Source organism: Asterias amurensis, chromosome 19 (genome assembly GCF_032118995.1).
Source record: "Asterias amurensis chromosome 19, ASM3211899v1".
In the NCBI taxonomy this organism is placed as follows: Eukaryota; Metazoa; Echinodermata; class Asteroidea; order Forcipulatida; family Asteriidae; genus Asterias; species Asterias amurensis.
Window position 1 is genome coordinate 9,342,008 of NC_092666.1, and position 259,189 is coordinate 9,601,196.

A 259,189-nucleotide genomic window follows, 5' to 3' on the forward strand; every position below is an offset into this window, starting at 1 on the left:
GGATAGTATAAAACAATGTGAGAAACGGCTCCATCTGAGGTAACCGTAGCTTTAGATTAGAGAAAGAAATTCTCGCTCAAATATTAAAAGACTTCAGGCATTATATTGACACATTTCACAAGGGTCGTGGGTTCGAATCCCACCCGAGTAACATGTCTGTGATATTTTTTCACAGGACTCGGGAAAGTACTGAGTATACAGTGCTGACACACATCGGTGTATGGGTAAAAGAAAAAAAAAAAAAAAAAAATGGATATTCTTTATCCCCGGTGCAAATTTAACATCTATTATATTTCACAATGTGCAGCGCTCATTACAAGCGCCTATCCTGTGTTCGCCATTTTGGGAGTAAAATAAACTAAAGCGAAATGACCAACGTATAGAGGTGTGGCCCGCGTCGTGCAAGTATCCTGTTTCTGACTGGTCCAATGCGCTTGTGCTTTGCGGCAACCATAAATATTATTCATAATTACCTTATACAGTTTCGCTATTCTTATTGTGGAGAGCGCGTCACGTGGGGATGTTTAAACCTTTGATAATGACCGGCGTTTATAACCGGTTGTGAGCGGATACTCCACGCTAGTCTGGGTGCAAGATGTTTCTTGTTACGGGAGATGCGGGCGCTGTCGGTGAGTTGGCCGCGCTGTGTGTGAAAGGAAATACGAGACCGTATTGCACAAAGACTATACGCGCACGAACGGAACCGGAAACTGTCGGAAATAAGCGTTTCGGTCATAACAATGCAACAAGCACGTCGGAAACGGATAAGTTTGACATAGTTTCTTGCTTTATTACGCATTTTAACCAAAAAGGCACTTATGAATGGGAATAAAAGAGTAGTGACTCGTTCTTTAACGGCCGTTTAAAACTTTGCAGGGTCGTTGCCGTGTTTAAGTCCCTCGCCTTCGGCTCGGGTCTTTATCACACGGCAACGACCCTGCCTGTTTTAAACAGCCGTGAAAGAACTCGTCGCTACACTACACTTTTATTCCCTTAATAAGCACCATGCTACCATTTAAATTTAAAAAAATTCAATACACACTTTCATTCACGAAGTACCTATTCTCACTTATAATCAGCCCTCAATAACAGAGTATTAGGTTTGTCAGAAAGGAGTTACCCGCTAAAGCGTCACGTAATATTATGTAACTCCCACCAGCCGTTAGCTTGGCAACACTCTGGCTAGTCTTCTTCAACTAATACCAAATTAAAACAACTGTGGTCCGACAACTTTGCTACAATGAAATACAACTATGCATGCATACTTACGATTGCGTCCGCCGAACTTGCACGTATGAATGCCGCTAGACAGACTGTAACACACATAACTGTTAGAACACACTGGACTTTTACTTCCATCGTTGTATTGTTACTGATATCTTCCTTTAAAGTTCCAGTTCAAATAATGTTTTTGCCGCGTAAAATAACCTTTCGGCGAAGTCGTCTGCTAATAATTGTCTTGGTTGGTTTGGTCGGTATCTCTTGACGTTTTGTCTGACGACGCTGGTGAAAAGAGCTGAATGTGAAGCTGGTGAAAATGATGAGTTGCTAAAATAACCTTTCGGTGAATGTCGGCTGCTATTTGTCTTGGTGGTTTGGTCGGTATCTCTTGACGTTTTGTCTGATGAGGTTGGCTAAAAAAATGAGTGTGAACAAAGATCAGTCGTTGAATTGAATCAGATTCATTTTGAGTCCAAGATAGCACGCAGGAAGTTTTTTTTCTAGAAGCGAGACGATGTGTTGAGTGTCACCCTCGTACCCGCACGTCCATTCACACGGACTATTAACTAACCCGCCAGCAGAGGAACATAAAACGAAATGATCTCTCAACCACATCTATGAGGTCCCTTTATATACCCGTCGTCACTGGTCATTGATGACGTCACAGGGTTCCCTCCTCCCCCATCATCCCCAAGTGATTAATGTTACAGTCACGTGACGGCACGTGGATAGGATTTTCGCAACCTTGTGTCCATCCATCACTTTCATTGGTTCAAGTACGTGGTGTGTACTTTTGAGCAGGATTTATTAATGCCTAGGTGCTTCGACCATGAAGGCACACGCGTGGCTAGGCTGTAAAAGGAGTGTTGGCAGACTGTAAGTAGTATAGATTTGCTGCAAGCAACATTTCATTTCATTTGGGGAAATGCTTACACGCGTAATGTCCTGTCGTTCACTCATTACTGATTGCATGACTCCTTGCAGTCAACTCGAACATATTATTACTGCTCTAAATTAAAACCTTTATGGATCAGTCATACCTGATATTCATAGTGACAGATACTCCCAGTTACTGAAAAAGAGCCTGCCTTTTTCTGTCATTTGAGCCTTGGTTCTGTATAGAGTTTTCCTTTTGTTAAAAAGATTGTGGCCAAAATTAATTTTCTGTACGATGAGCTGAAGTATCTCTTATGATCATTGTTGGTTTGTTTCTCAAAATGACAACTCATGTTTGAATATTTGTGTAAAGGCTGTCTGTTTTTGCTTTGCACTGTGGGTTTTCCATAGTTTTATTGGCAAAAACTCGGGTTGGACGTTTCAATCATGAGTTGGTTTTTAGGGTGAAATGAGCCACATAGCTTTGATAGTATTCGAACCCACAACCTTGTAAGTCCTGCGGTCTAATTACGGGACCACGGTGGCTCCGGCCATGGTCAGGTGGTCATTTGACCATAATCAGGTGGCCGTAGTTTGACCATCAGGTGGCCGAGGACCGACCACAGACTAATGACCCGATCTTCCAAGGCTTTGGTCACAGCCATGAGACTTGCTGAGACGTCACCATGGCCTTTCCTCGAAATACTTCAAGATTAATATCCGGACTTTCAGTCCAATCATTTCACCAAGGTTCTGCATGGTTTTCAAAATGTCATACACAACAATAAACATGAGATCAACAATATGGTGGCTATATTCCGTGAAAACACCATGGTTAAAAGTTCAGGGATTTTACATAGGGCCATTTGCTTGGCAGGATTTGAAACCAAAATATTTCACAGTATATTGGTAGAGGACAACATTTTGAAAAGGAAGTTTTGTAATCAGAAATCACCGTTATTAAGTTGCTTTAAATAGTTTACATTTTTTGTTGGCCTATTGTGTTGCCGTGCCTTGAAGGTATATTGCGCACGCGCAGCTGTCAGTTGAATGTAACATAACTATAAGTATATTTAATACACCTTCATTATTTAATAAATTTATGTGTTTTTAAAACCAATATACACCGTCTACTATTTCAGTATCAAATTCCTCTCTTCAGTTAACATTCCCACATGAAAAAGGTTCTGCCCCACGCCACAAACATAGAACAGTCTCTTTTACTTTCACTTTTGACGCTGAAGACAAGAACATTCTTTGTGCCCACTGGAACAGTTTTCTTATTAACCCTTCAACCCCAATTTTATTAAACTCCTACATAATTTGGGGAAACCCACTCGTACCCTGAAGGCTCATGAACATACCCAGTGTATAGAAGGGGGATGATTGTGTCAAAGGGCATTTCGCCTTAAAGGCGCTGGACACTATTGGTAAATTGTCAGAGACTCTTCTCACTCGGTGTATCTCAAGATATGCATAAAATAACACACCTGTGAAAGTTTGGTCTTCGAAGTTGCCAGATAATAATGAAAGAAAAAACTTCCTTGTCACACGCAGTTGTGTGCTTTCAGATGCTTGATTTCGAGACCTCACAATTCTAAATCTGAGGTCACGAAATCAAACTCGTTGAAAATTACTTCTGTCTCAAAAACTACGTCACTTCAGAGGGAGCCGTTTTTAAACAATGTTTTATACTATCAACCTCTCCCCGTTACTCGTTACCTAGTAAGGTTTTATGCTAATAAATATTTTGAGTAATTACCAATAGTACCTTTAAGGGGCTTGCGTGTGGGTATTATAGGTAGCTTAATCCATTAGTGATTGACGTGGGTCTCAGGGTTGGCGCGTGGGCCTTGAGCGGTCCTGGGCGGTGACTGTATATCAGACAAACTACTGGGTTGGTAATTATGGGGGCAATATTATATTTATTGGTTAATCTCTAAAAGCATACTGATTGTGAAGTACACGTTAAAGGAACGTTACAGAACTAGTAAGAAACAAAAATTTACACAGATTTACATAAAACTTACACGGTCTAATGATGACAATTAGATAACATCCCTTGAAATATTTCTGTCTGAACTTTCATATTTTGATGAGAAGTAAATGATCTAATTTCGCGTTTGGAGTTTATCGCTCAGTGAGCGTTTTATTCATTTTTGTTTTGGCGTCGATGCAATGCAAAATTTGTAATCGGTTTTTCACTATTCTCTCGTGACCCAGATGGCCGATCGGATCTCAACCTTCTACAGGTTTGTCAGTTTATTCGTATATGGTTGATTACATAAAGAGCTTACACTGCCAGCAACTTTTTTGCTGCAAAACCAATTCTGTAATGAATCCCACTCTAGTCAATTGTTCTTTGTAAAGCCATTATACCCTTTCGGTACAGGAAAAAAAAATCACAGATTTACAAATAATTTACAGGGTTTACAGAAGGTAATGGTGAAAGACTTCTCTTGAAATATTGTTTCATGAAATCCTTTACTTTTTGAGAAAACATTAAAACAATATAAATTCTCGTTAGCGAGAAATACGGATTTATTTTAAACACATGTCATGACACGGCAAAACGCGCGGAAACAAGAATGGGTTTTCCCGTTATTTTCTCCCGACTCCGATGACCGATTGAACCTAAATTCTCACAGGTTTGTTATTTTATATATTAGTTGTGATACACGAAGTGTGGGACAATACTGTTTACCGAAAGTGTATAATGGCTTTAAAAACCCCAAAATCATTTATAAATTTACCCAGTCAGTTTCCCTTGTGGTTTATATTGATTGTAAAGTACGTAGTTCCAGTCTTCATAACCAGAACCCTTTACTTTTGTTTGACCTCCTTTACTTGTTTTTCATCCATAAACAAAAACAAGGTTCCGCCCGAATATATTATTCTGCTCTATAAAGACCGTCTGATATACGGCATTTTCTGTCAGCCTGGACCCGGAATATTTGACAAAATTCATCGAAAAAATGACAAACTGACTTTCCGGGTAAACCTGACCGTAAATTTTGCTCCGGGTTTGTAAAAAAAGAAACAACAAAAATCGAAATTGTGGGTAGGTGGGTCAAAAGAAACATCTGAAAATCGAAATTCATAAAAAATAAAAAATACAAAAATACAAAGTAAGTTGTTTGTTCAAGCCATGCAGGAGAATAATAACAGTGGTGAAGGTGTAACCAAAATTGCCCAATTGTGACCTGGGGTTGTTGACTTCCAACTTGAGTTATTTTGAATGACAATATGGCCTGAAAAATTGTCCTGTTTGCCGAGAGGTATGGTACAAGTTTCCGAGATCGATGCTTGGGCGTATGGAATACTACACTGCTGTAGTAGGGGTGTTTTATCTGGAGGGAGAATAACTAATCGGGCCTTGTGACTCTCCATATCAAATTGATCAGAGGATACAATTTCAGGTGCTCTCTAAATGTAAAAGAGTGAAAACATCACTCTTTACATTTCGAGTGGTTCCTCAAATAGCTCTTTAAAAAGAGTGGTGGTTATTCACTCTTTTAGATGGATTTTACCCCATGACAGAGTTAAAAATCATTCAAAAAGATGCAAACTTCAATCTAAAAGAGTGGAAGACCACTCGAAAAAGAGTTGTCCCTCAAATGGCTCTTCAAAGAGTGTCTTTTCACTCTTTTGCATTTAGAGAGTGTCAATGAATAATTTTCTTTGAAAAGCTGTAAAACTTCAAAATATTTTGTGTGTGTTTAATCTTGAATGTGTAGCATTTTACACTGTATATATGTGATGGGAGTTTGTTCAGTGGGAATTTATTTAGTGGGGTGTAGGGTTCCGTAAGAATAAAAACTGTCCCACAAAATTGCCATACAAAAAGCTAAAGTTACTGGGACTGGTGCACGAAAGGCCTATGGGGCCCAATTTATGGAGCTGCTTAAGCAGAAAATATTGCTTAACAATTTACAGCTAAGCAGCAATGAGAAGCATACATGTCACAACTTGTACATATACTTTGGGTTGCAACCTTATTCTGGTAAGCAACATTTTATTGCGCTTAGCTTCTTTTTGTGCTTATAAGCAGCTCTATGAAATTGTGATCTTGAGTTGCATGTCAGGTTGCCTGACTTGTTAAGTTGTGTGTATCATGTTTGTGTTCGATCAAACTCAAGAGTTATGTCCACAATGTGACACGGATTTGGGACTTATTTGCTGGAAAGGCAGACAACAACGATGTCATTATGTTCCAGAAAGTCCTTAATCCGGAACACAAGTGCCGGATAGTCCTTAATCCGGAACATAAGGATGACTCAGTAACAACGATCACAGAGAGTTACATTCCGTCTTTTTATAGTTGCAGAATTTGTAAATTGGGTTCCGTTCCCACAGAAATACCAGATGATGTGGGTTTCGTGAATTCGAAGAATCGTCGAGCCCAAAACCGACTCAGAATTGCTTAGTAATCCCTCGACCCCCTGACCCTGATGTTCCACGTGTTTCTATTCAGGTCGGGGGTCAGTTTATTAATCTGAACTTGAACTCTACACCCCCTGGATTCAAAGCCACCTCCGGTGTGAAGGTTGATGCCTTGTTACTCACACGTGATTAATATAAAGGCCACGTGGGGACTTAAAGTAAAAATGTGTTTCCCTTTCTAAACATGATTGAAGTGGATTTGAGACTTCGCAAGGTGTGAGTACATGTAGGTGAGATGTGCGGTAGCGTTGGTTTGAGCCAAGCCAAACTACCCGTTAATCTCAAGGCAGTACTTAAAGCCATTGGACACTTTCGGTAAACAGTATTGTCCAAAGGCCCACACTTCGTGTATCACAACTTATATATAACTTGTGAGTTCATTGAAACAAAGGCCACGTGACATGGGGACATTGAGTACAAGTTTGTACAAAAATAGTTGTTCGTAATACTTATAGATTTTGAAACTTTCAATGCAAGGTGCGAGGGAGTGCAATTAGGTGAGAGGTTTGTAATAGCACCATGTGTAAATGTTTTTTTGAGAGTGTTGGTTTAAGACTCAACAACCACTTAATCTCCAGGCAGCTTAGCAGCATAGTCCAGCATTCTCCTGAAGACGATCAGAGCATACTGATTGAAACGTTGGGTGTTGTTGTCAACCACCGGTTCTTTGACATTTTGATGTTTTCGTTCCGTATTACCCTGTCAAATCAGCGAGTCTTAATTTGCACAAATCATCTGACATGTGAACTTCTTAGGTTGGTTGCCTACATCCATTGCAAAGCATCCCTCCATAATATAAGTCAGCACATGTGCTCCTTTGTGGTTTATCAGAAAGTCCACGAAGCCTGATTTGGCATGATGAGTCTAATCCATGCAAAAACCTAACGTGAGAGCTCTCGATCAACAAAGACAACTATTTAAGGACACTGGACACTATTGGTAATTACCAAAGACTAGTCTTTACAGTTGGTGTATCTCAACATAAGCATAAAATAACAAACCTGTGACAATTTTAGCTCAATCGGTCGTCGAAGTTGCGAGATAATAATGAAAGAAAAAAACACCCTTGTCACACGAAGTTGTGTGCTTTCTGGTGCTTGATTTCGAGACCTCAAATTCTAAACTTGAGGTCTCGAAATCAAATTCGTGGAAAATTACTTCTTTCTCGAAATCTACGTCACTTTAGATGGAGCTGTTTCTCACAATGTTAAATACTACCAACCTCTTTCCATTACTCGTTACCAAGAAAGGTTTTATGATGATAATTATTTTGAGTAATTACCAATAGTGTTCACTGCCTTTAAAATTAAGGGGAAAAAACTTACAAAATGTTGACAAGTTCAATTATTTGTATTTGTCTTATCATTGAAAAGTTCGATAATCATAATCATTAAAAAACAAACAAGAATGACTGTTTTGAACTGCTGTGTTTTGATTATTTTATCAGAATACCTTTTTCTTTCTCCTGAAAAAAACACTGTTCACCCCATAGTTTCCTTGTTTGTTTGATAGAAAAACACACAAAAAACATTCTCGGAAATAAATCTTATAATAATGGTAAACACTCACCTATTTTTGACCTCAGCCGTTTAATGTCAGATATCTTTGCGGGAGCTGAGAGCAAAGATCAAGGGTAGAATGGTAAATAATGGGGAATTATAAGTGGACGGAAACAGCGCGGGGAATGTGGTGCGTAAAGGCTATTATATCTAGGTTATTCGTATCAATTACATAACTCTATTAAAGACCCTTAGCACGTTTAGTAATCGTCAAAAACCAGTTTTCTCACTTGGCGTATCCCCAACATAAGCACAAAATAACAAGTCTTTGAAAATTTGAGCTCAATTGGTCATCGAATTTGCGAAAAAATGATAAAAGAAAAAAACACCCTTGTTGGAAGTGTGCTTTCAGATAGGAATAAAAGACTTCTGAGAAATTACCTCTTCCTCAAAATCTATGCTACTTCAGAGGGAGTCGTTTCCCACCATTTGTTGTATACTATCAACAGCTCTCCAATGCTCGTTACCAAGTCAGTTTTTAAGTTAATATTTATTTTGAGTAATTACCAAACGTGTACCTTCCCTTTAAAGGTAAAGTATACCACTGCTTTGAGAGCACTTCAATTGTTTGTATCCTAACCATAGATGTATACAATACAAAGAACATCTGCAAATTATATTTCAAAAGGTGTTCGCATTTTTGAGATATCGACAAAAATCCGGAGCGATATGTACACGCAAAGAGAATTATACACAATCTAGTAAAGCTTCTCACATTACCTTTCTATGTTTTCGTCCTTGTAGTACCTAGAGTGGCTTTAAGCCTTGTTTTTGGCGACTTGCATAAAAAAAAAAAAAAAAAAAAAAAAAATTGTCTATAGGAAGAGGAACTTGCAGTGACACTATTTGTAATTACTCAAAATAATTACAGCATTAAACCTTACTTGGTAACCAGTAATGGAGAGCTGTTGGTAAGTATAAAACATTGTGCGAAATTGCTCCCTCTGAAGTGACGTATTTTTTTAGAGAGAAGTAATTGTCCACGAATTTGATTTCGAGACCTCAGATTTAGAATTTGAGGTCTCAAAATCAAGCATCTGAAAGCACACAACTTCGTGTGACTATGGTGCGACAAGGGTGTTTTTTCTTTCATTAATATCTCGCAACTTCGACGACAGATTGATGTCAAATTTGCCAGGTTTGTTATTTTATTCATATATGTTGAGATACACCAACTGTGAACACTAGTCTTTGACAATTACCAATAGTGTCCAGTGTCTTTAAATATGAATATTTCTGACCCTAGTTTTTCTTTAATGTTTTTAGTATTTTTTGATCACGATTAGACACACGTGTGGGGTATGTTTTTTTGTTTTGTTTTTGACTGGACTCCAAAATAAAACTTCAAGTGGGGGTAAATTCCATTGTATGTGGTCATAACAAGAATGTTATTTCAAATCAAAATGAAAACAATATTTAAAGTATAAAATATGGGTTCTTAATCAGTTTTGGCCTCGGCATGCATTCCGATCGTCTTTGGGGTCTTTCAAAACCATCGCCTTTTGTGAAATATTTTGTGGTCATAGGGTGTTTTTAAAGTGTACATTAATTCGTTATGCTGTTTTCAACATCAACAACAACAATGACAACGACAACGACAGCGGCAGCGGCAGCGGCAGCGGCAGCGGCAGCGGCAGCGGCAGCGGTAGCGGCAGCGACAGCGACAGCGACAGCGACAGCGACAGCGACAGCGACAGCGACAGCGACAGCAACAATAACAACATGCTGAATGAAGTTCAGAAATGTTGGTAAATGTTCAAATTGTGAAGAAAACAAAATTCATCAGTCAGATGCTGATCTATTTAAATACACCTAAAATTCGAACTTTTTTCTCGATACATTTCCCAGAGGTTAGAATATTAGTAAAAACAACAGATATTGGAGGGAATGTTCGTTTGGTAATCACTCATAAAATTAATGGCAACACAAATATTGGGTTATAAGCCTACAGCAGCCTTTGATAGCATGAAGCATTTTTGAGAAACACACTTCGAAGTCATGTGGCTATAACAGTTTTCCCCTGAATTTCTACTTCTCAGTTTTCCCCTGAATTTCTACTTCTCAGATTGGTATTCCAGGAAGTTCCCTGCGTGAACTTCGCTCCGGATTTTCGGCGATATCTAAAAAATGAAACTTTCAGAATGTTATTATTTTTTATTTTTTACATCTACAATTATGATTAAAATAATCGAACGGTACCATAAACCAAAGATATACTTAGCATAAAAACTTACTTGGTAAACAAGCAATGGAGAGCTGTTGATGGTATAAAATATTGTGGGAAACGGCTCCCTCTGAAGTAACGTAGTTTCCGAGAAAGAAGTAATTTTCCACTAAAATATTTTAATTTTATTTCGAGGCTTAGAATTAGATGTTGAGGCCCCGAAATCAAGCATCTGAAAACACACAACTTCGTGTGACAATGGTGTTTTTTCTTCCATCATTATCTTGCAACTTCGACGACAGATTGATGTCAAATTTGCCAGGTTTGTTATTTTATGCATATATGTTGAGATACACCAAGTGAGAAGACTAGTCTTTGACAATTACCAATAGTGTCCACTGTCTTTAAGCAAAGCCATCCTCACACAAAATACTATTGTACTTTCATCATGTTTTCCTTCATCATTATAATTTAATGTAAATTATATCACTTTTCTTTGTGAGTGGTAAAAATAAAAGAAATGACTGAATGAATGAAAGTATGACTTGATCCCCCTCCCGTCATACAAACAAAAAATACATTACTGACGTATTCGTACTCGAGAAGTCACCTTACTGGATTACTGGGTTGAAGTTGCCGCACAGCAGCAAGCCTTTATCTAATCTCGACTTAAAAAATATCCTTAAAGATTACAATCTTCAAATTGAATTACTCAATCAATCATGATGTCATCGGCACTGCGGATTGTGACGTCATACAGTCGGTATGACGTCACTGGTGCAAGGTTGTGGGCTTCTCTGCTAGCGAGCGGCGTAATTAAATATTTAGGGATTTTGTTTTCACTGCGACTTTTATGAAAATTGATTTTAAAAAGGTCAAACACAATTGGGCAGACAGAGGATTTATTTTGGTAGCCTGGTTCTTTGATCTTAAATAAAGAACTGTACCTCGAAGTAGCAACATAACAGAAAAGCATCCGGAAGCAGTTTCATAAACATTTTAAGCAGAAACAAATCTTCGGAAATTTCTTTGATAAGCAAAAATGAGTAGGGCACCAGTTGCAACACTGTCAGCTTTAAGGAATTTTGACTGGTAACCAGTTTCTGTTCAGCAATACTATTCTGTGCTTCCCAAATTTGTAATGCTTACATGCTTTATGAAATTGGGCCCAATTAATTTTGTTTGTTATGGAGTGCGTCAGAAAAAAAACAGACGCCAAGGTTGACTTGTATGTGAATACATGCTTATAAACAGACTATAATTTCAAATAAAATGTCATTTTAACGCCATAAATATTGCATCAGCTCAATTTAGATCTACATTACTTTAGTATATCCGAATGTCAAACAGCATCTATTCACGCCCCCACATCCCCAATATTTATCACTCCATCTCGCTCGCTTTGCCGGAGCAGACAATATGTTAATCGATAAACGCTCATCTTAAAGGCAATGCCGTCGATTTCACAAAACTCTTCCTAACTTAGGATAAGTAATCTTATGACTTAGGACGAGTCCCGACCCTGCACTGTGGCATGCAGACCTTAAGATTATTCCTAAGATAGGACGAGTTACTCGTCCTAACAACTCGAGATAAGACGAGTCCTAACTCTTTGTGAAATCGACGGCTGTACACGTTTGGTAACCGTCAAAGACCAGTGTTCTCACTTGGTGTATCCCATCATAAGCATAAAATAACAGGCCTGTGAAAATTTGGGCTTAACTGGTCATCGAAGTTGCGAGAAAATGATGAATGAAAAACACCCTTGATGGACAAATTTGTGTGCGTTCGGATAGGAATAAAAGACTTCTAGCTAGAAGTCTTTTATTATTTTAGTGAGAAATTACAAAAATGTACCTCTTTCTCAAAAAATACGTTACTTCAGAGGGAGCCGTTCCTCACCATGTTTTATACTATCAACAGCTCTCCAATGCTCCAATGTTACCAAGTCAGATTTTAAGTTAGTATTTGTTTTGGGTAATTACCAAACGTGTACCTTCCCTTTAAAGACAGAGGCAATGTATACATTCTGTTTTTTGAACCATTCTATTGTTTTAATTCTATACAAACGTACACTAAAATTAACCTGAGAAAATGTCGTTCCAAAAGGTGATATCGCCGAATAACTCCGTCGCGAATATGACCACGCAGGAAGACTATTTAGGAAAACAAAAAGCACTACCGCGCGAGGTAATCTTCTTTTATTTAACATTGGGGGGGGGGGATTAAAGGTGATATATTTGTCTAAAACCGCAGCGCTTTGAAGTGAAATGTTTCTCAAAATGCAAGCTGCTGTACTTCTTACCACGTGACGTAAGTTTGTACTGTCATTAAAGACACGTGCCACTTATTGGTAATTGTCAAAGATAAGTCTTCTCATAAAATAACAAACCTGTGAAAATTTGAGCTCAATCGGTCGTCTAAGATAAAAAATAGAAGAAAAAACACCTTGTCACTCGAAGTTGTGTGTTCTTTTACATGCTTGATTTCGAGACCTCAAATTCTAAACCTGGGGTCTCAAAATCAAATTCGTTGGAAATTACTTCTTTCGCGAAAACTACGTTACTTCAGAGGGAGCCGTTTCTCACAATGTTGTTTTTACTATCAACAGCCCCCCAATTATACTCGTTACCAAGTGAGGTTTAATGCTAAATATTATTTTGAGTAATTACCAATAGTGTCCACTGCCTTTAACTTTCAGTCATTACCAAACGTGTACAGACCCTTTAATGAATCTTTTGACCTTTTATCGATGGGAATATGAAACTGGGAACTATAATTAATTGCAACCTTTAGAGTTTTAAATGTTAGCGGTTAAGGTTAGATAGATCATGTAATATCGTTTATGGCCATCACTCTTCGGAACGTGTACCGGCTTGAGAGCAGAGTACACCCACAAATATTGACGCTAGTCACTGGAACTTTGATCGTTTGTAGTCTTTGTTTCAAGTCGTATTTGCTTGTCTGGTAATGAAACAAAGAAGTCATTGGCGAACATGCAGCTTGCAAGCATGAGGAAACCTGTAAAGAAATGTTTGTATGAACCAGAAACACGAGGGGGTAAACCCCGTCTCTGATTTTGTTTCAAAGGATTTTGGTACTTTTTGTAACACAAAACACAATGTTTACAGATTTACATTAAACTTACACCGTTTTAAGATATTGATAGTAGAAAGCGTACCTTAAAATATTAGCTAATGAGGTGCTGTAGTTTTTGAGAAATGCGTGAAACAATGTAATAAAAATACGTTTTTACTGCTAAAATAATTTTCGTCTCATGATCACTGAGACAAAAATTATTTTAATGGCATTGTTTTACTCATTTCTCTAAAACTACAGCATCTCAGCAAGAAATATTTTCAGGGAATCTTTCTACTATTATTATCTTCAAACTGTGCATGTTTAATGTAAATCTGTGGACATTGTGTTTTTTGTCCTACAAAAAATACAAAGACCCTTTAACGTAAGGTGGGGAATAGAAATTTGAAACATGGGGTGGGGAAGAAGGCATTTTATTAATTGAGAAACTTCTTCGTTTTTCTGAATGCTTTAGGTGCCCCTCTTTCGTTTTCTTACATTGTGTTATAATGTTTTGCTCATAAGTAACCAAATATGTTTTACATTAAAAATCAAAATTTACCTGACTTCTAAGAGAATACGCCTGAAACATAATTTATATTTTTGATTGTTAGGTCGTCCGCTGGACCTTTTACAACATAGACTGGTCCGCTGTTTCAAAGGAATCCCCATTATGTTTATGTCATTGGTCCTGTCCACATAGAAGAATTTCAACATTCGCCATTCAGACCCTCTCCTCAAATTGTATCTTTCATCAATTCTGGACCACCTATATTTACTGAACTCATTAGTGTAGTAATCAGGGACAATCTTACTTAGCACAAGCAGGTATAATACATCTTAATACGTCTCTTTTGAAAATGGGATATTTATGCCATTTTATCGATACTGTTGTTGTTGTTGTTGTTGTTGCTGTTTTTTAAATAAATTGTTACGCACTTAATTCTTCTGATTAGCTCTATACAAGGCATGGGAGGGCACGTCTTTTTTGATGACAGTTTCTTCTTTTTCTTTTGCCCTTCCCTGGACGGCCTGTGCTTGTTTAATTATTTTGTCCGAAGAATTAAAATAAAATTAATAAATAAAATAAATACATTTCTTTCTTATACTCCTTCGACACTACTCACATTCTACTACTTCAAAATCACCAGGGAGCAAAATTGATACAAACTAACATTAGATTAAACACTTCGCTCCAGTACATTTTTACTCAGCCAGCCCATTCTTAATTCAATTACAATACCCACCGGGGTGATGCCATTTACCCTCAGCAGTCTCGGCGGTGTCACAGCGTCGTTTCTCCCCCCTGAAGGTCCTCGCGGATACGCGCTCTTTCTGCTCCCCCCGTAAGGGCAACTAAATCGATTTAATGCTACGTCCGATTAGGCTTTGGCTTCTGCGTGATTTGCGCGTGAAATCGGCACCAATTTGGTTTAACCTAAGAGTAGCTGAAACGCACATCTTTTTACCTATGACGGATAAGGGAAAATAATCGTAAAGGTAAACATAGAATATCAAATAGGAAACCACAAGGGAAACTGACTGGTATATTTTGTTAATGATTAAAGGCTGTATTGCTTCTGATTGGCACCCGAATAAAGATGTTGGCGAAATACGGACGCCGCCGACATATAGGGCCGGCTTCATAGCGCCGGCACGTTAATTCTTGAGATGGTTGGTTTACTATCCTGCCTTAGTTTTGTCTTTGTCCGACCCCAAATCGGGAACAAAATTACTCCGAGTAATTTTGTTATATATTCTGTATATAGATCATAAAGTAGGGCACCCATTTCCATACTATATTTAATGCGCAGAAGAGAATCTGCGAATCGATCACGACTCAAAATGGCTGCCGCTGACGGGACGGTAAACTATTTGGCATTTTGGTTTGTAATCAATACCAGCGTGAATAATCAACTTCAGATGTTCTCAATGATCTGACTCCTATTTCTTTGACTTAAATGACTTGTGTCCTTAAGCAAGACACATAACCATTGCTTCGTCCTTCGGATGGGACGTAAAGCCGTTGGTTCCATGTGTTGTGTAAACGCATGTAAAAGAACCCAGTGCACTTTATCGAAAAGAGAAGGGGTTCGCCCCGGTGTTCCTGGCTGGATTGGCAGCATATTGCGCCACAGCACCTTGTAAACATTACATGGTGCTTAAGGATTAGGTCTTATATCTCAAAATTCGCCCCACTCATTGCAGTAATAATACCTGGCGCTTTGTATCCTTTGGCAAAAGGCGCATTTTAAATACGGTTATTATTATTATTGTTATTATTATTATCATTTTACTCTTCAAATTTTCAGCCGAAAGGTATAGTAAAAGATCCATCCTGTATAAACAACAGGTTGGCAAGTCTAATGGTATATCCCTGGCGGCCTTTCATGTACAGCACAGATGAATGGTCCTTTTATACATTGGGCTAGTCTAGGTACTGACTTTATAATTCAATTAGTAAACAGGTGTGGTATATTAAAACGCAAGATTGCTATAGGTGCTAAGCAAAGTGAACCATTTGATTAGCCCATCAGAGTTCTTCTTTTAAGATCCTTCATTCTGATTCAAATTTCATTCTGTTCATTGACCATGTCAATGTCTGTTGGGCTATTGTTCACATTTGCTCCTTATATATAAAAAAACAAAAAAAAACAAGACAACTTAGTCAATAAAATGATTTTTCCGTCGACAGTCACTCGATGCCCTTGAGTCAAAAAGATGTAATTTTGTTTTAAAGCGCTGATTTGAAATGCTTTTAAGTTTATTATGTTTTCCTTTGACCCATCAGTGGTTTATTAGATATCAATAAATTACCAATCACGTTAGTGATGTGTCACACACGTCTCCACCAAGGTGTTTGGTGCTCTAAAAAGTTACTGACACGTTAAAGGGAAGGAATACCTTTTGTTTGTGGAACCGTTCAATTGATTTCATCCTATATAAATATAGATATATATAATATTAAAATTAACCTGCGTGTCAGCTACACCAATCCTGAACAGTACCTTTAACTGTTTAAAGGCAATGGACACTATTGGTAATTGTCAAATACTAGCCTTCACAGTTGATGTATCTCAACATATGCATAAAATAACAAACCTGTGAAAATTTGAGCTCAATCGGTCATCAAAGTTGCGAGATAATAATGAAAGAAGAAAACACCCTTGTCACACGAAGTTGTGTGCGTTTAGATGGTTGATTTCGAGACCTCAAGTTCTAAATCTGAGGTCTCGAAATCAAATTCGTAGAAATTACTTCTCTCTCCAAAACTATGGCACTTCAAAGGGAGCTGTTTCTCACAATGTTTTATACCACCAACCTCTCCCCATTAGCTTTCGATCCAGACCGGACTTTCTACAGAGGCATAAAACAAGTACAAACAAATACATATCCATTTATAGAAAACGAGAGGAAAGGTATTTAGGGAAGGATCCAGGAAAAAGCGGGAAAATTATGATAATAATATAAATGGTCGTTTTGAGATAAAATATTGCCGAAAATCTGGAGCGACTATGTCCACGAAGGGAGAATAATAACTTGTTTTTGGAATACACAATCTGAGAAACGTATCAGACAGTAACGTTTCTCACATTCAAATTTTGGGGATATATCTTCTCCATAACTGCAAAGTGAAGTGGTTCTCAAAGTATAAGAAGAAACTATAAATAATAATAAACTTGCGGGTACAACCATGTGTAAATCCTTTAGGGTGAGTGTTGGCTCTGAAAAGAGGCGGTTGGGTCTCGACGTTTCGAACAGTATACACTGCTCGTCTTCAGGAGAAACTCAAGGTTCTCACAGTGTTGTGTGACAATCGAAAGTTGCTGTACTTCTAAAGTAAGTTTTATTGCAATAATTTTCGGAGTGGATACCAAACGTTATATATTCCCTTTAAGCCTTTCATCGTCAATACTCTTGATTTCATTAAACATCACATGGGAAATCCGTTTTAGACTACTGTCATATCTGATAATAATTATGAGCTCAACTAAAGTGATTATTCTGAAGTAATTTTCAGCATAGTTACATAACAATATCCTTCAGTTATCAATAATGCCCCCGTCACACTAATAGCCCTGTCAACAATCAGTCATTAGTGGTCATTATAGACCAATTAGTCATACCTCGTTATGTATTGAAATGAAAATGAATTCAATTGATGGGAAATTTGGGACATTGCGGCAGAGCCACGAGAATTCGTTCTTTGTTTACGTGGTAGTGAATAGTGAAAATATAATAACACCTCCTACTTTATTTTCCCAAAGAGGCTTAGGCAATTATTGTATAGACTACATTAATTTGAGAAAACTAGGTACAAAGTCAGTGTTTTGGTTTGTTGAATTGAATACCAGTCATCTCGCCCCCTCCCCCCCCCCCCCCCCCAGCAAAGTCGCCCACGACAACATTAACAGCAGATGAGTGTCCCAGAAAAACGCCGCGGTATTTCATTTATCAAGTAGACACTGGGCGACGTTGTTAGGGGGCGACTTTGTTGGGGGCGACTTTGTAAGTGAGGGGCGACTTTGTCATGGGCGACTTTGCTGGGGGCGACTTTGTAGTGTGCTACTTTGCTGGGAGCGAGTTGACTGGTCCATTGGGAGTATGAATGTGGATGAATGGCGACATCATCTTGACCCATTGCATATGACGTCACACTCTCAAACAGCGCCCTCACTGAGATAAAAGGAGGCAGCTCATTGGACGATAGCTGTTCTTGGTGCGTTAAAAAACGTGCACGTGACTTGATGGTAAACAAAGAGTGAATGGAGGGGGCGGAGTTTGTGTGATACACCCCCCTTCTCTTTCTCGCTTGGTAACCACTCCCATGAATGGCAATAAATAAAAAAACGTACTTGGTAGAAGGTAAAACAACTTTCAATAGTAAAAACATTTTAAGAATCTTTTCACTACGAAGTAATATGGCTATGGCAAAATATATCAGTTGTTATGCCCCAAATTTTGGAGTCTGAGAAGCGTTAGGCTACCGATTGCAAATGATAGATTCTAACTTTGAAATTGACTGCCTATGGTTTTCTTCCCACATATTTTGCTTCTTGTTACTGGTTGACACTTTCTTTGCTGAATCAGCCCACCTAACACATTTTTCCTTTTGTCTTGCCTAAAAATGAGTTACCAATCAGTACACAATCAACAACTCGATTATTGCAACTCAGCCTTGGCTACTGCGGGGTGTATCGAGGTTTTTAACCGTATAAACGCTGCCAGCAACTCGGCGGTGGTCGCACTCTCGGAGACGAGTTATAGCAACATGTGGGCCTGTGAGTGGCTTTCGCTTCAGTGTTTGACTGTGTAATTGTATTAAAGGCACTGGACATGTTTGGTATTATTGTCAAAGACCAGTATTATCACTTGGTGTCTATCCAAACATGTATAAACTAACAAAGCTGTGAACATTTTAACTCAATTGGTCATCGAAGTTTCAAGGAAAGAAAGAAAACATCAATGTTGTACAAATTTGTGTTCTTTCAGATGTCTAATAAAAAGCTTCAGGACTGCTGATCCCTTCAAAGGCACTGGACACCTTTGGTATTGTCAAAGACCAGTATTCTCACTTGGTGTATATCCTAACATGTATAAATTAAAAAAGCTGTGACAATTTTGACTCAATTGGTCATCGAAGTTTCAAGAGAATAATGAAAGAAAAACATCCTCGTTGCACGAATATGTGTGCTTTCAGATAATAATAATAAAAGACTTCAGGTCTTTCAACATTTTAGTGAAAAAGTACCTTTTTTTCTCAAAAGCTGCGCTACTTCAGAGGGAGCCGTTTCTCACAATAGTTTATACTACCAACAGCCCCCCATTGCTCCTTAGTAAGTTTTTATGCTAAGAATTATTTTGAGTAATTACCAATAGTGTCCGGTGCCTTTAAAGCCATGTGTGGGCTGACAGACTTTCGTGTCATCGTTTGCTTTGCGTGATTGTATTAAATCTGACAAACATTAAGAGCTAATCGTCTTTAGAGTCATTAACGCATAAACGTCTACACTTGACGACTGAGTCATTAGAACTGCGAAGGTTTTTTGACAGTAATTGCTACTAGATTTCCTGTTTTGTGGAGGACGAAGGACGAGGGATAAATGCTCGTTACATCGTTGTTGTAGAAACCACGATGTTTCATGTATTCATGATTTTTTATACATATTTATTTGTTTATTAGTTTGTTTGTTTGTTTGTTTGTTTGTTTGTTTCTTGGAGTGTTTGTTTGTTTGTTTGTTTGTTGGGTTGTTTGTTTGTTTGTTTGTTTGTTTGTTTGTTTGTTTGTTTGTTTGTTTGTTTGTTTGTTTGTTGGGGTGTTTGTTTGTTTTTTCTGTGTGTTTGTTTGTTTGTTTGTTTGTTTGTTTGTTTGTTTTTTTCTGTTTCGTCATCATGACTTCAACTCTCTCCATGATGGACTATGAACCGGAGGCATACGGGAAGCAATTTTTGTTGCGATTCTCAACAATTTTCCTGATGTTTTCCCTGGATTCCCTGTTTTGTATCGATTTAGAAAGAATAAAAACACTACGACGAATTTTGATGTACAGAAAAAAATGCATTCACGGGAAGCACAAAAAACATGAGACGGAACGTAGTTGAAGTTTGTCCGTTCAAAGCCTGAACGCCTGACGTCACTATGAGACTCGTGATTTACGTCTGCCCGAGAGCCTCGTCCGGCCTTTGACCTTTGACCTCGTCCCCTGATAGTAAATCCAGCCCATTCCATCACCCGGACCTTACGTAGGGCCTACATGTACAATACTGTCCAAGTTGTACCAGGATATTTTGTCTCCCTAGAGGACATTATCTCATATGTAATAGAATGCAGTCTAGGATATCCTGATTGGCACGACTCTTTATCCTAGGAATGGCCTCCCGGACAAATTTTTCTTTTTCACAGCTGAAAAATGCAGGTCCCACCAGGGCGATAAAACTGCCCCACTGAGACGAAACCAAATCTAAAATGACCAGAAAGGTAATATTTTGTTGTTGTTTATATATATTTTGAGTTATTGCTCATGTCAAGTAGAACACTCCCCATGGAAATAAGTTATTGGTGGTATTCAAAACTCTGACAATATTATTTGACAATTTCAAAATAAATACAGCAAATCTGGGAATACGGTGTGCTGAAATGAGCAATGTATACAACCGATACTCGAACGATAAAATTGTTGTGCTTTGTACAACTTTCCTTGAGTGATAGGCATAACCATTACAGTTCTATAGCTTGGCACCCATAACTGGTGCAAAAACATTGACATTATGTAATGGGAAGGTAAACATGTACTGTCTGTGGCTGGTATCCTGATTAATTTTGCTTACCAGAAATTATTTAAGCAGTATTTTCTGCTTAAGCAGGTCTATGGACACTGATTGAAGCTGGCAATCGCAGGATGGTTTACTGCATGCACGGCGTACTGTTCAAGTACGGTTCAAGTGCTTTTTGTAAACATTGTCAAATATTTAGCTCGCTGGATGAACAGCCTGTCCATTATTGGTGTCCATTACGAATTATGAAAAATCGATAATTGAGTGAGGTTTAGAAAAGACATCACTCAGCAAAGATTGCCATTAGGTGGGGAAATGTTTGACGAGTGTGATTTTATTCAGAATATTTTAAAAGTGATTTTCATTATTTACTCGGCGTACTATGTCCTGAAAATTAACATGTTCTATGTATTTAAGTATAATCAACGATACGTTTCTTAACTGACACCAGTGATTTAGTTATTATTCAATCAGCCAATCAACTGTAATCCAATATTCATTTGATAAGAAAAACATTATCAATTTGTCATTTGCTTTGATCCAATTAGCAGAAAGACCCAATTCGTCATTTTTCAAACAGGTTGCTTCAAAAGTGTTCGGCCGGAAATCCAGTTGTCATGTATTGTGCGCAAAAAAAAGCAGTTATAGCAATAGCAAAAGAGGGACACGCTTGAGTGTGTGGGCGTCGGAACCAGCGCAGTTTACATATCAACCCCTCATAAACTCAATGAGTGAATCACAACTCTGTCTACTGTGCTGAAGTGTCTCCAAGCGCACCGCGCACTTACAAAACCCAACGCGCCAAAAGGTGACCCGTACACCACAAGGGACTTAATCATCTCTAATTCCATCAACCTGTTGACCTCACGCGGGTATCAATTTCTTCACTACTCATCTCCAATCTCCAATGGGTCTACATCTTGACATAAGAACGTCTTAGCTCCGGGAGTACTCATTTTTAAAGGCACTGTTATGGACACTATTGGTAATTACTCAAAAAAATAATTGTTACCATAAAAACATACTTAGTAACGGGCAATGGAGAGCTGGTGATGTGGTGATATTGTTAGCATAAAAACATACTTAGTAACGGGCAATGGAGAGCTGGTGACGTGTAAAATATTGTGAGAAATGACTCCCTCTGATGTAATGTAGTTTTTTTTTGAGAAAGGGATAATTTCTTTCTCAAATAATAAAAGACATCTGGCCTGAAGCCTTTTATCATGGATCTGAAAGCACACAAAGTAATGCAACAAGGGTATTTTTCCTGCCATTATTCTCTTGCAGATTTGATGACCCATTGAGCCCAAATTTCCACAGGTTTGTTATTGTATGCATATGTTGGGATACACCAAGTGAGAAAACTGGTCTTTGACAATATAACTATTATTACCAAACGTGTCCAGTGCCTTTAACCATTTCCGTTTTCCCAGTGTGCCTTTAGAATGATCGAACCCCTCGGCCCCGATATGGCCGTTGATATTAAATTTCAAACTTAGATGCTCTTGACGTGTTTACAAGCATCGTTCCGGTTTGCACTGCAATGCATCGTAGGGAATTGATACCCATATCTATGTGGACTTTATTTGTGGTAGAGGTAAACTGGAGTATTTTGAGCTCGGGTTTCAAGGGTGAGGGGTTTTTATAAGCAAACTTGGGTTTGACCATGGAGGAAGTCTATTTTCCTTCCTACATGGTTTGACCTAGTTATTGTTGAAGTGGCATGAAAACACAAAACACTGCGTAACATGTGTCCGATTTCATCATTAATAATTGATGGGTAGTAAGAAAAGCTTGAATGCGTTGATCTAGAAAGTTATTTTTCTATAATTACCATGAAACATGAGCCTAATCGACCGAGGCTTCAACACTTGGTCTGTATTCAGTCAATAATGAGTTTACTAAAGCTCAAAAAAAGTGTCAAACATGAAGGGCAATAGGCCGTGGAACTCCTTGAATACCTCTTTGAGAAAAACTCGTTGTTTATTCTTTATTCAAGCGGAAACTAAATACTCAATTAATCGGCAAATATTTCTAACTTTTATTCCACCCTCGAGTTTTGTCGAACCTGTATTTTAGTTGTGATAGTGTCGCTCAATTAATTGTCAGACTAGCAAACCCGGTGAGGCACAGTAAACATTTGTTTTATATAATTTTAAAACGCCTCACACAATGCTGCACTGAGTGGGGCGGTGGTCTCGATTCATTGTCGAGGCGAAGTCTCTTTTCATTCTGTAGTTCAGTTAGATTTTGAGGTGACACGAGTCCAGCTGCACTCTATTAATTCTCACGTAAGTGCAATCTCTAATAGCCCCTCTGCTCTTTGCAATAAGAGTTGTTTATGGTTAAATCTGATCATTGGAGGTGCCCGTTTGTAGAGATGAGTTTTGAGCTGTCGTTTGAAGATTGAAAGATTGTACTGTGTTCTAAGGTCAAGCGGCAGTGAATTCCATAGACGAGGTACATTGCTTCGGGGGGGGGGAGGGGAGGGGCTCCCTATTTTCCTCTTTTGTTATAGATCCCCGGTTTGAATGTGCATACCACTCCCACCCTTTTACCCATCCCACCACCTCCAGCCACCCACCCCACCCTTCCACCCCTCCCCCTGCCATCCATTCAATGTCACCCTATCCCCACCCTGTCACACTCACCGCCCATCCCCACCCTGCCACCCAACAGTGAAGGGATTGATTTTATAAGTAATCGTTTCCCTTTCACGGAAATAAGGAAAACATTTATTAGTATTTGCCATGAGAATAAGAATACATTCGTTTTCAGTGCAGGTGTTTGGCTATTTTAGTAACTCATTATTGTACACAATTTCAATACCGTTAAAAGAGATTTTCAAATTCAAACCCAAAGCAATATTGGACAATCCGTGAAGAAAACCCCCTGGGGGTTGAGACCGGACAAAAACAATTAAAGTCAGGCACTCCAAAAACTGAACAAGTATTCACTCAGTCTAAAATAATCAAGAAATCCATACAGCAAGATGATCTTCTTGGAAACCAACGCCCTCTATGCTCTTGTCTCAGTTACAAACGTTGCATTATTCATAGACTTGCATCAGTCCAGGCAAGTCATGGACTGGGGCAGGGTATTTCAATTGAATGAGTTTCCTGGAAACTTACTTGACCAGTTATTTTAGGTGTTCTTAACCTGCTCTGATCTGGGATTTCGATTGAATTTTGGATTTACAGGGGCAGCCTTGGGTGATTTCTGTCATTTGGAGGATTCTGCTGGGTTTATTGATGGTGTTTGAGCTTTGGGGAAGGGGGGCAATGCTCCCAAAATATCGAGCAGGAAGAAGCCGCCAGTCTGTTGTGTGGTTCGGGTCAAATTGTCGGCATGGTATTGTTACTGGAACTCAGGAAGAAGGCTACAATCTTTTGTAAACTTGACTTGGGAAATGTTTCCGTATGGCGCCACCAGTTTTTCATTCGATATGAAATAATAATATAGTATCTAATTTAACCTCAATGAGATATCCCTTTTTGTAAAAATTAGTGAAAAAGTGGTTGCGCCATACGGGAAGTTATCCTTTAAGATCATGGTTTTCAGGAGTTGTGCCCGTCTTGAGGCAAAGTGTACCTTGGTTTTTGGAACCGTTCGATTGTTTTAATCCTATAAAAACGCATTTTTATAAGGGAATATATGTGCTTGGCCGGTTTTAAACACTCAGTTTAGTACCGGTTGCAGTCTGGATGTGATAATAACCCGAGCCGGAGGCGAGGGTAATTATCAAAATCCAGACTGCAACCGGTTTTAAACAGAGTGTTTAATACCGGCCAAGCACATTTTTATTCCCATTCATAAATACCTTTTCAAAACTTTTTGGTCCAAAAGTAAAAGAAAAAATTGTAATTGTTCAAAACACCCCTCCAGCTATGAAATGGTAAGGCCCTCTGGTAAAAACTCATTATAAGGAGATTGGCGTGTGCGTCGCACGTATCGCATGATGTGACACAATCATGTGTTCCAGCCGTTGCTCTCGACCAATGGAAATTAATAAACTGCCTTATTTATAAGCACAGGTGCTAGCACGCGTGTCACGTCCGTGTTTAAACACTTCTGGCTGTGGTTATATCTACCGTTTAAACACCCCCACGTGATGTCCTTTCAACCAATCAAAGGGAGAAACTGTCTGGGGTATTAATTATGAATACACAATAAAACTAAACTTTGCAAATTTCATTTCAAAAGGTGGCTGCATTTTTTTTTATGGCCAAAAAACCGGATCGAATAAGACCACGCAGTCTTCTCACTTGGTGTATCACAACATATGCACAAAATAACAAACCTGTGAAAATTTTAACTCAATTGGTCGTCGAAGTTGCGAGATAAAAGTGGGGGAAAAACACCCTTGTCATACGAAGTTGTGTGCTTTCAGATGCTTGAATTCGGGACCTCAAAATCTAATTCTGAGGTCTCAAAATCAAATTCAAATATTTAAGTGGAAAATTACTTCTTTCTCGAAAACTACGTTACTTTTCTTCAGAGAGGGAGCCGTTTCTTACAATGTTTTATACTACCAACAGCTCTCGAATGCTTGTTTACCAAGTAAGGTTTGTATGCTAACAAATATTTTGAGTAATTACCAATAGTGTCCAGTGCCTTTAAACTCGATATATTTTCTAAAATAATGTGTGATTAAGGGAAGGTACAGTCCATACTGGAAATTAAGAATTGAAAAAAAAAAAATAATAATAATAATAAAATTTCAGAAATAAGCAGGATGGATCATACCCAGTACTTTCCTGAGTCCTGTGAAACAATATCACAGGCATTTTACTCGGTTGGAATTCGAACCCACGACCCTTGCAACTTTTGTTGTGCTTAAGCAGCTCTATGACGGAACTGGGCCATTTAATACCTGTTCAAGTTCACGCGCTGGCTTCGATGGTCTAAAAACTCAAACGCTCGTGCTGTGCGATTCCTGGATAATTATTCATACTTGCTTATTAACATGTATTTATTCACGCCACGCCTACTTATAATTCCAAGATGGCGACGCCCGTGCGACTGCCGAAAAGTGCGGACAAAATCAGGCAAACTTTTAGCTACTGTGATCTTTGTCGACACAGCCATGAACAAGGAAAACGACACGCGTTCTCTAGAAGACACAAGGATAAAGTGAAGGCAGTTCTGAGTAAATTTAGTGTCAAGGTAAATTGAAATAAAAATGATTCTCAAATTTCGGGGTTTCGTTAACCGTTGCGCCCAATCTAAAACGCGTCTTTTTCCGACACTCATTGTATATTAACGTTGAGATTTAGAATGAGTTCTCATTCCGCCATCCCCAAAGCATGCCAACAGAGGCATCCCCCATGTCTAGCTCAAGGCTAGTCACGAAGTATCAAAAACCTCAACGTTTACACAAATCGTCCCCTCCTGAGTCCTGGCTGGACCCCAGTCCCTCAGTTATAATTATTTTTTGTATAAAATAATTAAAAATTATTTATATAGTTATTAATATTTTATAAAATAATTGTGTTTTTATTTATTTAAAGCCATTATACACTTTCGGTAAACAGTATTGTCCAAGTCCCACACTTCGTGTATCACAACTTATATATAAAATAACAATCCTGTGGAAATTTAGGCTCAATCGGACATCAGAGTCGGGAGAAAATAACGGGAAAACCCACTCCTGTTTTCGCGCGTGTCTCCGTGTCATGACATGTGTTTATAACAAATCCGTAATTCTCGTTAACGAGAATTTATATTGTTTTACCGTTTTCTCAAAAAGTAAAGCATTTCATGGACTAATATTTCAAGAGAAGTCTTTCACCATTACCTTCTGTAAACCCTGTAAATTAATTGTAAATCTGTGAACTTTTTTTTCTGTACCGAAAGGGTCCAATGGCTTTAATTGTATGTGATTTACTTAACCTTGTAATGTATTATGTAGGCTAGATAAGAATTGTTGTTGAAATTTATATATTGAAAGTCACCTGCACCTGGGAAGTGGTATTTTGTCAAAATAAAGCTTTTGTCACTAAAATATGTGTTTTGATGAGTTGAATATGAATAAACAGTTAACTAAGGTTCTACAGAATTAGTTTCCATTTTAGTCACAAATTTAAAAGTAGGCCTGACCTGAGAGGGCGCTGTTCGTGACGTCAATCCAGGCGCAATATTTGAAGAGAAAATGTGTTGTCTGGCCCCGTACACTATGTCTGGGTACCTGATCGGTATTATGCCTACGTACAGAACTATGGTCACGGAGCAGACTGCACGCACTGTATGGCTGCTGTGCGGATGATCCACTCGGATTACCCAGCACGGTGAATCGCATGCAGTGCCAACACAAGAAAGTGACGCTTGGCGCAAGCTAAAAACATGCCCTCAAAGTTGAAACAATACCCACATTTTTTCATGTTAGGCAAATGCTTCTTGAGTTCGTCACGTCTTTCAGGTACCTTCTTTGACTTCCCACTAGGTGGATAAATTGTTGGGATGGCGTAATGTTTTAGAAAGAACTTTTCTCTTCATGTCAAAATGTGTGGTGTATTCCGGATTGTCGAAGCACGACGGCTTGAAGTGTTTGCTGCACAGCGCTTGAAAAGACGTCGTACCGGACCACTGTGCAAACTGACCCCATCTTTAGTTGTTTTGCTTCATCCAGCAGCAATATACCTGAATCGTACATACTCACGACTAGGACTTGCATTTACTTGCACATACTTGTGTTCAATGTTCGATCGAGGCAAAGTCTGCCTCGATTGACGTCACAAAAGGGGGAGGCGGAGTCACCCCCCAAACAACTTTATCTATTTTTTAAACATATCAATCGTTACAAACAATTACTCAAAGAAATATTTTATTGTTCACAAACATATATACTCTAATGTTTGAAGAATTTTTTTAATATTTCCAGGTGACTTTAAATATTTACCTGGGCATTTCAATAAAGTGAATCCTTGGAAATTTTTGTCATGTTTGTTGGGTCTAACACACCATACCCACCAAGTCTATCTGTGGCAGACCTGATACTTAGCCAATTTCCTCAACTCTGGCCAGTCATTTATTACGGTTTCCCTTTATTAAATGTTCCAATGGAAATTTACAATTTTATCATTATTGTATGCGTCCTAATTAATATTAAAATAATACCCTCTACGATAAAGAAATCACCTTGGTGCCCTTGCCCTTTCTCAAATAAAGCATCAGACCTGTTACTGATTGCAAAATGTATACGCTTTTGACTGATAATGTTGGTCCACGATCCGATTCCAAGTACTATCCATCACCGGCAATTTAACCGACTCAAACTATCCATTCAGTTTTTGCCTTTTCTCGTTGGCCCCAATCGGTCCATTAAATTTGAAAAAAAAATCTTAGAGGAGTCTTCAGGGGAAATTCTTGATTTGGTATGGAATGACCAGACCAAACAATGGAAATCAAAATAATTTGTGGTACTTTAAAGACACTAAACACTATTGGTTATTGTCAAAGACTAGTCTTCTTACTCAGTGTATCTCAACATATGCATAAAATAACAAACCTGTGAAAATTTGAGCTCAATTGGTCATCGAAGTTGTTCTTACTGTTTTAGGTGAAGGCTGCCAAGCAGGATATGAAGACACCTTGTATCCTCCAAGGCAACTATGAGCCTCAGACCAACTACTGGTGCTATATGTGTGCCTCGGAGGTACCTAAACACATCACTGATAGAGAGGTGACTGTGAGGCACGCTGGCTTTATTGAACATCTCATGAGGTGAGGTTTGTTTATAAATCAAATATCTCTCTATTATGTTACTTTAAGTTTGCGTTTGAGACATTGTAGAATTCCTCAATTGATATTCTATGAGCCTCAGACCAACTACTGGTGCTATATGTGTGCCTCGGAGGTACCCAAACACATCACTGATAGAGAGGTGACTGTGAGGCATGCTGGCTTTATTGAACATCTCATGAGGTGAGGTTTGTTTGAACGGATATTTGAAGAATATCTCTCTATTATGGTACTTTAAGTTTGGGTTTGAGACATTGTAGAATTCCTCAATTGATATTCTATGAGCCTCGTACTAACTACTTGTGCTACAACTGTATATGTGTGCCTCGGAGGTACCTAAACACACCACTGACAGAGAGGTGACTGTGAGGCATGCTGGCTTTATTGAACATCTCACGAGGCGAGGTTTTATTTCAAAAGATATTTAAAGATTATCCCTCTATATATATATATTTCGTTTGCGGCTCTAGTCATCTTCAGGAGACTGCTGATGACTAGAGCAAGCTAGTCGAAATGTTGAGACCAATTTAAAAACTCGCTCCGCGGTAGTGCAGTTAATAACGATCCTATAAGTTAAAGTAGTAGTCCCAGCGGTTTTATACCTTCCGCCCAGGTAGTAGTTAAAAAGCAGGACGACTCTTTTCAGAACTGTGAAGTCTCCCCCCAAAAAACTCTGATAAACCTAAAATCTGTCATACTTGTATCTCCAATTTACGCCCAGTAATTGTGAAATAAAATTCAGCATGTTTTCAGTTCTCTCCTTGAGGTCTATTTATCCAACTGTAACTTTTAGTTTCTGCAAAGATTATTGAATGTATTATCCTATACAGACTTTTTGACCATTTTTGTATTTGCAGTTTTTGAAGGTGGATCGTTTCTGGCGGTATTTAGCATGCTTGAATTTTTCTACTTAGGGTCCATTTTGATCGAGGATTTTTATCTGTGTTTTAAGATTAATGAATGTTTCTATCTCTCCTTTTTTTAACGTTTTGTCTATTTGCAGTTGTGAGCATGCTCAAAAGGTGGATCGTTTCTGGCGGATGAATCGTATCGAGACTGCCCTCCAGCCTAAGTTCATCTTCAGTCAAGACACCAAGGAGTTGTTTAAGAAGGCAGTGGAGGAAGCGTTAGCGAAGCATGAGGAACAGCAGGATCGTCTTTTATCCCAGGTATTAATTTCATCCAGACAGTAGACATCCAGGGTTCGAAATTAGCGGTCGCCAAATGCGAGTGAAAATAGCAGCGGGCGAGTGAAAACTCTTTCTCACTAGCCCGCCGAGCGAGTCAAATAATTGTTCTTTTTCACATTTAAATGAGGGTACAGTGGCAAAATCCTATAGAAAGCTTTTAAAATTGTAAGTTTGACAAAGGGAAACCCCTGAATCCAAAAAAAAGAAACTGTTGAAATCAGGGTAACTCTTCTCAGTTTCAAAATTTGGGGCATAAAAACTAATACCTTTAAAGCCATTGGACACTTTTGGTACAGAAAAAAAAAAAAAAATCACAGATTTACAACTAACTTACAGGGTTTACAGAAGGTAATGGTGAAAGTCTTCTCTTGAAATATTATTCTATGAAATACTTTTTGAGAAAACATTAAAACAATCTAAATTCTCGGTATTGAGAATTGAGGATTTATTTTAAAGGCAGTGGACACTATTGGTAATTGTCAAAGACTAGTCTTCACAGTTGGTGTATCTCAACATATGCATAAAATAACAAACCTGTGAAAATTTGAGCTCAATCGGTCGTCGAAGTTGCGAGATATTAGAGAAAGAAAAAACACCTTTGTCACACGAAGTTGTGTGCTTTCAGATGCTTGATTTCAAGACGTCAAGTTCTAAATCTGAGGTCTCGAAATCAAATTAGTGGAAAATTACTTCTTTCTAGAAAACTATGGCACTTCAGAGGGAGCCGTTTCTCACAATGTTTTATACCATCGACCTCTCCCCATTACTCATTACCAAGTGAGGTTTTATGCTAATAATTATTTTGAGTAATTAGCAATAGTGTCCACTGCCTTTAAACACATGTCATGAGACGGCGAAACGTGCAGGAACAAGGGTGGGTTTTCCCGTGATTTTCTCCCGGCTCCGATGATCGGTTGAGCCTAAATTTTCACAGGTTTGTTATTTTTTGTAGAAGTTGTGATACACGAAGTGTGTTTAAGTGTCCAATGGCTTTAAATGTTAGTCAAAATGCTTTAGGCCTACATGGTATACTATCAAATGCAGCTGTATGAGGCTTCTAACCTTGTTAATGTATTGCCATTAATTTGAAGAGTGATTACCAAACGTACACCTTCCCTTTAAGTTTTGTTTGGATGTTGTTTTATTTTTCAGACTGCTTCCAAGATACGCAAAGTGGAGTCAACTCGCTTACAGATTGTAGAGTCATCGGGCAGTTCTACCTCCATGTTTGGCTCTGAATCCAGTGAGGTCTGTTACCCTCGACAGAGTCAAATAACGTATCCAAATAAGACTGTGTACTCTAGATTTCTTGTGCCGTCTTACCTAGAATGGCATGTCATAATAGATGTTAAATTGGAACGGGATAAAGAATATTAATTTTGGTTTTTTACCCATACACCGATGTGTGTTAGCACTGTATACTCAGTACTTTCCAGAGTCCTGTGAAAAAATATCACAGGCATGTTACTTGGGTGGGATTCGAACCCACGACCCTTGCAATTCTAGAGCAGTGTCTTACCAACTAGACTACCCAGGTTGCCCGGTAGCTAGAGGCAGTTTGAATCCTAATGGCATGTCATTGGCCGAGTAGATGACAATACTTGTATTTCTCCACAAAGACTGGTTTTACAAAACCAGTGATTTCATTTGATAGTTAATGTGCAATGATGTAAGCTTTCCATATCTGTGTTTTTATTGGTCCGAGGTGATTTTTGGCAGCTGCACTTTTGGTCATCTGCGTACTGCATTGGTATTTGTTTATGTTTACATACATGTATGTATGATTTGACTGCAAATTTTCATGTAAAATTAATGCGAGGTTAAAGGTGATTATGGAAGACGATTGATGTACGCTCAAGGCAGATCCCTGGCGTACATCATGAGCTTCAAAGTGTGACGTCAGATTTTCAGGCTAGCGGTCTCTCTTGTTTTTTCAACATTTAGCCAAATTTTCTTTGTTCAACCCAAAATTATAACAAATTTACCCAGTCAGTTTCCCTTGTGGTTTATTACTTGATCCAAACAGAATTAAACTTAACAGCTGTGGCTATCATATTTTATTGTCATTTAAAGGCAGTGGACACTATTGGTAATTACTCAAAATAGTTATTAGCATAAACCTTTCTTGGTGACAAGTAATGGGGAGAAGTTGGTGGTATAAAACATTGTGAGAAACAGCTCCCTCTAAAGTGCCATAGTTTTGGAGAAAGAAGTAATTTTCCACGAATTTGATTTCGAGACCTCAAGTTTAGAACTTGAGGTCGCCAAAATCAACCATCTAAACGCACACAACTTCGTGTGACAAGGGTGTTTTCTTCTTTCATTATTATCTCGCAACTTTGATGACCGATTGAGCTCAAATTTTCACAGGTTTGTTATTTTATGCATATGTTGAGATACACCAACTGTGAAGGCTAGTCTTTGACAATTACCAATAGTGTCCACTGCCTTTAACACTTTTGTCCATGCCGGTTTTTCCCTATCCCTATATTGTATCCATTGCAATGGAAATAATTTGCACAGATCTTGTTGTGCATTTTATTTCCATTCTTTGTTGTTCTATCCCATTACATTATTTCCTGAATAAAACACAGACCTTTCCTGCAACAACAAGAGTCTCAGGGAATGACCCTGTGTTTCCCCCTGGAATTAGAAGAGCTGGTGAGACGAGTGGGCCTGGTGAACTTCCAGAAGGAGATTTGAAGCCAGGATGTTCTTCTTGGTATGTTCAATTCTGTTTTTCTGAAGAAATATATTCTTTTTACAATGTTTTTAGATTTGTATTAAAATATTTTTTTGCAGTTGAACTTTCTTTGACTTTTATGTTGCAGTAGAATCACTTTGAGGAAATCAGGCTCGATATTCTTCCTACATTAATTTGATTTTGGATTTGTTTGGCCTTGAAGAAATCAGACCACCAATATATTGCTAGATAGCTGAGTTGGTAGCGTGCCGGCTTGTTACTCTGGAGGTCACAGGTTCAAGTCCCACTCTAGTAATTTTATCAAGGGAATCAATGTGTGGTGAAGAGGTTTTCAACTAGTGGTTTAATCCCAACGAGGCCTGGTTCTTGATAATTTTACCGAGATGAAGTCGAGGTTAATTATCAAGAACCAGGCCTCGGCGGGTTTAAACCACTAGTTGAAAACCTCTTCACCACACATTTTACCTTTTCGGTAAAAAACATCATCACTTTTTGGTCAAAGAGTAAAATAAATGCAAAAATTATAATTGTTAAATGATTTCTTTCAATACAACACCCCTCCAGCTATGAAATGGTAAAACCCTCCGCCGCTTTCGGGTAAACAACTCCTTATAAGGGAATGCTGTCAAGTATCGCGTGATGTGGCACAACTGATTCAGCCGTTGCTCTCGACCAATAGGAATTAAGAAACTGTCTTATAAGAACAGGTGCAAGGTCGCGCGTCACGCCCATGAATTAACATTTTTTACCGGTCATAAACAAAGGTTTATACACACGCACGTGACGCGCTCTCCACCAATAGGAATAGCGAAACTGTCTGAGGTATTTATAAATAATATTTCATTGAATCAACCGATGACATTTATTATCATAATTTTACCTGAACTCCAATCTTACTCACTTTAACAATCTGTCTGTATAGGCCCAGCCATCAAGCAAACCATGTGCATGAAGTTAATTCCAGTCATAACCAGAAGGAACCAGTCGGTTCCAGTTCAAACCAGTTCCGAGATAAATATCAAGCACAATCTGCTGCACCACCTGCTAAGCCTGGAATCCTGAGTAAAGTGAAGACAATCGGTGTCATATCATCAGGAGGTTTAACTACAGTCAATATAAAGGTACTGACTATTATCTGGAACCCAGGCTATCTTTTGAGTTGATCAAATCTAACCATGAAACTTTGACTCTATATAACTTGAAATTTTGTCTGAGTGACACACCCCTTTTATGAAATTTGTGTCTCCTATAATTGCACTTACATTTATGAGCGCAAGTTTAAAATTGTCAAAACGTTGTATCTTGCTTAAAATAGCCGGATGTACCCACAAAACAATTTCATACCGAGATATAAAAAGACAGAGAATGCGAGATACAACGTTTTTGCTAAATTGAGATGTGTAATTTTGCACTGATGCAATAGATTGTTATAACTGTTGCCTCCTGATTGTATGGTTGTTCAATTTCTGTTTCCTTGATTTCTCCTTAGGTTTTTGCGGCCCTTTTTGTGCATTTTCCCCATTGCCTTGTGAATTTTCTTTCTGTAATTTTGTTTTTTTATAAATTGTTTCCCTTTATTTGTATAGATTTCTTGCTGTTTTTTATGGATTTCTTGCATTGCTTTATTCTGTGGCTTACTCATTTTGCTGTTATTGTTTACTTTGCGTCTGACCTCACTTTATTCCATATTTTTAATGCAGCACCTCTTATTTTATATTGCTTGTGCAATTAGCTATTTTTTTCCTCTTTTTTTTAATCTGGTATTTAGTTCCTTGTTAAGCTCTTCCGAGTCAATGTTTTAGATGGAAGGTGCTTTATATATAGAACATATAATATATGTTCTATATTATTATTGTTATTATATTTGAAGGGGGTATTTTTACCTTTTTTACAAAATGCTTATAGTTTGTTATTTTTAATGTATTGTAATATGCTTGCATAACGTGCCATTGATAAGTTTAAGATTGAAGACGCACCTACATGTATTTAATATTTAATTCATGCATTTTTGTTTGATACCTAGTACATCTTGTATTTGTATTTTGTTGTCTTTTTTTTTCTCTACAGCACATAGGGACATGTGTAATCACTATGTGATTTCGAGAAAAAAAAACATTTTAAAAACTATTATTAATATCTTTGTTGATATTCCTTTCTTGCTTCTGGTAAATGTTTTAAGGATTCAGGATTTACTGGGAATATTCATTCTGGAACTACGCCGCCATGGTTACGAGACCAAGACGAAGATGATGATGGGAGACGGGGGATGGGTCCGTCTGAAGAGGAATTTAAGCAACATTGTAAGTAGCTTAGATATTTATTAAAAAAGCCCTTAAAGGCAGTGGACACTATTGGTAATTACTCAAAATAATTATTTGCACAAAACCTTACTTGGTAACGAGTAATGGGTAGAGGTTGGTAGTATAAAACATTGTGAGAAACGGCTCCCTCTGAAGTGGAGTAGTTTTCGAGAAAGAAGTAATTTTCCATGAATTTGATTTCAAGACCTCAAAATTAGAATTTGAGGTCTCGAAATCAAGCATCTAAACGCACACAACTCCGTGTGACAAGGTTGTTTTTTCTTTCATTATTATCTCGCAACTTTGATGACCGATTGAGCTCAAAATTTTCACAGGTTTGTTATCTTGTGCATGTTGAGATACAGCAAGTGGGAAGACTGGTCTTTGACAATAACCAATAGTGTCCAGGGTCTTTAAACCCTTTCCAACCGTCCATGGCGGCAGTTGATTTGAGTCGATAGCCTAAGTCAGTTAAGTGTAGCCCTCAACTTGAAGTGGTCGTCCATGGCCTTGTGATGTTTGACGATCTCTCATAAAAATATAAACAAAAAGTAAACAAATAATATGCTCTATTCAGTTGTCCAGACAATGGTTCATCAACTATATTATTAAAAAAAAACAAGTTATTTCAATCTGTTATTTTCTCATCTTTTTTAACCAGTGGAAAGACAGCGAAGATCCAAACTGAATCCCAACCGTGTGGGAGCCAACTTTGACCACAGCTCTCCCGCTAGTGAGGCATGGCTGCCATCATTTGGTCGAGTCTGGAACTCAGGAAGAAGGCTACAATCAAAGTAAGATAAAGATCAGGGTAATTTCAGGAATTGTGTTTGTTTAAAGGGAAGGTTGCGAGATAATAATGAAAGAAAAAAACTCCCTTGTCACATGAAGTTGTGTGCTTTCAGATGCTTGATTTCGAGACCTCAAAATCTAAATCTGAGGTCTCTAAATCAAAATAGTGGAAAATTACTTCTTTCTCAAAAATTACGTTACTGCAGAGGGAGCCGTTTCTCACAATGTTTTATGCTAGCAACCTCTCCCCATTACTCATTACCAAGTGCGGTTTTATGCTAATAATTATTATGAGTAATACCAAGTGTCCACTGCCTTTAAAAGGCAAAGTATACATTTGCTTTTGGGAATCTTTCAGTTGTTGGTGTAAGATCTACTAAATAATTGTCAAATTCATTGATTAACTTTTTCTCTCTCGTATTTTTTTCTCCCTTTTTTCAGATATCAATACAACAAAGAGAGGAATAAATCCCAAAAGAGAAAAAATGGCGCTCCATCAACTGCAACTGAGCCGGACTAAAACTTACGTCTCTCTTCCGTTTTTAAAGAATAAAATTACAACTGTTTGTAAAAATTTGAATGATTTTTGCAAGTGAAAATGTCTCATGGTCAGGGACCTGTCGGTCAAAATATATTTTTTCAATGTTTAAGTAAAGTGTACATGTGAAGTGAAGTCCAGATACCAGACAATATGAGAATTCTTCAGAAGGTATTATCGACATGAACTGGTTGAAACATAGTCTTGGTTAAAGGACGATTGATTAGACTGGTCCCCTGTCTTTATCCGCAAGGTATAGACCGTACTGAATAACCCCTTTTTTGCTATGAAAGTCACCATCTTGTAGGGCAAACCGTATGCGTGTCGTAACGCGTACATCAAAGAAACACGCAGCACACAGCATTTCCGGTTTGATTTTTACGGCACAAGCAAGCACGCACACGCTCGCAGACGCCATCTTGTAGGGCAGATATTTGAACGGTGACGTCGTATTCAATTCGGTCTATTGGTTTTACAGAACCAGTTTTTCATTGGATACAATGATAACATTGGATAAACATGCACTGACGTAAGCTTTCCATATGTGTTACGATTGGTCAGAGGTGATGTAGTGTCAGCTTGCACTTTCGACCGTCTGCATGCGGCGGCGTAGGTGTGCATAATGTTTTGTACATCGTGTAGTGTTGTTTTTATGCACTATGTACATGTACATGTACATGTGAATTGACTGCAAATCTCCATGTAATGAATGCAAGGTCAAAGGTACATTTACATCCAGTCAGATGTTAATGCGAGTTGTACAAATGAGTTCGCATTGAGGGCGGGCGTTTTAATTATTCTTTGCAGAAGGCCTTGGAACCAAAACTAGTTAAAACTTTGAGAAACAAACCAGCTCTTCTCAGAGCCATCACTACTCAAAATAAACCTGATACAACATGGTGGTGTTACTGCAAGTTATCTTTATTCATAGCAAAATTTTCACGTTTTATTTACATGTAATGTTGAGGTACTATTCATTGGAATAATTTCATTTCTGCAACAATTTATAAAATATTAATACCGTTACACACAAAAACTGTGTTCACTATTTGTTCACACTTTTTATTTACAAAATGATACAAATCTTGGAATAAATATACTGTTGCCTGTTAAGATTCCAGTGCGGAATGTTTCTTTATTTCATCAAATTTTACTCACACTTTTGTGGAATTTTTGAAAACACAAAATACTTTTCAAAATCTTAAATACATTCAGTGAATACCTTGGAAATTTCAAAATCATTACTAACTTTACACTTAACAGTACAAAATGTTTTTACGGATACTTTGTGGCCAACAGATTTGGTTAAGTTTGCGCAGAGGATTAATGGTCAACTTGTGGCTGTTCAGTGACACACGCATGCGCACAGAAGTTGAAGTGCGAACGGCTCATGTCATGTCAACACGACCGGCGACTCGCAAACGTTGCCTAGTTGGCTGGTTCCAAATAGTCGACTAGTGTAGTCCAACTATCGTTGACTAGACAGAAATAGGTCTAACTTGGTCTAAACTATAGTCTGGATTCTCCTGGGGCAACAGGTCGTTTTCTTCAGCTATGCCACGCATCTGGAACTCCCAACCACTTAATCTTAGATCTTGTCTTTCTACCACAAAATTCAAATCTCTTCTTAAAACTTATCTTATGTCACAGGTTTTCAGGACTAATTTTGCTGTGTCTGTTTTTCTTGGATTTTTTTTTGTTTTTACTGCGCCTTGAACACCCAGCATAGTGGATATGTGCGCATATGATGGTCTGTACGAGCTTCACCTTTGTTTTAGAAGAAATCAATTTACCCAACACCGCTCCAAACAATTTTGTATAAATCACACACGCGGCAGGTTTGTAGTAAAAATATATATCTTGTATCAAAAAACTGGCACTTAAATATTACATGCATGTGTTGGATTTCTGAGAAAAGGGTTACACCTCTCTTATTCTAATTTTGTTGTCGTCACCGAGCTCAAGTCTGGTAGAAGGCGCTCTTCGTCCACTTTGCGGATTACTGGCTGTGGATCCTGATCGGCCTGAGAGTGGGGTACCACCATGGGGACTGATATACGGGGTCAGGTTAAGGTCAAATACTAACAGGGTTTGAACTTTAACTTTTTCAGTGGGTATCCAGAAAGAGCAGTTAGCTTGTCATTTCTCCGGTACCCCAACTTCTTCACAAATCCATATTACATATTAAAGCCATTATACACTTTCGGTAAACAGTATTGTCCAAGTCCCACACTTCGTGTATCACAACTAATATATAAAACAACAAACCTGTGAAAATTTAGGCTCAATCGGTCATCGGAGTCGGGAGAAAATAACAGGAAAACCCACTCTCGTTTCCACGCGTTTTGCCGTGTCATGACATGTGTTTAAAATAAATCCGTAATTCTCGCTAACGAGAATTTATATTGTTTTACCGATTTCTCAAAAAGTAAAGCATTTCATGGACTAATATTTCAAGAGCATTCTTTCAACATTACCTTCTGTAAACCCTGTAAATTATTTGTAAATCTGTGAACTTTTTTTTTTTTTTTCTGTACCGAAAGGGTCCAATGGCTTTAAATGCAGATAATAGTGGCTTGTTATATTGACCCCTTGCACGCCCGTCACACGCAGCGACTGATGCCACGCTCACCATGTTGGTGGGCAGTTAGGTTTACGTGTATTAACGCCGCGTCGCCTAAAATGCACACTTCACTGCATAACGCACAGCATAGAGTTATATATATATACGCACAGTGAAATTGCCCACCAGTATGGCGCATTCAAGATTTTTCTGATGATGACGTCAGTTGAAATGGGTCAATAGCGCATCATATCCGTCACTCAGTGATGCTCAAGGCGTTGTGGAGCTATATTTAGAGTATAAGACCTTTACATACATGAAGCACCATGTAATGGTCAAGGTGTTGTGGCGCAACATGCTGCCAATCAGACCGGAAAAACACCTGCGCAAACACCTGCGCAAACACCTGCGCAAACACCTGCGCGAACCCCTGCTCTGTTCACTGGGTTCTTTTACGGGACATGGCTTTACATCCCATCCGAAAGGACGCAGCAATAATAAATAAGTGTCTTGCTTTTAGGGACACAAGTGTCGCGATCAGGACTCGAACCAACACTCGGCTGAACAGAAACACCAAGAGCTGGAGTTCAGTGCTATTATACATGTTGTTTTATATGTATTACAGGTACTTTGAATTTGACTACGAATCTCCATGTGAAATGAATGCGAGGTCAAAGGTGCATTTGGCAGTAGGATCCTGACATGGGCTCAGGCGTAATTTGAGAGCCTCGAAGTGTGCGATGTCAGATATTCAGGCTAGCGGTCTCGCTATTTTGTCAATATCTTTATCAAACAGGGGTTTGATATCTTTATTAAACGGGTATGATATTCCTACTAAGGATACAGATTGCCGATGTCTTCTCTGCGGAAGTCTTTCATCCAGTCGTTCATCTGTTGTAGTTTGGACTCCGTCGAAGAAGCGAAGGAAGTCTCTTCAGGAGCTGTTGGATGGCGAGGCGAAGCAGAAGATTGAGACGACTGGCGGTAGGATCGAAGCTGGTCTCTTGCCGATACGTAACCACCGAAGGTTGACTTGCCGATAGATGCGCTAGGAACGCCTGGATGTGGAGCTGAGGATGCAGACGGGCCGCGACCTGTTGAGGTCAATGTGTCAAAAACTTGTTTTAAAGCGAAACCCTTGTTATGTAGTGTGAGGCCTTAGTCTGGTTCTATGTGTTCACAATGGTAATGGACACTAATGGCAATTCCTTGAAGACACTGGGCACTATTGGTAATTGTCCAAGACCAGTCTTCTCAATTGGTGTTTCTCAACATATGCATAAAATAACAAACCTGTGAACATTTGAGCTCAATTGATCGACAAGGTTGTGAAATAATAATGAAAGAAAAAACACCCTTGTCAAACGAAGTTGTGTGCTTTCAGATGCTTGATTTCAAGACCTCAAATTCTAATTCTGAGGTCTCAAAATCAAATTCGTGGAAAACTACTTCTTTCTCTATAACTATGTTACTTCAGAGGGAGCTGTTTCTAACAGTGTTTTAAATACTATTAACCTCTCCCCATTACTCGTTACCATTAGCAAGATTTTATGCTAATAATTATTTTGAGTAATTACCAATAGTGCCTATAAAAAGGTGCAAGAATACTTTGCACCTCCAGCCTCAATGGACCTTTGTAATGTTAATAAAAGAACCACGCAGGTTGGCATGGATGGTCAAATGTTTGCAAATCATGTTAAGAGTTGTGTCCAAGCCCAACATTTCTGCAAACGTTCAAATAAAAGAAAATAATCACACAAAGGACCACAGCTTTCTGTTCTATCCAAAGGATGCAGCAATAATAGTCACGACCGGGACTCGAAACCACACTCAGGTGGACAGAACGACCAGAACTCGAGTCTGGTGCTCTCATCCGCTCAGCCACAACAAACTATTTTGCTTTGAGAAAAATATAGCTTTTTTGTTTATCAGGCGACTTAAAAAAGTCTGAATTCAGATAAAAGGGTCATCCCTGGTCTATGTGACTTACCTCCAAAATACGTATTCCATTTTCGTTCCAGAGCTTGCTCTGCCGTTTCTCGTGGTGCCGTAGTCCTCAATGAAGAAACGTCAAATCTCACATTTGGCAAAACTCTATTTCCACCTCCACTAGATTGCCAAGATGGCGGGTAGCTTACAGCAGATGGTGTTCGGTCGAAGCCTCCTCTAACAGGCCCAGTGTAGCTGGTGTAGACTGGTGCTGGATTACTGTCATGTGTAAAGGCATGGTTCGAAGGTCTGGGATTAGACCATCCATCACTGTGCGGCAAGGAGGAGACATTGTGGGTTGGCTGAGCAGGAACCATTGACCTAGATGCATTATGGGATGGTACCCCGTTAGGGTCATGCAGTCGGTACTCCGGTGATATATGGGTTGTGTGATGGGTACCGGTGTGAGTCTGAGCACCAGTGGCCATACCAGGATTAGTCTGGCCCTCAGTACTGGTTGGTACCCCGGGTCGATTCAGTAATCCCATGACGTGAGAGAGCTGTTGGTTTATAACACTCAGTGATGACATCACGGTCTCATCGGCTGCAGGTATCCTGCTACTTGTAGGAACTGTGTCAGTGCTCGGAGCGAGGTTGAGGTTAGAAGCCGAGGTGGTCACTCGTGGTTGCTGTTGCTGGTGAAGCAACTGCTGCAGTTGACTGAGAACAGCAGTTGCTGAATCATCAGGAGCTGCAGCTGTTCAATAAACAAAAGTAAATTAAAAACATACATTTAAAGGCAGTGGACACTACTGGTAATTACTCAAAATAATCATTAGTATAAAACGTCAGTTGGTAACGAGTAATGGGGAGAGGTTGGTTTTATAAAACATTGTGAGAGAGAAGTAGTTTTCTTCGAATTTGATTTCGAGACCTCACATTTAGAATTTGAGGTCTTGAAATCAAGCATCTGAAAGCACACAACTTTGTCTGACAAGGGTGTTTTTTTTCCTTTCAATATTAGCTCGCAACTTCGGTGACCGACTGAGCTCAAATTTTCACAGGTTCGTTATTTTATGCATATGTTGAGATACAGCAAGTGAGATGACTGGTCTTTGACAATTACCAATAGTGTCCAGTGTCTTTAATAGATACTAAATTTGTATCGGATATAAATAATACTGTAGGGTTTTACCTACACACCGGTGTGTGTATGCACTGTAGTATACCAAAAACGTACATCTTATCTAAAAAATATAGGATTGTAGAGAAACTTAAATACAATATTATTTTGTGGAATTAAACATTACTTCATTGAAAATAATGTTCATGGGAGTGCTATTAAAACCTGTTTATAATGGGTTTGTTTATCCTTTTACAATTGAAACTGAAAAATATGTCCCTGGCCGGGTATCGAACCAGGGTCACCTTGAGCACAAGCCAACCAACCCCCCCCCCCTATAATAATCAGAAAAATAAACTACCTGGAGTAGAAATGGAATCCTCTACGTCACTCAGACTGGGATCGCTGGAGCTAGACGCGTCACTCAGAGTCAAAGCTGACATTTTCAGGTCAGGAAATTCATTCTCACTCGCTGATGTCTGATGTAAAAAAGAAAAATACAATCGTCAAGTATATCATCAATGGTGGCATACATTACGTGAAATTTCCAGTAACCAAAATCTCTGATTTCTACTCATTGGTTTCACTGTGACTCTCATCAACTTTTACCAGTACAGAAGTTGTAAAATACACTTCCCCAAGGCCAGTGATCCTGACCCACAAGCCTACCTGTTGGTTTCAAATAACAAAATGCTGAAGAGCACACAGAGAAAGGCCTACTGTTGCATATTTGGGGTTTTTTTCTCCAATTATTTTCAATTGGTTGATTTTTATGATTCAAAGTTTCTTTCATGAAACGTATTTCATATTATATACAAGAACCTGTTAAATGTTGTTGATATTTGTGTCAGTAAACTCACAGGCAGTGGCACCCTAATCTACATGATTACGCCTCTTGGAAGATCATGTTGAAAGCTGCTCATTCCAAAACCGGTGAGTTTGGACCCGAGTTTGTCATAGGCAAACTGGGGTTGGCTTTTTAACTTAATGGGTGATTCACTTTAGACATCGACTTTGATTTTAGACTTTGTGATTTACCCCGTCCATAATGGAGGTCTCCATCTTCTTCATCTTACTGGCTTTCTCTCGGATGAGTCTACGACCCGTTGACATGTTGACCATAGCTTTGTCCAACTCTAATGCCTCCTGTTATTAAATGAAGAGTGTCAATAAACAAATAAACAAACAATCAAATAAATAGCCCCCCTTTAAACTTCCATAAATCATCTTTTAGCAATTTTCATTTCATTGCATCTTCTGTGTGAATCACACCCTTTCTAAATCTAATCTCTGTTCTTCAATAAACCATATCAGCTATCTGATTTGTTTACCAGGTAGGTAGTTGTATATTTGGTTTGCAGTAACACCATGTGTATATCTACTTCTGGGTAGAATATGTTATTTTGAGAAATTGTCTTGCTATATATTCTACTGCCGCGGAGTAGATATTAGTAAATTTGGGAGACTTCTCTACTACCGCAAAGTAGATTTTCGGAGTTCGAGAGACCTCTCAGTTCTGTCCTGCTTATCTGCTACCAGAGGGTAGAAAAACGGCCAAGACTACTTTGGCTTAGTGGATTAAGGGGACTTCACGTTACTAACTTCACTGCCACTGAGTGAGTATTTACTCGTCTCAACGTTTCGACTAGCTTGCTCTAATCATCATCAGGAGACTCTCCGTATTTCTTACCCTTTCCAATCCCAGTCTAGCATCTTCCAAGACGGAAGCACTAGCAGGAGACAATCCTTGCATCTGTTGGTTTCTTAGATCTCTCCTCCATTCCAGCCTAGCGTCATTCAGGACACGTTGTCTTTGCTTCAGGTTGTGTCGTTGACGGTGAAGGAACTCACTGGCTCTCCGGATTGCTCCGTTCTCTTCAAACAGTCTGGCTTGCATGTCACTATGGAGAAAGAAGTTTGAGTTAAGAGGCGATGTAAAAATTCTTCAGAATGTAGGAGTTGCTGGTGATTTTGAACGTTTAGCAGAGCAGCAATTGTTTTCTTAAGGGAAAAGTAAAAACCTATATCTTTGGGAATTCGTCTTTGTTCCCTGTAACAATCTTTGCACATAATGGATTTGAGGCATTGCCGTTGAGGCCATACTTATATTATAGTTTACTCGCTGGGTAGAATATGTTCTTTGGAGAACTTGTCTAGCTATATATTTTACTACAGCAGTAGATTATTGGGGAGACTTCTCTTCCAGACCTGTCCTGCTCATTAACCTGGCGCTTTGTAAATCGAAGGGTCTTCTCGTCATTAACTTCACTGCCACGGAGTGAGTTCTTAAATTGGTCTCAACGTTTCGACTAGCTTGCTCTGCTCTGGTCATCAAGAGACTGAAGAGTTCAGGAGATAATGTTTTTTTTTGAGGGGTTCAGAGATCGGGAACTCTTACATGTGGTGCATTCGCTGTCGTATCTCCACCTCTGTGAAGTCATCAGTCTCGTCCGAGTCAGTAGCATATTGATGCCAAGCCTGGCGTCTAGGCTTACGACTCCTTTCATGCTACGAAAAAGGAATCAAATAAAAGAAATTACCAAATTATGACATAAAATGTACATTTCCCATAATAGTCAGTGTAGAATCTTGCCTGCCAGAGAGGCCATGGAATGTACAGGGTCACTCTTTTCAGGAAACAAGTGTAATGTAGTCTGTAGCATGACAAGCATGAACACGGGATATAATAATGGTGGCTTTTTATATAGCGCCTAACACCGGTACTCACTGGCGCTCAAGGCGCTCGTACATTAACATCCCTGGGCCCAATTTCATAGAGTTGCTAAGCACAACAATTTGCTTAGCGTGAAATTTCTTCGTTGATAAAAACAGGATTACCAACCAAATTTCCTTATGTTGCATATTACGTGTTACTTGTATTCAGCTGGTGTTCGCTCATCCCGAAAATCATGTGGAAATTTGGTTGGTAATCCTGTTTTTATCGAGGCAGAAATTTCATGCTAAGCAAAACTTGTGCTTAGCAGCTCTATGAAATTGGGCCCTGGTCACTGGGTCATTTATATTTTATCTCCCTGGGGAGTATACAACCTGTGCTGCCAAGTGTGTAGTGCACTACACTATCAATAAAAAGAACCATCTCTACCCTCAAAGGTACCCATTTATACCACTGGGTGAAGAGAAGCAATTATAGTAAAAGCATCTTGCTCAAGGACACTAGTGTCACGACCGGGATTTAAAAAATTTGCTTAGCCTGAAATTTCTTCCTTGATAAAAATAGGATTAACAACCAAATTTCCGTTTTTTGCATCTTGCATGGTACTGGTATTCAGCTGTCGTTTGATTATCCTGAAAATCACGTTGAAATTTGGTTGGTAATCCTGTTTTTATCAAGGAAGAAATTTCATGCTAAGCAAATTTTTGTGCTCAGCAGCTCTATGAAATTGGGCCCAGAACTTTAATTCAATGATCTCCACTTGTATCTCTTTGGAACTTATCGACTAAACTTGAAAGCACAAACATACCATTCCATTGGAGTCTCTGTCACTACCGAGACGACTGGGACGAGAACTCTTGTCACTCTCTCTTCTTCCTCTAGAGGGCCTATCAGATGTCTGTCTCCGCCTTGGAGCTAGATAGTCATCATCTGATCCTGCATATAAAAAAAAACATAGAAATGGAATAAAGAACACAAGAACACAGGTTTACAAGAACCTAGAACACCATGGGGTGCATTTGTTTAGCTTGGGTGAGCCCCTGACAAGAGCTAAACGAACGACCACTCACCGCTCTCGTAGTGACGTCGTAGTGACGTCGTTTACCTGGGGCCAGCCCCCAGGTGACCCACTCCACAAGCAGGGCACTGGGGGCTGACCTGGGTGAGCCCCTGGATTGACGTCAAAAGCTATTCGAACGCACCGGGGCAGACCGGGGATGACCCAGGGAAGCTAAACGAACACACTCATGGATAAGTAGGGGTTAGCACTGGTGTTTCTGGTACACAGCTAGATTGGTCCTCTGTTTTTATCCGAAGCTTTCCATATATGTGTCATATCTATTTTTAACCTACAATGATTACTTAGTTCATTTCCAAGGCATTCTTTGTTAAACTATGACATGAGAAATATCGAATGATAATAATATTGTCCGTACCATTAAAGGAGTAGTCTTCTCTTTCAGCCGGAGTTCGATTCAGATCTCTCGGGTGAATCATCTGACGTAACTATAACAAATTATAGAAGAGTTTGCGATAACACCATGTAATGAATCACTAAATGAGTCGGGGTGGTTCTGAAAAGAACCGTTGGATTAACTCAACGTTTCTATCAGTATGCTCTGGTCGTCTTCTGGAATTTGTTGTTATTAAATCAATACAAATTTAGTTTGAAGAATTCTAAGCATTTGCCGGGCATTTTTTTTCAGTAAAACAAATCAACAGTTTCTTTTAAGTAGGATTTGAAACTTTGCATGGTGGAAATACGATATAGAAAGGTTTGCAGTAACACCATGTAATGACCATCTCTAATGAGTTGGGGTGGTTCTGAAAAGAACCGTTGGTTTCAACTCGACGTTTCAATCAGTATGCTCTGATCGTCTTCTGGAGAAAGTTTCTTTTAGAAGCAAGACTTAGAAAAGTAATCTTCTGCACACGGTTAATCTTTTCAGTAAAAGGTATATGGGTCTTATAATACACGTGTAGCACCGCACATACCTTGCAAGAAAATACTGACTGTTAAAGCGCCTTGAGTGTCACTGAGGAACAGATTTGAGCGCAATAAAGAAGCCACTATGATAATTATGAACCAATTTATGTACATTTGCTGACAAATTTGCCTAAGGCTTTGTCCAATACTGCTGGTTGCTTTGGCAAGGAAGAATCTTGTCTCTTACGCTACCAACCTCTTTAGAAGGAGACGGTGTGGGTTGTGATAACTCATCTAGATTCATCAGCTCAGCACTGGGTGTCTTGGGATCCTTCAGTGTCTTAGATGATCTAGCATCTCTAGGATGACCATTAAGGAACGGTTCATCATCCTCATCCTCATTGATACGATGAGGAACTCTGTCAATCCAATCAAATTATGATAAAAATAAGGCTTTTTCTTGAAACCGTAGAAAGTGTTTAGCTGTAGGGGGCCTATGGCTGCCACACATGGACCGTAACAACAAAAACTCAGGTTTCAAATCTCCCTCCGAAAGAATATAAAATAAAATGACATGACGAACAGGTAACATACAAAAACAGATATCTTTAAAAACATCATGTTCTATCGCAATTTGGACCACCAAAATGTAAAAGTTTATGAGCACTACAGCATGTATGCAATATGACGATGGTCATACGACTCCCTCTATCAGCAGGCCCGATACTTCACCGAGGCAACAATCGCCTCCATGCCCCCTGGTCGATGCCTTGGTGCACTTGAAATGCTTCAATATAAATTTACAATTTCCTCATAGGGTGTCCTTTACCAAGGAGAAAATGCCTTGGTGCCCTTGCCCTTTCAACAATGAAGCATACAAATGAAGTTATACAAATATCTTTGAGAGCGGTAAAAAAAAAAACGGCACATTACATGTACATGTAATTCTTAACAGTTGGCTTGTCTTTACCTTGATGTCTTATTCTCCTGCTTCAATCTCTGCACCGTTGTCAGTAGATCATTCTTCTCTTTCTCAAGTTTCTTGACCCTTGACCTCTCCTCCTGGATGGACTCCACTAACTCTTGTCTTTCGTCTTGAATCCTCTTGATGGCGTCCGAGTCCATCCTCCCGGCCTGGGTAGCCAACATATCCTAGAAACATCAAAGGAAGAACTTTTGTTCACCAATATACTTGACGATAATCGCCACAAAGCACCTAATGGCAAGACTCCCACCTTATTTTAGAGCTAATAAAAGTTTTCACTCCATCGCTGAATCTTCGATCCACATATTATTCTGCAACTTGGCCACGCATCTGGAATTCTCTACCTCTTAGTCTTTGTACCAAATCTTTTCTAAAAACTTATCTTATTTCACAGGTTTCAAGGACTAGTTTTGTTGTGTCTATTCTTCTTTCGTCTTTTTCTTTAGGTTCTACTGTGCCTTGAACAGCAGGGTGGATATGTGCACAGTCTATATTACTTTCATTATTATTAATGAGTAGGGTAGATGGCCTTAGATTTTGATCCAAACTGGACCTTCTTCAGAGGCAAGGGCACTTTTATTATAACTGATGTACTGAACTTTATGATCTAATAACAGGCCTCAAACTACGCGATCAAAAGGGCACAGCAATAATTGCTGTACTTTTGAAATGTAAGTGCATAGCGAGTAAGCCCACAGGGTGAAAGCTTGCAAATACGAACAAGGCCCCAATCTGTAATCTGGTTTAATCTTCAGGTTTAATGATAAAAGAAAAAACGAATAAATAAATAAATAAATATGATTTTGGGTTGTTGTATTTTTTTATATTTTTTTTTTGGGGGGGGAGGGTTTGAAAAAAATAGATTTCCAGTTAAAAACAGAGAAATCACATCCCTGTAATGCCAAATTAACATCTATTATACTGTTACAAAACATGGAAAGGGAGGAATAAAACTTTACATGTTGTTCACGGCCAATCTTCTCCTTTTCCGCCTCCAGTTTCTCCCGTCTCTTCATCATCTTTCCTTCTTCCTTCTCCAAGTCTTTCTTCATCTTCTCTAACTCCTTCTTCCTCTGCTCCAATCCCTCGCTCGTCTCCCTGAGGGCGCTCTCCTGGTCTTCGTGCGCTCCGTGAAGGTCCTCTTTGCGATCGTTGAATTCCCGGCGGACGTCTTTTATCTCCTGTTCAAGATCTCTGGCGAGTTGTTTTTTCTCCGCTTCGTGTTTGGATTGAATGGAAGACCTTTCTGACTTCACCTACGAGACCAGATAATTGATTGATTTAGAAACAATAGTTGTACACTGTAATAAAAATACACCACTCTTATATAGTGCATATTACATGTACCAAAGAGAAGGGGTTCGCCCATAGAGCTATATATATTGACTAGAGCGCTAACACCCCGTTGTACACGCACTAAGGTTTTGAAGCTGTATGGGCGCATCCATGTTTATGTACAAACCAATACAAAAGCTTGAAATTTTGTACGGCAATTGTACGGCTATTTGCATGATAGTGCGTTTGTTCTTTTTTATGTGTCATCGCACCAAAAAATGCAGCATGTGCGTCATGTTTAAAAGGCGCGTATACTTTTTTAAGTACGTCAATCAAGTCGAACTTACGGTTTTCGTAGTGCGGACGGGACGTACGCAAATGGGCAGTCGCGTACGTAAGCGCACACGCCGAATGTAAAAAAATCACGGCAATGTGTGTTCTTTAAAATTAAATTCATTCCGTAGTCACGCAACACATCAAACATGTCTGCGCCCAGGGTGGCTTCAAAACGCAGAGCAAGTTAGCGCTCTAGTCAATATATATAGCTCTATGGGTAGCCCCAGTATTCCTTGTCTGAACAGTAGCATATTGCGCCTCAGCAACATGGAAAACATAACATGGTGCTATGTAAAGGATTAGGTCTCATACTTCAAAAACTTAGCTCTACATACTTTGGAGTACAAAATACTGAGCGTTTTGCTACACCCACAGGGGTGTGATAAAGCACTATATAAGAACTCAGTAGCTGTTTTCCCAATTCCTGTTTGTCTGTTTAACTCTAGTAATATTTTTAATGTTATGGTTTTATCATGTAAACTTGTACGTATATATTTTTGATGTAATTTAATTGTTAACCAAATGCCATTAGTCTATGACTTTTTATTTGGTCTTGTATTTTTTTATGAAAATAAACCAATATTGAATTGAATTGAATTGAATTGAATATTTTAATTAATATTTCAGTTTCGCCTCCTCTGTTTCATATTTCCAGTCTTTACCTGATTTTCCATCTCCTGCTTCATTTTCTTCATGTTGCTCTCGTGTTCCTTCTTCATCTTTTCCATCTCCTTCTTCTGCTCTTCCTTGAGCTCTTTCTTCCTCTCATTCAGAACCTTCTCCATCTGGGATTCAATTGAAAGGTACAACGTTGACAAGAGCATTGTTTCTTCTTCGAATTTGCAAGAAGAAATTGGGCCTATCTTCACAAAGCTGCCAAGCAGAAGAAAATTGCAGCAAAAATGAAGATGGCCACTTTTTACCAAGTTTAGTTGGTAACCAATTTCCTACTAAGCAAAATTATTCTCTGCTTAGCAGTGTGCTTACAAGCTTGATGACATTGGGAGTCTTTAAGAAACTTAGACAGGTAAATGATTTCATTAGATAAACGTGCTATGATGAAAGCTTTCCATAATATGTGTTCACGAACCTCAAAGTGTAACATCAGATGATCAGGTTATAAGAAACTTACCTCTCCTTCCATGTCTTGAACGACGGAATGTTTCTCTCGTGCTAATCTCATCTTATCTTCATCTCTGCGTTTCTCCTCGGCCTGAGCTTCTTGTAGTCTGGCTTTCAAATCATCCATCTCCTGAAAAGATCAAGCGATTGGTTGTTTCCGGTTTATAATGTGACTTCATATACTAGGTGTACAAGTAATTCACAAAAAATGTCTCTATCGGTTGCCTTTGTGTAATGAAAAAAAAAGAGGACAATTTTCAAAGGCACAACGCAAGTGCGAAGCGAGGCAGCCGAAACGCAACGGGACATGATACCCACAATGGTACCCCAGAAAATGTTGAGGTTTATTATGCTCTTAGGTGCATTGTTAGCATGTACTAGGCTTATTTTACATGATTGTAGTTGTACATTGTTAATGCCAGGCATACATTAGGCTAAAAAAAAAAAAAAAAACGCGGAATTCCGCGGAAACGCGGAAGAGTTGCATGCCTGTGTAATGGACCAGATGTAGCGTTAGAACACGCACACACTCACACACACCTCAAGGCCTAATCTTACCCGCTCATGTTTCTGTTTCATGTCTCTGGTTCTCTTCTCTTTCTCAGCGTCGTGCGTTTTCTGAATCTCAGCCAGGGAGATTTTCTCCTCTGCATCTAGTTTCTGCTTAAGCTCCTCAAGGGCCTGTAATAAAACAACATTCAAAGAAAATCTGCTTAGGGGCACAGGAAACTCAACTTTAATTTGGTGTTGCCGTTCTTTGGTCACTCCTATGAAAGTTTATGCAAACAAACTTGAGCATCAATGACAATACAGTGAGCTCTCAATGATACGAGCTCAGAAGATTCAAAACCCCACTTTTATAAAAGGCTTTTCACTGGTGCAGAACTGTTTCATTAAAATACAGGAATGGTCGTAACACAAACACAGATAGTATCAGGTAATTTTCAGCCCTGTGACAACAAAATGAATTGTTCTTTTTTGTACACTTTTGTTTTGAGATCTGGAATTATTGACTGTACATGTAATAACTTTGTTATGAATGAGAATCAAAGATGCATACAGCATTTATGAAAGGTACCAATTTATTCAAACTAATTACCTTTTTTTTGACCCCTTCTTTTTTCAATAAGTGCATTGGGTTCTTGAACATACATTATACAAACACATGGGACCAACAGCTTTACGTCCCATCCGAAGGATGCAGCAATAATGATCAAGTGTCTTGCTTAAAGGCAGTGGACACTATTGGTAATTGTCAAAGACTAGCCTTCACAGTTGGTGTATCTCAACATATGCATAAGATAACAAACATGTGGAAATTTGAGCTCAATGGGTCATCGAGCTTGCGAGAAAATAAAGAAAGAAAAAAACACCCTTGCCACGCGGAGTTGTGTGCATTTAGATGGTTGACTTCGAGACCTCAAGTTATAAATCTGAGGTCTTGAAATCAAATTCATGGAAAATTACTTCTTTCTCAAAAACTATAGCACTTCAGAGGGAGCCGTTTCTCACAATGTTTTATACCATCAACCTCTCCCCAATACTCGTCACCAAGAAAGGTTTTATGCTAATAATTATTTCGAGTAATTACCAATAGTGTCCACTGCCTTTAAGGACACAAGTGTCCTGACGGGAACTCGAACCCACACTCTGATGATCAGACACACCAGAGCTTGAGTCCGGCGCTCTTATCCTCTAAGCTACGACACGAAAAAGAAAAAAAAATGAACATTTATACCTTCTTCTGTTTGTCTTGTAATTCCTGCCGCTCTTTCTCTTCCATCTTGGCAACTTCCTCATGGATTGATTCCATCATCTTCTTCTTCTCTTCCTCGAGTTTCTTCTTTTCATTCCCCTGAAGATCCTTGACTTCGTCTCTCAACGTCTTTAGTGATTCGTCCATGTCGGCTCTGTAAGACAGAAAAGAAAACTCTTCTGATTAAACTATTATTTAATAGATGTTAAATTTGCATCGGGGATAACAAATATTAATTTTTGGTTTTTACCCATATACACCGATGTGTGTAGCACTGTATACTCAGTACTTTCCCCCGAGTCCTGTGAAAAAATCACAGGCATTTTACTCGGGTGGGATTCGAACCCACTTGCAATTCTAGAGCAGTGTCATATCAACTAGACCACCGAGTTTGCCCGGTAGCTAGAGGCAGTTTCGAATCCTATGTTTTAGCAGCGGGTACTGCTAAAGTAAAATGAGTAAAATGACTGTGATTTTTTTACAGTACTCAGGAAAGGACTGAGTATACAGTGCTAACACACATCGGTGTATATGGGTAAAAACCAATAATTAATAAACTACTATTGTAGGAGATTTCAAGTGCCCCCTCGTCAGTCAACTGTCTAATCCAACTTTGTGATTACCATATTGTTTTGATAAGTAAGACCTAAAGTCTAACTGCCCTATATATACCTCACGGTATACTAAACCTCAAAGACACAAACCGTTGAGAAAAAGAGTATCACTGTTCTTAGTGTGCATAGAATGAGTGTGACGACTAGTTATATAAGATCTAGACATTGTACATACTCGGCACAATAAGCTTTTTTTACTTGTTTACAATAAGCTTTTTGAGATGTGGCGGACACAATGCTACAACACTATAAGGTTTGGGTAAATTTGTCAGTACACACCCAAACCAAACAGTACACTCCTAGCACGTCCGCCATACCTCATTGCGGACACAATGCTACAAAACAATAAGGTTTGGGTAAATTTGTGTGTATAAACCCAAACCAAACAGTACACTCCTATCACGTCCACCAAACCTCATTGCGGACACAATGCTACAAAACAATAAGGTTTGGGTAAATTTGTGTGTATAAACCCAAACCAAACAGTACACTCCCATCACGTCAGTCATACCTCAAAAAGGCTTCTAGAAAGTTAAGTTTGGGGGTTGAAAACTTTGAGCAAGAGAGAGGACATTGATTTTCTGTGGCCAATTCTTTATATGGGCACGTCCCTCTATTTTGTAGGGAGGATGGCTCTGACCATGCTCCAAAAACTATCCTGGCTCTCTGTGAGAGATGTTTTGATTTTAACTCTTTGCTTTTACAAGAGAAATATCGTCAGTTGAATGAGCCATTGTAAACTTGTAAAGTTAAGATGTATATGTTTTATGCAGCAAGCCTTGTATTGACCTTTCATTGGCTGTGCATTGTATATTGTGTGCTATGGTATTGGAGGATTAAAACCGGTACATATGGTACAGGAGATTATTTGAAACTTAAGTCGTCATCATCTGGATTTTGCTTTATGGGTTTTTTGGTGAATGCTCGTCCTCTTTAAATAGAGGACCCATTATACCCCTGGGTGAAGAGAAGCAATTATAGTAAAGCATCTACAATGTAGCTCAAGACACAAGTGCCACGACCAGGATCCAAACCACACTCCGATATGACTAAACACCATAACTTGAATTTGATGCTCAAAAACGCTCGGACATGACACCCTTTGATATTGACCCCTGACCTGAGTTTGTCTTCTTGCTCCTGCTGTTCGTTTCTGATAGTTTCTTTGATTTTTCTCATGGCGTCTGATTTTCCTTCCATCATCATGGCTTCTTCATCTTCGGTTTCTTCCTTCACTCTCTTTCTCAAGGCACTGTAAAGAAAAACAAAATATCTTCCAATTTCAAGTTGCTTCTTAAAGACATTTGACACCTTTGGTAATTGTCAAAAACCAGTATTCTCACTTGGTGTATCTCAACATATGCATAAAATAACAAGCCTGTGAAAATGTGGACTCAATTGGTCATTAAAGTTGCAAGAGAATAATGAAAGAAAAATCACCTTTGTTACACAGATTTGTGTGCTTTCAGATACTTGAAAAGGCTATATGCCTAAAATCTTTCTCAAATTCAAATATTTGAGAGAGAAACAACCCCTTTCTCAAAAACTGTTGTTTTCCACAACATTTTAAACTTTCAACAGCTCTCCGTTTTTATGCTAATATATATTTTGAATAATTATCAAACGTGTTAAGGACACTATTGGTAAATGTCAAAGACCAGTCTTCTCACTTGCTGTATCTCAACATATGTATAAAGTTACTAACCTGTGAAAATTTAAGCTCAATCGGTCATCGAAGTTGCGAGGTAATTATGAAAGAAAAAACACCCTTGTCACACGAAGTTGTGTGCTTTCAGATGCTTGATTTCGAGACGTCAAATTCTAAATCAGAGGTCTCAAAATCAAATTTTGGGAAAATTACTTCTTTCGCGAAAGCTACGTCACTTCAGAGGGAGCCGTTTCTCACAATGTTTTATACTATCAACCTCTCCCCATTACCTGTTACCAAGTAAGGTTTTATGCTAATAATTATTTTGAGTAATTACTAATAGTGTCTACTGCCGTTAAGTGCCTTAAACCCCTCAGCCACAACACGCCATAAACAATTGATAGTCCAATCCCAACTCACTTGATATTCTTTTCCTTCTCCTTGGTGAGTTTCTCTTCCTCCGCCTCCTCGTCTCCTTCTACCTCCTCTCGGATCTTCCTCATCTTATCTTCTTTATCTTCAAGCATCTCAAGCTTCGCATCCTCAAGTTCCTTCTCGAGTTTCTTTCTCATGTGGTTCAGGGACGTCTCGTGATCTTTACGCAGTTTGGCCTCCAGCTCCTCTTGCTCTTTAAGATGATCCTCTCGTCTGCTCAGAAAAAAATACAAAAATTTAGATTGAACAAAGAAAAATTGACTAGAGCTCAATGTTAACCTGCATCTTCCGGAAATGTGCCAGTGCTCTACCAACTGATTTCACTAGTACTGATGTAGGCAGTCTTCCAACATAATATCTCCCTACTAAATATCATAAATATCTGTGTTCGAAGCCCTTCAACCCGTAACTATTGTATAATCTGGTAAGGGGCAGTAGAGGGATCACCTTATAAAGGGAAGGCAATTTTTAAAATATAAAGTAATAAACCACAAGGGCAACTACCTGCATACTTTTTTTTTTTTTTTTGAAAAATAATCCAAATAGCCCATTTGTTCACGTTTTTCTCTTCACTTGTTCTGAGCTTTTGTGTCGCTCCTGCCCCTTGAACGGTTGCCGGAGATGTGCCTATTATAAGTCCATATTATTATTCCTATTATTATTATTAATATTCAAGGAAATGGTCACCAAGAGATTGTCACAAAAGAGTTCTTACTTCTTAGCAAGATTCTTTTCCGTTTCTTGCTTCATCTTGTCCTCTTCCTCCTGCTCCATCCTCTCTCGTTTCTCGGCCAGAGCTTTCATGTCGATCTGAGGCTCCTCATCAGCCTTGGTCGTAATGATCATAGGCGTTGGTTTGACGACTGGCTCCGTTGTCGGAGTAGCGGCCATAACTGGCTTCTTCAGGGCGTTAGGGTTGGATTTGACAGTTGAGGTTGTCGCTGTAGAAGGTTCATCTGGCTGCTTGGCGTCCTCTTTTTTGATACTCTGGTCTTTTTTGTTGCTCTTCAAAAACTTTGAGGCAAAACACAAATTTGTTGGGAGAGTAATTAAATTTTTTTTTTTAAAGACAGAATTGACGAGTCTGATCAGTGAGTAATATGCGAATGTTTACCAAGGTTCTCCCAATGCGCCAGCTAGGGTATTGGGCTGATACACAAGAATTGTGGCCGATTCAGACACAAATAACTTTTTACTAGAGCGGTATTTTTGACTAGAGCAGGATTTGAACCAACTGTCTGTGGTTTAACGTACTAGCATTCTGAGGGCTGGATAGCTCAATTGGCAGAGCACCAGTAAGTTAAACCGGAGGTCATTGGTTCAAATCCCGCGCTAGTAAATTTGTCTTTGTTAAACCCCAAGTTATTATTAATTCAACATACTTTGTCCAAACTGTCAAAAAAAATGGGTCCAGAACGCCCCCCAGTTTTGAAAACTCCTCGGGAGAACAAATTGTTTACAAATATTTTTTTTTTTTAGGATTCCTTACTCTTGATTTGATTGGCTCGTCAGCTGAGACGGCAGGTGTCAGACTGTCAATATCCATCAGCCCAAGTCTCTTGGATAAATTTGCATCGATCCCAAAATCCTGAAACGGAAAAATATATAGATAGATGCTTTGGAAAGTACAATATCACTAGATATGGATTAGTTTGTGAGACTTCATTTGTTGTAATGGTGCATATTAAAATGTGGGGGCACAGTGTTAGCCAGAGGGGTGTCTGGGTGTCTTTTTGACACCCTGCTTTATCTGTAATTTTTCATCTCTTTTTAAATTTCCAGCAAATTTTGATACACTTTTGGTGTGGAGGTGCATCCCATGTCGTAATACATATGTAAAAATAAGTTAAGTTTCTCAAGAGTTGTGGTATGACTAAGAATCTTAAATAAATGCCCAGATTAATCGATCGCTGGGTTCAAGTTAGCCTTGCTCAAGGCAGTCGAATTATTCACTCCGAAAAAAAGAACGCGTAACATCGCAAGACACGATGCCCCCGTACACTATCCGCCCCCGTACACTATCCGCATGCGTCGACCGTCAGGCTTAAGCCTTGTCGGGTCTGTAACTTCCGGGTTTAATGTGTTGTATTGAAAAAATTCCACTAGTGGAAAAAAATGGGGGGGCTCTCGGATATGCTAGTATGCAGCTCATGAATATTTATATCTTTCGTCAGACCTATCAGACAACACAGGATGTGAGGCAAATGAATTATTCATTTTGACGTCCAATCACGCACTTCCCTTATCACGACCTTTGGACCCTATCATGCGTCTGTGGTGGTGGTGTGTGATGTATGTCTCGTCTTTCGCGGGCATTATGGTAATGAGCTGACCGTGGGAACTCTTCGCTTATTATAGTAATGAGGTCATTGGCTTCAACACAGACAGACAGACCCTACAAGGCTGTCGGCCTGACGGCCGACGCATGCGGATAGTGTACAGGGGCATCGTGTCGTGCGATGTTACGCACAGTGAATACGGGTGGGTTTTTATACAGCGCCGTTCTTTTTTCGGAGTGAATAATTCGACTGCCTTGAGCAAGGCTAGGTTCAAGTATGGATTACTTTAAACAATGAGAAAGGTAAATCAAAATTTTCAGGAAAATCAGATAAATGAAAATGATGAACTTACCACATCTAGATCATCGTCATCATCGCTGTCTGACACCTCAACTCCTTTTATATCAACTTCACTTGAATCAGAATCCTGTTAATCAAAGAAGAAAATTATACCCCAAAAAGGGTTAAAATCACTGCATCAGTGCAACAGGGTCATAACTGGGGCCAATTTCATAGAGCTGCTTAAGCGAAAAAGTTGTTTAAGCACGAAAATAGCTCGCTTATTTTACACATGTTACTTGCCAAAAAAATTTCATGCCATACACATTGCTTGTGACTGGTATTTAGCTGTTGTTTACTTAGCATAACAATTGAGTGGAGTCTTGGCCGGTAATCTGATTTTACTACGCAAGGATTTATTTTGCTTTAGCAAAATTTTCTGCTTAAGTAGCTCTTTCAAATTGGGCCCTGCACTTGTGGTTGTTTTGCGCAAATTTCTTCAAGGATTTCAAGTGGTGTCCTCAGTCAATGTCACGACAGAGTTGTCACCAAGGGCCCAATTTCATAGAGCTGCTTTCATATTAACCATCAACACTCAAGAACAACTACAACGTGATTCAATTAACTTAAACATCAGATATGAACACATGAATCCAAACCCACAAGTAGACAAGCACTGACAGACAAAAAGTCCTTACGTCGTAACCTAGGCCTCCGATGTCTTGAAGATCCAAATCCAAATTCAATCTTGGAGTGCCGGAGTCCTACAATCAAACACAAATACTAATGTAAAACTATTTCATTTTCTGCCGTCAGATTGAGATCCTGGGGCTCCTTGGGATTAACCAGTAAAAATTAACAATGTCTTTAAACCTTTTTCTTTACCGAATTGTTTGAACTTAAACAACCACTGGGGACTGCATTGTTTGACCACCCAAAAGTGAAACACACATTCTTACATTTTCTTACAAGTACATTTTGACAAGCTCCATCATCTTCTTCAAGATTTTGTTGTACAGCAAAATAAGTAATGAAAAAGTTCCCTGGGGATTATGCAGGCTTGGGCTGCCGTGGCGCTCTGAAGGCTTTTTCAAACTTATTATCAACCTCTACCCTCGCAGGTACCCTTTTATGCCCCTGGGTGAAGAGAAGCGAATTATGAGCATCTTGCCCAAGAACACAAGTGTCATGACAAGGATTTGAACCCATACCCAAATGACTTAACGACCAGAACTTGAGTTCGATGCTCTAAACCACTCCACCATCACACCCTACGTTCTTTGTTAAATTTTACCAACCTGAAGAATACAGAAAGAAACAAATATTATATTGTTGAAAATAATACCTCATCAGAGAAATCTGGCATCATCTGGATGTTCTCCTCTCTGGTTCCTTTGAGCGAAGACAGACCTAAGCTCTTCTTCTGATTGGCGGAACTTCCCTTCAAGAATCGAGACGAGTCAGAAGTTCCTCCCAAACCGCCAGATTTCTAAATCCAGAAAATATAGACAAGAAAAATTACAATCATGGACCCCTAATATTCTTCACCTGTCATTTATAACCCCAGCCATCGATTTTACCAAACTCTTCCTAACTTAAGATTAGTCTTAGGAGTTAGGTCGAGTCCCAACCCTGCAGTGTAGCATGAAGACCTTTAGATTAATCCTAACTCCTAGCGTTTCGTGAAATTGGCTGCCGCCTCTCTTAGCCTCAACCTCATTCTTAAGAAGTTTATTTCTTACCCCTAATGTTGAGCCCAGCGTTGATCCCGCACCCTTCAATGAGCCTAAGGGGTTGAGTTGGCCTGTTCCCTTAGTACTGCCTAGAGTACCTAGGGTTGACCCTAAAGTAGACTCTCCCTTCAAAGGTCCAAGTGACTGCAAATATAAACATCAACATTATTTATTTTAAAAAAAGTTATAACAAACAGTAAATATTATCCAGAGATGAAAGTAGATGTCTGTGAAAATGGCTTGCTGCCCCGGGTTTCCCCCCTTTATTTTATACCTTCAACATTTCAGATGTTAATTTTTTTAACTATGAGAGATTGCCTAACATCACAAGGATGGACGGCCACTCCAATTTGAAGGCTACACTTAACTGATTTGGGTCGGTCCCACCAGGGGCAGGTTGACAGCTACTCCTTGTGCTGAAATAGGGTTACCCCCCCCCCCATCACAGTCCATAAGGATGAAGGCATAGGTATAACGCTCAAAGGTAAATTTTGAAATAATCCTGGGGAAAGAAAACGCTACCCCTAGTTATCAATACAATTGAATTTCAACCTACCCCTCCAAGTTTCTTTCCAAGTTCCTTCTTTTCTTTCTCCTTTCCTTTCTTTTCAACTTTCTCTTTCTTCTTCTTCCCATCCTTCTTGCCTCCACCACCACTTCCTCCTCCTCCTCCTCCCCCAGATAATTTCATCTTCTCTCTTTCCTCGTTGACCATCCTCCTGTAGAACTCATCACATGGATGGTCCCATGTGCTCTCCCCGGAGGTAAAGTTGAAGTAGTAGATGTCTCCACCCGCCCTATCTTGACTGAATTTTTAACAACACAAAAAATAATCAATTTCAACTCAGCTAAAATGTTAAGCCATGTAGCATTACCAAATAAAAATAAAAATGTGAGAGAAAAATCAATGTGTCAAATCCAAACCCTCCCCCTCCCCCTTCAAGGTGAGCCACTTGAAGATGAGTCTTGGAGACTTGAGTGAATTTCCATGGAATCCATTTGTTCTGCTGTTTTCTCAACAAGCAGACACTGTATCCAGCTGAAACTTTTACAGGTGATTTTAACCCTTAAGGGGCCGTAGCGGCCAGACACGGCTTAAACCAAAATGCCCAAAGAGGCTGTAAATTGCCTGCAAGATCGGAGCTACTTCCACTCAAACAAAAAGGCCACATCCTGAATTGTTCAAATGTTTCCCATGTTAACATACATGAAGTACTACAAAAACCAAGAGTATGCTTTAATACAGTTTCAGATTTTTTTTTGGGTATGGTTGGTTGTATGGTGATGATTTTACAGAAATGAAAGGTTTCTGAACAATTAATTGTATTCTTGATAATTTGGCATATAAATTAGCAATACCTTGACAAAACCCAAACTATAACCCTTACCCTACCTTGGGAATACAACATACTAACCATGGTTTCCAGTCGTTGGGTAGAGGGGCACTTATCCCTTCTCTTGCAATCCACATCAAGTCTTCTCTCTCATTCTCAACGTCGATGCCAATGACTTGGGCATACTCAATTATCTCTACATGGAAGAATTTAACCAAATAATAATAATAATAATACCCCCTTTTTATATAGCGCTTTTCACACCCGGAGGACGTCCCAATGCGCTTCACATTATTACCCCTGGTCACTGGGCCTGAACTCACTCCTTAATTATAAACCATCTCAGAAGTGCTTTAGTGTGTTTTGTATCGCACGTAAATGAACCAAGTGCACTTATCATAAGAGAAGGGATTCACCCCGGTGTTCCTGATTTGATTGGCTGCATATTGCGCCACAGCACCTTGTAAAACATTACATGTATGGTGCTATGTAAAAGGAGTAGGTCTCATAATTCATACGTAGTCCCACATATCTGCAGGAAAATACTGAATGTTGAAGTGCCTTAGCGTCACTGAGTGGGCGCTATATAAGCAATTACTATAATTATTATTTGTGACCTCACTGCCAGTCTATGTGTATATTGTATGCTGATCATTATTTTTTTAGAGATTTGAACACTACTCAAGAAGAAGAGAAAGAAGAAAAAGTTGAGGGTCAACTCGATGACGAACCTTCTTCCGTTGCTAAATAATTCTCATCGTAATCCTCTTCAAGTATTATTTGATCTCCCATCATCTTCTTAGCATCAGAATCAACTTGGAGAGATCACTGAAAACAAAACAAAAATCAAGTTTAAAATTGCGGACCAATTGCAGAAAACCTTGCAACTAATTGGGCAAGCTACTCTCAGAAAATTCTGAGAACTATGAGGTTCGTTCGGCTATCATTGAGAGTGGATGAACTTCTACAGGAGTGCAAGACTCCTGTAGTTCTACAGGAGTGCAAGACTCAGGAAAACTCTCAAAACATTTACTTAGTAAAACTAAGTGATCAAGTTTGATATTTTAAAGCCATTTTCATTTTCACACTGTATCTCCTATCCCCGTGCAATAAGGTTTATCGCGATTCAGAAACGCACTGCATTGTGGGAAGGAATATGGGGCGGTTACTATGCAGTTTTTACGACTTGCGCACGCAACACCTATACCTTTTTTGTGCGTTCAACAGCGCCCTCTCTTGATATTTTGCTATTCGCGATAAACCTTATGAACATTATTTTGGTTTACCTTTTGAATTACTTCCCCCGGCGCACTTTCACACTGTGTCCCATATTAGGGTTGCACGTTTCTACCAGAGTTTTTATTTAAAGCCATTGGACCCTTTCGGTACAGGAAAAAAAAAAAAAGTTCACAGATTTACAAATAATTTACAGGGTTTACAGAAGGTAATGGTGAAAGACTTCTCTTGAAATATTAGTCCATGAAATGCTTTACTTTTTGAGAAAACGGTAAAACAATATAAATTCTCGTTAACGAGAATTACGGATTTGTTATAAACACATGTCATGACACTGCGAAACACGCGAAAACAGGAGTGGGTTTTCCCGTTATTTTCTCCCGACTCCGATGTCCGATTGAGCCTAAATTTCCACAGGATTGTTATTTTATATATAAGTTGTGATACACGAAGTGTGGGACTTGGACAATACTGTTTACCGAAAGTGTATAATGGCTTTAACATGTTTACATGTATATAATCCACTTCTTGTGTGAGTTTGCCGAGTTCCCTTGCCCTTGTTGATTGGAAGGAAGACCATCTATAAATTTAAAAATTAAACAAACAACATACAAACTACCCCAACCGCCAACCCCAGGGCCAGGCCCAGCCAGACGATCGTGGGTCTCTGACTGACTGAATCCCTGATTAGTGATTGATGATGGACGACTGCAAAAAAAGGCCGAATAATTATGCACTTTTTCTTGCATTGTTTGTTGTGTTGATCTGTGTGTGTATTGAGTCAGTGTAATAAAAAATAATGCTGGTCCATTGGGGGGGGGGGGGTGCATGCACTGCTATCTGGTCGTGTGCATGCTGCATGCCTGTTTATTATAAACAGTGTATGCAGCATAAACTTTATGCAGCAGCAGCAGTGTTGAATTTGATTGAATTGACACTGACAGTTCTTGTTGAAAAATGTTGTTTTTCTTATCAAAACATCAACTTATCAAACACAGTCACCCAATTCAAACCAACCATAGCATTGGTTTTTCAAATACCTTTCTTGCCACCACGCTAGATTCTCCAGATCGTTTTCTCACTCAAATAACTTCTTCCAGACTAGTCTTCCGCTGATGTTTGTAAACACCTCCATTTTGAATTTAAAAATCCAAACTCTCGCGTTATCTCTTCGATCGTGTGAAGTGACGCCGAGGCTATGAATAAAATCATGAATAATTCATAAGCCAACGCACAGAGCACGGAAACAAAATCACCAAGTTCATTTTTGAAATAGCGCCCTCTTGTGAAGTGAGTCATATCAGTCAACAAATCTTCGCGACGAAAGAAACCGACCGGAAGTGCGAGCACATAAACTTTTATAATCATCTGTGAAAATCTATTTTTGTGCAAGTCGGAGTGACGGTTAAATATCACCAATATACTTCCCTTATTGTCAATGTTGCCAATGTTTATACTGGACAACTCAGCAGAGCTATCTAGTCGATTTGGAAAAACTTATAGGTAAGCTATGAATATAATATTCGGTTGCTTTTTGTGTTGATTTTTTAAACAAATTTTGTAAAACAAGACGCAGTGTAGAAGTTGAGACCCAACGACACACGGACGTGCAGCGTGTGGTTGGTGGGACAAAACGACCGGCCGCCACCACTGGCATACTGGCGGCATGTGGCTGGGTCGCGACCAAACCATTGCATTATTGTAGATGCATATATTACGAAGGAATGTGCGTTTAGATGGGTAATTTAGGCTTATTAAATCAAATTGTAAGCACAAAATTCGTGACACTTCATTGTATGTATTTACCAACCAACCAATGAAATAGTTGTGAACTGCTGTCATTCAATTTCAATCCATCGCGATAAAAAAGTAAATGGGGTTGTAACTTTAAAAAATGTCTTGGTCATATTCTTCTTCAAGTTTTTACAACTTTTGTCTAGTTTTTAAAAATAATGATTTAATCTTAGTTTGATCATTCAGGTACTCCCACCTCAACTTCCATGGTTTTACGTCAAAATAATGGCAACAAAAGTTGTCTAATGTTTACTAAACATTCTATTAATATTAAGTAAAATAGCATTTTATCCCTACTAGAGTCTCTAATTTAAATGTCAATTACCTTTTTGTTTGGAAAGGGGGAAGTTAATTTCTTTGCGTAAAATCTTTTTATAAAATTAATGTTTGAATTTGTCGTGGTAAAAAATTTCAAAGTCAGGTTCCTAATGATTTGTTCGAGGTATGGGGTCATGTGAAGGTCAGGCCACCAAAAACAGGTCAAAAAAATGTGAAAACTTACAAAATATTATCATTGTTTATGAATGAATTGACACAACCCGGCCCATGATGCCAGTTTTTTCCCCTTAACAGCGGTCCGCTGGTCAATTGCTAATTAAAACACCCGACCGAGGACCAGGCAAAATTCACTCCAGAGTCCAAGTGGTCCGACTGGCTTTAAAAAAAACATCACTTTCACTATAAACATGGTGATGGACTAGTGAAATGACAAGCGACTGGTCTGCCTGGCTAGTCACTGAAACCGAATAAGGATTTGGGGACTTTTGTAACACAAAACACAAGATCCACAGATTTACATTTAAACTCACAGTTTGAAGGTAATGATAGCTTTCTGAATCTGAGGTGCTGTAGTTCTTGAGAAATTAGTAAAAGTACAATGTCACGAAAATACATTTTACATGCAAAAATAATTTTCGTGTCCTGAGGCGAAAATCATTTTCATGACATTGTTTTACTCATTTCTCAAAAACAACAGCACTTCAGCAAGTAATATTTTAGGGGAAGCTTTCTACCATCATTATCTTCAAACTGTGTGAGTTTAATGTAAAAATCTGTGGACATTGGATTTTGTGTCCTACAAAAAAGTACCCAGACCCTTTAAAAGGGCAAAACCCGAAAGCCCATCAAAACCCATCAAATTTAATACAATTTTTCAGCTAGATAACGTATCCCAAACTCCACTTCAAGTCTCCCACCACATCAAAAACAAGTTTTGTATGGCAGTGTAGTTTAAAAAAAAAGAGAAACATATTATTTTTTGTTAATGGCCTCATCAATCATAGTATTGTGAGTGCACCAAAGTCATTATAAAGCAATGCATAGTTATAATCTGAGTTAAAGTTGTGAACCAGCTTAGTGTATGGTGGGGAGATTTATTTGTTAGAAAGCCATGAATACCAGTTGAAGGTATTTGGGTCATTGTTTGACCCTGGACAAAAGGTCATATTATTGAAAGCAAGACCACTGTAGGGGGTTGGGCTCTAATTGGTCAGTTGTAATGAAGGGTTTGGTTCTAGTTATTTATGATCAATGGCAGCTGGCCCTCATAAAAACATCATGGAATTATTTAAAAAGGACATTCATGTCAATATTATTTCAAATTGTCTATAGAACTGCCCCAAACTTTTCAAAAACACATATTTACCCACCCTAACCCCCCTTACCTATTAAAAAAAAAACTAGAAAGACAAAAAAAATAACAACAACAAAACAAGGGGGTGGAGAAAGAATATTTTTAAAATTTAGTTTTCATCTCTCATTTTTCATGCAAAAGAAATTTAATGGTCTGAAGTCTTGATTCAGCAAAAGACTCTCCTTGTGTCGAATTGTTTTATAGAATTATACCATCCATGTACCAGGGGGCCTTTACTTTTTATGTCCTTTTGGTTAGTAAAGTAGTTTGCAACAGCTAATATTTTCTCCCATTTTTAAAACGCATTATAATTTTAGTGTTGTCATTATGACTCCTCTGTGCTTAGATCTTTTCCTGGTTCCATGCTTCAATAAAAATAAAGAAATATTTATCTCTCTGTAAAAACAAACAAAGTTTCTTGCTTCAACCCCTCAGGGAATGGTTTATTGTATCTAAAGGTCAGATTGGCCGAGTGTTTTGGAGACAGACTGGACATTTCCTTCCTGAATGCTTAGGGCATGGAGAGCAAGGACTTGGGACATAAATTTATAGTTGTCCTGGTGGAAGTGGTCTGGAAAATATGAACCCTTCACACTGACCGTAAGTTGGCACACTGTGATTAACAACGGTAGTAGTTAAATGGTGTTTGAAGCTTTGCATAGTGGTTTGGTCTTGACATTTACTCTGCTCGTCTCCTGAAGACAAGCAGAGTAGGCCAAATGTTTGAAACATCGAGACCAAACTGGCTCTTTTCAGAGCCAACCCACCCTCAAAAGAGATTTTACACATGGTTGTACTCGCAAGTCTACTACCCTTAACAGTTATAGTTGTTTCTACTTTTTACTCAAACTTCACACATTGAGAGAGAGGGATTTACAGCGTATGTTTTTTTTTTCAATTATAAATCACAGAATGTCAATTGACAGTACTTCAAGTGTATATTTGTATAGTTTAAAAAAGTTGATATATAAGTGAACTTAAAATAAATGGCAACATTTACATGTACGTAGGTTAAGCTAAGGACTTTTTTTTCAAAGCAAAATCATTTTATGTTTCCTGGGTCATTCTTCCAATGAGAGAGAATCATGCCAATTCTGTAGGGTTTAACTGCAAAAAATAATTAATGGCCTGACGGTTCGACCCTATAACTTTAGCAGAGTCCTTCTCAAAATATTATTTTTAATAAGAGATGGCTTTGATTCAACTTTATCTGAGGAAAGCTAAAAATACATAGTCTCTAAAAAACATGTAATGTACCCCTGCTACAGTGTACTTTCCTTAAAACCTATGAAACATAGCCAAAAGTACGGAGAAAGAATTAATTAGATCTTGCGCAAACCAATGAGTGTGTCTTTGTAACCTCAACCAAAACGAACCATGAATGTACACAGCTAAGCAGCTGGTTTCCCCATATGGGGTCTCCTATGATTATAACATGCCTCAATGACTCACTCATCAAACTGTGGTCACAATAGGTCTACTATTATTATACTGTGAAATAATCCCATAATGAATGGTTTCAACTGTGTAACTGTATCAGATCAGGAGTTCAGATAGTAAGCAACAGCTATTGTGTTGTGTTCTCGTTTAAAAGGTTGGTCCGTTAGCAAAATTACAAATAGTTTTATATTGACTGCTCCAAGCGAAGGCGTGTACGGTTAAAAACTACATTTGGGGCCAAGCACCGGCCGCCAAATAACCCACAGCACCCACAGCAATTGTCATGGAGGCCCTTTGCTTTTTCCGTGGTGCCCTTTGCAAAGTTCCAAATCAAGTTTACATTTTCCTCATAAAACTGTGCCCCTTTCCAGAGGAAAGTTGTTGTGCCTCATCCAAATTAAAATTACAAGGCATTGCAAGCGCTGATAGCATTGTCGTACTGGGTTGTTTGGAAGCCTGCTTGACATTATTCTCAGTGATCCACTCTCTGAGTCTTCAACGAGGGAGTCGTAGTTTATGTAACCAGTAGGATCCTACCACTCGTAAAAGTCAATATTTGTTTTATAACGCCCCATACACTGTCAAATTTGTGCTGAGATGTCTACATTCACTGTTACTGTGGATGTACATGTAGGGCATTGGTTGTTTTAACAGGTAGGCCTAAATAATTGGTTGCTATGGGTATAGCGCATTAGTTCACTGTTACTATGGGTGTGCATGTAGGGCATTGGTTGTTTTAACAGGTAGGCCTAAATGAATAATTGGTTGCTATGGGTGTAGCATATTTAGTTGCTGTAATAATGAATATTTGGTCAGGTTGCTATGGGGATAGTACATTAGTTGCTGTATTGAATAATCTTGTTCAGGTTGCTATGGATGGGTATAGTACATTAGTTGCTGTAATAATGAATAATTGGTTGCTACTGCTTTATCACATTTGGTTGCTGTGTGTACGGATGCCATCATTTTCATGTGGCTTTTTAGTCAAAACAAGACTCATAATTTGACACGCTTTAAACCAATCACAAAGCAGAATCTTTGTATAAAGGGGATAAAATGAACCTTTCTGCATGCATGACTGGAACTCATATTTGCGAGGGTAATGCCAATTTTATTTTGTTGCAAAGGGGAATTTTTCCAGTATTAGAAATCCTTAAGTCTAGGACCCTATTTAGGGGTCTGGTCATCAGATAGTTTATGAACTTCAGAATCAATGAAGCTTTCGGACTACAATTTAAAACAATACAATGATTTTATCCTAGGGACCAATTCTGTGTTGTAGACCTGGATTTTCATCTTCTGAGAGGGTAATATCAACTTCATTTTGTTGCAAAGAACACTGTTTGCAGTCATTAAAATTCATAATGTCCTGAATCCTATTTTGGGGTTCTAGTTTTAACTTCATAGTAAGCCAAGCTCTTAGACTAAAATAAACTAATGATGCTAAGTATCCTAGATGTAACCAATCCTGCAGTGCTGTATTCAAACGCCACATATAAACCAAAGCACACCTCACTGCTTTCCATTGTACACAGGGGTGGCCTCTCATCTGGAACCAGCGATTTCTTTGAAACCATCCAAAACCTCTGCCATGCATGCAGCTCTAGTCTGGTTATTCTCTTAAAGGGGGAGTGCTCAACTATTGTTTGCTGTTTATTATGAAACTCAAAGGGGTTAGAATGGTTCACTGGTCTGCCAGTTCACACTAGCAGGAGGACACACTCTGGTGTTGTTCATTTAAAAAAAAAATACAAACTTGTTATTTTTTTGTTGACAGGTTTTGAGACAGCCCCTGTCAGACCATGAAGGAAGAAAACAGACTGTGATTTTTGTCATACATGGTACATTTATAATGCAAAAACTTATTTTATGGCTAACGTTTCGACCCTAGCAGAGTCGAAGGCTAAAAGAGATCTATAGAGATTTAGAGAAAGACTCTAAAATTCACTGTTCATGGCTAGAATTTTTGGGACAATCCACAAGACTGCCAACATTTTTACTTGGCCAAAATTTATGTTCAAAAAGATCAGATTCAAAATGAGTTGAACGAGCATTACATAAAGATGTACTAAGAGTACTTAACTAAGAGAAGATCTATCTCATTTATCATGCTACATTAGATACTCAAACAAAACAGCCGTCGATTTCACCAAACTCTTCCTACCTTAGGATTAATCTTAGGACTTACATGTAGGACGAGTTAAAGGCAAGGTACATGTTTGGGAACTGTCAAAGACCAGTGTTCTCACTTGGTGTATCCCATCATGAGCATAAAATAATGAGCCTGTGAAAAATTGGGCTCAATTGGTCATCAAAGTTCGAGAAAATGATGGGAAAAAAAACACACTTGTTGGACGAATTTGTGTGCTTCTACTAGCTAGAAGTCTTTTATTATTTGAGTGAGAAATTACCTCTTTCTCAAAAACTACGTTACTTCAGAGGGAGTCTTTTCCCAAAATGTTTTATACTATCAACAGCTCTCCAATGCTCGTTACCAAGTCAGTATTTACGTTAATATTTGTTTTGAGTAATTACCAAACGTGTGCCTTCCCTTTAAATTCCGTATAGATGTTAGGACGATTGAACCCATCCTAAGTTAGGATGAGTTACTTGTCCTAACTCGAGATAGGATTAATTCGGCTGCTGCTGCTGGTCCAGTAATTATATTGAGCCACAAGCCCCGTCTTGTGTGCATGGTTTCTCCCCAAATTCAAGCCCTGATGCATTTCAATTTTTATATTGTTTGTGAAAATAGATCTGTACTTAAATGATCTTTGTTTGTTTGAACATAATGCACATGGTCCTTCTGTCAAGGGAACTTGGCAAACTCTCATAAGTGGATATAAACATCAAGCTGGCAAGAGCCAATCTATCGCATAACAAATATTGGTTTACATCTATAGATTGATTATGAATTGCACAAACCAAGAAATTGTGATTCAGTAACTAAATATGACAATACTCTTAGTCAATGTGAAATCACCAGTTAGCTTGAAGGATTCAAAACTACAACTACAACCTTGTGATTCTTTATTGACTGATTGGCTCATGATTGTGTTTAAATTCATCATGACTCAAATTTGAGTCTGGACTTTGTTGACTCGACTTGATTGAGAGTGAGTCATATGAGATCCCTGATTCAGTGAGTAGTTAAACCTGAAAGTACATGACCCTTCTGTAAGCCATAACATAAAGTAACAAATATATAATGTACTTTGTACCGAGGTAAAACGTTTGACATTATTGTGACATCACAACGGATGTTTACTCACCGACTTTAGTTTGTAAACAAGTTTGCGATAGGAAACCTTGAAAATGACCTTTTTGACTTCAGTTTGGTGATTCAAAGGATAGTGCACACATTCTGTTTACAATAAACCACAGGAATTTACGTTATGAATGCTTGGTTTTTATGTTAAGCTTTGCTTTGGCAGGAAACACATTCAAAAAGTTGCAATTTTATGTTTAGTCACCGGGAAAAACTCTGCTAGGGTTGAAATGTTTGGCAACTAACTTTTATTTGCATTTAATACAGTACATCTAGGTAATTTAAGTTGGTAAGCAGTTTGCAATAAGCTATTTCTACTTTCTCAAATGTTTGTTGTATGCTAAGTACAATAGGCATTTAAGGTTGTGGGTTCAAATCTCACCCGGTAATACTGTATGCTTGTGATTTTTTTCACAGAACTCAGGAAAGTACAGAGTATTCAGTGCTTTAAAAAGCTTACACACATCGGTGTAAGGGTAAAGCCAAATAATTTACCAAATATGTCCATTATTCCCAGGAAAAACGCATTGAGTGTGAACTCCCCTGGAATTCCCTGGAGTTATGTTTTCTGCTATTGGGTTCTGTAATGTGAACAGGGTTTCAATTTCATAAGGTTCCAAATACCAACCATATTTTATAGAATTTCTGAAAATAATATTGTCACCACTAGGCGTACTGATTCTTTGCTTTGTCTCTACACCATGTGGCTTTATGTCATTACGTTGACATCAAATCTTAAATAATAATGACAGTTGGAATCATGCTGCTTGTAAAATCAACTCCAAGGCATGTTGGGCATTCCTTAAAAAGAAAGTCTTGTTTATGGGTTCATTTATGATTACAAAAAGTTCAATTGAGGAAATAAATTTTGGGAAAAGTTGCATGTAGGCCATAGCTTATGTTGTTCCTGGTGTTGCCCCAAGGCTACAAATGTTTTCCATACACTTTAAGATTTTCTAATGGAAAAAAAATTCAATAGAAGAAATTAATTTGTCAAAGGCTTGGAATTACACAAAGGTCATGGCCTCTGTTGCCCTGGTCTTGCCCAGTGCCTGTACAAAAGTTTCCCCTGTCACTTTATGATATCCAATGTAGGTGCTCTTTGCAAAAGGAAATAGACCTTGCCCTCTCAAACATTAAAGGAACACGTTGCCTTAGATCAGTCGAGTTTGGTCTTTGAAAAGCGTTTGTAACCGTTTGTTATAAAATGCATATGGTTAGAAAGATGTTTAAAAAGTAGAATACAATGATCCACACACAATTGCCTCGAAATTGCGTGGTTTTCCTTTTACTTTGCGAACCAACATGGTTGGCCATTTATGGGAGTCAAAAATTTGACTCCCATAAATGGCCGACCGTGTTTGTTGACGAGGTAAAAGGAAAACCATGCAATTTCGAGTGATACTTGTGTGGATCATTATATTCTACTTTTAAAATATCTTTTGAATCATATGCATTCTATAACAAACGGTTACAAGCGCTTTTTAAAGACCAACTCGACCGATCCAAGGCAACGTGTTCCTTTAAACTTCAGGTTTGCCGATGGCATAGTAGTTTCCATTTTATGCCCCAAAATCTGCGAAGTGTTGGTTGTGTATTCGCTCCTGGATTGTTGGCGTTATTTACAAAAGGCGACCACCTTTGAAATAAAATTTTGAGATGTTAGTTTAACACAATAAAATTATTGTTACATCTGTACATAAGATTTAATCGATTGAATGGTTAAAAAAATAAAGGTATACTTGCCTTTTTAGTATTGTTTAAAAAAAAATGTTATTTTGATGTCAAATAGCCTACTGATTCTATTTTACTTTTTTAGACTTGAAATTTTTGTGGAAGAATAACAAATAACACAGTTTAGATTTACCCACTCAAGGATACCAGAAACATTATTTTACCCCCTCGGGCTCCCCATGTCACCCCTTTAGGTCATGACCCTTGAAAATCATGACCTCTATATGAGGTCACCCATGCTGTGTATTCCACAATGTCTGAATATAGTCATATAAAATGCGTCATGTTTGAAAGATAGTCGTCACTCTGGCTTATTGTGATGAAATTTTCAAAAGGTAACTTTTTTTCAATTTGTTCTAAAGAGTATCCTTGGAGTTGTTAGTAATTTTTGACTTGCTGTGTGCCCTTTTATAATTGAGTTCACATGTTGCATGCATTGCAGTCACATTCAGTAATTCATCAATTCTTTGCAAACCTTGTAGTACAATATGTAGGCAAGGTTTGGTGGCTATAATGATAAGAAAAAAAGTTTGAAAGCACAAGGCATTGTGTAATTTTAAATAACAAAAATGTGACGCATAAACAGAATTCAATTTTTTTTTTTTTAGTTTGTGTCTGCTGTTTTGTTAGCAAACTAAACATCCTGGATCAAACAGGTTTACAAAATGATTTTTATCGAAAGTTTCAGATTACAGGATGTGTTTTATATCCCTTCTAAAATGTTTAAAAAAATAATCTCATGTTTCGACCCTAGCAGAGTCATTCTCAAACACACACACTAAATCAACAATTTTTAACAATAAATCTTTGGCCATAAATCACAATTTGACTGAACTGCTCTGGCCTTGGACAATGCTTTGTAAGATGGAAATTTGATTGATGATTTACCAAAAGTCTTTGAGCAAGGAATATTGTTTACTGAATTCAGTTCAAGTTTACTACATAAATAATGTTTCATTATTCAATGTTAAAGGCAGTGGACACTATTGGTAATTACTCAAAATAATTATTAGCACAAAACCTAACTTGGTACAAGTAATGGAGAGCTGTTGATAGTATAATCATTGTGAGAAGTAAGGTAGTTTTCGAGGAAGAGGTAATTTTTCATGAATTTGATTTCGAGACCTCCGAATGGGATTTTGAGGTCTCGCAATCAAGCATCTGAAAAAGCACATAACTTTGTGTGACAGGGGTGTTTTTTTTCTTGCATTATTTATATCTTGCAACTTCGACAACCAATTGAGCTCAAATTTTCACATTTATGCATATGTTGAGATACACCAAGTGAGAAGACTGGTCTTTGACAATTACAAATAATAGTGTCCAGTGTCTTTAAAGCTATCTGTCATATTGAGCTGTGTGGGTTGTACATGAAGGGCGAACAGGTCCTTGATCTAAGCTGTTCTGCCCCCCTTGGGAATACTTCGTACGTCTACGATAAAAATTTTATTTATGATTTATAGCAGCTCCCTCTCTGTAAAGAACAACAGTCATTATGAACGCGTCTCTGCGTTAGTTTTTAAACGCCTCCTTGTCTATGACGTGTTTAAAGCCATTGGACCCTTTCGGTAAACAGTGTTGTCCAAGGCCCACACTTTGTGTACCACAACTTCTATATCAAATAACAAACCTGTGAAAATTTAGGCTCAATCGCTCATCGGAGTCGAGAGCAAACAACGGAAAAACCCACCCTTGTTTCCGCGCGTTTCGCCGTGTCATGACATGTGTTTAAAATAAATCCGTAATTCTCGTTAACAAGAATTTATCTTGTTTTGCTGTTTTCTCAAAAAGTAAAGCATTTCATGGAATAATATTTCAAGAGATGTCTTTCACCATTGCCTTCTGTAAACCCTGTAAGTTATTTGTAAATCTGTTAACTTTTTTTTTTTTTTTTGAACCGAAAGGGTCTAATGGCTTTAAACGTCAAAGTGTCTACGTTTAAAGGATTTGGGTACTTTTTCAAAATGTCCATAGATTTACATTAAACTTACAGGGTTTAAAGATAATGATAGTGGAAAGCTTCCCTTCAAATATTTCTTACTGAGGTGCTGTGGACATTGTGTTTTTTGTCCTACAAAAAGTACATACACCCTTTAAACGTGTTTTGGTGTTCATAAAGTGTTACCAGCCTACAAACATGTCTTTGTGTCTTGTTATTAACACAACAACGTGTCTGTGGTCCAATTTTATAACCGCATAAACATGTCTATGTATAAAATAAAAAACAACGCAATGTGTTTTTGATATAAGGATTAATGCCAAACCGCGTTCATGTAATCCGAAATGCGTTTAAAAGTTATTAAAACACTTGTTTTTACAGTGCTGATTCTAGTTATAATCAAAATTATGATTCTGCAGAAAGTTCCCTGAAAATTAAGAAATCTTCAAGGTTCTAATGAACAAATTTGAAAATCTCCCTGATTATGGTAACTTTTTCCCTACATGTGTTGATGTTTTTAAAATGTAGTGTTTTTTATCTCCCTGATTGTAAGTATAAAATCTCTCTGATCTCTCAAGATGCAAATGTTGGCAATTTTGTGTACATAAAGTCTTTGATCAACAAATAATGGTTACTGAATGCATTGTATATCGTGCAGATATTCTTACCACACTATGTAATTGTAGGTTTATTTTCTGATTTGTTGTGCCCTGAGAAAAATCAGCAAAACTTTAATAAATTTGCCTTAAAGGCAGTGGATTCTATTGGTAATTACTCAAAATAATTATTAGCATAAAACCTTAATTGGTAACGAGTAATGGGGAGAGGTTGATAGTATAAAACAGTGTGAGAAACGGCTCCCTCTGAAGTATCGTAGTTTTCGAGAAAGAAGTATTTTTCCACAAATTTGATTTCGAGACCTCAGAATTAGAATTTGAGGTCCCCAATTCAAGCATCTAAAAGCACACAACTTCATGTGACAAGGGTGTTTTTTTTTCCTCATTATTATCTCGCAACTTCGACGACCAATTTAGCTCAAGTTTTCACAGGTTTGTTATTTACACATGTTTAGATACATTAAGTGAGAAGACTGGTCTTTGACAATCACCAATAGTGTCTTAACATGTGGGTCAGCCCCTGTACTACAACACATTCTTACTTATATCCAAGGACCGTGGAGGAAGAAATTTCCTTTCTCAATTGCAAGGACCAAACATCACGCCTTGCATATTGGCTGCTACATTCTCGGTATAGTTACATGTACCTGTCATACATAATGTTCAATAGTAAGGAGTCATTATGACATACATACTGTGGCTTGGCCTTGCCTTAGGCTTTCCTGATTAGTCCCAACCTTCCTTCATACATGTAGGCCCTACCCCCATCAAGTTAAAGGCACTAGACGCTATTTGTAATTTACTCAAAATGAGCAATGGAGAGCTGTTGATAGTATAAAACATTGTGAGATACAACTCCCCTCTTAAGATGTAGTTTTTGAAAAAGAGATAATTTCCCACTCTAGATTTTAAGCCTGGAGCCTTTTATAAAATTAGGCATCTGAAAGCTCTTACTGAAAGCACACAAATTGAGTCCAAATTTGCACAGATTTGTTATTTAAATGCATGTTGGGATACACCAAGTGAGAACACTGGTCTTTGACAATTGCCAAAGGTGTCCAGGGCTCGATTTCACAAAGCCAGTCCTAACTTATGATTGGTCCTAGGACTCTTCAGAATGTATTAAAAACCTAAAGCAAGCCCTAAGTTAACAGGACGAGTGGCCTACATGTAGGCCTAACTGGTCCTAACTGGAGATAAGACTAGTTTTTAAGCTTGGGCGATATCGATTTATTTTATTCACGATATATCGCCCACACTATATCGCGATATTCGATATAATCGCGATTAATTAAATTTGACATCATCAGTCTTCAAACTCCAAGTGAAAGTTGTAGAAGAGACAGTCATAGCATAAGAGAGGTGTTCTAATCACCTAGTCTTTTGGTTTTACTCCAAACCTATGAGGTGCAAGATGTCTCACCTAGCAAATACATCGCGATATTTAATCGATATTGCGATTATCGCGATATATCGATATTTTGATTAAAACCAAATCCAGCCGATATCGAAATCCTTTCCAAATTAATATCGCGATATTCGATAATATCGTGATATCGCCCAAGCTTACAAGTTTTTAAAACTCTTTGTGGAATCCACCCCTGTGCCTTTAACAAAAACTCTGTCTTTGTGCAACAAAGTCCATGAAACTGATTAATTTCAAAAGAATCTGTGGGTATAGCAAATAATAGAGAGTCTGTAATCGCACGATAAAGATGACAGGTTGGAATTAGAATTATTTTTTTTTAAAGCAGATAAGCTGCACTACAGTGTGCATACCTGCATAAAAAACGCTCATTGTTTTCTGTCCAGGGTTTGGGTTTTGAATACAATATTTTTTTTAAAGGGTAGCTGCAGTGGTTTTTTTTTTAATTTAAACGATTAAACATGAATTTTTAAACCTGAATAATTGTTTTATATTTTTTATTAAATGCGCAAGTATTTTAAAAAGAGAGTTTTCAAGAGATTAGGGGAACCCACCCCGCCCCTAAAAGGGGCATAAACGTGACGTCATGTCGGGAACCCGAGCCATCGGGCCCCCTGGCTGCGTGCATATAAAGATGTGTGGACTGTGTGGCCTGGTAGGTACCTAGGCGCGTGTAGTTAGGGACCAGACTCTTTTTGCCGACGATATGTTTGAATTCCCGACATGACGTCGATAGTAGGGGGCGGTAACAATCCACAAAAGGGGGGGCATGACTTATTCGCTAATTACGCAAGTGAGATATGTCGGGGAAAAAACAAAACACATTTTATTGAGGTTCAATACATCAGAAATAAATGACAGCAAAATTAACTGTTTTATTTTAATTCACTGCAGCATCCCTTTAAAGGGCCTGTGCAAGACGGGAAGATTTCGTCCAGCAATTTTGCGTAGCAAAAATTTAGACAACTTCTTTTGTGCTCACTGAATATTGAGTAGCAATTGAAACAATTTGTGTAGCATTTTGCTCATCCCTCGTACTGCATCTCTTTGGAACTCCCTGCCTGGTGCATGTTTCCCTTCATCCTATGATCTGCCATCTTTTAAGAGGAATATCAACTCCTACCTTTAGCTCCACTGAGTTACTGCATTTCTATGTTTTCTTCCTTGTAGCCCTTTACCTAGAGTAGCCTTGTTTTGGGCGAAATTGCACAAAATAAAATAAATCTATAAAAGGGAAGTCGTTCATTGCAAGAAGAAAAGGGGACTTGTCAATGCTGGGGAAAACAAGTATTAGATACTTTTTAAATAATTGAGTAGGACAGAGGAAGGTTTGACGACAGGTTGAGTCACTTGAACTTTAAAGGACAAATGTACATCAATATATATGATTTTAAAATTTTATTAAAACTTTTTCTTTTTAATTGTACATTATGTGTGCAGATTGTAAACAGACATTCAATTGTTTTGAATGGTTTGTGTCGTGTTGATTTGATTTCATTGTGATTTATGCAACCTTGAATATAAATGTACATTGTATATCTTGAACTTTCAGAAAGTATAGTTTGGTAAAGAAATTATTCAGCAGTTAATTTTATAATGTATACTCGACCAAGTGATATGACAGGAAGGTATATGTATGCATTTTTTTACTGATTTTTTTATTTTTTTATTAAAATGCAAGTCGCCTGACACACAAGGCCTGAAGGCCACTTCAAGGTGTGGGCTACAATTATTTTTTTCCAGAGGCCGTTGCCACCTACTCCAAGGGCTGAAACAGGGTTACCCCTTTTACAGTCCATACGAATGTAGGGTTGGTTATCATCAATCCGAAGCCTGGTCGGTAGAGCAGAAACACTACCTCCCCAAATTTTACGTAGCAAGTGCCACGACCGGGATTCGAACGCACACTCAAACTGTTTGATCAGCAGAGTGTGGGTTCGTAACACCAGAGCTTGAATCCGGTGCTCTTAAAGGCAGTGTACACTTTTGGTAATTGTCAAAGACTAGCCTTCACAGTTGGTGTTTCTCAACATATAATGCATAAAATAACAAGCCTGTGAAAATTTGAGCTCAATCGGTCTTCGAACTTGCGAGATAAGAATGAAAGAAAAACACCCTTGTCACACGAAGTTGTGTGCGTTGAGATGGTTGATTTCGAGACCTCAAGTTCTAAACTTGAGGCCTCGAAATCAAATTCGTGGAAAATTACTTCTTTCTCGAAAACTATGGCACTTCAGTGGGAGCTGTTTCTCACAATGTTTTATACCATCAACCTCTCCCCATTACTCGTAATCAAGAAAAGTTTAATGCTAATAATTATTTTAAGTAAATACCAGTAGTGTCCACCGCTCGGCCATGACACGCCACAAATTGGTAACCACTCCTACTACTTCTAGGAGAATCTAGGAGAGTTGAAGCACAGTGACTTTGGATAGTGTTAAGCAATTTGGGGACCACCTCACCATGGAAAAAGATATCAGTTGTTATCACCCCCAGAAAAAAATAAATTGAGAATTGGTACAGTTGTCAGCAATGTTTTTCAGATTGTGTGTTCCATTACGAAGTATTCTTCCTGTTTGGACTACAAAATGTAAATCACTCTGGACTTTCGGCGATATCTAAAAAATGCTCCCATTTTTAAAGCCATTGGACACTTTCGGAACAGAAAAAAAAAAAAATTCACAGATTTACAAATACCTTACAGGGTTTACAGAAGGTAATGGTGAAAGACTTCTCTTGAAATATTATTCCATGAAATGCTTTACTTTTTGAGAAAACATTAAAACAATTATCAATTCTCGATATCGAGAATTACGGATTTATTTTAAACACATGTCATGACGCGGCGAAACGTGCGGAAACAGGGGTTGGTTTTCCCGTTATTTTCTCCTGACTTCGATGACCGATTGACCCTAAATTTTCACAGGTTTGCTATTTTATATTTAAGTTATGATACACGAAGTGTGGGCCTTGGATAATACTGTTTATTGAAAGTGTCTAATGGCTTTAAATGAAACATTCACAGTAGGTAAGTTTTGTTGTATAGGACTAAAATACTCAAATGGTTCCAAAAACCAAAGGTGTTATTGCTTTAAAAAAAAAAACGGCATAATATTCCCAAGCACCAACCATGAAAGGTGTTAAAGGTCAAAAGCACTGGCCAAACACTTCAGTAAACAAAACATTTACACAACATATTCAAACAAAAGAGATCTCAATTTTGTCCTTGAATTTGTTTTTTTGACAGGTTGTGTAACACCAGGCCAAGGATGTAAAAACAAAATGATTTATTCCTAGACAAGGACCACTTGACGTCAATTGAAACCAAAGAGGCTGTGATTGTAAGAAAGGGTGTAGAGAAGTTCAACCTCCTTCTCAAGACAGGAGGAGCGATCAAAAGAGAGGTAAGTCGACTTTCAAATACTAGACAAATACTGAATAATAGTACTTAGGGGCCATTCACAATAGTCAATGTTAAAAAATTAAGTCTTATTTCAGAATTGTTTGGACCCACTCACCCCAAATTTTGAGTTGTTTTATTTTGAATGGCTTCAAGAACAAAATGCGTAATGCCTCAAATGAATCGACTATTTTAGATCAAAGGTCAATAGTTTTCAACAGCTTTTCCTGGCTCAAACAAACATATATGTCTTCATTGTTTTATAATTTATAGGCTATGATTTTTCAGTTATTTTTTTTTACCCACCCACAATTTCGGGGGGGAATTTTTTTATTTTATTATTGCCAATTCTGAAGTGCCCCTAAACGTTGTTTATTGCGAGAATCGACTGTACTGTAACAGCACTCTTGCTTATTTTTTGGGAGTAGTCCTTGCCCAGGAAGACCTTCCCATTTCAGCAGCGAATAAGGCACTTTGCTTGTGTGGACTCTTTCCTTAAGAATGCCTACCCCCTTTTTATACTCCAATTGTTCCTATTGTATTCTTGACTTGTGAAGTGATTTAGCAAATGCCTGTTGAGACATTAGGCCAAGTAAAACAAAATACCAGTTGATCGTCCAAGTTTTTCCCAAAAGAGGAGGATGAGGGCCTTTTTTTTCAAAGGTGGCTGCAACCGTTTAAATTCAAACTGGCCACCAATTCTCTACTTTAAAGTCACCACTTACTTTTAACCTAGTTACAAGATCTTAGAAGATTAGTAAGTTAAATGAGAAATACACAGAAAATTTGTCTTTTTGAAGAAAAAAAGAGGGAGGGGACGATCAACTGGTATTTGTTTTATTTGGCCTTACTGTATCCAGGGTCTAAGAATTCCCTGCACCTTTAAGATGTATCCTTGGGAAGTCTTCAGAGGTAGGATTAGGGATGGAAAGGATTAGGGATGGAGAAAGATTACGATTTAGATTTATGTGTAAACGTTGTGTTCGTTATGCAGTGTATGTACTCCTACTCTGCTATTTGTTTACAATGCATGGTCTATTTTTAAATTTTGGTTATAAATTTGCTGTCGGACCAAGGTATAGTACAATCTGCTGCTGATAAGTCATTTTCATTTGCGCCTCCCAAATTAATGAACAGTCTCCCGACACATCTGCACTCGGCAACATCACTTCAGATGTTCAAGAAAGGCCTCAAATTTCACCTTTTCACCCAATGATCTTGTTTCGTGTTAGTCGTTTCTCTTTCCTTAATTTCTATTTTAAATTTTTTGTTCTTGAGTCATGTGCTTCATCAACCGCTGTGATCTAAATGAAACAGCAGTATATAAATCCCCATTGTATGTAAGTAGGCCTGAGGTTTTTGATATTAATTTGTACCACACATCAAAGATGGTACAAGTTTACTTTGGTAATGACCCAACGTCCCCCCAAACCCCCCCCCCCCCCCCCCCCCGAAAAAAATTATAATAATTGTTTTAAACAAAACATCAAAAACCACCATACGACAATCTGAACAAAATAAATCAAAATGTAAATAAATAATGTGTTTAACATTTTATCTGAAAGCCTTTTTGTTGAAAAGATGGTAAATTGAATTGAATTGATTGGTTTATTCGCCAAGTATTTAAAAATACATGAAATTTCAAATCCAATTATACAGCAACAATACAAAATTAAAATGCAAAATTGCACAAGTAAAAATAGTAAGCATCCTGTAAAAATCATTTCATCTGAAGTGTCCCATAAATATGCATAGATCACCTTGATTGGACTGTTGGAGATTTGTGGTGATCGTTTTTTGAATGCTGTGGCCAGAGGATGCATTTAAAAAAGGAAAATTTTCCACAGTTTTCTCAACAAGTTGACACAGTATGTATAGACCATGTGAACTTTGTTTACAAAGTGTGACCTTGTGCATTCTTTGAGTCTGGCAGGCAAGATACTACACTGGTCATATGGGAAAGTTGACATTTTGTGTCATAATTTCCACATAAATCCAAGAGTTATGAAAGTAAAAGCTGAACCAATTTTTGAGATGTGCCCCCTTTCATCATATCAACAGTTGATAAGAATTAGACAGTGCAATCTCCATAGAATTAAGATTTTAGGTTGTGTACCAAATCGTGCCTGCAGGAAGTCCATGCTCTGTGGCTCTTTTGTAAACGTGTGATGTCACAGGTCACATCGTCTATTCATCTGAAACTTTCTCAGGTGAATTTTGTTGTATCTTTCTTGAAAATTATGCTTGTAAATCAGCTGACAAAAATAAACAATGACTAGTACATTGTACATGTAGTTTTAGAAAGCCCAAGTTAGATATTACTGTATACTAGCCGTGGTGATAAACTCAGCATTTCCTATGGTTGGCCTTGTCCTTTTGGGATTAGGGATTATAAACTGGATCAATAATGATCAGATAGTGATGTGTGATTTGCACACTGCCCACCTGCTGATATTAATCAATATGATTGATTGATTGATTGATTGATTGGTTGATTGGGGAGGGGGGTTTAATGGCTCTGATCAGTCACCACTCTTAGGGTTTAAATATCGTTATTATACCTTGGGAATTCTGAAGTCACCTGTCTGGAATGCTGTCAAAGGATTTGGTGAGGGCAGGGAACGAATAATCCGGAACTATTGCGTAGCAAAATCCTTTGAGTGATATAGAGTTTTGTGCTCATTGAATGCTAATATTCAGTAGCAAATGATTACTTTTGAGTAGCAACTGGTCTTTTGCAAATTTAAACTGGGAAACTTATTTTGTGCACACTGAATGCCAATACTGAGTAGCAAATCGTGATTATTGCTGTGCCAAAAACGAGAAATCGTTTGTTGGTATTATTCAGAAATTTTACATTGTATCCTCTTATAATATCAGACCATGTCAAAGAACCAGCCCATGGTATTCAGACCATTGGAATACAACTCTGACAACTGGAGAAATTCATAACGTAGATGAAAAGGTCAACTATTGGATTGATTACTCTCATTCCAATGTGTGTGAAATTCAACCCAGTCCTGTCAGTAAGGCATACCTTAGGCCTGGACTGACGCCATGGGAGGACACGGCCGTCAATGCCCCTGATCTTGGACTTGGTGCCCCTTAAGGCCTTGGCACACGAGGCAACCTTTTTATGGGACTTGGAGGCAAACATTTGCAGTGCATGCTACAGGACCACTTTGGTAGGGCACAAGTCTTTTTTTGTAAACATTGTCTTACGATCAACAAGAAAAATATGTGAACATTGAAATGTGAATGCCTTTCCCTCTTGGAGATTGCCTATTGCCTGGAACTGGTTGCCTGTCAATTGCAGGCCTGATACTTCATGGAGGCAACGAAGACGATTGCCTCCGTGTCCCCGGGTCGTTTCCTTGGTGCCCTTGAAATGCTCCAGTACAAATTTGCAATTTCATCATTCATAGGGTGCCCTTTACCAAGAAGAAAATGCCTTGGTGCCCTTGCCCTTTCAAAAACGAAGCATACAGCCCTGAAATTGCCTCGTGTGACATGGCCCTTAAAAATTCCCATGGACTTGAAGATTTTTCAGGGAAAGTTCCCTTTGCAATAATCAGCGAAAATTGCCCTGTCCTCTTAAAAGTTTGGGTTTATCTTATTTTGACTGGATACATTCAATCTTATTGCCCAAATAGGACAATGATAACACCCAGGCCTGATACTTCACCGAGGCGATTGCCTCCAGGCCCCCTCGTCATTGCCTTTGTGCCCCTGAAATGCTAGAAATTTACAATTTCCTCATTTATAAGGTGCCCTTTACAAGGAAGAAAATGCCTAAGTGGTGCCCTTGCCCTTTCAAAAATAAAGCATACAGGTCTGAACACCAATGGAAAACAGTGCTAAATAGTTCATTGGTGCAAGGGCAAAATGTAGAAATCAAATAGTTCTTTTCCCCCAATTCAAAATTAACAAATTAACAGGGACTTTCAAAATCTAGCGTTCTAGGCCTCACTTTAGGCACACAAGCTGAGTAGTATCCTGTAGCTGATACAAGGTGGTGGCAGGTATAATTTAATTGCCTACCCATAATAATTTAGGTAAGTAATTACCTATTTGTATACATCCTAGCTTCAAGTTCAACCAGCACACCCTTTCCTATGGATCCTGAAGACATGAGGGGGGGGGGGGGGGGTATCGGTCTGGGGTTGTTTGAACACCTTGACCTTTATTGCATCCTTCAGTTCCAATTACACCAGTGTACATAATGTTTATCATTCACCAATATTATTAGTAAGACATCATTGGCTTGCAGAGGGCAGTGAGGTCATGGAAAATGTACTATACACGTACATTTGCGTTTAATTAATCCAGTTCATTGTGTTTTACTGAATGTGTTTGTGGGCCCTTTGGAGTTTTGGGTGATTTTTATTTATTTATTTATTTATTTATTAATTTACTTATTTTTTATTTATTTATTTGTTTTTCTGAAATTACACTAAACACTAAACAACCCGCACTAAGGATAAATTGTACAAGAAAAGTTCACACATTTGGTTGTGTGGAGGACCTGTATGTGTTGGTTTCTTTAGTGGTAATGTGTTAACCACAATTGAAACTGCAGGCCTGATACTTCACGGAGGCAACGAAGGCGATTGCCTCCGTTGCCCCTTGCTATTGCCTTGGTGCCCTTGAAATGCTCTAGTAGAAATTTACAATTTCCTCATAGGGTACCCTTTGCCAAAAAGAAAATGCCTTGGTGCCCTTGCCTTTTCAAAAACGAAGCATACAGGCCTGAAACTGGCTCTAAAAATACAAGACATGGGTTTTGTAATCTCTGAAAACCAAGAAGATAACTTTTAAAGCCATTATACACTTTCGGTAAACAGTATTGTCCAAGTCCCACACTTCGTGTATCACACCTTATATAAAAAATAACAAACCTGTGAAAATTTAGGCTCAATCGGTCACCGTAGTCGGGAGAAAATAATGGGAAAACGCCGTGTCATGACATGTGTTTAAAATAAATCCGTAATTCTCGCTATTGAGAAATGATATTGTTTTTAAGTTTTCTCAAAAAGTAAAGCATTTCATGGAACAATTTCAAGAGAAGTCTTTCACCATTACCTTCTGTAAATCCTGTAAATTATTTGTAAATCTGTGAACTTTTTTTTTTCTGTACCGAAATTGTATAATGGCTTTAATGAAGATAGTGTAAATATTCTTTACATTTGTGTGAAAATATAATGTGAATCTTTCATTGTTTTAGTGTAGTGCATTGTCAATAGGACCATAAACTAGTTTATTGCTCCATAATATAGGACTAAAATCAATTGATTCAACTGTCAACAGAGCCTATTGAATGAATATATGGCTAAATGAATGTCGCCCTCTGTTGACAGTGTATACCTTTTCTATTAAAATTACTTTGTGTATTTTGAAAAGCTTTCAAAGAGATTTTCGATTTTTACGAATAATTTTGCAAGTCAGTCAATGAATTGCGCCAAAATTAAAGAGGGCCCTCCATCTGCGCTGTGCAGAGGGCACTTGAGGAGACGGTAACCAAGGGCAATGGGAAGTAGATAATTGTTTAGTCCAGACAGGGCTGATTGTGACATTCTCTTGAGGCTAAACCTTGGGACTTGAGTAAATTGTTTGTTCAATCAAGATTGGATGTTTGCAGGCACTGTCTGTGTACACAGTTCATGTGTGTTCAGTAACAGTTTACAACCCTATGAAGGGTTATTGAATGCAATGTTTACTGTATCTTCCATGAACTGTTGTCATTTGTGTTCATGAAGAACATCAGACACCTCCATGATCAGACAGGGCTCAAACTTTGACTAGGGCTTGTTGTACATTAGCTCAACATTTAAACTGCCTTGTAAAATCCAGACATTTCTTTAACAAGAGCAGATGCAAATCAAGTTGAACCATTCTACCTCCATAGGCCCAATTTCATAGAGCTGCTTAAGCAAAATTTTTGCTTAAGCAAAAAATTCATTGCTTAGTAAAATCAGATTACCGGCCAAGACTCCACTCAATTGTTCTGCTAAGTAAACAACAGCTAAATACTAGTCGTAAGCAATGTATATGGCATGACATTTTAGCCAGTAACATGTGCAAAATAAGCGTGCTATTTTCGTGCTAATTTTTTGCTTAAGCAGCTCTATGAAATTGGCCCCTGGTTGAACAATCACTATAAGCCCTTCTCCCACTACTCTATTCCCTGAGGCTGCCTCCCAGCAATCATTGACCAGCCTTTTCACACTAAGCTTGCTTTTACCCCATACTCCCCCTCTCCCTGTCTGCCCTTGCAAATGGGCATACATTTGTACCTCAGGTAATAGTCACCGGCATAGGGGTACAGGGGCACAGTGTGAAAGTTGTAATGGTAGGGTAAAAAATAGATTGTGGCAGGCCTGTATGCTTCGTTTTTGAAAGGGTAAGGGCACCAAGGCATTTTCTCTTTGGCAAAGGGCACCCTATGAGGAAATTGTAAATTTCTACTAGAGCATTTCAAGGGCACCAAGGCAATGACAAGGGGCAACGGAGGCAATCGCCTCTGTTGCCTCCGTGAAGTATCAGGCCTGTTGTGGGGCCTCCCCAGGACTGTTTTCAGCAGGGATAACAGATACAGTGTGAAAAGGGCTTCATATTTTGTTAATTTTTCCGGTGAAATGACAAGCTAACAGGGCTTGCTGGCTAGTCACTAAAAAGGTGAAGGGCAAACCCTGAATGCGTCTAGGCTAGAGTGCCCCTTTTAAGGCAAAACCGCCTTGATGCCCTTGCCCTTTCACGAACGTATCAGGCCTGCAGTTTAATTTGGACTCCTTTGTCGACTTGTCGAATGGAACCATATGAAGAAAAATTGCAAAAACCACACATGTCGTCATAAAGACTTGTTGAATTGAACTATTGGGAAAATGACCAAAACCACAAAAGTCATAACATCAAGACATTCAAACTTCCACTAGACTTTTTTATTGTCATGAGTCATCAGACTAAACTGATCCCACTTCATGTTTACTTAAAATACCAGGGTGATTCATCCAATGGGAACTTATTGTAGTTACTGTTCGGTCTCCCCTGTGGTTTGGTGTAGACTATCATCATAAGTAAATAGCAAGGGTCCCAGGTTATTTCTTTTTAAAAGATAGCGTTCACACTACTGCATTTTTTAACATCAATGTGATTTGAGTCAATGTCTCTCGTTAGAAACTGTCTCTGTGTGAACACAATTAACCACAGATCTAGGCCCAATGTCATCGAGCTGCTAAGCACTAAAATTTGCTTAGCATGAAATTTCTTCCCTGATAAAAACAGGATTACCAACCAAATTTCCACGTGATTTTCAGGATAAACAAACAACAGCTTGTTACCAGTAACACGCAATATGCAACAAATAGAAATTTTGTTGGTAACCCTATTTTTATCAACAAAAAAAAATTTCATGCTAAGCAAATTTTCGTGCTTAGCAGCTCTATGAAATTGGGCCCTGCATGTACTTGAAATACCAGGGTGATTCATGCAACAGGAACTTATTGTAGACTTTACTGTTGGATGTCCCTTGTGGTTTGTTGTAGACTTATCATCAGCACAGGTGGTTTCAGACCATAAAGGGATTAATTATCCTGCTGGGAGTTTGTGTGTGGAAGTGGCTTCTTCCTGTTGATTTGGCGATTCGGATAGAATGAGTCTTCATATGTCATCTGAAATAATTGTATGACTGTAAACTCGGCTGCTGAGAGATTCTATATTGCCTGTGTGGTTGTGTTCACACAGCCAGTTTTTAACAAGAGACCGTGACTAAAATCACATCGATGTTAAAAAATGAAGCTGTTTGAACCCTATCTTTAAACAATTCTGTTGATTTGGCGATTCGGATCAAATGAGTCTTGATATAATTGTCATCTGAAACAGTTGTATGACTGTAATGTAAACTCAGCTGCTGAGAGATTCTAAAATGCATGTGGCTGTGTTCACACAGACAGTTTTTATTGAGACCTTGACTAAAGTCCCACTCTAGTAATTTGCCTGTGAATATTTTCACAGAACTCGGGAAAGTACCGAGTATTCAGTGCTAACACACATGAGTGTATATTTGTATGGATAAAACCAAAATGAATATTTTTTATCCCTGATGCAAATTTAACATATTAAAATCACATCAATGTTAAAAAAGGCAGATGTGTGAAAGCTATCTTTAAGAAAACAAATAACCAGGGACCCTTGTTATTTTGTGCATACTCCATGTTACTTGACACTCTACGCTTTCACAGCTTGTCCTGCAAGCGGAGAATGGTTATCATAAGTGCCAAATTCGGCGGTAAGCAGAGTCATGAAATGGGCCGCATGCTGTACACATTGTAGGCTCTGTTAGGAAAATATGAAATCGTGACGAAGAATAGTTTCACCAGATGTGGCTTTGTCACATTCGGAGCTCCCCTTTGTACACAAACACTGAACCTAGTGCCATGGAGCTATAATGCTAGTACTTAGTAGACAATCTTTTCAACAAATGCACCTCGCAGCTGGGGTGTGTTGAGGATTTTCAGCTGACCCTATCCACCACCTTTCCCCTCTTCCATGATCCGTCATCCACCGCAAAGCTTTCTTCCTCGTGGAGCCTTCCTGCTATTATCACGTAGGAAGAAAAATCCTCCATGCTGTTACTAGATAAGGATCCTGTACACTCTGATATAGCAGTCTTGAAGATGTTGTTGCATTCATGAAGATGTTGTAGCAAGCTGAGCAGTGTAGTGTTGCTTTAAGACGTTGTTGTTCATTACCATTCAACTTTTGTGATCCCCCGCTCAACGCACACATTAGCATCGAACAATACGTGGGCGCTTTTGAGAAAACTTCCAGATCACCAGCACATCATTCTTGCTGACGAGGTTTGCTGCTTCCTGAAAGACCCTCTCAGGCCTGTATGCTTTGATTAAGAAAGGGCAAGGGCACCAAGCCATTTTGTCCTTGGTTAAGGGCACCCTGTATGAGGAAATTGTAAATTTTTACTGTGAGCATTTCAAGGGCACCAAGTGAATGAACTACAGTGGAGGGGCATGGAGGCAATTGCCTGTGTTGCCTCTGTGGGGCATGGAGGCAATCGCCTGTGCTGAAATATCAGGCCTGCCCCTATTGGTGTAATAGTTGCGACGTGTGTAGTCTTCAGGCCCTCTGGTTTCCCCAACTCAACAAGATGTGTTGCACCAAGACCAGCTGAGCAATGTCTAACTAGCTCTATGGTCTAACCATACATGTAGGTAAGTCTGGTCCTTCCTCTATGGTCTAACCATGGTCTAACTAACAGACTCATTGACCTAAGGCTGAGGTCACAGGCTGGTGATAAAAACTGTAGACATCAGAACCTGGGAGTTAGGTTTATTACACCCTAGGGATTTTTACTGGGGAAAAAACATCAACTGTGTTTAAACACAAGAGGGACAATAGGAGGTCCATGGTTGCAGTGGTAGACAAGCTTCGGTAAATTTGTAAATGGTTTTATGGTTTTATCATAGTTTTTAATCAACTCAACAAGATTGTATTGCTTCAAGAGTATAGCTGAGCAGTGGCTAGCAGACTCATTGACCCAAGGCTGAGGTCACAGGCTGGTGATAAAAACTGTAGACATCAGAACCTAGGGGTTAGGTTTATAATTGCACCCTAGGGATTTGTAGCCATCAACTGTGTACAGAAATGTAGACTGAAAACCACTTCAGGGTCAACTGACCATCAAGCAGGTGAGATTAACACTAATCCTTGAAACTACCCCCTGGAATCCCCCTCATCAAACCATGCTTGGTATGTTGCCAGACAGGCTAATGCCTTCTGTGGATTTGGATGGTTAAAGTATGGTTTTACTAAGGGAATCAATGTGTGGTGAAGAGGTTTTCAACTAGTGGTTTAATCCCAACGAGGCCTGGTTCTTGATAATTTTACCGAGACGAGGTATTTATGAATATGGGATTGTGGTGGATTGATTTGGGCTGACTCATTGCAAGTTGTTAATAATATATAAAAAAAAAAAAATTCTTGATTTTACATTAACTTTTGATTGCTCTTAAAATCTTTCTTGAAAACAGTGATGGTGTCACCAAGAGGCGACCTACAGTATTTTAACACTTAAAAGGTTTTGATACCTTTTGTAGATCAAGTTCTTTGGCCATGACATGAATCCTTAACTCACTATGAATGAAGATGTATGTAATAATATAGCCTTTAGAAGTTTCAGCTTCATTAGTCATCAAGTTTTTTGATAAAAAAATGTGAAAATCACAGAGAAATGTTTTCAGAGTCGCTTAAATCCAGTTTATCCCGGTACATGCTAAAATAATTTTCGTCTCACTTTGAAGAAAGAAAAAAAGTTGTGAAATTATTTCACTCATTACTAAAAAACTGAAGCACCCCAGCAGAGACGCTTACTACCAATCATTATCTTTAAATTGTGTACTGTAAGTTTAATGCAGTGTGGACGTTTGTTTGGTACCCAAATACCCAAAGCCTTTAACTCCTCTAGGTATTTTCTCAGATTTAAGAAGTGTATGAAGTCTTTATTATTTCTTGGAAGTGCTTTTCGTGAGTGCTAAGAACCTCTTAGCCATTAGTACAGATTAAGGACCGATCAACTTGAACAAGGCACCCAGGGGTGATGGAACCTGTAGCTAGGATGGCTTATCAACCCATCAAGGGGTCAGACTGGCTTCCCATGGGAGTAAGACCCAGTCTTGTTGCCACCATGGAGGGATAAACCGTGGGTTAGGAAGGAAGAAACCATGGGTTAGGACGGGGATAAGGGTCTGTGAACGAAAGTCGCTGTCTAGGGTTTGTCGACCGAGCCAGAGTTCAAAATTTGCTAGAAAAAAATGGGGTTCAAATTGTTCTCTTACACGCTCGTCAAGTTTTAGATTGAAATGCTCTCTAATCGTTTGAGACTAGAAACAAACCATCTGCAGGTTGTCCCTAGATTTGTTTTGATAAATTCTAGTAAATGTCAGTCTCACTTCAAGGGAGGGTACAGTTACCTTTGGTAATTACCCAGCAATTAATAATCATAAAAACTAACTTGATGATGTAAAGAGCACTGGAGAGCTGTTGATGTTGTAAAACGTTTTTAGAAATGACCCCCCTAACAATAACATACATTGGTGTAAAGGTAAAACCAAAATTAATATTCTTTATCCCTGATGCAAGAATTTATCAAATCGTTGCAGTACACACTGCAAAATATGTTATTTTACCTGCCTCTAGCGACCGGGCAATCTCGGTGGTCTAGTTGGTCTGCCCTAGAATTACAAAGGTGGTGGGTTTTAATCATACCCGAGTAAAATGCCTGTAATTTTTTGTTCACAGAACTCGGGGGGAAAGTACTGAGAATACAGTCATGTTATACATGTACATCGGTGAAGGGTAAAACAGGCTTTATGAAATAAGGCCCTGATCTAAACCATCTGAAGAAACCAGCTTACCCTGTATACACAAGGGTCCATACCTTTACAACAAACAGCTTAAACTTGTCAATGTTTACACTCTCTACAAAGGACCGAAACCTTAAACCCTTCCATCATCCCGGGTTTCAGTTCTTTGTTTATTTTGATTCTTCATCGTGAGGTATCCAGTTGCATAATTCATAAGTGTTTTTATCCAGTTTTTTATTTGTAATAGTTGAAGCATGAGTCATGCAGTGGGTGGGCTACACTAAATGGCACCCCTGACCCTGCAAATTTATACCCCCATGTTGGCTGACTTGTTGACTCGTTTTATCGTTGGTTAGGGAGCTATTCAGATACAGTAAATGTTTTTGAACAATTTTTTCTTTTTTTTCCCTGAAATGTTGGGTGGGTGGTTTGATCAAAAGAAATAACTGAAAATTAAAATTCAGCTTTGAGATGTGCAGACTTATATCCCATGTTGACTGATGTATTGACTCTTTTATTGCTGTGTAAAGGAGCAATGATTTCAGAATAGTCAATGTTTTAATAATTAAAATTAATTAATGGGGGGAAAACAAGTTGAAATTTGTTAACATTTACTATTTTGAATGGCCCCTTAGCCATTCATGTTGACTAGTGGTGAACAGACCATTGATCAAGAGTTGTGTGAACTTTCTACTGCAATGAACATTGACAAGTACACCTGGCAGGAACAGTTCATTTGATCAAATCCCCAAACAGACCTTATCTTTACACTTCTCTTTGAAAATAAAACAAAACAAAAACATCCTTTGATAATAGTGTGAGTCATTAATTGTTCATCCCAATACCATATCAGAATGTATAAAACAATATTCTTTTTAAAGCTTAAAAACTGAAGGCCTATGTGTCACAAACTGTGATCCCCTGATTTGTGACAGATCTACTTGTGATTACTCAAGACAGGTACATGCCACACCTCTTTATCTCAATGCCAACATTTCAACTCAGTGTTGAGCCACACCCTTCCCCCCAATCGCTACCTACTGTCATCCAAAGCAGCCCCGCCTCTTAATTTATGTGACAGATCTACCTGTATTACCAAAGACAGGTAAGTTGTCCCACCCTGGTTTGCTGTACTTTTAAACACCTCGTCTTGTCTTTGAGTGTGTACATCCATCCACCAAAAAACTTCTCTCCTCAATTTTACAAACAGTGGGTGCGTTCGTTTAGCTTCCCTGGGTCGACGCCGGTCTGCCCCCGATACGTTCATTTTACAACAAAATTCTCTCAGTCACAGATGGGTTTCAATGTTCACAAAAACAACAATCATTTGGAATGAATCTTCAAGATGTAAACTTGAACCCTTAAGACTGCAAGAAAACATTTGCCAAGAACCCTGAAACCATTGGGGCATGGGAAAGGAAGTCCCAGGAACAAGTCTTCCCTTGTTATCCGTGACATAGAGAGGCCTCTAGAGAGAAACTCAATTACCCATCACTCAGTAAGGATCGCTGTTCATAGGATCAGCTGTAACCAGCTGCAACCAGCGAGAACCAGCTGTAACCGGTTCTTTAATGCGACTTTCCACTGATCCTCATATAAATAATATCAAAGTCTTGGTTAATGTTCCGCTAAATAGTTTTTAAAGATTTGAGATGTCATTAAACTCAGTTACCCTTCACATGGGATGAACAAGTTGTTAATAGGATCAGCTGCAGCCAGCTGCAACCAGCTGCAACCAGCTACAACCAGCTGTAACCGGTTCTTTAATGCTACCTTCCCATGATCTTAATATCAATAATGGTTAATGTTCTGCTATAAATAGTTTTTAAAGACACTGGACACTATTGGTAATTGTCAAAGACCAGTCTTCTCACTCGGTGTATCTCAACATATGCATAAAATAACAAACTGTGAAAATTTGAGCTCAAACTGTCGTTGAAGTTGCGAGATAATAATGAAAGAAAAAACACCCTTGTCACGGGAAGTTGTGTGCTTTCAGATGATTGATTTGAGACCTCAAATTCCAAATCTGAGGTCTCGAAATCAAATTCATGGAAGATTACTTCTTTTTTGAAAACTACGTTACTTCAGAGGGAGCTGTTTCTTACAATGTTTTATACTATCAACCTCTCCCCATTACTCGTTACCAAGTAAGGTTTTATGCTAATAATAATTTTGAGTAATTACCAACAGTGTCCACTGCCTTTTAAAAGGTTTAAAATGATGTCTATAAACTCAATTACCCATCGCTCAGGATTAATACTGTTCATATATGATCATCTGTAACCAGTCACGACCAGCTATAACCAGCTGCAACCGGTTCTGTAATGTGACCTTCCCATAATCCTCATCATTAATGGTTTTAATGTTCCACTAATTAGTTTCAAAAGATTTGAAATGATGTCATTAAGACAAGATCTGTGTTTCCCTGGGTGAAGGGGTTGGTACGATTAGGGCGGATTTACGGGTAATTGTGGAAACAGGAAGTTGTGGGTGGAAGGGCAACCATAGAAGATGTGAGAAGGGGTATGATAGCATGGAGGTAGAATGGGTGTCACAGAAAATCATGTGGTGGGTGTTTGGGCAGCAATAGGGAGTAGAAATAATTTATGGTAATTACAGGTAGTAGTCATAAGCCCTTTTCACACTCTCATCTGTATGGAATACAGCCCAGGGAAGGCCCCAGGAGTTTTGTTTACACCACGGTTACCTCAGCACACCCAAGTGTGTATGACCTCCTATTGTCCCTCTTTTGTTAATACTTTTGTTTTTAACTTTTTTGCAACAGCTCCCATTGGTTTTGTACACGTTTTCCAACTGTGGACCTGTCCCGAACCGTGGACCCTATTTGTCCTCTTTTTGTTAAAGGTCCCCGGTTTGAATGATACCTACATGTACTGACTACTCACTCTGACACTGTGTGCCTATTCCTCTGGGTTTCAGTTGCACTATCAAGAATACCATATACCAGAGAAACATTGACAGGGTGTGGGGATATTCCAAGGCCTGAAATGCAGTTAGGGCCATTGGAGGTGACTGCCTTTGTCATCTTCATGTGAAGTATCCGTCCTATTGACTAGCAAAAAAACCTCCTTTAAAGACACTGAACACCTTTAGTAATTGTCAAACAAGAGTATTTTCATTTGGTTTATTCCAACATACATGTATGCATAAAATAACAAGCCTGTGAAAATTTGGACTCAGTTGGTCATTGAAGTAGCAAGAAAATGATGAAAGAAAAAACACCCTTGTTGTACAACAGATAAGAATAAAAGGCTTCTGGCCAGAAGTCTTTTATTATTTTAGTGAGAAATTACCTACTTCTCAAAAACTATGTTACTTCAGAGGGAGTCGTTTCTCACAATGTTTTATACTATCAACAGCTCTCCATTGCTTGTTACCAAGTAAGTTTTTATGCTATTAATTATTTTGAGTGATTACCAATAGTGTCCAGTGCCTTTAAATTTAAGAGTAATTACCAAGGGTATACACCTTCCCTTTAAAACAAAATAGACTAGTTTGCATGAATGTGTAGCTGTCTGTGTCCATCACAAACCCCATGATGCTGACGATGATTCATTAATATTTTACATATTTTACCCCCCCCCCCCATACCACTTGTTCCCTTGACGATGAAAGAAATTACTTATTTGATGATCTCATCGGAACCCTCAGTCAATCCCTATCAATCCAAGATAAGATTTAAGCCTGAGACTCCCCGAACAACATTGAGCGTTTATCATCAGTCATCCACGTGGCGACAAATACTGGGTTATATTTGAACAATCTACTTTAGAGCTACCCCCATGTTCCCCTGTTCATTTCCCCTGCACACCCTACATGTATATGTCCCCTTTCTTGGTCCCCCTGTCCCCTAAAGTATATCCCCCCTCCCCTCCCCCTCCTGTTATAATTGAACAATCTAGTTTAGAGCTACCCCTGTGTTCCCCCTGTTCATTTCCCCTGCACCCTACATGTCCTCTTTCTTGTTTCCCCTGTCCCCTGAAGTATAGCCCCCCCCCCCCCCCCTGGCAAGGGGCACTTATATGAGGAAAATTTGTACAGGAACCACACAGCAAAAGCACAGAGCACCACAACAATTGCTGTGGGTGCAATGCTGTGGCTTGTTTTAAGGCCTGCCAATTCCCACCAGATTTAATATTATTTTGATGACCACCAATAACCTGTAGTCTTCAGTTTGTCTCCAACTGATGACAACTTCCATATTAACCTGCCAGCACTCTACTTTCAACTGAGCAATCTACTATGTTAAGTCTCCCTTTAAAGGCAGTAGACACTTGGCAATTGCTCAAAATAATTATTAGCATAAAATCTTTCTTGATTATGAGTAATGGGGCGAGGTTGATAGTATAAAACATTGTGAGAAATGGCTCCATCTGAAGTGACGTAGTTTTCGAGAAAGAAGGAATTTTCCACGAATTTGATATCAAGACCTCAGAATTAGATTTTGAGGTCCTGAAGTCAAGCATCTGAAAGCACACAACTTCGTGTGACAAGGGTGTTTTCTCTTTCTTAGTTATTTCGCAACTTTGACGACCAATTGAGCTCAAATTTTCACAGGTTTGTTTTTTTATGCATATGTTGAGATACACCAAGTAAAAAGACTGATCTTGGACAATTACCAATAGTGTCAAGGGTCTTTAACTAAATGAAACTAATTTACACTTTATTATCATTCTAAACTCTTACCCAATTCCTACCAGATTCAATGTCCTTTTGACAGTCACCAAAGTTATTGTCCTCTTTGGTTTCTATCCCACTGATGACATCTGCTTTTAAGAGCCCCCCCCCCCCCCCCCCCCCCCCCCGATCAGTTTCGATATGGATTCCCTAGCTAATGTCAGCAGTCACACACATCCCTTGTCAATCACTCATCAAACTCTGATTTGATGACAACTCCCTTGGGGAATTCCTGACAGTTGGAGATGTAGACCACAGGGTCCCAAGGATCGGGGAAAATACCAGAGGCTCTGGTTTGTTGTTAGTGATCTTATGAACTTGAAGAGTCTCTGGAAATGCGGAATTCTCTGAAAATTGTATGTTCAGAATGTAGGAGTATTAGTAAATGCTTTGTATATAAATGGTCAAGTTTGTTTTTCTTCTTCAGTGTTTAAACAAAATAAGAATACACCTTAATGGGTCCCTTGGATCAGAAAATACAATAGGCTGGTTTGTTGGTGATCTTATAACTTGACAATTGCTCATGAACAGTGACTTTGCAAATGTGGAGTGTTTCATAAAAATCACACATTGTGTATTGAGAATGGTATACTATCGAGGGGGGGGGGTCATTATCGAAGAACATGTATGACCCTAGCTTAAAGGAACATTACAAAATTGTTAAGAAATAAAATCATGAATATTACAGATTTACATACAACTTACACGGTCTAATGATGTCATGATAGTGGAAAACATTCCTAAATATATTTCTGTCTGCAATGTCATATTGGACGAGAAATAAATAAAACTAAATTTCCCGCTTGGAGTTTATCACTCATTAATCGCTTTATTAATTGTTTGTTTTGCATTGATGTCATGCAAAAGGTGTAATTGTTTTCTTTCCCCATTATTTTGTCGAGACCAAGATGGCCGATCAATCTCAAACGTCTAGAGGTAATTGTCAGTTTATATAAGGTGAATAACATAAAGTGCTTATAAACTGCCAGCAACTGTTTTGATAGCAAAAAAAACAATTCTGTAATATTCCTTAAAGGTACAGGTGTCAAAAACCAAATCTGGTAAACAAATAAAAGCTTTGTTTATTTTAAAACCAAGCTGTGAAAAGATACGAGTGCTAATTCCTAGGATCATTGCAGGCTTATAGGATTAAGTTATTGTTGGTGATTAAAGCCTGACTTAATTCTTGGCCCCAAGATAATCTTCCACATGGTGTAAGCCCATGGAGCAATAAACTATACCAGGCTGAATTTCATATAAAGCCTGTAGTACAAGTAAGCATAACAATTTGCTAAGCACAGAAAATCTTGCTCAACAGAAACTGGTTACCAGCCACAATTCCATAAAGTTTATATTGTTGCAACTGGTGTCCCACTCATTTTTTTCCTTTCTTAGCTCCTTATGGCAGCTCTTATGAATTATTCCTTTTCACACTACCTGACACTTAAAGAATTCGGGTACTTTTTCAAAATGTCCACAGATTTACATTTAACTTACAGGGTTTGAAGTTAATGATAGTGGAAAGCTTCCCTTCAAATATTACTAACATAGGTTGTGTAGTTTTTGAGAAATGAGTAAAACAAGTCACAAAATAGTTTTGGTCTCATGAGACCAAAATTATTTTAGCATGTAAAATCCCCTTAACCAGTTATGATATTATACCTAAACCCTAGCATAACTGGTGAACACGTTTTTACATACTAAAACTGAGACGAAAATTATTATTATTTTTACTCATTTCTCAAAAACTACAGCACCTCAGTAAGTAAAATTTCAAGGGAAGCTTTCTTCTATCATAATCTTCAAACTGTGTAAGTTTAATGTATATCTGTGGACATTGTGTTTTTTGTTAGGAAAAAGTACGTATACCCTTTAAGCAAGATACCCTTTACACTTGTGTAACGCATGTAAAAGAACCCAGTGCACTTATCAAAAAAAGAGAAGGGGTCCGCCCTGGTGTTCCTGGTCCGATCGGCAGCAAGTTGCGCCACAGCACCTTGTAAAACATTACATGGTGCTTTCAGAATTAGGTCTCATAATTCAAACGTAGTTCCACATCTTGCAGGAAATAACGTACGTTAGAGCGCCAGGAGCGTCACTGAGTGACGGACATGTGTGCTATATAAAAAGCCACAATTATTATTTACCTACATGTACCTTTGATGTGTGTAAATTGCGACTGGTGTGAAAGTCTTCTACACGAATTAAAACTGACCCAGAGATTCCTTTCACACTAGAATATTTTACCAGAGAAAAGTTAACCCATCTCCATCCATTAAACACTGAGATTATTGGGGTAACCCTAGTCCTTGCGTTTCATTTTACCCAGATTAAGCCAGTTTGGTGTCGTTAATCCAGAGAATTTGTAGCTCTGAAATTGTATCATGAATGCTCCACTTAATCTTGGCGAATCTCCATTTTAAATTTTAACACCTGAGATTCCCCGGATTAAAGTGCAGTGTAAAAAGGGCTTTAGTCAATGTTCTATCTCAAAAGTACAATATGTTTTGGGAGTTGTACCCCTGAATATTAAAATATTCCATAATCAATTGAAAAATATGGATACTTGAAGCTGAGAGAACCTGGGCCTAGTTGCATAAATTGCTTAACGGAAACTGGTTACCAACCAAAATTACATTCATTTTATATTGTTGGTTACTGGGGCCCAACTCAATTCTTGCTTATCAAAGATATTTTGCAAGCAGTACATGTATTTCCGTAAAGCCTGTAAGCACAAAAACTTGCTCAGCACAGAAAAGTATTGCTTTAACAGAAACAGGTTACCAGCCAAGATAACATTAATTTTATATTGTTGTTACTGTTGCCCCACTCATTTCTTGCTTAGCAAAGAAATTTCTCAAGCAGTATTTTCGATAAGCCTGTGTAAGCACAAAAACTTTCTCAGCACAGAAATGTATTTTGCTTTAACAGATATCAATATAAACCACAAGGGCTTTAACAGAAACAGGTTACCAGCAGAAAATAACATTAAGTTTACATTGGTGTCACTGGTACCCCTCTAATTTTTTTGCTTAGCAAAGAAATTTCTTAAGGAGTGTTTTCTGCTAAACAGCTTTATGAAATTTAGCCCTGATAATGAGGTACAAGTATGCATACCTATGATGTGAAGTCTAACAGATGCACTGGGACTACACAAACAGGCCAGCGTGCAAGTTTGCAACAGTGCATGACCAACTCACCAGGCATCGACAGTGATAAGAACTATCAGATTATGGGCGCTAGTCTCGCGCGTATCATAATTAATGATGTGAACTCGGGTAGCCGTGAGCTAAGTAGTTTGCCTAATGGTTTGAAATCTCGGGTGCTATGGACTGTATAATCAACTAGTTTTCTGATGATATCTCGGTCAATGAAATTCATTGTTTTTTATCTCTGCATTTTGTTATCTGTATGATGTATGGCTTTATAATACGTGACTGCAAACTTCTAGATTGTGTGATGAACATCACAGTGAACTTGTGAGACTGGCACATGTGTATGGGATTTGAGGCCGTTGCATGGTGAGGCATCAATGTGAATTTAGTTTGTGGTAACTCCATCACTTGCTGGATAGAGAATGTTCTTTTAAGAACTTGTGTTGCTGTATAGAATACTAATGCGGAGTAGATTTCTCGTAACTAAACTAGGGAGACTGCTCTACATGAAGTACTGCGGAGTAGTTTTTTTGGAACTCGGAAGACTTCTCTATATTGCCGATGAGTAGATTTTTTGGAATTCTGGAGATTTCTCTACTTTTGGATGCTCTTTCTGCTGGAGACTTTTCTACTTCCACTAAAGAGACTTTTTACCATGGAGTAGATTTTTGGAGTTCGGGAGACTTCTCTACTACGTACCACAAAGTAAATTTTCAGAATTTGGGAGACCTCTCTGTTGCTGCGGAGTAGATTTTTAAGAATTTTGGAAAACCTCTCTTCTACTGCAGAGTAGATTTTTTGAAATTAGTTTCTGAAAAGAACAGATACGCATGTATCCTTCACATTATTCACACCATCTTGAACAATTACTTCCGGAATTATCTCCATGTAAAGACTATTACATTGTGACAGCACAGTGAGCCTGAACAACAGTTCAACAGCTGATTCGTCAACTTGTTTCATTTTAAGAACTCTGTTTTGGGAGCTATTGACGTGGATTTTCTAAAACTTGACTTGACGGCGAGGAGTGATTGTTAAATGAGTTCACAGTTGCAGCCAATTTCCTGCCAAGAACTTTTTGGGTAGGTATTGAGAGATTGGTGTCTTGATTAGAACTCTTTATATTCTGAAACAACTTGGAGCTGTTACCCTTTGGATTTAATTACTTGTTGTGTCTCTATTAGTAGAGAAAGGTAAAGATGACTCTTGGTGCGTGGCTCCATCATTCAAACGAGTTTTATAATTAGAGAAAGCTTCGTTCCAGAGCAGGATGTGAAATTGAAGGAGGACACGAAGCAGTGGATAAAAGTAATTTAATTGTAACTGTAGGATGTTTACTACTATAGCGGAAGAACACAGTATACAGATACATGTGATATCTTTGAATTCTTCTGTGGAAGCATTATTTGCTGAAACAAACTTTTCTATCCTGTCAAAGGAAAAGAGAGAAACTGGTGGATACGACCACATATAAAACTCTTTAGGAGGAACTGTTGGCTTTAAGAAGATATCACTTTTTATCCCCACAGACTTGAATCTGAGAAACATTACTGAGGTTGTGTCATCTTTGAGAAGGTTGGATTCTTTACTCATTATTTGTGTCAAGGAACAAGGTGACATCTGAAGACATTTTCAATCATCTTGTGTTTGGACCTTCCTCTCTGATTGTTAAAACATGAGCTGTGTTTAATCACTGCTTGATTAAAAGAAGAAAACAATTACGCATTTATCAATCACATAGAAAACATCTGAAGATATAGTGTAGTCAGCTTGTTTCTTCAGCATACAAGGTCCAGACCTCTCAAGGCTGTACGAGCTCCTTAATTACGTCTCCATGTAATGTGACATTTGTGATTGGGAGTTCATAATTGGATCTGCGTGTCTACACCTGCCACTTCATCATAGAAACATGAATGTAGATTTCACTTCAAGAATACCGTTAAGGGCTGTCGTTTACCTCCAGGGATAATCAATCTCGCTTGGAGCCTGGACAATGTCTTATAATCATTAACTTTTGGAGTCATGGGTTTGCCTTCGTTATTGGATTTTTTTTTCCAGTGAGGAATTTCAATTTCTGTCTTCAGAAGTCAATCTGTGATTGTATTTTTTGTTCCTACATCTTCGGGTAGTTTCAAAGCCTTTTATGGGTTTGAATTTGTGTAGGAATGTCATCTTCATAGTTGTGTTCGAAGAAGGGAAAATTATGCCAATTATCATTTTTTGCTGGTGACTTTGTTTACCTCTTTGGTCACAATTTTGCAAATGGAAAAGCAAACTGAGCTGGAAACTAAATAGTTTTGTTTAAATTTTTGGAGTCATTCAAATTTTCCCTGCAGTGGATTTCACAAAATTATTCCATTGTCATGGTCTGTGAGTGATTTTTTTCCAGTGAGGAATTTCAATTTCTTTCTTCAGCACATTTCAGAAATCAATCTGTGATTGTATTTGGCCCACTTACCTTAGTTAGTCACAATTTTCAACAAGGAAAAACAAAACCTTAAGAGAGTTGGAACCTAAATAGTTTTGTTTCAATTTTGGAGTCATTCAAATTTTCCCTGCTGTGGACTTCACAAAATTATGCCATTATATCATGGTTTGTAGATGACTTTTTAACCTTTCTTCCTTCCCAATTTTGAAACAAGAAAAAACAAAAACCTTTAGAGCTGGAAACTAAATAGTTTTGTTTTGTTTTTGGAGTCATTCTAATTTTCCCTGGAGATTCCAAGAGGTGAGTGTGATTTTTTTTGGAGTGGTAGCGGAAGGTCAGCTATTTTAAGACCGGTTGGTCGGTCGCAGGAGGGTTGTTGTGAATCAATGATTGAAAGGGGGTGACGTCAGTGAAAAGTCACACATTGTTTTGTTTCTTCCACCCCCTCTGCCTCAGTGACTCCGTAAATGTGTCTTTGTCACTGATTGCTTGAGAACACAAACTGTTATCACTCAGTGCGTTAGGGGTAGGCCTGTGACTCCCAGCAGCAAGTGGCGCAGGGAACTACTGTCGGACTCAGCTCCAGGGTTTAGACGAAGAGACGAAGGGAAGCTCAAGTCTGACATACCAGAGGTTTTCTCCTGTTTGTAATTTTGTCCTTCCTGTGTGGACAAGCCGCGGAGATCATTTTTATAGCAGAGTCATCCTCGGGCCCGCTGGATTCATCTCTTATTGTCATTCATCGCTCTAGTTTGATGATACTTGAGAGAAAGTGGAGGCATCATTGGTAGTCTGAACATCCCACGCTGGTTTTTTTTTTATGACATTCCTAGTCTTTACAGAGCTGGTGTGAACAGTTCTTTTCAGCTGACCCGAGAGCTTACGGAGAAATATTTACTTTCAAATTTGTGCGCGGGGGAAAACGAACTTGATGATTTGAGATGAGTAATGTTTGAACTGAAAAAAAGAAAGAAACTGTTTTGTGAGAATTGACAGTGGCACGTGCTTTGGTGATTAAAGGCACCTGCTTCTTGTGAACAGGAAGTCTTGTACTTTTTGCCTCGGAATCTTGGGGGTGAATCCTCGCATGTGGTCGTCCCGTCTTTCTTGGGTCGGGGGCGACATTACGGGTGGGACGCTCACCACCATAGTCACTGATAAATGTCTGGTGGGAGCGAATTGGCTCGGAAACACTGGTGGTTTAGCTTAATCGAGCCATGAATGGAGACTTGTGTCGTTTAAAGTTGTAACATCACGCACGTGCCATGATTTTTCACACAGCGTGACGTCTACTCTCCCTGCCAGAAACCTTATACTTGGATTGCATAATATCAAACTGAAAACCATTTTCCCTTTTGTGAAAAAACTTCTTACATGTATGTATGACGTTTGAAAAGTGAGGCGTTTCTGCAAAGTTATAAGGAAGTCATTTTTAAGAACTACATGTGTCACTTGAAAGGAAAGGACCTGTTGTTGACTTGCTTGGAAACACTGGAAATTTTTGTGACGAACTGTTCGTGGAAATGTTTGGACCAAATGGAAATCGCGTCCCAGATGGCTGGTGTATCTATCAGCTCTCACATTATGGTCATCAGGTAAGTGCAATATTATACAACAGGCCTGGAATTTCATCTGTGAGAAGGCAAGGCCATTTTATTTTTGCAAAGGGCACTTCCGTTTGAATATCTTAAGTCTATGGGAATGTTTTGAGGGGGCATCAAGGCCAAGACTTGTGGCAACAGAACCCATGGCCTCCTTGGCCTCCATGTAATTCCAGGCCTGGGCCCAATTTCATAGAGCTGCTAAGCACACAAATTTGCTTAGCATGAAAAATCCTTTTTTTTTTTATAACAACAGGTTTACCAACTAAATTTTAATTTGTTGCAAACTGCTTGTTACTGGTATTCAGCTGCTGTTTGCTTATCCAGAAAATCATGTGTAAATATGGTTGGTAATCCTGTTTTCATCAAGACAGAAATTTCATGCTAAGCAAATTTTTGTGCTTAGCAGCTCTATGAAATTGGGCCCTGGTATTGTGTACTTGTGGTGTCTGTACCTTTGGGAAGGTTTGTTGAGGTAAAGGTGAGATTATAGATTGGTCAATACTGTACTCCAAAAAATAATGACATAAAAACTTACTTGGTGAGAACATGGAAATTGTTGATTCCCTTCAAAGTAATATGGTTTGGACAATTTCCCCCCCCCCCCTTCCGAAACATTTTAATCTTAGGAACCATTTCATGTATGAATCATTTGTTAGCCTTTGAGAAGACTCTATCACGAATTATACGGTATACCACGTAGGTCATTCTGCTTGGTAACGCAGTTTGCAACAGCTAATTCTATTTCCAGATTCATTAATATTTCAATATGGTATAAAAACCTTGGAAAGGCCCGAGCCCCTCATGTTTGTAGAATTTGTGCACGTGTGTTCTTCGAAACATTTTTACCTTGTGCTGACTCTGGCATATCATTTACAGGGTCCTGCGGTGTATTCGCCACATCCTAATTTCTATCACACAGGGAGAACTGCGTAGGTTGAAGACAGAATACTCAAGACGACCAAAAATAAATCTAAAAATATGATATGATCCACTAGACCCATAGTGACAACTTTGAAATTCTTGTATGTGTCCTGTCTTCACATAACACAGAATATTTTTAAAACCTGTACGCAAGATGCTAGTAACTCCACCAACGCTGGTTGACCCGTTGGCAAGTTTTGAATAAGTGAAATATTTGAAACCGAACAGCATCTATTATTAATGTTAGGAACTTATTATTTGGAACAGATTACTTTTATTGTTGCCTGAGAGGCATCACAAGTTGTGGAATGTTTTGATTCCAATTTAAGTTTGAAATGAAAATGGCCTGAAGTTAGATTCAAGAGCAGGGCCCAAATGCATAAAACATGTAAGCACAAAAAAACTTGCTAAGCACAGATAAGTATTGCTCAACAGAAAAAGGTTACCAGCCCATTATATGAAGCTTTAAAACATTGTTGTGACTTAGTCGCTTAGCAAAGAAATTTATCGAGCAGTATTTCTGGTTTAAAACAGCTTTATGAAATTGGGCCCAGAAGGGTTCAGATCTTGGCTTGATTTGAGGGCTCTGCTTAACTCTGAATTATTGGATGATGCTCCGTTTTTAAAGCACATGAATTTGTGTTAAAGTCAGTGGACACTATTGGTAATTACTCAAAATAATTGTTAGCAAAAAAACTTACTTGGTAACGAGTAATGGGTAGCTGTTGATAGTATAAAACATTGTGAGAAACGGCTTCCTCTGAAGTGCATGTAAAGAAGTTTTCGAGAAAGAATGAATTTTCCACAAATTTGATTTTGAGACCTCGGATATTTTGAGGTCCCGAAATCAAGCATCTGAAAGCACACAACTTCATGTGACAAGGGTGTTTTTTCATCCATTATTATCTCGCAACTTCGACGACCAATTGAGTTCAAATTTTTTCACAGGTTTGTTATTTTGTACATATGTTGAGATACACCAAGTGAGAAATTTCACTGGTCTTTGACAATTACCAATAGTGTCCAGTGTCTTTAAGCAGTGACATGAAACAATTTCATAGTGCTGCTTAACGGTAATTGACAAATACACAACATCACTCTCTTCCAGCAGAAACTCAAAACACACTTGTTCTTGCTTGCTTTCCAACATCTTGACAAAACTTGACCGGCGCATTTGAATGTTCCTCTTTTTCAGTAAAGTGCGCCTTATAAATGCTGTAGTTTATTATTGTTATTGTCCCAGGGCAATTTGTTTTATATGATTTTTGTTTTTATATTTTGCATTGAGCATGTCACATCTTTGATATTGTAGGGAAATAACTTACCGCTGATTGTCAAGTGCATTGCACTATGGGATTTACATCATGCGACATTCTTTAAGTCTAATAACATTATCCAGCAGCATGTCAGTGAATTACATTACCGATGATCAGGAAGTCACATTCAAGTCACATCGGTATCTTGAGTATAGGAAACATTTGTCAGAAATTTTATTGGTGTCCATTAATCTCGGCTGCGCATGGCACAGTTTGATAAGAAAACACAATGAGTTTGTTTCATGCACTACTTTGTGACGTACGTGTACTTTATGGAGTCATGTATTTTTTTCCTAATGTGCGTTGGTAAATAACTAATGTCACAGTGTGATTTTAAAGACAGTCACAAGGAGTTTACTTTGTGCTGTAGTGGTGTTCTTCATGAAGTCTTGAAAGTATTTTTCCAATGTAACTGCGTTTGTAATGTCACAGTTTGATTTAAGAAAACCAGTTTGCTTTGGTGCAGTTGTGGCATATTTTATGGAGTCATGCGTTGTTCAAATGTACAAAATGTAATGTGTTCGTAATGGGGCACCAGTAGCAATAGTGTAGACTGTATGGAGTTCTGGCTGGGAACCAAGTTCTACTAGCCAAGTACAGTACATGCTTTATGAAATAATTTTGGTAAGAAGGCCTGAAGATACCTATTCCGAATTCGAGTCAGGGTCACAGAGTTTAAAGGCAGGTCAGAAACTAGGTCTGCTCCAAGACGTCCTATGTCAGACTCGTAACGTTTGTGAAGTATGAGACCAATTTCTTCAAGGTGCTGTGGCACAAGCCAGTAACACTGGGGTGACTGGGTTTCTTTATGGCTTTATGTCCCATCCGAAGGACGGAGCAATAATGGTTAAGTGTCTTGCTCAGCAAGGACACAAGTGTCACGACCAGGACTAGAACCAACACTCTGCTGAACAGAAACACCAGAGGTTGAGTTCAAAGCTTTTGTCCACTCGGCCACGACATGCATACTTTCTTACTTTATTTCATCTGTATAATTCTTGTGAATCCTGAGACAGTGAGAGTTGGTCATCATTCTGACTGTACAAGGAGGACCCAGCAAGATATTCATCTCTTTGACTTCTCTGGAATTCCTCTGGAATTCTCGAGCGTGATTTCGGATAATTTTGTTAAATTAGAGATCATCAATTTGGTATTGTGTTTTTTTTTATGGTTAAGTCAAGTCATTTTGAAGAGAGCTAGTAATTTAATTTTGTAATAATCGTTTCTTAAATAATAGTACTTTGTATGATAAGGCCCCATATCCATCACAGTAGTTCCAATTTAATCACCAACTACATGTACAATGTTAGAGATGACTAAGTATTATTCAGCTAACACCTGGTGATAGACCCTCTCCATCCATGGACCCCCTTTATAAATCTCCTTACTCCCAGAGCAACAGATGCAGGGTGTGTTGTGTCTCGATGTCTCCACGGAGAAGTGTCTAGGGAGGGGCCTGGAGTTATGATTCACATGGGAAGTAACTGACTCGAACTTTGTAAAAACAGAAGGTGAAACCATGGATGGTGAAACTGAAGGTTTCATTCGGCTAGAAATAAACTAGATGTTGAATTGTTGCTTCAACATTCAGTTCTTTCCTGCAAGGTATTGTGGAGCTACGTTTTGAAGTATGATACCAATTCCTTTGCAAAGCACAAGTAATGGTTTACAAGGTGCTGTGGCGCATTATGCAACCAATCATACCAGGATCACCGGGGCGAACCTCTTGGCGCTTATTGATAAGTGCACTGGGTTATTTTACGTGCGGTACACATCACACAGGACCTATGCCGGTTTGTCCCATCCGAAGGACGAAGCGGTAATGGTTTTAAGTGTGTTGCTTAAGTGTCTGGACCCGGATTCGTATCCACACTCTGCTGAACAGAAACACCAGAGTTTGAGTTTGGTGCTCTTATCTGCTGGGCCACGACCAGAAAGTTGTCTTTTCAAAGAACTTGTACATGACATGTATGTACTTGTACATGTACAATACCCTGTATACAATACCCTGTATGCAATGTTTTTCTAAATTTCACCCAGGTTACTATCCAGATTTTATTTTATTTTTATTTGTTACATTGTTAAATGTAAAAACTCCACCAACATTGGGGTTTTATTAATTTCACAAAGGCTGAGAAATAAAACCCACAAAATTGCACCAACGCTTATCTTCCATAGCTGATGGCTCAGAGGTGCCCGGAAGCTCTATGGTGACCTTATCATAGAGAGACTTACACAGGCTATTGGGTTAAGGACTGAGTCTTGTAATTCAATCTGATCTCACTCTCATAAGCCCCTTTTCACACTGTATCTCTTATCCCCGTGGAATACAGCCCTGGGGATGCCCCAGGACTTTTGTAACCCACCGTTAAAGTCCTACCCTGGCCCACTTCCACACTGTCCCCATTAGTGCTGGGCGAATAGTGAAATTTTGTTATTCGGATACTGCTGGCCAACTATCCGAAATTAACCGGATATTCGAATAGTTTTTTTTGCCGCTAGAGGGCGCTATTAAAAAAAAATATTAAAAATATTTATTTTTGCCGCTAGAGGGCGCTGTTCGTTTGTGAATGAGATCTTATGGGCGGATTGATATTAGTTTTAGACAGTGTCACTCGGTTCATTCAAGACAAAAAAGGCATTCGCGGTTACGGATAGGAAAACCTATTCGCCATTAACCGGATATTCGAATAATTCGCCCAGGCCTAGTCCCCATTGCATGTTTGAAGATTACCCCAGACCCGGGTTTTACCGCTTACATGTACCCCTACTTAGGAGCAGGACTGGCTATTCCCCGGGGTATGCCCAATTGCCTGGGCAGACCGGGGGTCAAGCGATCAAAGTGTGAAAAGACCGCCGGAGAACACCAATCTTCATAAGTTATGATTGCTAGTATTTCCATGACGCAGTGTCTAGGGAGATGTCTAACCAGTTTAGCCCTTTTCACACTACTCTATTCCCTGGGTTGCCCCCAGAGAATAACGGCCGGCCTTTTTAAACACTTGTCACACTATGACCGCTTTACTTCCCACCCCCCCCCCACCCCCTGGTCTGCCCCGGACATACTTGCGGAGGGAATAGCCACCCCTGCTCTGGGGTAGGGGTAAGAGGTAAAACCAATGGGGTATTCTTGAAACATCTAATCGGAACACAGTGTGAAAGTGTGCCACGGGTAGACCGTGGGGTAAAAAAAAACTGGGGCCTTCCCTGGGCTGTATTCCATGGGGATTTCATACAGTGTGAAAAGGGCTTCTTTCTAAACCTCTAGATGCTCACAGAGCTCATCAGAGTACCAGTGTGTAATCCATGAGTCTGAGCAGCCTGTTCACAGTGACTAAAGAAAATGTCATTCCTGTCTGGTATTTATACGTCTCTGTAATTGAAAATCAAATTTGTTGAATGGTGACTGCTCATTCATAACCCACAGAAGAGACTTGATTCAATTTGTTGTGCGTTTTTTAATGTAGTCTACAGTAGAAAGTACTTTTGACAAACTACTGTCCCAAGTCAGTTCCATATCAAACTATAATGGGTGCATTCGATTAGCTTCCCTGGGTCTACCCCGCGGTGCTCGCTCGGGTGAGCACCTGACAAGAGCTAAGCGAACGACCACTCACCGCTCATGTAGTGATGTCATGCACCTGGGGCCAGCCCCCAATTGACCCATTCCACAAGCAGGGCACCAGGGGCTGACCCGGATGAGCCCCTGGAAAGATGTCAAAGCTGTTCGAACGCACCGGGGGCAGTCCAGGGTCGACCCAGGGAAGCTAAATGAACGCACCCACAGGTCTGGACTTTCATGGAGGCAACAGATGCCATGTCCTCGTTGTCCTGCCCTTGGCCTTGGCTTGGTGCCCCTTAAGAAGTTTCCCATAGACATTTTAATTTTCCAATGTTAGTCCCCTTTGCAAAATTAAAATGGCCCTCCCCTCTTCTCAATATTTCAAAGACTTAAAAAGGGAGAGGAACTTGTAACGCTATGTGAACTCCTCTTACTCTGTCATTTCTTTAAATGGAGTATAAGAAAGTTCATTTTATTTTTATGAGCGTTCTCTTATTGTAACATCAAATTGTAATTATTGATAGATGGAGAGCACTCTCGTAACTATCTAGGTCATGGCCACAAAAGAACCTCCTGGCTGATAGACAAAAGCAAAGTTTCCGTCCAGAAAAATATTTGTCCTTGTCCCACTTCCACCGAAACTTGAGATAAGATCAAAACAAGTTCCCCCCTCCCCCTCTTGGTTTCCCCCCTCCCCCTCTTGGTTTCCCCCCTCCCCCTCGTGGTTCACTCTTGAACCCATCCTACCGCTAATTCAATTAATAAAGTGAGTCATCCTGCGTCATCACAACCAAAAGTCTTGTTTGCTGTAAACTTATCATGTTCTTGTTTAAATGGATATCCCATTAAAGTCAAGGTGAAGGCTTATTAATTTATAAAAACACGTGTGTTTATGCGCGATAATCGTTCTTATTCAAATCTGCCTCCTTAATATATTAAAAAAAGATGATACTTCTCGTCATTTAACGTCAAGACGTATTAAGTTTTCTTCATGTGACTTGAGTTCTCAGTCTTGAGGTTTCACCCCACGAGATTCCACCTTCCTCCTCGTGCCTGTCTGAAACGATGGCTTGTATTTCTGACGTCCTGACGTGTTTTTCTTGTAGACAGGAAAGGCTAAGAGTGTGTCGGGGTTTGATTATCTTCGGAGTAGCCTGATGCTCTTTAGACTTGACACGAAGTGCGTATGGAAAAAGAAGTTCACCAGCGATAACAGGTCGTCAATATGTTATTTTTGTTGTATGAAACAGGTCAGCGAGTTTTCTAGAGGAGTACCGTACTTGCTCGGTATTTTTAAAGATAGTTTGCAAAGTTGTTCTTTACAAGGAGAACTCGTGGCAGCGTAGTCGATCATTTACCAAGTTGACAGGGTTGTTTGTAATCGTTAATGTCGTGATTGGGTGGATCAGTCAGTGTGACGGGTTTACTGACTGAAAAATCGACAAGTCAACGTTTTGACTTTTGAAATCATGTGGTTAGTGTTTGGACTCTATTTGTCTTCAGTACTTGAACCTTGGATGGATTTAACAGTTTTGCCGTCATCATTTATTGCAGTTTAAGAGAGAGTCTTAAAAATCTGCTGAAACCAGTGCCAGAGATTATCGAAAAACACACAGGAGGAACCTAAATCTATCGCGAAAAAATATTGTCAAGAAAATCTGTCAGAAAGGAGAGTGTTCAGCGCTTCAGGATATAGCAACCAGCAAAAAGTTCCAGTTTGATATTTTTTATCACGGGTTAGCATTCTTGGGTTCACGTCAGTTTACTGGAGGAAGCTGTAGTTTGATCCAATCAAGCTCCTGCACAGTGACCTGGACTTATCAACAACCTTCTTGGGGAAGATTCTTTCAAATTCTGTCTTCCTTCTTCACCTGTGGCTTTCTACTTTTACAGTTTGTTTGTTTATATGTTTGTTGATCTTGTCCCTCAAGGTCGACAAACTCCCACAACGGGACATACATGTAAACACCAAGATGGCAACAGCTATTCTCTATCATACAAATATTGGTTTAATGTATGTGATTGTAAATTACACAAATCAAGCAGCTGTGATTCAGTAATTTAGACGATAATTCTTATTCTAGTCATTGTGAGATCAGCGGTTGGTTTAGTAGAATTCGAACCCACAACCTTGTAATTACAAGTCCTACAGTCTATCCACTGGACCACAAAGTTGATTACAAAGTTGACCACAGAGCAAGGAACATTTGGTGAAATGAATGCTCAGAGATGTTGTAAAAGTCCTGCAGTCTAACCACTGGACCACAAAGTTGATCACAAAGTTGACCACAGAGCAAGGAACATTTGGTGAAATGAATTCTCAGAGATGTTGTCAACTTTACGATGGCTTTGTAAAGTTGTACGAGATACATGTATTACAGCATCAAGTAATAAACCACAAGAGAAACTGACTGAATAGATTTGAAACAATTTAGGTTTGATCAAAGACAAATTGACCGGAGCGGGATTTGAGCCATCGACTTCAGGATTACAGTGCTGATGACAAGATTATCCCAATGTCATGGACATTGTGTGATGATTAAACTGCAAGACGGATTAATCCGTTTCCAATCATCAGACAAGTCTGCTCTGGTACCGGCCTCTCAATCTTCATTGGTTTCCTGTGTGTCGGGAGTCTGGAATCAAACTCAGACCAGCCGATAAAAGAAGAACAAAAACAAGACCAACCCTTAAGGTTATCAGACTTTCAAAGTTTAGTTGTGAAGCGCCGAGAGACGCTACATATTTATTTGGTTATTTGATCAACTCAAGACTGTGGAATCGCTACCAGACTAGGAAGCAAACGGACTTTAAGATGCTTGTCTAGAAAAGAGAAACAAATTATTTTAGATTTGGAAAGAGTTTGTTAGGGATGCTACGTATTTATTCGGATTCTTGATCAACTCTAGACTGTGGATTAAACCCTACCAGACTTTGAAGCCAATGGGCTCTGAGAAACTCGTCTAGACAGGAGAAAGGAAATAGTTATCGATTTGGAAAAGATTTTGTCAGGGTTTTGAGTTTCCGAGAGCAATGATGTTAAGTAAGAGCTGTGAAGTTACGGTCCATGCGATCAATGCACTATCCCCTGATGGGGAATCTGGTGTTATGATCATTCTTGAAGTCATGGTGAGTAATTAAAATAGTTACTTGGTAGCGTTCCCTTTTAACAGCGGTCCGCCAGCACAAACGCCAGATAATTTTCTGATTGTTCACATTGCTTTAAATCAAATAGTGCCATACTACTACAAATATTACATTTTAAAAAAGAAATCCTAAGATACTGACCAGTGAAAAAGTTAGTGGACCAGTGAAATGACTGGTCCTGCTGGCTAGCCGCTGAAAAAATAAGGGCACATCTTGCTTGATTGTGGATGAGTCTCTTGACGATGACAAGAGCAAGCTAGTCGAAACGTTGAGACCAAGCCAAGAACTGACTCCGCGATAGTGCAGTTAATTACGATCCTATAAAAGTAGTAGTCCCAGCCAATTTTTAATACCTTCTGCCCAGGTAGTAGTTAAAAAGCAGGATAGGTCTTTTCATAACTGAGAAGTCTCCAGAACATCCGATAAGTCTACTCCGCCTTAGTAGAATAAAGAAACAAACTCTACCTGGCAAGTAGATACACACATGGTGTTACCGCAAACCAAATATATATTGATACCTCACCATGCAATGCCTCAAATCCTATATAAGATGGATAAAGTTCTAGAAGAGGAGGAAGGGTGAGTGGTAGGGCTCCAAATTAACACTGGATCACAGGCCATTGGCCAGTGAGTTAACTGTTGGGCCAGTAAAATAAAACAACTGATTTAAATTGATAAAATAACGTAAATTGGAAGCGTTTTGTAAGTTGTAGGCCCTATAAAACTGGTTACAAAACCAAACTGGAGTCTACCAAGCCATCAGTTCTCAAGCTGTAAACTCAGCCTCTGTAGTGTAACCATTACGCCTAATTGTTATTCTTTCAGGTATAATGTTTTGAAAATTTCACCACAGACAGTGTTTATACTGAAAAAAATAAAAACAGTCTGCCCTTAACCAAAAGGCAGACTATCAATGTCTCCGATTTCTTACTTTCAGTTCCCAATCACGAAACTCCAGTCTAATTATTACTCTGTCCGAAATTGTTTTGCAAATTTCACTGCAGACAATGTTTATACTGAAAATACAGTCTGCCCTTATTAACCAAAAGGCAAACTATCGATGTCTCTGATTTTGCACTTTCAGTTCCAAATCATGAAACTCAAGTCTAATTATTTCTCTTGATTGACTGCCTCTTCCTATTGAAACCGAAAGGAAACACCAACTCTTTCCTTTCTGCGGTTTAGAAAGGAATTCACAAAAATAGCAAATTGTTTGAGTCAATGTAGCAGTGGGATTTTGTTTTTGTATATTGTTGTTGGCTGAGGGGTTTTATTATTTTAACTCAGAAGTTTATGCCCCATTTAATCTTCAAAGGCAACTTATAAGCCCAAGTTAAAAAAGAAACATGGTTAGCGTCCGGGTTTCTCAAAAAAAAGGAAGGAGGAGGGGCTTTTTATTTTTTATTTCAAGATGGCCGCCATTTTTTTTTTAAATGTCAAATATCCATTGTTTTTTCTACTGCTCAAACACACAATACATAAATGAAACATTTTGGTCAAGACATTCAGACAAGACATTCAGATTGTTTTAGCTGAGATCGTTTAAAATAACCTTTTTCATAAATAAAAAAAAAAGGAAAAAAAACAAAGGAAAAAAAACGTGCATTGAAAAAGTATATAAAAAAAATAAAATAAAAAAGGAGGCGGCCTCTAAAAAGGAAGCGGGCGGGGATGCTAAACATGTTTCTTTGTTTACTTGGCCTAATAAAGGGAGGGTATAACTTTGGAGCTAACTTTGGTCATTACCTACTCAAAAATTATTGGCCATAAAAAACTTGCTTGGGAAAGAGCATTGAAGAGGTGATGAATAATAAAACATGATTAGAAGCAGCCCCTTTTTGTAAGTTACCCCCTTTGAAGTAATGTTGTTATAGAGAGAGACTAAAGAGAGGTAATTTTTCACCCAAACAGTTGAGTCTGAGAATGGCTTCAGGCGAAGCATCTCACAGCCCACAATTCTATGCAACAAGGGTGTTTTTTCTTTCAATATTTTCTTGCAACTTCAACGACCAATTGAGCTCAAATTTTCACAGATTCGTTTTCTCATGCATCTGTTGCGGTTGGGATACAACGAGTGAGGATACTGGTCTTTGCCTGTATGTAAATTCCCCCAAATAATGTAACAAAAGTACAGGCCTGTAACGCTTCGTTTTTAAAAGGGCAAGGGCACCAAGGTATTTTCTCCTCAGAAAAGGGCACCTTTACTGTGAGCATTTCAAGGGCACCGAGGCAATAACCAGGGGTCATGGAGGCAATCTCCTTCATTGCCTCCGTGAAGTATCAGGCCTGGGGTGGATTTCACAAAGCTAGTCCTAACTTAGAACTAGTCCTAGGCAATGCTAAGAGATGGGACTGGTCCTAAGTTAGGACCAGTAACTCATCCTAACTTAGGACTGGTCCTATCTCTTAGCATTGCCTAGGACTAGTCCTAAGTTAGGACTACATGTACCTTTGTGAAATCCACCCCTGGAAGTAACCTTTTTAAAGCCAGTGGACACTATTGGTAATTGTCATAGACCAGTCTTCTCACTTGCTGTATCTCAACATATGCATGAAATAACAAACCTGTGAAAGTTTGAGCTCAATTGGTTGTCGAAGTTGCGAGATGAAATAATGAAAGAAAAAACACCTTTGTCACACGAAGTTGTGTGCGTTTAGATGGTTGATTTCGAGACCTCAAGTTCTAAACTTGAGGTCTTGAAATCAAATTCGTGAAAAATTACTTCTATCTCGAAAACTACGAGGGAGCCGTTTCTCACACAGTTTTATACTGTCAACCTCTCCCCATTACTCGTCACCAAGTAAGGTTTTATGCTGATAATTATTTTAAGTAATTACCAATAGTGTCCACTGCCTTTAATGGCTGTAACTACAGTGAAAGGACGTAACATTTTTTGTTTAACATGTGTATGAATATGGGTGATGGGTGTTTACACTGTACATTGAGTCGTAACGATTTTACTCAGACAATTTTCACTTAAAAGCTGTGGAAGAATTGAAGCGAGTCATTGCTGAGTGTTTTCACACGTGTGTCAGTGTAATGCACTGTCACTGACTTTGTCATAGTCTGTTTGGCCCGTACATGTATGTCAAGGTGTTGTTACACGAGTATAACAAATACATTGAACTGTGTAATAGTAGAAGTGAATGATATCACATACATGTATAAGGCCTTGAATTGTTAACCCACCACACCCACGGGACCTTTGTGCAAATGATGTAGTGCCCTGTGCTTTTGCCATGATGCCCTGTGCTTTTGCCAAGGTGCCCTGTGCTTTTGCTGTGGTGCTCTGTGCTTTTTCTGTGGTGCTCTGTGCTTTTCGTTGGTGCCATGTGCTTTTGCCGTAATGCCCTGTGCTTTTGCTGTGGTGCCCAGTGCTTTTAATGTGGTGCCCTGTGCTTTTGCCATGGTGCCCTGTGCTTTTGCTGTGGTGCCCTGTGCTTTTGCTGTGGTGCCCTGTGCTTTTGCTGTGGTGCGCTGTGCTTTGCTGTGGTGCTCTGTGCTTTTCGTTGGTGCCCTGTACTTTTGCTGTGGTGCCCTGTGCTTTTGCCAAGGTGCCATGTGCTTTTGCTGTGTGGAGCTCTGTGCTTTTGCTGTGGTGCCCTGTGCTTTTGCTGTGGTGCCCTGTGCTTTTGCTGTGGTGCCCTGTGCTTTTGCTGTGGTGCCCTGTGCTTTTGCCATGGTGCCCTGTTAGGATTAGGGTTGGTGCTTTTGCTGTGGTGCCCTGTGCTTTTGCTGTGGTGCGCTGTGCTTTTGCTGTGGTGCCCTGTGCTTTTGCTGTGGTGCCCTGTGCTTTTGCTGTGGTGCCCTGTGCTTTTGCTGTGGTGCCCTGTGCTTTTGCCATGGTGCCCTGTTAGGATGAGGGTTAGTGCTTTTGCTGTGGTGCCCTGTGCTTTTGCTGTGGTGCCCTGTGCTTGTGCCGTGGTGCCCTGTGCTTTTGCTGTGGGTGCCCTGTGAAATGTAAAAAGTGTTTAGGAGTATACAAATAATGGTAAATCCTCTAAAGTGTCCAAAGTGTTGGTCATTGACTCAGAGTGATTAGATCACAAGTTATACTTCACGAAATGTGCAAGTCTTGTATACATTTCAATCATACATGTACTTCCTTCCTTTATGTTTGATTGCCTTGTGTTTGCAATTTTTTCCAATAAACTTGTTGGATTTTTCCCCCACATTTTTGTGTAATTTAGGCCTATTTACAGTAGAACAGTAAGTGCAGAACCTGGTCACTACAACTTGTATGTATTTTATACTTGGCTGTTAGTACAACCATGGATGAACAATTAGACCTCCATGGTACAATAGGCCATCCTTGACATTGATTCTATGCTTGTTTGTACCTTCTAGCTTCATAGTTTTATACCCAGTCTGGTACATAAGTCAAACATGTATACCACCCCCATGTCGACACCGGTATCATCTTACAATAACATTGACAGTAAACTTTGCCTTTTGTGTCTGGTGTCATCAAATAACAAGGCCCTTAACTTTATGAAGTTGTAATAAAAAAGGATGGTATATTGTTGATGCTCTGCCTAAAGTAACAAGGTGTGGGACTGTCATAATAAACTTTAGCATGCCTAGACTTGCACAAGTCTTCAGCTGGTTATGAGTCAGTCAATCAAGTTGAGCATATGTTTCAGCTGCTGATGTTGACTCCTTTCCCCTGGTTAGACCCTAACTGCCCTGAAGCCTTCAAAAACCAACTGCAAGTTTTGTTTTATTCTGTTGGACTGAGGACTGCACTAGTAAACTGTTGGATCAGGCATACCGCCATAATCAGAGTCCAACAGTTTGGTGGTTGAGTTGCTGTGTGGTGTTGGACTGATGACTGCACTAGTAAACTGATTGTGCTTTGGGATCAGGCATACCACCATAATCAGAGTCCAACAGTTTGATGGTTGAGTTACTGTATGGTGTTGGACTTAGGACTGCACTAGTAAACTGATTGTGCTTTAAGGGATCAGGCATACCACCATAACCAGAGTCCAACAGTTTGGGTGTTGAGTTACTGAATGTTGTTGGACTGAGGACTGCAACCGTAAACTGATTTTGCTTAACATGGGATCTGCCATCGATTTCACCAAACTCTTCCCAACTTAAAGGATTAATCTTAGGACTTAACACAAGTTAAATTCCGTATCCTAAGACAATAGGATGCATTTGAACCCATCCTAAGTTAGGACGGGTTACTCGTCCTAACTCGAGTTAGGATTAATCCTTGCGTTTCGTGAAATCGGCTGCAGGTAACATTAAACATTGTAACCCCTTGTAAACAATAATATTGTTTAACCCGTTATTAGCATTGGTATTTTTTATTGATGTGTTTTTATTTGAGCAAAAAAAAACCAAAGGAATTTCCCATGCAGGGACAATAAAGTTTTATTGTATTGTTCTGTATTGTATTGTGTTGTAAAACAAAAATTATTTTCCGAATTTTTTTGCAAGAATTTTTTTTAATCAAATTTGAAATGTCCTCTCTCGTTTCTTTTGCGTAGAATATGGAGAGCAGTGAGCTGATCGTTACGGATCATGTCCTAACGAGCGAAGAGTTGAACGACCTCAGAATGAACAGTGGATGGGAAGACAGTATCAAACGGACTCAGAAAATCATCCAGGTAAGTTTGACAAGGATTATTACTCAAGTCAAATACCCAATTTGTTCTGTTTTTTTCCTTCTCCTCGCCCTTGGAAAAATCTGTGGATTGGGTTTTCAGTCCCTACCTGACTGCGTGGGTTTTCCATGGAGGTTTTCCTTCCACATCTTGACCAATACAGTGATAAGAGGAACACGTTGCCTTGGATCGGTCGAGTTGGTCTTTGAAAAGCGTTTGTAACCATTTGTTATAAAATGCATATGGTTAGAAAGATGATTTAAAAGTAGAATACAATGATCCACACAAATTTGCCTCGATATTGCGTGGTTTTCCCTTTACTGTGCGAATTAACACGGTCGGCCATTCGAGTCAAAAATTTGACTCCCATAAATAGCCGACCGTGTTAGTCGATGAGGAAAAATGAAAACCATGCAATTTCGAGTGATACTTTTACAATATCTTTCTAATCATATGCATTTTATAACAAACGGTTACAAACGCTTTTCAAAGACCAACTCGACCGATCCAAGGCAACGTGTTCCTTTGACTTTGAGAGCTTCACAACCAAATGTTCCTACTATTTCCAAGCCTGTAGGCTACATGTATACTGAAATGAAATTACTTGATTTGTGTCACCTTCTCCCTCTAATATTATGTGAAGTCAGAAGTAACAATTTGAGGATCAAAATTGCCATGGTTTCAATTAATCAAATTGTTTTCTTTCTCATTGCACAGGATGGTTCTTTAGAACTGACAGAAACGGGTAAAGCGCTGAAAGTACAGTCAGAGCGCCCTCACTTGGTGAGTTTGGGCGGCAGTCGAATCAGCACGGCGATAACGTTATTGCCTTTACAGGAAGGTTAGTAATTTCACTTATTAATTTGTTTAGTGCATTTACTCACTACATTCCTCAGCTTCCTTGTCTTTCTCAGCTCCCTTGTCTTTCTCAGCTTCCTTGTCTTTCTCAGCTCCCTTGGTAGCATACAGCCATGGGCTGCCGTGGCCCTCCAAAAGCTTTTCCAAACACAATATCAACCTCTACCCTCGCAGGTACCCACTTATACCCCTGGGTGAAGAGAAGCAACTATAGTAAAGCATCTTACTCAAGGACACAAGTGTCACTTCCTGGACCCGAACCCACCCTTCCATGACTAAACTACCAGAACTTACATTTGATGCTCTAAACCACACGACCATGACACTCAGTCTCTTGCCAAACAACTACGTAACACAAAAAGGTGTTTTTCTCAAATAACTCAACTTTCAAATTGTCCAACCCCTCAAACAAAAAACCCCCTTATTAGGAAAGACTTGTATTGGGACATTAGATTTGAATAAGGGAATAAAAGGGTAGCGACGAGTTCTTAAACTGCCGTTTAAAACCGGCAGGGTCGTGGCCGTGCGATGAAGGCCCGAGCCGAAGGTGAGTGCCTTTATCGCACGGCATCAACCCTGCAAGATTTTAAACGGCAGTTTTAGAACAAGTCACTACTGTTTAATTCCCATTCATAAATGCCTTTTTGGATTAAAGGCGTAATATAGTATGAAACTCTGTAAAACTTTTCCGAATTCCTTGAGCTCTGTACGTGTGTTGCATTTTTATGACTGAGATAGTTTTTGGATATAAGATAAGATAAGATAAGAACTTTATTATCCCACACTGGGGAAATTAAATATGCATTCGTGCGCGTAGTAGTATGCATCTAAACGTATCCGAAAACAACCCCCATGTGACGCGCTCTCCACCAATAGGAATAGCGAAACTGTCTGAGGTATTTATGAATTCAGAATCAAAATATGTTCTTCGTTTGCATGTTTCCTCGATCTGTAATGCGCTAGACTTGCACAGTCTATTACCAACTGTCAATAAATATAAAAAAGGTTATTTTTCTTAAATTAATCAACCATCATTTTGTCCAATCCTTATCAGGTAAGACATGTATCGGGACGTTAGACGCCAAGACGCCCCAAGACATTGTGATCCAGGGGAAGAACGTCGAGCCGGAACAATGCTGGATCGAGAACAGAAACAACACAGTTACGTTGATACCTCTAGGTCCATGCACTGTGGACGGAGATACAGTGGTAGACCCTACAAGACTAACACAAGGTAAGGCTTAGCGAAAATAGGTTACCAGCCAACATTACATCAAATTTACATTGTTGCCACTTATTTTTTAACTTGCAAATAAATTGTTTAAGTCAGTATTTTCTATATACATTTTGGTTTTACCCGTAAACACCAACGTGTGTTAGCACTGTACACTCTGTAAATTCCCGAACTCTGGGAGCAAAAATCACAGGCTTATTTCTCGGGTGGGATTCAAACCCACGACCTTGGCAACTCCAGAGCAGTGTCATACCACTAAACAGTATTTTCTACACTATAAACAGCTTTATGAAATTTGGGCCCGTACATGTAGTTTGTCAAAACAAAGAACTAAATCCAGTAACAAGAGTGTATCATAGTTCCTAATTGTCTCTGCCCCCAACTGTCAGTAGATCAAATGTGTAACTCTATAGTTCTTATTACCAGTCTTCTACATTACTTAATTTCGGTCAGTTCAGCTGACAGGCGTAGGCAATTAATTGTTTACCACCCACCTTTGTGATACAGTGGGTTGGTCATAGGATTGTGCCTTTGAACTGATCCAGTTTTTATGGAGCTGCTTAAGCACAAAAAAGAAAGAAACAAGAAGAACAAAAAGAAGCTAAGCACAACAAAATTATGCTTACCAGAATAAGGTTACCAGCCAAACTACCGTGTCACATGGTACAGCTTGTGACTGGTATGGTATCCTGCTCATTTCTGCAGCAATTTGTTAAGCAATATTTCTTGCTTTCTTGCTTTAAAAGCAACTCTATGAAATTAGGCCCAGGTAATTTGACACACAGTACATTGTATGTTACAGTATGAGAAAGAATTTTTGCTGTAGGGCCATCACAGTTATTTAGAGTGGTGCGTCATAAAGACCGGTTTATAGTCAGTCGCTCAATGGAAATCTTGACATTTTACAATGTATAGGCCTCAGCGATGACAAAAATCAAATCTGTGATGGCCCTATAATGTACACGTATGTAGCCAAATATTTGTCTCATTACATACTCTGACTTTTTGTCAAACTTGATACTTGTAACATCAAAGGCACAATTCTCCCAAATACTGCCCTTACATGTATCTGCACCACTAATAGTGTAAAAAGGTTTCAAGAATTGTGTCAACTGCTGTTTACAAAACAGTTACAAATATCTCAACCCATTACTGATGCCTGAAGGGAATGTGACCTGTGGGTCGTTACCATAGCAACAGCCTAAAGGGCAAAACCTACGTCTGTTTTTTCAAAATCCAATCCTTGCAGTTCCTGAACACTTTCATATCCGTCAAAACATACTCTCTGTTCCCCTGACTTTATCTGATTGCTTGTAATGACTTCATAAAAACATACAATGAGCATCATGGAGTTCTGTTTCCATGGTAACACTAGATGAAAACCTATGTTATTGTTTTTAGCCTTTGTGAAAGACTCTGCTAGAGTCGAAGCGTCAGGCCATTAACTATTGTTCAGTTATATTTATAAAGCGGTCAATCCCTCGACCACATCCCGTATGTCACAACAAGAATCATCGACACTGACGATATATAAACGCATACCTTATCACATCAGCCTATTAACGCATACCTTATCACATCAGCCTATTTGTCCCCTTTTTTCCCCCGTCAAAACAGAATTGTCTGATCTATTTTAACTTCTCAACAACTCCACTTCCGTCAAAACAAGGACGCTTTTAATGTGGCATTTATTTGGCCGATATAAATTCCATTTGATCTACGTGTGGTTGTGAATGTGACACACTTAAAGCCTAGTGTTTTGTTATCCTACTTGTGCACTTAAAAACTGCTTGACAAACGAGTTCTATTATTGTACTTTTACTTTCATCAAAACAAGACGTACTTTCTCTGACGTCAATTTTGATAAAAATATCTGTATCGGTAAACAAAAATGCAGACCTCAAAATAAACTACAGAATGTACAGTGATTGTCGTGGTGCTATGTGCTTGAGCTGTGGTGCCCTTTGTAAAGTTCTATTATAAATTTGTATTGTCCTCATAAATGTGCCATGTACAGAGGAAAACTGATGTGCCCTGTCAAGAACAACATTCAAGGCCTGATATTTGTAGACGTTTTGTAGTATTTGCCTGGGCCCAATTTTATAGCTCTATTTGAGAAAGATGGGTGTAGCCAAAAAAAATTGTACATGTACATGTTTGTAGGAGGTTGTAGAAATAAAAATTGCTAACAGTAAAATGAAATCTTGATGAACCTGATTACTTACAGAGTTGGCCTTTAATTTAAGCAGGTCCATAAAATTGCTAACAGTAAAATGAAATCTTGATGAACCTGAACACTTACAGAGTTGGCCTTTAATTTAAGCAGGTCTATAAAATTGCTAACAGTAAAATGAAATCTTGATGAACCTAAACATTACAGAGTTGGCTTTTAATTTAAGCAGCTCTATAAAATTGCTAACGGGAAAATGAAATCTTGATGAATGAGCCCAAACATCATTCCGTTACTTCTACATGTATCTGCACTTGTGTACATTGATCTCCAGTACAGCGTGATTTCCTGTGGCATTTCTGGAGAGGAACTCAAACTGTCCTGAGGTGATCGGGGTCTGCTGATGCAAACTATTTTCAGGATCTTGTCAGACTTCCTATTGCGTGAATTATCTGTTTATAGATGTGATGCATGGAAGTGTATAATTTCCTTTTTCTTGTCCACATATGTGTAGGCCTACTGGTGTTAATTTGTCTGTTGCAATTTGATTTTTTTTTTTTTTTTTTTTTTTCATGATACCACAGGAGTAAAAATGTTTGAAGAGTGACGTGACTTAAAAAATAATTGAGATGGGGGGGTTTTGGGGGTTAAAGGGAAGGTACACGTTTGGTAATTACTCAAAACAAATATTAACTTAAAAACTGACTTGGTAACGAGCATTGGTGAGCTGTTCATAGTATAAAACATTTTTGGAAACGACTCCTCTGAAGTAACGTAGTTTTTGAGAACGAGGTAATTTCTCACTAAAATAATAAAAGACTTCTAGCTAGAAGTCTTTTATTTCTATCTGAAAGCACACAAATCCGTCCAACATGATCATTTTCTCGCAACTTCGATGACCGATTGAGCCCAAATTTTCACAGGTTTGTTATTTTATGCTTATGTTGGGATACACCAAGTGAGAACGCTGGTCTTTGACAATTACCACACGTATACACTGCCTTTAATAGGTTTTTTTTTAGGGGGGTTTAGGGTCTTGGGGTTGTTGTTTTTTGAAAAATCTGGGAAAAAAAATAATTTCCTTTATTGTTTTCTCTTCTTGGGGTTCTTGGCTGTTACAGTGATAAAATATGCTTTTCTGTGAATGTTTGGCTTCACAACCAGAATTAAAGGCACTGGACACTATTGGTAATTACTCAAAATAAATATTAGCATAAAAACTTACTTGGTAACGAGTAATGGAGAGCTGTTGATAGTATAAAACATTGTGAGAAATGGCTCCGTCTGATGTAATGTTGTTTTCGAGAAAGAAGTAGTTTTCCACAAATTTGATTTTGAGACCTCAGAATTAGATTTTGAGGTCCAGAAATCAAGCATCTGAAAGCACACAACTTCGGGTGACAAGGGATTTTTTTTCTTTCATTATTATCTCGCACCTTCGACGACCGATTGAGCTCAAATCTTGCATATGTTGAGATACACCAAGTGAGAAGACTGGTCTTTGACATTTACCAATAGTGTCTCGTGTCTTTAATAAATAAATTAATTAATTAATTACCATGCCACTGCTCCTTGAAATGTTTCCGTAGAATTTTTTTTATGGAAGTGCTCTTTACTCAAAGAAATCTGCTTTGCCCTCATCTAATCTTAACAATGATAATTATTTTAGACAAAATTTAACTTTGAAGATTCAATTTGTTCTAGAGATGTTTCCGCAAGTTGAGATTTGTCTAATTGCGTTCTGATGTCTTGCACTCGTTTAATAATAATAATAATGATAACTAGTTTTTGTATAGCGCTTTATCTACAGGTGTCTCAAAGCACTACTCATTATTTATTTCCTGACAATTTTTAAAACGTGTTGAATTTTTACACCCAAAGAAAGAAGTATTATTCCTGCATGGACATGATGGACAAAAAGACTGTAATTTGTGTTTTTTATACTTGCATTAATTTGTCAGGTTTTTTATTTGACAATACTATTATCATATTTTTGAAAATTGAAAATTGGGTTTGTTCTAGAGATGTTTCTGCAAGTTGAGATTTGTCTAATTGCGTTCTAATGTCTTGTATTTCATTCAGGTGCAATGCTCTGCTTCGGCAAATCCTGCTACTTCCGATTCAACAACCCCTCCGAAGCGAAACAGCTCAAACAGGGGACTTCCCTCAACATAACCCAGCAGCATGTCCCCGGTAGTCTAGACTTCGCAAACAGTAACACCGACCGACTTAACGCCAACGTGACAACATCGACGACACAACAGAATGGCGTATCGCATCACATGGATTACACGCCAGCTCGGGTGCAGCACATCCCGACTGTGTGTTTCACGAACAGCAACAGTAACCACAACGCGGACACTCGGTCGAACCGGTTAGAGCAGAGCATCGAAGCGGAGCTCAAGGAGATCATGAGGCAAGTCTCGACAGAGGATGAATATGAGAGCGAGATGTACTCAAATAAATACGCAATGATGGAATCTCCCGAGAAGGATTACATCCACGAACCTCGGGATATTATCCCCAGCACGTCGTCGACGGACTCGAGCGGCAGCGAAATGTGGCCAGAAGCGGGGCATCTTGAGTCGTCTGCGTCCCCATTATTTTTCTCAAATCACGGTGAGATCCGAGAAACTGCCATCACTGATGATGATATTGATGGAGAGGAAAGCGAGGCAAATGCAACGAGCGAGTACCAGCCGCCGGTCAGTACGATAAGGTCAAAGTTCGAGGAGGTGATCAAAAACAATAGTCCGAGCCCAACCAGGAAGCATTTTCATATCCCGACGAGTCCACGTGGAACTCTAGAGAAAGATCACCATAAGATCGGCCCGCAATCCCCTACTAGGGTCAAGCTGGGTCAGAGTAGTCTATACACCAATAAGAACTCACTCACCACCCAGACTCGTAGGTCTGAGAATGACAGGTCTTCGAGCGATTCGAGTCTGAGCTCAACGTCTCTCACGACGGTCACGAGCACCGCAACGACGGCAACAACGGAGAGAGAGTGGTCAGGATCTGATCAATCCGGAGTCAGTGTGACTCTGACGTCTTCACTATCCGACGTCAAATCCACAAATTCAACGGTCAGCATTGAGACTCCGGGCTCGGCGAGTTCGGTCGTTCACAGAGATCCCCTCAAAATGTCCTCACCTGTCCCTCCTCTAAGTCCAGATCAGAGATTCTTTGCTCCTCCCGAGACGGACATTCGTCACACCCTCATTGTCGACCCGGACGATTTTGACGACGCCACGCAGAAGGAGCTCTGCAAGATTCACATGCAGGCTGTCGCGCAACGCAAAGAAGCAGAGAAGATCGCCACCTTGGAGAGGCAAAGAATGGAAGAGATTCTGAACATCTGCGCTGAGTACGAGGCACAAGAAAAAGACGGTAAACCACACCCCAAGAAGAAACCTGCTCCTCCGGGGGGTAACTTCTCACCCCCACAACTTCCTCAAGTGTCTGTGAAGCAAGCAGAAGCAAAGGAAACGTCTCCACCACGGAAGGAGACAGATAACAACGAAGAGCAGAACGGAATCCCAGCAGCATCCTCACCAAAAGCAAGCTCCATGGCTGCTAATCTCGGCATCAAAGTCATCATTGATTCCCCCATTGTAAGAAGCAACACCTCCTTACAAGAAACCCCACACAAGGAGATGAATCAAGCTGCATCTCCTAGAGATCAGAATGTATGGTATGAGCCGCTGAAAGACGTCAGCAGTACAGCGCCCTCTTGTGAGACTGCGCAGTCACCTAGGAGTAACGGAGAGCAGAGTCCTCCTCCCAAGCCACCGAGGTCAACAACAGTCAACTCCGAAGCTGAGGTAAGTCCTTTACATGTAACTCACATCTTGAAATCCTTATTTTCTTTTTTAGTTTTCTGTCTTGCGTTAGTGGCTACAGTTAAGTGGAAATCTTGCCATGGCACCAGCTGTAGCCATTTGGACATGGCTTAACACTTTCGAGGAATATGGTTAGAGTTACATGTAGGTGACTTTTATTGTATCTTTGTTGCTTTTTGGCCTGTTAATCAGCATTGCGTAGACAAAAACCATGGAACACACTCCTTTAAACTGTGACTTTTTTTTTAAAGCCGTTTTCTTTTTTAAGTACTTCACTGTGGACTCATTTTACATGTATGAAGTTTTCCTTGGTGTAAAGGTTTGATACAGGGTTGGTAAACGATGAAAAAAAAGTAATTTGCAGCTAAACATTTTCTGCAAACTTTATACCAATATCAATTGCTCCGAGAGATATTTCCATCTGCTGAAATATTATAGGCCACAAATATTCACACAAACTCTCAACTTTATTTCACTCCACCCCCAAAAAATTTATTTATTCGTTTTCCTCCTTCAGCCTGAGTCCATGAACACTAAAGATATCGCTACCGCCATCTCCAAGCTTGAGGAAGCACGGGACAATTCCATCCAGAAAATTGAAGCTCTGGAGCGAAAACTGGATGATCTAGAAGTACAGGAGTCTGAAATGCTCAGAGAGGTTAGTCACATGATTGTCACATGATTTGTCACATGACTTTTAATGATGATGTAAAGGATCGCTGGTGCGTTGTGCAAGCCACTGCTTTAGATAAATGGCCCCAGTCCCTTTTTAACAAAATGTCAAAAAACAAATTTGCTTCATACAGGGTGAGTTATAAAAGAAGTTGACAGAGATTTATGATTTAAAATCAAAACGAAAACTGGCACTCATCACCACAGTGAAGCACATATTAAACAACCACTCTGTCCTGCTTATCTGGAAAAAAAAAGAATGAAACAAATTGATCATCGCCTTGACGGCGCATACACCAGGCTTCTTATGAGGGTACAGAACATCTCATGGCGTGAGCACAAGACCAAAGAACAGATCTACGGAGACATTCCACCAATCTCTACTACTGTTGCTCAACGCAGAGTCCGCTTTGCACGTCACTGCTTTCATGCCAAAGACCAGGTCATTCCTGACGTGTTATATTGGAGACTGCCGTGCCCTAATAGAGGACCTCGACCACTCAACTACATCGACGTGATCGGGAGAGATACGGAGGCTGAAATCGTGGACCTTCCAAACATGATGAGGGATTTAACACCTCTGGTGTGATGTTGTGCAAGGAATCTCGGTTGCGACTGCTATATGATGATGATGAATAGAAAAAGGCCTGTTTTACTGAAGGCACTCGTGTTTGTTGCTGACCATGGAGTGTTAATGCTGGACTGAATCTGCACAGATTGTCAAGTATTCCGTGGAAAGCTTGCAAAATGAGTACCTTTATTAAAACAGACAAACAATTCAATTCAATTCAATTCAATTCAATTTATTTATTTCATCACAGATTACAAGTAAAAAGTGAAAATTGCTTTCCATGTGTGCACTAAAAGATTCAAATTTGATACTTATAGAAAAACAAACAAACTCCTCTTAGGGATGGTCAATTTCTTTCATTCTTTTTTCCTAATAAGCAGGAGAGAGTGCTTGTAAAATATATGCTCTACTGAACTTTTGAGTGCCATTTGTTTGTTTTGAAAAAAAATCACCAATCCAGGTCAACCATTTGTTTGTTTTGAAAAAAAATCACCAATCCAGGTCAACTTCTTTTTGACTCACCCTGTGTGTGTATATGACATTGGCATACATGTACAAGGTTCTTGTATTCTACCGTGTTTTAAAGGCAGTGGACACTATTGGTAATGACTCAAAATAATTATTAGCATAAAAGCTTACTTGTTAACGAGTAATGGAGAGATGTTGATGGTATAAAACGTTGTGAGAAAGGGCTCCCTCTGAAGTAACGTAGTTTTTGAGAAAGAGAAATTTCCAGGAATTTCATTTTGAGACCTCAGAATTAGATTTTGAGGTCTCGAAATCAAGCATCTGAAAGCACACAACTTTGTGTAAGACAAGGGTGTTTTTTTCTCTTTCATTATTATCTCGAAATTTCGACGACCGATTGAGCTCAAATTTTCACAGGTTTGTTATTTTATGCATACATGTTGAGATACACCAACTGTGAAGACTGGTCTTTGACAATTACCAAGTAGTGTCCAATGTCTTTAAGGTAATTATTACAGTAAAAGAACCCCCAAAAAAGATGAGTTTTAGGGAGATCAGTTGAATCACTTTCATCACCAGCTTGCCGATTAAACTGCTATAATTATTGCTGCTACTCATTCACACACCCCGATGTCGTACTTGAACACAAAGTTTACTTTGCACATTTTGTTTGCAAGACTCGACGCTAATTTGTGTTTTCTTTTTTTCCTTTCTTCCGCTTTGTTGTTGTTTTTTTGTTCCTTGTCAAAACATTTAACCTTTCATTTCGTCAATAAAATATGGGGACAATGTCAATTCATTAATCTTGTCAATGGATAAATTGGTTGTCTCTAATAAAATGATTCATAATTTCCAATTGAAATCGTTTGTTTTTAAAAATTGGATTTTTGACTAAAATTTGTTGTACGTTGATGACTTTACTAACTTTATTTGTGTTAATCTACTGTTGGCCTTTATCAAAAACTCATTGCTTGGTGGTTGTTGATTTTGTTCTTGTAAAATACTAACTACCCACATTTATTGCACGCTGTTTCTTATATTCGTATCCGTTTAAAAAATAATATTTTATTGAACTAATTCCATCTTGTCTAACATTTTGTTTTTCCTAATTTTTGTTCTAACTGCATGGTAACTATTTCACCTCATCCCAACGGACATCCCACCTGTGCACCCCCCGTGTCTGTCATCCGACCATTTGTTCTCTCACTGTGTGTAAAAACTGACATCGTGTCGACGTGAATCTTGACTTGATTACCCGGTTTATATCTGACTGTGCACCCCCCGTGTCATTCGTCATACTGTGTTTCGTTTCACTGTGTTGTAACTGTATCTGTGATATCACCGCATCTGCTGGGACATTCCATTGGCATGCCGATTATTTTCTGACTCTGTCACCCCCCTTGTTTTTGTACCGACTACCGGTATCACACCTGGTTACCTTTGTATGTGTAACCGACTATACATGGGATCTCAACACACCAACATGATCACCCTTTACGGCACACCACCCGATCCCTTTCTGACTGCGCAACCCCCTGTGTTTCTCATGAACATCTGTGTGTGTTTGTTTGGTACCGTGACCTGTGCGTGTGTGTGTCCCCCCTGTCACATGATCAGATGGAGATCGAAGCCGCGTTGTTGGAAGGTGAACATCGAAGCGAGTTGACCCAACTACAGCAACAACAACAGCACATAGGCACACTTAAACGCACCAAGCACAGACTAGATAGACACGCTTCTGCAGAAAGAGAGAGGGTCGGTCTTTAAAATATTCACATTCAGCTGCTTGTTTAGATTTTAGCTTCTCAGTTCACCCTTAATCTCCCAAATAATTAACCCTCCTACTGTGTGACCATTCAATATCATCTATTGTAGTTTTGAATGATAGACCGTGGAGAAAGGACCACAAACTGAGTCAACCCTCCTACTGTGTGACCACTCAATACCTTCCACTGATTTAATGGTTCTCCTATAAAGAACTCACTCCGCGGCAGAGTCCCCTCGATCCACTTAGTGAAAGTAGTTGTCCCAGCCAATTTCCTACCTTCCGCCCAGGTAGTAATTAATATGCAGGACGGTTCTTTTTAGAACTAAGGGGTCTCCCGAATTTGAATATCTATTCTGCAGCATTTTAAAACAAGTTCTCAAAAGAACAAAACCAAACACAATAAAGTAGAAATACACAGGGTGTTACCGCAAACCAAATACATTCTCCAACTTCATCGCAAATGAAAAATCGAGGATGTACAATTCAGCAGAAAAAAAAAACACTCCGAACCAAATTCTGCAACATCTTGAGTTACACCTCAAGATCTTCTCATTTAGAATTCAAGTTTTTGATTGTGGGTTGCATAACTCCACAGCCTTTCCCAGCCTTCTGTTCTTGGCATGTTCGTGTCTGCTCAGTAGGTATCAATTCACCGTATTTTTTTTTTACCGCGTGAGGGCGTACTGGCGTATGTCGACCAATTTCATGTGGTGCAAAAACAAATAAACAAAAAGGGTTTTTATTAAAAAAACAATTCCTGTATTTTGTCATGATGCAAGAAAACTACATTCAGACAGTTAAAATCAGATTTAATAGACCGATCCAGTAGGCTCCGCCCACGACGCGCGTGTGAGCAAGAACACGTGGGGCTCTCCAATGCCTTTCTGCACAACTCTGCCGCGCGCGCCAAGATACGCACACGTATGTCGGACCTTATTTGTTGTAATTAGTCAATACGCAATGGGGCGGAGCTAATGGATCGGTCTATTGTGATGCAAGACATTCATTGATGAAAGCGCGGCGCCCTCGTGCGATCGAAAATAATTGTCAAATATTCCATTGTAGAGGTAGCACCCTAAAGAACAAGCATTTGTCTGAGTAGAAAGGTGGTACAAGGGCACCTTAGTCAAGCCATACTTGAACACAGTCATAAAGTTGCTAAGCAGAAATGAATTATTGGTTGCTGCTCAATAGAATACAGGCAGAGGACCAGTCACAATCTTGTGTCGTTACTAGTTCCTGGTAAGCGTAATATTTATTTCTGGGCTGAGCAATTTTAATCAAGCCACACTTGACCATGTTGACATTCATTCATAAAACTACTGAGCAGAAATCAATTGTTGGTTTCTGCTTTATAGTAAAATATAGGCAGAGAACCAGTCACAGGCATTATAAAAAGCTTGTGTAAAAACCAGTATCTGGTAAGCATGATATTCATTTCTGTGCTTAGAAATTTAGTACAGTTAGCAACTTTTTGAAGTATGGGCAATCTGAACAGTGTTTGTTTCCTGCTGTATAGCTAGTCTTCTTCAAATTGCTTTTGAGAAACTAAATCAAAGGCACTGGACAGTATTGGTAATTACTCAAAATAATTGTTATCATTAAAACTTACTTGGTAACGAGCAATGAAGAGCTGTTGGTACTGTAGTATAAGACATTGTGAGCAAGTAATGTAGTTTTTGAGAACGAGGTCACTTTTCACTGAAACATTAAAACACTTCAGGCCTAAAGTCTTTTATTATGCTTCTAAAAGCACACAAATTTGTGCAACAAGGGTTATTTTCTTTTATCATTCTCTTGCAAATTCGACAACCAATTGAGCCCAAATTTTCACAGGTTTGTTATTCTATGTATATGACAGGATACACCAAGTGAGAATACTTGTCTTTGACATTTACCAACCGTGTCCAGTGTCTTTAAAGACAAAACCTCTTTGAATTGAATCAAGGCCCTCTCTTGACACAAGAATCTTCTCCATTTGTCTATTCAGGAAAGAAAACAGGTCGACCAAGCACGGTTTGAGCTCAAACGGCTAGAACAACGCCACCTGGAAACAGAACGGCAACTCGAAGCATGTCCCATTGAGGACACTGCTCGCAAGCAGGCTCTGCTGTCCCAATACCAGCGGGAGGCGGAGAAACTGGAAGTGGAGAGGAAACGATTTGAAGATTTGGAGTTCCAACAGCTTGAGACGGAGGCTAGGATTGAAGAGGAGAGGGAGATCATGGAGCATGAATTATCTCTGGAGGAATCCAAGGAGGAAGAGAAAGTTAAGACGAGGAAGGTAAGAAAAGAAGTGGGGGTTGAAGAAGTTAAGCCCAGTTCATACTTCTTGCGAATGAGATTCGCACCATTTTTGCAAAACATTCGCAGTGAAAATAGGGCCGTGACGTCAAAAATCACTTCACATTCGCATTCCCATGAAGTAATAATGAAAATAATAGCCATTTTTTATATAGCGCTTTTCACCATTCACACCCGAGGAATTCTCAAAGTGCTTCCAACATTATTACCCCTGGTTACTGGGCCTTAAATCATTCTTTAAACCATCTCAGCACCCTGGTGGGGAGTATACAGCCTGTGCGACAATTGTTTGTACCCATTTACCCCTGGGTGGAGAGAAGCAATTATAGTTAAGTGTCTTGTTCAGTGACACAAGTGTCACGACCAGGATTCAAACCCACACTCTGCTGAAAAGAAGTATGATCCTGGCTTAAGGGTCAAATGTGTCCTCAGAGATGTTGCTTTTGCAAGTTTCCTATTAAGCTCCATTAAGCTCCGCCCCATTGCGTATGGACCAACCACAACGCAGCGATGGTCCGACATGCGTGCACGTATGCTAGGCGTGCAGAGCAGAGTTGTGCAAAAAAGCATGAGAGAGCCCGGTGTGTTCTTGCTCACACGTGGGTCGTGGGCGGAGCCTACTGGATCGGTCTATTGTACTGTTGAATGTGCAATCAAATAAATGAAGTTGATATAAAAGATGGCTTTCGGTGCTTTGAAAAAGAGGGGATTGGGAAGTCATTAGTGCAATTTTGTATACAGTGTAGTTTGCATATTTTGGATTTCCTGGTCGTGGAGTTTATTGATCAAGAGGGGTCTCCAAACTAATTGCTTGGCAAAAAGAATCGTTCATTTTCTAAGTAAAATATTTATTTGTTGATTTTGATTTAATTTTTTTCAAATATTTACACATTTTTCTTTAAAATGACCTTTTGATTATGCCGAGTACCAAATTGCCATTAATGACCTAACAGAACTACGGCCGTGTCCAAATTGGCGACTTTGGCTACAGCTACGGCTAGGGGGCGCGCGTCTGCTATTCTTCAACACTGACAGACGCGTTGATCTAGCCGTAGCTGTAGCCAAAGTCGCCAATTCGGACACGGCCTAAGCCAATGATTTGTTTGTATTTAATTTGTTGGATTTCGTTATTTCTTTCTTGAATCTTGATACGTAGGTAAATGTGACAGACATAGACAAGCAGATGACTCATGTTATTACAGATGCTAAGATTGAAGCGGAGAAACTTGAGCATCATCAGAAAGAGACGGAGAGGGATCTAGCCAAGGTATGGTATGCTGGCAATGCCAAGACTGTCTATACTACCACCCCCCCCCCCCCCCCCATCCCCAACCCCCATCCACCCTTCAGGTATGCTCGTGCAAAGGCACTGGACACTCAGATTGGTAAATACTCAAAATAATTGTTAGCATAAAAACTCACTTGGTAACGAGCAATGGAGAGCTGTTTTTGAGAAAGAAATAATTTTCTACTAAAACATTTGAATTGAATTTGAGACCTCAGCTGAGGTCTCGAATTCAAGCATCTGAAAGTACATTACAAGGGTGTTTTTTCCTCCATTAATTCTCTCGCAACTTCGACGACCAATTGAGTTCAAATTTTCACAAAGTTTATGCATAGGTTGAGATGCACCAAGTGGGAAGACTAGTCTTTGACAATTACCAAAGGTGTCCAGTGCCTTTAACTATTTTAGTGCCAATGTCTTACGATCTATTTGATGTATTCCGTACACTAGTTACCTCGTTGCCAGTCAATGTTTGTATAATGGTACAACCAAACAATGAATTTGGAATTGAAGATTGCACATAATTAAAGGGAAAAACAAGAGTTTACTTGTACTATCTTTTTATGTACTCAAAACGTGTCTTTAATCGTACATGTACGACCCATAATATCCATGTTATGACAAGAACTCAATAAATACTTTTGACTTTTAACAAATCAGCAAGATACATTTTGTTTTGATGAGGATTACTCATTATTATTTTGGTTTACAGAATTTCAAAAAATTTGAAAAAACCCATTGACCCATGACCTCTTTCCTGCTTGATGTGTTATAGGAGAAGATTAGATTGGGCGATATTGAACGTCAGTACAACCGTCTTCTTTTATATTACTCCAAGAAGTCCTCACTACCTCGCGATGGAGAATCTCCAGATTTGGTAAGAAGTGAATGCTTTAAACCTTTTCGAGTACACAGCGGCCACAAACAGCTTGTACCCAATGTCTATTTCATTTCAGTCATTCTGGTTGTGAAGCCATGGGCTTTCAAAAAAGTGAACTTACCTGTAACCACTAAATCCAAAGGAGATAAGATACCACTAGGCCAATCTGACTGCCCAGGTTTTAACCCTTTTGAACCCATAGCTGTCACAAGCAAATGTCCGTAGTGGCTAAGACCACACTAAGCTTGGACGATATCACGATATGATCGAATATCGCGATATTAACTTGGAAACGATTGCAATATCTGATGGAATTGGTGTTAATCGAAATATTGATATATCGCGATATATTGCGATAATCGCGATAATTGCGATATATCGATATAGCGATTAAATATCGTGATGTATTCGCTAGCTGAGACATCTTGCACCCCATAGGTTTGGAGTAAAACCAGAAGAATAGGTCATTAGAACACCTCTCTTATGCTATGACTGTCTCTTCTACAACTGTCACTTGGAGTTTTAAGACTGATTATGTCAAATTTCATTCATCGCGATTATATCAAATATCGCGATATACATGTATTGTCGGCGATATATCGTGAATAAAATAAATCGATATCGCCCAAGCTTAGACCACACTATATGATTTGATCTACATCCTTCATTGAAATGTTTCTCAAAAAATACTTCATACTATCGAAACTACTCTTGGCCTCTTAACCAAAAGTTTTTATTGCCATAAATTTTATGGGTGATTACCAAATGTATACCTTCCCTTTAAAGGGTCTATGTAACTTTTGTTGGACAAAAAACACAATGTCCACAGATTTACACTAAACTTACACAGTTTGAAGATAATGATAGTACAAAGCTTCCCTATGAGCTGAGGTGCTGTAGTTTTGGGAAAATGAGTAAAACAATGTCATGAAAATAGTTTTCATCTCATGAGACGAAAATGATTTTAATCATTTACAAACATATTTTCATGACATTGTTTTACTCATTTCTCAAAAACTACAACACCTAAGTAAGTAATATTTGAAGGGAAGCTTTCCACTATCATTATCTTCAAACCCTGTAAGTTTAATGTAAATCTATGGACATTTTGAAAAGGAACCCAGATCCTTTAACACACATGTAAGGTAACGCTGTTATATACAGCATAAAGAAGTATGGAGGGGAAAGAATCAAGAATGATGATGAATAATGAATAATGTCCACAATCTCCTTGATAGTCATTGATAGTCAATCAACAGTCATTGGCTGAGTTGTCTCACAACAATCAGGAAATCTCAAATTTCATGTCCTATACATAGATCAAGATCCGGGAGCTTGCCGAGCGCCGTCTCCGTCTTCAGCCCGAGATGTCGCTAAGCGATGAGTTCCTCGCTAAGCGCAAGTACAACTCCCTCCCGAGAGACTTAAAGGGAGGTCCTCCGAGTGATTCGTCCTCAAGTCCCTCCCAGCTCTCCCCGGCCTCTTCCCATAACAGTCTACCCAGGAAGGGAGGAACCCTCGGAGATATCGAGAGAAATAGACGGATGACGCTGGAAGAGACAGGTATAGGGCTCCCTCTAGTGCTCAAATTGGGTCAACTCTTCTCCTTGTCTTATTGACCATGTGTTTTTAGGGCCTTGTCACAAGAGGCAACTTTTCCAGGAAAATTTGTTTGACACAGACAGGGATCGAATTTGGGAGAAAAAACACAAGTCTGCAAGGCTTGTAGCTCAAAACTTCAACTGGACCAAATAATTAATACAAGACAGGAGTCAAATGAAAAGAACACTCTCTACCCATGTTCACATTTGAGCTGTTTTTGGAACAAGCATTGAAAGAAGATTTATCTCATTTTTGTTGTCACTTACACGGTCTTAAGTTTACTGGGCTGATGCTAAAATCTCTGGCCTGTGGTCCAGTGTTAATTTCGAGCCCTGCCAGACAACATTTATTGTTTTAAAATGATTTATACTTCCATTGTCTATTAAACTGATTGAAACGAATCTTTTTGGTTTCAATATTTAGGAGACAGACTCATCGAAGAAGAGAAACAGCGCTTATGCGATCTCCGTCGTCGAGCAACCAACGAAGCCCGCGTCCAATGGGAAGAGAGGAAGCAACGCGAGCAGCATCTCTCGATGCCGCTACTCTCCCCCGGTTCCCTGCATGGTGGTCCTGCTAGCCCTACTACGTCGGCGTACAGCTCGCCCTGTCAGTCTATTGGGTCTCCTCTTCCTCTAGTGGTTGACTCTCCGATGAGTGATTGTACAAGTGTCTCGAGTTTCGAGAGTCTCGACGGACATCTCGAGACGTCGGGAGTTTATTCTGGAAACTCAACTCCGTCCAGAACATTCAGCGCTGGGTGAGTGTTTCAGAAGTGTTCCGCGCTCCATAAGGAAGGCTGGAGACATTGCATTCTTTGTTGTTGCCCATAAATTGTGGAACAAGCTGCCGTGTGCTATCAGGGAAGCGGCATCTGCCGCGACCCTCAAGCACCAACTAAAAACTCACCTATTCCCTAGCTTATGATCTGTTCATTATCATAATTTTTTTTTTTTTTGTAATTTGATCTGTTCTTGATTCTGCCAAAGGCACGGTGTTCTTTGAGAGCGCCATATAAATGCCTGGTATTGTTATTGTTATTAATAAGTTTGGGGTGATCCCTTTAAGGTGAGCATTTTGTGGCGTGTTGTGGCCGAGTGGTCTAGTTTACCGGACCCAAGCTCTGGTGTTGTCTGCAGCAGAGTGTGGGTTCGAATCCCGGTCATGACATATCTGCCCTTGAGCAAGGCATTTAAAGCATAATTGCTTCATGTAAAGTTGGGAAGGTAGTGCATTCTGCTTTACCAGCCAGGCTCATAGTGAATCAGGCATGCAACTCTTCCGCGTTTCCGCGGAATTCCGCGTTTTTAAAAATATGATTAGCGCTTAAAAAATACATTCCGCGGTTAGCGCGATCTTAAGATAAATTCAACAATGCATCGTAACGCATGGTCTGGCCTCTGCCTCGGTACGCAATCCATTCTACTGCATGGTCAATATAAAGCCCACAGCAAGCAATGCATACGTTTACACACTGCGTGCGGTCATTAATAGCCGTGTTTACGGTCGAAAAATCTGGAACAGTGGAACGCACCCCGTGGCGCGGGCGAGTTGTGTGCTAAACCAAGTTATTATACAGCCTTGAAATGAGTCTAAGGTCGTGTCTTCGTCTGGTCCCGCTGTTTTGCAATAGTATACACGTGTTGTACATGTATGTGTGTGTGAGTTAGTTAGCAAACGTACATGTATACTGTGTGCTTGTCTCACATTGCGTTACGAAACAGTCGCATCTTCAAACGTCCGTCAAAATGACATCCAAAAGAAATTATATTTTAGAGCGGGACCGAGTGGTACCTGGCCAAATTAAAGCCATAGATAAAGGAGTAAAAACTACCTGGAAGTGGTTCTGGTTGGGAAAAAAAAAAGACGTAGACGGTAAACCGTCCGGAAAGTGGACAAGCCAGGAATGGCATATTGTGTGGTGTGCAAGAGGGAGATTTAACGACGGCAAGCGGGGACAAGTGGCTCGCACCGACCATTGTAAGGTGGCAAAGCATCGGGAGTTGATTAAGTTGAGGAAAAGTAACTATTGTTTCCCAGGTAGTTATGAAATTTGCATAAAATTATTATTCCCCCCCCCCCCCCAAAAAAAAAAAAAAAAAAAACGATTTTTTTTTTTTTTTTTTTTTTTTTCTATTTTTTTTTTTGGGGGGGGGGATAATAATTTTATGCAAATTTCATAATTACCTGGACAACAATAGTTAGTTTTCCTCAACTTAATCAACTCCCAATGCTTTGCCACCTTCGAATTACGGTGCATACATAGGCAAGGTGTTTTTTCCATGTTATTTTAGTTGTATAAAACACTCCACTTTGTCTTACATGCTAACAATGAACCTAAGAGCATAAAAAACCTCAACACTTTTTAGGGTACCATTGTGGGTCTCGAAAAGTTTCCTCTTTTTTTTTCATCGGGCAGTTGCATGCCTGGTGAATGTCGATGATACCCTAGCCTACTTTCTTATGGACTGTGATAGGGGTAAACCTGTTTCAGCTACAGGATTAGGTGGCAACGTGTGTTGTGTAATGAACAGAACCCAGTTAACTTATCACTAAGAAAATGGGTTTGTCCTGGTATGTCTGGCAGTGGCTGCTGAATTTGCCGGAGCACGTTGTTAACCCTAAGGTGCTGCATAAGTCTACATATTGCTTACATTCTTATGGACTGTGATAGGGGTAACCCTGTTTCAACCACAGGACTAGGTGGCAATGAGTGTTGTGTAATGCACTGAGCAGACCCTAGTTACACTTATATCACTAAGAGAATGGGTTTGCCACGGTATGTCTGGCAGTGGCTGCTGAATGTGCCGGAGCGCTTTGTTAACCCTAAGGTGCTACATTAGCCTACATATAGCCTACATTCTTATGGACTGTGATAGGGGTAACCGTGTTTCAGCCACAGGACTAGGTGGCATTGTGTGTTGTGTAATGCACAGAACAGAACCCAGTTACACTTAGCACTAAGAGAAGATGTTTGTCCTGGTTTGTCTGGCACATATATGGTCTCATACATGTAGTTCAAAAAATTCATAACTTGTCTTAGAATGTTTCTATCTGTTCAAGCGCCTTGAGTACCTTATTGGTAGATACGCGGACTATATAAGACAAATGAACATCCAAATATATTGGAACCAAACAGACAAAAAACTAAGAAGTGAAATGAGTGACTATAAAGCGGCAATCATTTTTGCCAAGATGCAAACCATGCAACATGCAGGAAAGTCTCAAAGTGCAAGATTCACAAGCACCTGAAGTAACTCCCCTCCTAACTATACATTATTATTAACCATTTCTTCTTCTGTTTCTCCCCTTGTCTGTCTTTCTGTCTGTGATGCACATCTGCAGCTTCACCAAGGAGGAGCGAGACAAACTTAGCGAGATGGAACGTCTTCTGAAAGAGGCTCAGGCTGAGAAACAAGCCCTCCTCGATCAGCAGGTACCCAATAAAGCACGTCATCATATACAACCAGTCGTGAGTTCACCCCCCTTTGCATGATTTGTGTCGTAGAAAGTAGAATGGTAGAATGGTAGGGGTGGGGGTGTAGAATGTAGCAGCGGATGGTAGAATGATGGTGGGTGGTGGGGTGGGATGGGATGGGTATATAAATGTAGCACTGGGAAATATGGGTAGGTCTGGGATGGTTTAGGTTATGGGGGATGAGATGGGTGTAGAATGTAGCACCAGATGGTAGAATGAGGGTGGGAGGTGGGGTGGGATGGGATGGGTATATAAATGTAGCACTTGGAAGTAGGGGTAGGTCTGGGATGGTTTAGGTGATGGGGGGGTTGAATGGGTGTAGAATGTAGCACCGGATGGTAGATTGGGGGTGGGTTGGGGGGAGGGGGTTGAATGGGTGTAGAATGTAGCACCAGATTGTAGAATGATGGTGGGGGTAGGGGGGAGGTGCAGGGATGGGATGGGTGTATAAATGTAGCACTGGGAAGTAAGGGTAGGTTTTGGATGGTCAGGATGAGGGTGAGATGTGTGTAGAATGTAGCACTGGGTGGTAGAACGATGGTGGAAGGCTGGGTATGGGGGAAAGATGGAATAGGGATGGGATGGGAGGAGAAAGTAGCACTACGTGTAGATGGTAGAATGGTGGTCAAGGGTGGGTGGGGTGGGGGCTAGGATGGGAAGGGGGGGTGTTGGGGTCAGGGAAGGAGCAGGATGAATCGTAGGAGTTGGTCTAGGATGATTGGGATGAAGGGGGTTGGATGTGAGGGGAAATTGTAGCACTTTGAAGTAGGAGTAGGTCTGAAGAAATGTAACAATTAGAGAGTGGAAATCAGGCCTGTACAAGAGCACCGAGGCATTTTCTCCTATGTAAAGGGCACTCTATAGGGAATTGTAAATATCTACTAGAGCATTAAGGGCACCAAGGCAATGGCCAGGGGGACGGGTCTGGGTTGGCCTGGATGTGGGGTTTGATACACATGGCCAGGATGGTTTTGGATATGTTGGGAGGGGTTAGGTGTAGTGGGGGAGGGGGGCTTCATTTATTTTGACAAGGAACAAGACAGGTGCTTTAAGAAAGTTAGCATTTAACAAGAAGTTTGCATCTTGAGATTTTCACTGCATGTTGCATGCCTTGCATCTGAGCCAAATGATTGTCAATTTATAGTCACTCATTTTCATTTCAGAGTTTTGTGTTAAGGGTACGTCTGTTTTGTTTATATTGTTTTGTTTGTCTTAAATTCATTTCACTCCAGACTTTTGTGCCTTGGGATTATCTGTGTTGTTTCAATATGTTGGGATGTTTATTTTTATTAATTGAATGTTTTCCCTTTTTTGTTTTTTGTTTTTTCATTTGTTTAACATCTATTTACTTCCATTTAATCAATAAAACTGTTTTGTCCCCCTTCAAAATAAGAAATGGAGAAAACGCAATGCCAGTCTATCTAGACGCTTTAGAATGACTGGACTCAAACTTGTGAGTTGTGGATTTCATTTCATGCCGATTGAAGATGAATAAATGCATAGAAATAATAGATAAAAGTAGAAATAACGACGGCAAAACTGGTCTTAGATTGGGGTTGCTAGAATTAGACGATAATGCAAAGTACAATGGTTGATCAAAGAAAGAATGTAAAAGTAGAAATAAGGTTTTTTGCTGATTGCAGAAAAACATAGACATCAAAAGAATAGTATAGATGGTTACTTAAAGGTACTTCTTAGCATTAGCAGAAGATAAGGCAATGTCTTGACTTTAGATGGTTCAACAGTACGGCTCAATCTGTCTTTCTCAAGAAAATAATTTTAAAAGGAATGTGGTTTTTACAGAGAGAAAGATTCACATTTCAATCAGGGAAATGTTTCTGTATGTATTGTTCCTCAGATTGTGATTTCCGATCACAAATTATTCCTCCCGCCTGAATATAACCGCCTCTAGATTTTACGGCAATACCTTCGGCAAAAAAAGCTACCGCCTTGTGAAATGAAATTTTCACAGGTTTATTTGATTGTATCTACATTTAAAACAGATGAAAATAATGGAACAGTTCCAAAAACCAAAGGTATACTTTAAAATGCAAGATTTAGTGTTATTTTCTTTTAGTGTGACAACTTCTTTTTTGTATTGTACCTGCTGAAAAATACAGCTGTAGAACTTGAACACATACTATGACTAACTTTGCTATACATAATACATCTTCCTAAAAAATTAACAACTTGTCAAAACAGTGTTTCCTTATAAATGAACTTGCCGTTTATATCCAAGATTTTAATTTGCTGAGAGAAATAATATTTGTGGTGGTAATTAGCTACGGTGTACACGCCTAGAAGCAATTAGTATACTCTGCTTTATGTAAGCTTAGGATATTAGATTACATGCAAAGGATGTCCATGGATAAGGTAGATATATTTGTTATGGGAATCCGCTTAGCAATGTATATAAAGTGATGGTTTTATGAGATGTCAACTTTAGGTCAAGTGAATAAGAGAACTGGGGTGCATTCCACTGGGGCGCAAACCTAGACTTGTGGACAAGTCGTTAATGGTCCCATGCGGTGAGAAAGTCGAGTTGTGGCGGTGCTATGGGGAAATCACTGCTCTCGCGCAAACTGCTGGTTGCCAACTTCTATTAAATGGGACCGGAGTCGTGACAGCAGTAGTAGAATACCGCGGGGAGAGTTTAAATGCTATCACCGTGACAGACATTTAACGACTTGTCCACAAGTCTAGCGCAAACCTAATGCAACCATTCGCACAAATCGTTTGAGCGATTGGTTGAAACACTTCAGCTCATATAGATTAATTAAATTGTTATTTCAACTCCACCTGACTACTAAAAAACAAATTTTTGCATAGCATGTCAGTGAGTGCAGCATTGGTCTTCACTGGCTTGCGCCGTTATTAATGCGGGCGGCAGGATAGCCAGAATGGCAGTGACCGTGGTCTGTAAAAGTTTCGTCAAAGCTTGTTAAAAACTACACAATATGAACAGTGCAGGTTTATAATTGCTAACAGTGACTAACAAAAACAGTTGTTTGCATGGGTGTGCTCTGTGCATTCTAAAATAAAGCATGTAGAAGTTATATTTTGTTTTTTGTTTTTTGGAGAGACTACCAGCTCAAGTAAGTTCGTTGGAATGTAATATCACTTCATAGTGCTCAAATTTGAAAAATTATTTTAAAACTAAGCTGCACTGTCCTAGTAATGTACCCATTGATGCATGTTATCGCTGTATGTATTTCTGCATGTTTTGCTGCATTCATCCATTCATTTAGAGTGATGTTTGTCGACAGAACGATTTCTAACTGGCGTAATTTTTCGTTTTGATGTAGAATCGTCTGAGGCAGGCAGAAGAACAGCTCCTGAGGGATGAGCAGCACAAGAGGGAAGAGCTAGAGAGGCAACTAATGGACGAGACGGAGAGACGAGAAGAGTTGGTTAATACCCAAGTGAGAATGAGAGAGAAACAAAGAAGCGTCCAAGTAAGAATATTATATCTTGAGTTGGTTTATACCCAAGTGAGAATGAGAGAGAAACAGAAAAGTGTCCAAGTAAGAATATTATATCTTGAGTTGGTTAATACCCAAGTGAGAATGAGAGAGAAGCAGAAGTGTCCAAGTAAGAATAATATAATTGTACAGTTTGTCTGTATTGACCCATTTCACATGACGTCATCATCAGAAAAATCTTGAATGCGCCATACTGGTGTGTGTTTTTATACTCTATGCTGTGCGTTATGCAGGAAGTGTGCATTTTAGGCGACGCGGCGTTAATAGCTGCCCACACAGCATGGTGAGCGTGGCATCAGTCGCCGTGTGTGACGCGCGTGCAAGGGGTCAATACTATGAGTTGGTTAATACCCAAGTGAGAATGAGAGAGAAACAGAGAAGTGTCCAAGTAAGAATAATGTGTACAGTTTGTCTTTTAAAGGGAGGGTCTACATGTACCTTGGTAATTACTCCAAGAATAATGACCATAAGAATAATGACCATAAGAATAATGACCATAAGAATAATGACCATAAGAATAATGACCATAAGAATAATGACCATAAGAATAATGACCATAAGAATAATGACCATAAGAATAATGACCATAAGAACTTACTTGTTATTGGAAGCACTGCCGCTGTTGATAATGTATTTCATAAACGATTTCCTTGTAAAGATTGTTTTTAAAAGTTTCTCCATGAAAGGTTTCTCAGGCTGTTTACAATGTATTCCACTTAACGCATTATTCTTCCTTTGTGGATGTTGCCGCTCCATATTATTTTTTTGAAATATCTTTAAAATGCTACCACCCTTATGGGTTATGTAGTTGTACTACTGAAGTGAAGGAAATAATAATACATCAATAAAATGGACAACTGCAAATCCATAAGCCGTTTTGAGATATGGAGACAGGCGGACACAATGCTAACCACACTGTAAATTTGTCCGTATACACCAAAACCAAACAGTACACCCCTATCACGTCAGTCATGTACCTTTTCTGAAAATTAATCTTGATTTTGTTTTTTCTCTGGCAGTCTCGACCGTTAACAAGGTTCTTACCCTGCTCCAGTCAAGATTTTGATTTAAGGAATCACATTGAGAATGCGGGACACAATGTACAGATTTGTAAAGAGGTAAGTTTCTTAGGGTGCGTTCGATAAGCTTCCCTGGGTCGACCCCGGTGTGCCCCCGGTACAGGTTCGTTCGAATAGCTTTGACGTCATTCCAGGGGCTCACCCGGGTTTAGCCCCCAGTGCCCTGCTTGTAAAACGAGTCACTGGGGCTGGCCCGAGGTACATGACATCACCACGAGAGGGTTTGTGATCGTTCGATTAGCTCTTGTCAGGGGCTCAACAGTGTGAGCACTGCAGGGTGGACACGGGGAAGCTAATCGAACGCACCCTAAGATGAAAAATATTTTTCCTTGACAGCATTGTGTCTTGTACTGTATTTTTGTTACTGTACATGATTGGTAAATATTAATTTGATGTAATTTTTTTTAATTTTATGTGAAGGCCGAAACAAATTTATTGGGGACAATAAACAGAATTGAATTGAATTGAAATTAATCTAGTTACATCAGAGACGGGACAATCTTAAAAAGAAGTTTACAATCTTATCAATCTTTCCACAGCTAACGATATCCAGAAACACCTGTCGAGGCTACATGATAAAGATGGGCGGACGCATCAAGACATGGCGACGTCGCTGGTTCGTCTTCAATCGAGTCAAACGCTCCTTCCTCTATTACTCCTCAGATCGGGACGAGCTCCGACCCAAAGGAGGCATGTACTTCCAGGCTATCCAAGACGTCTACTTCGATCACTTGAGACCCCACAAGAGTCCAGACCCGAAGTTGACATTCTGCGTCAAGACCAAGGAGAGGACGTTTTTCCTGGTGGCGCCGACGGCCGAGGCGATGCGTATATGGATGGACGTGATTGTGACGGGCGCGGAAGGGTACAAGGAGTTTCAGTGAGGTGTAGAGACAACTAATATGTGATGCTTAAGGGTGGAGGTCAAAGTTCACATCCTTTCCCCTTCCTACTGGCTACGGCTGTGGCTTAGGGTTGCTATGTATGGCTTCAGTTGTGGCTATGGCTGGGCTATGGATTGATTGTGATTGTGACGGGCGCGGAAGGAGACAAGGAATTTCAAGTGTAGAGACAACTGACTGATGTGTGGTGCTTAAGGGTGGAGGCCAAAGTTCACACCCTATACCCCCCCCCCCCCTCTACCCATCGGCTGCGACTGTAGTTGAGGATCACTAGGGTGTATGGCTTCAGTTTTGGCTATGGATTACTGTACATGTATGTATGGCTTCAGTTGTTGCTATGAATTGAACATGTTGGATGTGACTGTAACAGGTGCAGATGGGTACAATGCATTTTGGTTAACAGGAGAAAGCTAAATGGTGTGGTGCTAAAGGGTGGAGGTCAAAGTTCACATTCTCTCCCCCCCCTTCCTACTGGCTACAGCTGTGGCTTTGGATTACGATGTTATGCTTCTATTGTGGCTATGGATTGAATGTAATTGTAACAAGTGCAGAGGGATAAGGCAAGTGCAGAGGGGTGAAGAGGAGACTACTTAAAGATTTGGTGCTTTTTTCCCCCCTCTTTTTTATGAGAGACCACCTAACATCATATAGCCATATGTGAGGGCTTCAATGTGAGGGCTACACTTGATCAATTTGCCCTATCAACTCAAATCAACTGTCACCATGGGCAAGTTGCCATCTACCTGTGAGGCTGACACAGGGTCACAAGAGCACAACGCACTACCTTCTCAACTTTTGACGGAGCAATTATGGTTAGTGACTTGCTCAGTGGCTCAAGTGTCGTGGACAAAGATTCAAAGCTACATGTACACTCTGCGGCTAACAACACCAGATCTTGGGTCCGGTAAACTTCACCGCTTTGCCATGACATGCGAAACGATAGAGGTCAGAGTTTACACCCCTACCCTCTGGCTGCAGCGCTGCATGATTTGCTAGGTGTCCCCTTTCCTCACCAAGTGGCTACAGCTATGGATGACCGACTCTGGCTTCAGCGATGGCTATGGGTTATGATGATCAATTCTGTGAAGCGTAGCCATTAAAGCAAAACATGGTGGTTCAATTATGACATTTTTAAAGCAGATATGATTCATTTAATGTGAGCTTTTTATGAGAAACAAACGTACTGTCGTTTTAATGCATGAATTTTTGTACATGAAAATATTTTTTCGAGTGTAAACATTTGAGTGACGTTGTAAAATGCCAAAAATAAGGTGTGGTTTATTTTTTAAATGCACTGCCAAATGGATTATTGTATTATTATGGCCATTATGTAGATATAGACTAGACCACAGCGAATGTTGAGCTCAAGTGCCTGCCTTGCACCTCCTCTACCAGCTGTGGATTTGCGACATGCCTGTGTTTGGACAAGCTTAAATTTGCACAACGTCACACTTAGAGGCTCGTGAATAACGCCACATACCAGCCAGACCGGATGTCCGGAAAATTACAAAAGCACCTTTGACCTCGCATTTGTTTCACACAGAGATTTGCAGTCAATTCACTCATACATACATGTATGTACACACACGTGTAGTACAACTGTACATGTAGTACACATGTACACATGTAGTACCATAGAGTTATTTTTAACAACTAGAGGGCGCACTAAATACGCGCCCGGTATGCGCACAGGCGGCCATTTTCTAAGTTGAACAAACAGGCATTACTTAGTGTGTGTTTGTGCGGCCATTTTGTAAGTTGACAAAACATCATCACGTCAGCGTTCAATTAACACAAACTCCAACGTGTACTTCATATTCAACGCGCTTGCAGAATGGCGCACGTGTCTCCTTGCGGTCCCGTCGCGTTTGTGCAAGAAGCATCACCAGTGCGCCCTCTAGTTCTTATATATAACTCTATGTGTAGTACACATGAACATGATGCACATGATGCACACATGTACGTTGCACGCAGACGATTGAAAGTGCAAGCTGACACTACATCACCTCGGACCGATCACAACACAGATATAGAAAGCTTATGTCAGGGAAAGTTTGTCCAATGAAATCTTAGCGGATAAAGACAGGGGAACACCTTACTAAAATTGCGTGGGTTAATTACCTCAAGGTATAATGCACACAGATAAAGATGCAAATAGCATCTTCTTGGGAGTCTATTTCTACGTACATTGTGTAACACTCATTCAAAGATTTTTATAAACATAGCATTATTAAAGCAATTAATTATTTGAAAGCAGTTTCTTGAATTTCTTCTATAAAATATATGTGTGACCCCCCCCCCCCCCCCCTCCATTCCCTTTTTAAAAGAACTTGAAATCATACTTCCATGTAAAACATTTTAAGATGAATTTACGGTGCTCTGGGTTGGAGGTTGAGATTTTTGAAAACCTTGTACCCAAGTGTTTTAAGGTGTGCAGTAATGTTCATAGGATTCTTTCCTTCGGTATAATGTAGGAAATTAAACTATTTGGAAAGGCGTTTGAGATGTTAAATCCTTATTGCGTCTTACTATAATGTTCTTTATAATAGAGTTCAACTCCTTTTGAAAGATCCTTTGTACAGATTTAATAATGTTATTCTTATAATGGATGCACTACAAGGAGGAACTGTCACCTTTAGTAGTGAGTGATTATTCAACGATTGGGAATTCCTGATATTTATTTGTATTCAATGCAACTTGAAAGTCATTCTTGACTGTCTTTTTTACGTGGTTGTATTTTATCTTGCGTATACTTGGTTGATTGTTCTACGACACGTTTATATGAGAGATGTAAAAAAATAAATAATGTTGGCTGATTTTCTCCATTTGTCAAACATTTTCTTTCTTTCTGTTGAACTATTCATAATTTTAACTGAATAAACTTTGAAGTGTACTTAACAAGTCATATTTCTGGGGAAAAAAAATTAAATATGCTGCCAACAATGGACTTTTCTGCCTTTAAATAATAATGTATTTCTCTTGTAAAAAGACTTAACTATGGTAATGAGACTGGTGCTTATTTTACATGTAAATCTTTATGTACAAATTGACTGTGTTAAACGACACAACCATTGGTTATTTACTAATTCACTATTCACACGTACTAATAGGAAAGACGTTATTATGTGTAGCAGGGTGTGCTGAAAATTCAGCTGTATCTGGGTATTAGGCTAAACTTAAAGGCAGTGGACACTATTGGTAATTACTCAAAATAATTATTAGCATAAAACCTTTCTTGGTGACCAGTAATGGGGAGAGGTTGATGGTATAAAACGTTGTGAGAAACGGCTCCCTCTGAAGTGTCATAGTTTTCGAGAAAGAAGTAATTTTCCACGAATTTGATTTCAAGACCTCAGATTTAGAACTTGAGGTCTCGAAATCAACCATCTAAATGCACACAACTTCGTGTGACAAGGTTTTTTTTATCTTTCATTATTATCTCGCAAGTTCGATGACCGATTGAGCTCAAATTTTCACAGGGTTGTTATTTTATGCATACGTTGAGATACACCAACTGTGAAGGCTAGTCTTTGACAATTACCAATAGTGTCCACTGCCTTTAACTGCCGTCATTAGAATATTTTGGGAATCTTTGTTAGAGTCAACGAGGCTGAGACCAGTGTCAAATTTCATGGTGAAGCTCTGCGCTTCTGGCCCATAGAAAAAGGCATTTGAATTTGCCCTGTAAGTGTAGAATAACACTTATAGAGACCATTCATTTAGAATAATTATCACCATACAACCTGACATTGCTAATCTTGTGGATTTTTTGCACCGCTTGTTTCAGGTAAAATGTCAGGAAAATTAATATTAGAAACAGGTTTTGTTTTTGAGTGGTAGATTCTATGTTTAAAGGGAAACATTGGAAAATTACAATTCCCTAACTTTTTTTTTTTTACCCCATCCTTTATTTTACCCCCACTTGTTGGAGCAAAAGTTGGTAAAATATCTCGGCCGTTTGCAGTCGCTCTGGGGATGTGGTGCAAGCCGTTTGCAGCCGCTCTGGGGATGTGGTGCAAGCCGCTTGCAGTCGCTCTGGGGATGTGGTGCAAGCCGTTTGCAGTCGCTCTGGGGATGTGGTGCAAGCCGTTTGCAGCCGCTCTGGGGATGTGGTGCAAGCCGTTTGCAGTCGCTCTGGGGATGTGGTGCAAGCCGTTTGCAGTCGCTCTGGGGATGTGGTGCAAGCCGCTTGCAGCCGCTCTGGGGATGTGGTGCAAGCCGTTTGCAGTCGCTCTGGGGATGTGGTGCAAGCCGCTTGCAGCCGCTCTGGGGATGTGGTGCAAGCCGCTTGCAGTCGCTCTGGGGATGTGGTGCAAGCCGTTTGCAGTCGCTCTGGGGATGTGGTGCAAGCCGCTTGCAGCCGCTATGGTCTCTTAAGAGTCTCTAGCTGCCAATTTAGGGACAGCTTTTGATTGCCAAGTAACATGACCTCAAGAAGAAATTACATAATTTGTTTTTCACCAAGAGGCTGATATTAGCGTCGTTTAGAAATCAGAAGCATAAAGCTTCTTGGAGTTACGGTTGCAACCGCCACACAAAATTAATGCCAAACTGTCTTAGACGATACCGTTTCAGAAATCATTTCTCATATTATGAAAACTGTTTTCTCTTAAAAAGAGCAGTAAGGGTAAAACTATTTTCGCCGAAGCAAATTTAACATCTATTCATAGATACCTCGGACAGTTTCGCTATTCCTATTGGTGGAGAGCGCATCACGTGGGTGTGTATAAACCTTTGTTTATGGCCGGTAAAAAGTGTTGAAACATGGGTGTGACACGCCTGCTTGCACCTGTGCTTATAAGACAGTTTCTTAATTCCTATTGGTCGAGAGCAACGGCCAGGACAGTTGTGCCACATCACGCAATACGCGCGACGCGCACAGCATTCCCTTATAAGGAGTTGTTTACCCGAGGGCGGCGGAGGGCTTTACCATTTCATAGCTGGAGGGGTGTTGTGTTGAAAGAAATCATTGAACAATTATAATTTTTGCATTTATTTTACGTTTTGACCATAAGTGTTGATGTTTTTTGACCGAAAAGGTATTTATGAATGGGAATCAAAGTGTGTTGAATTGGTTTTCAACTAGTGGTTTAAACCCCCCGCCCCGAGGCCTGGTTCTTGGTAATTTACCTCGACTTCGTCTTGGTAAAACTACCAAGAACCAGGCCTCGTTGGGATTAAACCAAACTCTTCACCACACATTGATTCCCTTATTAAACTCAGGATGCTTGGTGTCATCAAAATCCGAGTCTTACATGTAGTAAAAATCTTCAAGTAACTTTTTCTTTCTTTTTAGTTATAAAAGAGTGTTTTATTTCTACACACACTTATGCCGTTTATTTATCCTCCATAATTACATTTATTTATTTATTTACATGAACTTTGGTAGTGGAGTATTAACATAGAAAACTAGCTTAAATTTGTTTTTATTATTATTTTTGATAGAAAAAAAAAACATAAGTCCAAAATTCAACAGCTACATTTCAAAAGGTAAAAAGAGTTGAAGTGAGCTGTGTAGAGAAAGAGCAGTTTATATTACATGCTCTCCTTGCATATTATTTTACCTGAAACATACAACATGTATAGGGGAAATTGTCAGATACAGGGGTCAATTTCACAAAAATAGTCCTAACTTAGGACTAGTCCTAGGACTCTTTAGGAGTTTTTAAAAACTTAAGGCTAGTCCTAAGAAGGGACACGTTGCATTGGATCGGACGAGTTGGTCTATAAAAAGCGTTTGTAACAGTTATGAAATGCATATGGGTAGAAAGATGATGTAAAAGTAGAATACAATGATCCACACAAATACACCTCGAAATGGCATGGTTTTCATTTTTATCGTCGACTAACATGGTCGGCCATTTATGGGAGTCATATTTTGAATCCCATTAATGGCTGTTTGTGTTAGCAAAGTAAAAGGAAAACCACGCAATTTCAAGGCATATTTGTGTACATCATTGTACTTTAACATCTTTTTAACAAGGGCCCAATTTCATAGAGCCGCTTAAGCAAAAAAAATTGCTTACGCAAAAATTTCATTGCTTAGTAAAATCAGATTACCGGCTAAGACTCCACTCAATTGTAATGCTAAGTAAACAACAGCTTAATACTAGTCATAAGCAATGTATATGGCAGGAAATTTTGGCCAGTAACATGTGTAAACTAAGCGAGCTATTTTTGTGCTTAAGCAAATTTTTTGCTTAAGCAGCTCTATGAAATTGGCCCCAGTTCGCATTTAATAACGAACGATTTTTAGAGACCAACTCGTCCGATCGAAGGCAACGTGTCACTTTAACTGTTTGTGAAATCCATTCCAGGCAAGATATTCTTCCTACTTCCCAAGTATGATTTCTGATTTTGTTTGCCATTTGAAAGATCAGAAAAATTGTGATTACATAGCCTGCAAATTATATTATAGGAACACGTTGCCTTGGATCGGACGAGTTGGTCGTTGAAAAGCGTTTGAAACCGTTTGTTATTAATTGCAAATGGTTAGAAGTAGAACATAATGATCCACACAAATTTGCCTCAAAATTGCGTGGTTTTCCTTTTACTTTGCGAACTAACACGCTCAGCCATTTATGGGATTCAAAAATTTGACTCACATAAATGGCCGACCGTGTTAGTCGACGAGATAAAAGTAAAACCAGGCAATTTCGAGGCATATTTGTGTAGATCATTGTATTCTACTTTTACAATATCTTTCTAACCATATACATTTTATAACAAACAGTTACAAATGCTTTTTATAAACCAACTCGACCGATCCAAGGCAACGTGTTCCTTTAAAGCCTACACCATGTGTACATCTAGGGCAGTCCTTGTACTTGATAAAATGTTCCTACTTTATTCAGGTGCTAAATATCATACCATGTGCCTGTATGGCTCGATTTCACAAAGCACTAAAGATTCACCGTAAAGGCACTGGACACCTTTGGTAATTGTCAAAGACTAGTTTTTCACACTCGTTGAATCCAAATATAATAGCATACAAACAAATCTGTGAAAATAATGAAAGAAAAAACACCCCCAAATCAGTATGCCTGAGAAAGGCTTCAGGTTCAAATTATTCGAGTGAGAAATTACCTCCTTTCCGAAAAATATGTTACTTCAGAGGGAGTCGTTTCTCACAATTTGTTATACTATCAACAACTCTCTGTTGCTCAATGCCAAGAAAGTTTTTATGCTCATATATATTTTGAGTAATTACAAAACTTATCCAGTGCCTTTAAGAGGCCAGTTTGTAGTAAATAGATTCAAGTACTTTGTGTAGATTTTAAATTCTTCTAATTTAGAGTTTAAAAAAAGGGTGTACATGTACAGTTCCTTGTTATAAAATACAAACACTCGACTAGTTTAAATAATTTAAAATCTGTATCATAACATTTTCATGGTACCAATAAACTATTGTTTTGGTATAAATACTTGCTGTGTGAGGTATTTTCCTTTGAATATCTGATGTTTTTATAAATATATGGTTCCTCGATCTGTAGTGAAAAATAAAATGTTCACCATATATATGGAATGTATAGCGAATCATGGTGACACAGTGGGAGTTTTCCCACTGCCTTTCATCTCTGCGGACCCTGGTTCGAATCCCAACTCCAGCCAATGCCTTGCATGTGGATTGGGGGTTTCCAGTCCCTACCCGATTGCGTGGGTTTCCCAAACTTGGGGTTTTCCTCCGACATCTGAAACTAAAAACTACTCTTATTTCCTATTCATCTATTCATGAGCAGTCAGGTTTGCTCAGTGGTTTCTGTCCCTGCCTTTCACCTCTGTGGACCCCGCTTCAATACCCCCATCGGAGCCTTGCATGTGGCTTGGGGGTTTCCAGTCCCTACCTGATTGTGTGGGTTTTCTCCCATTGGGTTTTTTCTCGCACATCTTATACTGAACATTTCTTCTTGTTTCCTATTCACCCTGTTTAAAGGGCAGTCAGGTTTGCTCAGTGGTTTCTGTCCCTGCCTTTCACCTCTGTGGACCCCGCTTCAATACCCCCATCGGAGCCTTGCATGTGGCTTGGGGGTTTCCAGTCCCTACCTGATTGTGTGGGTTTTCTCCCATTGGGTTTTTTCTCGCACATCTTATACTGAACATTTCTTCTTGTTTCCTATTCACCCTGTTTAAAGGGCAGTCAGGTTTGCTCAGTGGTTTCTGTCCCTGCCTTTCACCTCTGTGGATTGCTTCAATACCCCCATCAGAGCCTTGCATGTGGATTGGGTTTTTCAGTCCCTACCTGGCTAGGAGTTTTCATCCCACATCTAAAACTGAAGTTTCTTCATTTTCTTCTTTACAAAAAAGTGGTGTGGTATTTTCCTTAGGCACCTATAGTTCGGACTCAGATTAGCGCTAATTGTGGTTCGCTAGCCCAACCAAGGACCCGTCATAATTCCACTCGGGTGGTCCAGCTGGTTAGTTCAGCATTGATAAGCCATTCCTATTTAGTAAGACATATGGCCGAGAGGTAAAAAGTTGGGCTGTCCTGGCACTTTGTTATGACCAGAGTCGACTGTAAACTCTTTGAAATGGTCTCTCCATGATTGCAGGTTGTTGGATCCTCTTACAGTCTACTGAAGAAGTCGTTATGTTGTATCAGACGGTTTCATATAACTGCGTCTGGAGAGAGGAAGACAAAATTGTTTATTGATCCTGCAATTTTAATATTGAAAGTAAATCTGTATTGGATATCAATATAAACCACAAGGGAAATTGACTGGGTAAATTTGTAAATGATTTTTGGGGTTGAACAAAGAATTGACTAGAGTGGGATTTGAACCAACGACCTCCGGATTAACGTGCCGGCGCGTTAATCCGGAGGTCGTTGGTTTGAATCCCACTCTAGTCAATTCTTTGTTCAACCCTAAATCTGTTTGGTCTGAAATCACTATAAGTTTTTTAACTGACAACGTGGTCCAATTTCATAGCTCTGCTTACCATAAGCGAAGCACAGAAGCACACATGCATTGGGAATTGTGAATGAGATGCCAAGTAGGATTTGAAACTTTGCATGGTGGAGATAAGATATAGAAGAGTTTGCGGTAACATCATGTAATAACAATCTCTAAATGAGTTGGGGTGGTTCTGAAAAGAACCGTTGGGTTAACTTGACGTTTCGATCAGTATGCTTTGATCGTTTTCTGGAGAATGAGATGCTGATATTTCTTTATTGACGATGGCTTTATGTTTAAGAGTGCAGGTCAGGAATTTCACTTTTGAGAGGGCAAGTCTATTTTTATTTTGCGAAGGACCTCAATAGACCTTATGCATTGACGTCATCTAGCCGCCATCTTTGAGGTCAAACGGTGACGAAACAATCAAAACGCACATAGATTGGCCAATGAACAAGCTCCTTTTGACCTCAATGCGGGGGCGCGGTACTGAAATGACGTCATGTGCATAAGGTCTATTGGAAAATCTTAAAGTGTATGGAGACTTTTGAAGGTGCACCAAGGCCAAGATCATGGGCAACAAAGGCCATGACCTCCATGTAAAGGGAACATCCATTGGAAAATCTTAAAGTCTATAAGAAGCTTTGGAAGGGGCAAGAAGGCCAAGATCATGGCCTCCGTGGGTTTAGTTTACTTCCGGGACTGGACTCCTTAAAAGCACTGGACACTATTGGTATCAAAATAATTATTTGCATAAAAGATTACTTGGTAGCGAGTAGTGGAGAGCTGTTGATAGTATAAAACTTTGTGAGAAACGGCTCCCTCTGAAGTAACGTAGTTTTCGAGAAAGAAGTAATTTTCCACGAATTTGATTTTAAGCCCTCAGAATTAGATTTTGAGTTCTCGAAATCAAGCATCTGAAAGCACACAACTTTGTGTGACAAGGGCGTTTCTTTCTTTCATTATTATCTCGCAACTTCGACGACAAATTGAGCTCAAATTTTCACAGGTATGTTATTTTATGCATATGTTGAGATACACCAAGTGAGAAGACTGGTCTTTGACTATTACCAATAGTTTCCTGTGTCTTTAAGCAATATTTTCTGCTACAGTTAGCTGTGAAAACACGAGACTGACTTACAATAAATCATTAGCTGCTTGGAGGTCAGCTATCTTCTTCTCAGTGACCTCCATCCATTCTCGATACTTCTCTCCCCATTGAAGCTTCATCTGAAGCGGGGGAAAAAAAACGAGAAAACTTCAATCAGCCTCTCGCTGGTTAGATTGGAATATTGGCTGGATAGATAAGTTGCTTGATCCTAAGTTACCGCTTAAATTTGAATTCCTCAGATTATAGAGACATATGTTATGTCACATTATTCGTGCCATGTTTTTACGTAGTTACGAAAGAGACAGTGAACACCAATACACAATTCTGAATGAAAGTTCAGTTTGACATAGCAACTGTCTCTATAGTCTGAGGAAATCTAAGCCACAAATGGCCTACTAAGAAGGAGGTGAACAAAGCTCCCGAGTTCTGTAGATCACTGAAGTGGCCTACTGTAAAGACAGTTCATGTTCTGAAACGCAGAAGGTCCAAGGATTGCCGGGACTCCACGTACACACAGCCCACATGCTATAAATCACGGCATGTCTGCAATTTGTGTAGGTAATTTATAAACATACTTGTGTGTTATAAAAAGTCGAGTATGGTGTTATTAAATGCTGCTTTTCCAGTTAACAAATGTAGATTGTGCAAGTCTTGTTCATTATCTAGGGTTAAAGTGCACTAGCGTTAAAAGTTCCTTAACACATAAAGAAGTGAGATTTGTAGATTCATCTTCCACAGGGGAGTCAACAATGACGATGCAAATCAAGAAAGATATAGAGAAATCTTCCCATACCTTAAGATTAAGTTGTTCTTCTTTCTCGCACCATTGTGCCTCTTTGATACTCAGTTCCGTAAACAACTGCTCAAATTTCTCTCTCATCTCTGTGTTCTCCGTCTTCAGTTCATTGTTGAAGAGTTTCAGTTCCTCATTCTCTTCATTCAAGGTCTTGTTTCTCGTCTTGAGCTCCTTGATTTCTTTCTCGTGGTCACAAGGGGGCGGTGTTGATGTCTGATGGAAGATGTAATTAAATTAGACGCCTGCAATGGCTTGGGCTTGATAAAGATTCGAACCTACAATCTTGTGATTGCAAGTCATGCATTCTAACCACTGCACCACTGAGAATCAATTTCATTTAATCATCAAGTTTTGTTTCCTTGTATTATTTCTGGGAGTTACCTTTGAGCGTTTCTGCAGTGATTCTTCATGTTTTGTTTTTAAAGCCTCCATTTCTTTCTTATGCTGCAAGCTGAGGTCATTCATCTTCCTCTGGAGGTCAGAGATCTTAGGGTCAAGGGTCGATCTGAAAACCATCGAAACAATCATTGAGATTTAACAGATGTCAAATTTGCATCGGGATAAAGAATATTAATTTCGGTTTTTATCCCAAGTAATTTGAAAGGAAGAAGAAGATATGATGGGGGCATTCTATTTCTTCTGGCCACTAATTTCACAGTGGTCAAGTGGTTAGACTGCAAGACCTTCAATCACACGTTTGTGAGTTCAAATCCTACCAAGCTAACCTCTGATTTCACAATGACTAGAATAAGTTTTGTCCTCTAGTTGCTGTATCACAATTTCTTGATTTGTGCAATTCATTTATCATAAGACATTAAACCAATGTTTTTATTACAGAGATTGGCTGATGCCAGCTTGGCGTTTATATCTCTTTGAGGGAGTTTGCCCAGTTCCCTTGATGAGAAGATCATCTAAACAAACAAACATTCAAACAATCATAGCAGTCATAATTTGTTTACTTCACCTTGCTTCAGATGATGAGACATACTCCTTCTGTTTCTTGAGGACTGTTGTGTTCTTGGCCTTTCTTAAACCATCAAGCCTTTTCTTCAGGGCTAAAACCTCCGCCTCTAACTGGAATGAAAATCAAAATCTAATTATATGGATCCATACTTTTGTGATTGCCATCAGCAGTTATTTACTGTCTTTGAATTTCAGATAAGCGCACCGGTAAATTTTCATCAAACACTATTTCAATTCACAATTCACGATGATCAAATCATGTGACTGAACATTCTGCTGAGCATTCTGGGGGAAAAAAGAGGTGTAAAGAAGCAATGTGACTTCATTTTCAAACATATTTGGAGAATGTTTTTATTACCCTCATATCAATATTATTATTTAAATATTAAAATTCAAACATTGGCTTGGTGAGTTAATTATCACTGTTCATATATACGAGCTTTATCGTATAAGTGTTAAGAAAAGAAAACCTAAACAAAAAGCAGATTTGATTTGAATGCCAATAATTATTCACACTTTTTATTTATTTATTTTTATTTCTTCTGTAAATTACTATGGTAATTTTTAAATTGTCATAAAAAAAATATTTTTACTGAAATGAAGACAACTACTGGCTATAGAGTCATACAAAAAGTCTCAAAGAATACTTGTAGTCACTGCAGATGTTTCTTCCACGTAGGCTTTACCGGGAAACCATACTTTCTCGTTTGCCGTGAAAACAGGAAAAACTAAAAACAAATGGGACCAATTTAAGTCATCGATGATCGGTGTGTGGTGTGAAAATTTCAATGTCCATCAAGTTTCCATACTTCTTATAAACAAATGGAGGTAATTAGGGCATCAGTTGATATGTGGCATCATTATTATTTTTCCAATTCAAAGAAAATGCCATAATCCTGTGAAATAACAGGACAGTGGACTGGAGGAGGATAGGCTTATTTCATTTTATTAAATTATTGCTTTGCACTTGCAGAAAACAAGTTATAAAATGCTAAATTATAATTTAAAATCTTATAAATTGTTAAAAAAAGAAACTATATAAAGCCAGTCAGCTTACACTACAAACTTATTTGTTTACACTACAAACTATTTTTTCTTTAAAAAAAGTTAACATGGTAACCAAGGCAACTATTATTACAAACAATGCACTTGTGTTTGTTTGACACTGATTGACAGCACAGTCGTGCTCGTGACACTGGCACAGAGTGTGACACTCAAATATTATAGTCATTTGAGGGTTGGCTGTGCCCCCATGGAGGGAGGTGCCATACAGAAATTCAACTGCCCAACTTCGGGAACTTCACCCAACCTCCAAGCAAAATTTTTGCAAAAGGCTTAAAATAACAATAAAAGTTAAAAAGACAAGCCCACCTCTTCAACTCTATTCTTAAGGAAATGTGCATCCACTTTGCCTTCTGCAGCTTTTGAATTCAAACTTGACGAACTTGCCTTGACTGATGATCGTGACATATCGAATAAGAACTAACTTCACTTAATAAACATAAATCAGCAGTCGAGCTTGGCTTGAACTTAATATTTCGAAATTTATCCCGTTCATTTTCAGCGGCGACGTTAGTCTTGGTTCCAAGACCATTGGTGTTGCGCGGTCACACACAACCAACGTTCCGATTATGCACGGCAAAAACTGTACACGCTTGTAATGAACGAACGCTAGCGGGCGCTCTGTTTCTCTGATTTAGAGCGCCCGCTAGCGTTCGTTCATTACAAGCGTGGACAGTTTTTGCCGTGCATAATCGGAACGTTGGTTGTGTGTGACCGCGCAACACCAATGGTCTTGGGACCAAGACTACGGCGACGTATGTAAAAGCCAGACTACAAACATTAAAAAGTATCCGAACTTTGACTTCTGGAGTGCGATACTTGTCCGTGTTGTGCAATAGTAGTCTCACCAGTCGCGCAATTTTGTATTTGTAAGGGCAGACTGTAAACCAAAAATTGCGTGCGCGCAAATTACCAATATGCGCGCAAAAATTTGAAAATATTCATTTTCAAAATAATGAGACGTTGAAAATGGCACCGTTGTTTCGATCTTTCGTTTCAGATTTGATTGATTTCAAACCAACTGAAGTGCCCAAATGGAGAACTGGGAAAAAAGTTCTCCCGTGTGTCAAAGACATGGTTAGGAAAATCGTCAATTATCAAAAGGAATGGAGAGATGTAAGCGTGGAATTGGACGACAACGTCATCAGGTTGGTAAAAGTTGTTTGTTCATTCTTAGTTGGCGTTTCATATCCTCCGTAGTTGGCTACCACTTCTGAAAAATCTCCCTGTCGCCCCATTTCGTTTGGTTAACTGCCTTTGGGGCGAATCGGTTATATAGAGCGGATAAACCTCTCCAGGCTGTGACGCCGCTGCCGGGCACGGGTATCGGCAGGAGGGTTACGTTATTGAAACTAGGGTACCGTAATCAAATTAAACAGATATATAGTCCCCCCTACTCCTAGAACTATTTCGGTTTTTCGTCCGGCTATCGTCTCCCGTTTTCGGTTTCGTCCGGCTATCGTCTCCCGTAACACGTAAGTTACGGGAGACGATAGCCGGACGAAACCGAAATAGGTTGTTCTTTAATTCATTGAGTTAACAACACTTTTCCATGTAATAGTTTTAAATAAGGTAGTTAAATTAAATCAAGATAATTTTATATTTTTAAATAAACAAGTGATAGGGCCTACTGTAAAATGTAATTGTAAGGTAGGCCTATTTATTATTATTAATTAGGCCCTATATATAAATTACCCGGAAATAGTATTTTTATTTACAAATTATTTTCAACATGTTCAAACACAATCAGTGAATCACAGTTCAAAGGAAGAAGTTATGATGAGTCATGAGTGATGACATGTCATTGAATAGTTAATATTAGTGTGTTATTACAATAAAAATTTATAAATTATATATAAAATATAAAAATAAATAGTAAAGGCCTGATATTACTCGGCTTCTATTTCTAACATTTGAGAATTCAGTATAAACTCAAACAATAGTAATATTACAGCTACGGTTACACCATGGAGGAATAAATTAGTTTATTCATCCATGGTTAACACTTAGTTACAGGGCTGTCTGTTAATAGGCCTACTCGGTCCTAGAACTATGAGATTCTTTCCACTCTCACCCATGAAAGACGATATCGTATCTCATAGTTCTAGAAGAGAGAACCAGTAACTAAGGCGCTGTTAGTGTTAGACCCAGTATACAGTAACTGTATTCTTTTTTCCAAATATGTTAGTAGGACAGATAATGTCAAAATTTCGAAAAAGGAATACAGCGCCCTAGTTACTGGGTCTAAGGGCGCTGTACTCCTTTTTTCGAAATTTGTCATTCTCAGTACAACCGAGAACTACAATTTTTTTTTTAAGTAGTAGGCCCTACAGACTGTACAGCGCCACAGTAATTGGGTCTAGGCATAGAGCAAGGACTTGGGCTCGATTTCTCAGAGAAATAACATCCATCGTTAGACAAATTGTCAGCACCACCATAGTGATCTGTATTGTGACATCACACTTAAGCAAATACTATTGATTTGCAGTTCAATCAATCTTAGCTCTTTGTGAAATCGGCCCCTGGTCTAGGCCTGTAATAATTTTGTGGTAAAGCCACCTGGACTCAATTTCATGGCTCTGCTAACCCCCGAATTCTGCACTTACGATCACGATCCCACGTGCAAGCGCCAAATTTTTGCACTAGCCTTGTAAGCGTGGAATGCCTAGTAACGTGGAGTACCCACGCGCAGAAGCCCAAATACGCCACTAACCCATGAAATACGCTTGGCGTAAGCACAGAATTCCCTGCTTCCGTAAGCACCGATTCTGTGCTTACGGTAAGCAGAGTAATTTAATTGGGCCCTGCAGGGCTTGTGTCATAACAAATAAAGTAGCTCAACAAAATAGATACTTAGGATTTGAAACTTTGCATGGAGGAAATACGATATGGAAAGGTTTGCGGTAACACCGTGTAATGACCCCAGAAGACGATCAGAGCATACTGATCGAAACGTCGAGTTGAAACCAACGGTTCTTTTCAGAACCACCCCAACTCATTTAGAGATATTCATTACATGGTGTTACCGCAAACCTTTCCGTATAGATACTGTACCAGAATTTTGTTTTACAAGAAGAGTTTGAAATGAGAAAAAGAAACTAGCTGTATTTATTAAAAGCAAATAACCAGAATACTTGTCTCATTTTTTATTTTCATTGAAAACTATTCTTCAAAGTTAATAACTTACAGGGCTGTATGCTTCGTTTTTGAAAGGGCAAGGGCACCAAGGCATTTTTTTTTTTGTAAAGGGCACCCTATGATGAAATTGCAAATTTGCACTGGAAGAGCATTTCAATGGCACCAAGGCAACGACCAGGGGACATGGAGGCAATCGCCTTCACTGCCTCCGTGAAGTATCAGGCCTGAACTTATAAGACTGAAAGTCAACATTTGAACACAAACACAAGACTGCTGAACTTGTCTGGTCATATAGTTTTCTAAATAATGCTAAGTTCACTTGCCTTAGTCCAGTGTTAATTTCAACTTTAGTTCACGCCCTGCATTATATGATAGTTGGCCCTAATGTTTAGGGTTTTGCCATCACATCAGGACTGCAGTGCATTACATGTATGGGAACTTAAACTTTGAGTGTTGCCAACTGTTTCGAAAGAAGTGTGGGTTGTTGTATTTTATTTGTAATCACTCTTTTAACTTCTATTTTTTTTTCTTTCTTTTTTTTACAGGGATATTGAGAGAAAGTTCCTCTACAACTTCATTCATCACTGCTGCGTGGAAGAAGGCCATGGCTGTAAAACACTTGAGGATGCTAAGACTTGTCTCGATCAACATTGCCTTGACAAAAGTTTGAAGAGACTGCTGTTACTCTCTGTGGAAGAACAAGAAACAATAAATTTGAACAATGCCTACCAATACCTGGTAGATATTAAGAAAGAGGAAAAGGATGAAGCATTTCATGGGTTGATGGAGGAGTCAATGCTACGAGAAACAAACCAAATACTTCTTGAAGGTGTACATCTCCCACAACATACTACAAAACCAGGGGTTTACAGTAACCAACGGCGCATAACTGAGTTTAATGGTGAAATCTACGAGTATCCAAAACCGGAAGACATGCATCTTGCTGTTGTCTCATGTCTGGATAAGTTTAACTCTCTCTACCAAGACGCTCAGAGTGAGTCCGACGACGAAAAGAAACTCGAGAAATTATTCAAAACCTGCAGCTGGTTCATATTTGAGATGCTCGACTTGCATCCATTTGGAGACGGTAACGGTCGACTCTGCAGGCTTCTCTGCAGTTACGTCTTGTCAACACGTACACCGTTTCCAAGTTCGATACACAACATCTTCAGTGAATCATGTTTGGATGACTTTAAGGAAGCTTTGGTAGATGCAAGGAATTCAAAAGATCGCCACCCTTGTAGTTTGACCACCATGATCATTGAGTCTAACTATTGTGCTTGGAAGGAGTTGATGAAGGAAGTACACACAAAAACTCCTCTAAACTTCGAACAAATTTACAGTCACCAACTCTGAATAGTCTTGTGTCAGGATCTTGATTTTTTTATTTACGTAATAATATTGCCTCTTGCATGGTACATGTAGGCTCCATGCATGAACAGTTGTATCTAAGTACTTGAATCTGTGTTTGTGGGAATATTTAAACGAAATACAATGTTTTTGCATAATTTGCAATTTGCAAACTTGATCTATTTCAGGGGTCGAAGTTAAGTGTATCTTCAAGGTGGTCAGCAGGGCTAGTAAGTAACTCAGAATTTTTAGTAGCCCTGATGAGATTTTGTTAGCCCGAAATAAAACACTTTATGTATTGAGTAAGGGCACAAATTAGTCACCGAAAGTATTTCATTTTACAATACCATCGGCACGGTTCATTATTGTTTGTGATGTTGATTTTTGCATTATATTTCCACTAGGCCGTCGGTATATCAAACTGGAAAAATGAGTAGCCCGGCTGTAAATCTGGTAAGTCCCGGGCTAGCGGGCTAGTGGCAACTTCGACCCCTGTATTTACAACTGCTATTTTGTAAGATGCAAAGTGTTTGCTTTGAACAGGATCGACTGGAATTATATGGCGGCCATGGCTTGTGATGCCCCTGGTCTTGGCCTTGGTGCCCCTTCAAAAGTTTTTTGGAAAAAGATTCATAGATTTTAAAGATTTTTCAATGGAAGTGCCCTTTCCGGACCGAAAAAGAAAATGGCATTGCCCCCTGAAAGATGAAATTCCAGGGCTGACTTACATCAATGCACTGTGTCTGATGACAAGAGCGAACCTCCTTTGCAGAATATTTGATCTAACCACTACTTTCCTTCTCAGTTAAACGTTTGAGGCATTGGTAAATTTATTTTCACAATTTAAAGACTGTTTAATTACTCATACATGTTGTTGACAAAGAAAACCATTTGGTCTGCGGTATCACCATGTGTGTGTCTACTTGCCAGGTAGATTTTGTTTTTTAGAGAACTGTCTTGCTTTATATTATATTACCGCAAAAATCTACTCCGCGGTTGTAGAATATGAAGCAAGACAGTTCTCTAAAGAACAAAATTTACCTGGCAAGTAGACACACACGTGGTGTTACCGCAAACCAAATACAAATTGATAGCTCACCATGCAATGCCTCAAATCCTATATTCATACATTGCTTCTATAGGTGTACCATCACAAAGATATGAATTAACAGAGAAATGTAGAGGAACTCTTTAACACTTTACTTTGATCTTATTTGAACTGAACATTTTTTGTACTGTACACTAATGACTGCCTAATGTATATGGATTAGCAATTATGATAATTTATGAGGAGCAAATGCACTGACTTGGATGGCACTAGGTGTTATGGGTGAGCTCTGGAATGGAAATTAAAAACATTAAAAAAAAGAAATTGAGTCATAACACAACATTGATTGTGAGAGCTGCTCAAAGACCCAAAAAGTCAGCCAGACCTTCACAATTGGTATTTTTACTTGGCTAGACAGCCAGTTAACTAGTTTGTCGCCTCTTCTGACCGAAACCTAAGATTTACATACAAGGAAAGTTTACATACCAAGGAAGTAACGTAAGGTAACATTGTCTGTACGTAAACCAACATACTAACATTAAACTCATGGTTTGTGAACACAAATTTTTTTCAATATTTTCAAATGTTTTATGATGTTGCAATTTGCAGTAGACCATGTTATTATGACGCTTCAATTTTCATGGTTTACTATTGAACCATGAAAACTATAAACCCTTTTCCATTATGATTTGATTTTCATGGTGCAGAAAGTAGAAACCATGATTTATGATGCTTCAATTTACATATAAGATGATTTCAAACTGTTGATTGTATGTTTATGGTTTACAACCAATATTCATAAATACCTAAGACAGTTTATCCATTCTGATTGGTCGAGAGGGCATCACGAGGGGTTGTTTGAACGGATGATATAACACCAGTAAAAAGTGTTGAAACATGGGCGTGAAACGCGAGCTTGCACCAGCGCTTATAAGACGGTTTCTTCATTCCTATTGGTCGAGAGCAACGGCTGAAACAGCTGTGCCACATCATGCGATACGCGCGACGCGCATATCATCTCCTTATAAGGAGTTGTTTACCCGAGGGCCTTACCTTTTCATAGCTGGAGGGGTGTTGTGTTGAAAGAAATCATTGAACAATTTTAATTTTTGCATTTATTTTACCTTTTGACCAAGAAGTGTTGATGTTTTTTGACCGAAAAGGTATTTATGAATGGGAATCAAAGTGTGTTGAATAGGTTTTCAACTAGTGGTTTAAACCCGCCGAGGCCTGGTTCTTGATAATTTACCTCAACTTTGTCTCGGAAAAATTATCAAGTCCAGGCCTCGTTGGGTTTAAACCACCAGTGGAAAACCTATTCACCACTCATTGATTCCCTTATTTAAAAGGTACAAAGAACGAGAAACCAGAACATACTGTTTCATGTTCAACATGAGATTTAAAGGAACACGTTGCCTTGGATCGGACGAGTTGGTCTATAAAAAGCGTTTGTAACCATTTTTTTTTTAATGCATATGGTTGGAAAGATGTTTAAAAGTAGAATACAATGATCCACACAAGTTAGCCTCGAAATTGCGTGGTTTTCCTTTTACTGTGCGAACTAACACGGTCGGCCATTTATGGGAGTCAAAACTTTTGACTCCCATAAATGGCCGACCGCGTTAGTCGACGAGGTAAAAGGAAAACCGTGCAATTTCGAGACTAACTTGTGTGGATCATTGTATTCTACTTATAAAACATCTTTCCAACCATATGTATTTTATAAAAAACGGTTACAAACGCTTTTTATAGACCAACTGGTCCGATCAAAGGCAACGTGTCAAATGACATAAGGCGCCCATCATGACTAGACTTGATTTCAAGTCTGAGTTCGCGGTTATTCCTCTGCATGAGCCACGAAAAACGGCCCCCACAAATAGCTATCGGCTCATCAGACGAAGGTTAATCTGCAAGAGGGCGCTATTTCAGGCAATAATGTATTGGCTATCGGGCCGGGTATAAAAGCCACGATCACAGACTTGGAACCAAGTCTATGTCACGACGTGCGCATGCACCCACTGCATGATGCCAACACCTGTTCCGTCCCAACTTCACAATCGTCCGGGAAAATATGTCATGAAAATATGTTTTTACATGCTTAAACAATTTTCATCTCATGATCACTGAGACGAAAATTATTTTCATGACATTGTTTTACTCGTTTCTCAAAAACTACAGCACCTCAGCAAGTAATATTATCAGGGAAGCTTTCTACTATCATTATCTTCAAACTGTGTAAGTTTAATGTAAATCTGTGGACATACTGGGTGCGTTCGTTTGACTTCCCTGGGCGACCCCACAGTGCTCACTCGGGTGAGCCCCTGACATGAGCTACTCGAACGATCACACGCGCCCCACCGTGGTGACGGCATGCTCCTCAGGTCACCCCCAAGTGACCCACTCCGAAATACGCGACCCGGCCGGGTGAGCCCCGTCAAAGCTATTCGAACTTACCGGGGCAAACCGGGGTCGACCCAGGGAAGCTAAACAAACGCACCCTGTGTTCTTTGTCCTACAAAAAGTACATAGACCCTTTAACTGTGCCCCTCAGCGCAGTCAATATTTCCATACTATGCAAGCAATCTGCTGTTGTACGTGTATTACAATGCAGCTTAAACTTAGCTGGTCTTGCTCTGGTGAGGCTTCCATAGATCATGGAAATCATAGATAAAATCCGTGGCAGTTTGCTGATGAATAAACCAGATAAAAAGAAATTGTATCTCTACACTTGGTGTTCTGGGCTAAGTTTCATCATGGCTTTGCTTACCGCCTAATTCTGCGCTTATGGGATCATCATTCTCCGCTAACGTGCAAGCGCTGAATTTCTGCGCTAGCTTTGTAAGCGTAGTAAGTAGGCATGCGCACCAGCCAAAATCTTAAAACCTGAGAAATACGCTTGACATAAGCAAAGAATTCCCTAGGCGCAAGCCAAACACTTGCTAATTATGCGGTTAGTAGAGCCATAAAAGTGGGCCCTATATATAAATGCACGGCAAGCGCGGAACTTCAGACTGTGTACGTGTAGTACCAAAATCCCCCGCTAAACTGTGAAATACGCTTGACGTAAGCAAATAATTCCCTGCTTCCCAAGCATCGATTTTTTGCTTAGGGTAAGCAGCGGCCACTCATGAAATTGATGGGCCACCAGTGCAAACTTGGAGCACGCAGGCGCACAAGCCAAAATCCCAGCTGCGTTCTTGTGAAAATATGCTTGACGTGGCGCGGAGCTTCCTGCTTCCGCAAGCGTCGATTCTTTTATGGCAAGCCAAAGTAACATTTATTAGCATTAGTAACGTCTTTTATTTTTGTTTAATGCCATCGACGATGTCTTCAATGTATTTAAAGATATCTTTAAATGATTAAGAGATATCGCTAAATTAGGGCGTTATAACGCCCTTTTTCTCAATTAGGGCGTTATAACGGCGTAATTTAGGGCGTTATAACGCCGTATAGGGCGTTATAACGCCCTACTAAAAAAGTGTTTATTTGTTGGCGGAGATCAGCCACCGTAGATATCTCTAAATTATTTAAAGATATCTCTTATTCATTTAGATATATTATCTCTAAATCATTTAGAGATATCTCTAAATCGTTTCCGGTTGAGCGTATACACGCAAGGAGTCATGCGCACTGAATGCACAGAATGACGGTGGCCTTGAAAAGCCCATAAACTCAACCGGCGTCGGCGTTCTGGGAGTCACAAAACGTACAATCATGTTAGCACAGTGTCTTTCCCAACCACCGTAGCATATAATTTAGGTTCAACGGGAGCGATTTAGAGATATCTCTAAATGATTTAGAGATATCTCTAAATGATTTAGAGATATCTCTAAATGAGTTAGAGATATCTTTAAATGAATTAGAGATATCTCTAAATGATACACTGCAAAAACGTTGGTCAAATTATTTGTTGGGCAAAGTAACTTCAACAATTATTGGTCGATAATTGCCCAACAAAACCAATAATTGGTGTTGTTGGGCAAACATTTTGTTTGCCAATTTTTTGTTTAAAAAGCGGAACAAAAGTTGGGCAAGTGTTGGGCAAATAATTCGTAATCTGAATTTATCATAACTGTTGGTTACACTTTTGCTTATTTATTGGGCAACTTTTTGGGTAATTTTAATTAATTTTGATTGTTGGTTAAAATGATGCACATTAGTTGGTCAAAATCATCCGATCATGCGCACTACGATCAAAGAGTTGCCCAAAAGTTGGGTATGGTATAAAAAACATAGCGATATTTTCCAACATGGCGAGTGGAGGAGTGGCTGTGACGAGCGGGGTTGTCCAGTAGATATAGATCCAATTTGAAGGTTAGTTTTTAACTAAATATGAAGTTGTGTTTTCTATTCAGTCGTGCATAGTCGTGACAGTTGCAGAGGGAGCAACACAGTGACACAACTGTTGAATTAGTTTCAGTTTTTAGTTTCAGTTTCATCATGCCATTATGTGCAATGCCGGTTGTGGCATGTATGCGTGTGCTTGCGCTGCAACTGTCACGACTGTGTACAACAACTGAACAGGAAACAAACTGTATTTAGTTAAAAACTAACCTTCCAAAGCATCTACAAACCACTGAGCACCCTCTCGATTTTGAGAGAGATGTCGAGGTCACAGCTCACTACCGTTTGCCATCGTGGAAAAGATATTTTCTATGCCTGGTTGTATATGACGTATCACAGGAGAAACTGTAAATCAAAGGGTTAAATATATTCACCATTTGTTGGATAACACCGAAAAGGGTTAAATCATTAATAAAATCATCGCCCAATAAGTGGGTTACTGATAATGTATTAAATACCCAGAAAATGGGTAAACAAAATATTACCCAACTGTTGGTTAGCAAAATATACCCAACTATTGATGAGGAAATATTACCCAATTATTTGGCAATCAGAGTGCCCAACTTTGATGGGTAATATTTTGCCCAAAAGTTGGAGGAGTTCACTATTCGCCCTTAATGGGTAAAAGGTTGGGCATTTTTTTACCCAATTTTTTTACAGTGTAACAAGATATCTCCAAATGAATTAAAGATATATGTAAACGATTTAGAGATATCTCGCAATGAATTAGAGATTTCTCTAAATCAGTTACGGCTCTCTGTAAAGTTCACAAATTTGAAAGTGCCGTACACTCATGTCAATGATGCATCCCATTAATCGAACTTGCAAACGAACGAGTTTCAAGTCATCCACCTTGCCAAATAATGTACTTAATGTCAGCATTGTTGCCAACAAAATCACACATTTCAAGTCATCGATGTTTAAATGATGTTTTATGAAAGGACATCGCTGTGAGCAATAACATGGTGTGTTTAAAGCAATCGTTGATGCCAACATTTAGAGATATCGCTAAATGATTTAGAGATATCTTTAAGTGATTTAGAGATATCTTTAAAACATTTACAGATATATCTAAATGAATTCGAGATATCTCTTAACCATTTAAAGATATCTTTAAATCATTGACAAAAAAATGATGTGCTGTGTATCACTTATTAAGAAAACAAATTGTCTTTCAAACGATTAAGAGATCTCTAAATATTTCGAAATATCTCTAAATATTTCGAGATATCTCTAAATATTTAGAGAAATCTCTTAATAATTAGAGATATCTCTTAATCATTTGGAGATATCTCTAAATATTTAGAGATATCTCTAAATCTTTTAGAGATATCTCTAAATTGTTTTAAAGACGTTGCTAATGCTAATAATGCTACTTTGCTCGCCATATCCTTTTCTTACGGTAGGCAGAGCCATGTACTTGAAAACCCCTTTATAAATTATATCATGGGGAATTCCCGAATTATAAGAGCTTTTTTTGCAGGCATAGCACACTAATGGAGGCACAGGTTGATGGTACCCGTACATGCATAGCTAGGTCTACATCACGGACCCATGCACTGCAAAAGAGCAGTCAACTGTGAATTAAACGTTTGTCTAAAGTGTTTTTTGCAAAGTTCAGAGAATTGCTATGGCTTTATGTAATTGCTAAGGCTGCATTCGCTTTCGTTGACGTAGGCTACACAAACAATTTGCAGTAGGTACACACACAATATTGGTGGTTGTGTACAATAATACAAGGCAATAGGCATAATTTTATAAAAAATAGCTGAATTTCCACTGATGATTCAGCATCAAGTGCGTGCGTATGCAGACTGTGTACGATAAATACAGGACAGCAACCACCTTATTCACTTTGAACCAGGAAAACGCTGGCATGGAGGAAGGAGGACAAGCTGGCATGATGGAGGAAAGACAAGCTAGCATAGAGGAAGGACAAGCTAGCATGGAGGAAGTACAATCTAGCATGGAGGAAGTACAATCTAGCATGGAGGAAGGACAAGCAAGCACGGAGGAAGGACAAGCTAGCATAGAGGAAGGACAAGCTAGCATGGAGGAAGTACAATCTAGCATGGAGGAAGGACAAGCAAGCACGGAGGAAGGACAAGCTAGCATAGAGGAAGGACAAGCTAGCATGGAGGAAGTACAATCTAGCATGGAGGAAGGACAAGCTAGCATAGAGGAAGGACAATCTAGCATGGAGGAAGGACAAGCAAGCATGGAGGAAGGACAAGCAAGCATGGAGGAAGGAAAAGCTTCTTGTGTTCTTCAGGCTGAGGCTGCAGGTTTCAAATCCAAGGTCGCAGATTTGATTGATTTCAAACCGACAGAAAATCCTAAGTGGCGCACTGCTGAAGATTTAAACATACCAGATGTTAAAGGTATGCTTAAACAAATCGCCGAATATCAACGTGAATGGAGAAACTTAAAGCCAACCGGTTGTGCCAGGTTAGTTTCTCAAACAATTTCTAGGCGTAATCTTCCACCACATTAGCGTGAGTAAAAGTGTAGCTGATTTGGAATTGGATATGGTTTTATAATTTTGATGTTAACATCCATTAGCCTAATAATAGTAGGAAGGGGACGTCCAACATCACCGTAGCCGATGTCGGTCCAAGTCACTTCGTACCCAAGTCATGTTGTACCCAAGTCACTTCGTACCCAAATTGTCGTAACCAAGTCACTTCGTACCCAATGGAATTTCGAATATTTCCCCTTTTTGAAATCATCCTCCAACGGCAATCATTAAAGGAACACGTTGCCTTGGATCGGTCGAGTTGGTCTTTGAAAAGCGTTTTGTGACCGTTTGTTATAGAATGCATATGGTTAGAAAGATGATGTAAAAGTAGAATACAATGATCTACACAAATATGCCTCGAAATTGCGTGGTTTTCGTTTTACCTAGTCCAATAACACCGTCGGCCATTTATGGGGGTCAAAATTTTGACTCCCATAAATGGCCGACGGTGATAGTTCGCGACGTAAAAAGAAAACCGTGCAATTTTGAGTGATACTTGTGTGGATCATTATATTCTACTTTTAAAACATCTTTCTAAACATATACATTTCATAACAAACGGTTTCAAACGCTTTTTATAGACCAACTCGTCCGGTCCAAGGCAACGTGTTCCTTTAATTTGTATGAATCCTTTTTAAAAATTAATCCTCGTGTGCATTGCGGCAATATTTAGAAATTGAATGGAATGCGGACTATCTATCCCTTTTTAAATCATTTTCCAACGGGGCTGTATGTAAGTAATTCATGTGCATTACGGCAATATTTATATTTAAATAGTTCGGATTGCCTTTTCCTTTTTTTTGAATTCATCCTGCCTTTATGCATTATAGGCCTATATAGGCTTACTGCAATTAATTGAATGTGAATCTTTCCCCTTTTTAAAAATAATTTCCAATCGGGGTTTTGTTCATTCTGGCAGTAATATATAATTAAATAGAATTCGGACTATCTTTTCCTTTTTGAAATGATACTCCAGAATGGGCCATGTTCACATTTTTTTTGTAACTTCACTGTTGTTGCGAAATGCCTTCAGTTGGTAAAACCTCAAACAAAATTAATTATATAAATGTTCGCACTATATTACATCATTTCCAATAGGTAAATCGTATGTGGCAAAAGAATGGGGCCGATGTCGCATGCAATTATGTCCTGTGTGCAATACTGTCCGGAGGACAGTATTGCATATGCAATAATGTTCGCCGGTCGGTTTTGCATAAATTATGCAATCGTGTCCGCCCGAACGCTGCTGCATAATGCAATTGTGTCCGCCCGGACACATTTGCATTATGCAGTTGTGTCCGCCCCGTGCAAAACCGTCCTTGCAGTAAATTAAACTCCCTTGGTCGACGGAACACGTTTGCCATTTTTTTACAAGCTAGCTATTAGCTACTTAAAGTGCATGTCATGAATGACATGGGAAATGTTCGGCCGTTGGGTATTCGCTGCAATCATAAAATACGTGAATATTCATGCTGCATTACGTAGGTTCAGTGCATGCACGCTCGCTTACGCGCGCACATACATGTATAATCATGTACATGTCCACCGGACGGTTACATGTCCACCGGACGGTTTTTGCATAGTCTTGGTTCCAAGACCATTGGTGTTGCGCGGTCACACACAACCAACGTTCCGATTATGCACGGCAAAAACTGTCCACGCTTGTAATGAACGAACACTGATGAATTATTCATGAGCCAACCGCAACGCAGCCTCTGATTGGCTCCACCGGAAAGTCGGGGGAGATTTGCCGAAAAACAATAAAAAAGTTAAGACCCATCGTTGCAAATATTCAAGACCATGGTGAGATCTAAATCAGAGAAACAGAGCGCCCGCTAGCGTTCGTTCATTACAAGTTTTTGCCGTGCATAATCGGAACGTTGGTTGTGTGTGACCGCGCAACACCAATGGTCTTGGAACCAAGACTACAATGGTCTTGGAACCAAGACTGTTTTTTGCATAGCCCCCGGAGCGGATAGTATTGCATGGCAGACACAATTGCATCTGCTGACGGCAAAAGCCTATCGCAACTCAAGTGGAAGTCAAAACGGGCTTTTTCCGGGGGACACTGCGCCGAGGACTGAGAAGCATTATTTGATTCCAATGAAATAAAATGTGGTTCATTAATTTTTGTAAGTGGTTTTGTCTTTTAACAGTGAAATTACAGCAGATCTGGTCCCCCACTTTATTTACCACTGCAATCTTGAAGGAGAACATGGGTGTGGAACGTTTGAAGACACCAAGAATTGTCTTGATGAAGATACCAACGATGGGACGTGTAGGTCCAAGAAAGAACAAGAAACAATCAATTTGAAGAGTGCCTACCTATACCTGCAGGGTATCAAGGAAGATGAACGTCAGGAAGACAACCATGGGTTCATTGAAGAGTCAATGCTACTAACACTTCACAAAATCATTCTTAAAGATATTAAGCTACCTGAAAATGCTAAACCAGGGTTTTACAGTACTCTACGGCGCTACACTAAGGTTGATGGTGAAACATATAGTTATCCAGATCCAAACTCAAAAGATATACAAAGTTTGGTTAAAAAAGTTCTAGATAACTTTAACGACCTCTACCGAGATGCTCAAAAAGAGTCTGATAATGAAAAGAGACTTGAAAAGTTATTCAAAATCAGCAGTTTCTTTTTATTTGAGATGCTTGACGTGCATCCATTTGTAGACGGTAACGGTCGACTCTGCAGGCTTCTCTGCAGTTACGTCTTGTCAACATGTACACCGTTTCCAAGTACAATATACAATTTATATAGCAAGTCATCTCGTAAAGACTACGTGCGAGCCTTGGTAGAGGCAAGGGAGTCAGAAGATCGACATCCTTGTACTTTGACCACCATGATCATTGAGTGCAATTATACTACTTGGGAGACATTTATTAAAGAATCCAAATCAGCATCTAATAATTAAAGAATCACAATCAGCATCTAGAAACTAGATTTTCAAGTGTTCGTAAAAACGAACACGGGTTTCCGTTCCTTGCACCAAAAAAGGGATTTTAAGGAAGATAGATTTATGTTTTTAATGGGTCATCCTGATTAATACAATTTTACAAATTTTGATGTGTTTGTAATAGCTGGGTACCTCTACAAAACAGTGTGCGTTTCACTGAGAGGTTTCCCCAGGGTAAATAAGAAACAAATAGATAAATAAGCTAAAATTAAATGCGTTGCCAAATATGTCTTTTCAAATGCCATTTTAAAATGAAATCAAACTTTGATTAGGTTTAACCTGAATGTTTGTTTTTGTTCTATATAACAGTACACTTATAGCTTTCCGTAAAATTTTGTCACTAATTTATTCACTGTTACCTTCCCAAGGGTTATAGGGTTTATGCAATAATTTTTTTCACCTATTGTAAATACATATTTGTAGAATGTAAGCATTATTATAACTTGCCTTCCTATACTAGGGGGAGGGGGGCAGGGACGTTCACCAAAATCAGCCCAAAATGCTCAAAACACACAATTAGCTGCTATCATTGCAAGTTGATAATTCCATTGTGTACCCCAAGTTCCTTCCTCCCACAAAATATTAAAACAAAAATAGTTTTGACCGAGGACACAGGAAAGTAAAGTATTTATCATGTTAATCGTTAATTAATTGTGGAAATACTTTGTGTATTTGAATGGCTTTACTGACCTTTAATAACTCAAGTAAAATCATTTTTGTTTTGTAAATTTTTTCCGAGATGTGTAATTAAAGTCAAACTTATTTTGAAAAGTTGTGTTTAATTTTGGTTACACTTTTGAGAGCCGTTGGTTAGTGTCATAATGTGCGCTAAGATGTCAAGATTGTATTTTTTGTTGTTTTAAAGCCTTTGGACACTTTCGGTAAACAGTATTGTCCAAAGGCTAGCCTTGCTCAAGGCAGTCGAATTATTCACTACGAAAAAAGACCGCCGCTGTATATAAAAGAAAAAGTGTTCACTGTGCGTAACATCGCACGACAAGGTGCCCCGTACACGATCCGCATGCGGAGGCCGTCGGCCTCCGCATGCGGTTAGTGGTACGAATGCGGATGACTTGTGTGCACAGTAGTCGTAAACTGTGACAGTGTGTAAACGGGTGGGCCATGCAGTGTGATCGCAAGCACCACGCACAGGTTATACGGGTGGGTTTACAGCGGCGTCTTTTCGGAGCGAATAATGCGACTGCCTTGAGCAAGGCTATCCAAAGGCCCACACTTCGTGTATATAAAATAACAAACCTGTGAAAATTTAGGCTCAATCGGTCATCGGAGTCGGGAGAAAATAACGGGAAAACCCACCCTTGTTTCCGTGACATGTGTTTAAAATAAATCCGTCATTCTCGATATCGAGAATTGAAAATTGTTTTGATGTTTTCTCAAAAAGTAAAGCATTTCATGGAATAATATTTCAAGAGAAGTCTTTCACCATTACCTTCTGTAAACCCTGTAGGTTATTTGTAAATCTGTAAACTTTTTTTTTCTGTATCGAAAGTGTCCAATGGCTTTAATTAAACCAAAATATACATCTCAAGTATCCAACAAGCAGAAAATTTAAAACAATTTCTTTGGCTATTTTGCTTTTTGGATGGATCAATATGACTGAAATTTTGCCTTCATTTCCAAAAATTAATACAAATCATAATAATACTATAATAATAATAATAAAAGTAAGAATTAATAATCGTAAATTTGTGTAATCTATCCTGTACATATAGGCCTACACTTGACTTTTCCTAGAATTGTAAACTCGCTACAATGCAGCTGAAACTATCTTTTTAAAGAAAGTATTAAATTTTATAATGATGTACAAACAAAATTAAAATTCTTGTTGTATAAAAAACCCAAGATAGCTATATTATGTTAGGATTATTGAAACAGAAACCTCTGCAGAAACCCTGCTAGATTGCCCATTATGCAACATAATATGTTAAAGATGCTATGTCAGATTTTTGGCCGATTTTACCCACAAATTCTGATTTAAAATTCAATAGGTATTTTGATGGGGGTCGAGAAAGTTACAAGCTTTCATTTGAGCCATTGCTCGAAAAGTCCGCCAATTATTAGTAGCAGTGAAATAAAGTGCTCAAAAAGTTTATTTTTTTTTATTTTTTTAATGTTTGGGGCCAAAAATCTGACATAGCATCTTTAAACTATGTTTTACTCGGTACAACGACTTTGAAATTCTTTGTATGGAAGATAGGTTTAAGTTTTTGATGGACACTCCTGAGGAAGCTATAATTAATTGCCTTGCCAAATATGCCTTTTTAGTTACCGTTTTAAAATGAGATTTATCTGTGTGATTAGGTTTAAACCAATGTTTGTTTTTTGTTGTTTCACACTTAAAGCTTTTCGTTACGACTTCCTCACTAATTTCTTCACTGTTACCCTACCAAGGGTTATAGACACTCCTGGGGAAGCTATAATTAATTGCCTTGCCAAATATTACCGTTTTAAAATGAAATTTATCTGTGTGATCAGGTTTAAACCAATGTATGTTTTTGTTCTTTAACACTTGTAGCTATCCGTACGACTTCCTCACTAATTTCTTTCTACCAAGGGTTATAGGATTTATTCCAGTTTCAGAATAAAATACAATACAAAAATACAATTATTACTCAGACGCTCAATTATTCCTACTTTATATAAATAATAACTGAATAATATAGCTAACCTAAAACTGTGATGCAGTTATATAATGGGAGAAGTGTATTGTTGTAATTTTTAAGCATTATTAATTAAACAAATAAAACCATTTGACATGCAACTTGTGAAAGTTATTTCTGTTTGTCTTAATTTAGAGAAAATTGATTTCAGGCCTTGCGCTTTTAAGTTTTTTGTAAAGTGTCATACTGTGCTAGTAAATAATTTATTGTGCATTATTTTTACTTGCCCCCGGGACGCTTTAAAGGAACACGTTGCCTTGGATCGGTCGAGTTGGTCCTTGAAAAGCGTTCTGTAACCGTTTGTTATAAAATCTGTATGGTTAGAAAGATGTTGTAAAAGTAGAATACAATGATCTACACAAATATGCCTCGAAATTGCGTGGTTTCTTTTTACTTCGTCGACTAACACGGTCGGCCAATTATGGGAGTCAAATTTTTGACTCCCATAAATAGCCGACCGTGTTAGTTCGCGACGTACAATGAAAACCGTGACATTTTGAGTGATACTTGTGTGGATCATTATATTCTACTTTTAAAACATCTTTCTAACCATATGCATTTCATAACAAACGGTTTCAAACGCTTTTTATAAACCAACTCGTCCGATCCAAGGCAACGTGTTCCTTTAACACAAAATATGAAACTTGTGTAATAATTACGGCAATAATTGTAATGCGCCTTATCAATATCGAGAGATGCAAGGTGCAGTGACAATAAAACATAACATTTACACTGACATCCAGTGATAAGAAAGCAAAAATTAATAACAGTTAGGGAAAACATAACATGTATGGTTGTGAAGTGCTTTCTGATGCATTAATCTAATAGCGATCACAATCAGTTAGGTCAAAAATAAAGTTATAACGCCAACCTTAAAACTTTGATACTATCGGTTGCAGGGATATCCCCCCCCCCCCCCCCCCAAGAAAGATTCAAGTAAACTGTGTTAATTCAGTGTCAATTCTCTTCCAGGCAAATTAATGCTCAATCCTGGACAAGTTTCCATCTGGAAGCTGCTCGCTTGTAGTGTGGATACAAATTCGCATTCCGGCCGGCTATAATTATCATGCAAATCTTTTATGGCTGTGTTAATTATTGAATTCATTTTTCGAGGCGCCTTAGGGCCTTGTCACACGAGGCAACTTTTGCAGGCAACTTGGAGGCAACCAACTGCAGTATCAGGACCACTTTGGTAGCACACGGGTCAATTTTCAAACATTGTCTTACGATTCACAAGAGAAACATGTGAACATTCAAATGTGAATGCCGTTTCTTCATGGAGATTGACTGGAACTGGTTGCCCGTAAATTGCCTCGTGTGACATGGCCCTTAGACATGACGGTTTGGGATATTAAGACATCTGTGAAGAAAAATTTGAAGATTTCTTCGGTTTTACTTTGAAAAAAAAACTCAAGTTAAATTTATAGTTGTTGCTCTATAATGGTTGTGTAACGCATACGGGCTTTATGTACAACTCTATAGAAAGCCTGCAACAGTTTGAAGCCGAACGGAGACAGAACATTGAAAGGAGAGCTCGTATAGCTACTTCAAGATTTTGTGATTATGCCGGTGGGTGGTTATGGCCCCTATAATTATGAGTTTAGTTGATTGTGGTGCCTAAGCATGCTTGGTTGGGATATATAGGCCTACGGGATACATCTGTGAAGACAAATCTGAAGATTTCATAAAGTTAGATTGGATTAGGCCTGTTTAGTAAGGACAGGGCCCCAACTCGCTTTTTTTTTCTTCTTTTTCTTTTCAAAAATACTCCACATCATTTTAGATTATCTTTTTACCAGATCGGTCAGGGATTATTGGCTATCATTCACTGTACGATCGTTACATATGACTTATTCACAACGGAAAAGTTAGTTTTCTCAGGTACTATGGACTATGAGCATTGACTATCAATAATTTTTACACATTTTCAAACTGGAGGGGGCGCTGTTTTAAAGTAATTTCACGTGTTGGTTTTATTGTACGATGTATGCAGCCATTGAGTGAATAAATCGACTCTTTTAATCCGACTTGACGACAACAACAAAAGTCGATACTAGTTTGCCATTACAGAACACTTAAAAATAAAGTGTCGAAGGGAAAACTGTAAAATACAAGTATTCGATACTACGGGATATTATTGCCGATGCCCTACCCGCAGTATTTTCTACCTGAACATACACAGCAGAGACGCGCAGAATATGGGCGGTTTGAGGCGTTTTTTAATAGCATTAATTTGCTGTATTTTTGCTGTCTCTGAAGCAGATGATTTCCTTGGCTGTGGTGGTTTCGTCAAGTCAGATGTTGAGATAAATTTTTCTCGCATTGAGGTAAAAAGAATATTAATTCATTATTTTTGCTGGGTGCTCGTTTCAATTCCATTTTTTTGTAATTTAAAGGGCAACCCCTCACAAGGAAATTGTGAACTTCTATTATCAGATTAATTGGAACATTTTAAAGGCAGGAAGGGGTACTCCTAGAACTGTTTCGGTTTCGTTCCGCTATCGGTTTCGTTTTTATCTCGCCAAAATTAGGCTCTATGTGTCCTGTGAACTCTCATGCCCCCCGGGGGCAACAGAAAATCCACTCCGCAATCTCAAAATTTTTTAAAAACCCAAAGAGTGTGTTCCCAGACGCATGTCCATATGGTTTGTACACAAAGCACGAATTGGGTATTTTTTCTTTCCGGGATGAACGTGTGCAGATAATTCTCCACGTTAGTCCTGGGGAAAAAATACCAGAGTAGTTGGGGACTGAATTACGGTAAGAAATTTATCATTTTAAACAATTTTTTATATTGCGGAGTGGATTTTCTGTCGCCCCCCCGGGACAATGAGAGTTCAAAGGACACATAAATAGAGCCTAATTTTTGCGAGATAAAAAAAAAAGAAAAAAGGAAGAGATTTGCGATTCCAAAATTCATTGAACCGGTATCGTTATTGTCGTGAGAGATGTACGTCTGTGAGGTTACGGGAGACAATAGCGGAATGAAACAGAAGTAGTTCTAGGAGTAATGAAAGGGGAACCAAGGTAATGACTAGATTGGGCACCATGGCCAATTGCTGGACTGGAGCTGGAGGTGCCGTGGGTTGTCTTGAGGTTGTTCTATTTATTATTGTTCGAGCGAGAGACTGGGAAAATTTTTGTGTTGTGCTACTTTATTTTTCTGAAGTTTAAAATGCATTTTATGTTTTCTCTTTGGTTGACAGATTAAGCTGTACACTAAGCAGGGTGCGTTGAAATACCAAACGGATTGTGCCCCTAACAATGGGTACTTCATGATTCCAATTTACGACAAAGGAGATTTCACCTTGAAAGTCGAACCCCCATCTGGTTGGAGTTTTGGTAAGAAATAAAAAAAAAAACAGAACAATGCCATATCTGACTTTCTTCATCTACTACCTACATGTACTAACTTGCCCTAATTATGTCTCTAAATATTATGTATTTATTTATGTTACTTTTAAGCACCAGAGCACAATGTATGGTTTGCGGTTACACCATGTTTGTGTCTACTTGCCATCCCCCAATTTCATAAAGCCTGTGGCGTGTAAGCACAAAAATTTGCTTAGCATGAAATTTCTTCCTTAATAAAACAGGATTACTAACCAAATTTCCACGTGATTTTCAGGATAAGCAAACAACAGCTGAATGCCTGGCAGTATCAAGCAATATGCAACAAATGAAAATTTTGTTGGTAATCCTGTTTTTACCACCAACCAAGGAAGAAATTTCGTGCTAAGCAGATTTTTGTGCTTACAGGAGAAAGTCCTCTGTCTCATATTCTACTACAGTGGAGTAGATTTCAAGATTTTCTGGAGACTCCTGAGTTTTTAAAGGGAAGGGTCACGTTTGGTAGTTACTCAAAACAAAATATATTAACTTAAAAAATGACTTGGTGACGAGCATTGGAGAGCTGTTGATAGTATAAAACATTGTGAGAAACGGTTCCCTCTGAAGTAGCATAGCTTTTGAGAAAGAGGTAATTTCTCACTAAAATAATGAAAGCCAGACATGCCAGAAGTCTTTTATTCTTATCTGAAAGCACACAAATTTGTCCAACAGGGTTGTTTTTTCTCTCATCATATTCTCGCATCTTCGACCAATTTAGCTCAAATTTTCACAGGCTTGTTGTTTTATGCTTATGATGGGATACACCAAGTGAGAGAACTGGTCTTTGACAATATTACCAAACATGTACCTTCCCTTTAAACACTGCCTGGGCAGAAGGTAGAAAATCGGCTGGGACTACTACTTTAGCTATAGAGGATTGTTATGTTTAAAACTTTACTTCCGCGGATTGAGTTATTAATTGGTCTCCTAAAAAAAAGCATAAATAGCACTGAACCTAATCTTATTTAATCTATGACCTTTGACATTTGACAGAGCCCACTAGCGTTAATTTGCATATTGATGGAGAGACGGACGTGTGTAGCCGAGGAGAGGACATCGACTTCAAGTTCACTGGATTTATGTTCAGTGGAAAGGTAAGAACATGTTGTGCAATGACCTGGGCCCAATTTCATGGCTCTACTGACCATCAAATTCTGTGATTACAATCACCATTCTCCGCTTGCACGGCAGCACCAAATTTCTGCGCTAGCTGTGTAAGCATAGAATGCCTACAAACGGGGAGTGTGCAGGCGCACAAGCCAAAATTCCCCACTAGCTTGTTAAATATGTTTGACGTAAATGCAGAATTCCCTGCTTCTGGAAGCGCTGATTCTTTGCTCACGGTAAGCAGAGCCATGAAGTTGGGCCCTGATGTTTCGACTCTAGCAGAGTCTTTTTCAAAGGCTAAATGACAACACAACTCACATAGACATGTACATGTAGGCCTTTTTGGAAATACCCATTGCGCAAGCGCTAACTATTGATTGCGATGCATGCTGGTCTAGCTAGCTAGACCAGAGTGCGCCCTCATTCCACACCTAGTATCGAGTATTTGCGATATGGTCTATGGAAACAGAAGCAAGTCTTGTATTATTAAGTCTTATTATTAGAAGCAGTCAAGTGGCAATACAGGAACAGAAAGAGAGGGAGGCAAAAACACAGACAAAGCAAGGGGGTAAACAATAAAATAAAAAAGACTGGAGTGGAGCGAAGGTGCTGGTTTGACCACACTAACTAAGTTGGAAACACAAAGGACAAGTTCAAAGGTGATAGCTGGAGAAAAAGTAATTAATTGATGAATGAGGCGGACTAAAAAGGAGGTTATCTGTTGGGGAAAAGGAGAAGGCAAAGACAAGAGGTTTTTCTAGTCGTGTCCTTTTTGTTGTGTGACAATAAAGTGCTAGTTTAAGTGAAATTGAATTACATCTTTTTGTGAAATCCTGTGTTCCTGACTGGTTCGAGAATAAATCTTGCTCAGCAGAATAAAACTGCTGCCCAAGCATCATTTTCTGCTAAAGTGTTTTGTTTCATGAATGATGTCATTTTATTACCTTATTTACGTAGGTACTTAGTAAGGGCCAGTTGGAGGGTCCTGCTGGTGTGGCCGTAGTGTTACAGAAGAGAGGCAGCGAAGAAATCTTAATGCAGTCACAGACTTCTTCTGGAGGAGGGTATGTTATGGGGGGGGGGGCGGATTTCAGATTAAAGATTTCAGAAACCATCAAGATGCACAGTAGAGCTTTTAAAATCAAAGATTAACAAGTAAGTACATCCACTTCAGTTTACCTCGTTTCAGGAGACTGCTTGGAGTGTCCTTTTGGGTTTCAATCTTAATCATCTTTCTGTTACACTTCAATAAAGTGATGCTGTTTTTAATTATCTTTAGGTACGTCTTCAAGCAAGTTCTCCCAGGAGATTACACTCTCAAGGCATCCCATCCAAAATGGTCCTTTGTGAAGGTAGGTGTACTTCAGAGGGAGCTGTTTCTCACAATGTTTTTATACTATCAACAGCTCTCCATTGCTCGTTACCAATAGTGTCCAGTGCTTTTTAGGGACTTGTTGCCTTGGAGTAGTCAGGTTGGTCCATGAAAAGTGTCTGAAACCAGTTGTTAAAAAGATGTTTAAAAGTAGAATATAATGATCTAACAAACAATATCGAAAATGCGTGGTTTTCCTTATACGTCATGAACTAACATGGCAAGCCATTTCGTGGAGTCAAGTTTTTGACTCCATAAAATGGCCAACTGTGTTAGTTCACAAAGTAAAGGGAAAACCGTTCAGATTTGAGACTTGTTTGTGTGGATCATTATATTCTACTTTTAAAACATCTTGTAACAAATGGTTTCAAACACTTTTCATGGACCAACTCGCCCCGATCCAAGGCAAGGTGTCCCTGTAAATCAATCAATCAAACTAGTCAGTCTGTCTCAGTCAGTTTGCAGTAAATTCAGGACCCGTCTCCGTGTCATATGATCATAAAACTTTTGGAGGGCAACAAAAGATTTAAACCAATTATTCATTTGGTGTATACTTTTCTTGTAGCACGCTTTGCCAGTCACAGTAGCAAGGGACAGCAGCGCCCAAGCTCCGTCTATAATCGTATCCGGCTATGATGTCACTGGTCATGTGATGAGCGATGGAGAGCCAATCAAAGACGTCCATTTCTTGCTCTTCTCGGACGCAGTTTCAAAGACGGTGAGTAGAATAATTTCAAGTAACCCAAATGTTTGCAATTTATTCAAATTAGTTTGGTTGATACTTCCATGTGGATGTGAATAATAATAATAATAATAATAATACAAAGCATTTATAAGGCGCTATACAAAGAACAGAGCGCCTAACATTAACAAAGAAGGGTAACACAAGAACAAAAACAAAACCAGACCAACGATAGGCTAATAGAGAAACAAAAAGAGGAGCAAATTAGGATGGTTCTGGAAATAAAAATGTCTTGAGGAGGCGTTTAAACGCAGCCTACGACGCAGCTTCTCTCAGACTTGATGGTAGCGCGTTCCACAAGCGCGGTGCAGCAACCGCGAAGGCTGTGTACCCGGCTTTCCTTTTGGATCTAGGAATGGAGAGCCGGGTCAAGTCTGATGAGGAGCGGAGTCGATGGCTGTGTGCATCAGAAAGTAGTCGATGGCTCTGAAGTAGTTTAATGTGCCGCAAATAATCAGTATGCACTGTTTCCCAATAAAGACGTAAGAAAATTTGCGTCACTGTCTTGATTCTCACAAAGTAAGAGCAAGGCTTAAGAACAAATTTATAAAATGGTGAGTAAATATTGTGGTGATTCCTTGAAAAGATTTTTTTTTATTGATATTTTATTTACCTAGCTCTTACAGTGCCTGCTTCTGTTTGAGGTTTTTCTTAATTGTTTATAAACAAATAGCTATCACCAAACGAAATGTATCTTGCTGATTTGTGTTGCATTGGCACATATCCATAATTTACAATTTCCTTATACAGGTGCCCATTACCAAGCAGAAAATGCTTTGGTGCCACTGCGGCTTTAACAAACGGAGCACACAGGCCTGCTAAATGTAGTGATTTTTTTTCTGAAGAAGTTCATGTAGTGTTTGTTTTAGCTCTGTGAATATTTGGTTTGCGGTAACACCATGTGTCTATCTACTTGCTAGGTAAATAATGTTCTTTTGAGAACTTGTTTTGCTATTATTCTACTACCGCAGGAGAGCAGATTTTCGGAAATCGGGAGATAAGACCTCTCTGAAAAGAACTGTCCTACTTATTAACTCTTTTATTTCTATTTTAGGATGTTAGCCAGTGTGATCCAGCGCCAGTTAAAGGTTATACCCACCCACAAGGGAAAGTCCCACTATGCAGCGTCACGTCCAGTCAGCAAGGCCAAATCTCCTTTAAGGCTCTACCCACGGGAAAATATACAATGGTAAGATACATGTATGTCTTGGCTAAAGTTCTGACAATCTAAGTTTCTTCAGAGCCGTCCAAAGTTTTCAGAGTTTTTACAGGGGGATTCGGATATTTTACTGATTAAAATGTTATTAATTAAAAACTATTTAGCTGATCAAAGAAAAAGGGGCTCAAATAATGCTTGAGGATATTCAGGCTTGTAAAGAAGTCATTTCATGTAAACACAAATGGGAAGCATTTTTACTATATCTTGGATGGTATGGATAGGTATGGATATTTATCTTCAAGTACGCGCTAATCCTCCAATCAGATTGGCAGATTGGAGTGGTGATAAAAACCTATATTGCACGGCTAATATCACTACCATATGTCTTGTGTGTTCTATGTCACGTGCCAAGTTTGCTTGAAGATAAATACGTTATCACATGCGCGCTCGTGGAAATACGGCAAAACATAGCGCGTCTGCGTCCCATATCCAACTCGGCCTTCGGCCTCGTTGGATGTGGGACGCAGAAGCGCTATATTTTTCCGTATTCCACTCGCGCTTGTGTGATAACTTATAATATAAACAATGGTACTCCACAGCCTCTGGACTGGGAGGCTGACACTCCCATTAGGCTTAAACTAAACAATAAAATGTAGCAGACAGCGACAAATCCAAGAAAAATAGAGTTAGCTGTTGCAAACTGCTTACCAACCAAAAGGACCTATGGTTTAAATGGGAAAAAAAAACAAGTTAAAGGATTTGGGTACTTTTTCAAAATGTCCATAGATTTACATTAAACTTACAGGGTTCAAAGATAATGATAGTGGAAAGCTTCCCTTCAAATATTACTTACTGAGGTGCTGTAGTTTTTGAGAAATGAGTAAAACAATGTCATGAAAATACGTTTGTAAATTGCTTAAAATAATTATGGTCTCATGAGACCAAAATTATTTTCATGACGTTGTTTTGCTCATTGCCCAAAAACTACAGCACCTCAGCACGTAATATTTCCAGGGAAGCTTTCTGCTATCATTATCTTCAAACTTTGAAGTTTAGTGTAAATCTGTGGGCATTGTGTTTTTTGTCCTACAAAAAGTACATACACCCTTTAATGGCCTTACTGCTTTACCACAAGCAGATGGAAGCAACAAATCTAGTGAAGCAAATTAGGGGAAATATTGTAAAGTGATATTTTTTAAATATTTTCTTTTACACAGGTTCCTTTCTACCAAGGTGAGCACATCACCTTTGATGTTATTCCATCAACCATGGACTTCCAAGTCAATCATGACAGCTTGACTCTTCAGGTAAGATTTAGGGGCAGGGCCAAAAATTGAAACTACTGGCCTCAGGTGGCTGCGGGTCCAGTCTAAAAATTTGAGCCCTGAGGAGTGTGATAATTGAATACATGTTGTCAACATAGTGGGTTTGAATCTGGTACTGGTCTAGTGCACTGTGGCGTGTCGTGGCCGAGCGGTTAAGAGTCTCAGCCTGTAAGAATGCACCGAGTGGTGATTCATCGGTTTTCAGATCTTCTAAAAAATTGTGTTTACAGGGAATGTACTATTTGTTTCATGAGGGCTTTTTGGCCAAACTTTGATAACTGATAACTCCAAAACCAGAAGTGTCAGCAAACCAATATTTTGGATTTATTCGTTTGGTGTGATGATGTACGTATCACTCTAATTTCTTGGAAGAAGAGCTGAAAACCCATGAATCACCCCCCCCCCCCTAATTTGCTAAACTTTTACAGGCAGAGACTCTTAAGAGCACCAAACTCAAGCTTTGATGTTTCTGATCAGCAGAGTGTGGGTTCGAGTCCTGGTTGTGACACTTGTGTCCTTTAGCAAGACACTGGACTATTTTTGCTGCGTGAAATGAAATCATTGGGTCTGTAATTGCGGATAAAGACACCAGCCTAGGTTGGAGGTTTCAATCCGCAGATGGTTGAGCTGCTTCAGCAGCAAATATTGTTTTACATTTTTATGCTTAGCATGAATGAGCAGGGCCCAATTTCATAGAGCTGCTAAGCACAAAAATGTGCTTAGACTGAAATTTCTTCCTTGATAAAAACAGGTTTACCAACCAAATTTCCATGTGATTTTCAGGAAAAGTAAACAAAAGCTGAATACCAGTAACAAGCAATATGCAACAAATGGAAATTTGGCTTTTAATCCTGTTTTTATCGAAAAAGAAATTTCATGCTTAGCAAATTTTTGTGCTTAGCAGCTCTATGAAATTGGGCCCAGGACAGTCAGAAATCGTATATGTGGCTGGTTGTATTTTGGCTGGTTTTTCTTATTCTGGTAAGCAAAGTTTTATTACGCATAGCTACTTTGCGTTCTTTAGCGGCTCTTTGAAATTTTACCCAGGTAGGTAAATGAGGATGAACAAGATTGTATTGTGTTTTTAAAAGTTAGCTTGAAAAGTTTTAACAAACAAGCACTTCTTTAGTTTCACTTTAAGTCACATTTTTCTTCTTGTACTTTCTTGAACAGACAACATTCCGAGTGGAAGGATTCTCAGTATCTGGACAAGTCTTAGATGCTCAAGGGGTGAGTTAACAATCTTATGATAACAATAATAACAACTATTTTTCATACAGCGCTTTATCTACGGGCATCTCAAATCACATATCGTTATTTTTTTCCAGACAGGTTTTTGAAATTTTTGAATTATGAGATCCAATTATATGACGACACAACAATATTCACTTTGCTTTCACATCTTGCGCAATGAACAAAAAGTGCTACAGTATCGGCTGAGAATTTTCTGGTTTTTGTTTGTTGCATTTGGAGTGCTGTTGCATTTAAGGCTCTAATCAGTTTTCGTTTCTAACAATATGCTGCAATTTTCATTTGATTTTGACTCAAAAGGGTAATCCTGTTGCCGGGGCAAAGGTCAAACTCCAAGACAGGTCAGAGGTCATCACTAAATCCGACGGTACATATGAATTGGAGAAGATCAAATCAGGGACGTACGTTTTATTGGCGAGCAAGGAGCACGTTTTCTTTGAGGGGCAGACGATGAAGATTAATCCCAACACGCCTCGTCTTCCAGACATCGTAGCCTCAAGGTAAGTAAATTATCACGTAAAGGTCAGTTTCGAAGGTCACTTCTTTTACTCTTCTGTTAGACTCTCTCTACAGGGAGTCTAAAAACAAACTATACACTTTTTAAATGGCTGCCGAATAAAAAATATAATAATTCTGGTGGAAAAGGTTTAGATGTATGGATAGCTTATGGATTCAACTTTCACAGGGCACTAAAAAGTCTGACTTTTAATCATAATTCATGATTGGGTGAGGACTGCTTACCTTTGTAAAGGGTATGAAAATTAGGTTGTGCAGCAATTAGCCTTCCGCTTTGTGAGAGGTAAGTCCTTTGGAGCTTACAAAATTCACTACAAGATTTCTGCTACTTATTCCTCAGTGAGCAGTGCTCACCCAAGCATGAATTATTCTCAGACTTTTTGGTGTCATATGACAGTTGGATCCGTAACCTATCCATAGATCTAAACCTTTTACCTCAGAATCATATATTTTTTAATTCGGCAGCCATTTCAAAAGTGTTTTTTTTTTTTTGAGACACACGGTACCCTGGCTGCCAATTGACAAATGAATGAAGTTTAAAACACTTTTCTACATCTACAAAGCTCTGGATGATCTGTCGCCAGTCTATCTGAAAGATTGCTCTGCCACCCATATACCATCAAGGGAAGGCCTACGATCAAACCGGGACGTTACTCGTCTTACCATCCCAAAGAGTAAAAAATAATATAATATAATATAATAAAAATATATAAAAAATGAATAGCCAATGGATCAATTAGCCAACCTGCATTATTAAGAGTGATGTCAAAGGTGGAAAAATTGGGGTGAGCGAACACCCATTAACTATTTGTTTGCATTTACAATGTACTATGGGAGACTTTGGAATGCTAGGTGGCAGCAGACTTACCAGGTAAATTGGTATTGTTTACGTAGTTCTGAGCATGTGCACATTTCTGAGAACAATGGATTTTACCTGGTAAGTCTGCTGCCACCAAGCGTCCCAAAAGTCTCCCATTATGGGTCCTTTTGATTGGTAAGCAGTTTGCAGCAGCTTATTCTATTTTCTCATTTTTTTTTAATTGGTTCACAGTTTCAGCCTTTGCGGGCGCATCGTTATCGATAAGCTACCAGCAACACTGCCCTCTAGTGGTCCAAGAAGGGTTAGTCTCATCCCAGAAGGAGGATCAGCAAAAGATACTGTTTCCATGGCAACGGATAAAGATGGCGCTTTCTGCTTCAAGGTGAAACCAGGCAGTTATGTTGTGCAGGTAAATTGGTGGTTTGTCATTTTTTTCTAAAAACTTTTAGTTTTTATTAATTTGTCAGCTCTACCAATCTTTCATCAGAACATTGTAACCCTTTCATGAAACATTTATTTTGTGATAAATTTATCATATGGACTCAATAATTGTTTACTTGGTTTTTTTGCAAATGGTGACCCTCCCCCCCCCCCCTCACAATTTATGGAAGTGTCGTGGCCGAGCGGTTAAGAGCACCCACATACGTCTGCAAATCAATCAATTACAAACAGGTGTTTGTTACTACCTCTAGACTTTTATTGGTGTGTCTTGGCCGAGCAGACAAGAACACCGGATTCAAACTCTGGTGTTTCTGATCAGCAGAGTGTGGGTTCGAATCCCCAGCTGTGACATTTGTGTCCTTAAGCAAGACACTTAACCATTGCTTCGTCCTTCGGATGGGACGTAAAGTCGTTGGTCCCATGTGTTGTGTAACGCATGTAAAAGAACCCAGTGCACTTATCGAAAAGTGAAGGGGTTCGCCCCGGTGTTCTTGGCTGTGGCTGCTGTATGCGCAAAAGCACCTTGTAAACCCTTTGAAGGTGCTAAATAATTGGGTCTCAGAATTCATCACCGCAATAATCTATCTTTCTGAAAGTTTGTATATACTCAGCGCCTTGAGTACCTTGTTTGGTAGATAAGTGCGCTATATAAGACTTTGATATTGCAATAGAACCCTCAAATGTTCCCTTTTTCCTCCTCTGCAACCGTGTGGTCATGTGGTCTTTATTTTTCTGAAGGGATTTACACCAGTCGCTATCAACTGGTCAGCGCATGAAAGAGTTTAAGGGAATGTTAGTGGGCAATTAAAGGCAGTGGACACTAGGCCTGGGCGAATTATTCGAATATCCGGTTAATGGCGAATAGGTTTTCCTAACTGTAACCGCGAATGCCTTTTTTTTCTTAACCGGATATCCGCATAGGGCGCGAATAGCTATTTATAAACCGGATAGTTCTGTAATTACAACCAAGTAACCGGATATTCTTTAATATCCGAATATCCGCGGACGTCGGGCGACAACTGACATGAATGTTTTGTCTGAATCCTAATGAAACTTCTATTAAGACAGCATAAAACAGCATAAATTAAGTATTTAACTATGCTCACCTCCGTGAAGAGTCAAAACAATGACATTTCTGACGTAATTTGTTCAAAGATTACAAAAGTTTTCCTTCACGTAGAGTCATCCACGATCAAAAGAAAAAGCAAATCGCCATCTTTAAATTAGATCCGGTCATTTTTATGAATGAACCGAGTGACACTGTCTAAAACTTATATCAATCCGCCCAGAAGATCTCATTCACAAACGAACAGCGCCCTCTAGCGACAAAAAAAAAATTTTTTTTAAATATTTTTTTATTTTAATTTTTTTTATAGCGCCCTCTAGCGGCGAAAACAAACTATTCGAATATCCGGTTAATTTTGGATAGTTGGTCAGCGGTATCCGAATAACAAAATTTCACTATTCGCCCAGCACTAGTGGACACTATTGGTAATTGTCAAGGACTAGCCTTCACAGTTGGTGTATCTCAACATATGCATAAAATAACTAACCTGTGAAAATTTGAGCTCAATCGGTCATCAAAGTTGCGAGATAATAATGAAAGAAGAAAACACCCTTGTCACACGAAGTTGTGTGTGTTTAGATGGTTGATTTCGAGACCTCAAGTTCTAAATCTGAGGTCTCGAAATCAAATTCGTGGAAAATTACTTCTTTCTCGAAAACTATGGCACTTCAGATGGAGCCGTTTCTCACAATGTTTTATACCATCTACCTCTCCCCATTACTCGTCACCAAGAAAGGTTTTATGCTAACAATTATTTTGAGTAATCACCAATAGTGTCCACACTGCCTTTAAGAGTTACCTATTTCGAAAGTCCAAACCAGACTTTTTTAAAATATTACTCTCAAGTCGCTAATTTTGTTGCCATTAATTTGTATCAATCATTTCTGTTTTTCTCTCTCAGCCAACAGTCAGCCAGGAGGAAGCCGCAGCTGGTCTGAAAGTCATTCCTGCCCAACAGAAGGCGCTTGTCAAGAATGCGCCGACCTTTGACATCAATTTCTCTCAGTTCAAAGCAGACATAAGAGGTGTCATCAAATGTATAGGTTAGTCGTCAAGTCGGTGCACAAACTTGAATTTGTTTTAACCTTGTATCTTCGTTGTTACATTGTGGCTTGATGTGGGCTAGTTTACCAAACCCAAGTGCCCAATTTCAACGAGCTGCTGAGCACAAAAATTTGCTTAGCACGAAATTTTTTCCTTGAAGGATTACCAACCAAAAAGGGTTTACAAGGTGCTATGGCGCATACAGCAGCCACAGCCAGGAACACTGGGGCGAACCCCTTCTTATTTTGATAAGTGTACTTGGTTCTTTTACATGTGCTACATAACACATGGGACCAATGGCTTTACGTCCCATCCGAAGGACGTAGCAATGGTTAAGTGTCTTGCTTAAAGCCATTGGACCCTTTCGGTACAGAAAAAAAAAAAAAAGTTCACAGATTTACAAATAATTTACAGGGTTTACAGAAGGTAATGGTGAAAGACTTCTCTTGAAATATTAGTCCATGAAATGCTTTACTTTTTGAGAAAACGGTAAAACAATATAAATTCTCGTTAACGAGAATTACGGATTTGTTATAAACACATGTCATGACACGGCGAAACGCGCGAAAACAGGAGTGGGTTTTCCCGTTATTTTCTCCCGACTCCGATGTCCGATTGGGCCTAAATTTCCACAGGATTGTTATTTTATATATAAGTTGTGATACACGAAGTGTGGGACTTGGACAATACTGTTTACCGAAAGTGTATAATGGCTTTAAGGACACAAATGTCACAGCTGGGGATTCGAACCAACACTCTGCTGATCAGAAACACCAGAGTTTGTGTTCTTATCCGCTCGGCCAAGACACACCAATATAAGTCGTGTTAGTAACAAGCACCTGTTCTTAATTGATTGATTTGCAGACGTATGTGGGACTCTACAGATAACGTTACATACTGACAGTGGTGTAGAGGAGAGACCACCAGCTCATGTATCCCAACAGACTAAACAAGCTTCATTCATACTCAAAGATGTCCTGCCAGGAAAATATAAAGGTTTGTTTCACTTCCTTGCTTGGGTGATTGAGTCCCTTGGCTTAGAGCTGTTGGAAGTGGGTTATTTGGTAGGGATCTCTGGGATGGGACTGTAGGGCTTTGGCTGATGGATGTTTGGTTATTTCTGAACTGCTTCAAGTTTACACTCCATCACTCCAAGGAATCTTCAAGTTCTCAAAACCCAAGTCTCAAAACTCTTAGGGTGACAGGTATTTTATTTTCAGCGGGCTACGCATCTGGAACTCTCTACCACTTAATCTTAGAACTTGTCTTTGTACCACAACATTCAATCTCTTCTCAAAACTTATCTTATGTCACAGGTTTTCAAGGACTAATTTTGTTGTGTCTGTTTTTCTTTGTTTTTGTTTAGTTTTTGGTTTTTACTGTGCCTTGAACACCCAGCAGGGTGGATCATAAATAAAATAAATGAAACCAGCTCTTACATAGCGCAATTCCAAAGAATTGATCAATGTGGATATGTCCGCATTACAAGTCTTAAGTATTTTTATTATTGTTATTTGGCTGAGGCTTCATGGCTTTGGAAGACGGGGCCTGAGCTGTCCAGAAGTTGAGTCTGAATTGTTGGCCTTGATGGTTCAAATATCAGCAACTGGTCCCATAGTTACTTGAAACCTTCTCTACAGATATGTCCATGGTAAATGTGCCACCAGTGTGTCAGACCTAGTTCCTCCTGTTAGGGTGTTTGAGCGTGAAATCAGACTTTCTGCTTCTTCTAACCCATACACTCATGCTTTAGTGAGATGTAAAACAAGGAGCCATTCCAACAGCTTTATTCAATTCAATTCAATGAACATTTGTTTTCATGTCGACAATAACAATTTTTAAGCATACACTAGAAAACAAATATCGATGAATATAATAATGACGGACGGATGCAATGTATAGAATTTGAAGATGATAACTACAAAAATTAACGTAATAGTCAGCATGCAGGGAAAAGTTTAAGCATAATGCTTTTTTATATTTCCCTGAGACAGACAAGGACTTGGACTACAAGGACAAAAAAAAGCAAAAAAAAAAGAACAAAAAAACAAACAATGACACACGTACAATGTAGTGCAACACTTTGGAACTCGTTGCCTGGTGCATGTTTCCCTCCATCCTACAATCTAGACTGTTTTAAGAGGGAAACCAATTATCTTCAACTCCTCTAGGTTTTTTTTCATGTTTAATCATGTCCTTCTCGAATGGCTTTAGGTTTGTTTGGTGCGAACTTGCATTTCAAAAAAATCCATTAACAAAAATTTGTTTAATTTCAAAACTAGTGAGCGTTATCCAGAATCAGTGGTGCTGGGTGAAGACGTCTTTGGATGTCGAAGTGACTGATGGTGACGTGACATCCTTGGAGTTCCTACAAACAGGTTACATGCTGCAGTGTCACGTGTCTCACCCCATTGCAATCGTAAGTGAATAGTTTATACTCTTTCTGAAAAAATATTCCTTCTTTTTATGCCATGTTCTGGTCGAGTGGTTAAGAGCACCTGATTCAAGCTCTGGGCCCAGTTTTATAAAACGGTTTAGCAGAAAAATACTGTTTGACAAATTTCTTTGCTAAGCAAAAATTTAGTGGGCACACCAGTCACAACAATGTACACTCAATGTAATTTTGGCTGGTAGCCTGTTTCTGTTGAGCAATAATTACCTGTGCTTCAAGTGCAAGCTTCTGTGCTAACAGGCTTTATGAAATTGGGCCTGAGTGTTCCTGATCAGCAGAGGGGGTGGGGGTGTTCGAGTCTTGGTCAGTGAGCAAAAAATCATTGTTGCTTTGTCCTTTGGATTGGACATTAAGCTGTAGGTCTCATCTACAAAGACTGGTAAAAGAACCCCAATTTACCTTTTGAATTACTTTCCTCCATATTTTGTACAGCCTGTCGGTCTAAAATTTGATATCAATTGCAATTCCCTTGAAATCATTTTAATCCATTGAAATGTATTTATCCATATTTGTTGTAGTTTTACCATCACAGCAAGTCACCCAAACAACCCAAGCAGCTGGATTTAACCAAAGGTCTGAACCAGTTCTGTCTGGATAAATCCGGTTCCTACAAGCTGTCACCGGTTTCTTGCCACCAATTTGAACAGGAGATGTACAGCTTCGATACGTAAGTTAAAGTTTCACTTTTTCTTTCTTCCTTTTCCTTGTGTAAAGACTGAATATTGAAGGGCTTTCAGATTCACTGAGTGACGAACATTAGTGCTGTATCATTTGTATTTATTATTTTGCTCTCTATTGTCTTTAATCTCTAGAAATCTCTTTGATCTTTTTGCATTTTTGTTACAGCGCTTCTCCAACCATGCTAACGCTGACTGCAGTCAAACATCTGATTACTGGCTCTATTGTTGCTAAGCAACCATCTTCAGATATCTTTGTCACCATCAAGTAAGTATTAAATTCTTTTTTCTTGTGGTAAATTATTTTCACAGGCCCCCCCCCCTCTCCAAATTTGTTTTCATTTAATAAATAATAGTAATACTAGGTTCTTTAATATATCGCTTTTTCAAAGCCCTCAGTATTATTTCCTACAGTGTATGCGTAGAGCTACTTTTTAAAATATGAGACCTATTCCATTATAGCACCAAATAATGGTTCACAAGGTGCTGTGGTGCAATATGCAGCCAATCAAACCAGGAACACCTGGCGAACCCATTCTTTTTATGATATGTGCACTGGGTTGTTATATTTTTATGTTAGACAGTGTAGAAAGTATTTTCATATTTTTATATGGTTTTGTTAAATAAATTATGGTACAACAAAATCGGTCTTGTGGAGTTTTATCCCATATTCAAGGGCAGTCAGATTGGATCAGAGGTATCTTTACTCACTTGCCACCTCTTGGACCCTAGTTTGAATCACGCCAGCCGGGGGCACTATGTTGATTGGGTTTCTCAGTCCCTACCTGACTGTGTGGGTTTCCCTTGAATAATTCTTTGGGGTTTTCCCTTACACATCTAAAACTGAAACTTTCTTCCTTCCTCTGTTTTGGTTCTTTGTATAGTATGGTGATTAAGATGGCTTTTCTGAGAGTCTTTAGCTTCATAACCAGAATTATTTAAATGAAAGCCCTGAGAGGTGGTTTTGATTAAGTTCTAAAGTGATATATCTGTGATTGCTTTTTCTCATTGCGAAGATCTTCCATTGAGACGGAGCCGTTAGTTCGTCTCGGACCTCTCAAATCAAAACAAGAGCTTGAGAGAGAGGCTAAGAAGAAGACCAAACCAGCCAAGACTGGGAATGAAACAGCGCCTGGAGACGAGACTAAGGAGGTTAAGGACGATGGACCTAGTATTTACGAGTTTACATACTGGGCAAGGTAGATATTTGTAATAATAGTAATAATAATAATGGACATTTGTAAAACACACTCCTGTCGCATTTTTTTTTACGAGACATCGCATAAAAGGCCAGTAGCCACTTCAAGGTGAAGGCTACACTTAACTGACTCGGGCTGTTGGCCCAAGTCAACTGCAACCAGAGGAACGTTGCCACCTACTCCTGGGGCTGAAACAGGGTTTCACAGTCATGCAGGCATGGGTATCATCCACTAGGAGCCTGGTTGGTAGAGCAGAATGGACTACCCAACTTTTTACAAAGAAGTTGTGGTTAAGTGCCTTGCTCAATGGCTCGAGTGTCATGACTGGGAATATCGAACCCTGACTCTGCTGCTAACAACACCAGAGTTTGGGTCTGGTTAACTAGACACCGATCTCTCAGCCACGGCACACCACAAAGAAAAAGAACTCTGCTCATGGCGGTACTTCAAGCTAAGACTGAACAGAATGTTTTCAAGTTGGTCTTGAAGCTGGAGAGAGTGGTTACTAGTCTGAGGTTCAGTGGAAGAGTATTCCAAAGAGATGGTCCAGCATGTTGAAAAGAACGATCTCCCCAAGAGCGAGGGATGTTGAGGAGCATAGTGTTTGTAGAGCGAAGCCGTGTTTTAGAAACACTTAGCTGAGGCTACAGCTACGGCTGTTGCCAAGTGTGTTGCCAAGGACATCCTATACTCCAACGCACAGTGACTTAGCAATCAAGCCGAACATAGCCTTTGCCATATACTTTTTATAGCAACCAATTCGGACACGTTGTTAACCAAGGTAGTTTGCTTTAAAGGATTGGGGTACTTTTTCAAAATGTCGAAAGATTTACAATAAACTTACAGGGTTTGAAGATAATGATAGTGGAAAGCTTCCTTTCAAATATTACTTACTGAGGTGCTGTAGTTTTTGAGAGATGAGTAAAACAATGTCATGAAAATACGTTTGTAAATGCTTAAAATAATTTTCGTTTCATGACATTGTTTTACTCATTACCCAAAAAATATTTTCAGGGAAGCTTTCTACCATCATTATCTTCAAACTGTGTAGGTTTAGTGTAAATCTGTGGACATTGTGCTTTTTGTCCTACAAAAAGTACATGTACATACACCCTTGAATTGACGCCGAAATTAAATCCCTTTATTCTCCTCGTCTAACCTAGGAATGGAGAGAAAATTGATGTGACACCATCTTCACAGGTTATTTTATTCTATCCCGGAAAGGCACAAGTGGTCATACAAAGCAGTAAGTCAGATTTTTGAATTCAAAAATTAAGTCGGGTTAGTGTTTTTTTTTTTGTAGCTAGACAAAGTCATTTCATCTTTTTGAAGGTAAATTATAGAATTGTTAGAGCTGAGAATATGTTTTGTGTGATCAACATGAAATAATGAACCTGTGAACATTTGGGCTCTGTTGTCCAGTTGTTTGAGAAAATAGTTGTCCCTAATTTTGGTTATCAGAATCAGCTGTTTTGATTTCTCAGGTTTTCAGACACAGTTTTCTTGAATTCGACTTTCTGAAGAGAATATTCTGAATTTTTGAAAACTTTGTCAGGTGTTTAAAATTGTTTGTTAAAGATGCTATGTCAGATTTTTGGCCCCAAACATTTAAAAATGTATTTTTTTGAGTGAACGGTATTTCAAAGAGTATCACCCGCTCTAACGAAAAAAAGTTTAACTTTTACTTTTAATGGTCAGGAACCATGACAAAAATTTAAAACGTTTCTTATAAAACACATTAGAAATGGTCACGTGATATATTGTCGGGATCCCGACAAAAACTAATTTTGAGCACTTTATTTCACTGCTACTAATAATATGGCGGACTTTTTCAAGCAATGGCTCAAATGAAAGCTTGTAACTTTCTCGACCCCCATCAAAATACCTATTGATTTTAAAATCAAAACTTTGGGGTCAAATCGGCCAAAAAATCTGACATAGCATCTTTAATGAGACCAAATTATGTTGCACCTTATAAGGGTAAACATTACAAGGTGCTGCAGCGCAATCAGTAGCCACTGTCAGACACACCAGGGCAAACCCCTTCTCTTAGTAGCAGAATTCTTTAACGTTTATTACACAACACACAGACCTATCGCTTTATGTCCCATCTGAAGGACAAAGCAATAAGTGTGTTGCTCAAGTGTCAAAACCGACAGTCAAACCCGCACTGCTTGTTTCCCCCCCCCCCCTGTACTGGGAAAGCATTTTTAGTAGACAGTGGTTAGCGCACATCATTGCAGGAGCAAACTTCTTAAAATGTGATTATTTTTTGTTCTTGTGTCTACCCAGGAGAGGACTGTCTCGGCCAAGTGGTTCAGTTTGAAGGTCGTGCCGGGGTCTTCCTCTCAGGTCATGTCAAACCGGGTCTTGCAGGGGTCAAGATAACGGTCGTATCGAGGTCATTAGAGACACAAGAGGTCAAACCGGTTAGTAATGTCGTCACTGCAGACAACGGACTCTACAGGTAACTCTAGTGTACTTTTTTTGGTGTTTTGTAAAAACGAAAATTATCAACTTCAGTTTACATTTGTAAAATGCAATTTGGTGTTTAATAATCCCAATACACACTAAGTAGTAATTTTCACTGAATTCTGATTTATGTATAACTGAAGAAATTTTGTTCTAAGCCCCTTTATATTCCATCCAATTTTCACACTGAAGAACTATTGTGCATTCCTAATATTCATTACCCATATGTGATTAATTTTAATTGTATTATTTGTACATTAAAGCCCGGCTCATACTTCATGCGAATGCGAATGCGACACGAATGTTGACGTCACAAATTCGCAACGAATAATTCGCAGGGTTGAGTTGTGCTCAACTCTTTTGCAAATATCACAACAAAAACCGAGTTGCGACATCAAATTCACGTCATATTCGCATCGCGTTCGCATTGGCAGCAAGTATGAACCAGGCTAAACTGAAAAAATAATCATTGTTCTTTTTCTTGATGTTTCTACCAATTTGTGATTAATTTCACTGAATTCTTTGTACATTTGTTGAAGAATAATCATGAACTTTTTATTGGCATTTCTACCCAATAATGATTCGTTTTCACTGTTCTAACTGAAGAATACTTGTTCTTTTCCTTGATGTTCCTACCAATTTTTCAATGTTTTCACTGCATGACTTCTTCAAAACTGGAGGATATGTGTTGTTTTTCTTGATATTTCTACCTATTGATTAATTTTCGCAGTTTTCTTGGACCTTTACTGAATAATAATAGTTGTTATATTTCTTGATATTTCTACCAATTTGTGAATGATTTTCACGATATTATTCTTCGTAATTCACGAATAACTGTTCCATTTCTTTATATTTATACCAATTTTGTCAATTTTTTCTCTGCATTCTTTCTTCTTAACTGGAAAGTAATTTTTGGGGGGATATTTCTACCCATTGGTGATTAATTTTCACTGTATACTATTAACATTTAACTGAATAATACTTGTTCTTTTTTTAATGATTGATTTTCACTGCATTCTTTCTTCATAACTGAAGAATATTTGTTCTTTCCTTGATATTTTGTTTTACAGTTTGTCAATGATTTTTACTGCATTATAACTGGAGAATATGTGTTGTTTTTCTTTATATTTCTACCCATTATTGATTAATTGTCACTGTTTTCTTTGTACCTTTACTGAAAAAATGTCTTTATATTTCTGCAAATTTGTGTATAAGTTGTACTGCATTCTTTCTTCAATGCTTGTTCATTTTTCTTGATATTCCTACCAATTTGTCAATGGTTTTCACTGAACTCTTTCTTTATAAAGTATAATTGTTCTTTTTCTTTTATTTTGCTAACAATTAGTGAATTATTTTCACTGCATTCTTTCTTCGTAACTGAAGACCAATTGTTTTTTCCCTTGATATTCCTACCCATTAGTGATTATTTTACACTGAGTTCTGGTTTCATAATTGAAGACAAACTTTTTTTATATTATATTTTTACTATTTTATGAATGATTTTCACTGAATTATTGGTTCATAACTAAAGACACTTGTTCGTTCTCTTGACATTCGTACACATTAGCGGTAAATTTCCACTGTATTCTGGTTTTGTAACTGAAGACTAATTGTTCCTTTCCTTGTTACTTTCTTAGAATTGGTCCCCTATCTGACATGTCTGAGTATGAAGTACAGGCTGCATTAGATGGTTACATTCTGACTAAGATGGAAGGAACTACGGGTGACTTCAAAGCTTCTAAACTTGGAGAGGTCACTATTGAGGTAAGGTCAAGATGGTGATATAGGACACTACGTGAATCACTCATTAAAGACACTTGACACTAATGGTAATTGTCAAAGACCAGTCTTCTCACTTGGTGTATCTCAACATATACATAAAATAACCAACCTGTGAAAATTTGAGCTCAATCGGTCGTCGAAGTTGCGAGATAATAATGAAAAAAAAAACACCCTTGTCACACAAAGTTGTGTGCTTTCATATGCTTGATTTCGAGACCTCAAATTCTAAACTTGAGGTCTCGAAATCAAATTCGTGGAAAATTACTTCTTTATCGAAAACTATGTCACTTCAGAGGGAGCCGTTTCTCACAATTTTTTATACCAACAACCTCTCCCCATTACTCGTCACCAAGTAAGGATTTATGCTAATAATTATTTTGAGTAATTACCAATAGTGTCCCCTGCCTTTAAAAGCAAACACTAGTTTACCTTTGACAAACTTGGGCCGGTACTCACCGGTTTTGGGGTGAACAGTTTTCAACATGATTTTTCTTTTTCTGTTCAAAGGTTCATGAAGCCTAAAACATGTGATTTAGGGTGTCACTGCCTGTGAGTTTACCGACACAAATATCACCAACATTTTACAGGATATTTGTGTCGGTGAAATCAGTGTGTAGTATATATAGATTTTTGGTTTATGGGATTCACATAATGGAATCATTGAAACAAGAGCTATCTTGGATATCGTACAAATTACAGGATTTAAGAAATGATGAATTTTTTTACAATCTCCATGATTATGGAAACGTCCCGATTCGAATGTAGTTCTTATATCTCCCTGATTGCAAGATACAAATTTTGGCAGCTTGTCAATCCCTTGAACATAGTAATCCTTGTTTTAAAACATGACAAACATTTTTAATCTACTCCAGGGCCCAATTTCATAGAGCTGCTTAAGCACAAAGTTTTGCTTAAGCAAAAATCCTTGCTTAGTAAAATCAGATTACCGGCCAAGACTCCACTCAATTGTTATGCTAAGTGAACAACAGCTAAATACCAGTCACAATCAATGTATATGACATAAATTTTTTGCCAGTAACATGTGTAAAATAAGCGAGCTGTTTTCGTGCTTAAGCAAATTTTTTGCTTAAGCAGCTCTATGAAATTGGCCCCAGGTGGTTGATGAGGAGGGCCTCCCACTCCAGGGGGTGCTACTCTCACTCAGTGGCGGGAAATTCCGCAGCAATAATTTAACACAGGCTTTCCAATCCCTTGATTAGCTATGTTCTTAACACGCCAACGATTTTGTTTTTATGTTCTCCAGGTGATTGATGAGGAGGGCCTCCCACTCCAGGGGGTGCTACTCTCACTCAGTGGCGGGAAATTCCGCAGCAATAATTTAACACAGGCTTTCCAATCCCTTGATTAGCTATATTCTTAACACACCAACGATTTTGTTTTTATGTTCTCCAGGTGATTGATGAGGAGGGCCTCCCACTCCAGGGGGTGCTACTCTCACTCAGTGGCGGGAAATTCCGCAGCAATAATTTAACACAGGCTTTCCAATCCCTTGATTAGCTATATTCTTAACACACCAACGATTTTGTTTTTATGTTCTCCAGGTGATTGATGAGGAGGGCCTCCCACTCCAGGGGGTGTTACTCTCACTCAGTGGCGGGAAATTCCGCAGCAATAATTTAACACAGGCTAGCGGTAGTCTGGTGTTCACTGGTCTGGGAGCGGACCAATACTATCTACGCGCTCTGATGAAGGAATACAAGTTTGAACCAGGTTCTCAGGTAAGCTATTCTTTTAAAGGCAGTGGACACTATTGGTAGTTACTCAAAATAATTATCAGCATAAAACCTTTCTCGGTAATGAGTAATGGGGAGAGGTTGACAGTATAAAACATTGTGAGAAAATGCTCCCTCTGAAGTGATGTAGTTTTGGAGAAAGAAGTATTTTTCCACGATTTTGATTTCGAGTCCTCAGATTTAGAGTCCTCAGATTTAGAATTTGAGGTCTCGAAATCGAGCATCTGAAAGCACACAATTTCATGTGACAAGGGTGTTTTTTTCTTTCATTATTATCTCGCAACTTCGACGACCAATTGAGTTCAAATTTTCACAGGTTTGTTATTTTATGCATATGTTGAGATACACCAAGTGAGAAGACTGGTCATTGACACTTACCAATAGTGTCCAGGGTCTTTAAAATCAAAGAAAGAAGTATTTTAAGTGAATTAAGGGGAGTCTGAACTGTGACTTCCAGTGTTTTATAACTGATTTTTCACCCATTCATCGCTTTGATCTGTCATGGTGTTTTTGTATTATTAGAGTTTTCCAGATTTTTGTATCAATTTTTTATCTATATGTACTGTGCCTTGCTTGCGCCTGTTTTTTTTCTCTTTTTTATCCTTGTTATAATGTTTCTACTGCTACACTGTATTTCACCAAGTTTTGTATATAATTTGCTGTTTTCTCTCTTTTAGTTCACCTCTTGTATTTTGTTGGTTGTTTCTTGGTACATTTCTTAGGTGCTGTTTGTTTTCTGAACCACGTTTATTTTTTTAGGTCTTTTTGTATGTGTTTTATGTGAAGCATTTTGTGTAGTTTGTAAGCTGCTGTCAAACTTATTATGGTTGCATTATGATTATTGCTGTAAATCAATGGACCCTTCCCATGAAATATGCTAATCACATTCACGCACGCGTACAGACCTTGTTGGTTGGCAAACGCCATAGAGTTGTGCACTAAGCAGACGCGCAATCGCGTCTGCGTCTCGCGTCTGCGTCTCGCACCCATTAGCCATGTACAAAACAGCGCGATGTTCCCTCATTTTGCCAACCAAAACGTTAGTGCGCACACGCTATGTGCAATTTGCATATTTCATGGGAAGGATCTATTGACTTTTATATCAAATTCTTGGCCTTATCTGAATTGGTGGCTTATGCTACAGCTACTGCTGGATCGTTGTGCCATCATGAATTGAAGTATAGGACGTCTTAGCAACATCCTTAGGAGCGGTCGTAGCCGTAGCTGTGGCCACTTATTTGGATACTGCTATATTGGACTGTATTTTGCTTTGCCAAATTATTGTCAAGTTTTAGCCATCTTCTTTCCTGCTTTTTGTAACCCTTTGTAGGTTCGTTTGCTTTCCCTTTTTCCTGTAAATGGATTTGTTTTTGTTGGTATTTTGTCAATGCCTTTTGATGAAGGTCCAGTGGTGTTAAAAAGCTTGAGCAACCCATTCTTTAATGTGTATAATGTGTAATATAATCTCATGTATAATTGTTACACATTCTTATTTTGTTAACATTTTTGTTTTGACGATATCTTCATTTTGACAATATCTTCAAGGTGACATCTTCTTTTTCATGATACAATGTACATGTATCATCTTTTATATTTTTGTTTGACTTTCTCAGATGATTAAAGTTGAGGAAGGGTCATCCATCAAACTAAAGGTCAAGGGGTCAAGGGTCGCATTCAGGTAAACTTCTTTAACTTCTTATTCTCTTTGAAGTCTGATTTTAATTGTATTTTGTTTGATATTTTAGTTGCTTTGGTGTAGTGACCTCCCTCACTGGAGAAAACCAGAACCTGCTAAAATTTTGTGTGGTATTTCCAGTTGTTTTGGTGTTGTGACCTCTCTGAATGAAGAACTAAAACCTAACTACATGTATAAGAACCTAATTATAATTTGTTTGACATTTTAGTTGCTTTGGCGTTGTGACATCTCTTAATGGAGAACCAGAACCAGATATTTATCTCGAGGCTCAAGGAATTGATAATTGTGGAGAGGTTTTAGAGGAGAGTATGACCGATCCAGAAGGGAAATTTAGAATCCGAGGACTCCAGGTGAGTTGACTGCATCTGTCTGATAAAATAACGACAAAATGTTGGCAGAAATTAGAGACAGTTTGACACCCTATGGTGTTAATTTTAGTTCTTTTTTCCAGTGGGGTGTCGTGGCAGAGCGGATAAGAGCACCGAACTCGAGCTCTGGTTTCTGTTCAGCAGACTGTGGGTTCGAATCCCGGTCATGACACTTTTGTCCTTGAGCAAGACACTTAACCATAAGCTTCTCTGTGAGGGCAGAGATGGTTCTTGTGATTGATTAGCTTAGTGCGCTTTATATTTGGCGGCACAGGCTGTATACTCCCTAGGGAGCTGAGATGGTTTAAGGAATTATTTAAGGCCCATTTACGGGGGTAATAATGTTGAAGCGCCATGAGCGTCACTGTGTGACGGACCTGAGCGTTAAATAAGAAGCCACTACAATTATTAGTATTATTATTATGTCTAATGTAACAACGGCACAACGCCTACAGTGTGTATATAACCGCTTTCCCACAGCAGGTCTGGAGCACGCCTCTGTCTTTTCTGCAGATGTTTTCATGGTTAATGTGCCACCAGTGTGGTTTCTCCGAAGAATGTTTGAGCGTGTAACCAGTGGATTTTGTATCATTGTATCAAGCGAATTTTCATGTACATGTACTTTCTCAGGAACTCTCTTTTCAGGAACTCACTGCCACCAGTGTGCTCGACCTGGTTTCTCCGAAGAATGTTTGAGCGTGAAACCAGTGGATTTTGTATCATTGTATCAATGGAATTTTCATGTACTTTCTCAGGAACTCTCTTTTCAGGAACTCACTGCCACCAGTGTGTAGGACCTGGTTTCTGCGAAGAATGTTTGAGTGTGAAACCAGTGGATTTTGTATCCCTGTATCAATGTAATTTTCATGTACATTCTCAGGAACTCTTTTTTCAGAAACTCACGTGCCGTTAACTTCATAACTCTCCTATAGAATAACTGCCTCCTGCTTGGAGAATGTTTGAGCGTGAAACCAATGGATTTTGTATCATTGTATCAATGGAATTTTCATTCTCTTTTCAGGAACTCACTGCCACCAGTGTGGTCGACCTGGTTTCTGCGAAGAATGTTTGAGCGTGAAACCAGTGGATTTTGTATCATTGTATCAATGGAATTTTCATGTACTTTCTCAGGAACGCTCTTTTCAGGAACTCACTGCCACCAGTGTGTAGGACCTGGTTTCTGCGAAGAATGTTTGAGTGTGAAACCAGTGGATTTTGTATCATTGTATCAATGGAATTTTCATGTACATTCTCAGGAACTCTCTTTTCAGGAATTCATGTGCCGTTAACTTCATAACTCTTCTATAGAATAACTGCCTCCTGCTTGGAGAATGTTTGAGTGTGAAACCAGTGGATTTTGTATCATTGTATCAATGGAATTTTCATGTACATTCTCAGGAACTCTCTTTTCAGGAATTCATGTGCCGTTAACTTCATAACTCTTCTATAGAATAACTGCCTCCTGCTTGGAGAATGTTTGAGTGTGAAACCAGTGGATTTTGTATCATTGTATCAATGTAATTTTCATGTACATTCTCAGGAACTCTCTTTTCAGGAACTCACGTGCCGTTAACTTCATAACTCTTCTATAGAATAACTGCCTCCTGCTTGGAGACTGTTTGAGCGTGAAACCAATGGATTTTGTATCATTGTATCAGTGTAATTTTCATGTACATTCTCAGGAACTCTCTTTTCAGGAATTCATGTGCCGTTAACTTCATAACTCTTCTATAGAATAACTGCCTCCTGCTTGGAGAATGTTTGAGCGTGAAACCAGTGGATTTTGTATCATTGTATCAATGGAATTTTCATGTACATTCTCAGGAACTCTCTTTTCAGGAATTCACGTGCCGTTATCTTCATAACTCTCCTGTAGTATTACTGCCTCCTGCTTGGAGACAAAAGATACAAACAATCCCCAACTTTGTGCATTTGTTGAATTTCTACCCTTAAATGAAACGCCACTTTTAATAGTGAAAACAACTTATTGATTTTGATACTATATTTCTCACAAACAGAAATTTCAATTGTCAATCATTTTGCATTTGTCATCATTTTGCATATTTGATATGTATTTTCATTTCTGTGTTTACCTTATGTATTTAAATGCCTGCTAAGTCTGTCATTTTGATTGCTGTCTTGTATCTTTGTAAACTTGACTTGTTTTGTCCAGTTGAAATTGAATTTTGTCTAGCTTTTAGCAACTTCGTAGGAGATAGTTGAATTGAATGTTCTCATATAAATGCATATTTGTTTGTTTAGTTTAATTTTAGGGTTTTTTGGTGAAAGGTGAATTTAGTGGAATTTTTAAGGATTGTTTGAAGTCATACAATACTTTTGTTTCAGATTGTTATTTTTTTTATTTTGACTTGAATAGTATTTTGTATCCCTAAAACATTGCCAATAGCAAGGCTTATTTTTATTTACTCTCTTGAACAAGTTGAAGTAGGCCTACATATGTATACATTTTTGAAACTTTTTGTCTAGGTTTGTTTTTGTACATATCACTTAAAGACACGGGACACTATTGGTAAGTGTCAAAGACCAGTCTTCTCACTTGGTGTATCTCAACATATATGCATAAAATAAACCTGTGAAAATTTGAGCTCAATCGGTCTTCGAAGTTGTGAGATAATAATGAAAGCAAAAAACATCCTTGTCACACAAAGTTGTGTGCTTTCAGATGCTTGATTTCGAGACCTCAAATTCTAAATCTGAGGTCTCAAAATCAAATTCTTGGAAAATTACTTCTTTCTCAAAAACTACGTTACTTCAGAGGGAGCCCTTTCTCACAATGTTTTATACCATCAACCTCTCCCCCTTACTCTTTACCAAGTAAGGTTTTATGCTGATGGTTATTTTGAGTAATTACCAATAGTGTTCACTGCCTTTCAATAGCTTTGTTTTTGTACATGTACATTTAAAGCTGTTATGCAACCATACTGTGCTTTGTAAGTTTCTCTTGAGTATTATTATTATTTTGCTTAGTAAAATTGTATATTGATGTAATGATGTCACTGTTTTGACTGTAGCCGGAGTGTTCGTATGAGCTGAGACTAAAAGCAGGTGATTCCAACAGTCATATAGAACGAGCTGCTCCTAAAACACAATCTATCAAGGTAACAATTGCTTCACCACCATTTCTTAAAGGAACACGTTGCCTTGGATTGGACGAGTTGGTCTATAAAAAGCGTTTGAAACCGTTTGTTATGAAATGCATATGGTTAGAAAGATGTTTTAAAAGTAGAATATAATGATCCACACAAGTATCACTCAAAACTGTACGGTTTTCTTTTTACGTCGTGAACTATCACGGTCGGCCATTTATGGGAGTCAAAATTTTGACTCCCATAATTGGCCGACCGTGGTATTGGACGAGGTAAAAAGAAAACCACGCAATTTCGAGGCATATTTGTGTAGGTCATTGTATTCTACTTTTACAACATTTTTCCAACCATATTCATTCTATAACAAACGGTTACAAAACGTTTTTCAAAGACCAACTCGACTGATCCAAGGCAACGTGTTCCTTTAACTTGGTACAGAATGCTAGGGGTGTGATAAAGTGCTGTATTTGAACCTAGCACATGTATTATTAGTTTCTGATCAGTGAAATAACTTCATCAGATATAAGAAAAGAATCAAAAGATTTTTTTGTCCTTGTATTTCGAAGGTCCAAGGAAAAGATATTGATGATCTGCAGATCATAGTTTTCCGTCGATTGAACCAGTTTGAGATTGGGGGAAATATTGTCACCTCTAGCGAATATTTGGCAACATTGAAGGTAAGTTCAACAAACCTGTCTGATATTTTAACCTGTAGCATTTTTAACTTTACCCTACGAACACCATTCATTTCTGTCCGAACATGGCTTCTATTGTTTTTTCCAGTAAATATTTTGTTTGTTTTACAAATGTTAATCACATGGCAACATGGGAAACCTTGGAAAATGTCAAATCTGGACATTACTATGATTTCTTTCTGTTAATTAAAATAGGCCAATCTTGCGGCTGTTTGCAGCCGCTAGCGGTATTTTGGGTACAGGCTACTATTGGCTGCTAGGGGCAGATGGGACGTAAGTCTGTTGGTCCCGTGTGATGTGTAATGCACGTAAGAACCCAGTGAACTTATCGTAAAGAGAAAGGGATCATCCCGGTGCTCGTGGTTTGATTGGCTGCATATTGCGCCACAGCACCGTGTAAACTATTACATGGTTCTACGTAAAGGGATTCGTCTCATATAGCTCCACATACCTTAGTGGACAAAATACTGAGCACTTTGGCACGCCCATTGGGTGTGATAAAGTACTATATAAGAACCAAGTATTCTTGTATTATTATTATCCCTGACGCAAATTTAACATCATATGATATTTGTTTTCTGTTTATCTGTAGATTCTTCTGTACAGTGAGGATAATTTAGTGTCTCCTTTACACACTCTGTCACTCGGTATCAGTAGTTTCTTTCAGTTCCCTCCACTTCTTAACGACGGTGCGGTGAGTAAACTTTAAACATCCAATATCTTTCATGCCCCATTTCCTTGTTTTGTCGTAAGTTATTGTCATTGGTGTAGCCAGTGGAGGGGGGGGGGCAAGCAGGGTTGGGGCCAGACATTTTCTGGTATCTATGGCCACGACAAATTTAAATAAAGAATATTCAGCAAATATTTTTTTAGTGATAAATTGTCATTAAACATACATGAGACTAATGGATTTGGAGAAAACTGGATGAGTATTTTGACAATTTTGAGACTTTGTTTATGTCTCTTAAAAGGCAAAGTCACTTAAAAGCAGTGGACGCTCATATTGGTAATTACTCAAAATAACTATTATCAAAAACCTTAGTTGGTAACGAGTAATGGGGAGAGGTTGATGGTTCAAAACATTGTGAGAAACGGCTCCTTCTGAAGTGACGTAGTTATTGAGAAAGAAGTAGTTTTCCACGAATTTGATTTCGAGACCTCGGAATTAGAATTTGAGGTCTTGAAATCAAGCATCTGCAAGCGCACAACTTCGTGTGACAAGGGTGTTTTTTCTTTCATAGTTATCTCGCAACTTCGACGACCAATTGAGCTCAAATTTTTACAGGTTTGTTATTTTATCCATATGTTGAGATACACCTAGCGAAAAGACTGGTCTTTGACAATTGCCAATAGTGTCCAGTGTCTTTAACTGAAATGTTGCTCAAAATGCTGCTTTGTAAATTTGTTATTTCCATAAATTTTAAGAGTGATTACCAAACTGATACCTCCCCTTTAAAACCTTATTTTGACAGAGATACGTCCTGCGAATAGAATCGTCGTTATCCAAATCCAGTTACGAGTTCACACTACCAGAAGCTAGTTTTAGTACAGGAGGTTTTTTCAAACATATCACACTACAGTTCAATCCACAGGTAAGGTTACTTCATTTAACCCTAAAGTAACTTGGGTATATATAGCAGGCTTTGAACTTCCCTCTTGAAGGGGCACAGCAATTTTGATGTAGGAAAATGTAACTAAACAGGGATGTGATTTCTCCAGGTTTTTTTATAGATCAATTTCATGAAGAAAAAAAAAGACGATAAAAGCGTACAATAATGCCCCATATTGCAGAGTAGGGCTTTTAAACCAAAGATAAATGTTAACATTTGGCTTATTGGTCACAAGTTTTTGAATGTCCATGCTTTCGCGTTTTGCGCTCAGAGTTCAGTTTTTTTTTCACATTGTAGTTAGTCCAAATATTTAGTCTTTGTCATCATTTGCTACCATCCCATTAATCTGGAAAAACTTCTTTTTTTTACAGCGCCGTTCTGTGGACCAAGAAGTATCGAGTGGTTCCCATCTAGCTTTGCCGCTGATTGTAGCTTTGATTGCGATCGGATTCAACCACGCTAAGGTTCTACCAGTACTTCAACAATTCAGCCAATCATTAAAGACCTTTAGTCAACCGAGCATAAGTGAAGTTCGAGACGTGGGCGGAGCAGGCGAACAGGATACCAGATCTATTAAGAAGAAGCCTAAAACACGAAAAACATAATGAGAGGGAACCAGACTAAAGTTTTAGGACTAAAAAAATGAAGTAATTTGAAGCAAAAAAAAAGAAGAAAAAAAAGAAGCAACTGGGTGACGTGTAATTTTGAGGCCTGGATTTTGAAATGGTGAAGATACAATCAAGTCAGGTTTTCGGAGACGCCATGTAATGAATCACTTAATGAGCTGTGGTGGTTTTGAGAAGAACCAGTGGTTTAACAACTTGGCGTTTCGATCAGTATGCGCTGATCGTCTTCACGAGGCAGACTAGATTTGTCTGGGATTGGTTTATGGGTCCTGTAAAAGTATTGTGTGCAGCTTGGTGACACATTTTGACTGTATATTTTGTCGTGTTGATTGAATATGAACATTGCAATGTTTATAATTGGTTGTTTTTTAGTTTTAATGTTAGTAAGTCTTTTTTGTAGGATGAAAGGATGTTGAGATTTTATCTGTGTTGCGAATACTCCCTTGGTACTTCATGCATATTTATGAGGTTAAACCATTTACATATTTATGAGGTGATACCATTTATACATATTTATGAGGTCATAACATTCTCTGATTGGCTAAGAAGTCATAGCCATACGGAGTTTTATGGGGGGGGTAGGGTGGACTGTGTAGAACTTTATACGTTGCTTATCTGCAGAGGAAACCACACAAATAGGGGATATTGGGGAGGTTTCGCACACGAACGGATACGCATACGTTTAGCTATCCGAAACCTACTTAATACTTCTAGCAAGCGGAATATCAGTGTCGTCTGCACGTAAAGCGGATAGCAAGTAGAGTATGACGTCATAATGATGAAGTTTCCGTCGCACTAACCGTATCCGTTCGCATGCGATATCTATCAAGTTCTCAAGGTTTGAACCAGTGGTTAGACTGCAGGACTTGCAATCACATGGTTGTGGGTACGAATCCCCCAAGCTAAACTGATAATTTCACAATACATGTAACTAGAATAAGTATTGTCGTCTAGTGAGAGCGAGGGCTTGCGCTTGCAGTAACCGGATGAGAGTTCAATATTTCATGTGTAGCCACAGACCTGGGCCCAGCTTCATCGAGCTGCTTAAGCACAAAAAGAAGCTAAGCACAACAAAATAAGGCTCACCAGAATAAGGTTACCAGCCAAACTATCATACTACATGTACAATTTGCAACTGGTATCCTGCTCATTACGGCTTAGACAATTGTTACTCAAAAGTTTATGCCTGAGCCACTTTATGAAATTGGGTCCTGCTTTGGTTGTGACATGCATGACAACACAACCCCTTCAAAAACATGATTTTTGTAGAAGTTTATAACAAAAATATGCAATTCACACAATTTTGATGAAGATTAAAAAATATTTGACACAAAAAAGTATCTGCTCATATAACTTCTTTATTTCATACTATGGTGTTTTAGTGCTTCATAAATTTTCTTCTGCAGGTACATGTAGGGTCTTAGATTGTTTTTTTTATCGATATAGTGCTGATTATAGACAAAATTATAAAGAAAGATTCAATCGAAGTCTCATGTGAAAACTGATTATAAACAAAATTATAAAGAAAGATTCAATCGAAGTCACATGTGAAAGTTTCAGCTGACTACAGTGTCTACTTGCTGAGAAAACGGCACAAAACTTGTCCCGTTGAATCCATCCATGTTAGCAAGGTGATATAGCGTGTACAAACTTTTTCAGTTTTAAATGTTTTTGGTTACGATAACTTATCCAAACCACTTCGAAGGGAGTCCTTTCTTAAAATATATATTTGGTTTGCTGTAACGCCATGTGTGTATCTACTTTACAGGTACAGTTTACCGTGGAGTAGATTTATCGCATGTTCGGGAGACTTCTTGGTTCTGAAAAGAACTGTCCTGCTTTTTAACTACTATTTGGGCGGAAGGTAAAATTGGCTGGGACTACTACTTTAGCTTATAGGATCGTAGTTAACTGCACTACCCCGGAGTCTGTTCTTGAAATTGGTCTTAACGTTTTGACTAGCTTGCTCTAGTCATCGTCAGGAGTTAACACTATCAACACACAACAGCTGAATTTCTTTTCAGTTTTTATGGTCATTAATTTTGTTCTTTACAAATCTATGACCCTACTTTTAATACAAGTAATTGAAGAAAATAAAGAAAATAATTTAAATTACTTTTAACCAATTGTTTGTACAGCAAGTGTTGAGGTTTCATCTTTAATAGACTGATGCCTTATACATGGTGACCCATTCCTTAGAGAACTGCATTGCAATTTTAGGGAACTTGACTGACTGTACAAGATCAATTAACAAGTGAAACAAAATTCAATAAATAGTTTGAGGGGAAAAAAGAAGTAAATTGTACCCCATACACAAAAACCTATGCCCAACAAAAAAGAAATAAGAAATATTATAAACATGCCTCAGAAGGCCTGTATTTAAGATTTTTAAACTCAAAGAAAAGGTGATAATATTAAAAACACAATCGTTCAAACTTCTCATGTTGGTCAGAACTCAGACACAATGATCAATAATTATTGGTGTATCCTCCAACTTGGCATTATCTCAAATTGCAATAAATATAAACACATTTTTCTGCAGTATTTACATGTATTTACAATAATCTGGTGTACAAATTGGCCTCGTGACTGCGGGCCACGAAAAAAGTTTCCTAAGCGCTACTTGCATGATGGTTGGCTATGCGCAGCAAAATTTTCTGTAGTTGAGTCACAGAAAATTTTTTTTTGATCGTCCCTTTTTTTTTTGCGGATGGGGGAGGGAGGGTTTTTTTTTTTTTCTTTCTTTTTTAAAAAGTTTTTTTGACATGCCAAAAATATATGAAATCAAGAATAAAGAAATCATCACAATCACTTTAAAACAGAGGGTTTGTGAGGTTTTTTTTTTTATGTTTTCAATAATTTTGTCAAATAAATTTAACTCCTAGATGACATTTTCTGTAAGCTTTTTCAAACAACTAAGCACAGTATAGCCCAAGTAAATATTTGAAGAATTGTTCTTGCTTTGCCAACATGAATAAAAACCTTCTTTAAACATCTTTTCCAACCTGTTCATTTTGAAGAATAAAAATATCAGCTGAAAAGGTTTTTTATTATAATAAAAAAAAATTTAAAAAAAAAGAAAAAAAAATGGGGTTGGGGGTTTGAATGGTCGGGCGGGACGATCAACAATTTTTTGTTTTATGTTGCCTTATGGACAGCTTTCTGCGCTCTGGTAATTTTTGTTATGAATGAAGTACAATTTATCACCGACAACTTTCTGAATTCGTACATGTGGTGAAAGAATAATAACCAAATTTTGTTTCACAAAAATTGTCGTTAGAAAGTTGATTAAAAAAGTGCCTGTTTCTTCCAATTCAACTCTTAAAAATTACAATTGAAACAATTAAAGTAACATCTTAAAAATAAAAGTTTGGCTACAAATGTGTCTTACACACAATCTGCAAGAAAAGGTATGTAATTAAATTAAAGTTTCCAAAAGGGGAAAACAAATTTTTAAAGCTTACTTTCTTTAGACGTGAATTTATAGACCAGTTAGGAAACAAGTTTAATTCATGAATGACGAATTAGAAAACAAGTTTAATCTATGAATATTCATAATTCATCAAGCCAATCAGATTTACGAGTGTACCTGTGCCTCTCATTTTAAAATATATGCGTAATGTAAATGCAATTTTCCACGCTAATTTTTTCAACATAATACTTTACATTTTCAACACACAATTATTACTAAATAAAATTACTTTTTATACCACTGCCCAAAAGTATTGAAGCGTATTGACGCCACATGAGAGAAAAAAGTTCACTTCGCTATCGTGTATACTTGTACACAGTCAATCATCATGTAATTTATAGGCGATGTGACCTCTGACGTCACACGAAAACCATAACATGATTCGCGCACATACCGCCGGGCAAAACCTTTGTGTTTTGGCAGCCAGCTAGAAAGTGTATGCAATCTTACCATGACTACGCGTCTTTTTGCCCGGCGAAACATGACGTACACAGTGTTTTTTCAACAGAGGGCGGTTTAAATGTAAACATAGGTCACATCGTCTATACATGTACACTACATGTATATGTTTGAACATATCATGTACATACACAATCAGTTGGGAATTATTGTTTGTGTCTGATAACTTATCGTGTATGTACTTGATAACGGGTCGACAATATGCTTCCGTAAAAAGGCAACATACATGTACAATTTTCAAACTTAACAGTGACAAAAGTCAACACATTTTACAGCTTTGGTTGAAAGACTTAGTTAAAATTTCAGACGTTTTTTTTCTTTTCTGTTCTAACATGTCTAAGATCATTCAACACATTTTTTACAATAACTGAAATTTCGAACTTTAAAAAGTCAAACTAAATTACCTGAAGCCAGGTTGATGTAAGTGCAGGGATTTCAAGTTTGCAGCTTAACAGCAGACAACTATCTTTTAGTAGGCTGTATCAGTCCAAACTATGTTGATGATTCTGATTGGTCAAACAGTACTTAAAGAAACATTACAGAATTGGTTTTGCTAACAAAACAGTTGCTGGCAGTGTAAGCACTTTATGTAATCCACCAGATACATAAACTGACAAACCGGTAGAAGTTCGAGATCGATCGTCCATCTGTGTCTCGAGAAAAATAAAATATTGAAAAACCGATTATAAATTTTGGATTGCACCGACGCCAAAACAAAAATTTATAAAATTAGATTATTTATTTCTCATCAAATTTGAAATTTAGGACAGAAATATTTCAAAGGAAAGTTTCTACTATCATCATCACCGTGTAAATCATGTAAATTTGTGATTTTCACGATTTCTGTTTCTTACCAATTCTGTAATGTTCTTTTAAGCCCTGTTCATACTACTTGCGAATGCTTCGTGCAGAGTGGATTTTCTTGTGTCACAATTGGAAAAACAGTGTGTTGTCCTTTTTAAGTCACCAAATTTTTGCAGGAAGTTTGGACCGAACTTTAGAGGGTAAAAACAACAGAGGAACTGAAATCTTTCACTTTGAGTTTAAAAAACAGTGCGTTGTCCTTTTTTGCATCTCCAAAGGTCTCTTTGAATGTTTGCATTCGCAGGAAGTAAAGAAATAGAAGAAATGACATCTTTCATCTTGAGTTTAACGATACTGGGGTTGATAATTTGCCCATGTGCGTTGAATATACACCGTTGGCTGCTGTTGCTGCTGTGTTTGCTGCTGCTGAGCTTGCGGATCTTGCTGCTGCTGTTGCTGCTGCATTGGTATTGGGGAGCTCATTGGTTGCACGCTATTCTGAAGATTTAGAAGCTGTGGTTGGTACGGGGAGTCCGTCTGACGGAGTTGGCTGACATCGACTGTAGGTTGCTGCGTTGCTGATATCCCACCGTTCGACGTCGCACTCTGCGTCACATAGGTGACTGGAATCTGTGACACGGCAATGCTCGTTGGCGTCATGGAAATATGCGACACTGGAATCTGGGCGTTGGTTACTTGCGTCACCGGGATTTGAGAGACTGGAATTTGGGTGACTTGAATGGTCTGGGGCTGCAGTTGGATCTGTTGACCTGGTTGTACAGCGTGTTGAATGATACGTTGTGTCAGATGTTGATAGTCGCCGACTGGTTGCTGACGGAACTCTATGGATTGTGAGAGTTCGGACATGGCTTGAGTCAGGAGATCTGCCTGTACAGCTTCTGATTGACCTTGGCCCGTATTGGTGGTGTCGATGTATCGAATCAGCTCCGGTTGACGAATGATCTGATGGTCTTGATTATTCTGCTGCTGTTGCGCAGCTTCTTGCGCTGCAGCAGCAATTGTTGCTATAACATGAGCTGCCTGGCCGTGCAATGAGGACGTCAGTATAGGCTGCTGTCCCTGGCCCGCTACATGATTGGTCAGTGCAACTGGTGTGATGGATTGGACCTCGCTGACCTGTTGATAATCTGGTGCCTCCTGGATGTAAACTGTTTCTGGCATCCCGTCCTGAACGTGCGCCACAACAGCTATTTGTGTGACCTGGCCCTCCTGGTATAAATTTTGACCATCTTGTTGCAGGACAGTCACTGTGGCCGGTGTGGTAGAGAGTGAAGTCTCCATCGTCTGTACTGGTTCCATGTGCTTCTTCCTCACGTGATCCATCATCTTAGCTTTAGTGCTGTACTGGCGAGGGCAGTGGGCACAAGCAAAGTAGTGGGTTGTAGTGGTACCTGCTGGTGCCGTATGAGGATCTCCAAGAGGACTATTGGGATCTCCTTTTGTCTTGCGCAGACTTGGCGGAACTATAGATCCTGGATGATTCTTCAAGATGTGAATCTTCCTCTTACTACTGCTCTTGTACACCTTCTCGCAATACGCGCAGAAGTAGTTGCGGTTTGGTTTTACGATTGGTAGGTTCAGTTCTGGAACTGACTCTGGTGGCGTTTCGGGATGCTGCTTGGCAAGATGGTTGACGAGCATTCCGCGTCGCTTGAACCCGATGGAGCACAGTCTGCACTTGAAGGTGAATGCGTTGATGTCTGTAGGAGCAAACTTTGGTTTGAATGGTGCTTTCCGAGGCTTGCTTGCGATGGCGAGATTTGCGGCCTCGCGCTGGGGGTTGTGCATTCGGTGCATGTGTTCCTTCAGCTTGTCTTTCCGTTTGAACTGTTTGCCGCAGTTAGCGCACAAGAAATCCTTGTGGTCAGAATGCCGTAACATGTGCAACTTTAGTTTATCTGGTCGGGGGAAGATCCTGTCACAGTGAGGGCAGGGGAACTCTTTCTGCGAGTGGAAACCGCGGATATGCTTCCGGATCTGAGGGTAGTCCCTGAACTGCTTACCACAATGCGGACAGGTGTACATGCCGTTGACACTGTGGTACGGGACGTGATTTCTGAGTAGCTCCATGCGGTCGAAGCCCTCTTCACAGAACGGACACTTGTAGTATTTCTGCCCTGAGTGCACCTTCATATGACAGGCGATGGCTGAGTTACTCATAAAGCGCTTCCCGCAGACATTACATTGTAACGGCTTAAAGGCATCGCTGGAGTGAATATTAAGATGCCTCTCATATTTAGCTTTGTCCTTGAAGACCTTACTGCATTGCCCACATCGGTGGATTGGGGGTGGCTTGTCGACGACGGGGCGGTTCTTTCCATGGGCGGATGCATGAAGGGCAAGAAACTTTCTGTTCTGGAAAACCTCATTGCATTCTGGACATCGGAGAGCGCTGTCTGCAGGTAGTGCTGGAATTATACCTTCCTGATTCTGTGGTTGCTGATTTGAACCGGAAGGCCAGTCTCCCGGGAATATGACATTTTGGCTCTGTAGCTGTCCTGGTGTGTTTGCCACAAGGTTTTGGTTCGGGTACTGAGGAGGTGGCACAGACACTTGTCCCATTTCCTGAACACCAGGAATTTGCTGAAAGGAAACAGAGACTGCTGGCTGTTGAGAAGGCTGCATCATGGATGGTTGTTGCTGTTGGATCGTTGCTTCTGGTTGGACAGGTGGATTAGTGGAGATTTGCATCGGAATGATCCCAGAGGTAGCCTGAGTGAGAGGATTGCCAAGAGGTCCACTCCTTGAGACCATGACAGGTGTAGCAGCCCCACCTTGAGGATCAAACTGCTGCCCTGTAGAAGTCTCTCCAGCATGATTAGCACTGACTATAGATGAGGCATCAACCAGCAGACGAGCTGCCACTGCCATCGGACCGTCCTCGCCTTCATCCCATTCTGGATCCGTCAGAGATGGCGAGTGAGTCAGCTCATGGAGATTTAGAAGCTCCTCACTCTCAAACTCGAGATCGCAGCTGTCGCAACCCCACATCGACTGACTTGACTGCTTCTGAAGCGGCATCCCCGGGTACTCCCCTTTCTCTTCGTGACGTCTCAAGTGCCTGGTGCGGTTGTAGATATGAGCAAAGGTCTTGTTACAGATGTTACAGGTGAAGTTCTTCTCGCCAGAATGCATGACCATGTGTCGCTGCAGACTATACAACCTGGGGAAAGACTTGGGGCACATGTTGCAGTTGAACTGTTCTGGTTTCTTGCGTTGGACCCGTCGAGACTGACGCAGCTTGGCCTGAGCCACGAGCTGCTTCCTCTGATAGCCTTCAGGGTATTTTCGAGGTCTTCCTCTTCGGCCTCGAGGTCGGCCCCGGGAGGCTCGACTGTGCAAAGCGTCGTGGGTTGCTAAATGCTTCTGAAGTAGCTCCGACGTCCTGAACTTTCTACTGCACTCAAAACATGGCCAGGAGTTTTCCTTGTCTTGAAGTTCTGTTTGAAAAGAAAATTGGGAGCAAAACAAAAGGCTTGGTGATTAAGAGAACCAATGCTGTACTTTAGTGTGACAAACTTACAAGATGAACTTGCAAAACTTAGCTGGCACGAGTACAAGAAGAAATATTTTCCTCATTCTATGCCCTAAAATATTACCCCATAAGATTCTCCCTCGAACAGTTCACAAGATTTGATCCGATTGAATTGAGGCACCAGGAAACCGCAGAGAGATTGTTCATCTCGAGTAAGGAGAAACTATGGATAAGACGTCTCTAGACCATTCAACCTCATTGTCTGAACATCCAAAAAGGAAATGACAACTTTTTGATTTTGCCTTCTCTTTACAACACATCAATTACTTTTCTCTCCCTCTTCCCATCATTGATTTTGTCTTTTGTGTTTCATACTTTTTTTGTGGTCAAAAAAACCCCTTCCCCACCCACGTTTGTTGTTACTATCCTCTTTGTTCATCCCCTGCTTTCCGTGTGTGTTTTCATCTGTATCATATTAACACTTGACTGCTTTTGTTACACCAGCATATCTGTTTGTGTTTTTTGTGTTGTCATTGAGTCTTTGAGAGAGACTCTGCTAGGGTTGAAACGTCAGGCAACCAACTACTTTTCGGCAAGATTTGATCTCTTCTCTGCCCAAACCGGGCATTCAGGTTGGTGTAGTGGTGTCTTGCCTCGCCTTCCACCTCCGGGACCCCAGTTTGAATCGCGCCAAGGGGTACTACAAGAATTGGGTTTTCAGTCCCTACTTGACGTCATGGGTTTTCCCTGGAATAAGTCTTTGGGGTTTTCCTCCCACATCTACGACTTAAATTTCTTCATTGTCTTCTCTCTTCTCACTTCGCTCATAAGAGCGTTTAGAATATATAACCAAATCCAAAAACCAGAAGATGATAAAACCCTGTTTTCTCAACTAACCTGCCGCTTCCTCTGCTGTTATTTCTAGCACCTTCTCTCCAATGAGCTCAGCGTAAGACTTTGCATACCACACTTTCAGCTCCGTCTTGGGTTCCACGCTTTTAATGGTAGCAAAGTAGATGGAGTTCTCGAGTTGGAACGCAATCAGATTCTGCTCACTGTAGCGTTTTGCCGGCCGGATGAAACCCATCCAGTTACTTTCCTGTTCGTCGGAGCAGTCGAGATAGGCATCTTGTCCATCTCGTTTAACCTACATAGGGGAAAATATTGAGACGTCAATTTTCTAGGAGAAACAAGTGTTTCTAGGAGGAACAAGTTCTTGAAGGAGCAAGTTGAGTCGCACATGTTTAGTCAACCGTGATTGACAACTGAATAGCAATGTACATGCACATGGACGTACACACTCAAATGACTCATGTGGGATCCAAGTCAACTAACGGTACTTGTTGTCTAGGTACGTGGAATTACTTAAAGACACTGGACACTATTGGTAATTGTCAAAGACTAGCCTTCACAGTTGGTGTATTTCAACATTTATGCATAAAATAACTAACATGTGAAAATTTGAGCTCAATCGGTCATCGAAGTTTGCAAGATAATAATGAAAGAAAAAAACCCCTTGTCACACGAAGTTGTGTGCATTTAAATGGTTGATTTTGAGACCTCAAGTTCTAAATCTGAGCTCTCGAAATCAAATTCGTTGAAAATTACTTCTGTCTCGAAAACTATGGCACTTTAGAGGGAGCCTTTTCTCACAATGTTTTATACCATCAACCTCTCCCCATTACTCGTCACCAAGAAAGGTTTTATGCTAATAATTATTTTGAGTAAATACCAATAGTGTCCACTGCCTTTAAGCAACAAAATAGGGAATAACTGATTTGAAACAGGTTGAGGACAGCTCCATTTTTGAATAAAGTCAAGTATTTAAGATGATCAAACATACTGATAGCAAAATTTCAAACCCTAATCAAGTTAAATATTATAAGTTATCACACAAGGTGAGTGGAATACGGAAAAATATAGCGCTTTTGCGTCCCATATCCAACGAGGTCGTGTTTCCAAGAGCGCGCATGTGATAACAAATTTATCTTCAAGCAAACTTGAAGCCTGACATAAAACACACAAGACGCAGGTAGTGATATTAGCCGTGCAATATTATAAGTTATCAAACAAGTGCAAGTGGAATATGAAAAAATATAGCGCTTCTGCGTCCCATATCCAACGAGGCCGTATTTATTAAATTATACAATAGTAATTATAATTATAATTTCAACAGAAAATGAAAATATTAAGCAGCGTTCGAGCTTCAACTTACCAGCCATTTCAATGTTCCTTTGTGTAAGAATTCTTGTCGTAAGATCTTGCCCTCCATTGGACCAAACTGGGTGCGCTTTGGAATAACTCTCTTCGCAAATACACCTGCGCATCGAAAGAATCAAATGAGTAAAGTATGTCAAAGTCAGAGAGAAAAGTTTATCACTAAATTCTTAAACCTATTTTCCTTGATTGATTTACTAGGATCCTTCCTCACTCTTAACAAAAATCAAACACACAAACTCTTAGTGCAGCATTCAGTCCAACACCAACAGTAACCAAACACCCAAACTGTTGGACTTGTTTACAAGGGCAGTCTTCGGTCCAACACCATACAGTAACTGCAGTCGATTTCACGAAATGCTAGGATTAATCCTATCTCGATGGGTTCAATGCGTTCTGAAGTCTATTGGTTATGGAACTTATAAGTTAGGAAGAGTTTGGTGAAAACGACGGCTGAACATCAAAGTAATTTTCCACTAAAATATTTGATTTCGAGACCTCAGATTTAGATTTTGAGGTCCCGAAATCAAGCATCTGAAAGCACACAACTTTTGTGTGACAAGGGTGTTTTTTCTTTCATTATTATCTCGCAACTTCGACGACCAACATAGCTCAAATTTTCACAGGTTTGTTATTTTGTGCATATGTTGGGATACACCAACGAGAAGACTGGTCTTTGACAATTACCAAACATATCCGGTGCCTTTAAGGGTTCAGGAAGACACTACTTAAAGAATTGTGGGAGTTAGCAGAGTTCCCTTGACGGGAAGATTATCTAAAAACTTGAACCCTTCTTCAAGACCCACATCTTATCATAGGCCTCCCCTCCTCCTTCTCATCCTCTTCTACTCACCAACTTCATTATTCTCTACTTTGAAGATTTGTAGTTGACTTGGGAGACTCGCTCGAGCTCTGGAGATAACAGGGTTGTCCGAGATGGTCTGTAACGCTCCCTGCTTTAAGAATTCCTCCTCATCAAGTAAATCCTGATCATCTTCGACTAAGAAAAGAAAAAAAAACAAGACAATTAATAAGTAATTGGTTGAGGTGAGGCAACATTAACTAAAGAGAAGGTATCTGTTTGGTAATCACCCTGAAAATTAATGGCAATAAGAACCTGGTTAGGAGCCTACAGCAGTAATTGAAACTATATAACGCATTTTGAGAAACATAAGATACTTTGAAGTTTTATGTCTAAAATAACAGTATTTATTCGATGACTCCAGGGGGGTGTTTCATAAAGAACATAATACAATTAATCTTAACTATCAATCTTAAGTCTGAATCAATCTTAGTCTACAATTAATTGTAAAAATCTGTTTCATAAAATCAATCTTAGCGTAAGATCAATCGACCGTACGAAAAGATTGATATCAATTGTATCTTAAGACTTCAATTTTATTGACAGAGCCTAAAGCGCGACCTTTGACCCAAAACACACTTTTGGGCTCTCAAAACTTTTTGAAGTCGGCCATCTTGTTTTCATCGTGAGTGGTGGAACCGTGGTAAGTAGAAAATAAATTCGATTCTTTTATGATTTGTTGTTGGATTAGAACGTTGATAGTTTGCTATTTTATAGTTTATGTTCACAGGGCTCACTTAAGTGTTCTTGAATGAAAATAAACCAAGCACATGTGTGGTTTTTAGCGACTTAAAAACTGCTGTTTTTCAGCGTGAATCGCCAGTGACGGCGTGGGGGCTAGCGGTGCATAGTGACCCATCAAAACACACTGCTAATTACGGTGCACACTGGAGGGGGTGTGGCTATAGTTTTATTAGCTATGAAATTTGTTAAGTTGGTTTGACTTCATTATATTAATTTTCAGGCAGTTTAGTACATAAATTGGGTTCAATGTTGATGTACTTACGTGATTACAACTGATTTATACCAATTCAAAACCATAGAGTAGACAATTTTGAAGAAATATTTTTGTCAATGGATCACTTGATTGAATGGTAATACCATTCAATCAAGTGGTCTATTGACAAAAATATTTCTTCAAAATTGTCTACTCTATGGTTTTGAATTGGTATGCTGTCATATGCATAGCATTCAAATTTTACCTCATGTGGTTGATATTTTTATCACTTAGTTGTACTTTTATACTTTATAAATTCAGTAGTCATGGTTTATTTAATTTGATCCATAGTCACATTAGTTAGTCTGGTTAAAAGTCTGATTTGTAGGCCTACTCTTATCAATATATTTTAAGGTAAAATACTAAAATGTCATTCAATAATGGAAAAAGTATTGAGTGTTCATGTTTTATCATGACCACTAACATAAATTTGTTTTAATAAATAATAGTGTACCGTATGTTTTTTTAAATGTATGTTACTTTGACGTACTCCAAATTATTGAGTTGCACATAATTTGAACAAAGTACACTGCCATGTATTTGCAGTATCCTCACTGTAGTTCTTACTGATTGATTTGGGTTAATAATATCTGTTGCCATGTTTTTGTTTCAGATTCCAAGACAGAAACACAGAAAAAATGGTAAACAAAAAGAAATCAATAAATAAATAAATTGATCTTGCTTAAGATAAATACATTTACATGCACTTTCCAATAATTACTTAATAAAAAGAGATTATCATAAGATTATATAAAGATGAATTTTATTTTTGCTTTTAATCTGACAGCTCACTCCAGAGCAAAGTTGGTGCAAACAATATTGCAAGATGCTGTTATTGAGCAACTTGGTTTTAACATGATCTTATTTATCTTTCCTAGCAGGAAAGATAATAAGCACATTTTATGACAACAACATTTTTGCAACATATACAGCCGTATATGTGAGGAACTGAAAAAAACAAAGGTAAACCTTTTGAACAAAACATACGTTTTTGTTTTTGTTTTTTTTTCAGGGCAAAAAAAAGGGCACAAAGCCCAGAAACAAAAACTTCACTACCACAGAGATGCGAGTACTTTCAGGGTTTGTAAAAGCAAACACAGCTGAGCTGTATGGGAAGGCAGGCCATTGCTCCCAAAAGGTAAGCTTTAAGCATGCATTCTTGCAGGTAAGGATTGCTAGGAACTATTTGGCTACTATACATGTATGGAGGAGTAAAATTGTGGGACTTGAGAGTTTTTTTACTCTACAATCATGACATGGACTTGCCACTGTGGACTTGTGATTCACGGGTCACATTTTTAAAAACTACTAGGTGTATAATGTTTTTTATTAAAATTCAGGTCGAAGCTAGGAGACAGAAGTGTTGGAGAATGGCTGCCGACACCTTAAGGATGGCTGGGGGACCTCAGCAGAGGGAATGGGTAGATGTGAGAAAGAAGTGGAATGAGTTAAAAGTACATGCACTCAAATACAACAATGAGAAGAATATTACCGGTAAGTTAAAACCTCAAATTAAGCCAGGATAAAGTGAGTTTTACAACTACATTATGAATGACAAATTGTGTATTAAAAATTGTCCTAACTTGACTCATTTTGTTAATTAATTGGATTTACTATGCACTGTTTTATTTGCTTTGTTTTTAACAGCAAATAGACTTACATGTACATGTACCAAGTATTAATAATAACAAGTTATCGCACAAGCCCGAGTGGAATACGGAAAAATATAGCGCTTCTGCGTCCCATATCCAACGAGGCCGAAGGCCGAGTTGGATATTTGATGCAGAAGCGCTATATTTTCTGTATTTCCATGAGCGCGCATGAAATATCGTATTTATCTTCAAGCAAACTTAGCGCAGAACATAGAACACACAATACGCAGGTAGTGATATTAGCCATGCAATAAAAATTATAGGTTTTTATCACCACTCCATTCTGCGAATCTGATTGGAGGATTAGCTCGTACATGTACTTGAAGATAATTATTGTTGTTATTATTATTATTATTATTGTTATTGTTATTGTTATTGTTATTGTTATTGTTATTGTTATTGTTATTGTTATTGTTATTGTTATTGTTATTGTTATTGTTATTGTTATTGTTATTGTTATTGTTATTGTTATTGTTATTGTTATTGTTATTGTTATTGTTATTGTTATTGTTATTGTTTTGTTATTATTATTATTATAGTCATTCAAATTGGACTCATATAAAGTAAATTAACAAACATTCATTTAAATAGTGGCGTTTAAATAATTAATAGGCATGAACTTATCAAAATTTTCAGGAGGTGGATCAATGCCAGCCAGGAATGACACATATGAACATGTATTAGATGCCTTGGCTGAACAATCCAAAATGGGGATCCATGGGCAGGACACTGAGACTGATCCAATACCACCAGTTGACAGTGAGGTAAGTTTGGCAACCTAAGAAAGGATGGTACTGGATGTTATACTATTTAAGCTTTGTCTTGCTCGCTTGCTTGTTTGCTTGCTTGCTTGTTTGTGTCCTATTGTATACATAACTGTATTGTCTGTTTACTTCAGTGTTCAGAATCAACGGAGGACGGGTCTTCTCAAGAGAACAGCACCAGCAACATTAGTAGCAACAACGGTAACACCATGAGCAGCAACAACGGTAACACCATGAACAGCAACAACGGTAACACCATGAGCAGCAACAACAGTAACACTACGAGTTCCAACAACAGTAACACCAAGAGCAGCAGCAACAGTAACACCAAGAGCAGCAGCAACAGTAACACCAAGAGCAGCAGCAACCGTAACACCAAGAGCAGCAGCAACAACATACATGTAGTTAAAACAAAATCAGCAGTACATGTACGAGACCATGAAATTCACGAAGAGCTGTTGAGAGTCGAGCATTTGAAATTAGATGTTATGAGACAAAATCTGGAGGTGCAGAAAGGCATGTTGGAATGCCTTCAGTGTTTGACATCATCAACAATGTTTCATTCCATGCAGGAGGCCTAATTTAAAACTAAGTGTTTCTGGTTTTTCCAAAGATTGTTGAGTTTTAATCACAAGTTTTTAAACACTCGTTTTACTTGTGCACAGATACATTTGTTATAATAGTTGTATTCAGGCCTTGCTCTAAAGCTTTTAGGCAGCCAACTGTGCTTTTCACTTGTACTTTCAGGAAGTTTCAGTATCCTGATAGATTTGTGCAAATAAAATTTGTTACAACCCGATCCAATACGTCTTATTATAAACCACAAATAATACAGAAAATTACACAGTATAAAGCTCAGTGCTTTTATAACAGATTTTAATAATAAAGAAAATTGAGTACCACAGGAAATATTGTTGTATTTGTCTCAGATTTGACACAGGTAAAAACCGCCTCACGATAAAAATAAAACATCTTCAAATATAAAAACGAACATTTGAAAAAGGTAGGTTTGGATGTAGCCTTTAGTGCTGAGGTTGAGGCCAAAAGTTAAGCAATTTCACAAGTTCCCATTTTATTAAGTTTTTTGCTCTATCTCAGGTGCTATTGTCAATAGCTTTATAAATTAGAATGACAACTAATTCAAATTAATTTAAAGATGTACATATGTGGGTTTAACTGTTTACTCAAAGATGCCAGCAATATATTTAAAATTTAAAGGATGTGTGATGTTCTCAATTGTTTTACTTTAAAGCTTGTTAATATTAAATATGAAACATCTTACAGCCTACTATATTATTTGTGTTATTGGTTTGTTTTTTGTTTTTTAGAGAAGCTCATAAAAACAGGCAATTTGCTCGATTCCACCACCAATGTCATGTGCTTACAAGGGTTGGTAAACTGATTTAACTGTTAAGAGGTAAATGACCTTTGAAATGTCCATGAATAGCGCATGAATAAATTACGCAACGGTGATGTCGGTGGTGAAATTGAGCAAGTGTGTGAGTGTTCTATCCCCTTGCAATAATAGTCTTTCCTCCCTTTTGACTCATATTATGAAGGCATTAAAGGCAAAGTTTGACAAACCAAAAATTAACAACCTTATTATCACTAAATGAATTGGGACTAAACAAGACTGATAATTTTACAAAGTTCAAATGAGAAATAAATTCTGGAAATTGCTTGTAAAATACAGGCGATGCACCTAATGTACACTGGTTTTCGAAGGATAGTTAAGGTTCTTAAAGACAGTGGACACTATTGGTAATTGTCGAAGACTAGTCTTCTCAGTTGGTGTATCTCAACATATACATAAAATAACAAACCTGTGAAAATTTGAGCTCAATCGGTCGTCGAAATTGCGAAATATTAATGAAAGAAAAAAACACCTTTGTCACACGTAGTTGTGTGCTTCTAGATGGTTGATTTCGAGACCTCAAATTCTAAACCTGAGGTCTCGAAATCAAATTCAGGAAAAATTACTTCTTTCTCGAAAACTACATTACTTCAGAGGGAGCTGTTTCTCACAATGTTTTACACTATCAACCTCTCCCCATTACTAGTTACCAAGAAAGGTTTGATGCTAATAAATATTTTGAGTAATTACCAATAGTGTCCACTGCCTTTAATGGAACAAAGCTTCATATTTAGCCAAAGAAATTGTTGATGATTTCTTCCCTGGCAGCAGCCCCTGTTACCGCAGCAGCATTGTCATTATCTTCATTGTCTTCATTGTCTTCGGCGCCGTCTTCCTGATCATTTTCAGGATCAAGATGAGGTTCTCTCAATTCCTTGCTAATGTTAAAGAGCACACAGCAGGCAACAATAACATCACATGCTCTCTCGGGTATAATTTGCATGCCATGGCCAAGCAGACACCGGAATTTGTTTTTCAGCTGCCCGTTAACTTGCTCTATTACTGCTCTTGTGGTAGTTTGAGATCTGCATGACATAAATAAAAACAAAACTAAAAATAAAACAAGCATTTTAAAGGCAGTCACTATCGGTAATTACTCAAAATAATTATTATTATAAAACCTTACTTGAAAACATGTAATGGAGAGCCTTGATAGTATAAAACATTGTGAGAAACTGCACCCTCTGAAGTAAGGTAGTTTTTCAATAAATAAATAAATAATAATAATAATAATTTAAAAAAATGAAAAATGTAATGATTCAGCAGCAAAAAACGTTCGGGAGAAACCAAGCAAGTGTCACTGATTGCATAGCTTATTGCCTTGATTTTTCATTGATCAATTACTTTTTATTATTTTTGGTGTTACAGTACGGCTTAAAACTTTGTATGCCCCTCAACCATCAAATTTGAAGCGGTGCATTTTGCTGAGTGCCCCACACCCCACATGACCCAGCAATGCCTCTACTAGGGCCTGTAGCTCTGATGACAGCCACCTTTGTTTGGGGGCTTGTTTATAATATTTACCTGTTGTAAGCTCTTTCTCCATTGGTAGCAGGATTCGCCAATGGGGTCATCAACCATGGTCGAACTGGGTACCCTGAATCACCAAGGAGGATGCCTTGTAACTGGCCACGTTCAAATAATTGCCCGATGCGGCTTTCCTGCAATATCCGGCTGTCGTGTGTGCTGCCAGGCCACCTCGCGACTACATTTGTTATCATGAATTTCACATCACATATGAGCTGGATGTTGATGCTATGTTTGCCCTTCCTATTGACAAATATGTGCTCATTTTCTCCAAGATTGCATCCATGTAGACATACATGTGTTCCATCAACGGCCCCTACTATTTGGGGGAAGCCTGCTTTGGCAAAAAAATCCCTCTGCGTCCCTTGCACTGCTGCTGGTGTTGTCGGGAATTTGACAATGTCATTTCGAAGACGACATAATTCAGGGGTCACTCTCCTTAATACTCGAGAACAAGTGGCAATACTACACCCGTGCATTTCACTTGCACAATCGAACAAGCAACCAGTTGCATAAAAACGCAGGGCAATGAAGACTTGCAAACTGGCTGGCAATGCATGATTTCTCCTTGTGGGATGTTGCAGGCGGTCCTCTATCATGTCGATAATATGGATGCATCCAAACCGAGTGAATCTATACTTCTTGTACATTTCAACATCATCATATACATCAAGAGGGTTCTTTCTATCTCTAAACACTCTCTCCCTACGCAAAGCGCGACGATTGTTCATCAAGAGGAGTTGAAGCGCCATGATGTATTTAGCAAATGAATGATGTAAAAGGCAGCACCAATATTGCAACTCTCTGTGTTTATTTTCCCGCCAAATTGTCACATATCACTTAAGGTTAATTGTCTTACTCCTACAATTGATCTAGGACCATGTGTGAGGCCAAGATTGATTCAGAGTGAAGTTAAGTTTGATATTGATCTTAACTTTCTTTATAAAACGGAGATAAGATTGATTGTAAATTTGAGTAGTTTAAGATTAATTGTTGGGAGATAAGATTGATTATTGGGAGATAAGATTAATTGTTAAGCTTTATGAAACACCCCCCAGGCCTGTATGCTTCATTTTTGAAAAGGCAAGGGCACCAAGGCATTTTCTCTTTGACAAAGGGCACCCTATGAGGAAATTGTAAATTTCTACTTGAGCATTTCAAGGGCACCAAGGCAAGGGCAAGGGGCAACGGAGGCAATCGCCTCCGTTGCCTCCGTGAAGTATCAGGCCTGTGAATCTGAGAAGCAATACCGTGTAATGCTTTACAGATCATAATTTCCTAATAGGGATTATTCTTCCTGCATACTCGCTCCGCATTTTCAGCGATATCTCAAAAACGCAAAAAGGTTAGTTTGATTGTATACAACTACACTAATATAGGATTCAATTCAAATCCATTCAATTAATTTGTTCATCATATGAAAAAATGTGAATTTTGAATTGGACAGTAAAGCATTTCAAAAAATTACATTAAAACTACACCAACACTTTACAGATCTCCCAAATCATTAATGTTTGCTCGAAAGGTTTTTCATGTAACTCACTCATTGACTCAGCATTTAAGCCAGATGTACTAGGGAGCTGAGAGAGCCTGGTTGAGCGTCTTCCTTCAAACTGATTGTCAGATGCTGAAGAAGGTCCGGCTCCAGCATCCTCGACAATCCCACCGCTGCCGCAAGATATCAAGACAAGAACATCTCCACTTGGAGGTTGCTCCACATCTGGTTCTACCACTGGTGGTGGTGGCGCTACCCCCATTCTGTTCTCTAATGGTACGGTCACATTGTAGACTGGAGCAACTGCAGGCATTACGTGGCTGGCTGATTGAGCGGGTGGTTCCATTTGATGTAGGACAGGGGAGTCTGGAGGTAGACTTGAATCCGGTGTGCTGGGATTCTGTACAGGAACTGCTTCATTGTCTGAAGTATAAAAAGATATATAATTACTTTGGGTCTAACAAAGAAAAGTTGACAGGACTTGGAAACCACAAGACTATTGGACTTGTCCAGCATCCAGTCATGAGTTTACTAGCCGAATGCTAAACTGTGGGCCTGCAGTCTAGTGTCAATTTCGAGCCATGTAAACGACTGTCTCACAGTGGCTTTTGAAACAGATACATCAAACTTAATTAAGCGTTTATGATCACCACTCTCTGCACTGTGCAAGCGCCAAATTTCTGCGCTAGCTGTGAAAGCAAAGAATCCTAGTAATGTGGAGTATATGCATGTGCAGAAACAAAAATTCCCTGCCAACCCATGAAAAAAATGCTTGACGTAAGTGCAGTAATTCCTGCTTTTTGTAAAGTGCAGATTCTTTGCGTACGGAAAGCAGGGCTATTATATGATTTGGGCCCAGAAGACAGCATAACCAGAGCAACGAGTTTAGAATAGACCGATCCATTAAGCTCCGCCCCATTGCGTATTGACCAATCACACTGTAGGCTTGGTGCGCGCGACAGAGTTGTGTAGAATGGCATTGGAGAGGCTTACATGTTCTTGCTCACATGTGCACCGCGGGCAAGCCTAATGGATCGGTCTATTGTTATAGAGGGGCCATTTTATTTACCTGGTGTTGCAGGTATTCTCTCTGCTGCTTGGTACGCTACAGTAGCTATATCACTCTCTCTTACTGTAGACTGAGGTTCGTTGTCGCTATAAGCTTGACCACTGGGTTGAGGTTCATATCCCGCCATGTATGGTCGAAAGGGTCGGGGTCTCTGCTATATAAAGACAAAAAATAAACAATGTCATCATCAACTTTTTTTGATTTGTATTATCCATTTAATATAGATGCTTTCACTACTCAGACTAAGGGCATGTACATGTACACCTTTTTTTTTAGATTTTGGACCGTTCGAATGTATTAAATTTTAATGTAGATATTTACAAGAAAACAAACCCAGAAAAATATTTCTTTTTTAAAAAGGTGGTCGTGTTTTTCAGATACTGTTAAGAACCAGGAGTGATTATAGCAGTCCTTATTTTCACATTTGGGGGTATTTAAAGTCAAAGGCCCCATCATTGTGACCGCAGTATCTCAGAGTGAAAGGTCTCTAAAATGCATAGAACTATCCATAGTTTTTTTATTCATATAATTTTTCAGAGTCATACCAAACGTACGTATAAAAACACCTTAAAGGGATGCTGCAGTGAATTAAAATAAAACAGTTAATTTTGCTGTCATTTATTTCTGATATATGTATTGAACCTCAAAAAATTGTGGGTTTTTTTTTCCCCCGACATATCTCACTTGCGTAATTAGGGAATAAGTCATGCCCCCCTTTTGTGGATTGTTACCGCCCCCTACCATTGACGTCCAGCGGGAATTCAAACATATCGTCGGAAAAAGAGTCTGGTCCCTAACTACACGCGCCTAGGTACCAGGCCACACAGTGCATACGTCTCTATAAGCACACAGCCAGGGGGCCCGACGGCTCAGGTTCCCGACATGACGTCACGTTTATGCCCCTTTTAGGGGCGGGGTGGGTTCCCCTAATCTCTTGAAAACCATTTTTAAACTACTTGCGCATTTAATATAAAAAAAATATAAAAAATATTTCAGGTTTAAAAAGTCATGTTTAATCGCTCAAATTATTAAAAAAAACACTGCAGCCCTTTAAAAGAAATTCCTATTTTGTCTGTACTGTGGTTGTGTCAATAATAGCTTCTTTGCTGTGTAGATTAATCCTTGAGTTCTTGCCGCACCGGCTGATAGGTCATCGGCCACCAACCTCCTAGCTTAGCCTTCAAGGCTGTAATAAGGAGCAACCTACTGAAGACTGAGAAAGCTCGTCTTTATTATTTAATCTATTTGACTTCATATAGAAAAAAATTTACCCCTTGCACGCGCGTCACACGCAGTGACTGATCTGCACTCACCATGTTGGTGGGCAAGTTAGGTTTGTGTGTATCAATGCCGCGTCGCCTAAAACGTGCACTTTCACTGCATAACGCACAATCCCCCCATAGAGTTATATATAAAAACGTACAGTGAAATTGCCCACCAGTATGGCGCATTTAAGATTTTTTTGATGATGATGTCAGGTGAAATGGGTCAATAGGTCCTAGTCTTTGAGTATTTGAGTCATGGGGAATTTGCGTATACTACATGAGACTAGAAACAGGCCGTTCCTAACTTCCTCAAGGGTGCTGCTAAGGATGTACAAAATACTTCAACACATGATGACCTGGAGATCTATTATTACATTCACATCTCCAATTCACATCTCCAATTCAAATTAATTAAATAGGGCTGTTCCACCTACCTCCACCAACCCCTCTGAGCTAGATACTCCGTTATGTTGCATTGGATCGTCTTGTTCAGCGGATGGATACGTAGGTGCGTTATTTCCACTCTCAACAATATAGTGCGGTGGCCAGACTGGTTGTCGACCGTCTTGTTCCATATCTTTCTAAATGTTAAAATTGAAACAAAACAAATATTTAATCTAATAGATGTTAAATTTGCATTGGGGATGAAGATTATTTATTTGGTTTTTAACCAATTTACACCGATGTGTGTTAGTGTTAGCAATCAAGTTCTGTGAAAAAATCACAGGCATATTACTCGGGTTAGCCTTGAACCCAGGACCTTTGCAATTCTAGAGCAGTGTCTTACCAACTAGACCAACGAGATTGCCCGGTGGCTAGAGGCAGTTCGAATCCTACGTTTAGCAGCGGGTACTGCAAAAGATTTAATAGATGTTAAATTTGCATCGGTGATAAAGAATATTAATTTTGGTTTTTAAAATTATTTAATTGCGTGTCAATGAAAAAAAGTGGCAAACAAAATGTTATGCAGTGCTCGAGTGTGGGGGGTGGGGGGGGGGTGGGGGGGGGAAATTCTTCACGACTACAGTAGGTTGTTCAGGCCTTGAAGGGGCCACAGTAATTTTCCTCCGTTTAGGGGCACTTCTGTTAGTTTGCACGTCGTGTGCTTCATTTTGAAAGGGCAAGGGCACCAAGGCATTTTCTCCTCAGTAATTAAAGGGCACCCTATGAGGAAATTGTACATTTCTACTGTAATGTATTTCAAGGGCACAGAGGCAATGTCCCGAGGGGGCATATGGAGGCCTTTGCTGCCTCCGTGAAGTATCATCGGCCTGGGTTTGTATTGTAACCTTGCAAAAGAACAGGGCTTAACGGTAATTGCTTTGGTGCCGTAGGTTATTTCAACACCGGTTGTTGTTTAACATGTTTATCAGACCAGAATTATTTTCACAAGATTGCCAGACTTTTCAGTAATTAATTTACTGGCCCGACACTAAAAACTACTCAGCACTGGCCTCGGATGAAATGTAAAATTTTTAGTAATTAATTTACTGGCCCGACACTAAAAACTACCCAGTACTGGCCTCGGATGAAATGTAAAATTTTCAGTAATTAATTTACTGGCCCGACATTAAAAACTAAAAACTACTCAGTACTGGCCTCGTATGAAATGTAAAATTTTCAGTAATTAATTTACTGGCCCGACACTAAAAACTACCCAGTACTTGGATGAAATGTAAAATTTGAGCCCTAGGGATTACAATGTTTTTTTTTGTTTTTTAGGGCCCCATATTAATTTTCATGGAAGACCGCCATTAAATCTATGATGATGATAGTTTCAAAACAACACATTTTTATTTATGAGTCCCACTTGACGTAAACTAAATGACATGAAATTATTTCCACTCCGTAAACATGTCGTTCTCTCTGATGGAGAAGACCAAATATACCCTTGAATTGTTTGTAAAGTTTATTTTTGTGTTGTGTGTTGTTGTTGTTGTTGTTGTTGTTTTTATTTCGGGGGGGGGGGGACTGTCAATCAGACTCAACCGAAATGCTTTGTAAGAAGACTTTAAAACTTCAACTGGTATGGACAAAAAAATGACCTTTTAAACATTTAAGCATACTTTTAGTAATAAATAATAAAATAATGGTCAATTAGTAGATTTTAGCACTAAGGTAAGACATTGCCAAGATTCGTTTAAATTCAACACAATCATTTGGTTTGAATAATCTTCCAAAATTACACCCATCCCCTTAATTTAGTTTAGCCCAAACAAAAGTTACATCCAATTATCACACAGCATTTTCTGATCATGGCTTCTCCCATTACGATACAGAGTGCAGGAAAAACACCAAGTCTTTTCAGTTCCTCTACTACTACTACAGAGGGACATGACATAATACACAACACGTTTAGACTCTGAAAGAAAAAAATGGTAACGTCCCACATTGGCACACTCCATTCTGAGAAAAGCCCTACAGTGCAGTGGGCAAGCCCATCAACCCCCATACAAACACGCACACAATGCCGCGGAGGCACTTTTGGACCACTGTACCACCCCTGTTCACAATAATTACAAGCCTATCCTGAGGGACAAAATACGGACGGATAAATATATCATATTCCCTCGTGGAATCACTTCATTAATCAAGCTTAGGTTCTCTACTTATATGTGGATCCTGTAAAACATTGTGAAAACGACGACTAGTTGTGTTACTGCGCCTGAAAATGCTAAAATAATTATGAATTTGACCTCAAATAAAATCAGCACGACGCCATTTTGGGTGATGCGACCTCCCCTATTTGACGCAATGGCTCGAAAATATCACGGCAAATCCCCCGTAAAAACAACCAAATAACGGTTAGAAATTTAAGCAATCCTGTTAAGTAGAAATTAAGGAAACGTTTTATGTGCACATATTGGGATATTAAATGGAAATTTCATGAAATAATTAACGTATTCCAGCTGTCAAGAACAAAGCATAAAAAAATTTAGGTGTGATAAAAACGACGGAAGGGTACGAACGATTTCCACCCATATTTACGATAAAAAATACTTATATTGCCACATTTTTACAATAATTTCACGAGGAAAATATTTTCTCGTATGGATAGTGATTAATGAAACACAAATAAATCGTCTAAAAATTGTAATTTTTCTTAAAAATAACTGCACATTCAAACTTACCTGATACCTCCGTTGATCAAGATGTTTGCGCCTATTTATTTCTAATCCCAATATGAAACGAGCCCTGTGATTGGCTAAAGTTGTTACGACCAAATCACAATTTTTAGGGTTTTTATGGAAAACTAATGCGTATTATTTTGTTTAGTTCTTCAAATAATTACCACTAACATACTAAAAAATACCTTATACTTAGATAAAATGGTTTTCTTGTAGATTTGTTTTCATAAATTAGCCCAATTCGTGACATCGTTTTGGCCAATCACTTTGCACGTGAGTGTAAACGTGTAGCGGTGGACGATCGTTAGAAATAAAATCTGAATAATTCATGACATGCAAATCTAAAATGGCCTATCCCATTTCTCCACTGTCTACCGCTAGAGCTACCCGCATCCGGGTTTTGCGTGGCGTCGCTTGATTGTTGCTTGCGTGCGATGGGACGGGTGCATTGTTGAATCCCCTGTGGTCGCCTCCAAAAGTCCATGGGTGGGGGTGGGTTTTGGGCAGGGTGAGCGGAGTTGGGGGGGGGGGGTCTGTGTGACTTTGTTTGGTCACATCAAGGAGGAACATTATGTTTCAATTTCATAGCATGGATGGAAGAAGGTACCCATTCCTGCAGAAGATTGGTCGGATAGAAGTAAAAAAAAAATAAACTAGAAAAAGCTGTTGCATGACTGCCTATAAACCCAACTTGGAAGAAGAGTCTTTTCGTGACCCTTAGAAGTAGTTTTGTTTTCAAGCAAAGCCTCTGAATAATCGAAATAATAATAGGCGGTCACTTGGCTCCATGCTCGGCTATAAAGGAAATTGTCGATCGTTCCGCCGGCGGATTCCCCTTTTTGATACATTTAGCACTACAGTAGCAATTTTAACTTACAGAAACAATATTAATATACAGAAACACCAATATTTCCTATCAACTGCATATACCAGAGAGTGTCAACTCCATAAAAATGTAAGTAATTAGACTTGACCCTTATTCAAAGATTGTCTGCATGGATGCATTGCATGCTCTGTGGTCACTTTCGCTGTCATGTCACCAGTTAATTAAAGCATTAAAGGAACACGTTACCTTGGATCGGTCGAGTTGGTCTTTGAAAAGCGTTTTGTGACCGTTTGTTATAAAATGCATGGTTAGAAAGATGATGTAAAAGTAGAATACAATTATCTACACAAATATGCCTCGAAATTGCGTGGTTTTCTTTTTACATCGTCCAATAACACGGTCGGCCATTTATGGGAGTCAAAATTTTTACTCCCATAAATGGCCGACCGTGATAGTTCGCAACGTAAAAAGAAAACCGTGCAATTTTGAGTGATACTTGTGTGGAACATTATATTCTACTTTTAAAACATCTTTCTAATCATATTTATTTGATAACAAACGGTTTCAAACGCTTTTTATAGACCAACTCGTCCGATCCAAGGCAACGTGTTCCTTTAAAGACTTCAGAAAGCATCCAAGAATCAATGTATCACATTATACACACTATCCATGGAGGAAGAAAATAGCTATCAGATGAACTTAACCTTGAGTAGTGCAGTGTGGGTACACGTGGCACCTCATAATCATTCATCCCCTAGCAACACTTTGAACTACGGTCATTAACTGCCCTCATCCCTGCTGTGCGGTAGAGTGTGGCTGGTTAATTGCAGTATTGATACCACTGAGTCCAGTGATCAATTATATACCGTGGAGGGACAGACCATGTATGCAGATGAAACCTGGGACTTTGTTTGTGTATTTTGCAAAATATTTTTCAGCAACATTGCCCTTTATTTATTTGTCTGGGTGTTTTTTTATGGGGGGGGGGGAGTGTTTGTTTGTTTGTCGGTAGTGTTGGTTGGTTTGACACTATTGGTAATTGTCAAAGACCAGTCTTCTCACTTGCTGTATCTCAACATAATATGTATGAAATAACGAACCTGTGAAAATTTGAGCTCAATCGGTCATCGAAGATGCGAGATTATAATGAAAGAAAAAACAAGCTTGTCACACGAAGTTGTGTGCTTTCAGATGCTTGATTTCGAGACCCCAAGATCCAAATCTGAGGTCTCGAAATCAAATTCGTGGAAAATTACTTCTTTCCCGAAAACTGCGTTACTTCAGAGGGAGCTGTGTCTCACAATGTTTTATACTATCAACCTCTACCCATTAGGCCTACTCGTTACCAGGTAAGTATTTATGCTAAACATTATTTTGAGTAATTACCAATCGTGTCCACTGCCTTTAAAATTAGATGATTAAAATTAGAATTATTGATTCAGCTTAAAAAACCAAAAACAAATGAAATTGTTGCGCCTCGAGCTCTATAGATTTTACAATATCGTAAAAATACGTTTAAAAACACCTGTTGTTCTTGTTGTTCAGCCCATACATAAATATTTACATTTTGTTAAAGATATGTGACCTGTGACATCACATGTTTACAAAAAAGCCACCAAGCCTGGACTTCCTGCAGGCACGATTTGTACACAGCTCAATCAAAGAAAAAAACAAAACTCATATTTTTCATTTAGATTTGCACTGTCTATTTTTTTTCACAACTTTTGATATCTAAAACCTTGTCCAGCTTTTACTTTTATAACTCTTAGATTTATGTGGATATACAAAGTATTAAACTTTCCCATAATATGTGATCAATGCAGTACATTGCCCGGTACGTGGTAGATAGATCTAAACATGTACAAGGTCACACTTTTTTTGTAAATATAGGTCAAATTTTTATTAGAGAACATAAAAACACGAAAATAAAAATAGAGATGATAAAATATTATAGTACAGAACACACATTAAATTTAACAAACATGGAACACCGAGCTGACACTAATTTGCGGGCAAAATAATGACAATGGACAACTAACACTTCAGTTCTACCAAAAAATATATTTATATAAACAAAATAATATTTCAAAAAATATTCAATGGAATAAAACAATTAAAAAAAGTAATTAACATGAGATTATCTTTACGGATAATCAGGGTTGTTGCGCCCAAACCTGATCTACTATACATGTTTGCCTTGTTAATGTCGAGTGTTTGTTGTCCATGTTGTCCATATGGATGTTTTGTTTACTCTATGACAAGGTCACTTACATGGGTTAGTTGTGTACAAAGCATCACATCGAAGTCAACCGATGATGCGATGACACTTATACGGATGTGCCACATTGCCTGAGCCATCTCTGAAGGTTTGTGCTATTTGTTGTGTTTAATAGATGTTAGTCTAATAATAATAATGAGGTTTTTTTGTTTAGAGCGCATATCACAATCACAGAGAAGTCCCTATATGCGCTAAGAGATGAAAACACAAGAGAAGCAAAAGTTAATAGAGATGTGAAATATTGATTTGAAGTAAATACACAAGCAAAATTTAGTTGATACAGAAAGAAGTACTGAAGGCTATTGCAAAAATAAATGTGTTTTTAACTTTGTCTGCAATAAATTCACTGTTTGAGCTTGTTTTATGGTGTCCGGAAGACTATTCCATAATTCTGCTGCTGCTGCTGCAAAAGCTCTATAGTTGGTATGACACTGCTCTAGAATTGCAAGGGTCGTTGTTTCGAGTCCCATCTGAGTTATCAATTTTGTGTTTGGTCATTAGAAGGTATGACACTGCTCTAGAATTGCAAAGGTCGTGGGTTCGAGTCCCACCCGAGTTTTATATGCCTGTGATTTTGTTCACATAACTCGGGTAAGTTATGAGGGATATACAGTGCTAACACACATCGGTGTATATGGGTATAACAACCATAATTAATATTGTTGTATTTTTCAGCTAACTGTTAAACTATTCCTTATATTGGTAATTTTATGATGACCAACCGCCTACACAGAGTGAACGTTTACTTGAGCGATGTTCACACGACAGCAAATTAACTTGGGTCCCTTGCTTAATGTTAGCATGGTTGCAAAAATGTAGCTGTGTTTGACAATATTTTGCAAGAGAACTTGTTGGACAGTAGACACAATATTGTTGTCCTTTCGTTTCACATGAGGTAAATTTGACAACCATGCTACATTTTAGCAAGGGACCCTTGCTAAAGTGCTCTCGTGTGAAAGGGGCTTCAAGCACTCGCTTACCACGCGCACGAACTTGGTGTACACATGGAGGAAGTTTCATTCCTCCATCATGGTGTACATGTTACAAATTGATTTCAAAACAAAATTTGGCTATAATAAATGTTAAATTTGCATTGGGATAAATAAATAATAGTATACAAATATTGACTGCTTCGAGTGCTATGGTTAAAACTATGACTCCCGAGGTGATCCACGGAGCGTTCTATTTTCCCGAGGCGAAGCCGAGGGAAAATAGAACGCTCCGGGGATCACCGAGGGAGTCATAGTTTTTAACCATTGCACGAGTAAAAGCAGTCAATATTTGTTTTATAACACCCCAAACATTTCTAAAACCTGTATTATTACTATTAAGTTACAGACCTGAATGCTACAATCCACGGACGACGCGAAATGGTTACAGACTATTAATTTATCATCCTCGTACACGCAACGGACGTCTGGGTACTGCACGCCGTGTGCTAGTCTGTCGGACTAGCGCACGGCGCCATGTGCTAGTCTTCGGACTAGCGCATGGCAAACCGACGCTCTATCACACGGCCGTCGTCTAACAAAACTAAGACATGTCATGTGACGCGCTCTAAACCAATGAGCAGGCACAATACTTGCAAGGGGTGTTATAATCATTTTTATTTACCCCCATATACACCGATGTGTGTGGCTAGCACTGTACTCGATTCTTTTCCAAGTTCGGTAAAATAAAGGGTCGAATCCCACCCGAGTATTAATATGCCTGGGAATTTGTTCACAGAAATCGTTAAAAAGTACTGAGGATACCTCTTTACACACATCGGTGTCATCGGTGTGTATATGGGTAAAACCAATATAATTTCGCTAACCGTTTTTCTCCCGTATATATTTACTTGTGTGTGCGTTGTAAATTTGTGGTTGTTTGTTATTTAAAAGAACAGCACCTTAAGTATTTGTCAAAGACCAGTCTCCTCACTAACTTGGTGTATCTCAACCTAGTGCATAAAATAACAAACCTGTGAAAATTTGAACTCAATTGGTCGTCAAAGTTGCGAGAGAATAATGGAAGAAGAAGAAAAACCTTGTCGCACAAGCACGTGTGCTTTCACAGGTGCTTGAATTCGAGAACCCAGCTGAAAGTTTTGAATTCAATTCAAATATTTTAGTGAGAAATAAATTCTTTCTAAAAAAAAACTACATTACTTCAGAGGGAGCCGGTTCTCACAATGTTTAATCTTACCAACAGCTCTCCATTGCTTGTTACCAAGTAGGCTATACGTTTGAAATGCCTAAAGTAGAATATGTTCCACACAAATTATGCCTCGAAATAATTGCGTGGTTTTCCTTTTACTTTGCATCGAGTCTTTCTTACCAATATCAGTTCATATAACTATCGATTTCAAACGCTTTTCATAAACCAATTCGCCCGATCCATGGTAACGCGTCCCTTTCATATTTTGTAATCACTCAATATATAAACTATTATAGACAAGTTGAGACCCCAGGAAAAATGACACGGTGTGGAATAAAGCACAATTATTGCCAAATTTTGACCTGGGGCGGGTTGTTGACTTCCAACTTGAGGTATTTTTGATGATATATGGGCTCAGAAGCAAATGGTTCCATTTGCCGGGAGGTGTATATTAGGGGCATTTTTTTCCCGGGTGAATGCCCAGATGTTTTGAAAATTACACTGGTGTATCGAGGGGTGTTCTTTTTTTTTTCGAGGGAGAATAACCTGACGGGGCCTGTATGGGACTTCTCTTAACTTAAAATCTAGCAGAGAATAAAAGTTCAAGAGTTAATAAATAAGTTTTTACTGTAATTTGTGACATAAGCATTATTCGTGTATCTTTTAATATGCATTTTGCACATGAACTATTTGATATGACCGCGGACAAATTGCAACAGGAAGTGTCTGAACAGTTTTTTCTCTTGGAGGTGCTCCTCTCTAACTTTCCGCTTCTAAATGACTTGGGGCTTTAATTTAATGTGTTAAACAAATTTCACTGACAAGGAATCAAATGAAACGCATTTCAGTTTGCTAAACCCGGCCAACAAAAACAAAAATGACCGCCATTTTCCAAAATGGCCGCCATAAAATAGATATTTCCCAATGATATCTCCGCTTCTAAATGACTTGGCTTTATAACTTTAAGTTATAGTTCATTATTGACGTAAAAACAAACACTTCAAAAGTATGTTCTCATTTTATCAACTATTACACGTGTCCCCTAATGTGAGTTCACAGTGGTAAATTCCTGACCCAGCTACGTCCAAGCTCTTATTTATCGGCATAACACTAATCATTATTTAAAGTCACCTGGAAATAGAATTTTTTTCTTTCAAACATAAGAGTATATGCTTACGAACAATAAAACAGTTTGTTTAGTAATTGTTTGTCACGATTTATATGTTTAAAAAATATATAAAGTTGTTTGGGGGCTGACTCCGCCTACCCCTTTTGTGACGTCAATCGAGGCAGACTTTGCCTGCAATGCGTATAGTAAACACACGTGCAAAGTACATGTACGTCCAAGTCGTGAGTTGGTACATTTCAAAAAGAGTTTTTCTGCATTCAGCAGCAATACACCTGGTCGGCATTGCCGGAAAAAAAAACATTTGTTTTTTTTTTGAAACGTACAAACTCACGACTTAGTCCGTACATGTACTTTGCAATTGTGTTTACTCTACGCATTACAGGCAAAGTCTGTCTCGATTGACGTCACGAACAGCGCCCTCTCGGGTCGGGGTCTACTCTTAAATTTGTAAATAACATAAGAACTGATTTTTTAAAACCTTAGTTAACTGTTTATTCACATTCCACTCATCAAAACACATATATTAGTGACAAAAGCTTTATTTTGAAAAAATACCACTTCCAGGACTAGGTGACTTTAATCAACTATTCACGCTTGTCCCAAAGTTTGTGGGAGTTCATTGTAATGAGTGGTAGACTTCGCCGCGTCAAGCTCTAAATAATTATTGACAAAGCACTTAAGTATAAAGTATACTATCATTTTATCAACTATCACTTGTCCCAACTATCACTTGTCCCAAAGTTTGCTCACCTGTGTTTAACTTACACTTGTGTTAACAAGTTGTTTTCTCCACTTCAGTGTTTAAACAACCGGTGTGTTTCCGATGACTCTCCATAAATAAAAAATAATAAAAAAAAACAATTTGATTAAAGACAGTGGACACTATTGGTAATTGTCAAAGACCAGTCTTCACAGTTGGTGTATCTCAACATATGCATAAAATAACAAACTTGTGAAAATTTGAGCTCAATCGGTCGTCGAAGTTGTGAGATAACAATGAAAGAAAAACACCCTTGTCACACGAAGTTGTGTGCTTTCTGATGCTTGATTGCGAGACCTCAAACTCTAAACTTGAGGTCTCAAATTCAATTTCGTGGAAAATTACTTCTTTCTCAAAACTACGTCACATCAGGGGGAGCTGTTTCTTACAATGTTTTATACTATCAACCTCTTCCCATTACTTGTAATCAAGAAAGGTTTTATGATGATAACTATTTTGAGTAATTACCAATAGTGTCCACTGCCTTTAACACAAATTCGTGTTTTTGATAGAGCTTTTTAAATAAACTGCTCACAAAAAGTAAGGAAACTTTTTTCAATCCAGTATATTTGTTAGTATATAATACTCTCTTTGTATATGGTATATATCAATGCAAAGCTGAACTGTTCCTCTTCAAAATGATACCACAATTGCAATGATTACATGTTGCTGGACTTGACCACGTTAATGAGAATGAGACAAAGTCACAAATCAAATGTGCCAAAATTAGCAATTTTGTGTTACTGTGTGAACAATCAAATTGACACTGTAATTCAAGCAAGTAAGACAGCTTACTGATCTTAATCCACTTTATTGAGACAAGACGTTTGGTATAGAGCAAGATCGATCTTAATACACTTTATTGATACAAGAAGTTCAGTAACGAGTGGATGATCTGAAGACTTTGATGACAGCCTGACACCTTCTTCTCACGCTGCACACAAGTCTTGTGATGCACTGCTGATGAGGGATGGTGTTCCATTCTTTATTAAGGAACCTGGTTTGGTCAGCCACAGTTGATATGTTGGTGGTTCTCAGGCGCGGACAGCGAGGCCAAGCTGGTCCCACAGATGTTCCATGAGATTCAGGTCTGGACTGTTAGCGGGCCAATCCATCCGGTGCACCCCAACATTGTTCAGGTGGTCAGTCACCAGTCGGGCTCGATGGGGGCGAACTTTGTCATTTTGAAGATAGCATTTGGTCCAAGTGTCTGCAAATATGGGACTGCAATCGGCTGTAGAATATCGTCTTGCAAATACCCATCAAACAAGGTGTTTGTCATGAGATGAGGGTTAATTATGTCTGATGAGCTAGCTCACTGGTGCAAATCTTTGTGTAAACCATTAATGGTTCTGAAAAGCTCGATCGGTTTGATTATTGAGCATTTAGCACAGACAACGATAATGTTGGCACATTTGATTTGTGACTTTGCCTCATTGTTATTCCTGTAGCCAAGTTCGGCAACATGTGTTCATTGCCAATGTGGTATCATTTTAAAGAGGAACAGTTCAGCTTTGCATTGATACATACCATATACAAAGAGAGTAATAAATAATAACAAATTCACTGGATTGAAAAAAGTTTCCTTACTTTTTGTGAGCAGACGGGAATACACAATCTGAGAAGCTTCACAGTCTCAGATTCAAACTTTGGACATACAAAAATGATATTATTATTTGTTCCATTAACACACCTAGACATAAAGATAAAGTTCAACAACTAATAGATTTCTTACCTAAGGTCGTTCGGAGTGAATGATATGTCCACACACGAAGAATAATCCCTAATAGTAATAGGAATACACAATCTGGGAAGCTTCACGGTCTCAGATTCAAATTTCTTGCCTACAAAATTCTTTTTTTTTTTTTTTTTTTTTACATAACCACATCTATAGACATCAAAGCCAAAAACTGATAGTGATAGATTTCTTACCAAATGTTTTTATGGTCATTAATTTCAAGACTGATCACCAAACGTATACCTTCCCTTTTAAGGCACGGGACACCTTTAGTAATTGTCAAAGACCAGTAATCTCACCGGTATTCCAACAACATAAAATGCATACTGTGAAAATTTCGACGAAAAACAATGGTAATCGAAGTTGTTTGAGAATAATGTAAGAAAAAAACACCCTTGTTGCACTGGCAAATAATTATTGTGTGCTTTCAGATGACTGAAAAAAAAAAAATTAAAAGGCGTCATACCTGAACCCTTTTAATTTACGTGATAAATTACCTCTTTCTCAAAAACGACACTACTTCAGAGGAAGCCGTCTTCCACAATGTTTCAACAGCTCTCCTTTGCTCCATACCATGTAGGTTTTTATCCTAATAATTATTTTGAGTTACTACCAATATCGAGTGCTTTTAAGAAAGACAAGTAATGGAGGAATCGAACAAATCTGAATCCACTGCTTATAGTTATGTTTTCTTCTTCTCATTATTACAAAAATGTAGCCTACTCTCCACATTTGCCACATAGTGGACGCTCACACTGTATCGAGTTATTATTTCTGTTAAAGCCATTGGACCCTTTCGGTACAGAAAAAAAAAAAGTTCACAGATTTACAAATAATTTACAGGGTTTACAGAAGGTAATGGTGAAAGACTTCTCTTGAAATATTAGTCCATGAAATGCTTTACTTTTTGAGAAAACGGTAAAACAATATAAATTCTCGTTAACGAGAATTACGGATTTGTTATAAACACATATCATGACACGGCGAAACGCGCGAAAACAGGAGTGGGTTTTCCCGTTATTTTCTCCCGACTCTGATGTCCGATTGAGCCTAAATTTCCACAGGATTGTTATTTTATTTATAAGTTGTGATACACGAAGTGTGGGACTTGGACAATACTGTTTACCGAAAGTGTATAATGGCTTTAAAGGGAAGGTACACGTCTGGTATACACGAAACAAATAATTATTAACTTATAAACTGACTTGGTAACAAGCATTGGAGAGCTGTTGATAGTATAAAACATTAGGAGAAACGACTCCCTCTGAAGTAACGTAGATTTTGAGAAAAAGGTAATTTCTCACTAAAATAACAAAATACTTCTAGCTAGAAGTCTTTTATTCCTATCTGAAAGCACATAAATTCGTACAACAAGGGTGTTTCTTCTCTCATCATTTCCTCGCAACTTCGATGACCAATTTAGCTCAAATTTTCACAGGTTTGTTATTTTATGCTTATGTTGGGATACACCATGGGAGAATACTGGTCTTTGACAATTACCAAACGTGTACCTTCCCTTAGGCTTTAATGGTAACGTATAGATCTGTGTGGCAGTGGGGGCAAGGGGGACGAACCCTTGTCTCCCTCCTTCTTGCCCCATGGTATTGGGCACCTGTGACTCTCATGCCCCACTCCTCTTGTCTCCACCCCTCTGGCCACACGAAAGGTGGAAAAAACTACACTAGCAGACAAAAAAGCCACTCTCCGTATTATGAATGTGCCGTTAGCTCCACCCGCTCTGCGAATGGAAAATGAAGAAAAAAAATCTACTGTTTTTTTCTCTCTTTCGTTATACACTTTTTAGTCATGCAAACAGGTTGAAACCCGGAGGCAATTTTTGTTCTTATGAAGTATAGAATTATCACCCCATGTCCTGATTTATTTTAAAGGGAAGGTACACGTTTGGCAAGTGTCAAAGGCCAGTCTTCTCATTGGTCATCCAAGTTGCAAGAAAATGATAACAGAAAAACACCCTTGTTTGACAAATTTGTGTGCTTTCAGATAAGAATAAAAGACTTCTAGATAGAAGTCTTTTATTATTTTAGTGAGAAATTACCTCTTTCTCAAAAACTACGTTACTTCAGAGGGAGTCGTTTCCCACAATGTTTTATACTATCAAGCAGCTCTCCATTGCTTGTTACTAAATCAGTTTTTAAGTTATTATTTGTTTTTAGTAATTACCAAACGTGTAACTTCCCTATAAGGGTATTTTTAAAATCGATTTTATTCCCCCTTGAAAAGCACTAGGACAGTGGTAATTTTGATGGACAGAAATAACAACCCATCAGAGGGACTTGGCGAGTCTGTGAATCTGGATCGAAAGTTCGTTGTTTGAGCTAGATGAAATATGTGTGGTTTGGATTTTTTTGTAGTGTAGAAACCAACCTTAAAAAACCCATTCCAGATCTGTTTTTATGGTTCTCTTTTTTGGGGTGACAGAAATATTAACAAACCAGAGCAACTTGGCGAGTCTATGAATCTGGATCGAAAGTTCGTTGTTTATAACGCCATATTTAATTTTTGTGTGGTTCAGATTTGTTTTCTGTAGTATAGAAATACCAACCTTAACAAATTTCCCCAGATTTTTTGGTCCTCTTTTTTAAAATCGATTTAGCCACTATTTCCTCATTGAAATGCACTACACGGCAGGGGCAATTATTCTGGTGTATCAGATAAAAACATATCGACCTGGAGGGCACTGTCTTCAAATCTGGATCGAAAGTTCACGGTATTGTAAATCGTGCTGCGGACAGTAATTCGTTTTGCAAATTATCGGCGACTTCAAATCACCAACCTAGACTACCACCGCATAAATACACTGGACACCTATGGTAATTGTCAAAGACAAGTCTTCTCATCACTTGGTGTATCCTAATATTTGCATATAATTACAAGTCTGGTGGGTGATTATTTTGACTCAATATTGGTCATCAAAGTCAGAACTAGCATAAAGAAGAACGCTCTCTTGCTGCCGAATTTATGAGCTTTCAGGTGCATAAAAAGGCGTCATGCCTGAAGTTTATTAACATTTGAGTGAGAAATTACCTCTTTCTCAAAAGCTATGTTACCCCATGGAGCAATAAACTAGTTTATTGCATCATGGTTACCCCATAGGGGGAGCCGTTTCTCTCAATGTTTTATACTATTTGACAGCTATCCATTGCTCGTCATCAAGTAATTTGTTATGCTGACAATTTCCAATATAGAACGTCATTAAAAAAGGACTAAATTGTGGACTTATTACAGCCTGAGCGTCCTTCGCCTTGCTATTTCATTTCTTAGTTTTGAGGAATAATTAGTATACGTGGTTGCTAAGCAACGTGTAATGGCTGTTCTTTATTACTTACCATGTACCCTATAAACGAAATAAAGCCAAGGACCGTGACTGTTGAACCGGTACTCGTCCAATTAGGTGACGCAATCACACACATTGTGTTCTGTGCACTCGACCATTAAAGGCCAACTTAAAACAACAAAATCTGTTGCGTTTGCGAGTCTTTGTGTGAAAACGGTGAAAACAAAGCATAAATTGTCAGCATGTAAACACATTGCCCTTAAAGCCATTGGACACTTTCGGAACAGAACAAAAATAAAAGTTCACATATTTACAAATTACTTACAGGGTTTACAGAAGGTAATGGTGAAAGACTTCTCTTGAAATATTATTCCATGAAATGCTTTACTTTTTGAGGAAACATTAAAAAAATATCAATTCTCGATATCGAGAATTACGGATTTATTTTAAACACATGTTATGACACGGCAAAACACGCGGAAACAAGGGTGGGTTTCCCGTTATTTTCTCCCGACTCCGATGACCGATTGAGCCTAAATTTCCACAGGTTTGTTATTTTATATATAAGTTGTGATACACGAAGTGTGGGCCTTGGACAATACTGTTTACCGAAAGTGTCCAATGGCTTTAAAAGCACTGGACACACTATTGGTAATTGTCAAGGACAAGTCTGCTCACGTGGTTTATCTCAACATGAGCAACACAATAACAAACATGTGCAAATTTGAGCTCAATATTAGTCGTCGAAGTTGCGAGATAAAAGCACTGGACATTTTGGTTATTAATAAAAATTATCGTAAGCATATTAACGAGCAATGGAGAGCTGTTGATAGTATAAAACATTGTGAGAAACGGCTCCCTCTGAAGTTATATGTAGTTTTTGAGAAATATGTAATTTCTCACTCAAATTTTAAAATACTTCAGCTGAAGCCTTTTACTGTGCAACTGAACGCACATAAAGTAATGCAACAATGGTGTTTTGTTCTGTCATGATTCTCTTGCAAATTCGATGACCACTAATTGAGCCTAAATTTTCACAGGTTTGTAATTGCATTATGCTGGAATACACCGAGTGAGGATACTGGGCCCAATTTCATGGCTCTGCTTACCGTAAGCACAGAATCGGCGCTTACAGAAGCAGGGAATTATGTGCTTACGGCAAGCGTATTCACGGCTTAGCGGCGCATTTGGGCTTCTGCGCGTGCGTACTTCACGTTACTAGGCATTCTACGCTTACAAGGCTAGCGCAGAAATTCGGCGCTTGCACGTAAGCGGGGAATGGCGACCGTAAGCGCAGAATTCGGCGGTAAGCCGAGCCATGAAATTGGGCCCAGGTCTTTGACGTACCAAACGTGACACGGAATAACCAAACCTGTTATGAGTCTTTGTGAAAGACTATAGTGAAAATCATGCAGTATTTTCAGCATGTATTATAAAAACTTGTCCTTGATTTTGGTTGCATGCAACACCCGAAATTAACTGTTGCGTTTTTTAAATAATTGTTTTATGGCTTTTAAAATGGCGCGCATATCTGTCGCTCATAGTTGACGCTCAGGGCGCTTTAACACACAGTATTTTCCTGCAAGGTATGTGGGACTACGTTTGAATTATGAGATCTTCTCATTGTACATAGCACCATGTAATGATTTACAAGATGCAGAGTGTTGGTTCGAGTCCCGTGCCGTTACACTTGTGTCTTTAAGCAAGACACTTAACCATTGCTTCGTCCTTCGGATGGGACGTAAAGCCGTTGGTCCCATGTGTTGTGTAACGCATGTAAAAGAGCCAAGTGCACTTATCGTAAAGAGAAGGGGTTCGCCCCGGTGTTTCGGGCTGTGGCGTAGCACCTTGTAAAACTCTTCTAAGGTTCTACATAATTTGGTCTCAGAATTCATCACTGCAATAACCTATCTTTCTGAAAGTTTGTCTATACTCTTTGAGTACCTTGTATGGTAGATACGTGCGCTATATACAAGACTTCGATATTATTACTATTATTAAACATTTTGTTTTCAGAAGACACTATGAAATTGCCTTTCATGGTGATGCTGAACCTTCCAAAAGCTTGCCATTAAGCTTTGGATCTTCTTCGTATTTTTGTCATGCAGAAATAAAATTCTTACACTATTGGTAATTACTCAAAACAATTGTTAGCAAAACAACTTACTTGGTAACGACTAATGGAGGGCTGTTGGTAGTATAACACATTGTGAAAAACAGCTCCCTCTGAAGTAACGCATATAGTTTTTGAAAAAGGAGTAATTTTTCACTATTTGAATTTTATAAGAGACCTTAGCTGAGGTCTCGAATTCAAGGCATCTGAAGGTACACAACTTGTGTGACAAGGGTGTTTTTTCTTCAACTATTCTCTCGCAACTTCGACGACCAATTGAGTCAAAATTTCCACCGGTTTGTTATTTTATTTATAGGCCTAATGATACACCATATATGAGAAGACTGGTCCTTGGCAATTACCATAAAGGTGTCCAGGGGTGGATTTCACAAAGGTAGTCCTAACTTAGGACTGGTCCTAGGCAATGCTAAGAGATAGGACTGGTCCTAAGTTAGGACCAGTAACCCATCCTAACTTAGGACTGGTCCTATCTCTGAGCATTGCCTAGAACTAGTCCTAAGTTAGGACTACCTTTGTGAAATCCACCCCAGTGCCTTTAAAGGGGTATGTGTACATTTTGTAAGACACAAAACACAATATCCACAGATTTACATCAAACTCACACAGTTCGAAGATAATGATGGTAGAAAGCGTCCCTTAAAAATACTTGCGGAGGTACTGTAGTTTTTGAGAAATGAGTAAAACAAATCACGAATTATAATAATGATCATCCCAATCGGAAACGGAAATTATTTTAGCAAGTTAAACGTACTTGTTATTAAACTATGCATACTCCGACGTAATAATGTTTGAACGATGTTTTTTTTTTCACCGTCGGGTGAACAAAACCCATGTATCCCGTCACAGCGTGCAACAATATTTTAGGGAGGTTTAATTGCACGATACGCGAGCAAAAACGTGAACGTGAACGTCAAAAAATTGTGTCGTTTTGGGTGACGTCGCCGCTTTGTGCTTATTGCATGCTCACGTATGACACCCGGTGCGTATGACGTCTGCGCGCACGTACGTGCCTACCTACAGCGAAAAATCGTAACTTCACGTATGCTAAAAACGTGAGGTTTTAACGACACATTTTTCTGACTTCCACGTTCACATTCACGCGGAACGTACAGCTAAAGCTCCCTAATGTATAATGGTGTACGTGCAAAAATGTATTGCTGTGGTCATCGCGTTTTGACCCTATAGTAATAGCTACGAGATAAAAGCTTAAATAATAAATCATGCATTCAGTTCAAACGGATGAAAGTTTGATGTTGCCACACGTATCATGCGAACCGTAACTCTATATGCACAATTTAACTAACATATTGACAAGAAAATCTATGTTTGGAAGAAAACAGACAGCACACAATGGAACCGAGCTTAACTGTGTGACAATACCAAAAGTGCAACCACCAACCCTTGAAGTTACATCAGCTTCATGCGCTGATGATGATCAAAAGGATAAAAGTTAGATGTCGCCAAAACCACCCACATACTCAACGAACCATGAATCCACAGAAAAGTAATTTACGAAAATATCCATATATAGATTTGTTATGCATAAAATGAGGTCTGAGCTTTGGGATGTTCGTGTGGTTTCAGGCCCGCACTATTCGAATGTTAATGGATGTATTAAAAACAATATTTTGTTAATCACCCCCTAAAATTCATGAGTTTTAACAATTTGTAACAGTTTTTACTATACCTCATACATATTCATGACAGAGAGTCGAGTTCTCATTGGTCTGTTCATCATCATGTGCCAGGTGTTAATTTTGCTAGTTACCAAGCGCGCACGTGAGTATTCACGCAAGTGGTGAATGCGCATGACAAGTAATAGTTCCCCGGGAGCTATTCTACTTGTCATGCGCACTACCTTAATGAAAGAAAAAAAACAGCATTGTCACACGAACTTGTGTGCTTTCTGATGCTTGATTTCGAGGCCTCAAATTCCAAACTTGAGGTCTCGAAATCAAATTCGTGGAAAATTACTTCTTTCTCAAAAACTACGTCACTTCAGAGGGAGCGGTTTCTCGCAATGTTTTATACTATCAACCTCTCCCCATTACTTGCAACAAGAAAGGTTTCATGATGATAATTATTTTGAGTACCACTATTGGTAATTACTCAAAATAATTATTAGCATAAACACTTCATTGGTAACAAGTAATTTGGAGAGGTTGATGGTATAAAACATTGTGAGAAGCGGCTCCCTCTGAAGTAACGTAGTTTTCGAGAAAGAGGTAACTTTAATACGAATTTGATTGAGACCTCAGATTTAGAATTTGGGGTCTCAAAATCAAGCATCTGAAAGCACACAACTTCTAGATGACAACAAGGGTGTTTTTTCTTTCATTATTATCTCGCAACTTCGACGACCAATTGTTTTGTGCATACGTTGAGATAAATCAAGCGAGGAGACTGGTCTTTGACAATTACCAATAGTGTCCATTGTCTTTAAAGGCAGTGGACACTATTGGTAATTGTCAAAGACTAGCGTAACAGTGTATCTCAACATAAGCATAAGATAACAAACCTGTGAAAATTTGAGCGTAATTGATCATCGAAATTGCGAGATTATAATGTAGGAAAAAAACACCCTTGTCACACGAAGTTGTGTGCGTTTAAATGGTTGATTTCGAGACCTCAAGTTCTAAATCTGAGGTCTCGAAATCGAATTCGTGGAAAATTACATCTTTCTCAAAAACTACGTCACTTCAAAGGGAGCTGTTTCTCACAGTGTTTTATACCATCAACCTCTCCCAATACTCGTCACCAAGTCAGGTTTTATGCTAACAAGTAATTTGAGTGATTACCAATAGTGTCCGCTGCATTTAAGCAAATTTGTGCTAAGCAGCTCTATGAACTTGGGCCCAGAAGTGTAGGCATCACGCCGTTGATAATTTGCGTATCCTTGACGGGACTGTGCCACATGTTACCCGCACATGCGCACATCTATCGTTGTCACCCAAGGTTAGCTCCCATTGTTACGTGGCCAAATCCATACTCTCAACATTCCTGTATAGTAAAATAACATCGCACCGAGCTGCTGGAAAACCAGAAAGATTGTACATTTTAAACGGAATTTTTCTTGGAAACAATTAATGGTAAGTGCATGAAGTTCATATCATCAACACTTTTCATTTTTTTGGCTTGAAAAATGAGAGATTTTGCAGAGAAGAATTCATAGTATTTTTTATATATTTATCAGTTGTGACACCAATAGCGATACCGACACAGCCAATTCAAAATATCGGCAAGGGCTTTCGAGAAAGATGGTAAAATTAATTTTTAACTTGACTTGAAACTAAATATTGGTAAATGCAGTAAGTTTATATTATCAACACTTTTCATTTTTTCTGCTTGAAAAATGAGAGAATTTGCAGGAAAAAAACCTCTTAATATTTTTTTAGTTGTGACACAAACAGCGGTACCAAACACATCCAATTCAAAATGTTGGCAAGGGCTCTGTAGCGCTTTATTGCTATATGCAGTTGGCAAGCATAGCACGTTGCTTTGATGTCAATTGTAATTCACCAAGTAAATGACTTAAAGGAACACGTTGCCTTGGATCGGACGAGTTGGTCAAAACAAAAGCGTTTGTAACCGTTTTTTATATAATGCATATGGTTGGAAAGATGTTTTAAAAGTAGAATACAATGATCTACACAAGTTTGCCTCGAAATTGCGTGGTTTTCCTTCTACTGTGCGAACTAACACGTTCGGCCATTTATGGGAGTCAAAATTTTGACCCCCATAAATGGCCGACGTGTTAGTCGACGAGGTAAAGGGAAAACCACGCAATTTTGAGGCATGTTTGTGTGGATCATTGTATTCTACTTTTACAAGATCTTTCCAGCCATATGCATTTTATAAAAAACGGTTGCAAACGCTTTCCAAAGACCAACTCGACCGATCCAAGGCAACGTGTTCCTTTAATCATATACAATAAATACTGTGCCTCATTTGTTTGTCTTCTTCATATTAACGTTTAATTTTGTTCGCTTGATTTTTTGTGATTTTGTTTTTATTATGTATGTCAAGCCGAGCGTTGTTAACCAAAGATGTGATCATCCTTAAAGGAACACGTTGCCTTGGATCGGTCGAGTTCGTCCATGAAAAGCGTTTGTTTTAAAATGCACATGATGGGTACAAAGATGTTGTAAAAGTAGAATACAATGATCCACACAAACATACCTCGAAATTGTACGGTTTTCCTTTTACCTCGTCGACTAAACACGGTCGGCAATTTATGGGAGTCAAACTTTTGACTCCCATAAATGGCCGACCGTGTTAGTTCGCACAGTAAAAGGAAAAACCACGCAATTTCGAGGCAAATTTGTATGGATCATTGTATTCTACTTTTACAACATCTTTCCAACCATATGCATTTTATAGAAACCTGTTACAAAACGCTTTTTATAGACCAACTCGTCCGATCCAAGGCAACGTGTTCCTTTAATTGTTGTTAGGATTTTTTAAAAACGACTTCGATCAGTTGTTGTTTTGCAACGTTTTCTGCTTCTTTGCCTATTTTGCTTTTGCTGTTTGTTTTGTGTCTATGCAAGCTTCATTTATATAGTACAAGTGTTGGTCCTCACTTTTAATATTGTTGTTAATTATTGTATAAAGTCCTGTTAAAGGCAGTGGACACTATTGGTTATTACTAAAAATAATTATTAGCACAAAACCTTACTTGGTGACGAGTAAAGAGGAGAGGTTGATACTATAAAACATTGTGAGAAACGGCTCCCTCTGAAGTGACATAAAATTCGAGAAAGAAGTAGTTTTCAACGAGTTTGATTTCGAGACCTCAGATTTAGAATTTAGTGTCACGAAATCAACCATCTAAAAGCACACAACTTCGTGTGACAAGGGTATTTTTTTCTTTCATTAGTAACTTTGACGACCAATTGAGCTCAAATTTGCACAGGTTTGTTATTTTATGCATAATGTTGAGATACACCAAGTGAGAAGACTGGTCTTGGACAATTACCAATAGTGTCCACTGTCTTTAATGTTCGTAATTGTGAACAAAGTTTGGCCTATTAATTTGTTTTTTACCCTTGAAAAACACCGACGTGTTTCGGCCTGTCTGCTGCAGCAGCAGACAGGCCGAAATACGTCGGTGTTTTTCTTGCTGTAATTCAAATATTTGTTAGCATAGGTGGTCTTTTTTTTATCTATAATAAATATAAATATATATTTTTTTGCAGGTGCTTGCTTTTTTTTCTCAATCAGATTCGTTTCAGTCATTTTATTTCATGTAATTCAAGACTTCACTTTTGACCTTTCATAGGCCTACATTTTGTTACAATTGATGTAATCAACCGGGACCGTCACATCCAAGTGCACCTGAATATGTTGCTCTCTTGAGCTTGGAAAGACTTCAGGCCTGATGCATTTCTCATGCATTTGAAAGTACACGACTTTATGTAACATGGCTTTTCGTTCATAATTATCTTGCAGCTTTGATGATGAATTTAGCTAAAATGTTCACATTTTCTTTATTTTTTTTATTTGTTGTTGTTGCATAGCCTATGTTGGAATACACCAAATGAGAATACTGGTCTTCGGCAATTTTCAATATCAAATATTATCATAAAAACTTACTTTGTAACGAGCAATTATAAAACATCGTGAGAAACGGCTCCCTCTGTAACTTAGTTTTGAAAAAGAGGATATTCTTCATAAAATAATATTTGAATCTGAGAAAGCATCGGGCCTGGAAGCCATTCTCATGCACCTGAAAGAACGTAAATTTGTACACCAACAAGGATGTTTTTTATTTTATTAGTAACAAGGGTGTATTTTTATTTTATTCGTAATTCTCTTGTAACTTCGATGACCAATTGAGCAAACAAATTCACAGATTTGTTATTTTCTGCATGTTTGGATACAACCAAGCGTGAATACTGGCCTTTGGCAATTTCCAAACGTGTAATTTTCTTGCTGCTTCGATGACCAATTGAGCCAACATGTTGAGCAAAAACACGTTGTATGCATGTTATGAAACACCAAGGGTGTTTTTTTCTTTCATTATTATCTCACAAATTCGACGACCGATTGAGCTCAAATTTTCACAGGTTTGTTATTTGTCAAAAACACTCCTGCGAATTTGAATGCAGCTTCGATGAATTGTTAAATTGAATGATTATTTTGTTAAATCGAATGACGTAAAAGTAGATTTGACTAGTCTTAAAATGAAATCGAATGACTCTTTTTTAGTAGCATTCGATTTCGTGCGAAATAGAATAGGCTGGTGGTTAAATTGGCTGCTCTTTTTCCGAAATTGACCGAGAAAACCTATACTAAAAATCATTATTAGCATAAAACATACCGTGGTGACGAGTAATGGGGAGAGGTTGATAGTATTAAACATTGTGAGAAACGGCTCCATCTGAAGTGATGTAGTTTTCGAGAAAGAAGTAATTTTCAACGAATTTGATGTCGAGACTTCAGATTTAGAATTTGAAGTCACGAAGTCAACCATCTAAAAGCGCACAACTTCGTGTGACAAGGGTATTTTTTTCTTTCATTATTAACTAGTAACTTTGACGACCAATTGAGCTCAAATTTTCACAGGTTTGTGATTTTTTGTTGCATATGTTGAGATACACCAAGTGAGAAGACTGGTCTTGGACAATTACCAATAGTGTCCACTGTCTTTAATGTTCGTAATTGTGAACAAAGTTTGGCCTATTAATTTGTTTTTTACCCTTGAAAAACACCGACGTGTTTCGGCCTGTCTGCTGCAGCAGCAGACAGGCCGAAACACGTCGGTGTTTTTCTTGCTGTAATTCAAATATTTGTTAGCAAAGGTGGTCTTTTTTTTATTTATAATAAATATAAATATATATTTTTTTGCAGGTGCTTGCTTTTTTTTCTCAATCAGATTCGTTTCAGTCATTTTATTTCATGTAATTCAAGACTTCACTTTTGACCTTTCATAGGCCTACATTTTGTTACAATTGATGTAATCAACCGGGACCGTCACATCCAAGTGCACCTGAATATGTTGCTCTCTTGAGCTTGGAAAGACTTCAGGCCTGATGCATTTCTCATGCATTTGAAAGTACACGACTTTATGCAACATGGCTTTTCGTTCATAATTATCTTGCAGCTTTGATGATGAATTTAGCTAAAATGTTCACATTTTCTTTATTTTTTTTATTTGTTGTTGTTGCATAGCCTATGTTGGAATACACCAAATGAGAATACTGGTCTTCGGCAATTTTCAATATCAAATATTATCATAAAAACTTACTTTGTAACGAGCAATTACAAAACATCGTGAGAAACGGCTCCCTCTGTAACGTAGTTTTGAAAAAGAGGATATTCTTCATAAAATAATATTTGAATCTGAGAAAGCATCGGGCCTGGAAGCCATTCTCATGCACCTGAAAGAACGTAAATTTGTACACCAACAAGGATGTTTTTTATTTTATTAGTAACAAGGGTGTATTTTTATTTTATTCGTACTTCTCTTGTAACTTCGATGACCAATTGAGCAAAAAAATTCACAGATTTGTTATTTTCTGCATGTTTGGATACAACCAACCGTGAATACTGGCCTTTGGCAATTTCCAAACGTGTAATTTTCTTGCTGCTTCGATGACCAATTGAGCCAAAATGTTGAGCAAAAACACGTTGTATGCATGTTATGAAACACCAAGTGTGAACACTGGTTTAATTCGACAATTTACCTAACCTGCTCAGTGGCTTTAAAGCTACACATTAAGCCGGAATCTTAAATGAAAGCGAAATATTAAACTAAAGACACTGGGCACTATTGGTAATTATCAAACACTAGTCTCCACAGTTGGTGTATTTCAACATGCATAAAATAACAAACCTGTGAAATTTGAGCTCAATCGGTCGTCGACGTTGCGAGATAATAATGAAAGAAAAAACACCCTTGTCACACAAAGTTGTGTGCTTTCAGATGCTTGATTTCGTGACCTAAAATTCTAAGTCTGGGGTCTCGACATCAAATTCGTGGGAAATTACTTCTTTCTCGAAAACTACGTCACTTCAGAGGGACGTTTCTCACAATGTTTTATACTTCCTCTCATCATTACTCGTAATCAAGTAAGGTTTTATGATAATTAACTATTTTGAGTAATTACCAGTGTCCACCGCTCTTAAAGGCAATTACTATTGGTAATTACTCAAAATAATTATTAGCATAAAACCTTACTTGCCATGGCATGGAGTAATGGGGAGAGGTTGATAGTATAAAACATTGTGAGAAACAGCTCCCTCTGAAGTGACGTATAGTTTTCGAGAAAAAAGTAATTTTCCACGATTTTGATTTCGAGACCTCAAGTTTAGAATTTGAGGTCCCGAAATCAAGCATCAGAAAGCACACAACTTCGTGTGACAAGGGTGTTTTTTCTTTCATTATTATCTCACAAATTCGACGACCGATTGAGCTCAAATTTTCACAGGTTTGTTATTTTATGCATATGTTGAGATACACCAACTGTGAAGACTAGTCTTTGACGGTTACCAATAGTGTCCACTGTCTTTAAAGACAGTGTACACTAATGGTAATTGTCAAAGATCAGTCTTCTCACTTGGTGTATCTCAACATATGCATAAAATAAGATTAGTTTTTGTCGGGATCCCGACAATATATGACGTGACCAATTCTTATGTGTTTTATAAGAAACGTTTTAAATTTTTGTCATGGTTCCTGACCATTAAAATTAATGTTTGGGGCCAAAAATCTGACAACGCATCTTTAAGTGTTTTACATTTTTAATCTTTGTATACAACCGAGCTGTTATTTTTTGTTTGTAGTGTATCTTTGTAAATAATATAGCCTTGTAAAATGCATCGCCGGGGTTCTCTGATCCAAAACGCGCAATATTAATGCTGTTTTATTATTACCATTATTTATATTGAATAGAACAAAAAACAATCGAATGGTTCTTAAATCCAAACATTTTAGTATTGTTGCCCTGTTATTGCTATTGGTAATGTATTTGTTATACCGGCATGTTTTTAATAATATGCAAGACAATTTAAAATGCTTTATTATTTTAAAAAAAATATTCAAAATTGTTCAAAACGCGTTGCCGGCTGTTCACAGGTCATGTATTGGCATTATTGCTATGGCGACAGTCAGCCCCCCCCCCCGATCATTAAACCATTCATATTATTACACTGTTCTATCAAGCGAGCCGGCAATTAAATGGAACCGAAAATATTGCTCTTCGTTGTAATGTAAATTACAGTATTCTCACTAGGTGTATCTCAACATTATGCATAAAATAACAAATCTGTGAGAATTTGGGCTCAACATGAATTTAATTTTCATGAGCTCGAATTAAAGCTACTTTTTTGCCTCTCTTGTTTCACATTCAGAATTCGGCCATTCAATTTGGTTTTAGGCTTTCAAATTCTTCTTTTATTATCATGATTTAACAAAAGCATATCAGCATTCTGTGTCGTGACACACAATCATTATTCAATTTCGCAAAGCTGGTTCGATTGGAGATTGTACTGACTATTATTATATGGAAAGGTTTGCGGTAACACCATGTAATGACTATCTCTAATGAGTTGGGGTGGTTCTGAAAAGAACCGTTGGTTTCAACTTGACTTTTCGATCAGTATGCTCTGATCGACTTTATGGAGAAAGCTGAATGAGTTGAAACCAACGGTTCTTTTCAGAACCACCCCAACTCATTAGAGATAGTCATTACATGGTGTTACCGCAAACCTTCTATATCGTATTTCCACCATGCAAGGTTTCAAATTCTACTCATTATTATTATTATTATTATTATTTTCAATTTCGAAAAGAGCAATTTGAATAAATAAGAATTCAATTAAGTATGACTATTAAAGGCAGTGGACACTATTGGTAACTGTCAAAGACTAGCCTTCACAATTGGTGTATCTCAAACATATGCATAAAATAACAAACCTGTGAAAATTTGAGCTCAATCGGTCATCGAACTTGCGAGATAATAATGAAAGAACAAATACCCTTGTCACACGAAAATGTGTGCGTTTAGATAGTTGATTTCTAAAGTTCTAAAGTTCTAAACTTGAGGTCTCGAAATCAAATTCGTGGAAAATTACTTCTGTCTCGAAAACTATGGCACTTCAGAGGGAGCCATTTCTCACAATGTTTTATACCATCAACCTCTCCCCATTACTCGTAACCAAGAGAGTTTTTATGAAAGGTTTGACGCTAATAATTATTTTGAGTAATTACCAATAGTGTCCACTGCCTTTAAAGAAATACCAATAAACAGATAAACTAATACCAGACAACTCTTTCGTGCACTTTATGTTAGCCAAATCTTATTTTCTTCATTTATATTTCGTAGACTTTACATGGGGCCCGGAGAGATTTGTTCTTCTTTGTTTTCATCTTTATTCTTTCTTATTCGGGGGACCTAATTGTATATTATTTTGTTAAATCGAATGACGCAGCAGTACATTTGAATCATAAATCTAAATCGAATAACCCTTTTCAGTAGCATTCGATTTCGCGCAGCATTTCGCTATTATTTTGTCACCCACAAACATAAGAATATGAGAATCGATTTGTGCACGAATCGTTCATTGAATTTTGATTTCCGTCCTAGAATATAATGCAGCCCACAAAGGTAGTCCTAACTTAGGACTAGTCCTAGGCAATGCTAAGAGATAGGACCAGTCCTAAGTTAGGATGAGTTACTGGTCCTAACTTGGGACTAGTCCTATCTCTTAGCATTGCCTGGGACTAGTCCTAAGTTAGGACTACCTTTGTGAAATCCACCCCAGAGATGTAGTTGATAAACCCATACCTCAATAAATGTGGATGATTTGACGCTTTGTGAAGAAAAAAAACACACTGACAGTAAATTTTTCTTTCTGTTTACTCAGCAAGCGCGGGAACTGTACTCAGCCGAAACTTTCACTTGTGTTTTTGATTGTATTGTATTTTTATTCATATTGTTGTGTCAATAAAGCATCATTACCTTATAAATACAATAATGGGTAGAGAATAAAACAAAATTTAAAAAGTACTGGTGCTAAGTCACCAGAGTGTGGATTCGAATCCCGGTCGTGACACTTGTATCCCTGAGCAAGATACTTTACTATAATTGCTTCTCTTCACCCAGAGGTATAAATGGGTACCTACGAGGGATACTCCCAAGGGAGCTGAGAAACATTAAAACGATTGTTACCGGCCCAATGCTATAAATACGTTTGCCTTTGATAATATTGTTAAATATTTTGACAATTATTTTGTTTGTAGATGTATGTTTTTTTTTATATATTTGACAATTGGGGGGGGTCTTAGTTTTCAAGTAAGGTGGTTCTTGTGTTATTTCGTTTTCGCATTTCTTCTACTTGACAACTGTTGTTTTACTTTTCACTACAATTTTAGATTTATGTGTAATGTATTATAGTACATACATTTTTACTTTTTTAAATGAGCAAGGTTCTGGAGGGCAGCACTTACTTTTTATGGTATTGTCCAAAGAATTAAACATACAAAAAAGAAAAAAATAAATAAATAAACGTTTGCGTTTTTTCTTTTAAATAGTTGCAGTAGGTTAAAGGAACACGTTGCCTTGAATCGGACGAGTTGGTCTATAAAAAGCGTTTGAAAACGTTTGTTATAAAATGCAAATGATTAGAAAGATGTTTTAAAAGTAGAATATAATGTTTCACACATGTATCACTCAAAATTGCACGGTTTTCCTTTTACGTCGCGAACTGACACGGTCGGCCATTTATGGGAGTCAAAAAAAAATTGAGCAAAAAAAAAATATATATATACTCAGATTTATTTTGTTTAGGTTTTGAACCTAAACAAAATTAATCTGAGTATTTATTTAGGTTTTGAACCTAAACAAAATTAATCTGAGTATTTATTTATTTTTTTGCTCATTTTTGTTGTCTGCTTGTTTGTCTGTCTTTCTGTCCTGGATGGGAGGCATCCCTCCTCAAGCTCTGCTTCTCGGGATTTTCCCCCATATCACTTCCTCTTTCATCAGTTAATTGTCATTTTGTATGCCTCTTTTGTTAGTCTTTTGTCTATTTACTGTACGCACTACTGTATTTTCCTCTTTCAAAACGTTGTATGAATGTATGGTGTGGGTTTTTTTTTTCCCTGGAGGGGGAATCTTATTTAAGTTTCTTCAATGTGCAAAGCTGCACAAAATACTGGTCAAACCAACTACTTGTCATAGAACGATACGAAAATAGAATTGGCAGATGGCAAAAGCAGGAAACGAATGAATATTGTTCATCTTTGCGAAGTGAAACATTTTGAATGGAACTTTAAGTACTTTTATTAAAGGCATAATAACACAGTTGCTTTTACACAAAAGCCTTGACGAACGGCTATATTCTGAAACAGCTGTGTTTTTCGTGTATGGTTATTGTCTGTATACATTTTGTTTTCCCCAGTTTCTTTCAGGCTGTTGTTGTTAAAGGAACACGTTGCCTTGGATCGGACGAGTTGGTCTATAAAAAGCGTTTGAAACCGTTTGTTATGAAATGTATATGGTTAGAAAGATGTTTTAAAAGTAGAATATAATGATCCACACAAGTATCACTCAAAATTGCACGGTTTTCTTTTTACGTCGCGAACTATCACGGTCGGCCATTTATGGGAGTCAAAATTTTGACTCCCATAAATGGCCGACCGTGTTAGTCGACGAGGTAAAAAGAAAACCACGCAATTTCGAGGCATATTTGTGTAGATCATTGTATTCTACTTTTACAATATCTTTCTAACCATATACATTTTACAACAAACGGTTACAGAACGCTTTTCAAAGACCAACTCGACCGATCCAAGGCAACGTGTTCCTTTAATGTTTTCCCCAATACATTACAAGTATTGTAATCATCCATTTCATTTCCATTTCTTTACCATTAGCTGTCCACTACAACACGGTGTGTGACGAGTGACCGGACTGATTAAGATTTCATTACGTTGCTAGGGCAACTAATGATGCGGTAACCTTGACTGGAACCGATCTAGAGACTCAAACAACAACAACCCATTGTCAAGAAGGACAATACCACTACACATAATGACAAACTATCGTTTATATCGAAGGGTGGCAAACCTTTATAGCAATCCATTGATTGGAAGAGAACAAAAGCTCCCGGATTACGAAGGACGTAAAGGCATGAATCCGAAGTCTTGATACGATGAGATAGAACCGACAATCCGAGAAAGGGCTTTTTCGGATTTGATGATGGGATATTTCGTTGGACCGATTAATCCAGAACGCCACCTCCGTTGGATTAATTAGTGTGTTCTCCCGGTTGACTGGATATAAAGTAACATTGTTCCGATAGATCTGATCCTGCTAACTTGATTTTTAATCCGGAACATTGTATCATTACAATCAGAGGGACAACACACACCTTTGTTTCATTTGATCCGGATTAAGTTGGATTAAATCATAGCTCGGATTATTCATTTCACATTGTGTAATCCGATTAAGGATTCTTCCGGATTTATCACCATCGTGTGGATATTTTCTATTGGATTAATTAGTGCGTTCTTCCATACAAGATAATCACAGATGAGATTATGACAGCGAACGTTTTCCTGTTAAAGAACTCGCAGATTGAGCGGCCATCTTGAACTGGTGGATTTTATAATGACCGAGCACATGTACACGTGATCTTTATAAAGGATTGGATAATGGCAATCACGTGAGATTGTCTTCGTACAAGTCGTCGCCCACAGAAGGACAATATACGTCTTGCGAACGATCTGGTTTTAAAGGACGCCCTCTATTAACCAAGTTCAACACATACACAATGAGCGATACCGTAGCCTGAACATCTGACGTCACCTACTTTTCGAGGTTCGTGAATAACTCCAGATACCGACCATGAGCACCTGGCAGGATCCTGCCAGATTTACCTTTGACCTTACACACATTCAAACGTGTTCGTGCACCTGCATAAC

The 259,189-nt window shown here is 38.8% G+C and overlaps 11 protein-coding genes across 14 annotated transcripts in view; 6 read left to right on the top strand and 5 right to left on the bottom strand.

Moving 5' to 3' along the window:
- LOC139951252 (uncharacterized) overlaps positions 1-1,798 on the bottom strand; it is a 17,768-nt gene extending 15,970 nt beyond the window's left edge. Inside the window, exon 1 of the mRNA XM_071950042.1 lies at positions 1,270-1,798. Within this exon, the coding sequence (XP_071806143.1) occupies positions 1,270-1,359 (90 nt within the window). The 5' untranslated portion in view covers positions 1,360-1,798. The remainder of the gene's footprint in view (positions 1-1,269) is intronic.
- A 23,822-nt stretch (positions 1,799-25,620) lies between these two features.
- LOC139951837 (centrosomal AT-AC splicing factor-like) lies at positions 25,621-35,922 on the top strand. Its single transcript, XM_071950905.1, has 9 exons — positions 25,621-25,782; positions 28,175-28,338; positions 29,360-29,525; positions 30,699-30,794; positions 32,141-32,268; positions 33,173-33,371; positions 34,430-34,550; positions 35,212-35,344; positions 35,784-35,922. The coding sequence occupies exons 1-9, from the start codon at positions 25,621-25,623 to the stop codon at positions 35,860-35,862; spliced, it is 1,248 nt and encodes a 415-aa protein (XP_071807006.1). The 3' UTR covers positions 35,863-35,922.
- A 1,877-nt stretch (positions 35,923-37,799) lies between these two features.
- On the bottom strand, positions 37,800-62,324 carry LOC139951254 (uncharacterized). The gene is made up of 28 exons (XM_071950043.1): positions 62,169-62,324; positions 60,624-60,720; positions 59,974-60,088; positions 59,115-59,364; positions 58,568-58,702; positions 58,171-58,314; positions 57,524-57,589; positions 56,899-56,973; positions 55,757-55,855; positions 54,983-55,281; positions 54,253-54,480; positions 53,305-53,436; positions 51,553-51,724; positions 50,373-50,495; positions 49,825-49,944; positions 49,355-49,477; positions 48,041-48,337; positions 47,067-47,248; positions 46,353-46,515; positions 45,606-45,675; positions 44,978-45,105; positions 43,894-44,003; positions 43,186-43,396; positions 42,534-42,641; positions 41,857-41,974; positions 40,434-41,129; positions 39,288-39,537; positions 37,800-37,930 (listed from the first exon to the last, which is right to left on the bottom strand). The coding sequence occupies exons 2-28, from the start codon at positions 60,685-60,687 to the stop codon at positions 37,801-37,803; spliced, it is 4,608 nt and encodes a 1,535-aa protein (XP_071806144.1). The 5' UTR covers positions 60,688-60,720; positions 62,169-62,324; the 3' UTR covers position 37,800.
- A 143-nt stretch (positions 62,325-62,467) lies between these two features.
- LOC139951272 (pleckstrin homology-like domain family B member 1) lies at positions 62,468-150,221 on the top strand. Of its 3 annotated transcripts, none has more exons than XM_071950073.1 (17): positions 62,468-62,631; positions 78,227-78,383; positions 116,088-116,207; positions 116,922-117,045; positions 118,117-118,296; positions 122,549-124,290; positions 124,826-124,966; positions 127,637-127,774; positions 129,778-130,071; positions 131,248-131,358; positions 132,152-132,253; positions 133,576-133,819; positions 134,282-134,618; positions 137,204-137,330; positions 140,642-140,791; positions 141,838-141,936; positions 142,437-150,221. In XM_071950073.1, exons 3-17 carry the CDS (start codon positions 116,091-116,093, stop codon positions 142,779-142,781), a joined length of 4,251 nt encoding a protein of 1,416 aa, XP_071806174.1. In that variant the 5' UTR covers positions 62,468-62,631; positions 78,227-78,383; positions 116,088-116,090; the 3' UTR covers positions 142,782-150,221. The 3 variants fall into 3 exon arrangements, with proteins under 3 accessions (XP_071806174.1, XP_071806175.1, XP_071806176.1); XM_071950074.1 differs by having other exon boundaries at positions 137,204-137,294; XM_071950075.1 differs by lacking the exon at positions 127,637-127,774.
- A 139-nt stretch (positions 150,222-150,360) lies between these two features.
- On the bottom strand, positions 150,361-156,164 carry LOC139951273 (uncharacterized). Of its 2 annotated transcripts, XR_011787744.1 has the most exons (7): positions 155,932-156,164; positions 154,562-154,671; positions 153,979-154,102; positions 153,595-153,810; positions 152,832-152,920; positions 151,007-151,418; positions 150,361-150,809 (listed from the first exon to the last, which is right to left on the bottom strand). XR_011787744.1 is itself a non-coding variant. In XM_071950076.1 (6 exons), exons 1-6 carry the CDS (start codon positions 156,028-156,030, stop codon positions 151,385-151,387), a joined length of 672 nt encoding a protein of 223 aa, XP_071806177.1. In that variant the 5' UTR covers positions 156,031-156,164; the 3' UTR covers positions 150,361-151,384. The 2 variants fall into 2 exon arrangements, 1 of the variants encoding a protein (XP_071806177.1); XM_071950076.1 differs by having other exon boundaries at positions 150,361-151,418.
- Positions 156,165-156,585: 421 nt separating this feature from the next.
- On the top strand, positions 156,586-161,810 carry LOC139951532 (uncharacterized). Its single transcript, XM_071950465.1, has 2 exons — positions 156,586-156,770; positions 159,306-161,810. The coding sequence occupies exons 1-2, from the start codon at positions 156,592-156,594 to the stop codon at positions 160,114-160,116; spliced, it is 990 nt and encodes a 329-aa protein (XP_071806566.1). The 5' UTR covers positions 156,586-156,591; the 3' UTR covers positions 160,117-161,810.
- Positions 161,811-167,343: 5,533 nt separating this feature from the next.
- On the top strand, positions 167,344-172,641 carry LOC139951533 (uncharacterized). The gene is made up of 2 exons (XM_071950466.1): positions 167,344-167,950; positions 170,177-172,641. The coding sequence occupies exons 1-2, from the start codon at positions 167,379-167,381 to the stop codon at positions 170,943-170,945; spliced, it is 1,341 nt and encodes a 446-aa protein (XP_071806567.1). The 5' UTR covers positions 167,344-167,378; the 3' UTR covers positions 170,946-172,641.
- Positions 172,642-175,826: 3,185 nt separating this feature from the next.
- LOC139951259 (BOS complex subunit NOMO1-like) lies at positions 175,827-208,726 on the top strand. The gene is made up of 28 exons (XM_071950049.1): positions 175,827-175,995; positions 176,875-177,010; positions 178,052-178,152; positions 179,123-179,229; positions 179,445-179,517; positions 180,103-180,255; positions 181,334-181,468; positions 182,656-182,745; positions 183,937-183,993; positions 184,315-184,514; positions 185,582-185,759; positions 187,759-187,900; positions 188,766-188,897; positions 190,184-190,320; positions 190,872-191,020; positions 191,200-191,298; positions 192,047-192,229; positions 193,393-193,475; positions 194,522-194,696; positions 196,339-196,465; positions 198,046-198,222; positions 199,851-199,915; positions 200,142-200,283; positions 203,334-203,420; positions 203,975-204,085; positions 204,696-204,797; positions 205,576-205,695; positions 206,085-208,726. Exons 1-28 carry the CDS (start codon positions 175,867-175,869, stop codon positions 206,316-206,318), a joined length of 3,624 nt encoding a protein of 1,207 aa, XP_071806150.1. The 5' UTR covers positions 175,827-175,866; the 3' UTR covers positions 206,319-208,726.
- Positions 206,655-230,993, bottom strand: LOC139951258 (PR domain zinc finger protein 10-like). Its single transcript, XM_071950048.1, has 8 exons — positions 230,964-230,993; positions 228,267-228,413; positions 226,568-226,721; positions 225,547-225,921; positions 217,641-217,787; positions 216,786-216,889; positions 215,468-215,717; positions 206,655-214,535 (listed from the first exon to the last, which is right to left on the bottom strand). Exons 2-8 carry the CDS (start codon positions 228,405-228,407, stop codon positions 211,420-211,422), a joined length of 4,287 nt encoding a protein of 1,428 aa, XP_071806149.1. The 5' UTR covers positions 228,408-228,413; positions 230,964-230,993; the 3' UTR covers positions 206,655-211,419.
- LOC139951517 (uncharacterized) lies at positions 218,263-222,516 on the top strand. Its single transcript, XM_071950448.1, has 6 exons — positions 218,263-218,292; positions 219,260-219,287; positions 219,659-219,784; positions 219,987-220,140; positions 220,935-221,062; positions 221,197-222,516. Exons 2-6 carry the CDS (start codon positions 219,285-219,287, stop codon positions 221,641-221,643), a joined length of 858 nt encoding a protein of 285 aa, XP_071806549.1. The 5' UTR covers positions 218,263-218,292; positions 219,260-219,284; the 3' UTR covers positions 221,644-222,516.
- LOC139951609 (putative nuclease HARBI1) lies at positions 222,781-224,653 on the bottom strand. The gene is made up of 2 exons (XM_071950576.1): positions 224,001-224,653; positions 222,781-223,501 (listed from the first exon to the last, which is right to left on the bottom strand). Exons 1-2 carry the CDS (start codon positions 224,651-224,653, stop codon positions 223,207-223,209), a joined length of 948 nt encoding a protein of 315 aa, XP_071806677.1. The 3' UTR covers positions 222,781-223,206.
- Positions 230,994-259,189: the final 28,196 nt, after the last annotated feature.

Bases quoted from the DNA above. Each gene is read 5' to 3' on its own strand.
- LOC139951837 (XM_071950905.1), top strand. From the start codon at position 25,621: ATGGCGACGCCCGTGCGACTGCCGAAAAGTGCGGACAAAATCAGGCAA. The intron at 25,783-28,174 runs GTAAATTGAAAT...TTACTGTTTTAG, and splicing joins TGAGTAAATTTAGTGTCAAG to GTGAAGGCTGCCAAGCAGGA. The intron at 35,345-35,783 runs GTAAGATAAAGA...CCCTTTTTTCAG, and splicing joins GGAAGAAGGCTACAATCAAA to ATATCAATACAACAAAGAGA.
- LOC139951254 (XM_071950043.1), bottom strand. From the start codon at position 60,687: ATGATGGGAGATCAAATAATACTTGAAGAGGATTACGATGAGAATTAT. The intron at 59,365-59,973 runs GTTAGTATGTTG...TTAAAAATTCAG, and splicing joins CCCAACGACTGGAAACCATG to TCAAGATAGGGCGGGTGGAG. The intron at 41,130-41,856 runs GTAGTTTATTTT...TTTATTGAACAG, and splicing joins GGATTCCATTTCTACTCCAG to CTGCAGCTCCTGATGATTCA.
- LOC139951272 (XM_071950073.1), top strand. From the start codon at position 116,091: ATGGAGAGCAGTGAGCTGATCGTTACGGATCATGTCCTAACGAGCGAA. The intron at 130,072-131,247 runs GTAAGAAAAGAA...CTTGATACGTAG, and splicing joins AGAAAGTTAAGACGAGGAAG to GTAAATGTGACAGACATAGA. The intron at 137,331-140,641 runs GTGAGTTCACCC...GTTTTGATGTAG, and splicing joins GTCATCATATACAACCAGTC to AATCGTCTGAGGCAGGCAGA.
- LOC139951273 (XM_071950076.1), bottom strand. From the start codon at position 156,030: ATGTCACGATCATCAGTCAAGGCAAGTTCGTCAAGTTTGAATTCAAAA. The intron at 153,811-153,978 runs GTAACTCCCAGA...ATCTTCCATCAG, and splicing joins CACTGCAGAAACGCTCAAAG to ACATCAACACCGCCCCCTTG. The intron at 152,921-153,594 runs GTATGGGAAGAT...CCCCCGCTTCAG, and splicing joins AAGAACAACTTAATCTTAAG to ATGAAGCTTCAATGGGGAGA.
- LOC139951532 (XM_071950465.1), top strand. From the start codon at position 156,592: ATGGCACCGTTGTTTCGATCTTTCGTTTCAGATTTGATTGATTTCAAA. The intron at 156,771-159,305 runs GTTGGTAAAAGT...TTTTTTTTACAG, and splicing joins TTGGACGACAACGTCATCAG to GGATATTGAGAGAAAGTTCC.
- LOC139951533 (XM_071950466.1), top strand. From the start codon at position 167,379: ATGGAGGAAGGAGGACAAGCTGGCATGATGGAGGAAAGACAAGCTAGC. The intron at 167,951-170,176 runs GTTAGTTTCTCA...GTCTTTTAACAG, and splicing joins AAGCCAACCGGTTGTGCCAG to TGAAATTACAGCAGATCTGG.
- LOC139951259 (XM_071950049.1), top strand. From the start codon at position 175,867: ATGGGCGGTTTGAGGCGTTTTTTAATAGCATTAATTTGCTGTATTTTT. The intron at 188,898-190,183 runs GTTTGTTTCACT...TTTCAAAACTAG, and splicing joins CCTGCCAGGAAAATATAAAG to TGAGCGTTATCCAGAATCAG. The intron at 198,223-199,850 runs GTAAGCTATTCT...TGACTTTCTCAG, and splicing joins AGTTTGAACCAGGTTCTCAG to ATGATTAAAGTTGAGGAAGG.
- LOC139951517 (XM_071950448.1), top strand. The intron at 219,785-219,986 runs GTAAGCTTTAAG...ATTAAAATTCAG, and splicing joins CAGGCCATTGCTCCCAAAAG to GTCGAAGCTAGGAGACAGAA. The intron at 221,063-221,196 runs GTAAGTTTGGCA...TGTTTACTTCAG, and splicing joins TACCACCAGTTGACAGTGAG to TGTTCAGAATCAACGGAGGA.
- LOC139951609 (XM_071950576.1), bottom strand. From the start codon at position 224,653: ATGTACAAGAAGTATAGATTCACTCGGTTTGGATGCATCCATATTATC. The intron at 223,502-224,000 runs GTAAATATTATA...TATGTCATGCAG, and splicing joins GGAGAAAGAGCTTACAACAG to ATCTCAAACTACCACAAGAG.
- LOC139951258 (XM_071950048.1), bottom strand. From the start codon at position 228,407: ATGGAACAAGACGGTCGACAACCAGTCTGGCCACCGCACTATATTGTT. The intron at 226,722-228,266 runs GTAGGTGGAACA...GTCTTTATATAG, and splicing joins GCTCAGAGGGGTTGGTGGAG to CAGAGACCCCGACCCTTTCG. The intron at 215,718-216,785 runs GTAAGTTGAAGC...TCCCCTATGTAG, and splicing joins AAGGAACATTGAAATGGCTG to GTTAAACGAGATGGACAAGA.